The 224478-nt window shown below is 38.2% G+C and overlaps 2 protein-coding genes and 1 pseudogene across 7 annotated transcripts; 1 reads left to right on the top strand and 2 right to left on the bottom strand.

Moving 5' to 3' along the window:
• Positions 1–44362: 44362 nt before the first annotated feature.
• On the bottom strand, positions 44363–49979 carry LOC101016913 (annotated as a pseudogene).
• Positions 49980–64969: 14990 nt separating this feature from the next.
• Positions 64970–91129, top strand: METTL14 (methyltransferase like 14). Its single transcript, XM_003899123.5, has 11 exons — positions 64970–65198; positions 67473–67561; positions 68935–69022; positions 71068–71148; positions 71507–71594; positions 73983–74073; positions 76625–76766; positions 79876–79968; positions 83562–83678; positions 85222–85432; positions 89625–91129. The coding sequence occupies exons 1-11, from the start codon at positions 65133–65135 to the stop codon at positions 89927–89929; spliced, it is 1371 nt and encodes a 456-aa protein (XP_003899172.2). The 5' UTR covers positions 64970–65132; the 3' UTR covers positions 89930–91129.
• An 11795-nt stretch (positions 91130–102924) lies between these two features.
• Positions 102925–216724, bottom strand: SEC24D (SEC24 homolog D, COPII coat complex component). Of its 6 annotated transcripts, none has more exons than XM_009207473.3 (23): positions 216318–216724; positions 211342–211500; positions 203065–203194; positions 195793–195941; positions 193997–194272; positions 193575–193705; positions 183801–183912; positions 175862–175989; positions 149809–149947; positions 146456–146571; positions 139313–139437; positions 134275–134466; positions 133600–133693; positions 125760–125876; positions 124464–124634; positions 121409–121505; positions 121138–121283; positions 119613–119751; positions 118721–118839; positions 112820–112999; positions 111388–111579; positions 108515–108604; positions 102925–103765 (listed from the first exon to the last, which is right to left on the bottom strand). In XM_009207473.3, the coding sequence occupies exons 2-23, from the start codon at positions 211457–211459 to the stop codon at positions 103625–103627; spliced, it is 3102 nt and encodes a 1033-aa protein (XP_009205737.1). In that variant the 5' UTR covers positions 211460–211500; positions 216318–216724; the 3' UTR covers positions 102925–103624. The 6 variants fall into 6 exon arrangements, with proteins under 6 accessions (XP_009205737.1, XP_009205740.1, XP_009205741.1 ...); XM_009207476.2 differs by lacking the exon at positions 216318–216724 and adding an exon at positions 213710–213959; XM_009207477.4 differs by having other exon boundaries at positions 102932–103765; positions 193575–193702.
• Between the last annotated feature and the right edge of the window lie 7754 nt (positions 216725–224478).

Here is a 224478-nt window from a genome sequence, read left to right as displayed (position 1 = left end):
CTTTCCTTCTACCTCTATTAAGGCACTACTTAGTCAAAGTTCCCTCCCAGGATTCTCATCACCCTCTATTATGGATAACAATGCCAAAGGAGAGGGGAGGCAATTCCATCTTGCTACAACTGTAAGAATCCTTGTCATGTGCAGTGACTTAAGCCTATAATCCCAGCACCTTGGGAGACTGAGGTGGGAGGACTGCTTGAGCCCAGTAGTTCAGTACCAACCCGGGAAACATAGTGGGACTCCGTCTCTCCAAAAAAATTTTTTTTTAACTACAAGGAGGCTGAGGCAGAAGAATTGCTTGAGCTCAGGAGATTGAGGTTGCACTGAGATGTGATCATGCCACCGCACTCCAGCTTGGATAACGGAGTGAGAGACTCTTCCAAAAAAAAAAGAAAGAAAAAACTCCTGCAGCTGATCCTCTGCTTTCCCTTCCTTTCAGCAGCAACAAAGGAGCAAGGAAAGGGACAAAAAGAAACAAATGACATCTTGCAGGCTCTCCTCATCGCAACACTTGGAAGTCCCAGGGAGGCCCCCATAATGGGACTGTGTCACCTCTGATTTCATCAATCCTCTGTCATTGATTTGGGACCCAAGAATTCAACTCTCCTTCGCCACACAGCCTATTCTGGTAGGACTTAGATCCAGAACCACAACTGGAAACCTAGGGAAGTGAAGGGAAGAGTCTCCCTGCACACACAACAGCAGGGAGGGTGGGCAGTCTTGGGGATGAGGGTGCGGTACACATACGTCTGCACATCTGTACTTTTCCACAGCAACTGTTACACATGAACATTTGGTTTTGTGGTAGTTTAGGGGATCATCTTACTTCACATAAGCAATGGGCTGAATAGCTCTTGTGTAGTTTGATTTGGAAACATAGCCGAAATGTATATTGTTTTTACAGAGTTCCAAAAACCAATATACAAAATAACTTTTGGAAGAGGCCCATTTACAATTTAGATAATGCCTGTATTTGGAAAAGCTAAGAACTTTTAAACAGATGGCATAAGAACAGTATTTACTTTGACAATTCCGATGGCAAAAAAATTGTCAAAAGAACACTGAGCATTGCTCTTTCACATCAAAGGAAAAAAAATGTCAAATAATATGAGGGACTGTCTAGGGACTCTAGGAGCCTCAAAATTATAGAACATTGTCCAGCCTATAGAGGGGTGAAAAGACAATTAGATGATAATATAATATTTTATGTAAAATTCAAAAAAATAAGAGAAACATCCAGAAAATAAATGATAAATTGCCAAATGAATGGCACAATGCTTTGGGGTCAGAAGTCTCTGTTAGCAGACGGTCTTTGGCAATACAGGGAAAGTCTCTCCCTATGCCTTGTATTAGTCACACTCTTCTCTGCCTGCCCCAAACCATGAAGACATCTGAGGGCCAATGATTGCAACAGTAGTACCATAGGAGTCATTTGATCTTGATTTTTCTCATGGTTTAAGGTCAAAGTTCATAAACGGAACAAAATGTTTTTGAAGTTTGGATTGATTTTTAAAATTCACCTAAACTTGATATAATTCTTGTACAGAAATTAGTTCTACAGACTTATTTTTGGGGTTACCCAAATTATATATACTAATAGGTAAGGAGTGTGTGTGTGTGTGTATGTGTATATGCCTCACACTTTAGATATATAGTTCCTAAACTTGGTTACTTTGGCGTTGGCATCAAACCTGTGCTTGATCTGCACACTAATCAGGAGGGAAATTCAGACGAGTTTCCTTACCTCCTAAGCCCAAGACTCCTCATCTGCGAAAAGGGGAGAGGGACAGTACTTGCATGCTAGATCTCTGTGAGGGGTAATTGAGATAATGCATGTAAACTGTTGAACAGAGTACTCCATATTGTACGGTGGAATAGCATCAGTAACTGCCATTGAATTCTTAACCCCTCAAACTAAGTCACCCAGTGAAAATCTACATCAGTGATGCAGGAAATTTGTCCAGATTTTTCCTCCCCATCATGCTCTGCCTGTTACTGCACCTCAGCAATTTCCGCTTTAAGATTGATGGCAGTCATGAGGCTGCTGTAGCTCTGCTCACTTGAGCACTTGTTCTCTTTGTGTGTTCTCTCTCTTCCTCTCCACAAATTTTGTCCCTGAAAGCCAATGAAATATTAAGTATCTCAAGTTAAAACACTTTTCCAGAGTTTGCCTAAGTATAATGAGTGGTTTTCAAATCCCTCAGCCTTCTAGTTGTAAGTGGGCTGTGATCACATAGGAAAAGAGTAAACAGATTGAAAGAAACACGGCACCAGAACTGCTTGCCAATGATCTGGGAATCACAGAATCATAGTGTAGAAAAGGGCTTAAAGCTCCAACTTTCTGTCAAATGCAGGAATCTTTCCAGAACTTTCTGACAAATGGACCTCCATCTATTTCTTTCTTTCTTTTTTCTTTCTTTTTGAAATGGAGTCTTACTCTGTCACCCAGGCTAGAGTGCAGTGACACAATCTCGGCTCACTGCAACCTCTGCCTCCCAGGTTCAAGTGATTCTCCTGCCTCAGCCCCTCAGTAGCTGAGATTACAGGCATGCACCACCACGCCTGGCTAATTTTTTGTATTTTTATTAGAGACAGGGTTTCACCATGTTGGCCAGACTGGTCTCAAACTCCTGACCTCAACTAATTCGCCTGTCTTGGCCTCCCAAAGTGCTAGGAGTACAGCCATAAGCCACCATGCTGGGCCCCATCTATTTCTTTAAAACTAATCATTGGAGAAATTCCTAGTTGGGAGCCAGCATACTCCATCTCTAGAAAATCCAATTTGTTCAGAAAATCTTCCCTTCCACAAAGCCAGAAGTTCCCTACAGGTAGAAACCTACTTTATCTAGCTGTAAATCTATTTCTATCCTCCTACTGATTTGGGGCAATAGAAGTTATTTGAGTGGGCAGTAACAGTTGTGGAATCCACCCCACCTGGGTTCAAATCCCTGTTAAATTATGTATTAGCTTCTTGGCTAATACATAGCCAAGAAGGGGATGCTAAAGACTCTTTTCTTCCCCATTTCTCTCTATCCTCAAGAAAGAGGAGATGTGTTGACTTAGAGGGTGCAGATCCAAGAGCAGTAATTAGTCCACATTACTAGGGTCCGTTAGTAGTATTATCATGTGAGGTATAAATAAGTCTGTATATGGCTGGGAGCAGTGGCTCATTCCTATAATCCCAGTATTTTGGGAGGCCAAGGTAGGAGGATTGCTTGTGCCCAGGAATTCAAGACCAGCCTGGGCAACATAAAAAGACCCTGTCTCTATAAAAAATAAAAATAAATAAGTCTGCATAAGCATAAGTAATCCATTTCCTATTTTCTCTCCTTTTGCTTATTGTATTTTTCTTTACTTCATCATTGGAATCGTAAGAACCATAAAGCTGAGGTTTGGGTAACAGTTGTAGCAAAATGTAGGGAAAGGCGCCATTTAGCTATTTGGTGTAGCTACTAGTAAACTACTTTGGGGGTTGGGGGCAAAACTCCAGTTAATTTTAAAAGCTTGCATTTGCCTGAGCTTGTCCTCTACATATAAATGTCTCCTGGGGAATTCACTGGAAGTGGGGAGGCATGAAGATCGTGTCAGAAGTGTTCAAACCAGAGCAACTCCACCTTGAATAGGGGCTGGTTTCTTGGAGGAGGAGTGTATTCCCTAGAGGTTAGGCATTCTTAGTCACAGGATGAGATAGGAGGTCAGCAGGACTGGCTCCACAAGATATAGGTCACACAGACCCAGCTGATGAGACAAGATGTGGTAAAGAAGCCATTGACAATTCACCAAAAGCAAGATGGCAATGAAAGCAACCTCTGGTCATCCTGGCTGCTCATTATACGCCAATTATAATGCATTAGCATGCTAAAAGATACTCCCGCCAGTGCCATGATAGTTTGCAAATGTTATGGCAACGTCCAAAAGTTATCCTATGTAGTCTAAAAAGGGGAGAAATGCTCAGTTTCAGGAACTCCCACCCCCTTTCCCAGAAAACATGTGAATAACTCACCTTTGGTTTAGCATATAATCAAGGAATACCCATAAGTATACTTAAGCAACCCATGTCGCTACTCTACCTGTGGAACCGCCATCCTGTTATTCCTTTACTTTTCTTAATAAACTTGCTTTTACTTTACTCTGTTGGCTCACTCTTGAATTCCTTCCTACGTGAAGCAAAGAACTCACATGGCCTCCCAATTTTGGGGTTCACTCTGTGACATCATGATTTCAGGATCCTAGCTTCCCAGTAATCCATCCATTACTGATAACCTCTCAAAATGTAGTTTGCTTGTCCATAACATGGAGGTAACAATTCTACTCTACAGGCTTAAAAATATTATGTTGGACACTAAGGGAATGACTATCATTTAAGTATGTGAAAACAATTATCAGGGCTTTTCTGCTTTTTCTAGACTAAATGTACTATTTTTCCTTCTACCACTTCTTATTTTGATTCTTTATGCTGGAACCCCTTCTCTGGTTAAACCCAATTACAGCAATATCCTCGTTAAACTGTAGCTCATAAGATTAAAAGCAATACTTTAGATATTATTTGACCAGTGCAGATTTCAATGGAATAAAAATATTGCCCTTGTTTCAAATATCATACTATGATTATATTAACTTGTTTACAGTCACATAACATTTGGTTCTTATACAATAAGCCCAAAGTTACTTAAATTCTTGTCAGCCTGAAAATTGTCAACAGCCCTGTTCAAACTGTGAAATCTTCCCTAACCAAATTCTGCTCTCAAAATATGTGTTAGCCTGGCACGCTGTACACACACAATTTCACACTCATAATCACATTAATCCAGAGCTGTCTTCATTGTAAGCTCTTTAATGTAAAGAATTATGCACTCTACAGTGATTGGTCCTTAACTGGCAGCCAATGAACAGTCATTGAACAAATGAGGTTTTTAAGTAAAGTGCAAATGAGCCTTTTCCTTTCTTTTTTTTTTTTTTAATAATATGGTAGTGTAGTGTCTACAAAAGACATCACAAACCAGAAGCCAGCAAAATGCATATGCCATCCAGATATGTTTCATGTGCTAACAACTCATTTTTTTTTATTTTTATTTTTTGAGACCAAGTTTCACTCTTGTTGTCCAGGCACGAGTACAATGGCATGATCTCGGCTCCCTGCAACCTTCGCCTCCTGGCTTCAAGCGATTCTCCTGCCTCAGCCTCCCGAGTAGCTGGGATTACAGGTGCCTGCCACCACGCCTGGCTAATTTTGTATTTTTAGTAGTGATGGGTTTCACCATATTGGCCAGGCTTGTCTTGAGCTCCTAACCTCAGATGATCCACCCACCTCAACCTCCCAAAATGCTGGGATTACAGACGTAAGCCACAGTGCCCAGCCCCAACTCATTTTAAAAATTAAATTTCATTAATGATTTTAAGATCAGTAGCTCACACATAAAATTATTGATTTCTAGCTTCTCTTATGTAACTGTTAGAACACTTTTGGCTACAAGTAAAATAAACCTCAAGTTGCCTTACATTAAGGTTTTTAAAGGACCATATAGGTCTCATAAAATAGGAAGCATCAAGTTCCCCAGGGTTAATTCCTTCAATGTCTAACTAACTATGCTCTTGAGGTCCTAGGCTCCTTGTCTTTTTCTGCCTGCCCATCCTACTGTTAGCTTCACCTTCACAGTGCCAGCAAATGGCAAGACACCATATTCAGATAGAGCCTGTGTTCCGGGGAAGAAGAGAGACTTGTTATTTCTGTACCTCTTTTTTAGGAGCAAAGCAATCTTTCCCAGAAGCCTTCTTGGAGATTTTTCCTCTAATATTGTTGACCAGAATTGGGTCACATACTTGTTCAATAAACATTCTCTGGCAGGGAGGATAAACTTCCTAGCATCAGCTTGGACTAATTATCTGGGGTATAATGGATGCTTGGGAAGAGACCAATCTAACCTATGTGTACTACCTTGAAAAATCAAAAGATCTGGCAACATTGCAATCCAAATCCCCACATAGCAACAAACGTCTAGAGCTATTTCCATCCTTACAGAGACCTAGAAAATGGTCCTCAGTTCCTCAGGGTCCCCACTTGCCTGGCCTTTGTAACCATTTGGGTTTTACCACACCTAGTTTATACTTCTTTAGCTGGCAGGAATTTCATGCTAAGTTATAATGTTTCATGGGTATTTTAGCCTATGGATTTTTCACAGTAAATAATGTGTAAGTAATTGTGTGAGTTATCTATAGCATAAAGTAAATCGTTCCACAACTTAGTGTCTTAAAACAACAAGCATTTATCATCTCACAGAGTCCTGAGGATCAGAGATCTGGGAGAGGCTAATCTGCGGCTCAAGGTCATGAAGTTGCAGCAAAAGTGTTATTGGGACTGCAGTCATCTGAAGGCTTGATTGAGGTAGAGGAACTGTTTCCCAGATCACTTATGTGGCTGTTGGCTGGAGGCCTCAGTTCCTTACTGCATGGACTTCTCTATGGTGGTGCTTAAAACATAACATTGGCTTCCCCATTGCAAATGATCCAAAAGAAAAAGCAAGACAGAAGACACAAATACTTTTATAACTTAATCTCAGAAATGGCATATCATCACTTCTGTCATATTCTATTACTCACACAGTAAATTAGCCCCAGTACAGGGCAGGAGAAGACTATGCAATGATGTGAATTCTAGGAGATAGGGATTGTTGGGGGCCATCTTTGAGGCTGGTTAACAGTTATATTCTGCAAAATTGCTCTAAAACAGAGAATTTAAAAATACTGTGTTTATGATGTGGCCATATGTATTTTCTAAATGCTAAGTCCATAAGTAAGTACATTTTCAATTAAACAAGCATTTTAATCAAAACATAGGGTCAGTTCCAAGCAAAAGTGTTCTAACTTCCCTACAATTGCATCTCCCACCATACTTTATGAACAGGCTCATTCTTGGTCTATTATTTTTCTGGTTACAAGAAAGCAAAAGATTTTATCCATGAATTTAGGTATCCAGACTCATAGTAGGACTCCAGAGTGTACCAGATGCCTGATAAGACTTAAAATGTCAACCAACCTTGAGTTGTTAATATTTTAACAGGGACAAAAGAATGCAAGAAATTGACAAGGGAACTATAGGATTTCAGGCACCCTCTGAACTGAGTCCCGAGGAGCAGAAATCTGGGTAAGAAAGATGCTTCCTGAAAAGTTATCACTTGTAAGGCCTCCCATATTAGAATGCTTTTGCTAAAGATAAAGAATTGTAAAACAAAACCAAAACAGCCATGGTTTAATTTGACAAAAAGATTACCAAAGTTTTTCAGTTAAATTATATTAGCTATCTGCAAAACAAACAACTCTAAGTATTTTGTAATGCATCAGAATTTCCTGTCCAATAAATTAAGCTACACACATTTCCATTGCCTCCCAATACACTCTCAGCCAAACAAAAAACCCCAAAGCATCAAAAAGCTTATATACATAATGCAGCTATAACAACTAGAAACAAAGTTTGCTGGTACAGCTAAATCAGAAAGAATTTCTTTTTTACCCCCTTTCATAAAACAGCTACATTGTGAAGGACATATGCCCTCATTTTGGTGCTGAAAGATTGACACAGTTTTGAAACAGAGACTCCTTGGCAGTATTAACAGCTGAGCTGTGTAATAAAACAAACTCAGGGCATTAAAAATATGACGCTACCCTAGACTAGTCTTTATTTTTAGAAGGCTTAGAAATCTCTACCCAGTGTAGAAAGGCTTTTGCATATGACTTAATGTTCTTTGCTATCAAATGGTCATTTAAAAGATGAAATATGGTCAGTAAACAAGACAGTACTTGGCACATAGCATTAGTTATGTTGCAGCCCACAGCTGAGGCTGAGCAGACAACTTTATATAAGTTGCTAGGTTCCATCAGGATTCTAAAATAAGAAATGGTAACTGGTTAAGCTTTGTTCTGTGAAACAATGGCTATCAATGCAATGCATATGTCTTATGAAATGTTTGTCTTCAGAAATATTTTAAGTAAGTTATTTCAGAGAATCAACAATAACTTTGGATAACATTAACCTTTGGACCTTAATTAGCTCAAGGCATATAATGATTAAAGCAGAAGGAGACAACCTGTTAAAAAATAGGTCTCTAGAAGGGAGGAATTTAAAATGCTTAAACATTGAAAACACACAAAAACCAGATAAAGAACATGAGTTTAAGAAGACAAATAACGTCGTGATTTTCATTTTTGATTGTGATACACAGTGTCTTTGGAAGCTATGATTTTATACTTTATAATTTTCTATATTGTTTTATTTTGTAAATATGTTTGATAAAGATCCTTAAAGACAGAGTTCAGAGTAAAAATATCTTTAATGTACACCCATCTAGTAGCATCCATTTGATTACTTAAAGATATACTGACTTATTCATAATGAAGAAGAATTTTTCTCAAGTGGTTGGATGAATTTGTGTTGACTGTAAGTAAGCTTTTGAGGGAGATATTGGATCTTATTCATTTCCAGCTCTTCATTTAGTGAAAATTGCTCAATAAATATTTTTCACTGATTCTATCTCCAGTCTCTTACTTAGTTCTCTTTATGGTCAGTGGATTAGATTACCTTTGTGAGATGGTTGGCTGGAGGTAAATGCGTAGAATGCAGTGAATACAGGGTTACAGAGCTGTTGTTATTGTTTCCTGCAAATTTAACCTATTTTATGGGAAATGTTAATAAAATCTTGCTTTGTTTAGAATATTTTGCTAAAAATATACATTTTTCACTACATTTTCTTTCTAATTCTCTCAGAAAATGGATTGGATTATCCATTCTAGAGGCTTTGAACTAGATGGATTGTAACCCACACAATTTGTAAAAGCATCTGGATATGAATTTGGAGCAACAATAATTTGAAAAGTGCTTTAAGTGTCAGACAAATGCTAAATCAATCAGGGAACACACAACCACCTACATTTCTCTTTTGCAAATACAGAACACTGGGATTTTAGTGTTTTTTGTATAGCTTCACTCTAGCCCATGGGGCTCATGAAGGTGCAGTATATTAAACAGTCTAAAAACATTTCTGCATGCAATATAAATTACTGTATTTAAATTGGCAAAAAATAAAGCATATGCTATAATCAGGAAATATAAATGAAGAGATCAGGTATTTTGGAAAGTTAAAAAACTGATGATAGAAGAGATGTAATTAATCGTACTGCTTTATTTCAAACAGAAATTCTCATTATCTACACTTGATTATTCATAAGCCTAACTTACTCTTGAGGAGGTTGAGAATATTTACGTTTGCTTGCTTTTTATTTGCAAGGATTAAAGCCAGATTATTTTCTCTTTTTGTACATCTAAGTGTCTAGCATGGTTTGTTCCAAACTACACTAGGTTGTTAATGCCAAATCAAATTTTAGGTGAAATAAAAAGGGACAAACTATAAAGAAGAATTATAAACAGTAAATCTAATAAATAAACATTAAATTTTATTTTATTTTTTTTTTTATTTTTTGAGATGGAGTTTTGCTCTTGTTGCCCAGGCTAGAGTGCAATGGTGCAATCTTGGCTCAAGCGATTCTCCTGCCTCAGCCTCCCAAGTAGCTGGGATTATAGGCATGCACCACCATGCCCAGCTAATTTTGTATCTTTAGTAGAGACAGGGTTTCTCCATGTTGGTTAGGTTGGTCTCAAACTCCTGACCTCAGGTGATCCGTCTGCCTCGGCCTCCCAAAGTTCTGGGATTACAGGCCTAAGCCACCACACCCGGCCATAAACATTAAATTTTAAAATCTGTCGTTATTCTTTCAGATTTGTCTGCTTGTTGAACTCTAGCTCATGTTCAAAGTTTGCTTTAACAGCATATGAACTATAGACAGGGGAAGAGTCAAAGTGAATGTCTTGACAATTTAGGTAAAATAGTAAGAGTTGGCATTAATTGAACACTTACTCTGTTCAAGACCCCACAATAAGCATATCGTCAATCATATCAATCATTCATTTTATGTATGTTCATTAATTCTTCCCAAAGCCTATAATATAGGCAGACAGGCATTATCCAATGAGAATAAAATAATAATAAAAGAAAAGAAAACTGAAGCTCAGAGAGTTTAATCAACTTGCCTAAATCTATACAGGTAGTAAGTAATTAAGATGAGATACGCAGGCAGGACCATAACCACTTCATTGTAGAACAGAAAATAAGCTTTTTTTTTTCTTTTTTTTATTTTTTTTGAAACAGAGTTTTGGTCTGTTGCCCAGGCTGGAGTACAGTGGCATGATCTTGGCTCACTGCAACCTCCGCCTCCCGGGTTCAAGTGATTCTCCTGCCTCAGCCTCCCGAGTAGCTGGGACTACAGGTGCCCGCCACCACACCCAGCTAATTTTTGCATTTTTAGTAGAAACGGGGTTTCACCATGTTGACCAGGCTGATCTCGAACTCCTGACCTCAAGTGATCCACCTGCCTCGGCCTCCCAAAGTTCTGGGATTACAGGTAAGCCACTGTGCCTGGCCAATAAGCTTTATTTGCAACTAAATTATCCTAATTGTTATCTTCGACTGTAAAATTCAGTACAGATGCTCAATTCATCATTTCTCAAAAGCAAAGATGAAGATCCTAGTAGACTTCATTAATCTACAAAGTTATATTAGACTGAAGTCTTACATCGGGTTTTAGGAATTGTAGCCATGCAGCCATCCAATTTAGAAAAGCAGATTTAAAGAACTTAAAATCTTCAGGTCTCTGGTGACTGAGTTTACCAGGCAAGTTTTTACACTTGAGCACCAGCTGAATATAAAGATCTGGACTTTGAAAAGCTGAAAAACCAAATGGGAATATTTAGCTAATGAGGGGCCACCACTTGCCACTGAGCTGAATGCCTGACCTGGTTATGATTTTGTCACACAGGTGAGTTTCTGTGGCATAATTTGGCCATTACCAACCCAAGCTATGGGTTCACATAGCTTGGGTTGAAATTCATCTCAGCTGCTTATTATCAATTTGAGCATTTTGGCAAGTTACATAACCTCATTAAGCCTTTTAAAATTGTCATAAGAATTAAGTGGGATAATTTGTGTATATTTTGGTAAAGGACTTATTTTAGGTCTGACTTTTTTTGTTTGTTTGTTTTTTGAGATGAAGTTTTGCTCTTGTTGCCCAGGCTGGAGTGCAGTAGCGCCATCTCAGCTCACTGCAACCTCCGCCTCCTGGGTTCAAGCGATTCTCCTGTCTCAGCCTCCTGAGAAGCTGGGATTACAGGTGTGTGCCACCACACCTGGCTAAATTTTTGCATTTTTAGTAGAGACAGGGTTTCACCATGTTGGTCAGGCTGGTCTCGAACTCCTAACCTCAAGTGATCCACCCACCTCGGCCTCTCAAAGTGCTGGGATTACAGGTGTGAGCCACCATGCCTGGCCAGGTCTGACTTTTCAAACAAAAAAAATATATATACAAAAGTACTAATTTAAGGAGAAAGTGAGAAGTATTTAGTTCATAAACTGCTGTTGTTGAAAATAATAGGTTGGACATAGTGGCTTACGTCTGTAATCCCAGCACTTCGGGAGGCTGAGGCAGAATGATCATTTGAGGCCAGGAGTTGGAGACCATCCTGGGCAACAAAAGCAAGATCTCATCTCTACAAAAAAAATTTTTTTTAATTAGCTGGGGTTGGTGCCCACGCCTGTAGTCCCAACTACTCAGGATACTAAGGTAGAAAGATTTCTTGCACGCAGGAGTTCAAGACCGCAGTGAGCTGTGATTGTGCCACTGTACTCCAGCCTGGATGACAGAATGAGACCATATCTCTTGAAAGGAAGAAAGAAAATAACAAAAGTAGTTATTTGAAAACTACTGGCCACTAACACACAATTTCAAAGAAATTTTGTACCTGTTATGTTATATTATGTAATGTAGCAATTAAGGACTGGAGTTCAAGAGGAATCAGAAAAAGTTTGTGTTCAAAATTTAACTCTGCTTCTTACTTAACTCGGATGACATTAGGCAAGTTGCTTAACTTCCTTTAGCTCGGTTTACTTGTCTATAAAATAAGGATAAGTCTAATACTTCAGCAGTAATTTTTTTAAAATTTTAGGTTTTTTGTACAGACAAGGTCTCCCTGTGTTGCCCAGGCTGGTCTCAAACTCCTGGTCTCAAATGATCCTCCCACCTTGGCCTCTCGACGTGCTGGGATTACAGGTGTGAGCAGCTGTACCCAGCTGATAATCATTATTTGATGAATAAATAATGCAACAACAGCATGGTACCTGGCATATAATACACTTTAGGTAAATGTCTGTTAATAATGTTAATAAAATTATCATTGTTAAAGTATAAGTACAAAATAAGAAATCTAAAGCTCAAGTAAAGGGAAGTGAAAAGAACTTTGGCTTTTTCTCCCTATTGCTTGCAATTCAATTTGGCCACACACTGGGCCACTAGACTGTCTTCTGAGAAAACAGGTAGGAGAGGGAAATGTTAGACATGGTTTAATGAAGTCACATGTTCAATGACAGTTAAGACTCAGCCTGCCCAGGAGCTGGGTAAACATTAGTCTCTCTGGCCTCAAGTGGTTGGTGCTTAAGAGCAGGCATAACAATCTTCTGCCAAGGGAAAATATTGATCAATACACATAAACGTTACCTGAAAGAGTTCTTAACATTTCAGTGATTATTTTGTTAAGAAAGAAAAAACAAAGATTGATTGTTTCAGAAATTTTTAAGGTGCCCAGCCTAGGCTTCTGTGTGAATTCCTGAATAATAATAGGCCAAAAGAATTCAATCCAGGCTGGGTGTGATGGCTCATACCTGTCATCCCAACACCTTGGGAAGCCAGGGTGGGAGCATGGCTCGAGGCCAGCTGTTGGACACCATCCTGGGCAACACAGTGAGACCCCTTATCTACAAAATTTTTTTTAAAAATTAGCCAGGTGTGGTGGTGCACCTCTGTGGTCCTAGCTAGTTGGGAGGCTGAGGTTGGAGGATTACTTGAGCCCAGGAAGCCAAGGCTGCAGTGAGCTAGCACCATGCCACTGTACTCCAGCCTGGACAACAGAATGAAACCCTGTCTCTTAAAAAAAATAAATAAATAAAATTAAAAAAAAAAAGAATTCAAGAACATTCCTCTTCCTCAATCACAGATGGATAATGCTTCTAGGGCTTCCATGCAGGCCATAGTTAGCTGCAAATGATTTTGTTCTTCCTTCTTTCCCCAGGCCTCCAACATCACAAACTCTCTTTGAAATATAACCTTGATCTTTGGCAGGTTTCTAACCATTAACTTTCTATCAGAAGAAGGGAATATTACAATAAAGGTGATCATTCAAAACATGGATTTACTTATTTTTTCTTAACATTAAATTATTCTTTACATTCATTGTTATATTTAAATAAGGAGATACTATGTTGCCTAGTGGAGAGCACATAGATTGGCCATCAATGGACATTATGTCAAATTCTACTTGGCTATTTTATACCTCAGACTTGCTGTTTTTGATTGAGTTGCATCTGTAGATGACAATGTCATCTCATAGTAATGTTTTGCAGAATGTTGTAAAAAAATGCTGTTTGTTGGTTCATATGCACTCAACAGATGGTATGTTTTTTGTTCCTTTTTTTTTTTTTTTTTTTTTTGTATAAGAGGCAGGAGAATCGCTTGAAGCCGGGAGGCAGAGGCTGCAGTGAGCTGAGTTTGTGCCACTGCACTCCAACCTGGGCAACGGAGCGAGATTCCGTCTTGCAAAAAAGAAAAAAAGATCAACGTTCATTCAATATTATCAGAGGATTAAATGTTTGTTCCTTTCCAAAGCATGTGTCAAGAAGAAGTTTCACAATCCAGACTGAAATGGAACTAGTCAGGAAAAGTTGTTATAAACCCTTGAGAACATGCTAACCTTTAGAAAAAAACTCACCCAGTGTTTATTTGGGACCCTGAAGTCCGGTAAATAATGTGTACTTAATTAAAATCTCAGCTTCTTTGGGAAGGAAGTGAACTTTCTTTGTCGTTCAAATTGGTAGGCAAAGGAATTTATACCAAATTAAAGTATCGTTAAGCCTTCAAAATACAAAACAAACAAAATAATACTTCTAATGACTAAATTATATACTGATTATTTTTGTCTTCCCACACTGAAGTTTTAACTCTTTTACTGTATTAAAAATATAAACCGGCCAGGCTCAGTGAGTCATGCCTATAATCCCAGCACTTTGTGAAGCCAAGGCAGGCAGATTGCCTGAGCTCAGGAGTTTCGAGACCACGCTGGGCAAGACAGTGAAATCCCATCTCTACTAAAATACAAAAAAATTAGCTAGGTGTGGTTGCATGCGCCTGTAGTCCCAGCTACTCAGGAGGCTGAGGCAGGAGAATTGCTTGAACCCATGAGATGGAGGTTGCAGTGAGCTGAGATCGCACCACTGCACTCCAGCCTGGGCGACAGAGCGAGACATGTCTCCAGAAAAAAGAAAAAGAAAAAATATAAAGCATTTAGGCCATTGAACTTTATCTGTGATGCAGTTTCATAAATATTTCTTGAAGGAATAAGTAAATTCCTTTACTCTGTTCTCCACCTATCTAAATCTTATTAATCAAGGTCCATTCTTTCCCCTATAAATGTCCTTCCAGAGGATTCCAGCCCAAAATGTAGATTAAAACCAGTGCCCTCATTTTCAAAAGTACTAGACTACCTTTTAGAATTCACTACCACTCTGCCCTAAGTTTCAATTGCTAGTCAACTCTGACCCAAATGATCACCTCTGAGTTTAGGTTAGACCCAGTCAATTATGTTCTCATAATCAATTCTCAGAGACTATTCAACGAGTATGTAATTTCAGGGCATTAGTCCCAAAATTGAGCTCAGGACTCTTAAGGGTGCCACCATGCTATTCCAGACAGCCAATTTTAGGAGGAAGAACAGTGTAATCCCTGACTTTTCATGCCAGTCTGCTCAAGACACTGAGGAACCCCATCCAGGCCCATTCCAGTCCTGGCTGCCAACAGGCATCAAACCAAAGTAAGTCCTATGTAAAACAGATATTTTTAAAAAGTGGCCAGGGGCGGTGGCTCATGCCTGTAATCCCAGCACTTTGGGAGGCTGAGGCAGGTGGATCACCTGATGTCAGGAGTTCGAGATCATCCTGACCAACATAGTAAAACCCCATCTCTACTAAAAATACAAAATTAGCTGAGCATGCTGGCGCATGCCTGTAGTCCCAGCTACCTGGGAGGCTGAGGCAGGAGAATCGTTTGAATCTGGGAGGCAGAGGTTGCAGTGAGCTGAGATGGTGCCATTGCACCCCAGCCTGGGCAATAAGAGCAAAACTCCATCTGAAAAAAAAAGAAAATCTTTACCTTGCTTTTCCGTAGTCTTCACTTCGGTTACTCTTGCCTTCCCTAAGAGTGTGCTTCCTGAATCAGATCCCAAGGCCTACTTTCCTAGGTGTGGTGCTTTCTAGAGACTCCTACTTAGAAGGCAGCCTTAGGAGTAAAATCATTGAGTTACAATCTTTCCTCTTTCTGTAATTCCCTCAGTGCAAACACTTTGTTGTGGACCATATCAGGCTCTTGGTGTTTTCAAATAGTACCAGTGAATCTGAAAAATTCCATTGTGCTACACTAAAATAACCTTCAGGGTCTCTTCCCTATTTCAAAAAGTCTTAATGATGGTTTTTAAATGATACTTTGGTATGCCATCCAAAGGAATGAGAGAAGAGGTTAAAATTCTAGACCAGGTGAGAGGTGAAGGTGAAGGTGAACGGGTTGAGACATACTTTTTATGAGTAGCTTGCTGAGGAGCTTAAGATTCTTCTGAATATGTGGTCAACAGCTTTTTCCCTGCTTTCCAGTGCCTGCTAAAGAATGAACTTGGCCCAGTGCGGTGGCTCACACCTGTAATCCCAGCACTTTGGGAGGCCGAGGCGGGCAGATCACAAGGTCAGGAGTTCAAGACCAGCCTGACCAACATGGTGAAACCCTGTCTCTCCTAAAAATACAAAAATTAGCCGGGTGTGGTGGTGTGTGCCTATAATCCTCACTACTCAGGAGGCTGAGGCAGGAGAATCACTTAAACCCGGGAGGCAGAGGTTGCAGATCATGCCATTGCACTCCAGCCTGGGCATCAGACGTCTCAAACAAACAAACAAACAAACAAACAAACAAACAAAAACCAGAACGAAGTTTAGCAAGTCATTTGGGGAAAATGAAAGTTTTCTATTCAATGTTTTTTATTTTCTATGGTGATTTCTAAACATCTCCATTCCCTATTGTCTTCCCTCATTTTCTCAGCCATTTTTCCTCCTGAATGCTCTTTGTCTCTTCCCACACCCATTTCAGTGGTATTTTTTCTGCACAGCTTACTAAGTCTGAAGCTCTCCCACTTCCCGTGTTTCTATTTTCCTATTCCACATACATGTTCTATCATTCTTTAAGATTCTTCTTTTTTTTTGAGATGGAGTCTCATTTTATCGCCCAGGCTGGATGGAGTGTGCAGTGGCACCATCTCAACTTATTATAAATTCCGCCTCTCGGGTTTGAGCAATTCTCCTACCTCAGCCTTCCGAGTAGCTAGGATTACAGGTGTGCACCACTATGTCTAGCTAATTTTTTGTTGGCCAGGCTGTTCTTGAACTACTGACCTCAAGTGATCCGCTTGCCTCAGCCTCCCAAAGTGCTAGGATTACAGGCATGAGCCACCACACCCTGCTTCAAAATTCTTCTTTTGAAATCTCTTACTTGTATAATGGACATGCCATCTCTGAAATTTTCCTCTTGGGACTGGAATAAAGAGAAAAACAGGAGAAAAAAAAGATAAAAGCAGCATTAGATCTGTTTCTCATCTTCCTCTGTGGGACTAAAGAGAGACAGAAACTAGGCTCACCCCCTCTATGAAAAACCCACAGACCTTGGAGGTTTCCTCATCTCCCTTGACAGATTGAAGCCTTAAATATCTGTCTAAAGTCATTAGACTGTTAAAATGTTTACTTTTTATTTATGCACTACTCTGTTAATATTTTCATTGCTATGATTGATTGTATTAAGAGAAACAATGCTATTGCCCATTTTCTTTGTTATTTAATCTTCTCAAATCTGGTATAATTTGTTGATATCATTAAAACAGAATGGTGTAAAATGTCAACATGTTAAAAGACTCATAAAATGATTACATATTTCAGTGAGGCATCCAATTGATATTTTAACATCTTAGACATAATAAAAGAGTTCCTATGACAATTATTTATCACAAGATAATTTTTGCCACAAACTCATAAGGAAATTCACAATATCAGCTTTCAGAGTGAAAAAAGTACCTTGAAATTTAAATGATAAAATATGTGAGTTGTGACTGTGAGATTTTATCTCAGTTTTTCTAGATAGCATGCAAAAATGAAGCATTTTTACCACTGTGACATTATAGTCACCTGTCTGCTGAAATTACAATGAAGAAGAAGTCTTTTGTCTTAATCTATAATGAGTTCTGTACAACGGCTGTATTTTTCTTCAAGCTGTTGAGGATCAGCTTGCTGCTAAAGAGATTTACATTACTATCTAGTGAGGTTTAGTTAGTGTGATAATGAGGGCACAAGGGAAATTTTCAAAAAATAGTTGAGTTTTAAATAGATAATGTGAATTTAGCTACAAAGAGGCATAGATCACAAATATCAAAAGATAAGAGCCACTACTGTGTCCTAACAGCACAGTGGTAAAAGGTGGTAGGAAATGAATTAACACAAACGTGAAATAATTCAACCTAGAATACCAAAACGGTACTCAAATTTCTCCACTGAAGATATCACATAGAGGGCCAGATGTAGTGGCTCACATCTGTAATCTCAGCACTTTGGGAGGCTGAGGAGGGCAGATCACCTGAGGTCAGAATTTCAGGACCAGCCTGGCTAACATGGTGAAACCCCGTTTCTACTAAAAATACAAAAAATCAGCTGGGCGTGGTGGCACGCACCTGTAATTCCAGCTACTTGGGAGGCTGAGGCAGGAGAATCACTTGAACCCGGGAGGTAGAGGTTGCAGTGAGCTGAGATTGTGCCATTGCACTCCAGTTTGGGCAACAAGAGCCAAACTCTGTCAAAAAAAAAAAAAGAAAAGAAAATCACATAGGAGGTGATATGTTATCACTGAATTAAGGTATCACATAGAATGTTAGGGAATTGCTTATTTTAGAAAAGTACTGACTGACTATAAATACACAAATAAATAATTCTAGTGGAAAAATCATCAAGCATATCCTGAGCAATGGCTTAAAGTCTGCTTTTTGTTTTTGTGCTATTTGGATAGTAACAGTGGCCATTGCTTGATTAATTACTGGCAATGATAAATCAACTTAATATATGTTACCTCATTTAATCAACCCAGCAACCTGTACAAGATAGACATTTTCATAGGAGCATCTGAGGTTTAGTGAGATTGAATAATGTGCTGCATCTTAAAAGGTGAAACCAGGACCAAAGCACTTGTCCTTCACCTCCAGGACACCTGTATGCAGGGAAACTTACAGGCAGTGAGATGTTCACAAAAAACAGATGCATACAGTACTTTGTGAACTCACTAGTGAAAAGCTAATTGAAAGCAAAAACATGAGTGCACTGAGGTTTAAAATAAACCTAAACAAAGCCAATGGATTTCATAGTCTGAGCTTTGTCTGGCTTCCTGATTGGTGATGAAATATAACTGAACTTATGAGCCTCTCAGAAAAATGGAGACATTTGTGGGGGAAAATATGCAAAACATGATAATCCTTTGGACTGTTGTTCTTATAAAATATAGACATCTCTCTCAGACAGCAACAATATTAGCCATGACCTACACATTCTTTTTAAAATACATCACTGAGTCCATTTAAAGTTACAAAATGTGTTACTCAGTGCACAAATAGAATAACAGTTGTCCAAACCAAATTAAGGGCTCCCCTCAGAGATCTCTTTTATTGACAGTATATTGGTACACAGGAACTACAGCCTTTAAATAAGTACTGTATTCTCAACCTAGAAGATTTGGTGGGAAATAACTTTGAAATTGATGTTGAACAAAACAAATGACTTTCTAGTTAATGTTTATAGATACTTTGGTTCTTCCTGAATGACTTGTGAATTTTATCACATTCCTTCAATTATGTGTATACATCTTTCTCTTTTACTAAACTGTGAACCACTGGAGTGTGGGCTCTGGGTGTGATTCCTCTTTGTATACCCAGATTATAAAAATAATTCATGAGTTTACAGTGATACTAAAAAAGAAAAAAAGGGAGAAAGTGAAGCTACTCTTCAGAGAAGAATGTCAGATAACGAACATAGAAAAGATGATAGAATTAGTAAATCACCATTTTCCAGACACCACCATGACATCATTCAGAAAAGTATCATTAATAGATGCTAAAACCATTGGGTGGTTAAAATATTGTTGAAGAACAAAATACTCACTGCCAAAGAATCAACCACACATTCATTATAAACTATTCAGGAATAAACATTTCCTTTACAATTGGAAAAAGATAGTAGACACCTAAACAAAGTGACAATAATTAATATTAACAATAACTGGAGAGATTCCTTCTTCCTCTTCTCCTTTGATGTGTTTTGGCTGTCCCTACCCAAATCTCATCTTGAGTTCTAGCTCCCACAATTCCGATGTGTCATGGGAAGGACCCGGTGGGCGTTAATTGAATCATGGTGGTGGGTCTTTCCTGTGTTGTTCTGGTGATAGTGAATAAGCTTCACAAGATCTGATGGTTTTATAAAGGGGAGTTCCCCTGCACAAGCTTTCTCTTGCCTGCCACAATATAAGACATCCCTTGCTCTTCTGCTATGATTGTGAGGCCTCTCCAGCCATGTGGAACTGCAAGTCAATTAAATGTCTTTCATTTTTAAATTACCCAGTTTCAGGTAAGTATTTATTAGCAGCATGAGAACAGACTAATACATCTTTTCTTGACAGAGCTTTCTTCATGTGCCAGGCTTGGTGTGCTTGAAGCCATGCTTTCTAAATGGACCTTTCTGCTGCTTCTTTCCTATGTTGTCCTCCTTTTTTTCTTCTTCTTCTTTCTTCATCAGGCTGAGATATTTCAAATAGGAAGGCCCAGGAATTTGGTTACATACAGAGAAAATTGGAAATAATTGGAGCAAAGGAAAAAGGAGTACTAGTATGGGAAAAGGAAACGCTAGAATGAATCCTGTGCCATTGGATTGGAATTGGAGATATCTGTGTAAACTCATTGTTTCAAATAAATTGATAGCTTAAGGTATAGATAGATATGGATATAGAAATAGATACAGTAACAGAAACAAGGTCGGGCACTGTGGCTCATGCCTGTAATCCCAGCACTTCGGAGGCCAAAGCAGGCGGATTGGTTCAGTTCAAGAGTTTAAGACCAGCATGGGCACCATGGCAAGACCTTGTATCTACAAAATATTTGAAAATTATCAGGGTGTGGTGATGCACACCTACAGTCCCAGCTACTCAGGAGGCTGAGGTGGAAGGATTGTTTGAGTCTGGGAGGATCGTTTAAGGGAGGTCGAGACTGCAGTGAGCTGTGATCACGCCACTGCACTCCAGCCTGGGTGACAGAGTGAGACCTTATCTTAAAAAACAAAAGCAACAGCAGCAACAAAAACAAAACAAAACAGCCAAAGGAAGCAACCAAAAAAATAGAAACAGGAATAAATGTATGTATGTGTGGTTGTACATACTGCTGTATGTCCAAATATGCACACATATATTTCCTAACTCAATACCCTAAGAAGTCCAAGAAGTAAAGAAATCACTTTAGCAACAAGCATACCTAGTGCCTAGATCTAGTTTTCTAGAATTAATTCTCCACTAGAAGGAACCTTGGAGATCTTCTCCAAGGGGGTCCTTGGAGAAATGGCTGATCCCAGGGATAGAGCAGGCATGCCTTGTTGGGCTACAGAATAAGGAAAGAGCAAAGAATAATGGGGACATATCAAAAGGACGCAGAAACCAGTTGGAAGGGGCTTCACTGGCCAAGGGTGAGACAATTCGAGCAGCAAAATAAAGGAGGTGAAATCTGACTTCAGTTTCCCTGAGTAGTTGGTGTATGATAGGGTAGGACAGACAACTCTAAAAGGACCAAACCACAGCTGTCCTCCTCAAGCAGCTCTGGCAGAGCTTCAGCCTCTTAAGCACAGAGGCCTCATGCTGCTCTCCAACAGCTAAAATAGTAGAGACATACCCGAGACCAGGTAATTTATAAAGGAAAGAGGTTTAATTGACTCATAGTTCCACATGGCTGAGGAGGCCTTACAATCATGATGGAAAGCGAAGGAAGAGCAAAAGCATGTCTTACATGGTGGCAGGCAAAAGGCCACATGCAGGAGAACTCCCCTTTATAAAACCATCAGATCTCATGAGACTTATTCGCTATCATGAGAACAGCAGAGGAAAAAATGCCCCCATGGTTTAATTACCTCCCACCAGGTCCCTCCTGCAACACATAGGGATTATGGGAGCTACAATTCAAGATGAGATTTGGGTGGGGACATAGCCAAACCATATCAGTGAAGTATTATGAGGAACAGGATATTCACACAGCCTCTGAGTGTTTTGTTAATTACTTATTAATTAATAATGACAACATATTTAACCAATTTTCAGGTAGAGAAAACTGGAAGACATCATCTTAACCAAGTTTTCAAAGTTAACATCATCAGATAAAGGACAAATTGATACCTTGTGGGTCTTGATATGATGCACTAAGGAGACCACATCATTTATGTGGCATTTCTGTCAAAAATGCACAAATCATGACAAATCAGACAAACCAATTTGGGGAACTTTCTACAAAGTAACTCTTCAAAAGTAACAACAGCATGAAAGAGAAAGACAGGAAATGTTTCAGATTGGAGGAATCTAAAAAAGCATGTCAACTAAATGTGTCATGTGATCCTGGATTACATCTCGGACCTATGATGGACATCATTGGACTACTGGTAAAATTTGAATGGGGCCTATGGATTAGATGGTAATTTACAATTCTAATTTCCTGGTCCTCGTGTGATTTTGTAGTAGGGTGTCCTTGTATACATGAAACAAACACTGAAATATTAAGAGATAACATGGTATCACGTCTGCAACTTATTCTCAAATGGCTCAGAAATATTAACAGAGGATCTGGGTGATAAAAACAAAGGGGAAAATTTTGTTCAAGATGTCAAAACACACATCTATATAATTTATGATTTCAAAAGGTAACCACAATGGAAGCTGATATTTAGGACTGAATGAAAATGAATTTACTTATGCACATTTGTAGAATATAGCTATGATGGTAGTCGGAAGGAATTATAGCACTTGAAATACTTATATTAGAAAAAATATATATGTCATTTGTGACAACATGGATGAACCTGGAGGACATAAGTTAGATGAAATAATTCAGGTTCAGAAAGATAAATGTCATATGATCTCATCTGTGAAATATGAAAAAGTGAAACTTCATTGGAACAAGGTGTAAAATGGTGATTACCAGACTTGGGAATAAGCGAACTGGGGAGATGTTGATCAAAGGACACAAAATTTCAGTTAGACAGGAGGAATAAATTCAAGAGATCTCTAAAAAATAGCACATCATGGTGACTGCAGTTAATAACAATATATTGTATATTTGAAATATGCTGCCAGGAGTGGTAGCTCACGCCTGTAATCCCAGCCCTTTGGGAGGCCAAGGTAGGCGGCAGATCATTTGAGGTCAGGAGTTTGAGACCAGCCTGGCTAACATGGTGAAACCCCTCTCTACTAAAAATACAAAAATTAGCTGGGCATGGTGGTGCATGCCTGTAATCCCAGCTGCTTGGGATTACTTGAGGCAGGAGAATTGCTTGAATCCAGGAGGCGGAGGTTGCAGTGAGCTGAGATCGCACCACTGCACTCCAGCCTGGGCAACAGAGCAAGATTCCATCTCAAAAATAAATAAATAAATAAATAAATAAATAAATAAATAATAAATAAATAATGTGCTAAGAGAGTAAATTTTGTGTTCTCACCACAAGAAAATAAGTATGTGAGGTAATTCATATGCTAAATAGCTTGATTTCGTCATTTCACAATGTATGCATATACCAAAACATCATGTTGTATACCATAACCATACAATTTTTATTTCTCGAATAAAATAAATAAATAAAGTTTTTAAAAGAAAATAAGAATATAAATAGGTCAAAATGATATTATGTACTTCCCAATGTAATTCATTTGAGAAAGACATTATATCATCATTGTAATATTTTTATCAAAAATATTTCAACTGATTCTAATCATGAGGAAACAATCAGATGAATTGAAACCGTGGGACATCCTACAGAACACCTGGCCCAAATGCTTCAAAAAAATGTCCGTCTCATGGAAGTCAAAGAAAAATAACAAAAACAAAAACAGAACACTCCTAGAATAAAAGCTAGAGAAACTCATCATCTAAATGCAATGCTTGTCTGGTCCTTGTTTTGCCCTGGATTTTTTTAAAAAGCTATAAATGTTAATGCTGCTACTTAGACAATTGGAGACATTTGAACATAACATAATAGCACTACAAAGTATTAAATGTGTAGCTTGTGATAATATTATATTTATGTAGAATAGTATTTTTGTTCTGGAGAGGTGATGTGTCATGACATCAGCAATGATAGATAGATAATAAATCTGACAAATTGTTAATACTTGGAAAATCTAGGGGATGAGTACTCTGATAGTTGGATGTTCATTGTATTGTGAGGTTATTTTCAATGTTTCTTGAGGTTTTACATTTAAGAAACATTTTTTAAGCACTATGTGCTGGAAATACAAATAAATAAGACTCCCTTCCTCAAGGAAATCCCAGTTTTATGGAAGATGTGCCATGATCAAATTGCTATAGTATATGCTGATAGGTGCATGAATACAGATGTAAAAAAATGCACATTGAATGGAGAGTAAATTTTGTTATAAAAACATCAGAAATAAAGAAAACTTGGAAAATTAAAATTCTCATATGCCACAGTCCAGGGATAATTATTAACATTTATATATGTTCTTTCCTTCCTCTCCCTTCCTCTCCCTTCTCCTCATTTGCTCTCTACCCCTGGGAGATGGGAGTACTAAATGGAAGTCACATGGAATTTTCAGTTCTGTTCTCTTTTTCACTCATTATATCATTGCAGAGTATTTTCCTTGCCATTAACATTTCTTCGAAACTTCCATTTTGGCTGCACAATATTTAATTATACTGCCTCATTGTTGAAGATTTTGACCATTTCCAAATATTCTGTATTATAAATGATTATAATAAGGAAATTATTCACAAAAAAGGGGTTTGGATAGCAAGAGAAAATGCTGGTGATAGTATGAAAGTAAGTAAAATTTTAACATATTCCTTTTGATATATTCCTTTCACTCATTTTATAACAGGAGATGCTACCCCTTATCTAATTTTCCAGTTAGTTTATATAATTATTTTGCTGAATTAGCTCATAGTGGAATTTTATATTGAAGTAACAATACAACAATATCAGGTTATATGTTAATATTAAATATTTGTAATGTGAAATTGTAATTCTTCAATTGATTTTTCTACTTCTGAAAGAAGTTTTAATATAAAATGCAATTTAAAGGAAATACTTTATTATATTAAAAATAATTTTCCTTATTTAATATCCCTCTCCCTTTAACCTTATGCCTTAAACTTCTCTGTGGATTTTATTATCTCTTGAAATGAAAATGCCTTTGGGCATTTATATATCTGAAAGATAAAATGCCTAACACACTAACAGTTAAAGATAATTTTTCACCTACCCTGTGGAGGAAAAAAATTCAGTGTTGGGTTTTTTTTTGTTTTTGTTTTTGAGACAAAGTCTTGTTCTGTTGCCCAGGCTGGAGTGCAGTGTGGTGATCATGGTTCACTGCAGCCTCAGCCTCTTGGGCTCAAACAATCCTCCCACCTCAGCCTCTCAAGCAGCTGGGACCACAGGCACACACCATCACATTCAGCTACTTCTTCTTCTTCTTCTTCTTTTTTTTTTTTTTAATACACTGGTCTTCCTATGTTGCCCAGACTGGTCTGAAACTCCTGGCCTCCCAAAGTGTTGCGACTGCAGGCGCGAGCCATTGCACTGGGCTACAGTATTGTTTGGAGAAGTTTAAAAGGGAAAGGCACTCTCACATACCATTTATGGGAGTGCAGTTTGATATAACTTTTTTGTGGGATAATATATTTAAAATGCTAATATGCATAACCATGTTCTTATCCTTATTTTAAGGTTTTAAAAACATACACAGACAGCTTTTAATTGTCCTTGGGAGAGACAGACTAATATATAGATTAATATAGCTAACGGAAACATTAAAGTCCACTGATAGTCACTTTACACAGGAAATTCAGTCCCCTTTTTCATCAAAGACTGTATTAAATCCTCTAATAAATAGCAAAATGATGGACAACATGATCCCCTGCTTTCCTCTATCTCCAAACTACTCTTGGCAGATATATTAGTGATTAGTGAAATAGCTAAATAGCCACAGTGAGACAAAGTAAAGGCCAAGTGCTTGTATAATCCCCAAACAGGACAGGTAGCCACTGAGTAATTAAGGTTTGACTATGCAGTAGATATAAATTATGTCTAACAAATCCCTTCTGCTCAGCCCTTTCATTATATAGTACAAAATGAATTGTATAGAGTAAGTTTTTCCACAAATGGTTCATAGCAGAGGATGTGCTGCAGTTTCAATGAGGATTCTAAATGAGTTAAATGGTGTAAGTATAGAGGGGAGTAAAAGGGTAATTAGAAACATGCTAAATGGTTGGCCACTACTAAAGTCTCTAATACCTCTTTAGAGACTCCCTTTATGTTATCTCTATTCCTATAAAGCAATGGTAACAAATCAAATAGATTACATCCACAGAAGGCATTTTACAATCGTACAAGTGTCCCTAAATGGCAACTTAACTGGAAATAAAAACTTTACCTTATACAGTTATAACCCACATTTTTCTTAATGAGCAGAGCTACCTATTGGGTTTTTATAGCTAGTCTTTACCACTTTCAGTCTCTGAAAACATGAAATATTCTTTTCGTTATACCCCAGAAGCTTATTTCTACTCTAAATGTACCAAAAATATTTTTATTTATGTGTGTGTGCACACATGTGTATCTCAACACAAATGTGACAGGTCCTCCAATGATGGGTCAGGAAGCTTGGAAAGTAAAGTTACCTTACCTGCTAAGATCTATTTCTTCCAATGTATGACAGTTGTTTACATTTAAGATCTTAAAAGGCTAAGTGAAGCATCAGTATTATCCTCTCGATGTTACTCATTATATTTAGATTAATGTCTTTTATATCGAAATGCAATTGCCACTTATTTTATCAATATCATAGAGTCTGAAAATACTTCTTTTCCTCCTCAACCTATTATTCTATTATTTTAGTTGTTATATGAAAATGCAACTCCTTGATTTAGTGTTATTTATGCACTCTTGTAATGTGATCAATTACATCCAATCTATAAGTAGCAGCAAGATTACTGACAACATTCAGCACAAGCAATGAGGATGATTTTTAGATTTTAGACACCTGGTTGGCTGCTAAATAAAAACAGCAGTTTTGGCCAGGTGTGGTGGCTCACACCTATAATCCCAGCACTTTGGGAGACTGAAGTGGGAGTGTGAGACCACCATGAGGTCAGGAGTTTGAGACCAGCCTGGCCAACATGAAGAAAACACATCTCTACTAAAAATACAAAAATTAGCCAGGTTGGGTGACATGCGCCTGTAATCCCAGCTACTCCGGAGGCTGAGCAGGAAAATGGCTTGAACCTGGGATGCGGAGGTTGCAGTGAACCTAGATTGTGCCACAGCACTCCAGTCTGGTCTACAAAGTGATATTCTGTCAAAAAATAGATAAAAACTTTTAAAAAGGAGTTTTAAATTACCAAGTTAATGATTTACCCTTTTAATTCATTTCCTTTTATTTCACTAGGTCTAGCTTTTTATTTTTAAAAAATAATAAATTAATTAATTTTTTAAAAATAGAGAAAGGGGTCTCATTGCCCAGTCTGGTCTCGAACTCCTAGAGTCAAGAGATCTTCCCACCTTGGCCTCCCAAAGTGCTGGGATTACAGGTGTGAGCCACCATGCCTGGCCTAGGTCCAGTTTCATTTATTTATTTTTTTCTTAAAAATTGGTCATGCTATATTATCTTTGCTCTCCTATTGGTAGACTCAAGATAAAAATGCAACAAACATTTAATGAGAGTCAACTACTCATCTTGCCTAGGGTAGGAAAAACTTCATGAAGCTCAGTTCTGGAAATGCCATTATAAAGTGGAAATGTGTGAAGCAGACTGTGTTTCAATTGGTAGATACAATATTATAAGTGGATTATTAATTACTCATCAAATAACTTGGCATTTAAAAATACAGAAATTATTATGAATAACAATTTAAAAATTTATCTCAAATCCATAAAATTGAGCTGTAAGTTACGAAATTATAGATTAGATTGCTAGAAGAATTTGTCAACTAATCTAATATCTTCATTTTACAAATGAGGAAACCAAGGTACAGATAAGTTAAATAAATTTTTTTTTGAGACAGAGTCACACTCTGTCACCCAGGCTGGAGCACGGTGGCATGATCTTAGCTCACTGCAACCACTGCCTCCTGGGTTCAAGAGATTCTCCTGCCTCAGTCTCCCAAGTAGCTGGGATTACAAGCGCGTGCCACCACACCCAGCTAGTTTTTTTGCATTTTTTAGAACAGATAGGGTTTTGCCATGATAGCCAGGCTGGTCTCAAACTCCTGACCTCAAGTGATCCACCCACCTCAGCCTCCCAAAGTGCTGGGATTACAGGCATGAGCCACCGCGCCTGGCCCAAGTTAAATAATTCTAATCAAAATCATACAATTACATTGTAGCAAAGATGAGGCTACAAACTAACATATCAAACTCTCAGTTTGATGCTCATTGTAGTGCCACATACTGACCTCCTTATATGAGTAGTGTATATTTGTAGTCCAAAATCCATTAGCCTCAAAAATGAATGGAAGAATCTATAAATAAGTAGATGCTGACTATAAAGATGCCCTATAACACAGTAATTATTATATTATTAAAGCATATTAGTAATAATTTTGATTACTAACATCTTAAAATTTCTTTTTCTTTCTCTCGCCTTTCCTTTCTTCCTTCCCTTCCCCTTCCTTCCTTCCGTTTTCTTTTCTCTTTTCTTTCCTTCCTTTCTTTCTGCCTTTTCCCTTCCCTTCCCTTCCCTTCCTTTCCCTTCCTTTCCTTTTCTTTTGTTTTCTTTTCTTTCCTTCATAACCTTCAACTCCTGGGCTCAATTGATCATCTCAGCTCAGCCTCCCATGTAGCTAGGACTACAGGTGCACACCACCACACCAAGCTAAATTAAAAAAAAAAAAAAATGTAGAGATAAGGTTTCACTATGTTGCCCAGACTGGTCTTCAATTCCTGGCCTCAGGTGATCCTCCCACCTCAGCCTCCCAAAGTGCTTGAATTAAAGGCGTAAGATACTGCATCTAGCCTCATCTTAAAATCTAAAACTACTTCTTTCTCAGTAATCTCCTTGGAGCAAGAAGTGATACATTTTTCAGCCAATCATTCCTTTTTCACAATAATAGCCTTTGCAACATCTTAGAAGAATCAAAAAATATTTATTGGGCATCTTTTATTTTTGAATCAGGGACTGTTCTAGGCAGTTGGGATGCAGTGGTTGAACCAGACAGAGAAGGTTCCTGTTATTACAGAGCTTACATTCTAATATGTGTGCATGCACATGTTTGTGTGTGTGTACATGCATGTAGTAGTCACAGGGAGCAAACGAAATGAAATAAGAAAATATCACTGACATTGTTTCGATGCTTGTCCCACTGACACTGTTTCGATGCTTGTCTCCTCCAAACGTCATGGTGAAATGTGTTCCCCAATGTTGGAGCTGGAGCCTAGTGGAAGGTGTTTGGGTCACGGGGGTGGAGCTCTTATGAATGGCTTGGTGCCCTCCCCACGGGAATTAGTGAGTTCACATTCTATTACTTCACACGAGAGCTGGTTGTTTAAAAGAGCTGGCATCTCCTCCTCTCTTGCTCCCTCTCTTGCCATGTGATACATTGGCTCCCCATTTGCCTTCTGACATGATTGTAAGCTTCCTGAAGCTTCGCCAGAAGCTGAGCACATGCCGGTGCCATGCTTGTACAGCCTGCAGAACTGTGAGCCAAATACACTTATTTTTGTAAATTACCCAGTCTAAGGTATTCCTTGATAGCAATGCAAAATGGGCTAATGGAATCACAAAGTAATAAAGGCTCGGAGGAATAAAGTGTGATTAGGCTACTCTAGTGTGGAAAATAAAGGTTTCCTGAGAAATTGAATACTAAAGGAAAGAATGACTATAATCCCAGCACTTTAAGAGGCTGGGGTGAGTGGATCACTTGAGGCCAGGAGTTCAAGACCAGCTGGGTAATATAGTGAGACCCCTGTCTCTACAAAAAATTAAAAAAATAAAAAATTGGGCTGGGCGTGGTGGCTCACACCTGTAATCCCAGCAATTTGGGAGGTCAAGGTGGGCGGATCACCTGAGGTTGGGATTTCAAGACCAGCCTGACCAACATGGAGAAACCCCGTCTCTACTAAAAGTACAAAATTAGCTGGGCATGGTGGCGCATGCCTGTAATCCCAGCTACTAGAGAGGCTGAGGCAGGAGAATCACTTCAACCCAGGAGGCAGAGATTGTGGTGAACCAAAGATCCAGCCGTGCACTCAGCCGTGGTCAACAAAGTGGAAACTCACAATCTCAATAAATAAATAAATAAATAAATAAATAAATAAATAAATAAAGCAAACTGGGCGTAATTGGTGCAAACCATGGCTACTGGGAGAACTGGGGTGGGAGGATAACTTGTGCCGGGGTTCAGGATTAAAGGTGAGCTATGATCGTACTGCACTCAGTCTGGGTATGGGGGTGGGGTGCTGATGAAGAAGAGAGGAAAGAAGAAAAGAGAGAGGAGAAGAAAGAAAGAAAGAACGCTTTAGCGCTTACATGCAGCAGCAGCAACGCTTGCGCGCCGCGCCAGATGGATGGGCTGGTGGGCGGAGGACGCCGCCGCCGCGCGCTTGCCGGGCGGATCGTCAATCGATCCGGGTTCGCCCTAAGGTCATCAGGATCCGAAAGGTCGATCGATAAAAAATGGATCCGGATCATCAGATCGATCGAGATCGGATCATCCATTTCAGATCAAAGATCGGATCCGTCGGATCCGGATCGGGCGACATAGACCCCTGTCTCTATAAAGAAATAAGTAAATAAAAATTAGCTGGGTGTGGGGTGTGGTGGCACATACTTGTCATCCCAGCTACTTGGGAGGCTAAGGTGGGAGGATTGGTTGAACCCAAAAGGTCGAGGCTGCAGTGAGCCATGATCATGCCACTGCACTCTAGCCTGGGTGACAGAGCAAGACCCCGTCTCAAATAAACAAACAAACATACATACATGCATACATGCATACATACATACATACATAAAATAGAATATAGAAAGACAATAGAGAAAATAAAGAAAACTCAAAGTTGTTTCTTCAAAAAGATTAACAAAATGACAAACCATTAGAGTGACAAAGAAAAAAACAAAGAAGACTCAAATTACTAAAATCAGAAATGAAAATGGAGGCATACCAATTTTACAGAAATAAAGAGATTATAAGATGAAACATGAAGACTGAAACACAAAGAAACAGAACATCTGAATAGACTCATCACTAGTAAAAAGATTGAATTAGTAATCAAAAACCTCCCAACAACAACAAAAAAAGCCCTGAACCTGAAGTTTGCCACCTCCACTGGCAAGTTCTATCAAACATTTAAAGAAGAACCAACAACAATCCTTCTTCAGCTCTTCCAAAAAAACTAAAGAAACATCTTCTAACTCATTATATGAGGCCAACAATGCCCTAATATCAAAGTCAGACAAAAACTACAAGTAAAGTACAGATCAATATCCCTTATGAACACCGATGCAAAAATTCTCAACCAAATACTAGCAAACAGAATTCAACAGCATATTAAAAGGATTATACACCATGACCAAGTAGAATTTATTCCTAGAATGCAAGGATGGTTCAACATATGAGAATTAATTAACATAACATACCACATTAACAGAATGAAGGAGAAAACCCACATGATCATCTTAATTGATGCAGAAAAAACTTTTACAAAATTTAATACCCTTTCACAATAAAAATGTAAAACAAACTAGAAATAGAAAAAAAACCACCTCTATGTGAAAACTATATATGAAAAACTCACAGCTAACATAATACTCAGTTTGCCTTTTCATGGAAGTAGTCTTGAATGAAGTTTTAAAGCAAATAAGATTTTTCCCAATATTGTTCTGTTCTGCTTGCATTCTGATGGTCAAAGGTCATCAAACATACAACCCTGATCCAAAGGGAGGGAGCTGAAAATTTACATGGCAAGGGATGTGGATACAGGAGTATAAAAAGTTGTGGGGATTTGGCAATATATCACTGCCATCTTCATGTTTGTAATGGGTTTTTTTTTTTTTTTTTTTTCAGACTACACACCATATATTCAGCCTGTTTTCACCAATTGTATTCCAATTTCTTTTTGGTGAACTATTTCTTCCCCAATGTATGTACTCTTGGTAAATTAAGCTATTTTGTGCTCCTATGTAATATAAGCTAGAGGTGGTAGAGCAGGACCAGAACTAGGTTAAAGCAAGTGCTAACTGTGCAAAGCAGGACCAGAACTAGGTTAAGGCAAGTGAAGTTCTTAGGGTGCAAAATTTAAGGCACACATGCATTTATATAATACTGAGTGTATTGGTCCATTTTCTTTTTTTTTTTTTTTTTTTTTTTTTTTTTGAGACAGTCTCACTCTGTTACCGAGGCTGGAGGGCAGTGGCACAATCTTGGCTCAATGCAACCTCCACCTCCTGAGTTCAAGTCATTTGGTCATTTTCCTGCCTCAGCCTCCCAAGTAGCTGGGATTACAGGTGTGAGACACCATGATTAGCTAATTTTTGTATTTTTAGTAGAGATGGGGTTTCACCATGTTGTCCAGGTTGGTCTCGAACTCCTGACCTCAAATGATCTGCCCACCTCAGCCTCCCAAAGTGCTGGGATTACAGGTGTAATCCACCGCACCCGGCCAGTATTAGTCTATTTTCACACTGCTATAAAGAAATGCCCATGACTGGGTAATTTATAAAGGAAAGAGGTTTAATTGAGTCAGAGTTCTGCATGGCTGGGGAGGCCTCAGGAAACTTACAATCATGGCAGAAGGTGTAGGGAAAGCAAAGCATGTCTTACATGGCAGTAGGAGAGAAGACAGCAGGAGGAGACTGCCAAACACTTTTTAAAACCACCAGATATCATGAGAACTCATTCACTATCACAAGCACAGCATGGGGTAAACTGCCCGCATAATCCAATCACCTCCCACCAGGTCCCTCCCTTGACACGTGGGGGTTATAATTCAAGATGAAATTTGGGTGAGGACACAGAAACAAACCGTATCTCTGCGAGTGTCTCCTTAAATTTTGCACCTTAGGCAATATACTTGCTACATCCTAGCCTTAGCTCTGGTACCCAGCATTCATCCTCCTCTTCCATTTTTTAGCAGTAGAATATTTCCAAGTTTTAGTTTGGAGACCACATTTCTAACTTTACTTCCAGATCTGTGTATGTGTGTCTAGCATTCAGGTAATGGGAAATGAACAGAAATACTATATTCAACTTCTAGGTGACAGCATCTTTTGAAAGAATTAAGCTGCTTATCCACTAAACTCTATCCCCCTTTCATGTGAGCCGTCTATGGTTACCTGGCTAGAGTCGACAGTCCCTAAGGGATGACAGCACAAAGAAACAAAAGGAACTATGTGGTCTTTGAATGACATTGTGGGACAGATTATCTGCCTTGAACTATAATCTGGAGTGTTACATGACAGATAAATAAATTTATATTTATTTTTGATCCACTGTATTTTAGAGTGTTCGTTGCTTTAAAACACAAAGCCCATCAGTCTTCTGGGGTTTTTAATCTTAAGCACAGTGAAACCAAGACAGAAAAAGCAGTTGGAGCTAATTCCAGTAGCAGGATATTGAGAAGAGATTTTAGGGAGTTCTGTATCCTGGACAATCTACACTAGAGCTATATTTTAACTCCTGTTCAATCCTGAACCTGTTTTAGAAATGTTTCATTAATTTTGTGACTTATCTGTTATCTTTTCTACAAATACAATTTGCTGAATTTTGCCAGAATTAATTTTGTTACTTGTAACAATAATCACATTCATACTTTCCCATATTTTGGAATATTTTCTAATGATAGATTTGCTAGCATTAGGATTATTGAGTCAACATTCTTGACAGTTTTTCTAGACTTTGATATAAATATCTGTCTATGTGATTCCAGAGGCCAAACTAAATAAAAAAAAAAAAATATATATATATATATATATATATATATTCCTTTTACTTGCAGGAGATGACAAAAGTAATTGCTTTCTTTACAAGGCAGGTATTTTAGAAAAAGAAAAGGGAATAACTTTTTTCCATATGATCTTCTGTGGTAATGTGCGGCTATTGCTGTAATTGTGCTAATGAGATAATTATGCCTAGGTCCTTTAATAAAGACAACATGCTAACATTAAACTTTAGGCATACAAATAGCCTTATACCAAAGACATAGCTTTCTATGTGTATAGTATGTAGTTTGACTGTGTTGTGCGAGGAAGGAAGGGGTCTGAAATAGAAAGGTTAGAGTGAAAAAGACACATGGAGAAAAGAGATATAATAAAAATGTGCAGGGCATTGGTATATTAACTTGTTCTCCTAGTGAATGAGAAAGCAAAGGCTTTGGTTGTAAGGATGACTAATGTTAACGATTCTTTGCCTATCGTTTCCAATCTAACTCGTAGTTCCTTTCATAAATGAAAAAAAAAAAATCTGTTATTGTATATTCAGTTACGCTGCTTTGGAGATCCAGTTACCAAAAATGAACACAGTTGTGGGTTTTAATAAACATTTGTTTAGAATCCATCCCATTCCTGGCTGGGCACTGTGGCTCACGCCTGTAATCCCAAAGTGCTGGGATTACAGGGGTAAGCCACCGTGGCTGGCCCTCATTATTTCTTTGTAGACTTGCCCCTCTAAGAAAGAAACTGAACAGTTTATCTTTGAAATGTTGAGAATTCTTACTTTTCAAAAATTTAGATTACATATTATTCACTATCCAAGGGTGATTTTTATGATGTGGGAGGTTTAATTTACTTATTAAAAATTTAGCAAATGTAGTCTGTGTTAAATGAAAAATAGGTTTCTGACTTTCCATGAAGGTTAGGGCAACCACATTTTGAAATCATTAGCAATGCCACTTGGTTGAGAGGGTTAGTTTATCGCACATTTTTAAGGCAAAACTCTTTAATTTACTTGGAAAGAAAAAAGACATTTTTTTCCCTGAGATTCATATTTCTTTCCTGCACAGATTTAGCCAAAGAATTGACACATTAAAATTTTAAAAGGATAATAAAAACATGACACTTAAAAGTTTTCAAAACTTGACTTATTTACAAATTTTTCAATATTTTGTTATATGTGATTTCTGTTCTATTAAATCTGAAAACAAAGATCCTTCACTGTTTATTCAAGTAATATTCACTCATTCAAATAAGACACATTTTTAATTTTTAAAATTTTGTTTGTTTGTTTTTTGAGATGGAGTCTCACTCTGTCACCCAGACTGGAGTTCAGTGTCGCAATCTCAGCTCCCTGCAACCTCTGCCTCCTGGGTTCAAACAATTCTCCTGCCTCAGCATCCCAAGTAGCTGGGACTGCATGTGTGCGGCACCACGCCCGGCTAATTTTTATATGTTTAGTAAAGATGGGGTTTCACCATGTTGGTCAGGCTGGTGTCAAACTCCTGACCTCAGTTGATCTGCCTGCCTCAGCCTCCCAAAATGCTGGCATTGCAGGTGTGAGCCACTGCACCTGGCCAAATAAGACACATTTATCGAGCACCTTCTATGTACCAGGCAGTGAATAAAGCAGAGAATGAAAGAAATGTCCTCTCAGGGAGCTTATAGTCTAGTGAAATATGCATACAATAAATATGAAAACATATCAATATAAGCCAGGTGGTGATAAATGTTATGAAGAAAAATAAAGCAGAGCAAAGGGACAGCAAGCAACAGAGGTGACTGCTATTTTATATAGCTTGTCCTGGATCTTCACTCTTACAATTTATAATCTCATTTTGGAGATCAACATAATTTCAGGGTCATGCTAATAATTCCAATGCCCAGGTCCTACAAAGATTCTACCATATCTAATATATAATACATGCACACACACAAATCTTTTAGAAAAGAAAATATTCATCCAGGTGTGGTGGTATGTGCCTATAATTCCAGCTACGTGGGAGGCTGAGGCAGGAGGATCACTTGAGCCCAGGAATTCCAGGTTGTAGTGAGCTATGACTACACCATTGTACTCCAGCCTGGATAACAGAGTGAGACCCTATCTCCCTATCTCAAAAAAAGCAAAAAGAGGGTTGGGTACAGTGACTCAATGCCTGTAATCCCAGCACTTTGGGAGGCCAAGGCTAGAGGACTGCTTGAACCCAGTAGTTCAAGACCATCTTGGGCAACATAGCAAGACCCCATCTGTACAAAAAATAAAAAATAAAAAAAATTAGCTGGGCATGGTAGCACATACATGTGCTCCCAGCTACTTAGAAGGGTAAGGTGGGATGATTGCTTGATCCCAGGAGGTTGAGGCTGCAGTGAGCCATGTTCGCACCACTGCACTCCAGCCTAGGTCACAGAGTTAGACTCTGTTTCCAAAAAAAAAGCTAAAATAAAATAAAATATTAATATTTGACCTGATGATTAATTATATATCTAAGCACAGTGTTATTTAGCAATATAAGAATTATGAAATATGAGGCTAAGTAAATATGGTTTAATTTTTGAGATATTGAAAATCCTTTATTTATAAACAAATTATGTCTTTAAAAGTTCATTTGTAAATATGTATTTGAATCTGTGAACACATTTTCCCATAGAAACAATATTAAGTATAAGACTGTATCCAAGATTATTATTTACCTGAAATGCAGTTAATTACAATTGAAGAAATAGTAGAAAATAATATTATTTCCGATTACAGTCTTTAAACAAGTGGAATATCTATACAAAAGAATCAGATTTTGGCCGGGCGCGGTGGCTCAAGCCTGTAATCCCAGCACTTTGGGAGGCCGAGGCGGGCGGATCACGAGGTCAGGAGATCGAGACCATCCTGGCTAACATGGTGAAACCCCGTCTCTACTAAAAATACAAAAAACTAGCCGGGCGTGGTGGCGGGTGCCTGTAGTCCCAGCTACTCGGAGGCTGAGGCAGGAGAATGGCCTGAACCTGGGAGGCGGAGGTTGCAGTGAGCCGAGATCGCGCCACTGCACTCCAGCCTGGGTGACACAGCGCGAGACTCCGTCTCAAAAAAAAAAAAAAAAAAAAAAAGAATCAGATTTTTTCCTAAGGGATAATACTGAAAAAGATTGGGGTCATTTAGAGGAAAACAGAGAGAGAGAAAAATATAAAGAGACTGTTGAGGGGACTTAGGGACATTTCAAGGTCTTTAGAGGTTGCTGGTATTATTCGTTATGTCTAATTGCTTTTTATATTACATATTCCTTTATTTTTGAGAAATCATGTTATTTAACACCACTCATATTAAATCATGATTGAAGCAGGTTTTTTCTCTTCTCACAAATCTAATTAAGAAGAGAGGCAAAAAGAGAGTATGCTGTGGTTTTTTTGTTGTTGTTGTTGTTATTGTTTTTTGTTTTGGCTTGGAATAATCAAAAAGGAAAAATAAAGTTTATTTATAAGAATATTACAGGCTGGGGACCAGGCGCGGTATCTCACGCCTGTAATCCCAGCACTTTGGGAGGCTGAGGTGGGCTGATCACCTGAGGTCGGGAGTTTGAGACCAGCCTGACTAACATGGAGAAACCCTGTCTCTACTAAAAATACAAAATTAGCCAGGCATAGTGGCACATGCCTGTAATCCCAGCTACTCAGGAGGCTGAGACAGGAGAATTGCTTGAACCCAGGAGGTGTAGGTTGCAGTGAGCAGAGGTCGCGCCATTGCACTCCAGTCTGGGCAACAAGAGCAAAACTCCATCTCAAAAAAAAGATTAAAAAAAGAATATTACAGGCTGGGCACAGTGGCTCACACCCGTAGTCCCAGTGAGAGGTGAAGCCAGCTGGACTTTCTGGGTCGAGTGGGGACTTGGAGAACTTTTCTGTCTAGCTAAAGGATTATAAATGCACCAATCAGCACTCTGTAAAACTGCATGGATCAGCACTCTGTATCTAGCTAGAGGATTGTAAATGCACCAATCAGCACTCTGTAAAAACGTGCCAATCAGCACTCTGTGCCTAGCTAAAGGATTGTAAACACACCAATCAGCACTCTGTAAAATGGACCAATGAGCACTCTGTAAAACAGACCAATCAGTGCTCTGTAAAATGGACCAATCAGCAGGACGTGGGCAGGGCCAAATAAGGGACTAAAAGCTGGCCACCCCAGCCAGCAGCAGCAACCTACTCGGGTCCCCTCCATGCTGTGGAAGCTTTGTTCTTTCTGTCTTCACAATAAATCTTACTGCTGCTCACTCTTTGGGCCTGCACTACCTTTATGAGCTACAACACTCACTGCAAAGATCTGTGGCCTCACTCCTGAAGTCAGAGAGACCACGATCCCACCAGAAGGAAGAAAGTATGGACACATCCGAACATCTGAAGGAACAAACTCTGGACACATCATCTTTAAGAGCTGTAACACTCACTGCAAGGGTCCGCGGCTTCATTCTTGAAGTCAGCAAGGCCAAGAACCCACAAGAAGGAATACATTCTGCATACACCAGCACTTTGGGAGGTTGAGCTGGGTGAATCATTTGAGCCTAGGAGTTCAAGAGCAGTCTTGCCAACATGGCAAAACCCTGTCTCTACAAAAAATACAAAAATTTAGCTAGGTATGGTGGTGTGCTCCTATAGTTCCAGCTACTCAGAAGGCTGAGGTGGGAGGTCGAGGCTACAGTGAGCTGTGAGGTTGCTTGAGCCTAGGAGGTCAAGGCTACAGTGAGCTGTGACTGTGCCACAGCACTCCAGCCTAGGTGTAACTCAAATCCTGCTTCAATCTTGCAATATTGAAGCACGATCTGAAATAATGAAGAGTTGAAAAGAAACTTAACGTCCACTAGTTGGAAAATAAGAAAGAAATTTAGACTTAGAATATATTGAAAAAGCCACTAAAGAGAATGCTTCTGAAGAATATGTAATGAAGAAGGAAGAAAACAAAGTATGTTTACTGCAAAAAGAAAAGGAAGAAAATCCAGTGATAAGAATATCTGATTCCATACAGATTTTTCTAGAAGCTTTTAAACCAAAAAATTTCAAGTATTATTTCTACGTGATAAAATAACCGGTAGTTTAAAGCTTTTTCTCTATATTTTTTAGATTTCTAAAATGAACATTATTGATTTTATAATTTTAAACATACTTTTCTGAGTAATAATAATAAATGCAACCCATACTTTTCTGAGTATGAGTTGCATAGGAAAAGTAAATAAGAAAAGGATTTAGAGTAACTATTCTAAAACTATATATATAAATATATAAACTACATTTTAATGAATCTATATGAAGAATAAAATTTCTAAGAAGAAAGCAATTGAAAAGAAAATTTTCACTTACCTCATTCTTTTTTAAATGAAAGAAACAGCCTGGGGGTAAAGATACTGTAGACACAAAATCATGCTGGCCCTAGATTTCAGGACCTTTGTAACAGGTCTCTATACTAAATTACCTCTATTGAATTACCTTGTGAGGGCTCTATTTTTCTGACTGGATGCTGATTAAAAGTAGTATTTTTCTTCTAAGTAGTACTCCTGAATAACAAAAATTAGATATGCAAAACATTCTACATATTGCATACCAAGCACTTTTCTGTCTCTGTCTTCTGTGTGTCTGAGCATAGTCAGCACACTCCTTTGTGCAACGTGTGCCCCTCTCATCTTCCACCAGCTATCCTCACCCAGGAACCAAGTGGCTCTGGCCATGAGTAAAATCTGGATTGAGATCAAAAAAGGGGTTTAAATCCTTTTTTTGGATTAGCAAAATCCAAAGATTATGGAAGCAGAATCCTTGCTTAAAACACTGTTTTAAAAACTCAAAAAACGAGTAGTATGTTCCAGAACATAGCGCTGTTCCTACATGCTATTTATTGCCAGTGTAATAGATCATCAGGACCATCTAATCTAGGGTCTGTGTTTCCTCCAGGCAGCAAATTTTCTTTACTGGTGTTCTGACCTTAAATGAATCTGACTATATTGCAGGAATCATTAGATAATTCTCATGAATGTCCTTGTATTTTAAAGTTTTTAAAAATAAGCCTTAAGAAGCAGCAGGCCAGGCATGGTGGCTCTCTCCTGTAAACCCAGTGTTTTGGGAGGTGGAGGCAGGAGAGTTGCTTGAGCTCAGTAGTTTGAAATCACAATGACCTGTGACTGTGTGACTGTGCCACTGCACTCCAGTTTAGACAACAGAGTAAGACCCTGTCTATATTTTAAAAACAAAAAAAATGCAGCAAAGCAGCAGGAAACTTTTTTTTTCCCCTGTGGGCGAGTTTTCTAAAAAATGTCAAAGACTCAATAGATTGTTTTGTTCAAAATATTAAAACTGAAACATAGTTTCCCTGTAACTATTTATCTTATTCCTTTTAAATTGAAAAGAAAAGCAATACAATAGTAAGAAATTGTTATAGTAAAGATAAAAGTTTTAAGACACCCTCCTTCATTCTGTTCCACAAGTACATAAAGGACTAAATATTTCACTTCGTGGACCAGTGTAAGAGAGCTGGGATTCAAAGCCACTCATGCATCTAAAAAAATTGTTGCATCGAGGTTATTAGATATTTCCTTTTATGCCTTGGGTTGTAAAATTTCAACAATTACAAGAACGTTAAAGTGATGTAGAACAAGATACAATAATTCCTAAAACTGAAACGAAAAAGAAGCATGCTTAGTGACCTTGCATCTTTGAACTAAAGTGGAACAATAATGGGCCTTGTCTCAGCAAAGGCAAGCAGGGGAACCGCCTCCACCACCATAGAATGTTGATCTATGTAAAACACAGACAGAGGTTTGAAAGAGGCAGGCTGGAGACTCACTGTCTCATCAGAGCTGCTGTGGATTATTTTAGAATTTTCACATTTTACAGTTTCCCTCCGGGTTTCCCTAACTTTTTTTTTTTTTTTTTTTTTGAGACTGAGTCTGGCTCTGTCGCCCAGGCTGGAGTGCAGTGGCCGGATCTCAGCTCACTGCAAGCTCCGCCTCCCGGGTTTACGCCATTCTCCTGCCTCAGCCTCCGTAGTAGCTGGGACTACAGGCGCCCACCACCTCGCCCGGCTAGTTTTTTGTATTTTTTAGTAGAGACGGGGTTTCACCGTGTTAGCCAGGATGGTCTCGATCTCCTGACCTTGTGATCCGCCCGTCTCAGCCTCCCAAAGTGCTGGGATTACAGGCTTGAGCCACCGCGCCCGGCTTTCCCTAACTTTAATGCACTAAAGTTTAAGCTGATTGTATCAGTGGCAAAACATTGCTTTATCTGTATAATTAAGTTACCAAATTGGGAGATTTTCAAAGAGCTATTGTCTTCATGCAGTCACATCTTTAGTTGAGGCTTCCAGAAAACAGTATTTTCCTATTCTAAATTCCTGTGAGGTAGGCATATTACTATTCTAATTTTATGGAAGAGGCTTAGAGTGGGTCAGTGACTTGTCTAAGGTTCCATGGTAGGTGACAGAGACAGGATCTGACCCAGAACTGACTCTAAAACCCTTGGTGTCTTTACACCTAGGACTTGCTGCCTCACTTTGGATGCTTACACTTTTTCGCCACTATAATCCAAGTTACAATCAAAATATTTTTAGTAACATGTTTGATTATTTATCCTTAGAAGAAATTCCTAGAAACAGAAGTATCATTCAGAAGGCTCTCACCTCTTACTACACCGAAAGAGATCAGAGCCCGGTTCAAATCTTGACCTCCAAAGCTAAGCTGCCTGTACTTACAGCTTCACTAGCTGTACATCCTTGGATTAGTTAATTCATCTGAGTTCCCCATCTATATGATACAGTTAATATTAATACTTAACTCAGAACTATTGAGAAAATCAAATGAGTTAAGACATTTAAAGTCTGGCACATAGTCGGTTATAACTATGTCACCAAATTACCCTTGAGACAGTTGATACGCATTTGCATTCCCTAATAGCAAGTGTTTTTTATTATGTTAAGCCACGAAAATTTTGCATTTAATTTACTCCTCTGGCTCATATGATCTCAGGTATGCATGCCCAATTTCTGACCTATTTCTGGTTCTTAGGTTCCTAACTCTTGTCCCAAAAAGCCTCCTTCTTTTAATGTTCTCAGAGCTAATCACTCTCTACCATTCTAAAACTAACACCTTCTGCCCATATCCTTCCATCACAGTTGTACAGATTGTCTGCAATAAGACCTTGAATGATTTTCAGGCTTTTGATCAGTTTCTACCCTCTGAAGACCTTAGAGCAGTCTGCAGGATGTCTCCGGTTTTAGCCTTGTCACAGAGTTCACTGGTTTCCCCAAATCAGCAATGATTTCCAAGGTTCCATTTGTAACCAGGTGTACTAGGCTTCATTCTGTATTTATCTGGCATTTATTTAGCATGTGTTTACTGAGTATCTCTTACGTGCTAGCACTGTGCTAAGTGTTGGCAATAGAGAATGAGGTAAGCACAGTTCCAGTCTTCCAGGAGCTTGCAGTGTAGTCTAATCATGTCCCCACCATTGTCTCTAACATGTCAATTAGCTGTAATTCTAGGGAAGGAAGCAATCTTTGGAGCACACAGACAATGCACCAGGATATAATGTTGCTCCCTGAGGCTCCAAAAGGAACCTGAATTCCATAAAGCCATTCCAGGCTAGAGGTGGAATGCTAGGTTCACAATAGCATTCCTTTGTCCTCAACCTGTTTCAAAGCCTCAGACATTTCCTCACATTTCCAGAGGCCTTCTCATTTGTTCTCATGACCTCAGACATCTCACTGATCATATCTTGCCCTCTCCTTCTCCTCTGGGTTAGTGCCCTGAGGAAGCTATCCCTAAGCCCTTAAAGGAGAAGTCCTACTTTATTCCTGCTGAAGTTGTAGAAACCACTCTTCCCTCACTTTAGTGATAAACTCTGATATATGGATTTCAAACAGTAATGAAATTAAGTTTTCATTTGCTGATTGGTTGGTGGGAAGAGTTTTTCATATCCATTCACTGTCCTCTCTTTCCAGAACTCATATGTGGGTCTGTGTGGCTGGCATGAATCCCAACTGGGAGCCCCACCCCACCTCAAAATTCTCTCCCCTGGCAGGCCTCAGCAAGACCTTGAGATATGCCCAGACATGTCTGAGTTCTAGCGTAAGCCTAGTTTATTCTAAAGGTAGGAACTTCACTCTACGTGTTTAAAATGACTGTACATTAAAAACTGTATAGGAATAATTATACCAAACTTCTTAAAGGAATTGTGTTGGGTGTAGTGGTATTACGTGTGAAATTTGTCCTTATTTTCTACATTTTCTAATGTTGTGTCATGTAATTTGGCTTTTATCATGCAAAAAAAAATATATATATATATATATAGCCGTACTGAAGAAAGGCATTGTGCTTCTGGAAAAGCATGCTCTCTCTGGCAAGGCTTCAGCTGTTCTGGGCAGACATGAGTCTGTATTCCAGGGCTGGAGCAGTGTCGGTGATCCAGCCCATCTGTTACAGGCTGAGGTTTTGGATAGAACTCCAGTTGTTCTAGTCAGGAAAAGGAGTGCTAGACAGGGAAACAGAGGCAGAAAATCAATTTTACACGTTCTGGGAACATATCTCTGATGAAGGAAACCAAAATATTCTCTCTAAAATACTGGGGATTGTTAAGCTAAAATTAAGGTTGCAATGCAGGAGTACACTGTGACCCTCCCCTCTGCCTTTCCCACCTGAAGATGGGCTCCTTTGTTTATCAGCTCAGAAACAGGACTCAGAGGTGCCAGAGGATCTAGGAGCAGACTTTCCTTTCCCCATAAATTTACCTTCCTACATTTTTTTTGCCTTATGGAAACCTGAACATACTCTTCTATTACATCATGTTTAGCCTAAAGCTGCCTCCTTACATATTTTAAGTTCAGTCTAAAGGTTTCTCTGTACATAGTGAACTATAACTTAAATGGAGGTGTACACAGTCTAAAGCCTATGCTTGTGCAGTCACTGAGTTTTAGCCAAAGGGGGCCAACTGTTGAAACCATGTTCAATAAGGTAAATGCCAAGGTGTAACCAACCTAGCTGTTTCCTATTGCACTTCCGTTTTCTGTATGTCACTTTCCTTTTCCGTCTGTAAGTCTCCCTGGCTCAGGAGGCTGCCTGATTTGCGAATTGTTCTTTGATCAATTAAACTCTGTTAAATTTAATTTGGCTAAGGTTTTTCTTTTAACATTTCTTTGTCTTGTCACTACATAGGATTTATGGGCCATTGTTAAAATACCATTTCAGCAAGGCCTCTAAAACACTACCTTGAAAGATAAATATGTTTGCCCTGAGGCCTCTCCCACATAATAGGTACAAATGTTAGCAAAACTCTGCTTATTTTTCTTTTGTTAATCTGACTTCAGGAGAGTACCTCAACCAAGAACCTAAGAAAAAGAAAAGAAATTCTATTTTCTCCCCTACGATAGCATGATAGATCAATTAGCAAAAGAACTAATTCCAACTCTCATCAGTCAGTAGGATGTATTTCTTGACTGGTTAAGAGTGGCTTGGGACTTGCCGGTGGTAACCTTCAGAGACTCTAGCCTGTGGGAAGAGTCTCATTTTCACTCTTGAATAAGAAGCCCTAGTTATTTCCTGATCCCTTTACAACTTAATCTCATACACAGAGACAAAAGCGCTGGGAAGCACAGTGTTTGCTGAGTTGCTCTGTCTTCTGAATATGTTTTAAGCCTTCCTTCAATGGTTTGTCAGAAAAAGTAATTCTTATTTATTATTTTTTTGAAACAGGATTTTGCTTTGTCACCCAGGCTGGAGTACAGTGGCACAATCATGGCTCACTGCACCCTCACTCTCCCAGGTTCAAGCAATCCTCCCACCTCAACCTCCTGAGTAACTGGGATTACAGGCACGCACCATCATGCCCAACTGATTTTTTTTTTTTTTTTTTTTTTGTAGAAATGGTGCCTTGCCATGTTGCCCAGGCTGGTCTCAAACTCCTGGGCTCAAGTGATCCTCCTGCCTTGGCCTCTCAAAGTGCTGGGATCAGGCATGAGCCATTGTGCCTGGCCCAGAAAAAAAATTCTTATTTACTACAGTCTAATTTTTTTCATTTTAATGCCCCCTCTATTTAACTGTACTAGAACTTCAGACAAGAAATAAGGATACTATTAGCAGCCTGTGCTAAATGTGGTAGTAGGATGACTTGATAATTTTACTATATTTTAGAATGATCCACAGTTACAGTGTTTTTAATATATCTATTATCTCATTTATGTTGGAATAGGAATGACTACATAAAACTTCTTAAAGGGACTGTGTTGGGAGCAGTGGTATTACGTGTGAAATTTATCCTTCTTTTTTAAATTTTCTAATTTTATAAATTATTATCTAATTTATGTATTAAGCCTTTATCATTTATATCAATTTTTTTTTCTTTTTATGAAGAGTAGCTGTATATGTTAATTTCATATGAGTCATTTATTTCTTTTCTGTTTGTAACTTTCCCGGTCTATGCAGATTGTTTTGAAATTCTGAAAAATTTATATATTTATTATAAAGCAAAACCTAATTATTGCAGAAAAGGTAATAAATGCAGAACATTAACAATTTAAATAATCCATAATTCTACCACAATGGCAAATCATTTATATATGTGTGCATCGTTCAGTTTAGTGTTTTGTTTTGTTTTTTTTTTTTCCTTTAGGATGCAGCAATCCTTTATTTTTACACACTTTGACAAGGAGGTTTTCTGTAAACAACCTTTCCAGTGGAGAACAGAGAACATGAAATCAGCGCCCAGATGTCAGCAGCTGCTCTGCTCAGGGCTGAGGCTCCCCCTTGCCCACGTGGTGAGGTGGAGGGGTGCACTTCCCTTCCTTTATCAGCTTATCCTGCTGCTTCCTGATGGGACTCATGTCTCATCGTTTTCTGCAGAAGTGTACGCTCTATGAAATCATCATATTCTACCTTGCACTCTTTCTCTGCCCAGATACTACCGATTCCATGTGCACATTCTATCCATTCTTTTTCAAAACCATGACATCGACCAGGAATCTTGTAGGGCTGTTCAGCACTTTGGACTGTCAACCATCGATCTATGTTAAGGCCAAACCTTTTCTGCACATCCAAGAAAGGCATGGCGATCTGATGCTCGTGCCCCTGTCTCTTCTCTAGTTTAGTGGTGTTTAAAAATCACAATATAATTACTGGATTTACTGGCTAAGCAAGGCTCAGCATGCTCGCCATGCTCATAACGTTCTTCTAAGTGATTTCTTTCACCTAAATTACTCTCCTGCTACTGTATGACCTGCTCGTTAGCTAGATTTGTTTGGTCAGAATAGGCACTGCCCTCAAAAGCAAGGGGGTAGGCATAGTAATGGTCACTTCAAAGATCTCCATCTGAATCCCTGGAAACTGTTAATATGTTATGTTACATGCAAAAGGGAATTAAGATTGCAGACAGAATTAAGGTTGCTGATCAGTTGACAGATTATCCTGGATTATCCAGGTAGATTCAATGTATCCACAAGGTTCCTTAAAAGTGGAAGGGAGAGGTCGAAAATGAGAGTCAGAAAGAGATATGATGCTGAAAGTAGGGTCAGAGAGATGCTAAGTTGCTGGCTTTGGCGTCGGAGAAGGGTAGCCATGAGTCAAGGGATGCAGGTGACCTCTAGCAGTTGAAAAGGCAAAGGAACAGATTTTCTCCTATGGCCTCCAGAAGGGAATGCTGCCCTGTTCACACCTCGATTTTAGCAGAGAGAGCCCCCATGTGAGACTTCTGAACTACAGAATTGTGGTTGTTTTAAACTACTAAGTTTGTGGTAATTTGTTACGGCAGTAATAGGAAACTGAATTCCTTCTTTCCTTCTCTCTCAAAAAGTAAGGGCTCCTCAGTTCTGGGCACTGTATTAGATGCTGGGGCATGATGCTAGATGCAAGAAACAGCAGTGAAGGAACTAACAGAAGGAAACAGAGCAGAGAAAAAAAGAATTAATGCCACCCGTAATTCCACAGTTTAGCAATCTATTGGAATAGCTGCAGCCTCTCTGCCTCTTGCTTTACTATAAGGAGAGAGTTCTCTACATCACTCACATTTCTTTATATCTTTCGAGAAGCACCTGACTGCCTTTGTTCAAGACTATCTTCGCAAGGATGTCTGTAGGGTAGACATCAGAATATACAGAATAACAAATAAAATATAGGCCAGAAAAAAATGATGTTGATATAATGGCAAAAAAAAAATAATTTCACAATGGAATCGTTCATTTTATATGTATAAAAGCAAGTTAGGTGGGGTGCGGTAATCCTAGGACTTTGGGAGGCCGAGGTGGATGGATCACTTGAGGTCAGGAGCTTGAGACCAGTCTGGTCAACATGGTGAAATCCTGTCATTACTGAAAATACAAAAATTAGCCAGGCATGGTGGCGCATGCTTGTAATCCCAGCTTCTTGGGAAGCTGGAGTGTGAGGCTTGCTTAAATCCAGGAAGTGTAGGTTGCAGTGAGCTGAGATTGCACCACTGCACTCCAGGCAGGGCGACAGAGCAAGACTCCATCTCAAAATAAATAAATAAATAAACAAATAAAAGCAAGTTAGATGAATTTAAAATCTTGATTATAAAATGTGAGAATAAGTTTAGTAAAGATAAAAATAGGAAAAACTAGAAACGTTAACTAAGCTATTGTATTAGTCTATTCTCATGCTGCTAATAAAAACATACCTGAGACTGGGTAATTTATAAAGGAAAGAGGTTTAATTGACTCACAGTTCAGCATGGCTGGGGAGGCCTCAGGAAATTTACAATCATGGCGGAAGCCCAAAGGAAAGCAAGACACCTTCTTTACAAGGCAGCAGGAAGGAGAAATCCAAGCAGGGGAAACAGCAGACACTTATAAAACCACCACATCTGTGAGACTCACTCATTATTATGAGAGCAGCATGGGGAACCTCTCCCATGATTCAATTACCTCCACCAGGTTCTGCCCTTCACATGTGGGTATTACGGGGATTATAATTCAAAGTGAGATTTGGGTGGAGACACAGAGTCAAACCATATCAGAAAGTTGAGGAATTACCTGGTTTTTGGAGTTGGCTCTGAAAATATTTTCTGGTTGGAAAACCAAGTAGAATGCAAGCTTATATATTGTGATTATATTTCTATTTAATATTTCTTCAGAGCTGAAACATTGGTGTTGAAATGGTGGGATGAAAACTGAAGAAGTATGTGCCTTACAACAACAAGAAAAATACCTAACTAAAATACTTGGGTAAAACTTTTGAAATGTCATACTGAAATTATGACTTCTCATGTATTTGATAAATTACTTTTAAACAAAGTAATTCCTGAAGCACTGAAAGAAGCAATGCCTTTGGTGTTTGACTATGTTTATTTATCTACTTTCAGATGTAATATCTGTAAGCTTTCAGAAAAATAATCATTGAAAGATATCAAGTAATAAACATCTACCAAATAAAGCAGAAAAGAATTTTAGAGTGCTTTTTGTTTCTTTACATTGATTCCACAAATGTGATGTTCATCTGATTTCCTTTTAAGTGTTCCTACATCAGTAAGTGAAATAAAACAGTTCAGAACATTTACTCTGGTTTATTTAAACAAAAGATTTGCAAATATAAAGTTAAGCTTAAAAGGCATTTTTCCTTTTCTATCCAGGAAAGTTATGCATTATTAAAATTTCCCCCATGATCATCATAGGAAATAAAAGAAATAAAAAAATCACATGAAGTTCCACCATCCCAAGATAAACACTGTTATATTTTGCACTATTTCCTTCTAGTTTTTTGGGATCATATATTTTATATGGCATCATATAGCAAAATATAATACACAGCCTGATTTTTCACTGTAAAAGTAGTATATTCTATTGTAGAAAATTTAGAAAAATTATAACATAGATAAAAATTATTAAAATACATAATTGGGTTAATGACTTAAATCAAATTTACTATCAACTATGAAAAGTTCACCAGGTAAATTAATCAGTTTCACTAATTTATAATTCTCTACATTTTCCTAACTTATTAGAAAAAACATTAAATAAATAACACTGGAAGGCTATAAAAGCCATATGTAATTTTCCATCAACTTTTCCAAAAGTGGGAAAAAATCCTAACTACTAGAAAGATTGATTGGATTGTCAAAAATGTACAAAACTCAGCTATATAAACTGAGAAACTTAGTCACAAATAGATTTGTATTATAATAGTGTTCATTTTCAAAATATTGAAACAAGATAGAAAATAAGTAAAAGTAAACAAAGAAAAAGCACTTCCACTGAACTAGTGTAAGGACAGATTGCTACTACCAAACAGTTTTAGGCTTCAAAGTTGGCATATATCTTTCCTAATAGTATACCTTAAGGCAGTAAGGTAGATCTGCTCTTATCTTAGGAAAAACCATTGTATCCTCATAGAAATTAATAGGTGTTTTGAGAAAAAATAAAGTGTATGTGGCCAAACATGTTTAAGAAAAGTTTTCTATTTTTGTTTTCTCCTAGAAACACAAAGAATGATAGCATATTAAAGACGGAAACATTAAGTATCAAGTGTAATTTTATTTCAGAATTTCTCAGATTTATTTGATAAAGGGATTCATTTTTTTTCCCCCTCTAAAGATGATGATCTTACAAAGATAAAGTCCTGGATAATCCAGTTTGGGAAATTCACACAGCCCAATAGATACCTACTCAGGGTCTCATCCTTTAAAGATTGTCTGAGTAGTTTGTGATTCATTGCTCTGGAATAATCTCGTTTGATCTCTAATTTAATGTCTTATAGGTCACTCCATAGTTACTTCCAAGTATTCTCTTCTACTTACCTGTCACCTTTCTATGTCTGCCTGACTCCTGGCATGCTTTAAGTACTAATAAATGCAGACAGACATTTCAGAATTCCAAATATAAATCACATTTACTAATAATAACAGTAATGATAGAATAATAATAATAATAATAATAATGTCATAAAAAAATCTCCAGAGATCTTCCCTGAGTCTTCCCTACTTTTTGAAGAGCCATACCACTTTATCTTCTTTTATTCCTTCTAAATGCTTCATAAAAGAGGAAGCCTCATTATGTTCTAGAACTAATTTCACCTCCAGAGGCTGGAAAAGTTCTTTCTTTTGAAAAATTACAAAGCATTAATTCAGAGTTTTTCAATCATGCTTTTGAGGCACACATAGTTGTTAAGCGTGTTGGAAACAGCATCTTCCTCATCCCCTAGTGGGGTCGTACAAGACCTATAAGCAGGGCACTTGCCTCTGGCTACAGGCAACTTCACTGGATTTTCTCAGGATGCCTTAGAAATATCTTTCAATGTTGCCAGGGTATGAGAAATGGTGGAAAGACATACATTAGTATGCTCAAAACATTTGTATACTGACCCACTTTCCCTTAAGCTGGAAAAGGACTAGAATTCATTGAATAAAGAAATCACAAAATTCATAAACAAGAAACATATTATATATATTTAAATAATAGGAACAATTTTTATTGGCTCTCATTTTAATATAGCTATTGAACTATGACTTAAAGGACATTGTTTAAAATATTGGTAATGAAAATCATATTGTTCCTAAAATATAAAAACACCATAGAAGGCCGGGCGCGGTGGCTCAAGCCTGTAATCCCAGCACTTTGGGAGGCCGAGACGGGCGGATCACGAGGTCAGGAGATCGAGACTATCCTGGCTAATCTGGTGAAACCCTGTCTCTACTAAAAAACACCAAAAAAACCCACAAAAAAACAAAAAACAAAAAAACTAGCTGGGCGAGGTGGCGGGCTCCTCTAGTCCCAGCTACTCGGGAAGCTGAGGCAGGAGAATGGTGTAAACCCGGGAGGCGGAGCTTGCAGTGAGCTGAGATCCAGCCACTGCACTCCAGCCTGGGTGACAAAGCAAGACTCTGTCTCAACAACAACAACCAAACAACCAAACAAACAAAAAACTATAGAAAAAGGTAGTTATAGGGAATCTTTCTTTTTAAACCAAGAGAAAAATCCATGAAAACTATATGAAACTGGATATAAAATAGTGTCATTTGAATATTGTAGTCCACAGGATTCAACCTTCATTCAATTGTACAGCCAAATTGCTATGATTTATTAAGTACAATATGTCCATATATGACTTAATATCTAAAAGACTTATTTTTAAAGAGCCTAAGATTAATACCAAGAACACAAAACAGTCAAATAACGCAGTATGTTAAGCACGGCAGAGCAGCATTTAATAGCTATGCAGTAATTTGTCGTATATCGCTTGCATAACAATTAATCACAGGGAACATTTTATTGATAAATAAAAGGTTTTGTCAGTGAGTACATGCAATGAAATAATACAAGAACAAAAAAACCTGATAGTTTTTAAACTACTGCCTGACAGATTACCTGAAACTAAATAAAAAACAAGCTTTTGTCAGGATACTTGTGTTTTCCAGATTTACAGAGCCATTCTCTTTGAATATTAAATAACCATAATTTTAAATCTCTACTCCTCTCCTAGACTGATTACTGGAGGCAAATTAATTTCAGATTAATTTTTAACACTTTTGATGGAGGAAAATACCTAAAGCAAGAATTTGTATTAATCACATATCCATCTATCTTCTACACAAGGCCATTCAAATTCTCCCAGAATGTTTTAAAACCAGTATTTTCTTTTGCTGAGAACATTACCTAAATATTCCTCCCCAAATTAGGGCACACATGCATTATCTGTGAGTCATACAGCCCTCAAATACACAGATTTCAGATTCCATCATCATTATGAGTCCGTACAATGCCCCTCGTTTTATTTCATTATTTTTTCCCCTTTGTCCTATTCATTCTCGTATACATGCTCTTTCCGGTCAGAGATATTCACATTAACATATCCAATATATTTCCTTAGGCATCTGAAAATACAGCCCTGAGATATAATACATGGTTGTTTTCTGTGTATTTGTATATTTTGAATATATAAAAATTGTTTTTTTCTATAGAATTCATTCCATATTTCCAAGATCCATCTACATTCCTATATATAAAAATGGTTAACTACTTCTTCCTGTATTTTATCCCATTGTGTGTACATGCTATGCATTCTGATTAGCCATTTCCCTAGGGATGGACATTAAACTGCCTCTAACTTCTTGCTAACACAAATAATGCTAGGATACCACACTCCAAAATATCCCCTTAAGGATTTGTACACAATATAAACCCAGGTGAGGGACTGATATATATACAGAATTATATGAATAATTAATTTCACTAGGTATTGTGAGTTACACTTCCACCAACAGAGATTTCTGATTTCTCGACATCCAAGCCAGCACTTAGTATTAGCTGACTTTGTAATTTTTAGCAATTCTTTGTTGACTTAATTTGAATTTCTATGATTACAAGTGAAGTTGATTACAAGTGAAGTTGAACATCACTTCATATACATTTTGGCTATTTAGAATTCCCCTCCCATGAATTGTCTATTTTAGTCCTTGTTCAATTTTTGAGTTTCCTTATAGATTTTAGTAGTTCCTTATATGGTCTACATGTTAATCACTTTTTAGTGTTACACTTTAAAAACATCTCCTGCTAATGTGTGTGCAACAAGTCTGTTAAGTTTGTCTATCATATCTTCTTTGTAAGGAAATATTCAGTTTTAATATGATCATATCCATCAATTTCCACCACCTACCTTTAAGGTTTGTACTTTTTGGGTCTTGTTTAAAAATCCTTTCCCATCCCAAGTTCACAAAGAAAGCTTCATGTATTTTACTAACTTCAGAGTGTTGCCTTTTATAGTTAGGTTTTTAATCCATTCAAAATTTATTTTTGTATTTGGAGTGTGGTAAGAATCTAAGTTTATTTTTTCCTATGTGTTGAGCCACTAAATAATCTGTCTTTCCCCTATAGTTATGATGCTAATTTCTATTATATTCCACATTCTCATATATAACATAGGCTTGTTTACTGGTTTTCTGTTCTGTTACATCAATTTTTTTGTCCACTCCTATACTGGTATCATACAATTTTTATTGCTATGGTTTTATAATATGTCTTAATATATTCAACAAGACAAGTTCCCTCTGTTTGCTCTTCTTTTTAAAAAATTCATCGTATTTATTTGTGGTCTATTATTATTCTATGCACATTTTATAAGCTAATTAATTGTCTAGTTCGTCACAAAATTTTGATGAAATTTTCATTAAAACTGCATTGAATTTATAGATTAATTCAGGAAGAATAATATTTTTTACAATATTAATTTATCCCATTCGTGAACATGGTACTTTTCTCTTTTTACCCATATCTTGTTTTATGTCCTTTAATAGAGCTTGAAAAACTCTCTGTGAAGGATGCGTTCATTCATTAGTTTATATCCTATGTACTTTGTAGTTGTTATTGCTATCGTGAATGAAATTGCATTTTATACTAATTTCCAGTTGGTCACTGCTGATACAGAAGAATGTTACTGATTTTTATATGGAATTTAAATGAATTAATATACATAAATATTTATAAAATTTCTTATATACTAATTAAGTAAATGCTATATGTGTTCACTACTGTTTTGTTGCCTATCATCAATGTTGCATCTCCACAGCCTTTCTGAGCACTCCTATTAGTTCTAACAGTTTGTCTATTGATTCAATTGGGTCCTCTGGTATAGGATCTAATAATCTGCAAACAGTGAAAGGGTTGGGTTGTCCATTCTATCCAATCCTTATACTTCCTATTTTTTTGGAAGGAAAAAATACTGTGTTGACTGAGAACCCCTCACCATACTCAATGGAAGCCATGATAACAAGACTCTTTCTTGTCCCTAAAGATTGATATGTCACAATTTTTTTTCCGAAGTTTGCTAATAGATATTCATTAAAAGCTTTTGTTAAGGCCAGGAGCGGTGATCCCAGCACTTTGGGAGGCCAAGGTGGGCAGATCACCTGAGGTTGGGAGTTCGAGACCAGCCTGACCAAGGTGGTGAAACCCTGTCTCTACTAAAAATACAAAAATTAGCCAGGCGTAGTGGTGGGTGTCTTTAGTTCCAGCTACTCTGGAGGCTGAGGCAGGAGAATTGCTTGAACCCGGGAGGTGGCGGTTGCAGTGAGCCGAGATCATGCCACTGCGCTCCAGCCTGGGTGACAGAGTGAGAATTCCATCTCAAAAAAAAAAAAAAGTTTTTGTCAAATTAAAAAATTATCTTTTATTCATATTTTTCTAACACTTTAAACTATCTCATAATTAGATGTTAAACATTATCAAATGGTCTTTCTGTATATGGTGAGTCATTTTTCCCTCTTTAGTCTACTAATTTGATAAATTATATTATTATCTTTTCTGGTGATGAACCTCCTTACATTTCTGGAATAAATTTTACATTGCCATATTTTATTAAAACACGGTTGAAATAAGCGAATATTTATTTAGAATTTCACATTTTTGCTCATAAGTGAGCTAATAACTCACTTATGGCTAACAAGTAGCTAATAACTTTCTTTTTTTGTACTGTCCTAATCCAGTGGTTGTCTGAAGATTATAATTAACTTCTTAAAATGAATTGAGAGTTGAAGATTTAAAACGAGTTGTGCAGCTGTCCTTCACTTTCTTTTTTTCTGGAACACTTTGTATAAACTAGACTTATCTCTTCTGGGAAAGTTTTGAAGAACCCATCTTTAAAACAATCTGATCATGTGGATTATTTTTATAATCTGCTTTATAACATATAGAGGCTGAAAGTAAAATCTACATGTTTTAGATTCTCTAGCAGTTAGGATTCTGAATGTAATTTAGGTTCTGTTAATAATATTCACTTGAGGGAGATTTTGATTCAAGATTGAATTATGAGGAAACAGGGTACAGTACATTTGGTTTTATCGTATAGATTGTGGCAGTGGCAGTGTGATACTAAAACCAGTACTGCTGGTGGCAAATTCCTGATCATAATAGTGGCTGCAGTTCTCTTAGTTGTCCAGTTCTGCTGGGTTTTGGAGATCATTCTTGGAAACTCAGTCAGAGTCTGTTACTTAAGTCTATCTAGTACTTCTGTGATGTATCTACATTTCCTTTCTAAATTTTCTTTATTTATTTTCTTTTGAGGCAGGGTCTCACTCTGTCGCCCAGCAGCGTTGATCACAGCTCACTGTCACCTCCACTCCACGGGCTCAAGCCATTCTCCCACCTCACCCCCGCCCCCCTCCCCGAGCAGCTGGGCCTACAGGCGCACACCACCACGCCCACCTAATGTTTTTGTGTGTATTTTTTGTAGAGATGGGGTTTTGCCATGTTGCCCAGGCAGGTTTCAAACTCTTGAGCTCAAATAATCCGCCTTCCTAGGCCTCCCAAAGTGCTGGAATTACAGTTATGAGCCACCACGCTGGGCCTCATACATTTCTTAATAAAGTATTTTCAGATTATAATAGCTAGAGTATATTTGCTTAACTAGAATAAAGAACTTTGACCATAACAAATATTACCTGCACTGGAGGCCTGATGGGTGATTAGAAATCAATTTCATAGCTAACAGGCAATTTAAGTTTTCTACTTCTTCTCAGGCAAATTATTCCTGGAAATTTATTTCTTTTTTCATTTAAGTTTTTCAATATTATTGCTATATAGTTCATTATTTTTGAAATCACTACTATTTCTATAGGTGATTCTCTTTTGGGGGTTGAATTTTAATTTTTTAGTTCTTTTATTCTTTGTATTAAGCAGGATGAGAGAGCGAGCGAGCGAGAGAGAGATAGAGGGAGAGAGAGAGAGAGATTTTTGTTTTATCTAGGCCCCAAGCTGATTGGATGGTGCCTGTCCGCATTGAGGGCAGACCTTTCTCGCTCAGTCCCTGACTCACATGCCAGTATCCTCTGGCAACATCTGTGAGGAGACACACCAGAGGTAATGCTTTACCAGCATTCTAAGTATTCCTTAATTCAGTTAAGCTGACATCTAAAATTAACCATCACAATTTGCTTGATCAACTTTGTCAGATATGTGTACATTTTAAAAATTTCTTCAAAGAAATTAAATTGTTAAATTATCTCTAATTTTTTCTTTACCATTTTATTTATTTTCTCTTAGTTGTATAATCTCGTCTCATCTTGTTTCTATATATTTATTCCTTTGTTTCCTTTTCTAGCTCTTTGAGCTTTATAGTTGCTTTATTTTTCTCAATCTTTCTTGTTTTTTGATAAATGTATTCATTCAGACTAAAGATTTTTTGAATTTCCCCTTTTTAATCCAAGGGATATTAATTACTTTCAATGCCTAGAGTTATAAGATTTTAAAAATCCACAGTTTTAGTGTTTATTATTTTCTTTTTTTGCGACAGAGTTTCGCTCTTGTCACCCAGGCTGGAGTGCAATGGCACGATATTGGCTCTCTGCAACCTCTGCCTCCTGGGTTCAAGTGATTCTCCTGCCTTAACCTCCTGAGTAGCTGGTATTACAGGCATGCAACACCACGCCCAGCTAATTTTTGTATTTTTAGTAGAAACGAGGTTTCACCATGTTGGCCAGGCTGGTCTCAAACTCCTGACCTCAAGTGAGCCACTCTCCTCGGCCTCCCAAAGTCCTAGGATTACAGGCATGAGCGACCGTGCCTGGCTTTAGTGTTTATTCTTAATTAAATCATATAATGATGAAAGAACATAATCTCCATTACATGAATTCTTTGAAATATATGAAGTTTTCTTTATGACTTCATTCATGGTGATTTTTGTGGATGTTCCATATGTGTTTTAAAAAATATGTATTCTCTGTTAAGATTCTATATCTTCCTTTATGAATTTTAGTTTATTAATGAGATAATGTTATATAGTTTTGATTATATTTTCTGGTAGGCTTGTTCCTTCAGTATTTAAGAAGGGTGGGTTAAAATCATTAACTTTAATTGACTTGTTGGTTTCTTCCCATAGTTCTGTCCACTACCTCCTATCACTCAGCAGTGATATACTGAAGGATGGCATAATCTCTATTAGTCTCTTCAAGGCATTCTCAACATGTTATTCTTTGATATGGATTTTTTTTCAATCTTAATATAAAAAATTTATTGCTATGTTTCAGATTTCACAAAGCAACTAGGCTTTAAGACATTACTACATGTGAAATTTCCATGTAGTATTAAAAAGAAACCAGGGGCCGGGCGCAGTGGCTCACGCCTGTAATCCTAGCACTTTGGGAAGCCGAGTCAGGTGGATCACCTGACGTCAGAAGTTTGAGACCAGTCTGACCAACATGGTAAAAACCTGTCTCTACTAAAAATACAAAATCAACTGGGCGTAGTGGCACATGCCTGTAATTCCAGCTACTCGGTAGGCTGAGGCGGAAGAATTGCTCAGACTTGGGAGGCAGAGGTTGCAGGGAGCCAAGATTGTGCCACTGCACTCTAGCCTGGGCAATAAGAGCAAAACTCCACCTCAACAACAACAAAAAAAAAAAAAAAAGAAAGAAAGAAAAGAAAAGAAAGAAAAAAGAAACCAGGCACTCCCTAGACAAGCATTACTGAGCTGAGTAAGACCTCTTCTCTTATTCTAAAAGCAGCAGCCCAAGATGCTATTAACTACCCTTTTGCCCATCTTCCTTTTGATGATATAAGCATATTAGCAACAAACAATTATCTGAAATGAACATTAAAGTTTTAAAGGTATAAATCCCTTTCCAAATATATATTCTGTTCGAGACCAAATTTTCTTCATATACTTCTACCAAAACAATATGAATAAATGCAAAATGCAAAACAACATAAATAAATGCAAATGAAAATGCAAAAAAAATCAATAAATGCACAGCAGAATGAATGCAGAAAAAGATATGAATCCAGCCACCTTTTATTAAGCTAGACATTAAATAGGTTTGAAAAAATGTAAAACAATGTCACTCTTCTTAAAAAAAAAGCTACCTTTGGAAAATATCGTTTTTTATAAAATATACTGCTTATGCTAACATGTAATAGAATATTTATTTTTAAATGAATTAACACAAAAGTATCTCAGTTTTTATCTTAACAATCGTTTTAATTTCTAATATGGTAAATAATGATTGCTATAATCCACATAAACATAAATTAAGCTCTTTGAGGTCCTCAGTTTTCAAGAGGGTAAAGTTGTCCTTGACCCAAATGTTTGAGAATCACTGAATTATTTCATTTCCTTTGAATTGCAATTGACGAATCTCTGATACAGTGTGGTTAGATGACTTGATTTAAGTCAGAAAGCTAATTCATTTTGATGACTTCAGAATTTTAAAAGCCTATTTTATATTTGTAAACAAACATTTTAATTTTATAAATTAAATGATTGATTTTGCTGAATTATTTTGCAGCATTATGGCTACTTATAGTAAAGAAATTACAAGGTTCTTTGGACATTTTAAAATCTTTGAAAAAATTCTACATAATGCATCCTATCAAACTATATTTATTGCAAGTCCCAGTTTCTTTGAGAAAGATGGATAATATCCATTCAGAATCAGAACTATGTCTTGGATAAGTCAGTAGTCCTTTCTCAGCTCTATTGTTTTGTTGAGTTCCGCAGGGTCTTAAGTAAATGAATGCTAATATCAGAAAATTTTTTCATTTCAAAATAAGGAATGTGTCTGTAATGTTCTATTTATATAATACATAAAACACATAAACTTTATAACTTTATAAGCTTATAAGGCATATTTCCCTATTTTCTACTAAAGTTTTGAGGCTATCCTGAGATATTTAGGTGTCATATTCTAAAAACACAATTTAAAATGATTTGAGACAATTCTTCAGCCTAAACTCCAAATTTGTCTTTAGACGTAACTGCAGCACAATCCCCAAAATTAATTAGACATATGCACTATAACCCCTCTAGTAGCTCCAAGAATTTGGCATCCTTCGTGGCACAAAATCTTTTGATGCCATCATGTAATGAGTGTGTTGTTCCACACCAATAGACACAAAAATCATACAGTACTTGGAATAAATAGAAACTGTTTTACATAGCATCTTGGTGAGGTAAGCTTGTATTAAATCCCTTTAACAAAACAAGAAACTAAGCTGTAGAGACCTGTTCAGGCTTGCCTAGGGTAAGTCACAGAATTACTGCTGAAGCTGAGGATACAAATTTACATAGTTTTTGGAGTTTGTGACCACACAATAATGGTATCCTCTCTTGCAGTTAGAATCAAGATATACTTGAGATATATTTTACTCTACATTATATTTGTGTACCTCAGGTAACATGAGTAAAGGACATGACTTAGTAGCAGGGGTTGAATTTATCCAGAAACTAGAATTCTCTTACACTTTTTCCTCTAATTAATTAGTGTGATTACAAATAGTTTATTTTGAGGACATGTTTAATCTACCAGTAGCTGAATACTCAAAAGGAAATTTGCTTTTTGAAAAAGAAAGAAGTGTTCCATATTTAATAAATATTAACTGAGTGACCACAATGTGCTGGGAGTTTGAGATGTAGGGCTGAACATGACAGGCAAGGTCACTGCTCTGACAGCTTACATTTGAGTAGGGGTATGCAGAGTAAACAAATAACTTCAGCTAATAAACTGCTATATAATAAAAGAATCATAATACAAAGTGATAAGAGAAAGATAAGCTACTTTACATATGGTGATGAGTGAAGGCTTCTTGTGGAAGTTGACATTTGAACTGAGTCCTGAATGAGGAGAGCTAGTCCTGCAAATATTGGGGAGGGGCCTGCATAGACAAGGACTGGAAGTGAGAGGGAGCTGGTTGTGTTTGAGTTGGGTGAGAATACAAACAAACAGAAAGGAGTGTAGCTGTAGTTTAGTGCACCACAGTGAGATGGAGGGAGGTGGGAGTTAGTGCACCAGGGTAAGTCCAGATGGGGCTTACAAGTCTACAAGAACCTTGTAGACTGTGGTAGAGTTTGGATTTTAAGTGTGAATGGGAAACCTTTGGGAGATTTTAAGTTATGAGGTCACATGACATAAAGGAGACCAACTAAGTGAGAGATGATGGTGGTTTGAAGCTTGGTTAGAATGGCAATCATTAAAAAGTCAGGAAACAACAGGTGCTGGAGAGGATGTGGAGAAATACGAACACTTTTACACTGTTGGTGGGACTGTAAACTAGTTCAACCATTGTGGAAGACAGTGTGGGGATTCCTCAAGGATCTAGAACTAGAAATACCATTTGACCCAGCCATTCGATTACTGGGCATATACCCGAAGGATTATAAATCACGCTGCTATAAAGACACATTCATATGTATGTTTATTGTGGCACTATTCACAATAGCAAAGACTTGGAATCAACCCAAATGTCCATCAATCACAGACTGGATTAAGAAAATGTGGCACATATACACCATGGAATACTATGTAGTCATAAAAAAGGATGAGTTCATGTCCTTTGTAGGGACATGGATGCAGCTGGAAACCATCATTCTCAGCAAACCATCGCAAGAACAGAAAACCAAACACCGCATATTCTCACTCATAGGTGGGAGTTGAACAATGAGAACACTTGGACACAAGAAGGGGAACATCACACACCAGGGCCTTTTGTGGGGTGGGGGGAGGGGGGAGGGGGGAGGGAGAGCATTAGGAGATATAACTAATGTAAATGATGAGTTAATGGGTGCAGCACACCAACATGGCACATGTATACATATGTAACAAACCTGCATGTTGTGCACATGTACCCTAGAACTTAAAGTATAATAAAAAATTTATTAAAAAATGGAGAAAGGTACACACATTTAGGTTATATTTTGGAGATGTTACTGACAGGACCTGCCAATGGATTGGACATGGGAGGAGAGGGAATGAGAGAATGTACATATTTCCACACATAAAATGTTAACTATATGTCATACCAAATGCATGATCCAAAAAGTAAAACCTAAACTTCATCAAAATTAAAACTCATTCTGTGAGGCTGGGCGCGGTGGCTCCTCCGTGTAATCCCAGCACTTCGGGAGGCCGAGATGGGCAGATATCCTGAGGTCAGGAGTTTGAGACTAGCCTGGTCAACATGGTGAAACCCTGTCTCTACTAAAAATACAAAAATTAGCCAGGCATGGTGGTGGGTGCCTGTAATCCCAGCTACTCGGGAGGCTGAAGCAGGAGAATCACGTGAACCCGGGAAGCAAAGGTTGCAGGGAGCCAAGATAACACCACTGCACTCTAACTTGGGTGACAGAGTGAGACTCTGTTTCAAAAAAAACAAAAAAACAAAAACTCATTCTGTGAAAGACTCTGTTAAGAGGACAAAAAGGCAAGCTACAGAGTGGGAGAAAATACTTAAAAACCACATATCCAACAAAGGACTAGTACATGGAATATATAAAAAAAATTTCAAAACTCAACAGTATGAGAAAATCCAATTAGAACATGGATAAAAGACACAAAGACATATTTCATGCACACAGTAACACAGATGGCAAATAAACACATGAAATGATGCTCAATATCATTATTCAATGGGGAAATGTAAATTAAAACCACAAGCTATCAGTTTGGTAATGAATTCCTACAATTTTATATTGCTTTGACATCCACTTTAAATATAAGCTGGGCTTTCTCACACCAGAGGCAGGACTCCGTCACCTTGGACACAGTTTTCAGTTTGATGCTCCCTTCCCCCAGTTCCTCAATGCAGTGGATCCAGGTATCTGCCTTATACAACTGCTCTCTGGTGACCACTTCCCTAGGTGGTGGCTAGATGCAGGCTGCTTGACGGGCCTTGCTGATCCTCACACATGGAACGAACTATGCAGACATGCCACAGTGACTACCTCTCAGTCACAGCATGACCCCCTGCTTGCTTTAAATCCACCAATTAAGCTCCCTGTTAGAAACCTGTTTCGATAACTCTCTGGACCTAATAAGGGTACTGGCCCACAGGTCCCTTCCTCTCCCTGACCAATGTGTATGGCCGCCAGGAGTGTCATGCACCCTCAACCTGTAAGTAATATAATCTTTATTTCCATCTTGTGTCTCTCCTAATCATTGAAAGTGTGCTCTCTTAAAAATCCTAAATTGAAACAAACTTACCTCTATTAAAATGAGTAAAATAGGCCAGGCACACGCCTGTAATCTCATGACTTTGGGAGGCTGAGGCGGCAGGATGACTTGAGCCCAGGAGTTTGAGACTAGCTTCTCCAACATAGTAAAATCCCATCTCTGCAAAAAGAAAAAAAAAGAAAAGAAAACAAAAGAAAAATCAGCCAGGCATGGTGGCAGATGCCTATAGTCCTGCTACTGATGGCTGGTGCCCCACCCTACTTCCAGCACTGAAGTGGGCAGTTTACTTGAGCCGGGAGGTCAGGCTTCAGTGAACCTTGATTATGCTACTGAATTCCAGCCTGGGCAACAAAGAAAGACCCTGTGTCAAAACAAACAAGCAAGCAAACAAACAAAACAAACAAAGTAAAATAAAAAAATAAAGACAATTAAGGCTGGAAAGGATGTAGAAAAACTAGGTCATTGATATGTTGCTGGTGAGAATATAAAATGATACAGATGCTCTGAAAAACAGTTTGGCAGTTTCTTTAAAAAAGAAATATGCAACTACCATGTAACCCAGTAATTGAACTTCAGTCATCTATTCCAAAGAAATGAAGACTCGCATTAATACAAAAACCGGTACATGAATGTTTATAGTAGCTTTATTCATAACAGCAAAAACTGGAAACAAACTATTAATATATGTGCTTTATTGAGCAAATAGTTAAACAAACTATGGTACATACATACAATGGGATACGGCTCAGCAGTGAAAAAGGAATGAGCTACTGATACATGCAACAACTTGGATGAATCTCCAGAGAATCATGCCAAGTGTCAAAAGATAAGCCCTAAAGATTACATACTGTATTATTCCATTTCTACAGTATTTTTGAAATGACAAAATTACAAAATGGAGAACAGATAAGTGGTTGTTATGGGTAAAGGAGAGGGTGGCAGCAGGAGGGAAATGACTGTGGCTATAAAAGGGCAACATGAGGAACACTTGTGGTGATGGAAGTGATGTATCAATGTCAGCATCTTGGTTATGATATTGGACTATAGCTTTGCAAGATGTTGTCACTGGGGAAACTGGATAAAGGCTACATGGGATCTTTCTGTGTTATTTCTTTTTTTTTTTTTTTTTTGAGACGGAGTCTCGCGCTGTGTCACCCAGGCTGGAGTGCAGTGGCGCGATCTCGGCTCACTGCAAGCTCCGCCTCCCAGGTTCAGGCCATTCTCCTGCCTCAGCCTCCGAGTAGCTGGGACTACAGGCGCCCGCCACCACGCCCGGCTAGTTTTTTGTATTTTTTTTTAGTAGAGACGGGGTTTCACCATGTTAGCCAGGATGGTCTCGATCTCCTGACCTCGTGATCCGCCCGCCTCGGCCTCCCAAAGTGCTGGGATTACAGGCTTGAGCCACCGCGCCCGGCCACCTTTCTGTGTTATTTCTTACAAGTGTATATAATTATATCAAAATAAAAAATTTTCCTTTTTAAAAAAGTTAACCATTTGACATGGTTCTAATATATATCTCTATGTATGTATCTATCTATCTATCTATCTATCTATCTATCTATCTATCTATCTATAAAATAACATCTTTCACTTAAATGCACCATAGAATTTGTTGTGGAAGTTTTGGCTAGGGCATGAGGTGAGTAAATGCAGTTTTTGCAAGTGAGGATTGAGACCACCTGGTTGTAGGACTTGTAGAAGAAGTAGAGCATAACTGGCTGTAAGGCTTTAAATTACATTACCCACTTTGAAAGTCTACACTGGTTGAGAATTAGAGGCTGGAAGAGAAAATTTTTGCAAATTATTGTTAGGCTGCGATACCACCCCTCTCCTCAAGGAAGTCCCTTTTCACCCTAATTCAAGAGAGGAAGCTTAAAGAGACCACTAGAAGAACTTAAGGTCTCGGGGAGATCGATGTGTTGACCTCTCATTTGGAAAATCCAAAGAGCTAGACCTGGCTAGTTCCTCAGAGGGCAGAGACACAAAGGGGTAATGTGAATGTTTGGAGGAGCCGTGTGATTTCCTGCCTGTGCCTCCTGTGAGCAGAGTCTCACAGGAAGCCATCTAACAAAGAAGGCTGGGAAATGTAGTTTGTGGACTCCCTGCCTAGCCATCATCTCGAAGCAGAGGGTAGGCGAGTATGGGGTTCAAAGATTACAGGCAAGTAACCTGCATAGCACCTTTTCAGGAAAAAAAAAAAAATCCTCCATTAGACAGTAAACTCCATAAAGAAAAACTGACTTCTTTGGTTTTTAATCTTTGACGGACTTTATAGACTCTAGGGCCTATCACAGTGCTTGCCATATAAAATGCTCAATCAATATCAACAGATATTTAAGTGAATAAATGCCTATTCTTACCATTGGTAAAATTTAAATCAGTATTCAACTTAAATGATTGCCAGGTAATACAACCGATTTTTAAAGAAATTAATGCATATGGACATAAATGTTTTACAGTATCCAAATAGTGCTGACATTACTCAAGGAATTGTTTAGGACTACTCGTTCAAAATTGCCTTTCAGACCTAGTTCTTGAGAAATACATTATAATTATTTCTATAAAAGTGGGCATGACTAGTAGAATCTAGTCTTGCCCACTTTTGGCCCAGCCTGACTCAACTGGTTTTGATCTGGATGACTTAATATTATTTCTGAAAATTAAATCCACTCTCAAAGAACAGACTTGTTACTAATTTTGGTAAGTACTTACCACGATTTCCAATTAAACTTGAGGCAACATGATGTCTTAGTCCACTTCCGCCATTGTAAGTTTGAAATAAGATGGCAAATGTGGTGAATAATAATGGTAATAACTCAAATACGACTTTGGCCTTTGCTGCCTTCCTATGAGGACAGAATCACCACCCTCCAGCCCTCACCCCTCACCCCAGCAATCCGAGTAAATTTCAGGAAGCTATTTGTTTCCTTATCCTTAGGTTATTTTCAGTTAAGACAAATGTACAAGCACAAAAAGGAGTGCCTTAGCTTCTGACTCCTAGGGCATAAACCAAGACACACTTTACTATCACACACTCATTTCTCTAAAGGGAAGAAGCCATAAAATGTCTACTATAGTAAAATAGGAAACATTTCAAGGGACAGTAAGGTGTGGGGAAGAATGGGCAGATGTTGTGGCTGTTACCTGCGTGAAGGTAAATAAAATATTAACAATAATAAGCACTTCTACAGCGCTATGTGCCAGGTGCTGTTTACGCTTTCAATCACAGCTCTGTGAGGTAGACACTTATGATTCCCATTTTACAGATGAGAAAATTGAGGCTCAAGAAGGTGTTTAACTAGCCAAGGCCACTTGGCTAAGAAGTGAGAGGCCAAGGTTCAATCCTAGGCAATCTGCCTTAAGTTCCTGTTCTGTTAAAAAATAATAATAATAATTAAAGGTATCTGGCAATTTTTTTAAACGTTAGGACTGTCATCTGTGGAATCAACTGAAAAGGGAATCAATACTTCAGAAACTGTTATACACCAAGGGAACCTGCTATCCTGGGGAAGGGAGATAAAGGAGAAGTCAGCTGACTACTCCTTCAGACTAGCTCAGACCACCCCAGCCCGCGACGGCCCTGGACACCCCTGTAACGCAACAGATCCCTTACTGGGTCCCTTCCAAGTGGCGTCACATCGCAAGCGTCCAGAAGGAGGCGGGACTTCCGGGCCAAGCAAGCCATATCGGCCGCGCCGGAAGTCCCTATTGAGGAAAGCTTTGAGGATACTCTGTTCATAAGCTCACAGTGAATATAGCGTTTCACAGACTCGGAAGAAAGGTTGGGACAAGGGTTCACTGGCGATTGACAAGTACTCGGGGTAGTGAAAAGCAGGAGTTGGAACATGGATAGCCGCTTGCAGGAGATCCGGGAGCGGCAGAAGTTACGGCGACAGCTCCTCGCGCAGCAGGTCCGCGGCCCTGGTGGCCCCTGTGGGAGGGATCGAGAATGCGAGTGCGCGGCCGCCTCCTCCCTCCACACCCCGCCTTTTTCTGTCCCCTCTCTACCTGCCGCTGTTAAGGCCTTTCTGGTCCTTCGATCCTGATCCCTGGTTCTCCCTTTGTAGTTCTCAATTTTCGTGGTGCCCCGAATGTTTTTCAAGTTCCTTCCGCGGTCTTTGTGGTGCTAAACCGAATGCCACGATTAGCCTTTAACCTTTGTGGAACGCCCACCGAGTGTCTGGCATGTTCACGCCAGGCTGAGTGTCTTGTTATTCCCTACATTTCTCTTCACTATTTAACTGGTCATCTATTTCTTACTTTTCCTCGTCGTCAGTCCCAAATTCTTGAAATTGTGGTTTCATTATGAAATATTTTTACAGTTTACAGTATTTTCTTTGACATCTTTCTAAAGACTACACTGGAAGTAGTCTGAGTGTAAATTTTATATTCTGCGTCTTATGTACAATATCCTTGTCACATCCACAGTTAATATTTGAAATCTTACTCTGTGTTAGTCACAATAATCTCCTGAAACAGGTAGTATTACCTTCACTTATCAAGTAATGAAATAGGCTCCATAGGTTAAGGAATTTTACTCCTGGTCGCTCACTTCTCGGCTGGGAAATAGAACCTAGGTTGTCTCCCCAAAGCTTATCTTCTAAACCATTGTCCTTCACTTCTTTCTTGTGCATGAGTAAGTTAACATTTGCTGATTAGTAGCAGAAAATACAGCTTGTGTACAGTTCTACTTAAAATCGAGGCTGTATTTTCAATTCTACTATTCATATCAGTAAAAGTGGTAGGAGAAATGCTCATAGACTGTAATTAGTCATCTTGCTGTTATTTTTCAGTAAACTTGGTTTTAGTAAATGGACTTCTGAAATCTGATGAACACATTTGTGGTATACTGCTGAAACTGTGGGAACTTGGAATCCAGATTTATTCCTTATCCCGCTGGCATTACGATCTTGGACAAATCAAATATCCTTTCTAAGTCTTCTTTTCCCTAACTTCTTTTATCATATTACCTTCAATAATGTTCAGTAGCTCTTTGTTGCTACCACAGATGTTTTACTCCTTAATATGGAATTCAGATTTCTATTTCACTCAAGATACATTCATAGGACAATTATTTGTTGAGTGTTTTACACTCAACAAATCCCAGGGGCTCCAGCTTTTAAAGTTTTTTTATGAATTGGTTCCACTCTACTTAGCCTTGTAACCATTATTTGCATTTGTTTGTATTTTGCAAAATTTTCCCAACTGCCAAACAAAATTTATGTTGCCGTTTTAAGGTAGTGAAGTTCAGCATTGTGTCCATAAATAGTAAGACTTAGCTTGAGTAAAACTGGATTGATTTTTATTAGAGCATAGCGTAAATAAGTTACATTATATAAGCTGATGCCTACAAAATGTTTAACATGGTACCCACAACCCTGTGCAAACACAGTCTTACCTGCTTTTTTTGGTTATTGCTACTGCAGGTTGAATATCTCTTAATCTGAAATGCTTGGGCCAGAAGTGTTTTGGATTTCAGACTTTTTTCAGGATTTGGAATATTTGCATATTACTGGTTGAACATGCCAAATATCAAAAGTTTTCAAAATATGAATGCTTCAGTGACAATTTGCTTTGAATGTCATGTCAGTACTCAAAAAGTTCCAGATTCTGGAGCATTTTGGATTTTGGATTTTCGGATTTGGAATGCTCAATCTATATTAATTCGTGTATATTACTTTACAGGAATTTGGCTAAAGTGTCTTATTTTCAAATACAGATGGTTCCAGACTTACTATGACTTGACTTAACAATCAACTTTATGATGGTTTGAAAGTGATAGGCATCCAGGCTGCTCAATGACTTATGATGGAATTATGTCCGATAAGCCCATCATAAGTGGAAAATACTATAAGTTGAAAACGCACTTACCACGTTTATTTTGAAACAGATTTACTTTCAACTTACAATGGGTTTATCAGGACATAACCTCATAAATCAAGGAGCATCCGTATAACTGAAAGCATAAAATGTTTGCCAGCTGTCAAACTCATTCTTAATTAATGCAGTTTTTTTCCAGGGTTTTTCCAGTTTGTCTTGCAGGCTGATTAATTCATTGTTATTGTGTGTATGTGAATTAAGGTGTTTTTGTTTTTTAAGTATTTAATATATTAAATGCTGCTACAAATGTCTAGAAAGGCTGTCCAATGCATTGTAATCTAATTTCTGATTTTGCCTTTTCTCAGCTGGGAGCTGAAAGTGCCGACAGCATTGGTGCCGTGTTAAATAGCAAAGATGAGCAGAGAGAAATTGCTGAAACAAGAGAGACTTGCAGGTCAGTCAAATAATTCTTTTTTGTGTGTGTGAGACAGGGTTTCACTCTGTTACCTAGGCTGGATAGGTTGGAGTGCAGTAGAGTGATCATGGCTCTCTGCAGCCTTGACTTCCTGAGCTCAAGTGGTACGCCTGCCTTGGCCTCCCAACGTGCTGAGATTATAGGTATGAGCCACTGTGCCGAGGCAGGTGGATCATTTGAGCCCAGGAAGTCAGGAGTTCGAGGCCAGTCTGGTTAACATGGTGAAACCCCGTCTCTACTAAAAATACAAAAATTAGCCGAACGTGGTGGCAGGCGCCTGTAATCCCAGCTACTCGGGAGGTTGAGGCAGGAGAATTGCTTAAAACCAGCAAGCGGAGGCTATAGTGAGCTAAACCAAGATTGTGCCACTGCACTCCAGCCTGGGAGACAAGAGTGAGACTCCATCTGAAAAAGAAAAAAAAACTGTGAAAGAATTACTGTTTTACTAAACAGATACCCCTAGGTAGGTGTGCAGTGTATTGAGAAAAGCATCAAAATAATGATTTTAGACACAATGGTTTTTATTGTCAGTTCAGTAATTATGAAATATTTATTTTCTGAGGATAGTAAGTTCCCATTTGTAAAGTACTTAGAAAATGGAATGTTAGACTAAAAATTAGCATATATACTATAAATAAATAAGTATTTTTAAGTTTTTTTTTTTTTTTTTTTGGAGACGTAGTCTCTCTCTGTCACCAGGCTTGAATGCAGTGATGCGATCTTGGCTTACTGCAACCTCTGCCTCCAGGGTTGAAGTGATTCTCTTGCCTCAGCCTCCCAAGTAGCTGGGACTACAGGTGTGCGCCACCACTTCCAGCTAATTTTTGTATTTTTAGTAAACATGGGATTTCATCATGTTGGCCAGGCTGGTCTCGATCTCTTGACTTTGTGATCCACCTGTCTCGGCCTCCCAAAGTGCTGGGATTGCAGGCATGAGCCACCATGCCCAGCCTAGAAATTTGTATAAAAGGAAATATACTTTACCCTAAAAGTGGTATTTATTTGGTAGTTTAGAAAGCATTTGAACATTTTTTCGTTATTCTAGTTTTCAATTTGGACATCTGTTTTGCTCAAAACAGATTAAAATAATACATACTATATAAGTTTCTTTTCAATATATCACTTATAGCAGCTTATTTTCTCATTTGGTTGCTTTCTCATGAAAATGAAGCACAGAATTATCAATCAAGTTATTTGACTTTTTGGATGACTTATAAACTGGGTAAATAGATACTCTTTAATCAGGAAAACTTTGTCTTGTTCTTTTTTATAATCTGTTTATTATTATTATTAATAGATACTTTTATGCATCTTGTATATGTTTGTGAGTAATATTTCTGTTTATTTTTCAGGGCTTCCTATGATACCTCTGCTCCAAATACGAAACGTAAGTATCTGGATGAAGGAGAGACAGATGAAGACAAAATGGAAGAATATAAGGCAAGTAGAGAGTGAAATAAGTTTATGGTCAAAGAAAACATAAATTCAAATGATAGATTTATATTTAGGAAAACAAATTTGATAGAAAGCCTCATTTTAAGATGTGCTAAAATAATTATCAGTGGCGTATGTTATCACTGGTTACATTAAGACCATGGTATCAGTTTTCTTATCTTTTTCTTTTTCTTTTTTTTTTTTGAGATGGAGTCTTGCTCTGTCGCCAGGCCGGAGTGCAATGGCACAATCTTGGCTCACTGCAACCTCCGCCTCCTGGGTTCTCAGGGATTATTCTGCCTCAGCCTCCCAAGTACCTGGGACTACAGGTGTGCACCACCATGCTCAGCTATTTTTTGTATTTTTAGTAGAGATGGGGTTTCACATGTTGACCAGGATGGTCTCGATCTCTTGACCTCATGATCCACCCGCCTTGGCCTCCCAAAGTGCTGGGATTACAGGTGTGAACCACTATGCCCGGCCAATTTTCTTTTCTTAATGCAAGAGTTGTGTGGATTAAATTAGATTATGTATATGAAGCACTTAGCATAATGTCTGGTAAGAACTGGGTAATTATATATATATATATTTTTTTTGAGATGAAGTCTCACTCTTGTCGCCCAGGCTGGAGTGCAGTGGCGTGATCTCAGCCCATTGCAACCTCCTCCTCCTGGTTTCAAGCTATTCTTCTGCCTCAGCCTCCCAAGTAACTGGGACTACAGGCACGCACCGCCACGCCTGACTAATTTTTGTATTTTTAGTAGAGATGGGGTTTTACCATATTGACCAGGCTTGTCTCGAACTCCTGACCTCATGATCCACCTGCCTTGACTTCCCAAAGTGTTGGGATTGTAGACGTGAGCCATCGTGCCTGACCAGCACTAGGCAATAATATTCTTAAAGACGACTGAGGATATAAGTGTATCATAAACTTTGGGCCCGGTGTTGTGCCTCACGCTTGTAATCTAAGCACTTCGGGAGGCCAAGACGTGCAGATCACATAAGGTTAGGAGTTCAAGACCCTCCTGGCTAATGTGATGAAACCCTGTCTCTACTAAAAATACAAAAAATCAGCTGGGCATGGTGGCACATGCCTGTAATCCCAGCTACTCAGGTGGCTGAGGCAGGAGAATTGCTTGAACCTGGGAGGCAGAGGTTGCAGTGAGCCGAGACCATGCCAGTGCACTCCAGCCTGGGCAACAGAGTGACTCTGTCTCAAAAAAAAAGAAAAAAAAACCCACGAAACTTTGAGTAATTGATTGGATCAGATTTTGAGAAGCTGCAGTAGTCTTTTTTGAGGAGGAGTTATTCCATGTTGACAATATTGGATAGTACAATCCAGATATTTTTAGGATTTATGGCCTAGACTACACTGTAGAAATATTTCTGAAAGAGCCTCAAGGGAAACCCAACTTCTAACTTGTAGTTGCAATATTTAGTTGAAATAGTTGAAAGTATTATGGTCCAAAAAACTTACTTCTGTTTTTTGCAAGTTAATTGTATATAATAGAGATAAGAATGTATAGTTTCAATAAAATCTCTAGAAAGTTCAGTGAAATAATACCTAATCTCGCGAATAATGTCTTATATGTTGCAGTTCTGATAATACATAACTTAAATGCTTGTGATTATTTTAGGTGGAACCATATACAGTTGCTGATATTCTAACCTTTTTGACCTATAAGCATAGCAGTTTCGTATAGTTTAATCTAATGGAAATAAAATTGCAATATTGGTGGTCATATCTTTCATGACTCAAACTAAACTCTAATATTTATAGTATTGTATATGAGATAAATAGTTTTAGACAAATCAACAAAATAGTATAGTAATTATTATTTATGATAGGAAATTTTTTTATGAAAAGAATCAACTAGCTAGATCTAATGATGGGAAAAGCAAAGACTTCAATGTTTGACTTCAATGCTAATTTAAAACATTTATTAAATCTTAAGGAAATAAAGTATTTATGTTGAGTTTTAATCAAGATGTGATAATTAGAGAAATAGCCCCTATTTGTAAAACATTTACTTAATCTTATGTTTTTCAAGGATGAACTAGAAATGCAACAGGAAGAAGAAAATTTGCCATATGAAGAAGAGATTTACAAAGATTCTAGTACTTTTCTTAAGGTAAAATAAATAATTTTTGTAACTCATCACATTTAAGCTCTATACCTGAAAAGATTTTAAATACCTATTTGTCTTCAAGATATTTTTGATTATTTAAGGATCATTGTTATGAAATAAAGATTATTTAAAATTGCTCATGAAATAGTCTTCTGATATTTGGCTAGTGTGAGATAAAGGTATATTAATATCAGTAGCTACTGAAAAGTAATAATATTAGTTGTATTTTCAAATATTACTATTTTTTAAATCTATCAATTGACTGCATTTTGTATGACCTTGTAGTAGAAAACAAAGTAGAGATAATTCATCTGCCATTACAGTGCATGCTACAAATTTAATTTTGTTTTTTTTAATTTAGGGAACACAGAGCTTAAATCCCCATAATGATTACTGCCAACATTTTGTAGACACTGGACATAGACCTCAGAATTTCATCAGGGATGTAGGTATGTCAGATTTGTTTGGAATACGCTATTGCTGACTCTCAATTACATGCATGTAATTTATCCAATTTGTGGATATTTCTAACAAAATTATTCTTCCCAGCTTGACATCTTTCTTTTGTTCTCAGTGCTCCTGATATACCTTCTTTTTCTTTTCTTTCTTTCTCTCTTTCTTTCTTTTTTTCTTTTCTTTTCTTTTCTTTTCTTTTCTTTTCTTTTCTTTTCTTTTCTTTCTTTTCTTTGAGACAGAGCCTTGCTTTGTTGCCCAGGCTGGAGTGCAGTGGGGAGATCTTGGCTCACTGTAACCTCTGCCTTCCGGATTCAGGCGATTCTCCTGCCTCAGCCTCTTTAGTAACTGGGATTACAGGCACCTGCCACCGCGCCTGGATAATTTTTATATTTTTAGTAGAGACAAGGTTTCACCATGTTGGTCTCAAACACCTGACCTTAGGTGATCTGCCTGCCTCGGCCTCCCAAAGTGCTGAGATTACAGGCGTAAGCTATTGCGCCGGGCCCGGTATACCTTCTTTTTCTGTAAATCAATATTACTATTTTTTTGTTTGTTTCTTTTTGGCTCCAGTTTGGTACTATGCCTATTCTTGCATTTTAGACAGATTTACTGAGGTAATACTTATATACTGTACAATTCTCTCAAAGAGTATAATTCAGTGTTTTTCTTTAATGTATCCACAGGGTTGTGCAACTATTACCACAATCTATATTAGAACATTTGCATCTCCCCTAAGGAAGCCCTGTACCCATTAGCAGTCAGTCCCCATTTCCTCTTTCTCATCTACCCCTTCTCAGCCTTAAGTATCTACTGATCTACTTTATATTTCTATACATTTACCTATTTTGGACATTTCATATAAATGAAACTATACAATGTGTGGTGGTTTGTCATGGCTTCTTTCACTTAGCCTATTTTTAAGGGTCATTGATGTTGAAGCATGTGCCTGTACTTCATGTTTTTAAATTGCCAAGTAATATGCCATTATATATGTTTACCTTTCTAACAACTACTCAAGTGTTTTTCCAAGCAGCTGCACCATTTTACATTTTTACTAATGATGTATGATGGTTCCAGTTTCTTCACATCTTGGGCACTTATTATTATCTGTTTTTTATGGTAGCCATCCTAGTAAGTGTGAAGTGGTATTTTATTGTAGTTTTGATTTGCATTTGCCTAGTGGCTAATGATACTGAGCATCTTTTTATATGCTTATTGGCCATTTAAATATCTTTTTTAGAGAGATATCGTAATACTTTGTGTATTTTTAAATTGTTTCACTGTCTTTTTACTATTGAATAACAACAGTCTTATATATTCTCTTTGTGTGTGGGTGTGGGTGTGTATTTTTTACATATTCTGAGTACAAGTCTCTTACCTGATGAATAATTTGCAAATATTTTCTCGCATTCTGTGGGTCACTTTCTTGATAGTATATTTTGTAGGACAAACATTCTATTTTTGATATAATCAAATTTAGTTTTTCCTTTGTTACTTGTAAGCAACATTACTCTTGAAGTAGAGAAACCAATTTTAATGTTTTTGTAAGCAAAATGTAGATGTAGCTTAAAAATTTGTGGTTAAATTGTATAACCAGATTTAGATATAAACTGCTCTGCTCTTAGGATACCTGCCTCCCCAAGGCAAAGAAAACATACTTAGAAAACTATTACAGATTGAGGAAAAGTTGTACCTTCTGTTTTGTAGATGATTAGAAGCTGACTGCTGTCTTGAAACTTGACTATAATAAAATCTTCAAATTCATTTTATTTGAAATGTGATCTGCCACCACTGATTGAGGAAGCTTTATAAACTCTTTTTCTTTTTTTCTTTGATGTTAAAGTTACTAATATTTGTATTTTTGGTTTTTAAATTAGGAAGTTCATATAATTTATTGTTGTTATAAGTATGCTTCCTGTTTGGGAAGAAACACTTGTTTTCTTTGCTTTTGAATAACTATCCAAGAAATTAAGTACAAATCTTAATCAGGTTCTTTAGGAGAAGGTTTTTTTTGTTGTTGTTGTTTTAGCTAAGAAGAAGGGGGAAAAAATCACACAAGAAAGGTAATTTATTTTGTTTTTTTTCCCCTGAGTGTTAAACTGGATGCTAGGGGTGATTGTTTAACTTAATAAATATGTGATATTAAGTGGCTTATTGACTTGGACTGGGTTTTAAGAACATCTGGATTTTTACTTGCATGTCATTAGTTATGAAATCTGCATACATATTGTTTAAAATTATTAGAAATTAAGCTTTCTTAAGAGATATGAGTCAAGTGGTGTATGTATTGTTTTGTTTTCTTGAAAGGGCTCATAACTTTTGAATTACTGATATTAACTTCAGTTGAGTTGAATTTAGACTTTACTATTTTTTCTGCTCAGGTTTAGCTGACAGATTTGAAGAATATCCTAAACTGAGGGAGCTCATCAGGCTAAAGGATGAGTTAATAGCTAAATCTAACACTCCTCCTATGTAAGTGTTTTTATTCAATTACTGTTTATTCCCAACTCAGGCTTAAAATATCAATTTGTTTATCCTGTAACCTTTTTTCTTTTTCCTAAATTCAACACTCATGTTAACATGCTTTATTACTCTGTTTCTTCTCTCTGCTTTTTTGTTTTTTAAAGACTGGGTCTCATTATGTTGCCCAGGCTTGTGTCCATCTCCTGGGCTCAAGCAATCCTTCCACCTCGGCTGGACTACAGGCATTTCACTCCTGGCTCTATATTTCTTTTTTGAGATGGAGTCTCACTCTGTTGCCCAGACTGCGGTGTGGAGAGCAGTCGCGTGATCTCGGCTCACTGTAACCTCCGCCTCCTGGGTTCAAGCGATTCTCATGCCTCAGCATTCTGAAGAGCTGGGATTACAGGCATGTACCACCATGCCTGGCTAATTTTTGGCACACACCACCATGCCTGGCTAATTTTTGTATTTTTGGTAGAGACGGGGTTTCACCGTGTTGCCCAGGCTGGTCTCAAACTCCTGACCTCGGGTGATTTGCCCCCCTCAGCCTCAAAGTGCTGGGATTACAGGCATGAGCCACCTCACCGAGCCCTATTTCTTCATTATAGCAAAAATGTTGATTTGAAACTCTGGTGCTGACTTCACAGTGGGCTCTCAGTTTTTTTTTTCAGCTTTTCAGATAATTTGCTTAAAGTGCCTCTAAATATTTTTTCTTCTTAAAAGTCATCCAAACCGGGCACGGTGGCTCGCCTCTAATCCCAGCACTTTGGGAGGCTGAGGCAGGTGGATCACCTGAGGTCACGAGTTTGAGACCAGCCTGGCCAACATGCTGAAACCTCATCTCTACTAAAAATGCAAAAATTAGCCAGGCATGGTGGCACGTGCTTGTAATCCCAGCTACTCAGGAGGCTGAGGCAGGAGAATCATTTGAACCTGGGAGGCAGAGGTTGCAGTGAGCTGAGATCGCTTGATTGCACTTTAGCCTGGGTGACAGAATGAGACTCCATATTCTTGATAACTTACTTAAAATGCCTTTAAATGATATCTTGTCAAGTAATTTGTTTGTTAAAGGAAGCTTAGAAAATGTAGATTCAGGATAAGAAGAAAACAAATACTAATAACAGCTTAGCATTCTGAGATACTATTCTTAACAATTTGGAATATGATAATTCTTTTTAACCTTGCTAAACAGAATAATATTTTCCTCAGAAATGTTTATGAGATCTTTGCAATTGGAGAATTTAGCTTTAAATGTTTTGTACATTTAACGATATGATGAAATGTGTTTTGGGCTGGGTGCGGTGGCTCATACCTGTAATCCCAGCACTTTGGGAGGCCGAGGTGGGCGGATCACGAGAGCAAGAGATCGAGACTGTCCTGGCCAACATAGTGAAACCCTATCTCTACTAAAAATATGAAAATTAGCTGGATGTGGTAGCACATGCCTGTAGGGAGGCAGAGCTTGCAGTGAGCCAAGATTGTGCCACTGCACTCCAGCCTGGTGACAGAGTGAGACACTTTCTCAAAAAAAAAAAAAAAAAAGTATTCTGTAAGTCATTAGAAGCACCACAGAATGTCTTAGTATGTGGAGAGGAAGTCTAAGTATACTCTAATATTCGTCGTATTTTAAAATACACCTTTACTTGCTTGCTTATTTATTTATTTATTTACATAGAGACAGGGTCTCACTGTGTTGCCCAGGCTGGTCTCAAATTCCTGGGGTCAATCAGTCCTCACACCTTGGCCTCCCAAAGTGTTGGTATTATAGGCATGAGCCACCATGCGTGGCCTAAAATACACCTTTAATGAGATGTTGAGGTGGGAATATCACTTGAGCCCAAGAGTTTGAGGTTGTAGTACTCTATGATCAGGCCTGTGAATAGCCACTGCATTCATCCTGAGCAATATAGTGAGACCTTGTCTCAAAAAAAAAAAAAAAAAAAACCACGAAAACCCATTTACATTTAAAGCATTTTAAATTTAAAATATTTTCATGCTATGTGAAAATATCTTTTCAGTAAAGGCCAGTACTAACTTATATTAGGTAGCATGAAAAGACTCTTAATAGAAACATTTTTATTAATGACAAAACTAATAAAAGAAAATTATATGAAAACTGTGTTTTAGGGGGAAGCATGTAAAGCTTACAGAGAAATGGATTTTCTAACTAACTAAACAATTGAGAATAAAACAATGAAAAATTCAGATGAGAATGGAAAGGGGTTCAGAGACACATCTGAGTATGGATTTTTAATATTGAGAGAAGAATATATTCTGGGTGTACATGGGGAATAGTAGGACTTTTACTATGTAGTTTAATTATGTTCATGACTTAAGAAAGATCACTGGTAGATGGTTTAAGTCTATACTGAAGAAAAAAAGACTCTCAATAAAAAGGCCTTTATTAATTAACTTACTGATTACTTTGTAAATAGTGTTCAGTAATAATGTTTAGTGATATCTAAGACTTTTCTTTCATTATCATCTGTTAAGGTACTTGAAAATCTTATTTAAAAAGCTTTTTTTAAAAAATCTCATTTTTTATGATTTAATCAAATAGGTACTTACAAGCTGATATAGAAGCCTTTGACATCAGAGAACTAACACCCAAATTTGATGTGATTCTTCTGGAACCCCCTTTAGAAGAATATTACAGAGAAACTGGCATCACTGCTAATGAAAAGTGCTGGACTTGGGATGATGTATGATGAAACTTTCTACGTTGTAATGAATTATTTATTTTCAAATGAATATGTTTATTTGGTCAGAAAGTGAGATAATAAATATCATCCCTACTTTTGTATGGATTATAAATATAGATTTATAGTGTAAATTATAGCTGAAGGTCCAAGGTACATTGACCAATATTACATTATCTTTAATTTGATTCTTCTTCTCAAGGCAAAAATTGAACATTGAGCAGATAATAAGCAAATAGGCTATAGAAGACTTACAATTTTGGTCTTAGAGTCCTTGGCTCTTTAAACCATTTACAGTGTAGTAAAGTATGGATAAATAGCCTTTATGGACACATAATCACAATTTTGTTGATTAAATGATGGAGTCCTGCGTAAGATGACATGAGAACAATTGACCAAGCCCAGGTAGATGGGACATATGAACACAGAGGAGGTGGCACCTGAACAATATAAATAGATTAGTTGGAATTAGTCAAGAAAGATGTGGGACGGGTCTTACAAGCACAAGGAACAACAAGAACAGAAGGGATGGAGGCAAATGACTATCTGGTTGTGGGCTGGAGGTCCTGTATGTACATTGGTATTGTTGGAACACAGATTGGGACTATCTTGAGGTGATGTGTCAGGAGTTTGGACTTTTATTCTGAAGACATTAATAAGTCTTTGAAGAGTTTTAACCAGTTTTGTAAAAAGGTCAGATTGGTGTTTGGAAGCTGGGGTAGAGTCTGGGAAAGAATTCTGGAAACATAGCTGGGCATGGTAGCTCATGCCTGTAATCCCAGCACTTTGGGAGGCGAGGCGGGTGGATCACGAGGTCTGGAGTTTGAGAGCAGCCTGATCAACATGGTGAAACCCCAGCTCTACTAAAAATATAAAAATTAGGTGGGCGTGGTGGCACGCACCTATTATCCCAGCTACTTGGGAGGCTGAGGCAGGAGAATCGCTTGAACCCGGGAGGCAGAGGTTGCAGTGAGTTGAGATTGCGCCATTGTACTCCAGCCTGGGCGACAGAGCAAGACTCTGTCTCAAAAAACAGAAAGAATTCTGGAAAAAGGAGAATAATTAGAAGACTCTTTCTTAGAGTAATGTAATGCTGAGATGAAGGGACCCTCAATTAGGGTAATAGTAGGCATGGAAAGAAGGTGATAACTTCAGTAATGTTTAGGAGGTAGATTTGGTAAGATTGAGTGATTGGGATGAGGGGAAGAGTTAAGGATAACTCATGGTCTCTATCTTGGGATAGGTGGATTGAATTGTCACCAACTGAGAGTGAGTTTCAGAAGACAAGCAGGATTAGAGAGGTTAAATAATATTGAATAAGTTGATTTCTAGGTATATGTGAGACATTCAAATGGAAGAGGTCATAGGAATAGAATATGAAACTCTAAGGACAGGCAGATCTGGTTTCAAAATACATATTTTAGAGGATTATCACATAAAATCCATGCAAATAAATGAATTTATCCTGGGATCGTGTCTCCGTATAAAAATGTGGACTGACGGTAAAACCTGGGAAAACATTTACAATTAAATACTACGTATAAAATAAATTTAAAAACGAGTTGTTCAGTGATGAATGAAGAGAACCAGGAGAGTATGAATGTAATGGAAACCAAGGGAACAGTGAGTTTCAAGGACAGTGTAACCAGGAGCGTCCTGCGCTTCTAGAAAAGATGTGGGGCAAGGAAGGGACTGAAACTGGAAGACATGTTTCTTAGAAAACAGATGGGAATCCTTGCATGTCCCTTTCTGAGTTAATGGTGGTTACTACTCTTAATCATATCTATTTTTCCAAGATTTACGTCTAATTCTTCCTCTTCCTTGAAGCTTTTCCTATTAGCTTTAATATTCCTAGCACTTTTATTTACATTTATGTGGCTCCTATAATGTAACAGTTTTTCCCCTTCCCTGTTTAAAGTGTTATCTGTATTTATTGTTGAAAAATCAGAAAAGTGCACAGAATGTAGTATTTCTAAGACGTAAGATTAAAGACTTAATGCTCTTGATATTTATTGCAGATAAGTTTTCCAGATAGGTATAAATTTACATTCCTTTCAGTAGTGTTTAAGAATGTCTAGTTAAGCATATCCTCATTAAAGTTGAATATTAATATTAAAAACCATTTTTTGTCAGTTTGATCAAAAGAAAAAATTTAAGCAATCTGATTATGTCCTTTATTAATAATTAGGCAGAACTTTGTTTTCTCTAACCAATCCGTGAGGTTTCAGCAGTGAGGTACAAGAGCTTCAATTATATATAATAAACTAATACAGTTTTTAAAATAAAGAAATTCTATTTCATATGCAGATTCTTGATTTCAGTTTAATTTCACTGTACTTCAGCTCTGGCTGGCATATTGAAAAATTTTGTCTGGCCCCAGAGCCCTAAGCTCTTAACTTTTATGAGATATTATCCTAAAGAAAGTGCCAGTAGTTAATGTAATAACAAAATGTAAATAAGAAAAGTGTTTGGGTTTCACAGGTATTCTTTTTCATGGTGGAGAGTCAGTAGTGGTCATTGTGTTTTACTTAAGAACACAAGAATTTAATGAAAGTACCAACACTTAACTTTTAGAATTAGTGTCAAAAGAGAATTTTTTTTTTTTTTTTTTAGCATTTCAGACTTTAAGTAGTAATTGTAGGAAAATATGTGTATTGATTTATTGAGAAGTTCTTCTGTAGATACTAGATATCACAGTCCTCCCGAAACATTTATTGCTATATTTTATTTTTATTTTGTCCCTAACTCTGGGCTCAGTTAAGTGCTTCATTCTTTTTCAGTAAATGATAAAACATTGCTGGAGAATCTCTCTCAAGCTCTATCTTAAAAAATTCCATAATCCTATAGCTATTGTTTCCTATAAGCTCTTTCCATATAAAAGCAAGTGTATATATGTATATGTGAGCACATGTGTGTATGTTGTTTGTATATAAAGTAACAAAACAATAGAACAAGTAATTTTAAGGATAATGTTTATTTTCTATTATAGTTCCTAATGGAAACTAATATACTTAAAGAACACATCTATCCTAATCTTAATTGTTGTTCTTTTGGATTTAGGATGAATGGGAAACAAAATACTTTTATGCAATATTGTTTTGATTTCTTACAGATTATGAAGTTAGAAATTGATGAGATTGCAGCACCTCGATCATTTATTTTTCTCTGGTGTGGTTCTGGGGAGGGGCTGGACCTTGGAAGAGTGGTAAGATGGTGCTTTTATAAAGTGGATTTTTAAATTAATAAGAAAAAAAATACAACAGTATGTTGCATAGGATGTTTGAAAGTGGATGTTATTTTGTCCTTTGTTTCTTAAATAATTCTAAATTATTGAGAAAAAAAATTTCCAGAAAAGAACGTAAGAAAGGCAATACTTGTAAGTTAGTTAACCAGCACTAGGGATAAATGTGTAGCTCTTTCAAAAGACGCTTCATTACAAGTACAGGAAGAGAACAGCTTAAAGATTTGAAGCTCCAAATTATACCTCAAAAATGAGCTGCTTGGTGTCATTTACAATTCTTTATGAGTAGCTAAAAAGTATTCTATGAGTAGCTGAAAGTATTCAGGAGCATTGGCTCCTGAAATCCAAATGGAAGTCAAATAAAATTGGAAAAGTAACACAGCATATGGAAGACATGAATGAATGAGAAAGAAGTTATAATACCTGAACTTATTTTAAGTATCTAATATTTAATTGAATTTCAGAGCTTTTTTATTTTATTTTATTTTTGTATTGGAGGTTTTTTTTTTTTCTTTTTTCTTTTTTTTGGGACAAGGTACCAACTCTGTTGCCCAGGCTAGAGTGCAGTGGCACAGTCATGGCTTACTGCAGCCTCGACCTCCTGAACTCAAGCAGTTTTCCCACCTCAGCCTCCTAATAGCTGGGACCACAGGCACAACACTACCCCTGGCTAATTTTTTTTAGTATTTTCAGAGATTAGGTCTTTTTATGTTGCCCAGGCTGGCCTCAAACTCCTGGGCTCAAGGGATCCTCCCACCTCAGCCTCCCAAAGTGTTGGGATTACAGGAATGAGCCACCATTCCTGGGCCTGATTGGCCCTGGCCAAAAGGAACAAAATAATATATATGCTGTTTTAAACAAGAATAACAACAGTATTATGACTAGGTATCAGGAGTCTTAATTTTGCTCTCAATTCGTCTGCTATGTAACAGTAAGACTTTGGGCAAAAAGATACTCTTGAGGGTCTCAGTTTCATCACATTTTATTGGTTGACACTTTTCTTTTTTTTTTTTTTTTTTTTGAGACGGAGTGTTGCTCTGTCGCCCAAGCTAGAGTGCAATGGCGCGATCCTGGCTCACTGCAAACTCCGCCTCCCGGGTTCACGCCATTCTCCTGCCCCAGCCTCCCGAGTAGCTGGGACTACAGGCGCCCGCCACCTCGCCCGGCTCATTTTTTGTATTTTTAGTAGAGACAGGGTTTCACCGTGGTCTCGATCTCCTGACCTTGTGATTCGCCCGCCTCGGCCTCCCAAAGTGCTGGGATTACAGGCGTGAGCCACCGCGCCCGGCCAACACTTTTCATTTTTATGACATATTACTTACTGTACACCAAACTATCTCATTTAATCATTCCAATTTGGGGAGGTATCCATTTGACAGTTGAAAATTTTAAGTAGGATTATATGAGATAACAAGTATGATTATATGGAAATAAGATCGTGCCCAAATTCTGAAATTCTACAATTACTTTATATTCTTTATATAAATAGTAAGGCTGTTGGGTAACATCACTGCTTCTATTATTTATTAACTCCAAGGTAGACTATAACTGTATTTCAGTTGAATATCTCCATTTTTTTTTGGTGGTGGCTCTTCAAGATGCTATTGAAAAGTAAGAGTGAAACATATGTTTTTATAGGCATATTGGTATTTACTTTAACTTTAATATCTGACTTTGATCTTTCCTCTCATCTCTTATTCCCCAAATTAGATTGAAAATGATTAGGAGATTTTTATCTTTTTTTTTTTTTCTTTTGAGACAGAGCCTTGCTTTGTCACCCATGCTGGAATGCAGTTGTGCTATCTTGGCTCACTGTAAAGCCCTGCCTCCCAATTGAAGCGATTCTCCTGCTTCAGCCTCCTGAGTAGCCATCCAGGAGGTTTTTATCTTATTTGCTTATGCAGCAGTTTATCATACTGGTGAGAGTTTGGCGAAAAATGATTTAAGATTTAGAAAAATAATTCAGCATGATAAATACTCATGAGCTTTTGATAAATTAGTGGATTAGGGCATGTAGAATTTAGGTCATAGTGATGTTAATGACACGGTGCAAAATAAATATTTAGTAACAGGAACAAATATTGATCTTGATTTCGGAGATTTTAAAATAAAACTCTGCTGGGTGCAGTGGCTCATATCTGTCATCCCAGCACTTTGAGAGACAGAGGCGGGCAGATCACTTGAGGCCAGGAGTTCAAGACCAGCCTGGCCAACCCCATCTCTACTAAAATACAAAAATTAGCATGGCATGGTGGCACGTGCTTGTGGTCCCAGCCAGTTGGGAAGCTGAGGCATGAGAATCACTTGAACCTGGGAAGCAGAGGTTGCAGTGAGTGAAGATTACACTCCTGAACTCCCGCCTGGGTGAGACTCCGTCTCTAAATAAATAAATTAATTAATTAAATAAAATAAAATTCTAAGTTTCATTTTGAGGTGTTATCTTACATTACCCAATAAGCATTCCTGAAAAGTGTATGTTTTATACTCTACTATATCTTTTTTTTTTTTTTTTTGGTTCAGGGGGAACTCCCAACAGGATTTCCTGTGGTGGAAAGGAAGCTTGTTGGAAAGTTTTTTGTTTTTTGGTTTTTTTAAAATTATACTTTAAGTTCTGGGATACATGTGCAGAACATGCAGGTTTGTTACGTAGGTATACACGTGCCATGGTGGTTTGCTGCACCCATCAACCTGTAATCTACATTAGGTATTTCTCCTAATGCTATCCCTCCCCTAGTCCCCAACCCCCCTCTACTATATCTTTATATGTACTTGATCATCATACCAGCAATACTGTACTTATTTATTTATTTTTCCTTCCTTTATTCTTAAGTTGATGGGGATAGGGACTGTGTCTTATTCATGTTTTTATTCCCAGCAGCTACGTAGCACTAGCATATGGTAGACTTTCAGATGTCACTGTGAGCAATCATTTAGCTGGTATTTGTTTTATGTTAATGTGTAACAGCTTCTAGGTCATTAAGGTTCACGTCTCTATTTTCTAGGTTATGTAGAGATGAAAGTACCATTTTACCCAACAAAGAGATACATGTAGCAATTTTAAGTTTGAACATTTTTACAGTTGTATTAAATATAGAAATAAGGTTTTATAAGACTCTCATTTGAAGTTAGCATTTAGAAGATTTTCAACAGTGTACAGCTTTGTCAGAGAATAGAATATTGAGGTGGTGGGAATCAAATTGTGTTTTGGATTATTTTGTGATTACAGAAGGTCTGAGCGCTTAAAATTTAAAACCCCATGTCCATTGATGACACTAGAATGTAGAATTGGGAGATGATGTAATCCTTTCTATGTTTTGATAGTCAACTATATATGTGACGTTGATATCCAGAAGGTATATATGTATTCCGTATTATGGCTATATATTTAAAGACTGGCATTTCTTTTTATATTCTACACTGAAACAAAATTACCTTGAAACCTTGGAATATAGTGTCTGAAGCCTCTAGAAAGTTTTTTTTTAAAGCTAGTTGGTTATTGTAAGTATTGTTTATTTCTTTAAGTTAAGGATTTCTGTTTAAAATTCTTTTGTTTCTAGTGTTTACGAAAATGGGGCTACAGAAGATGTGAAGATATTTGTTGGATTAAAACCAATAAAAACAATCCTGGGAAGACTAAAACTTTAGATCCAAAGGCTGTCTTTCAGAGAACAAAGGTATTGCCTTTACTGATTTGTTTTTTTAAATTTTCATGGTTTTCTCTCAAGCTTTTCCAAATCACTATATACTGTTTAATTAACTTCAATAAAAAGGTCCTTTTCTTAGACTGGTGAAGATAGCATTGAGCATTACAGGAATACATCCAAATTAGTTTTAAAATGTTTTATTCATTGTCTTAGATAACCCCACCATGCTAAAAAGGGGCGTATATATTCCTCTATGTCCTAAATGCCATATTTCTATTAGATAAAGGCTTTTGATCACACTGACCCGTGGAATTTTTCTAGGCTCAGAAAGAAGAGAGAGCCGCAAAACTCTAGCTGGCCAGCTTAGAGACATATTTCTCTCTTCTTTCCTTCTTTTTCCTTTACAAGAACCCCTGAGAACTTCTGTTCCTTGTGACTCTGAGTTGCTAGTATCAGGTTTTAACAGGTTTTTTTCTTTACTTTTTAGGGAGCCACTGGTGGGAGGGTCTTTCTTATTAAGTCTTTTTTGGACTGGAATCATGCCTAGGTAATGAAGCCTCCGTAAAAATTCCAAGACAGGGGTTGGAGAGCTTCTGGGTTGGTGAACCTGTGGAGTTTCTGGGACTGTGGTCCACTTGGAGAGGGCACAGCAGCTCCATGCCCCATGCCCCATACTTTTCATTATATATCTCTTCCATCTGGCTGTTTTGAGTTGTATCCTTTTATAATAAATAGATCATAGTAAGTAAAGAGCTTTCCTGAATTCCTTGAGCTGTTCTAGCAAATGATCTAACTCGAGGAAGAGGTCGTGGGAACCTCTGATTTATAGCCAGTTGGTCAGAAGCACAGGTGACAATCTGGACTTGTGATTGGTATCTGAAGGTGGTGCAATCATGTGGTTCTCAGCCCTTGACCTGTGGGGTCTGCACTAACTAGGTAGATAGTGTCAGAATTGAATTGAATGTGTTGATGAAGAAATGAAGAATTGCTTGGTATGGGAAAAATCCACACATCTGGGATCAGAAATGAAGTATTCTGAAAATACTGAGTGTTGTAAGTGAGAGTGTAGAAAAGAGTTTTTCTTATTTACATGGCAGTCTTTCCTCATCCAGAGATCCAGGTTTTCCTGTTGTTTTGTTGCCCATAGAACTGTATCTCACCAGAAATGGTGGCTCACTTCTATAATCCCTGCACTTTGGGAGGCCGAGGTAGGTAGATCACCTGAGCCCAGGAATTTGAGACCAGCCTGAGCAACATGGCGAGACCCTGTCTTTACAAAAAATTTAAAAATTAGCCAGGTGTGGTGGCGTGTTCTTGTGGTCCCAGCTACTTGGGAGGCTGAGGCAGGGGGATCACTTGAGCCCAGGAGATCAAGGCTGCAGTGAGCTGAGATTGTGCCACTGTACTCCAGCCTGGGTGACAGAGTGAGACCCAGTCTCAAAAAAAAGAGAAATAACTGTATCCCAAAGATTTGGAGAAATGAGGATTGTTTTAGAATTGAGGACGTCAATGTAAAAGGTTTTGGAATGACTGTTGATTAAAAGAGATTAATTGGTCTGCTCTTGTTATTTAGGAACACTGCCTCATGGGGATCAAAGGAACTGTGAAGCGTAGCACAGATGGGGACTTCATTCATGCTAATGTTGACATTGACTTAATTATCACAGAAGAACCTGAAATTGGCAATATAGAAAAACCTGTAGAAATTTTTCATATAATTGAGCATTTTTGTCTTGGTAGAAGACGCCTTCATCTATTTGGAAGAGATAGTACAATTCGACCAGGTAGGACCTCAGTTAAAACAACAACAACTTTATGATTCTTTGGGTTATGCATGTCAAGAAATAGGACACGGTGCTGTGTGAAATAAAGTTCTTATGCATTTGATTCCTTTTCTTGCTGTACTCAAATATGAACAGTTTCAGGTCCATAGCAAAATTGAGAGGAAGACACAGAGACTTTCCACATACCTTCTGCCCCAGACATGCATAACCTTTCCAATTATCAATATCTCCCACCAGAGTGGTACATTTGTTACAAATGATGAACCTACATTGACACGTCATAATCACTCAAAGTCCACGGTTTACATTAGGATTCACTCTTGGTGTAGTAATTCTGTGAGTTTGGACAAATGTATAATGACATCTATCCACCATTATAGGATCATACTCAATAGTTTCACTGCCCTAAAAATCCTCCATGCTCCACTTATTCATCCCTACCCACAACCCTTGACAACCACTTTTTTACTGTCTCCATAATTTGCCTTTGTCAGAATGTTATATAGTTGGAATTGTATAGTATGTGGCTTTTTTAGATTGGCTTCTTTCATTTGGTAATTGGCATTTAAGATTTCTCCATTCCTTTTCATGGTTTGATAGGTCATTTCTTTTTAGTGCTGAATAATATTCCATTGGATGTACCACAGTTTATGTATCCATTTACCTACTGAAGGACATCTTCCAAGTTTTGGCAGTTATGAATAAGCTACAGTGGAAATCTGTGTACAGGTTTTTGTGTGGTCATAAGTTTTCAGCTCCTTTGGGTAAATGCCAGGGAACACAAATGCTGGATTTTATGGTAAGAATGTGTTTAATTTTGTAAGTAACTGCCACGACTGTCTTCTGAAGTGCCTGTACCTTTTTGCATTTCCACCGGCAGTGAGAGTTCCTGTTGCTCCACATCCTCACCAGCATTTGGTGTTGTCAGTGTTCAGGATTTTGGCAATTTTAGTGTGTGTGTAGTAGTATCACATTGTTGTTTTAATTTGCATTTTTCTGATGGCATATGATGTAGAACATCTTTTCATATGCTTATTTGCTATCTGTATGCCTTATTTGGTGAGATGTCTTTTAAGGTCTTTGGCCCGTTTTTTATTTGGCTGTTTGTTTTCTTATTGTTGACGTTTAAGAGTTACTTGTATATTTTGCAGAATAGTACTTTATCAGATTTGTTTTTGCAAATATTTTCTCTTATTCGGTGACTGTCTTCTCATTGCCTTGTTACATGTTTATTTTTATTTAATTAATTTCTGCTTTTTTATTTTCTTTCTACTTTCTTTGGATTTACTTGCTGTCTTTCTATCTGAAGTATTTTTAGATTGATATTCAGGTTAGGGGTAAGGTTTAATTTTGTACTTGTAAACTACTAGTATAAAAAAGAAATTGAATAGGCAAGAGTTTCAAGAAAGAAACTCTTGCAAAAACTTAGTATTAGCTACATTAAAATAATGAAGAACAATCTGATTGATCGAAGTATAGGTGTTTGGGAGTTAGCCATATAAATAATAGTATGTGCAATTGAGAGTCTGTTCAAGAGACCTTAATTTATGGCCAGGCACTCTGGCTTACGCCTGTAATCCCAGCACTTTGGGAGGCCGGGGTGGGCAGATCACTTGAGGTCAGGAGTTTGAGACCAGCCTGGGCAACATGGTGAAATCCTGTCTCTACTAAAAATACAAAAATTAGCTGGATGTGGTGGTGTGTGCCTGTAATCCCAACTACTTGGGAGGCTGAGGTGGAAGAATCGCTTGAACCTGGGAGGCAGAGGTTGCAGTAAGCCGAGATTGTGCCACCGTACTCCAGCCAGGGTGACAGAGTAAGACTCTGTCTCGAAAAAAGAAAAAAAAGACCTTAGTTTATTAAGTTGCTCCTCAAATACACTTCTTCCTCAAGGAAATAGCCTAAGGTATTTCACATATACCTTAGGAATACCATTTACCATTACGTTAAAATAAAGGTTTACAGATAACTATGTGAGTCAAATATACTCCGAAGCCAGACAATTTTTTTTTTTTTTTTGAGACAAGGTCTCACTCTGTGGTCCAGGCTGGAGTGCAGTGGCACGATCTTGGTGCACTGCAACCCCTGCCTCCTGGGTTCAAGTGATTCAGCCTCCTGAGTAGCTGGGACTACAGGTGTGCGCCACCACGCCTGGCTAATTTTTTGTATTTTTGTTAGAGACGAAGTTTCACCATGTTGGCCAAGCTAGTCTCGAACTCCTGACCCCAAGTGATCGCCCGCCTCGGCCTTCCAAGTGCTGGGATTACAAGTGTGAGCCACCAGACCCAAGCCAGACTATTTTAAACTTACTCTGTTCTTAGTAATACTTTTCAAATTTCTAGTAAAACACAATGTTGCAGTGCAGAATTTGGAAGAGAGGGGAGTCCCTTGGACTTCTACAGCCAGTTTACTCTGCAAAGATGCCCATGTTTTATGTAAGAGACAATATAGCAAGGGAGACAGAGTATTAGTTATTTTTATTATATCTTTAAATTTTCTGTTTCTTATTATTTGTGGTGTTGTGTTCCACATATATTGAATATCATGTGCCATAATACCACAAACGTGCCAAAAAACAAATTAGAAGGCAGCAAATAAAAATCTCATGGATTTAATAGTCAGTGAGAGCCCACAGGTGTGGAATGTGCTTCTTGATCATGGTATCTGTCAGGTCATACATAAAAGGCACAGTATAATTGACCTTTTTTTCTTCAACTATTATAAATCTTATTGTATTCCTGCACTGTTAGAAACTAAAAATGTTTTGAAAAACAATGAACTAAGTATTGTACAGAAATGGCTACTGTATTTTAGAATGTGATCCTAGTGAAATATTTTTCATTTTATAGCTTTTTATGATGCATCTACTTTTCTAAGAAATAACCTAAGGATGATGGGGCAGATATATTATAACCCTAATTTTGCCGATAAATAACCTAATTCTTAGGGATAATTGAACCTGTCCCAAATAATGCTGTGTCTCTTGTAATGCTCCAGAGGCATATTTCCAGGGACCCTTGCAAAAGACATGTCTATAAGAGTCACCACACCCAGAGAACCCCAAAGCATGGTGTCTGTATTGGGTATTTATAGTTAATTTTGTAGTTCCTTCTATTCTAGAGACAGTTTAATTAATCAGAAAATATCCTTATTAGAAGCAGAGCTGTCTAGCAATATAATTGACAAAATAGCTTTTTACCTACGGAAGTATAATGTGCAGTGGAGATTCTGAGAAAGAAGAAATAATTTTCATTTTATGTAAGAAATATATTTGAGTTGGATGTTGAAGGGTGGGATTTTTAACAGGTTGACAGGTTAGAAAAGAAAATAATATGGGCACAAAAATAGGGATTAGTATAGAAGAAGTTACTATAGTAGTTCATTGTTTTACTTAGAGGTTCATGAAAAGCATTAATGAGAAGTGTTATTGGAAAGTTCATTCAGCCATCATTGTAAAAGATCTTATATTTCATATTTATGAATTTGGGCTTTGTGGAAACAGTTGGAAGGTTTTTGAGCAGAGAAGTGACATGTTTTAATCTTTGCTTTAGGTTTTCCACTTTTAGAGGGAGGAGAAGCTATAGGTTATGAGATCATTACAGTATATATGTATGTCTGTGACACGTGTTATATGGTAGGGTATTGACTTTGTTTAAAAAAAACGGGGGGGGGGGGCTTAAATTTGAGTGTAGCAGTAGAAATGGAAAGATAGGAATGAGTAGGAGTAACATGGTAGTGGTTAAATTTCTCAGACCTATCAACTGAGAATATTTTCTAGTTAGCAAGTGTAGAGCAAAAGTTGGCTCCAAGATTTTAATCAGAAAATGGCACCATTTACATAAATAGGAAGATTATATATAATTTATTACAGTTTCACTAAACCCAAACTCAGTGTAATGTATAGGATTTTTTTTCTCTAAGTTCTATTCTCACAAAAGATAGTACATGGATGGGGACAATGAAGAGGATATATTACAAAAGTTACAGTCTAGAAGGAAAAACAAGATATATACCTGTTAAATCTTTAAAACATTACCACAGTTAAGTGCTATTCTGTAAAAGATATCAATATGGGATGAATGATGGGGACATCTTTAAGAATGCACTGGGGATTTGAACTAGCTTCTAAAGAATTAATAATAGAAGAGAAAATTGCAAATAAAAAGTATAATCTTTGTTTCCTCCATTGCAGGCTGGCTCACAGTTGGACCAACACTTACAAATAGCAACTACAATGCGGAAACATATGCATCCTATTTCAGTGCTCCTAATTCCTACTTGACTGGTTGTACAGAAGAAATTGAGAGACTTCGACCAAAATCACCTCCTCCCAAATCTAAATCTGACCGAGGAGGTGGAGCTCCCAGAGGTGGAGGAAGAGGTGGAACTTCTGCTGGCCGTGGACGAGAAAGAAATCGATCTAACTTCCGAGGAGAAAGAGGTGGCTTTAGAGGGGGCCGTGGAGGAGCACACAGAGGTGGCTTTCCACCCCGATAATTGTTGAAGACATTGAACCTATTCATCCTCCTCTAACCTTCTTTACTGTAATTAAATTTCAAGTGGGAGACTTAACTTTAGAACTCACTTCCAGCTTGCACTTTGCTTTAATTTCTCTGAGCTCCAGGAATGTCTTAGCCAGCCTCGCTTGCGGTTGTCACACACACTGTCTCATTTTTTTTCAGGATGAATGAATAATCCTGCCTTTTGTTATGTGCATGAACAGAATGGAACAATTCAAGTAGCTTCATCTTCAGAGACTGAATTTATTCTGATAGACTTCAATTAATTACAAAGGATTTTGCTAATTTTGGGGAATAAATAATGGAAAAAGATCCAGTCTGTGGTATCATGCTAGTGCTGACAGGAGTTGGTAATGCACATCCTGTCACTGCTGCTATAGCAAATGGGGAGCTGTTTGGGGCCCTGATAGAGTAGGGTTGGAACAGATGGTAAGCTTCTGTCAGGGTTTTAACATTTTCTTGATGAAACAATAAAAAGAGGTGAGCTTTTTCATCTTTTTTTTAAGTTTTAAATAAACTCAGATATAATTTGAATACTGAAGAAATTAAGAGACTTTGAACAAAATCACCTCTTCCCAAATCTAAAATCTGATAGGGGAGGTGGAGATTCCAGGGATGGGTGAAAGAAGAGATGGAACTTAGTAGGCAGACTTTAAAAAAAAAAAAAGGTCATCATCGTAATCTCAATTTTGTGGCTATGACTCCTAATCATGCTTCCTAAGAAGCAAAGGAGGACAAATATTCATGTGCTAGATCGCACTCTGGTGTGAACTTGAACTGGGATTGACCTTAAATTTTATATTCCTCAAATAAAAGAGAGGCAACAACAAGGCACCTCATTATCAGATGCTTGGTTTAAACATTTTGGGACTAAAATACTTGGTGATGAAACGACATACACCTTTAAACTTCTTATGGAGATAGTTTAATGTAAAACCAACTATAGAAAACCCTCAACTTAAGGATACAGCTTGGAAATTGGAACTGCTATTGCCTTTTATTAAAACCATATGGTGTGATGTTTGTTTTTAAAATTATATAAGACTTTATGCTGTCACTTCTCTTGCTATACTGTAATTCATGTTTTAAATGAATTTGATAATGAAATTATACTATTATTCTTGATGAATACTTTTCTTATTTTTATGATTTTTCTAATGAAACTTTAAACTTTTGAGATTTGAGTCTGTTTTCTATAAGTAGAATTACTGTTGTTACCAGTTGAAAAAGGACTGACCTAAAATCAATCTCTTTTTTTTGTCTGATGGATTTTAATGACCATTCTGTGCTCATATTATACCTAAGATGAGATTATAGTACATCCACCAAAGACTCAGTTTGAAGATAAGGACTGAATGATAGAAGAAATAAGGCTGAGATCCTTAAAAGCCTAGTACTATTTAGTACAAGAGAGCATTTTTTTGCTGAAATTATGGTTTTTGCTGAAATTATGGTATATTTTCGACTTCACTAATTACAAATTATCTAGATTTAGAACTCTATATGTCAGCATTGACCTGGGAATGAGGTCAGGATGGAGAAATTCCGCTTGCCTGTGATGGGTCCTTAGAAGTAGCAGCTAAAGAGTAACCATGTCCTATACACAGGGCTCTCTATTACGTTCCATACCCTGGGCCTACCCAAGGTGACATTCCTGGAGGAGGTGACATTCCTGCTGTTTACATGGCATAGGCACCTGTGAGATCGGTGTCACAATTTCATCTTACAAAGAGGTAGGTATGGCTGCTTTGTTGGTTGAAAGTTAAGGGGAGCCATGATCTACCATATTTAGGGAAAAGTTATTTTAAAAAGAGTATATGGTGGAAAAAGAACGTAAGACCTAGAATTTATCCCTTTGACGATGAATCTGGTCTTTTTAATACCAAGATGGAATTGATTCACTAGGTTTTGCTAACTTTCACTTTCAGTAAAGATTGAGGTATTGTTTTTGCAATAGACTATGTATTCATTGAGGAAAGGTTTCCAATGAAACTTCATTACTCTGACCTCTTCTAAATTTTGATCTTCTTTATATTTACATGTCTTACATTCCACAAAATTATGTAGAAATGCTGGGCATGGTGGCTCATGCCTGTAATCCCAGCTCTTTGGGAGGCCGATGCGGGTGGATCACTTGAGGTCAGGAGTTTGAGACCAGCTTGACCAACATGGAGAACATGGAGAAACCCCATCTCTACTAAAAATACAAAATGAGCCGGGCGTGGTGGTGCACACCTATAATCCCAGCTACTTGGGAGGCTGTGGCAGGAGAATTGCCTGACTCCAGGAGGCAGAGGTTGCAGTGAGCCGAGATTGCGCCACTGCACTCCAGCCTGGACGACAGAGTGAGACTCTGTCTCAAAAAAAAAAAAAAAAAAATTATGTAGAAATAAATTTTTAGTTGCTTTATGCACTAATTCCTTACTGGGGATAGAAGCTAATTATTGTGAAATAACCCAGTTTAGAAGTTAGAAGATCAGCATGTCTGAGTTTTTACAGAATTATAATTCATGGTATTCCAAACCAACTGTTGGTATTTATTTCCAGTGAGAACCATTTTCCCACTGACCTTCCTCCTTTCAGAGGACGGGGATTATGAGGCCCAAAGTACTGATTGAGTAGGAATACTTTTTTACTCTTCTTCACTGTGGAGAAATAAGAGGGCAGGTAGTTGATGATGTCAGGTAGAACAGATTTTATGGTGTGGAATACCATACCCAAACACAACTGAATCAGATTAGACTACAGAATTGTGGTGATGGCAGTCAGAATGTAATATGGTCATCATGAAACAGTACAGTGTGAGAGGTCAAGGTGTCAACCTGGGAAATGAGAATCAAGCAGGAGTGTGGCATGGCAACCAGCTCACAGATCGAGAGTTGAGAGGGATCACTACTGCAGCAGCTCTGCTCTGATACTCTGGTAAGTAGTAGAGCCACTTTATGAGCCCTTATTTCCTATCTCCCTTATTCTGAGGCCAGGTCAATGATATGCTATAGTTTCATTTAAGTTAATAGAGTATAAAGGTGGGATACTTGGGAGCTACATTGTGCATCAGTGTGTCACGGCTGCTACTAGGAGTTACTCCTTTTCATGTCTTTTAAAATACTTTCTACCCATCTTAATTGCTAAATTATCTTTTAGTTACAGCAGCTTATTTTAAAACCTGTACTGTTTTCATCCTGAATTTAGAACATAAGATTTAGTCTTTGAAGTATAGTTTCAGACTTTACTAATTTGTTTAATATAATCCTTATTAACTTGACAAAATGAAAGCCCAGTTGGGGACTTAGTCTAAACAGTAGTCTTTGATCTGAAAGTGTCTCATATTTTGTGATCAATTAAAAACATAAACCTTTGCTTATGCGAAAGGTCTTTCTTAGAACAATCCTGTAATCTTAGGGTTCATTTGTGACTTTAGCATTATCCTCTCTTTGATGTTTGGTAATAGGGGCTGAACTTTTGCTTGGATCTCATGTATATATAGTCAGTTTTGAGGCTATAAATCTAGGACTTTTCAAAAGATTACAACATTTATCCAGCAAACTGACTCCATTGAAGACTTCATTTCTGAAAATACCACATTGCTTCTGCTCTCAAGAACTCTATCATTTACTCATATAAATATTGCTAGCTATAATGCACAGAGAAAAACTATCTCGTTCAATCTACATAATTGGGACATCCTTTTCCAGTAAACCCTTTTTCTGCTATTGGACAAAATATTAAAATGATCAGTTTGAGTATATGTTAGAGTTCATGTTTCTGTAACTAAAGGTGCTAATAAACTGAAATCAGATAAGGTAGGTTTTTCCAAAAATACTTCTAAATAATTGAGAACCTAGAAGTCAACAATGTAAAATGCATATGGGACTCTAGTATATTCATAAATCAGAGAAGCAGGCCAAGAACTTTTTAATGGGATAATTGTCTTTTTTAGGCACATTATTTTCATATTAATGATATGGAAATATTTTCACTCATTTACTTTCATCCATTTATCTGTGCTTTTTCTCACTTTGATGAGTTCTCTCAACTTCTTTCTAAGAAAAGCAGAGCAGAGCAGCATAGAATGCCTTAGTAAATGGCCACTGACTCTTGGTCTCAGGCCATAGCGACTATAGAGAGAAGAGTGGGGCTGGAGACCTCATATCCTGGGTAAAGTGGCCATCACTTGTCATCTACAGTTAATTGTCACCACAGAGAGAAGAGGGTAAGTCTGAGATGTTCATGTGGCATTTCCCTACATTTTAGAGATTGACAAAATAGTTTGTGATTTTTGCTTACATTTGCATTCATAGAACTAAAAAAATTCTAAATTAATTTGGCTAGCAAAATACCGACATGCATATTTTATTTTTTATTTTTATTTTTTGAGACAGTCTTGCTCTGTTACCCAGGCTGGAGGGCAGAGGTTGGCTCACTGCAACCTCTGCCTCCAGGGTTGAAGCGATTCTCCTGCCTCAGCCTCCTGAGTAGCTGGAATTACAGGTGCCCGCCACCACACCCAGTTAATTTTAGTATTCTTAGTAGAGACAGGGTTTCACCATGTTGGCCAGGCTGGTCGCAAACTCCCTACCTCAAGTGATCCGCCTACCCTGGCCTCCCAAAGTGTCAGGATTACAGGTGTGAGCCTCTGCGACTGGCCAACATCCATATTTAAATTATGCATGCATTATAGCTTTATACTGTGTGACCACATTTACTAAAAAAAGAGGAAAAAAGATTACTTGCTTGAGATGGGAAACTATCACCTTTGAAAGCATATTAAGTAGTTGGCTTACTTTGGAATACACAGTAGATTGAAAATGTGAACTAATACTTTAAAATTGCCATATAATGATGTCACTGCAAGCCATTCATCTGTCCGAAGGGAGAAAATGTAGAGGTCTAGGCTTGTGTTGTCACAAAATACACCTTTTAGATAATCCTATACCCGTACAGATTTTTATAACTGTTGCTATCATAAGAGAATGGCTACATCATTATCCTGCCTTTTCTGTGTATGTGTTTATTTTGTTGTTGCTTTTGAAAGCAATGGACAAAACCTCAAAACACAATTTTGTTCAGATATATCCAGTTTAGTAGTTTATGCTGGTTAAATGATCAAAGTAATTGCTTAAATGTCTTGTGGAATTATCTGTCACTTTATAGGTTTATGTATTTTGGTGGGTACCTTAATAATAAAAAGATATTTAATGTAATAATATTGCTCATAATTCATGTAAGCTACACAGGTGAGTTATTGTTTTGTCTAAGAAGCTAGGTTTATAGCATGGTAAATAAAAATCAAGATTATGCTTTCTTTTCTACTATTAAGCTCAATTAAAGGATAATGCATGATTAAAAATATATTTATAAAAATAATTCCAAAGCAAAATTTAGAAAAATGTAAACACAAATGTAAGCCTGTCAGCCAACTAGCTTCTTGAATCTTAACTCCATACTCCTTCCTCAGATGGTGCTGACAAGATGGTGGATCAGGATGGCATCAGTACCTCTTTGGGGACCTTTCCCAGTTCTGATTGCTTTCCTTTATCCTGATTCAAACAGAAAGCTTGCCTTTTCATCTGATACCTGCATTTGTCTACTCACCTAGTCCTGAGCTTTTACCCTGCTGCTTGGGCTCTTATGACTTAATTTTTGTCATTTGCTTTATAAGGGCAGTAGTATGCTTTCTCAGTGTATGGCATATAATAAGTGCTCCAAAAATAGTCTCTTACTCCCTTGCTGTTTGCTTAATAATTGGAAATAACTTCCAGGAGATTTTTCTTAACCTTCCCTTGTCAGTTCTTTTCCCTTCTGCTGATGCTTTCTTGCTGTATAATATAAGAGGACTGTGTTTTTCTAACAAAGACTTTTTCTCTGTCTCAAATAAAAGAACATTATCTTTGGGGATAAAGAAAACAAAGCAATTTCCCCTGAATTACCATTTATCAGAGGTATTGAACAGAACTAACTTCCCCTGGTCTGACTTTAAAGGAATCTGATTGCTTCCTTAGAATGTAAATTTTTAATTACTTCTCTGCCAAGGGCAACATGTTAAAATAAGGAGAATGATTTAACTACACCCGTGTCACCTTGTTTAATTATAGCCTAAGTGGAAAAAGTAGATTATATTTATCCTGTGAATAACAGAGACAGTAGATTGCCTGAGAGTGAGGGGGGCGGACAGGATGGTGGAGGATGGGTATGGGGTGGCACCCAGGAGTCTTAGGAAACTGCTGCTGGTCAGCAACAATGGCCCAAGGAGAGAACCTCATAAGTAAAGAGCTCAGTGGCACGGAGCTTCACCGGGAAAGTAGCTCAGCCCAGACCACACATTCATTTTCCCCAAGCATGGTGTGGAAGCAGAGAGCCCTGGACTTCAGGAAGCCATGGGGTGTTTTGACACTAGTCATCAGTGTGGATGAAAGAGAGTAAAGATTCCCTTTGAGTCCTGTGGGATAGAGATTCAGATTCAGTTAGGTTGATTTTAAAAACATGACTTTTTTGCACACCAGAGTTTACAGCTGCAATTCATATCTGCTTGAAACTTCCCTAATTCATAAAGGTAATAACCTTTTTGCCACATAGGCATATGAGGTGGGGTCCCTAAACATTGATTGGGTAACATTAAACCCCATTGGGTATCCTAAAATTGTATTCTTCAAACATGAATCATGTGTATTTAAACAGTTTTTCATGCACCCAAGGAATACCTCAGCTTGAAAAATACCGACTAAAAAACTAGAGTCTCGTTCTTCAGAAGGTCTTTAAACTGCAAATCTCATTGCAAAAGAGTTGTTTTTATAACTGGTAAGAGAATTTTTTCAACTTTTATTTTAAATTCAGGGGATACATGTGCAGATGTGTTACCTGGGCATATTGTGTGATGCTGAGGTTTGGGGTACGAATGATCATCACTCAGGTACTGAACATAGTACCCAAGTTTTTCTTTTCTTTCTTTTTTTTTTTTTTTTGGTGGAGCAATCAGAACACACACAACATTTATTGATTAGGGTTGCCATCTTACATGGGTGCAGTTTGTGGCACCCCCAAAACAATTATGATAGTAGCATCAAAGATCACTGATCACACATCACCATAACAGACATAATAATAAACAGGTTTGAAATATTGTGATAATTACCAAAAGGTGACACAGAAACACAAAGTGAGCACACACTGTTGGGTCAACAGTTTTTGAATCCTTGCCCTACTCCCTTCCTCCCGCCTCAATAGTCCCGTGTCTATTATTGCCATTTTTATGAGTAGCCAATGTTTAGCTCCCACTTATGAGAACATGTGGTATTTGGTTTTCTGTTCCTTTGTTAATTTGCTTAGGATAATGGCCTCCAGCTGCATCTATGTTGTTGCAAAGAACATGCTTTCATTCTTTCACATGACTGTGAAGTATTCCATGGTGTATATGTACCACATTTTCTTTATCCAGTCCACCATCGATGGGTACTACCCTAGGTTGATTCCATGTCTTTGCTATTGTGAATAGTGCTGCTATGAACATGGGAGTGCATGTGTCTTTTTGGTAGAATGATTTATTTTATTTTTGGCATATACTCAGTCATAGGTTGAATGGTAGTTCTGTAATATAATTTTAAAAAAAATTATCAAAGCCAGGCATGATGGCCTGTAATCCTAGCTATGTGGGAGGCTTGAGAGTGGAAGCTGGAGACCAGCCTGGATGACATAGTGAGGCTTCATCTCAAATAATTAAAAAGTGGAAAAATAAAATCTAAAAGCATTCCCTAAAAATTCTTACACAACTCGGCCGGGCGCGGTGGCTCATTCCTATAATCCTAGCACTTTGGGAGGCCAAGGCGGGCGGATTGCCTGAACTCAGGAATTCAAGACCAGCCTGGGCAACAATGGTGAAACCCCGTCTCTACTAAAATACAAAAAATCAGCCGGGCATGGCGGCGTGCGCCTGTTGTCCCAGCTACTTGGGAGGCTGAGGCAGAAGAATCGCTTGAACCTGAGAGGCGGAGGTTGCAGTGAGCCGAGATGGCGCCACTGCACTCCAAACTGGGCAACAGAGCGAGACTCCATCTCCAAAAAAATAATAATAATAATAATTCTTACACAACTCATGTATTCTTGAGACTGCATCTGTAATCCACTTAAAGTTTCCTTAATGAAACACGAGTAATTTGTCTCCCCAATTGACTTTGTTCTTTTATGTGATTTAAAACTAGATTCTTATGTATTAAGTTTGGATAACAGTGGCTCTGGAAATGTTTATGAGGGGACATTTTGGAAATTGAGGGAGTTTAACCTGCCCAAGAAACATTAGGAATATGTCTTTGAACTGTCTGAAAACTGCTGTTCATTGGAGGAGGAATTCACCTTGGGAGGCTGAGGCGGGAGGATTGCTTGAGCCCAGGAGTTTGTGACCACCGTGGGAAACGTGGTGAAACCGCATTTCTACAAAAAATTAGCCAGGCACATGCCTATAGTCCCAGATACTCAGGAAGCCAAAGCAGGAGGATCACTTGAACCCAGGAGGTTGAGGCTGCAGTGAGTCATGATCTTGCCACTGCACTCCAGCCTCGCAACAAAGCGAGACCCTGTCTCAAAAAACAACAAAAAAAAGTGATGACAAGATTACTTTCCCAAACAACCATTTATGAACAGTTCTGTTAGAAAATTATATTTGGGGCCGGGCGTGGTGGCTCAAGCCTGTAATCCCAGCACTTTGGGAGGCCGAGACGGGCGGATCACGAGGTCAGGAGATCGAGACCAGCCTGGCTAACACGGTGAAACCCCGTTTCTACTAAAAAAATACAAAAAACTAGCCGGGCGAGGTGGCGGGTGCCTATAATCCCAGCTACTGGGGAGGCTGAGGCAGGAGAATGGCGTAAAACCCGGGAGGCGGAGCTTGCAGTGAGCTGAGATCCGGCCACTGCGCTCCAGCCTGGGCGACAGAGTGAGACTCCGTCTCAAAAAAAAAAAAAAAAAAAAAAAAAAGAAAATTATATTTGGTGGACTTTCCCTAAAACTTCTCATTTTGGTACAAGTACTCTCTTGTCTTTTGAGTCCAAAGGTAGATTAAGATCATATCTGCTTTCATTCCACACTAGTGATTCATAATGGCAAACTCCCTAAGTTCTTTTTCTAACATGTGTTGTTTCCAAGAACGATCTCCTGCATATGCATTTGTTTTTTTTGGACACAAGTCTAGATGATTCTTAATTATTCTCAATCTACTACCATTATGTTAGACTTTTAAAAGTGAACCTTCTAGGAAAGTTGCCATTTGGTAACCTCAAAGATGTGCCTTCAAAAAGTGAGTGAACTCATTTCTTTTTTAAAATAATGATTCCTTAACATTTGAAATACAAGTTCTTGTCTTTGGTTTATATATTATTGAGGTTTTGGTTTTTAGCATTTAAAGTAGTTGAAGCTGCAAGTTTCTCATATGGCAAATTTATTCTAATCTCTGAAACCATCTGTTAATTGGAATTTCTATAGCATTTAGATAGCTTGATTTGGAGGATGTCAATTATGATACTGGTGGCATAGCAGCAAATCCAATTAGGAGTCAGATTAGTCCTAGTTTTTATGATCCTTAGCAAGTTTAGTAAAAAACCTAATAAAACAGTAACAGCAATGAACACTTAAATAGCAGCACTATGTGTCAGGTGCTGTTCAAGACCCTTTATAAACTTTAATTCTTGAAAAAACTGGAGGAAACAGACACAGAAAAGTTTCTAACTTGCCCTGGATCACACAGCTAGTGGTGGAACTAGTATAGAAACCCATGTTGCTGGGTCCTGAGCCTGTGCTGTGAGCCATTGTGCTCCGCTGCCTCTCCCAGTGTGGGGAGGGGGAGCACCGTTTCAGAGCAGCACTTAGACCATTTTTGGCAAGTGGTCATTCAGGACTCACTGGAGCATTTTTCCATTACATATTGGGTTTCTTCTACCATGAAAGCTAACCTCACCATTTATATTATATTCCCTCTGTTTTCCAAGGGTCTTGCTCTTTTGAATATTTTTTCTCTGTCTTCAATCTTCAACATTCTTTGTAGTACAGTATTGTTTCTATCTGTATTTTTTCAACATAATTCAATAAACACAACATAATGCTGGTGGCTTCTTTCCACTAGCATTTAAATGGCAAATCCCTTAAAATTTAAAATTTTAAAAATCTTAAAATTTAAAAAATCCTCCCCTCTTCCTGTTACCCACCCGCTCATCCCCTCTTGAGTTGCCTCCATTCTGCCCCCACTTCTTCAACCTGTTCTAATCTAGACTTTAGTCTCACTAATTTAGAGAACCTGCTCTTCACCAAAGTCACCCATGACCTTTTTACTAATCCCAACAAACATTTTCATCTTTGTCTTTTGGAAGCCTGTAACTTGGCTGCCTACACTCTTCATGCACCCCCTCTTTTACCTTGAGCTTTGTGACATCTTCTAGCCAAGTTCACTTCTTACCTCTCTGGCCCTTCCCAGTCTCCTTTAAGGTTTCTAGTGACTGTCTGCCCTAGGGATTTGCTTCCTTCCCACTCTACAGAGTCAGCCTAAGTTTTTTCAGCCACTTGTTTGGCTTCGTTTTCTTGATATACATGTAGATGGATTGCAAATCTTTAGCTCACAGCTTTCTCCTGAGATTCACACCCATATTTTTAGGTGCTATAGTTTATCTCACTTGGATAGCTTGCAAGCTACCTTAAATATGTACAATCTGAACTATACCCTTCATATACACACTGACATACACAAGCTGTTTTTATTTCTGTTTCCTCTCAGAGAATCATCTGTGTACGCAGTTGTTCAAAACAAATCATTTTCTGACACTTTCTCTTTCCTTACATCACCTCTCCCCCAATTCCACCCCCAACTAAAACCATTATTTTATTTCAGGCCACCGTGAACTCAAATTAACTATTCTGATAGCCTCATAAATGGTCTGTCTGCTGCAAGTTACATCACCTTACAACCCCAAAGTGATCTTTCTAGAGTGATCCTTCTGCTCCTGTTTAAATTATTTTGAATGTCTTCACTTTGCCATTAGGATTAAGTCCAAACTCCTCCTTGGCTAAGTCTCACTCTACTTGCTTCTCCAACTTTATCTTTTACAACTTTGTCTCTCCTTGATAGTTCCTGCCAAGTTTAAGTTCTTTAGTTTACTGAAAGGGTGATGTATGCGCTCTCCACTCTGAGCCTTCATGCTTATTTTCTCCTCTGCTGGCATATTTACCAATACTGCCAATTACCTGGCAAGTGATTACAATTTTTTCAGGTCTAATCTTCAATGTAACTTCCTCTGGAAAATTTTTACTGACTACACCTTGCCCCCCAGCTAGACCAGGTCAGATATCCCTGCTAGGTCTTTACTGTAGCATTTCATGGCATTTCTGAAACTTTCCTGTAATTGTAGAGATGGTCGGGACTTTGCTTGTGCTGCTGTTTTCTACCCTAGTGTTTAGCACCTAGAAAATGTGCAATCAGTATGTGTTAAATGAGAAGATACTACTTCCAATGGCATACTCTTTGAGCACCTAATTATTCAGAAGTTTCTTGTGTTAAGCAGCACTTTGTCACTTTTCTTTTTTTTTTTTTTTTGAGTCTCGCTCTGTCTTCCAGGCTGGAGTGCAATGGTGCGATCTCAGCTCACTGCAACCTCTGCCTCCTGGGTTCAAGCAATTCTCCTGCCTCAGCCTCCCAAGTAGCTGGGATTACAGGTGCCTGCCATCAGGCCCAGCTAATTTTTTGTATTTTTAGTAGAGACAGGGTTTCACCATGTTGGCCAGGCTGGTCTGGAACTCCTGACCTCAAATGATCCACCCACCTCGGCCTCCCAAAGTGCTGGGATTACAGACGTGAGCCACTGCGCCCGGCCTGTCTCTTCTATTTAATGGTTCTGGTTCTATACCCTAAAGAACACAAAGAACAAATCATTAGACAGCCTTCAAATAAATAAAGGAATGTGCTCTGTGCTTCTATTCCACATAGGGTATGGTGCCTAGAATTGAACAATCACCTAGGTGTGGTCTGACCTCAGAGTAGAGTGGGACCATCACTATGCTCATTTGACAGCCTATCCTTGTAATAAGGTAGATTGAGATCATATCTGCTTTCATTCCACTAGTGATTCATAATGGCAAACTCCCTAAGTTCTTTTTCTAACATGTGTTGTTTCTAAGAACGATCTCCTGCATATGCATTTGTTTTTTGGACACAAGTCTAGGAACTTACGTTTCTTCTTGTTAAACTCATCCAAGTTGATGTTGTTAAACTCATCCAAGTTAATGATGTTAAACTCATCCAAGCTGATGATGTTAAACTCATCCAAGTCGATGATGTTAAACTCATCCAAGTTGATGCTGAAGCAACATGCCAGTTGACTAACATGGGGGGATTTTAGTCCTGTCACTGTCTGTATTTGTTTTTCTACCTACTTCATGACATCTAATTTATAAATAAACCTTACTAGCCATATAATCAGAGACAAGGTACTTAAGTCAAGCCTGTTTCTTCATGTGTAAATGGGGTTGATGACAGGATCAGGGTTGCTGTGAAGAATACATGTGCATATGTTCACAAAAAACATAGTGCAGTTCTTGGGACATGATATGTACTCAATATATTTTATCTATTATTATTCATATAATTGATAACAAAGTTGAATAGGGCAGGTAGAGGCAGATGCCTTTGTGACATCACTCAAAATCGTTCTCCTAGGTTTAGTCATATTCATTAATAATGGTTTCACGTAGCCTATTTCTATTTATTTTGCCCACAAAAACATATTAGAGAACTTTGAAATGCCTTTCTCAAGCACACTATGATGTTTCTTAGATTTATTGCCTAGTACTCCTTAACCCTCAACGAAAAAAGAAAATTTTGTTTTCCTCATTTGTTCTTAGTGAGCTACCCAAACAACTTTTTGCCAAGACATTTTGAATACTACCCTTATTTCTTAAGACCTAAAAATACATAATAAATAAATAAATAAAACTACCTACTAAGAGCATATGAAGTGATTTATTGATATTGTTTAGATCCATTATATACAGGTAGAAACTTTCCAAATTGTACAAAGAACCATTAAGCATATTGATAAAGACAGTTTTATAGACAAAACAACTGGAAAATGGTTTTAACATACACAATATATAATTATGAAAAAAAAAAGTAGAACACATATTGCTCTACCAGATAAATCCCAAGGTTATTAAAAGTCTGCTATGCAAACCTTAAGTTGAAAAATGTGTTCAATGGAGTTACATGGTCTTAAAAAATTAGGTATAATGTAAAAATTAAGCTTTTTTTTTTTCTCATTGCAATTGGGAGAGGAACTGAGACAACTTTTTACCCCAAATCTATACAGTTTGAGAAATAATTTATATGTCTAGCACAAAGAAAGAAAATTGAGAATGTTTATGGTTCTGTAAACTTTGCCTTTTATGAAATGCAAACCACATCAGTTTTAAAAATTAGAAACTGTGCAATCAGAAACAGACTGTTCCCTTTATGGTACCATTGTACCTTAATTGGCTTTTTATACCTGAGCACCAAAGCTGAAGTTCTAAATGCCATCTCTTCTTGAAAAGTTATTCTGAAAATGAGCAAGAAATCAAAACTAGCCTATTATCATCTAGAAAATTAGGCACCAAGAAGGAGGTTATCTCCTTAGAAATGCAACATCAGTGACAGAAGTTTCAATTAATTAAGCAGCTGACAGATCTCCTTGTGAACACAACAAAGGAAATCCACATAAGAAGAGCCTCCATAAAGTCCTTTGTCTTCTACCAGGAACTGTCGGAAAACCATTTCTGGCTGTTCTCGCTGTTTTACAATTGTGAGCTAGGGAAAAAACCAAACAGTAACAGCACCTGGTTATAAACATTATTTGAAAATGGCTCAATTCTGTCTATTTCAATTTTGGCAAACATTATTGAATGTCTATTATGTGTGAGGCTATGGAGGATTATGGGAAAGTGCCTAATATCTAGAGTGGAAAGAGGCATGGACCCCGAAACCCCGAAACCCAAGACATACAATTTTAAGTGGCAAAAATGAAACCTAAGCAGAGTGTTATGGGAAAGGCTTCACAATGATAGTAACTGTCACCTGAGCCTTAAAGGATAGGGGTAGGGCTAGAGAGTATTCCATACTGGAATACATGTACCATGTACCAGAGATACAATTATGGCTGGCATGTAAATTATCACAGGCTTCTAAAAGGGACAAATTATCATAATAATGAGTTTGGGCTTCTGTAGGAAATGTGATCCAGTGAAGGTGCAGAAGAATCAAATGAGACAATTAAGTGGCAGCCGTATGTACAATACAGTCGTGAGACAGGGACAGTAGATAGGAAGTGGTTTGAAGTGTCTGGGTGGGAGATGATCAGGTTCTGAATTAGAGCAGTGGAGGTGGAAAGGGGGTGGATTGGGGAGATGCTAGAGAGGTTAACATGCAGGGAAAATTGGGAGAACTTCTGTCCTTTGCTCATCATGATTCTCTAGACCTGTGCTGTCCAGTACAACAGCCAGCCACACATACTATTGAGCACTTAAAATGTGGCTCATCCAAATTGAGATGTACTGTAAATATAAGACACACAATGGATTTCTAGACTTAGTATGAAAAATAAAATGTAAAAATATCTCAATAATTGATACAGATTACATTAGAAATTATATTTTGGATATACTGGGTTAAATTAATTATTTAAATGATTTTTTTCTTTTTAAATGTGGTCGTGAGAAAACATAGAATTGCATATGCATTTGCATTACTGGAGAGTGCCGTTCTAGAAGAAGCCCACAGGGAAGAAGCCCAGAAGAGAGCCAGTTTTGTCATGAACACTTTGAGCCCTTCTTTCTACACCTGTATTCCTATTTGAGGAAGTCAAGGTAGATGATCTGAATGGTCAGAATTTCATATTTATTGCGCCACAAGTGGGGTTAACTGATCTATACATGCACAACGGTGCCTCTCCACCAGCGTCCTATATAATTAAGAGGAGCCAGGGTACTTCTCACTTCTTCCTCTCAGGAGGTAAACCCACCAGAAAGGCCTGCAATAGGGAAGCACATGCAGTTAGCCCCTTCACCAGCTGCAGCGGGGAAGGTATGTGCAATGTTGGCTAGGAGGGCAGGGCCCTCCCTACTTTTGCATTCTATGCTTTTTAGTTATCAGGTAGAATAATTCTGTCACCACCACTTGCTTTTTTCTTTTATAACATTTTGGCCTGGATCCAAGTCTGTTAAGTTTTAAATTGCCCCGACCTAGTAAAAATAATAATACGTAAGAACAACTGCTGCTGCCGCAACTCAGCTAATTCCATGTGGATGCAGATATGTGTGATGCCTTGGCTTTTGGATGTCAGCTCTAGGTACTGGGAGTTGGCACTGGAATAGCTGTGTGCATAGGCAGATTCCACTCCTACATGCTCCAAAGTTTAAGATTTGCCTCCTGATGAACCTGAAGTCAGGATTCTTTTCATTTTATGTTTTATCCACCCTCTCCCACATGCCACTACAACTTTACTATTGTCCATGATTGGTAGGGGCAGTGTGGGTCTAGCCTCTGACACAACTCGGGCTGAGACTGGGCAGGATAAGACACTGAAGGAGGAAAGACTTGAAGTTCCAATTTCTTTAGAATTTACTTTCTTTATGGAAATTAATAGAAATAAGTTCAGGTTGCTCATCTGAGGTATTTTCTATTGCTGCCATTCACTTGGGTTTGTTTTTGTTTTTGTTTTTGTGTGGTGCTCACTGTACAACTTCCTCTGACAAAGTGTCTGGCTATGAGCTGAGGTGGTAAGTAGAACAGGGACTGGATTTCAGCCTTGGGAGAAACTTAGCTTTAAACTACAGTGATTAATATCCTACCCCACCATTTGACTGTCTACAGATGTCTGGATGACACAGAAAGTATAGTGGAAGGTCTCAGGGGAGTGGAGTCATGGAAGTGGTGTTGGCCTGTCTTGACACAGTGATGGTCTCTTCAAGGGGCACACCCACACCAATAAAAGGAAAGCATGCTGGTATGGATTGGTAGATCCGTCTTTATGTCCCCGCTTTACATTTCTGAAGGGGGGGATGGCCCTATAGAGTAAGGAGGAGAGCATTAAAATAATCACTGCTTGTCACCTCCTTGCTTCTTGTGTGTCCTCTCCAAGGGAAGACTGGCTAACTCTGAATGTGACATTCTCTGGGTCACCTTACCAGAGGTCTTAAAGAATTAATGTGCTTCAAAAGCCAATCTCATCTTTCATTGGCTGACTCACAGGGAATCGCTAAAGCATGGCAGTGATTAGGAAGGCCCAGGTAGAACATGTTCAGCGAGAAAAGAGCCATGGTACAACCTTCGGGGAATACCAACTCTTAAGTGGCAGATGAATGAAGAGAAGCCAATGAAAAAGAGTCACTGAGAAAGAAGAATCAGGAGCAGGAGATGTTTTAAAAGCTGACAGGAGAGCATTTGAGGAAGTAGTCAACCTTGTACATGCTGTAAAAGGATTGAGAATCAATTGTCTTTAGCAAGTTGGCAGTGTACTGAGAACTGGAGAGATGGGAAGGAAAGAGCAGTTAATAGAGACTTTTTCAAGGAGCTTGGTTGTAGAATGTTTGGGATGTTGCCAGTGTTCAATAAATACTTGTAGAATGAATGAGGAAAGGGAAGCAGAATCTTGGAGAAGTGGCAACTTCTATGAAGGTAGATTTGAACAGCTTGTAAACTGTGGAGAAGGGCCAATGGTAAAGGAATACTCTAGGCAATACAAGTGAAAGGAGAGAGAATAAAAAACATTTGCAGAGAACCGTGCAGGGCAGGACTAGAACTTATCAGGAAGGCACTTGGTTTCGGTCATCTGTAGACATACTGTGGTAGAAATCTTTTTTTTTTTGTTCCCCCACATTTATGAGAATAATCAGACAATAAGGTCTAAGAGGACTGAGTTTTTGGAAAAGTAATTAGCATAATCTGGAAGGTAGCAGTTCCTTCTAGATTTGATTTTATTATTCTTGATCCTTCCATACCAACTCTTTTCTCCTACTTAATCTTAACCCTTTAAAAATATGTTTTCATTTCCTTTGTTGAGTCAGTTTTCAAATGTCAGAGAAAAGGTGGAATGCTAAGCGCCCTGGGACTAGGCAGCTAGTACAAGCCCTGTATCTGCTATGATCCAGCTGTGAGACCCTGACCAAGCTAGTCAGCTCCTTTGAGCCTCACTTTCATGTCTGTGATGTGCAGGTAGGTATAGGAAGCCAGGTAATCTCCCAGATTCCTTTCAACTCTGACGTCTGTGGATTTTAAATATTTCAAATTCTTTATAGAGATAGCACTCTATGAACAGATGGATACATTTGCAGGTAGTACATAAGAAAATATGATTCTTTAAGTATTCAAGCTAATAATTGTTTTATCACACAGGTGTTTAATATTTTATTCACATGTAATATTTGAAGCTCACCCCCAAATGGTTTTATAACCAAAGCTGACATAACTTTGGTAAGAGGTTGGAACAGGTGGGAGAAAGCAGAAGAAAGTTTAATGTTTTTCCCTGAAGGAGGAACTACTGAGCACAAGGATGATCTCCATGCTCAGTCCTGCCTCTTCTCTGCAAATGGCCAGTTGGAGGGATGCAGTTGCTGCAGCTGGGATGAAGGTGAATCATTATTGCTGTGCATTCTAAATACTAGTGGCTTTCAGTTTGCATTTCATTGGACTCAAGATCTGGTTACATGTTTCTAGGCTTAAACTGAACCCACATAGGTGCTGTGTGGTGTGAAAACTGTTCTAGAAAAGTTGTATATTCATCCAGATTTACCTAAGTTCAATTTACCTAAGCTCTACCTAAAGTTGATGTTTGCATGCATGAGTTACTTTCACAGTTACGAATGTTGGTTTAGATTGACATCACATTTACATTTCAGGAGACAATTGGCCCCACAAATACCCTGGCACTTGTAGACACGTGCCTCCAGGTGAGTGTCTTATAGCTCTTCAGTAAGCAGTGTTACACAGCACATCATCATCTATACATTCTAGATCCCAGGAGACTCTAATAGTGAGCCTGGGAAGGAAAACAAGTAAGTATCTGGAAGGTGGCAACAAGATATAATTTTTCTTGGGTTCTAGACATATTAAATTTTTTTACTCAAACTCAGAAAAGGCTAGAAGGGCTTGGAAGGACAGGAATAACAAAACTTTTCAGAGATCATAAATTAAACATTGTAATTAATCAAATTTTACAAATATTCTAAATGATACTTCTATAATTAAGTAATTTTAGGCACCAGAAGAAAAGTCATTTCCAAGTCTGTTAATGATACCAAGTGCTATTAAATCATGAAGTTAATACTGACTAAGATACCCCATAGTTAACCCATGGTAATAGCTGTTTATGTTTGTGACTGATAAGTAGGTAGATATACTTAGAGGTTAATGTGAGGGTTTTTTTAACTTTTATTTTAGATTTGTGATGGTGTGAGTTTTTAAAATCAAAGATCACTTCATAAAAACATGGGGTGTGCATTTTACATCTTTAATGAGATTTTTAACACTTGAATAAAGGGAAAAATAAAATCGCTTTCTTACCTTCATTGAATATGGCCTCTTTTGTTGGATAATACCCATTATCATTCTGAGTTGTTGAGAGTATGGGTTTCCCACTTCAGGCAGCAATGTCTTAAATTTAAGAAAATCAAAGTTTTAGTACAGTTTATAACATTTAGATAGAAGTAGCAATATGAGATTAGCATAATGTTACAAACATCCTTCTAAAACCATGTACTTGAATATTGGTGTGGTTCATTACCTGAAAACCAAAACTGTGGGGAAAATGCAGTAAAAATTATTATTGGCACCCATTACCATAAATGACAGAAGACAATTTCTGTCTTTTGAAAAAAACTCTTCCTCTGGAATTTGACACTTGCACATCACTGAAGTGACACAGCACAGACGTAGTCAGCCCTCTGTATCCATAGGTTCTGCATCCATGGATTCAACCAACAACAGACAAAAATAATATTTGGAAAAAATGCATCTGTACTGAAAAGGCATGGATATTGGGGTTTTTTTTTTTTTTTGTCATTATGCTGTAAATAATATAGTTCAACAAGTATTTACATAGCATTTTACATTGTATTAGGTGTTACAAGTAATCTTTTTTTTTTTTTTTTAATAGAGGGTCTCACTATGTTGCCTAGGCTGGTCTCAAACGCCTGAGCTCAAGCAATCCTCCCTCGTCAGCCTCCCAAAGTGCTGGGATTATAGGCGTGAGCCACTGTGCCCAGTTGGTGTTATAAGTAATGTAGAGATGATTTAAAATATATGGGAGTATATGCACAAGTTATATGCAAATACCATGCCATTTTATATCAGGAACTTCAGCATCTGTGGATTTTGGTATCTATAGAGAGTTCTGGAACCAATTCCCCATGGATACCAAGAGAAAATAGTATATGTTTTATGCAAACAACTTCCTGTGAAAGTTTTATCCCTTTTCAAGATTCAAGGCTATGTTGTGAGAGAAAAGAATGTACTTTATTCCTTCAGTGGATGGAAAATTCCATCCAAGTACTACTGTTCCAGCATTAAAACAAACTACCAAATGTTGATTTCTCAAAGGGAATGCAGCCTCTTAGATATCCCAGAAATCTGGTTAGTGGTCTACAGGCCAATCCAGCTGCACATGGCATCCAGGAGATATGAAGGATTTTGACTTACATTTCTTCCATTAAGACAGAGTAAAATGCTAATGTTTGCTTCTCAGCAAGAAGATGCCAAGAGCCAATGCATCATCGTGAGTTAGCCAGAGAACATGTGAGTTAGAATGTTTCACCATAAACCTCAAGTTTCAGGAAAAGTTTATGGTCAATATTTTTCACAGGAGTAAGGAAAACAAAAAATTCATTATTTATATTCACACTCCCATCCCCTATATGCATTATGTGGCATATTATGGTAGATCTATTTATTCAACAAACAATATAAGTATTCTTCATGTATATGTTTTAAAGTGCCAACTGCCTCTAAAAAGAAAGTAGTTTACATTTGGTTTTTAACTTTGTTTCATTTTGTTGATGAAAGTCAAGGAAATACCGGTATACTGATATAAGCGCAGACCTACCAATCTGCTGCCGTGTGATAGAGACACTGGCTATTTCCTGTGGATGTTCAGTTCAGCAACTATGCATTCAGCATTTACTATGTCAATATATTACAAGAGGAAGCTTCCTTAACTCTTATATAAAAATTCTTCATAGTTCTTTGCCTACTGAATTTTTTTTAAATTGCATTTATAATCATTTCTTAATTTCAAATATATGCAGATATCAATTTCCAAATCTTCATCTTAAAACCAATCTCTAACTGGAATATGGATACCCTTGAATTCTCTTAAAAATACACTTTTGACATTCCTAATGAATATGCAGCTCTCTAAACTGATCACCTGTCATGGCCTTGAATTTTAATCCTGCCTCTTCTGCGAGAAAATTTATATATTGATAAACCGTACTTCATACAATTGGGTTCAACAACTAGACTTAAGCCATCTTGCCACAACGTAAGTGAGGCTTCAGGAAACTATCTGCTGAGCTCTACTGGAATCCACTATCAGAGTCAGACAATGGCCATCTGGCAGTGATGCTCACACAACAATGGTCTACAAATAAGGTTTGCAATAAATGTTGACTCTTGTACAAATTATAAGCTGGGTTTTCCTAAGATACTTTAAAATGGTAATTTGTATTAATTTAACATCAAACTCACAATTTCTTTTGTTATTGCAACAAAGGGGTGTATAGTCTGTTTTTATGGAATTATTATTTGTTAACTCAGTAATCTGATTTAGTCTGTAGCCAAACACCTATGAAAGATTTCTACATTCTTTTGAGTATGCAGTTCAGTACCAGGGGTGAGTCCAGAGCATAAGAACTGAATTCAGTTCCCACCTCTGCCATTTTATTACCTGAAGGAACTTGTCTCCAAGCCTCAACTAATTCCTCTGTAAAATGTTGAGATCATATCCATCTCACTAATTTGTTACGACAATTAACTGAAATGTTATATTTAAGTATTTAGAGTACAGAGACTGGCACACAGTTAATGATCTGGAAGTATTAGCATTTTCTATTAAAGTCACATATTTTAGTTGTTTGAAAGTATACAAATAACCTTATACAAGCTAATTGATATTGATCAAAACATGAAATTCTTTCATATACAGAAATATATGCCTTATTATTTTTCTTTCTATAATACTTCACTGCACATAAATAAAAACACTTGTGGTAATATGAAAAATAATTTTATAAAATAAAATATAAATATAAAAATAAAATATTTTAAAAATGAAAAATAAAAAAAATTATTTTTCATATTACCACAAGTGTTTTTATTTATGTGCAGTGAATAAAAATACTGCAAAAGTATTTTTAAAAAGCAATGAAAAAAATACTTACCATATCTGTGTTGATATGTGCAAAAGATGGCACATTAAATATTCCTTGGATCAGTTCTGGTGGGCTGCTTACTCCCAACCATAGGAACATGTGTAGGCCATTAGCCAGTAAGAATATTCCTTCTTCTGAAAGACGGGACTCAGAGCAACGAACAGCAGCAGGTAACATTGTACTCTTGACATCTAACGTGTGCTGGGCAGGCACAGACTAGAGTTAGAAACTCCTTTCTTCCCCTTCCTTTCCCTCCTTCCTATCTCTTTTCCTTTCCTTTTTTCTCCCCCCACTCCCTCAGTGCATATTTAGTGAGTACCTATTATGTGCCAGACTTTATTCCAGTCATTAGACAATAATCCCCACCTTGTGCAGCAAATGGTTTTGTGCAGGAAGAGACAAGACATAAAATAAGTAAAATATACAGAATATAGATGGTGTTAAGAGTTATGAAGAAAAGATGCAGGAAAGTGGGATGGGGTGTGTCGCTGGTAAAGGTGGGGACAATTTTAACTAGGGTAGTCCAGGGAGCCCAAGAACTTTTAAGAAGGTAACCTGAGGAGGTAAGAGAAGGAGCCATGGGGACAACTAGAGAAGACCATTTCAGATGGAAGGAAAAGCTAGTGCACAGGTCCTAAAGCAAGGGCCCGACTGGAGTGCTTGAGGATCAGCACAAAGCCCAGCGTGGCTGAAGTGGGATGGGGAAAGGGAGAGTAACAGAAGATTTCTAGAAGGGAGGGGAGGGGAGGACACACAGCACTGGGCCAGGATGGTAGGAACTTTGGCTTTTACTGAGATGAGAAATCCTGGAGTGTTTTGAGCGGAGGAGTGATTCGAGCTGACAAAATTTTTTTTTTTTTTTTTTTTTTTTGAGATGGAGTCTTGCTCTGTCGCCCAGGCTGGAGGCACTATCTCAGCTCACTGCAACCTCCACCACCCTGGTTCAAGCAATTCCCCTGCTCAGCCCCCGCGAGTAGCTAGGATTACAGGCACATGCCACCACACCTGGCTAATTTTTTTGTATTTTTAGTAGAGATGGGGTTTCACCATGTTGGCCAGAATGGTCTCAAACTCCTGACCTCAGGCAATCCGCCCGCCTTGGCCTCCCAAAGTGCTGGGATTACAGATGTGAGCCACTGCACCCGGCCAGAGCTGATAATTATTTTATCAGGATGCCCTAACTTCTGTGCTGAAAACAGACTGAAGGAGATGCAGAACTCCTCAGATTCCCTCCCCTCACCATAATGAGCACATACTGATGCACATAAGCAACTTGCAGAAAGAGCCCCTGCTCGAAATCCCACACCATATATTTTGAAGGCATTTGTGACTTTAACTTTCCTCTTAAGAACAACATGTTTCAGATATAACATATGGGAAAGCACAAAATATGATTCCCTTCCAGCCTCCTCTAGGAAATGCACCACCCCAGCATGCTTACTATGGGCAGAAGTTGTGGGTAGAAGAAAAGCTGAGAGTCAGCCACACCCATGGTCATGACCAGCTGTCTCTGGTATGCTCGTTCATCTGTTGAGATCTCTGGTCTGCTGAGTAGCACACAGTTTTTCAACAAGCAATTCATGTACACTGGCAATACTTTCATGGAATCTGGTAGAATAAGCTGAAAAAGACAATTTTTTGTTTCATATGCTTGATCTTTACTGAGAATAATCCCCTGAGCTTCATCTGTAAGACTGAAACATCATTTGCTTTTGAACTTGTAAGGATGTAAGGATTAACTGGTAAACCATGTAAAGCACCTAGAGCACACAGTAACTGGCAGAGAGTGGGCATTCAAAGAGCAGCAGTTGTTTTTATTTTATCTAGTGTAGGTGTAGGTGTTATCAGCACTACCGGCTCACTGCTTAGGATGCAGTCCCAGCTCTGTCTTTTAGCAGGTGTGAGACCCTGGGCAAATTACTTACCCTGTCTTTTTCTCAGTTTTTTTTTTTTTTTTTTTTTTTTTTTTAGCTGAATATGGAATAGTATATCTACTTCATGATAATTGAGTTATGCGAATTAAATGATCTGTAAAGCACAATAGTGCCTAGCACATAGGATGTACCATATATATGTATGTTTAGATGTATACATGTTTAATAAAATTTTTTAAAAAGTTATTTCCTAACCTATGTTTCCACTTCAAGAATAGCATTTCTAACTGCCCACAGGATATCTCTTCCTTTATGCTTTTCATGCATCTTAAACTCATCAAACAAATATTAAATGCCATTGTGTCACAGGTTCTGTTCAAAATGTCAAGGATATAAAAAGGAATAAAGCATAGTCCATGTTGTAAGATGCTTGAAGTTCGCTGGGGATAGACATAAATACATAAAACATAATAAAGAGATTGCAGTATTATAGATTAAAAAAGGAAATGCTTCATGCATTTAGATATGTCACTACCAAATGATAACCTGCAAAATCAAACTCCTACAATTCCACAAACATGTTCTTCCTCCCATGTTTCCTATTCAGTGTAGAACTTCCAGATGAACCCTAATTCATGTATTTCTTTACCCTCAATTAATAAACAAATCCTTTTAATTCCACCTTCATAATCTACTTGTACCTTCTCTCCATCCTAACTTTGGCTCACATGACCTCATCTAACTGCCCCAAAGTATATGCCCTTGTGAGATACTACAACCTAACACAATGCAGCAATTCTAGGAACACAACCTGATGATTTAAGAAATTATAGATAATGTCCTGATAATGTCCTATATTGTTTAACTTTCTCCTTAATCAATATTGTAAGAATAGCTAATAATCAAGTTTGATCTGAGTGTCACTTCCTTTCACTTAATAGCACAAGTCAGTGAACAAGGACATATCCAAAAGAAAAATTATACATACGAGATAATAATAACTTGCAAACAGATAAATGAAATATCTGATCTATAACCAAATGGTTTCTTTTTAGCTTTCTCTTTTTTTTTTTATTTTTATTTTTTGAGATGGAGTCTCGCTCTGTCACCCAGGCTGGAGTGCAGCGGCACAATCTTGGCTCACTGCAACCTCGCCTCCTAAGTTCAAGTGATTCTCCTGCCTCAGCCTCCTGAGTAGTTGGGATTACAGGCATGCACCACCACCCCTGGCTAACTTTTGTTTATTTAGTAGAGATGGGGTTTCGCCATGTTGGCCAGGCTGGTCTCAAACTCCTGATCTCAAGCAATCCGCCCGCCTCAGCCTCCCAAACTGCTGGGATTACAGGCATGAGCCACCATCCCTGGCTTAGCTTTCTATCTTAATGATCAAAATGGATATACAGTTATCAGAATCCACACTGAAAAGAAAATGTCCCTGAGGGCTCTGTGAGAATTTATTCTGCAACTTAAATTTATATCGTAAGTCTCTTCTCATGATGTACTAAGTAAGGAATGTGTGGGATAGAACTTTCTAACTGGCTCAGGCAGACATATTTCAGAATGATTCTACTTTGCAGTTTGTTTCCCCTATCAACTTCTAATCTCCTTTCAAAGAACCAAGGACAGTTAAATGTATGTTTATTCTTAAAAGTAGAACACTCTCTTCTTCTAATTTTTTCTCTAGCATAATATATCTTCACTTAACAACATTTGGTACTGGATTACTTTCTCAGCCAAGGAAAACTATGATAAAAAGATGTAGGAACAAGATCATGGTCATATTCCAGAGCCATGTGGCCCCGATGCTATTTCTGATCTAGTTACTAGTTAGGCATTTTACATGTTATAAAGATCAAGGATCAAGAATGTTCTTAGATTCCTGTATAAAGCATGTCCGTTTGGTTTTTTTTTTTTTTTTTTTTTTTTTGAGACGGAGTCTCGCTCTGTCGCCTGGGCTGAAGTGCAGTGGCCGGATCTCAGCTCACTGCAAGCTCCGCCTCCCGGGTTTACGCCATTCTCCTGCCTCAGCCTCCCAAGTAACTGGGACTACAGGCGCCCGCCACCTCGCCCGGCTAGTTTTTTGTATTTTTTAGTAGAGACAGGGTTTCACCGGGTTAGCCAGGATGGTCTCGATCTCCTGACCTCGTGATCCGCCCGTCTCGGCCTCCCAAAGTGCTGGGATTACAGGCTTGAGCCACCGCGCCCGGCCCCGTTTGGTTTTAAAATATCAGATTGAAATGTCACTGGTTGCTTCTAATTAATGAGGTCATATTAAACGAGTTCAGAAATCTGTGATCCTAAATACCACAAAGGGGGGAAGTTGGCCCACAATGACACTATTACGACTAAAAAGTCTAATCAGAGGAGGTTGGATTGTAGGAGGCAGAGGGAAGAAAAACAGGTGGTAAATGAGAAGGAAAATCTAATCATGAAAACAAAAAAAATGGAGTTAAAGAATGAAAGAAAACAAGAAGACAGTCTTATTCAATGTTTTTGAGGTGAGGAAGAAAATGTGCCACGGATTACCACTATAAAATCTCCCTACCCCACCGACCCCCTCCATAAATAACTAAATTATTCTTTGGGAGTAAGGTATGAGTGAGGTGGGAGCAGTAATTCATGTAAGTTGAGCTTGCTTGAATTTGGAAAATTCTCTTCTTCTTTAGGTTTTGAAGTGACAGAAGTGGTAATAAGGTTTTTTGTTGTTGTTTTTTTTTTGTTTGTTTGTTTGTTTTTTTGAAAAGCTTATTTTGCAGTTAAGGTCATTTGACTTGCCTTTTGAAATCAATGCACTCCCATATGATATTAATATATTTAAGCTCAGAACAGTGAGCTATTAGATTTACTAAAAATAATCTACATTGCTTATGTAAGCCTTATAAGCCTTAAAGTTTGCTTTTTTTGTTTGTTTTTTAAAGATACAGGGTCTCACTTTGTCATCCAGGCTAGAGTATGGTGGCACAATCATACCTTGCTGCATCCTCGAGCTCCTGGGCTCCAGGGTTCCTCTTGCCTCAGCCTCCTGAGTGGCTGGGATTATAGGCATGTACCACTACACCTGGATAAGTTTTTATTTTTAGTAGAGGTGGAGGTTTTGATATGTTGCCCAGGCTGGCCTTCAACTGCTGGCCTCAAGCAATCCTCCTGTCTTGGCCTCCCAAAGTGCTGGGATTACAGGTGTGAGCCACTGCACCCAGCCTAATTTATCTTGTTTCTAGTTTCTAGTTATATGTCTTTTTTTTTTTTTTTTTTGCCCAGGCTGGAGTGGAGTGGCATGATCTTGGCTCACTGCAATGTCCGCCTCCTGGGTTCAAGCTATTCTCCTGCCACAGCCTCCTGAGTAGCTGGGATTAGAGGTCCGCACCACCATGCCCAGCTAATTTTTTGTAGTTTTAGTAGATGCGGGGTTTCACCATGTTGCCCAGGCAGGTCTTGAACTCCTGACCTCAAGTGATCCACCTGCCTTGGCCTCTCAAAGGGTTGGGATTACAGGCATCAGCCAACATGCCCAGCCATATGTCTTAACCCAGCATCTATCATATGATCCTCAGAGTGACAGTTTCCTTAGATTTTGTACCCTAATTGCCTTCTCTTGCTGCAGCCTAGTTTTGGCTTCAGCAATTCAGTAAAAGTAGTTCTACTGAGGTCCAGTATCACATAATCCAAATAGCTCCTTGATGGTCTTGCTTGGGTCAAGGAAACTTTGGGCGCTATGGTAAAATACTGGAATTCCTTTAGGAATCTCTCCATTTTCATAGATACTATTTTTCACAAGTGAACTGTAGGAAAGTACCAAGTTTACAGTTAGATTTTCTGAACAGAGTAAGTCCAACTATTCTATGTTTTCAGACAATACTGTTTTAGAATCTCCACATTTTCTAGACTCCATGATGGTTAATCATAAGGTACTTAAGTTACATTATTTTTTTAAAACATACCATTGGTTGAAAGGCACACTTGAAAAGTGCTAATGGAAACACCTTATTATAAGAACAGGAATAATCTCTATCAACTTATTCAGAGAAAATTTAACATCATAATGTTTTTACTCCAGAAATAATTTAATTTTGCAAACAGGTTATCCAGTGGTAGAGACAATGCTTTTTACTTTTAAACCAGAATAAAATGACAGGTTTTATTTTCTTCCATAAATAGGCAATAAGTTTGTTTTTAACTTAAGGTCTTTGAATCCAGTTGTTTCAAAGTTAACAAATGAATGTCCAGAGAGGACACTAACTGTATCTGCACTGCTTCAACTAATGCTCCTGAAGTGTGAGATACTCCAGAAACAGAATCATGTTTCTGTAGCTCTAAGACAAACAGTAAAATGAGGTCAATGTTTACAGTGCTCATGATTGGACTACCTTCTGGCTAGACTCCAGGTGTACCTGGTGGGTTTTGTGTAACTTGAACAAGCATGCTATGAAATAGTACTGATATCTGAGTTGACTAAAATGGCAAATCTTCTGAATAATAAAGAAGACTGACTACTTATATAGATTCAGGAGTTGCTTATATGATTATCAACACAGGAGATAAAAGAATGGATGACTAATTTAATCACTTTGGACAGCGTGGAAAGGAACTTTTATGAAAAGTCCATCTGGTAAATGTGTTTGTTTTGTTTTCCTTCTTTGCCCAGATTGCGCATTTGGGCCCAAAATTTATCTGTATTCTTTTCTGCTGAGGATTTACTTTTAGGTGGGGCTTCTGATGTCCTCTCAGCACTCACTTTTGACAATGAATGAACTAGAAAATTTTCCCATCTGTTGCTGTTTTAGTTGAAATTCTATATTCACATATTTGATACACAGCTATAAAAACGCCATCTAACTTTTATTGACATAGACAAGAAAGTGAACAAGAGAGCAAATGCAAAAATAAATGTGGACTTGAGGTTCTGCTTTTCCTTTTATAGGAGAGAGACTAAATGAGGTTTATTCAAAGAATCTTCTAAAATTTCAAATTACTAAATGATGGAGTCAATTCTTTGAAAACTCTTCACACCTATTAATAACTTTTAAATGTAAAGAATTCCAGTATTTATATTTATAAATTATATTTGTTTATAAAATATGTTATTACTGCCATCAGCTCATGTCAACTTTGTCAATATGCCTAAAATACATTTAAGCATACACATTTCATAACAAAATACCCATCTCTGGATACAAAAGAGAATCCTGTTTATATTAGGACACTTCTTACATATAACATTCTTTTGTTTATACATATCGCAGTGACTGTCAACTAAATATGTACATCCATTTTTTTGTTCAAATTTTTAAATGTTGGCTATAAAAAAAAACCCCACAGCCCCCCAAATTGCATTCTTAATCTTCTCAGCTACACGGTTTACTATAACAGCATCGAAGTGCCTGCAACATCATAAGCCTTCAATAGCTACGTGCTGAAGAAATGAGTAGTCGTTTGTAACACTTTAACATCTATGTACAATAGGTGCTCACCTGGCTTGCTGCAGAAGGACTCGCACAGTTCTTCCGGTAACATGCCAACATATGGGCAGTCTGATTAACTAGAATTTCCCGGATGACCTTCAAAGGCTGGTGGAGAACTGCTTTAAAAGCTATGTGCACAAAACAATGAAAAGGACACGAGTTTTAGCTCAGACACTGGTCTCTTCAAATAATCAAATAAAAAAGAACAAGTTGCCATTATCTTCAGACCACCCAGCAAGAATAATAGCATTTAAATCTATTCAACTCATTTGCTAATGGTCTCCTCTTGACTAAATATGATGATCTAACTAATGGAGAACACTGGTCTACCTACAGCAAAAGGTTATATTGGCCAGATTTATCTTCAGAATATTAGAATTGTACACACAGAAAAAAAAAAAAGACAGGCCAATTAGTCATTTTTTGACGTCCTGACTTCTTACAGGCTGGATTGCTATGTTTTCCAAACCTTAGTGTAGAATTTCTCAAGGAAAGCCAAAGAAAATTCCACCTTGGGCCCATTCTATTTCATAGTTATCATGGTATAGATAAGCAAGTTGAGTCTAACATTAGAGATGGTCTCCATTCATTAACCCAATGTGTCAGACGGCATGATCACATACCATAATAAGGGTCTAAGCATAATATTCCTAAATTTCAATTCAGACTGCCACTCCACAAGTTAACTTTAAGTAAGTCTGTATAGCCTGGCCCTGAACTGAGTTATCTCACTTATTAATTTAGAGTTAGGAATGCTGACTATTCTCTCTCAACCTTTGCTTTTATTAGTTCTGAATTTACCCACCAAAAGGTTGCAAAACTATAGTGCTTTTCAGCTACTGACATATCTTGACTGAATTACTAAGCAAGGTTTACTGAACCTCAGGATTGGCAGTGTTACCTGACTTGGCAAAGAAGTTGATAAGAGCATCTGTCTCACAGCTCTTATAAAGATCAGCTAGCTGGGAGCTGCAGTTTAAGCCAAGATTGTGAATCCGAAGTCTTCTTTGACCACTGATTGTTGTGTAAAGCACAGCACACTGTAGAAGCAACATTGAGGTCACATGTTTTTCTGATTAACATATCCACCCAAGCTAGCTTGATCTTATTTGCATTTACAAAACACTGTGTACAGATAGATAAAAGACCTCTAACTATTTTTCCACAGTTTTTTTTTTTCTATTATTGTTAAAGAATGAACAACAGGAAGTATGGGAGAATAATGACCCATCCATTTGCTGGATTTCAATGTAGCACTTCACTGGTTTAAATTGTTGAGTGATTCACATGTAAATATCTATTCACATTTCTACAACTAGTCTGCATTTTTCATAGCTCATGTTTTATTACCAGGGATCCAGGTCCCCAAACAATACCTCCAGGTGCTCAGAGCCCTACTCAAGGCTCACTGTCTTAAAAACATACAACTAGCTTTCACAATGGACTTAGATCTTATGCTGATGATATACATTTGAAGAATGCATAGATAGAAGCACTTTCCCAAATATCTGTGATTAAAAAATACTTTAATTAAAAGTTCTTCCTCAACCTAATGCCAGCCTCTCTTCATCCTTTAAAGATGATGCTAATGTTTGAAAACTATGACCATGTATATCTCGTGGTCATAGTTTTTCTTGTTTGTTTTAATTCAAAGTCTCCATGGCTTCTAGTTAGTTTCACTTTAAACAAAGCCAAATCCTATTCCACTTGCTTATAATATGACAATGTGCTTAACATAGTATTATAGGCTGAACTGTGGCTCCTCAAATGTCCTAACCCCCTAGTATCTAAGTATTTGGAGATGAGGTCTTTAAAGTAGTAAATTAATTAAAACGAGTTCATTAGAGTGCACCCTAATTCATTATGACTGGTGTCCTCAAAGAGGAAAAACTTTGGATATAGACATGTAACAGAAGGAAGATGATGTGAAGACACAGGGAGAAGAAAACCATCTACAAACCAAGGACAGGGGCCTGGAACAGATCCTTCCCTCTAGGCCCTCAGAAACCTTGATCTTGGAATTCCAGCCTCCAGAACTGTGAGAAAATAAATCTCTGTTGTTTAAGCTGCTCACTCTATAGAAGCTCTAGCAAATTAATATACATATGGTAGACGTAAATAGGTGCTGAAGGCTAACAGAAATGAATCCTGTTGGAAGTCAGTTTGCTAATGCCTGTGATACTTACCACAAGTTTGCTGGACTTGCACGCAATGACATATAATTGTCACTTCATGTAAGTAGCAAATATGAATGAGTACGGAGAATCCTTACAACTGAGTGCTTTAATCTACTGACTTTTGACTTTGGAGAAAGACAGCTGAGTTTTTATGAAGAGACTAACACATTTGATGGTATTTCAGTCTCCCCACTGATCACTGTCGGCAACAAACAAAAAAACGAAAGATGGGAATAAACTCTCAGTCACCTGGATTAAGGCTCCAGTGTCTTCACTGAGTTTGTCATCGTGCTTGAACTCCACGGTCACTGCCTTGTCACAATCGATGGCAGCCATTTCTACATCGGTGGTGTTGTTCATCAAGATTCCACCAAAGAAATCAGTGGCTCTGAAACCTAAAACGGGAAAAAGGGAAATTTTCTCTTTATTTTACTGTTATTTTCTTTGTTGGCCTGTTATTAATTTGAAAAAGAAACAATTATACAAGAGAGACTTGAAGAATTGTATAAACGATAATTACCTGTGCTGGTACGAACCCTCATAATAGCATCAAAGCCTATTTTCTTTTCAATATCATTTCTGAGGTCGTTCAAAAATTGTTGTCTATCCAAGTGCATCTAAAAAATAAAGTCTCATCAATGTCCACCAGATGGCAGTAAAATACTTAAAATAACAGTTCTCATTTTAATCCTGAGGTATTTTTTAAATCCTGATTTGGCATATTTTCCTATATATCTTATGCTTCTTTGGTTAAAGAAAATATAGCATCTTTGGAGACTGTTTCTTAACTTTTGAAACTACAATCTCATCTATTATTTTGTTTCATTTTAAAATTTGGATGAGAAAATCGATTATTAATTGCAAATGGGAAAATTAAGACAGCATAAGTGATCCACTCAGTGGCTTAGGGTTAGAGACAAGGTTAAGACCCAATGTATAATACCCGTTTAATGAGGCTGGGGAAAGGCCTTGCAATTGGGGCTTTTAAAAACTCTGACCACATTCAGAGCTTTGTGAAGCTATGTCAGGAAAAGTAGAAACCCTTTCTCCTAGCCCTGTTAACTACTCTACAATCACCATATTTCTGAAAACTGTCCACATTCCACAACTAAGCAACATTTATATAATATGCACATGTGCACAGTACTGAGCTCAGAGGTCACCCAAGAGAGTAAACAAATTAGCTGAGCTTCTAAAGCTTCTCATCTGACCTTGTCAGTGAAGCTCTTTAGGAAATTCTCACTACTATTTGACACTGACACATGCATCTCATCCTTTCCCCCCAGTCCCAAACACGAAGGGAATGAAGGAGGAAAGGAAAGATGGAGATTACAGACACAATCTTTATAATAATCCCTGTAGTTGCTTACATACAACTGGGTGCTGCCTGCACAGTTCTTGATCATCATTTTTATCTTATAATGTTATTGAATGAAAAAGACTATTAAAGTTTGTGTTGTTGAAGATGAGAAAGAAATGCTATGGTAGGATTCAGTTTTGCAACAATTGGAGTAAATACAAACAACTGAATAGCAGCATAGGCAACATTAACACTCTTTTATTATAAAATATTTTACTGCCTGTTTACATCTTATAGGCTTTTCCTCTGCTGGATTATAACATTTCTTTTTTAGTAAGATTGAAGGAATCAGTAATAATTATGAATACATTGAGGTACAAGTAAATATTCCTTATTATATCAGAAAGTACATGGAGTTGGCACGTAACTCAAAAACGTAAAGAAATAGGGGGAAAAAAAAGTAATAAGCCTGGATGATTACACTGCAGAGCACCCCCTGCCTACACATCACTTGGTAGGCTGCTCTTTGAAGCCAAGTCACTACCAGGTAGATGATCACACCAGTACATAGCAAACGACCTAGCAAGAACCCCAGTACAATTCACATATGCCAGGAATGGAAGATGATCAAGTCCTTTTTGGAAAAGTGGGAAGAAAAAGCTTCTATGAAATTTATCCCCCTAGCTGGAAAAGGAGCTAAAATTGATCAGCACGAGAGGCTTCATGTACCTCAATACCCAGAATGTGGGTAGAATGAGTAAGGGTTAGAATTCTGTATGATTATTAAGAGTTTATTTTGTAGAGTGTGCCTGAAAAAACATACTTTTATCCAGAAGTCTTAGAAAGAGTTGTTAAAGCTTTTTCAATTTCATTTCATTTATAATCTTTGGTCTTATCAAGTCCCTTAGTTTATAATATAAATATGTAACTGGTCTCTATTAATAATTTTATTGATGATTAATAAAAATAGATGATGACTAACATTTGTCATTTATGTTGGAGAACACACCTTCCCAGTCCATGCCTCCATGTCTGCCCAGCCACACACATTAGAGGCACACCCCTGACCCCTTCTCCTTAGGTGAAGGGGAGTGACTCATCTGATTAATAAGTTTGGGAAAAGGAACTGAGTGGGCACAGCTGAGCCTCTTCTGGGTCCTCTTCATAGGAAGGCAGCTTGCCTGCAGGAGGCACATATTTTCTGTCCCTCAATACAGTACGTTTTCATGGCACACGGATCCACAGGAGAAACTCAAATTGTGCCCACTGTGTGCCTGGGTGTATAAGTTTGTCAAATTCAGGGGTGAATCAGCAAGCCCACCTGCCTGCAGACTCAGGTCCATTACAGTGCTGACATTTTGATTATCTCTTGAATCTCTCTCAATTCAGGCTTGGAAAAGAGAAGTGTAATGAATTGATCCCTAAAATCCCAATAATTTAAAACAAATATGCAGTCACTTTTAAAAGTATTATCTTAAGTATATTTTACATAAAATATATTTTCCCCATTATGAAAGCTCATATTGATATTTAACTCTGAGGATGAATGAGCTCATTCTATCACCAAATACTTAGGAAGTATGGAATTGCTGAACCATAAATATATATAGTTCATATATATACATACACACACACACACACACACACACACACACACACACACACAGTCGTCTCTCGTTATCTGTGGGGGACTGGTTCCAGAACCTCCCACGGATACCAAAATCTACCAGATGCTTAAGTCCCTGACATAAAATGGCATATTTGCATATAACCTACACACATTTTACATATCCCTTAAATCACCTCTAGATTAGCTATTTTTAAATTTTTTGTAGAGACAGGGTCTTGCTATATATATAGTCCAAGCTGATTTTGAACTCCTGGCCTCATGTGATCTTCCCACCTCAACCTCTCAAAGCACTGGGATTACAGGCATTGGGCCACTGCGCTCAGCTTACATTACTTATAATACCCAATACAATGTGAATGTTATGTAAATAATTGTTATACTACAGGGGATAATGACAAGAAAAAAGTCTGTACATATTCCGTATAATGCAATATTTTGTTCTGAGTATTTTTGATCCAAGGTTGGTTGAAGCCAAGACACAGAACTCTCCTGATAAGAAGGACCAACAGTGTATCTTGTTTTCCATCTGCTCTTGAATTTATATGTGTCATCTACCAGGGAACACAGCTTTTTAAACCCATAATCTAAACAACTAAAATTAAAATGGGAGTACAAGACCAAGGTGAACAAATTGCTGGCATTTACCTGGAAATTGTTATATTTATAAAGGGTTCCTCCAGTGAGCTGAGGAACCAGCCCCAGCGAGGCCACATCCACATACTGACTAGGAAAGAGGAAGAGTGTCACAGAGCAGCCGTGAGCCACGCAGTCCTTGGCCAATGAGTCATAGACATTTGTTTGGGGCTGGAAAAGTATCTGGAAAAAAGATGCAAAAAAAAAAAAAAAAACCATAAAAATTACAAAATGTTTTTGGTTTAAATTTTAAATTTCTATTGAATTCTTATTGAATTTTCAAAATGGAGAAATAGATATTTTCCCATTAAGTGAACTGGGCTGAAGAAACACACCGTGGTCATCATCAGTGCAGTGGCCACCTGCTGAGCACCCAGTCTGTGCCAGGTTCATGCTGTGTGAAATAATTGTGTGTTCAATTTTATTTGATACTCCATCAATCCTAATGGAGCTGATACTGCAGCCCTTACTTTACAGACTTAGATGAGGCAACTTGTGTGTTGTCATGTAAGCACTAGCTGGGTCCCTAGATCCATAGCCTTATCCTTCCCACAGACGTTCCCCTACACTGTCAGAGGTTTTAGGTGAAGGCATATTTTGAGATCCCCACACCTGTGCTTCATGCCTCAGGCCTCTGCCTCCAAAGGGTATTGTCAGATGGTACAGTCTAGATTCTTCTTCCACCCTTTATCTTCAATCTGCTGTTTCCCCCACTTCCTCCATTTCTATAATAGTCTCATCATTCGGTCTCTCTTACACTGATTATCCATGAAAAAGTCTGGGACCCTTTATTTTTTTAGATGGAGTCTCACTCTGTCACCCAGGCTAGGAGTGCAGTGGCATGATCTTGGCTCACTGCAACCTCCACTTCACGGGTTCAAGGGATTCTCCTGCCTCAGCCTCCCAAGTAGCTGGGATTACAGGCACTCGCCACCATGCCAGGCTAATTTTTGTATTTTTAGTAGAGATGGGATTTCACCATGTTGGCCAGGATGGTCTCGAACTCCTGACCTCGTAATCCACTCGCCTTGGCCTCCCAAAGTGCTGGGATTACAGGCATGAGCCACCGTGCCCAGCCTGGGGCATTATTTTAATTTACATATTTCAGACATTGGTTTTTCTAGGAATATAATAAAATATTTTAAGTTGTTTGTAATCCAAAATATTCCTGTAATATAAAATGCCCTGGACTTAATTTATGAGATTTAGTTTCTCCCCCTTTTTTCCTACATGAAGAACACATTGCCTCTTTAACTCCTCTTAATAACTGACATATGGATACTCAAAGAGTAACTGTTTACAAAGTACCTTCTCTTTGTCTGTATTAACCAGTTTTTTGTCATCTCTGTTTTTGAGCTTCCCTGGTGCTTCAGCAGTTGGCAAGGAAGAATGGAAGATGAACAGCTTCCCAGGACAGTCTGCTGCCTAAAAAAAACCCAAAAACCCACAGAAAATGGCTTGAGTAGGAACATTTTAAGAGAATCAGAAAACAAAATACAAGTTATTTCTATGAGCTAAGCACTGTATTCATTTAATTTAACCCTCATAATAACCTTTGTGTCCTTGGGCAGGTACTATTCTATTTTATAGATTAGAAAACTGAAGCTGAGAGAGGACAAGCCAAAAGTCATAAAATTTGTAAATGAAAGAGAGCCAACATTTAAAGATAGGTCTGTGTATCATGACGCTTTAAGAAAACTATTAAAATGATGTATTACAATGAAATACCTTCTTATTTAGCCTACAGTACAGTCTTTCAGGACCAGGTAAATCCCATAATATAAAGTAGATGGTAGAAATCCCAGGATGATGATGCAAGAGAAGCTCTTATTTCAAATCTTCAGTAAACACGGATTAAAGCTACAGTGGTATTCTGAGGAAGAATGCATAAGAACGTAGTGGTGGTGTGGCAATAGGAGACACCAGGAACCAGCTACGAGGCAGGATGCCAAAAGGAAAAATGTGGGATCAAGATTATATACCTGCAGTCTCTGGTAAGCAACAAAAAGAAGAATCAAGCTCCATGACAGTCAAGTCAGCATTAAGAATCAAGATTTAAAATCTTATTTAAGGAGCTAAGAAGTAACCTACTAAGCAAAATTTCCTAGAATTAAGTATGATTCAATATATTGTCCTTCCAACCCCTGCCTTTCACCAAACCATACTGCACACTGCTCCAGAGGGCTGCCTCTGAAGTGGAGACAATGGCTCTGATCAGATATGTGGCTTTTATCCTTACGAATCCTGAAGAGCTGAGCACAGTAGCTCATGCTTGTAATCCCAACACCTTGGGAGGTCAATGCTGAAGGACTGCTTGAACTCAGGAGTTTGAGACCAGCCCAGGCAACATAGTGAGACTCTGGTCTCTACAAAAATAAAAAGATTAGCTGAGCATGGTGGTGCATTCTTGTAGTCTCAGCTACTCAGGAGGCTGAGGTGAGAAGATTGCTTAAGCCTAGGAGTTTGAGGCCACAGTAAGCTATGATCGTGCTACTGCACTCCAGCCTAGGTGACTGAGCAAGACCCTGTCTGGAAGGAAGGAAGGAAGGAAGGAAGGAAGGAAGGAAGGAAGGAAGGAAGGAAGGAAGGAAGGAAGGGGAAGGGGAAGGGGAAAGGGGAAAAGAATCCTGAAGGTTTTCTAATACAGGATAATGTCCACAGTCCTTTATCTGGGTGGGAGCAGGAAGGGTGAGAAACAGTGAGATGAGCTGCTACCAACATTTACTGCATGCAGCTCTGTGCCACGCTCTTCACACGTATTTTCTTTAACACCCACAACCTTGTTCAGCAGGTACTATTGTTTGCATTTTAAGAATAGGACATACAGCCAACAGACATATGAAAAAATGCTCATCATCACTGGCCATCAGAGAAATGCAAATCAAAACCACAATGAGATACCATCTCACACCAGTTAGAATGGCGATCATTAAAAAGTCAGGAAACAACAGGTGCTGGAGAGGATGTGGAGAAATAGGAACACTTTTACACTGTTGGTGGGATTGTAAACTAGTTCAACCATTATGGAAAACAGTATGGCGATTCCTCAAGGATCTAGAACTAGATGTACCATATGACCCAGCCATCCCATTACTGGGGATATACCCAAAGGATTATAAATTATGCTGCTATAAAGACACATGCACACGTATGTTTATTGCAGCACTATTCACAATAGCAAAGACTTGGAATCAACCCAAATGTCCATCAGTGACAGATTGGATTAAGAAAATGTGGCACATATACACCATGGAATACTATGCAGCCATAAAAAAGGATGAGTTTGCGTCCTTTGTAGGGACATGGATGCAGCTGGAAACCAGCATTCTTAGCAAACTATCACAAGAACAGAAAACCAAACACCGCATGTTCTCACTCATAGGTGGGAACTGAACAATGAGATCACTTGGACTCAGGAAGGGGAACATCACACACCGGGGCCTATCATGGGGAGGGGGGAGGGGGGAGGGATTGCAATGGGAGTTATACCTGATGTAAATGACGAGTTGATGGGTGCAGCAGACCAACATGGCACAAGTATACATATGTAACAAACCTGCACGTTATGCACATGTACCCTACAACTTAAAGTATAATAATAATAAATAAATTAAAAAAAAAAAAAAGAATAGGAAAACTGAGACTCATCCAATTTGCCCCAGGTCACACAACCAGTAAATGATAGCTTTAAAGGCCCTTTGAAGTTGAGTCTGAATCTATCTTTCCAGTCTTATTTCCAACATGTCCTTACCCCTGACATCTGCTTGCACTGGAAGTTTTAGCCATACAAGCTTCTTGCTTTCCTGGGATACACCACATGCTTTACACACCTCCATATCTGTGCACATTCTGTTCCCTTGGCCTGGAATCCATTTCTCCAGCTCTCTGCCTGCAGCTGTTATTTGCAAAGGCACAGTTGCAAGATGTGCAGTAAGTGCTACTAATAATAAGGTACTTAGGTTTGTGAATAGCTCTCTTAAAAACAAAGAGCGAGAATTCAAGGTCAGAATTCAAGGTCAGAATCCCAGTGTCTCTCTCAGTGAGTGACATTCTAAGCTCTGTGGAGTGGGTCAGAGAGGTGAAGACCCAGCTGACACACTGAGAAGGGGTGTAACCTGGGGCCTGCTGTCTTGTCTCTGCTATGGCCAGTAGTAAGCAAAAATGTGTGTGCTTTGATCTTATTGTTGCATGTATCTCTTACTGAAAATTACTGATAGATGCAGCATTAATAAGAACATAAGGATAAATGAAGAAGCACATGTACGAATCTACAGGTATATATACTGTATAGGAGAAAGAGACTAGCAAGGTTTTGGCCAGTAAAGACACATTAGCTACAATGACCAAATCAGAGTAAAATTTACAATAATATTGATTATAAAATGTTAAGCATGTTGAAAACTCTGAAATTCTAAGACTGTGAATTTATCATTTCTGTAGCTTTTGTTTGTTTGTTTGAGATGAAGTTTCACTCTTGTTGCCCAGGCTGGAATGCAATGGTGTGATCTTGGCTCACCACAACCTCTGCCTCCTGGGTTCAAGTGATTCTTCTGCCTCAGCCTCCCGAAAAACTGGGATTACAGACAAGTGCCACCATGCCCGGCTAATTTTGTATTTTTAGTAGAGATGGTGTTTCTCTATGTTGGTCAGGTTGGTCTTGAACTCCCAACCTCACCTCGGCCTCCCAAAGGGCTGGGATTACAGGCATGAGCCACCATGCCCAGGCCTGCAGCTTTTATTATTATAAAAATACTTTTTTAAAAAATTCAAATATCAAAGAGGGTATAAAGCTTTAAACAAGCCTACCTTCTTCTCAACTTTTCTTGCCTGGCCTACCCAATTCCTGTAAGGCATTCACTGTCAAAAATAATATTCATTTAGATATTCTCTACTCATATTAATATTGCCATTTTATACTACAGCAGTAAAGAACATGGGTCCCACCTGCCACAATCAGAATCAGCTATTTTATTATCTGAATGACATTGGACAAATTACTTAACTTCTCTAATTCTCAGTTATCCCACGACACAGGCAATACATTAAACTATACAAAATATTGTTGGGATAATTCCATCATCCAGTACATGGTATTAATCATAATTAAACATACTTGATTATCTTGTTAATATTACCTACAGTAGGCTGAGCATGGTGGCTCACACCTGTAATCCCAGCACTTTGGGAGGCCCAGGCTGGCAGATCACGAGGTCAGGAGATTGAGACCATCCTGGCTAACACAGTGAAACACCGTCTCTACTAAAAATACAAAAAATTAGCCGGGCGTGGGGCGGACATCTGTAGTCCCAGCTACTTGGGAGGCTGAGGCAGGAGAATCGCTTGAATCTGGGAGGCGGTGGTTGCAGTGAGCTGAGATCATGCCACTGCACTCCAGCCTGAGTGACAGAATGAGACTCTGTCTCAAAAAAAAAAAAAAAAAAAAAAAATTACCTATAGTAAAACTCTGAGGGGGAAAAAAAATAGGGCCCACAAGGAAAAAAGGTCTATATTGTTTAAAAAATAGTCATATTTATTTATTTTTTCCTTATAAAATGGTTAATTTTAGATCCATAATTTCATAAACACACCACTATATAGTCTTTTATAAGTAGCAAATTAATAAAAGATAAAGCTCCTATGTGTTAAATGTTTTATTCCCTACAAAAATTCGTGTTTTCACCAAAGCCTGACTCTGCCTATAGGAGCGACTCATACAGAATTAATGAATACCACATATCATTCTTACCATGGCAGAAAATAGGTTGAGAGAAGCTGGCCTGGAGAACTCATAGTTTGAAATTCAGCTCTGACACCCTTTCCTCTGAGAGACATGTTATTAACACCCTCGACAGAGCTTATTATCTCCATCTGCTCTTCTTTATAGAAAAGACTATTCTAGAATTAATTAAAGGCATTTGTATCACAACTTTAAGTATTCTACTGTCTTCTCTTGTAGATCAAGGGCTCCCTGAAAAGGAAGGACCTTGATTTTGTGTTTCTCCAACCCCCATTGAGACTACCACTTTCCATTCTATGGTGCTCCATAAACCATTGTGCAAGGAGCATTGTTTGTGATGCATTCCCCTGCAATCACATTTAGTATGTATTATGGATAATTTAAAGATAAATTCCCCTCAACTCGTCATGTATTTTAAGCATAACCACTGAAGGTCATTTTCCTATCATTTTTTTTCTTCTTTTTTTTTGGCCAAATCTTACCCCCAGCTTTATGGTGGAAATAATAGCTAACTCAGAAAACGGTTCTTTGGCCAAGTTAAACGACAATGCCAGCAATTCATGTATAGTTGAGTTATGAAGGTCAGATTTTGAAATAAATGCAGATTTTGAAAGACTATGTGGGGAAAAAAGTGCTATGAGTACAAGATGTTATGGATATGGAAGCATTTACAACAGAAAAGAGTACACTGAAGCCTTTAGCTGGATATTTCAAGGACTTTTTGAAAAGACACATAAGAACTTTCCAAACAGTTGCTGTTTATCTTCATGACAAATTAGCAGTTTTTGTCTACTCTGTTTGCTTCAAGAAGTTTACTACTCCTGATTATATATAGATTTTACTTGGCATCTAGCTGATAGAAAATAAAGCTATAATTCAAATAGGGGAGTACAGTTCTGAGATGTTTTCACTTGAATACACAATAAGAAAGCTTTCACTTTATGTTCTTTCTATTTCTACTCCCTGTGCACAGGGGATGAGACTCTCATCTCTGGTCTTCCGGGCAGAATATCCTGAGTTAATTGGCTGACCAGCCACAGTCCTGGGCTTTCCAAAGTTACTCTTTGCCCTTCTCCCACCCCCATTTAAAAAAATATAACCAACGAACATTACGTTTTGTATTACAGAGTTACATCTCTTCCAGCACACTGTGAGCAGCCTCGGGACAGGGACAGCAGCGGAGCATCACGCAGCCTCTGCATGAAACTGGCACTGGGGAGAACAATGTTTACTTTGCCAGCAGGGACGGTAGTAACTGCCATTGACATTACGTCCAACAGTGTCACTTTGTAAAGGCAGTTCCTTATCTATTTAAAAAGAGTTACGTACCTTTTATAAAGATAGTTCATTCTACTTTGTAAGAACACTATTATACTACACATTAACTTTGTATTTATGAAGTTATCATGAGTTGTTATATATTTAGATATGTTTATTCTCATTTTTAAATGTCAAGGTAAAAATATACATTACTATAACAATAAAATTGCAGATATAACAAAAAATAAGATGCAAAAGATATGAAGAAACATCACATCGGCTGAAAAGAGCTGGACTCTAGTAAACTGGCTGACAGCTGACTATACTGATTGCTGCAGTCGTTGGACCACAAGAGCAACCTTGGAGAACATGGCTATTAAGAACATAGTGCTTTTCATAATGTATCATAATTAGTATCAAATTTCAGATACATAGAATGCATGTACACAATGTGCTTTATATATTTTTCCTTGTAAGCTGTCAAGCAGCCTCTAGACCTCTTGTGGACTACCAGTGTGGAAACCATTGTTGTAAGACAGCATTGCTCCCTTTTAGAAATGAAATATGGGGTTGCGCTGGGACTCTACATTCAGATCCTCTGGCAGCCTGGGCTGTACAATTCTACTTTACTATGCTCTCTTAATTGGTGAAATAGTAGCTAATGAATATCTACTCATCCTTCCTTTCACACACAAATCCATGAACGTAATATTATTCCCAGTCCTGACTTCTTAGAGTAGAAAGACTTGTATGGTGATGTATGACTTATTGTGTACAGGAACATTTACATATGCATTTCTAGATAACTTACTGGAGGAGAGAAGAACAACAAAAACAACCCTTTCAAACTGAAACAGAAGGTACTTGTTTGTAGTAACGTGGAATAAAACAAATTCCCTTCTTTCTGAAGACCAACCAATTTGTTTGCTTCTGTTAGGTGAGCCCTAATATCTTCAAGTTGCTTTATGATATAATATTTGTTATTAATTTCATGTTAAATTAACATATATTCTGAGACTTTTTGAGTGATACCCACAATAGCCTTTGATCCCATAAATGAATACTCTTGCAGATTAAAAAAACCCAACAAGAATCACTGTCTTAGAACCAAGTTATGCATTTAGATAGAAAATTATGTGGGAAGTGTTTCATAAACTCAGTTCTGTAATACAGTCGTTGCTGTTATTGTTGTTATTACTAAGCAGTTTATTTTAAAAGTTAATTTAAATTTAGCTTTAACAACAACATTTTAAAATTAATTTTAGAAACTAGCTGTCATGGCCAAAGTGGTTTGACTCTTGTGTTAAGGTAATAATGATGATTTAGAGTGAGGGTTTTTTTTTTTTTTTTGAGATGGAGTTTCGCTCTTGTTGCCCAGGGTGGAGTACAGTGGCACGATCTTGGCTCAACACAACCTCCGCCTCCCGGGTTCAAGTGATTCTCCCACCTCAGCCTCCTAAGTAGCTGGGATTACAGGCATGTGCCACCACGCATGACTAATTTTGTATTTGTAGTAGAGACAGGGTTTCTCCATGTTGGTCAGGCTGGTCTCGAACTCTCAACCTCAGGGATCCACCTACCTCAGCCTCCCAAAGTGCTGGGATTACAGGTGCGAGAGTGAGTGCTTTTTAATCATTATGGCTTCTTCAGTTTACTGTCTTCATTACTATGAGAATGATCAGAGTCATTTTGGGCTCAGCTTCCCAACTGAAGACATGGCCAACCTCTCATCTGCTTCTGGCAATCAGCATGCACATCTCTGTCACTGACTGTCACAAGACCTTGGCCTGGCATGTTTGAAAATTCCATGGCTGTGGAGGGTGATATGGTAATCTGGTAGATCTGATACTGTTGGACTAACTTTAAAATAGACCATATAAAGTTCATATAAAAGCCAGAGGGAGGAGCTAAACTGGAAATCCTGGCAAAATGAGTTGCTCAGATGCTAACAGTGCTGGAATGGACACGCTGGGGGCAATCTGTGGTTTTGGCCGTTTCCTCCCGAGATTTGAGTGGAAGTTTGGAATAGCCTCTAGTGACCCACGTGTTTTAATGAAGACTGTATTTTCTTTCATAAATGAAACTTTCTTTCTTTTTGTCTCTATGTTTTTAAAATTTATTTACTAGCAATTGGAAGTGGCTTCTTCTCACCTTTAGTGCTTCCATGCCAGCCTGGATGACAGGAGCGAAGACAGTCTCATTTTCATTAGAGTCTGCAAACATGTCTGGAATCTGGTCCAACAAACTAAAAGACATGAGTAAGCAAAAGGTTTGAAATGTTTAGCATATTTTAATACATTTCAAGCATTAAATCACTGACATTTCAAGCCTAAACACATATGGTATTTATTTGACACCAACACTTATAGGTAATTTTCCTTAGGAAATGATATCTTAGCATGGCTTGGCACCAAAATCTATGATTTGAATGGAACATTTACAAAATCTCTCTTTGTAGATATTTTTTCTATTCACTGCATTACTGATCTCTTAGACCATAAATTCTTGGAACAGTGGCTATATCTTCAGTTATGACCATCATCATTAATACATTCATCCACATACAGGAAATAGCTCCCTTGCAATACCTTTCCAGAAAAAGAGGAAGAACCGATAGGGTTGAATGTGAGTATTTAAAAAATTCTTTCTCTTAGATACTGGCCTATATTTTAAAAAGACGGACTTAACATAAATGATAGAGTTTAATAATCCATGTCTTAAAACCCCCTTGCTAATGATAAAACAATGTATGATTGAATCAAAACACGGTGCAATTAAAGACAGACACCTGATTCACTTTTAAATTATAATACACTTGATATTTACTTATGAATCACAGATTGAGATTCTTGATAGTTGACAAGGAAACCATCCAACAAAGGAACAAAGACTTCTCCAACATCAGTCACCACCATCATCTGAGGCTGGGCCAGATTACTCTTCACATTAAAGAAATGGAGAACTTTGTTATACGTGATAAAACCCACTCGAATTGCAGACATCTCTTCTTGCTCTTCCCTGTAAGGAAAAAAAAAAAAAGTTTTTGAGATGCTTTATAAATTTAGAATGAAAAGGAGGTTTCTATCTGAAATTCAGTAAGTGTGTCTTCTATAAAATACAATAAAGACATGTTTAAAGTTTTTGTCTTACTTTCTGTTACCAGGTGTAAACAATACTAGTCATGGCAATAGGGGATAGGAGTTACTACAAAAATAAACTGATAAGGAAAAAAATTCTCAAAATTCTAGGTAAAAATCAAGTAAACACTTGTTCATATTTCTGTAACATATTTATTTTCAATCTATAGAAAACAATAATGCTTTTTTCATGAATAAGCTAGGCTTATTACATTCCTTATAAACAAGGCTCTCTCAAAAGTCACCAGAAGGTCAGAAGAACAAATGGAATATTTGAAGCAAGGGATGAGGAAGCCACACTCATATTACTAAGAGGACAGCTGCTTTTACTGAGAAAACACTTGCTCCTCTTCTCTGATTCTTTTCTTACACACCAGAGAATCTCAACAGAAAACAGGCTAGATTTGGGGAACTATATAAACTTATAAACACATAGTATAAATATATAAAGCAAGTTACATTTATAAAATGACAGTGTAATTGTTATTAGGTGACCATTTATGATGGTCATGGCAAAGCACTTTTAAAAAGCTCCAAAGCTCCAAAACTTTAACAAAAAGTAGATTTTCTTTTTTAAGGAATTCCAAAATGAGGCCTTAGTATTCTAAGTGTAAAGGCATGAATGCTGTCATTCCAGTCTATAGTCTATAGTAAGTACATTCAGAATTTCATGGTCTGAACTTCAGTTTCATGCTTGCTGAGTGCATTGTACAGTCTATTTTTCTCTCCTCTAAAAGAAAACACCTAGATACTATTGATGCCCTTACTAATTTTCAATGGAGAATATTATGCAGTGCTCAATGGTTAAGGGAAAGACACAAAACATACATGCCACTTTCTTTGACCATTAGATGTCAGCATAATTTATTTTGATTAAAGGACAACTTTCTTGAAAAGGAACCTGGTTTGCCCAGCTTCTAAATTTTCTACATGGCCTAAAGAGTTACTCGAGTACAAAGGAGAGGAAAATGGAAGTATCTAGATGGAAGTATCTCAAGTTCAAATTGCTGATTCTGCTGCAGACTTACCAATTTCTTTGATATGTCAACAGAGTACAGGCTGATAAGGTACTGGCTCTGAACTGTGTTTTCTTCTCTATTTCCTTCACTAACTGAGGGTATTTGTTCTTCACTGGGCAGTTTAAACAGATTCTCATAATCCCTTCCAAAAGCACTTGGAAACTGTTTATATTCTGGACACTTGCAAAGCTTTCAGAAATGAGAATTCCCTATTCTTTCTAACTACACATACACAGACACTCACACACACCTCAATATCCTAAATGGTGCAACTTTATGCAACTAACCACTATGCTATACTGCATCCATGCTTGCCCCAACCCCCACCCGATTCATTTGAACCTTACTCTTCAAAACCAAGTGCAAATTCTTCCTCCTCTGTGAAATCTCCCCTGATGCTACCAATTAGAAGTCATTTCCTCTTCTAAACACCTATAAATCATTCTCATTGGGCTCTTAGCATAAGGTACCTTTTAGTAAACATTTCATGAATCCCTGACTACACGCTAATAAAGGGCAGTACCCAAAGCTTATGTTTTCTGTCCCCTGAGGGTCGAGTACAATGTGGGGAATTCGACATTTTATTGAGGATGATTATAATGATGGTGAAAAACTGGACTTGGGATGGCAAGTTAGAGCCCCAACTGATAACCCAATAGTATACATTTTTTCCCAACTCCAGTTTAGTGATGTCACCCTGATAGTTTAGAACCAGCCTGGCTAGAAGCACTGACACCATGGATTGAGCTAACACTACAAATCAAGGCTTTATTTATTTATTTATTTTTTGAGAGCTTTTTTTTTTTTTTACCAGCACTCCACTAGTTAAGCTCCCATTTCCCAGTAAAACTTTTTATGACATTAGGTGAAAAATATCCCAGCAAATCACAAAGGGCTTTTATTCTCTTTTAATAGTTAATTTAGAATCAACTAAGGCAAAAGACACAAAAGAAAATCTACAGAGAAAAATCTAGATTACTATTTCCCATTGGATTTGGACATTTTCAAGTGACGGGAAAGGAGTATCCTGGGATTCACAGGGTTCACTTAAGATCGAAATTAATGTTTTTTAAAAGCATCTAATCAGAACATCCTACATTATTGCAAAATATTAGTCCTGGTCTCCATGGGAATTTTTTTTTAAATTTGTTTGAGAAACAGAACTGTCCTAAAATTTTCTTCAACAGTATCACTGCCTTATTAAATCATATCCAGAAGAAAACTAATTTTCAGCCTCTCCTTTATATTAATTCTAGACAAGTTTTGTGAAGTTATAAGAGACTTCATAAAGACTAATACGTTGATGTTCTTTTTTTCAATGATTACTTCTCTCAATGCTTGCCCCATCATGGAATGAACCTGACACAGCAATACGGAAGACATTAGTAACTAGATGAACCAGAAAATTTTAAGATCTAGCATTGGGAACATTTTAGTTACAGCAGCATTAAAAACAGACAGATTAAAAAAAAAAAAAAAAAAAGCCAAATTAACTAAAGAGTTTGAGCTGAATAACAGATGAAACATTTCAAATCTTTTCTTTCCTGTTCCAGAGAAGTCAGAAAAGTCTGGCGACCTTGAGAGGCCAAAGGTATAAATTCAAAGTTAAATAGTAAAGAATGAGGCCTTCCTTTTTCAAAAGATCACCTAATAGATTAACACACCCTAAAATGTTAATCAAGACTTCTGACTGTGCTTTTCAAAAAGCTGTTTGGCAAGTAGATCAAATTGATGACAATCTTACCATTAAAAAAACAAAGTTACACATATGCACAGCCCAAAATAAATTTCAGGGGATAAGAAACAACCAGATTTGTTTTAAAAGATAAAAGAGAAAAAGGTAATTGGCTTGAATAAAATCTTTTAAAAGAGAGATCGGAATAGTGGCAGAGAATAACCAACAGTATCCTTTTATTTTTTTTCTCCTATCTTTACAAAGTCACACATCTCTGCTCCAATGGGACATAAAGTTATAATGACACCAAAGGAAAGAGTGTGATTTCATAACTTATATCAAAGGCTATTAGCTTCATATCACCAGCGTTGATAAGGAACAAGGGACTGGTGAAGTAACTGTCTAGGATAATGGATTCATTTGAGAGAAGGAAAAGAGAGAAAGACCATTTCCAGAAATTAGAGTAGTTTTCTTTCATGCTAATCAAGTTCAAAATTCAGATTAAACCAGCCCCATGAGAGAGTTCTGTAATAAAATATATCATATTCAGTAGAAAATCCATACTTCTCAAGTTTCCTTAAGAATAGGGTAAGGGAAACTACAGTCGCAAACACATCTGCAGGCATCAGATGCCTTTCTTATGCCACCATCTTCAACTTGCTCCCAGCTCGTTCTTCATTTTATAATTTAGTTTGAAATTAACTCGGTGTTTTTTAAACATCCCCACTGCTTTCCCAAACCATCTTTGAAAATATTATGACTTCAGCTTCACAGATACAAACAAAACTACTCCTGGGAGGTCCAGAGTTCGTTTATCTGAGCCTCACATCTCCCAAAGCACCAGTCATACGTGCAAAGAATATAGAGGGGTGGGGACCCAAAGATTCATGGAGCTCTAAGGGCTGAAGCCAACATCCCACCCTCCAGAAAAACATCCTTTTCCAGAACAAAGATTGCTGATGTTCAGGGAGGGGATGGGACACGTAGGGACTAAGTTACAGACAACATTTCCCAGCCTGTTCCTATTTCCTCGCATGAGGGATGGCATTCTCCCTGCCCATGAATCTCCTTACTAGATGTTATTCCTCATCCTAAACAACTAGCTTTTATAATAAGATAATTTTAAAATAGCCATGTTTGATATTAGTTTTAATATTAGTAATAAGACAGAAAAATAAAAGGATAGTGCTAGTTATTCCCTGCTAGTTTCTAAATATCTCTCTTAAAAGCTTTTATTCAAGCCAAGATACATTTTTTCCTCTTTATCTTTCAAAACAAATCTGGTTGTTTTTTCTCCCCTGAAATTTGTTTTGGGCTGTGCATGTGTGTAACTCTATATTTCTTATGGTAAGATTGCCATCAGTTTGATTTACTTCTTTGTATTAAAGCAGGTAATATGCCAAACAGCCTTTTTAAAACACGGTCTGAAGTCTTGACTAAGGTCGAGGGTATGTTCATCTGTTAGCTATTAGAATTAGTTTCCCACCTTTCCTTGCTGCCCTCTTGCAATGGCAAGGAATGTGGTGCATCTCAGGCTGTTAACTTACAGGACACAGAGGTAGTAAAGCTGCAAATGGGTTGGACAGCTTATCATAAGGGCAAAAGGAAACTGCTTAAAAATCTACCATCTCTGCCATAAGACAACAGTTCAGTTTCCTGTCATCCCTTCGAACTCTGCCATGCTCACCAACTACTAGTTTCCACTGGAAAATCAATGCTTTGAAAAGTGAATAACACCTCCAAAGTCTTTTCCATCACACTGTTGGGATTCTTCTCATAATTTATAATGTACTTTGAATGTTTTTTACCATAGCTTTTTTTTTTTTTTTTACCAGTTTGTTTCCTTTGCTTTGTACAAAAGATCACTCTAACTTTCTAAGGACTCAAAACAATGGTGCTGTTTGATTTATGACTAATTACCCAATGTCCTCATTAGCAAAAAATATCAATTGGTCATTCAGCACTTATCTTCTGGCCAATAAATTAATGAGGCAATAATGTATAAGTTGTAAAAAGAATGACAGTTCCCTTACTTTGGAAGTTTTTCCAGCATAGTCTTCAGTTCTTCACATATGAGCTTGACAAGTCCATTCTTTATGTTACTATATGAAACATCAATCATGAAGATAAAGGCTGGTGGATTGGGAGGCTTATTCTTCTATAGGAAAGCAAACACATCACATAAATAGATATAAAGTAAATACATTGCATAATCAAATGTCAATACTCATCAGAAATTCTTGAAAGTTATCAGATGTTTCATTTAATATTTAGGATATAGCATCTGTGGAATTAAATCATTTTTCCAGAATATCTAGAGCATCTGGTTTCAGATGCTATTAAAAAGATAAAAGAAGTTGTTTATTTTTCAGGGTATGACTTGGGTCAGTATTGAATTAGACACTATTATGACATCTAGCACAGAAGGTTCACTTTTGCAAAGCTTTATTATTACAGTTGCTGAAGGGAAAGTACAGAATTATGGCCAGACTTGCTTGTAACTCTCTGCCTTACAGGTCGAAATATGTTTGGCACACTAACAAATTATGCTAAAAAAGAGTACACATAATAGTGTTTGTTTTTGAAACTGTAATAAAACTTCATTAACTTGGATGTCACTATTTTAGACTCTCTTCTTCTATCAGCTCTTTCTATTTTAAAGATATGAAATTGTTTAGGAAAACATAACTGTATACTTTTAAAAACTGTAAAATATTTTTAAGCACTGACCTAGTTTTTTACATATTTGTGGTAACATAGAATGTTAGGCCTTTTATCTGTTTAAAACAATCACTGTGACATAAAGCAGCTGCTATGAAAATGTTTTTTAGTTGCTGCTCCCTTTACTGGCTGGTGTTCAAACAGCTTTTAGGAAGTGATCCTTCAGTTGCATCTTACAAAATATTTAGAAAAGAGAGCCACAGGCAAACAACTCTAGTGACCTACACTACAGAATAAAGAATTTAGACCAACTTAATTTTTAACTTTATAATAAATAAACAAAAATGTTCTAAAATTGTATTGTAATTATTTTAAAATTAGACAATAATGTCTGTAAATTATCTTACTGATTTATTCTATATCCACTACAAGGCTAGATATAACTTTTTAAAACAAAATCCTTCATTTTAAATAAAAACAAATTATAGGACTTAAAAATCATCATCCTGAAAACTTTTACCAAAATCAGACCAACAAAGAAATGAAGGAACTCTGCTGTCTATGTGAATAATTTTTATTGCAAATCATTCCTGATTCACAGCTACTTTAATTCACAGCATAGACTTATGCTGATTTATATCAGCATATATAACGGATGAAAATAACAGCCATTTCCATTAGTTAAACCAAAACCTCTTTGTGACAAACCCAAGTGTGCTGTACCATTCTTGTAATCTCTTCTATCAGCATTACCAATTCCTCATGGAATATTTTCCATATCTCCAATTTGCACATTTCCACAGAAATGCTTCACTATAACTGGTTTTTGAAATATTCAAAATTAGTTCATCATTCCTCTAAATCACATTCTCTTCCCATTTGTCTATATGGGAATAACATCACTATATGCCAACTCAAGGCTTGAAAGTGTGAAATTAGATTTGGCTGTTCCTTTTCCTTCAATAACTGAGTCCCATTGTTTTCAGTTTCAGAATGATTCTTTAACGATGTTTTGGCCCATCCCTACTCACAACCATCTGAAAGCTTGTCATCTTGCGCCTAGGTAACTGTCAGGGCTTTATCATTAGCTTTCTTTTTTTTTTTTTTTTAATTTATTTATTATTATTATACTTTAAGTTGTAGGGTACAGCTTTCTTAATCTATTACCCTACCCATTCAATCCAGCTGGCTTTGTCCAGCCAAGCTTAACATGTATGTACTCTATAAAATGCTGGTTTTCCATGCCAACTTACTAAAACTGCTCTCTTTAAGGTCACTGAACCATCCAGACTGCAAACTACAGTGACTTGAAATAAAAATCCAGCTCTCATCCTAGATCTCTTCTATCTCTTTGCAACTTTAGGCACACCAGACCACTTTGGCTCTCTTAGCTGCCAGGACACTGGAACATCATTTCCTCTCCCAGTTCTCTAACTGTTGCTTCTGTTTTTCATTTTCTCATCTTTACCCAACTTCTCTCCTCCCACCCACGTCCATCACAGAAATCTTGTTCATTTGCTCAGTTTTAACCAGCACCTCTATATAGGCAACTCTTCAAGTTCTCTCTCATCGTGATTCCCTTTGAGCTCAAGACCAGCATTCCAATTAACTACACATCCATATAAAAGTTCTGCCAGCACTGTAGACTCAAAATTTTAGAGATTATGACAACATTTCTCCCACTATACTGGTCTTTCCTATAAGAAACTTATAAAAAAACACAATAAGCTAAAATAACCTGGGCTTGAAATCTCTCTGTCTCCATGGACTTGTCCACCTCATTTAGCATCCACAAACAGTTAATTGTGAAGGCCCATGTGGCTCTTTTAGTACCAGTAGCCAAATTTAGATCCTCAATTTCTCTCTTTTTCTATTATTTTTAATTGTGGCAAAGAAAACATAAAAATTGCCATCTTAACCATTTCAAGTGTACAGTTCAGTGGCATTAAGTACACTCACATTGCTGTGCAACCATTACCCATCCATCACAGAATGCTTTTCAGCTTGCAAAACTGAAACTGTACCCATTAAACAACCTCTGTTTCCTTTCTCCAGCACCTGGCAATCACCATCCCATGTTCTGTCTCTAGGAATTTGACTACTCTACATACCTCATATAGAATCATTCCATATTTATCCTTCTTGTGGCTGGCTTATTTTACTTAGTATAACATCCTCAACATTCATCCATGTTGTAGCATGGGTCAGACTTTCCTTCCTTTTTGAGGCTGAATAATATTCCATTATACGTATATACCACATTTTGCTTATGCATTCTTCTGTCGATAGACACCTTGTTGCTTCCTCCTTTTTGGCTATCGTGAATACTGCTACTATGAACATGGATATACAAATATCTTTTTGAGACTCTGCTTTCAATTATTTTGGGTACATACCCAGAAGTGAAACTGCTAGGTCATATGGTAATTCATTTTTTTTTTTTTTTTCCAGATGGAGTCTTGCACTGTCACCCGGGCTGGAGTGCAGTGGTGCGATCTCGGCTCATTACAACCCCCACCTCCCGGGTTCAAGCGATTCTCCTGCCTCAGCATCCCAAGTAGCTAGGATTACAGGTGCCCATCACTATGCCCAGGTAATTTTTGTATGTGTATGTGTGTATTTTTAGTAGAGATGGGGTTTCACTATGTTGGCCAGGCTGGTCTGAAACTCCTGACCTCGTGATCTTCCCGTCTTGGCCTCCCAAAATGCTGGGATTACAGACATGAGCCACTGTGCCCAGCCAGTAATTCTATTTTTAATTTTTTTTGGGAATTACCATACTACCCTCATTTTCTCTTAGTTGGACAACTACATTAATTTCTAATGCACCCTTGCCTCTAATATCTCCTCTCATTATACAGACTGCTGTCAGAATAAACTGTCTGAGGCTCAATACAGATCACAAATGCTACCTTCTCTGAGAACAGGAAGTTTACTGAGTCCTCAGAGCCTAGCACAGAGCATGGCATCACAAAGAGTGCTCATCAACTGTTGACTGAGTTAATGGATGAATGAATGGAACAACTCCACCTTCACCTTTAATTGTTCTCATGGCCTATTGAATTAATTTAAGTTCTTCAATGGCCTGACATTCAAGACCTACCATGACACTCATTTAACAAACATGTATAAAAACCTAAGAAATCAAAGATACGATGCTGGACCCAGGGGAAAATAAAAAGATAGACTGTGTGTCTCAAAACAACGTCCCAGCTTTACTTCCCATTATTCCCAATACGCATTCTCCCAACAATTTAAGTGGCTGACATTTCCAAAATATCTCCTGTCCAGAAGTCACAGACTAGTGGGCTTAAGCCAAGAATTTGGCTGGAAAGTGTTTTGCTTGGCACAATGTTTCAAAATATATTTGAATTTGAATGTGTTTTGAGGGAAGGGGGAATATACTCTGTAATTATCCCGATTCACGTCACTTCATCTACAATGTCTGCCTAGCCCCTAAAGAAATCTGAGTAAATTGTCAATATGTTTGTGAAATTGTTTCTGCTCACTGTTCTAGTTACCGTGTCCAGGCTCATAGTTTAATCAGCTCAAATGTTACTTCCTCTATGAAGCCTTCCCAATCCTGTTTTCTTATGGCACTATGATTGTTCTATTCTTACAGCATTTATCATATTTGAGTTTATATGAAAATTATATACATTTCTTATCAGGTCTATATATTGTAAGTACCTTGAGAGCAGGTTTATCATCCTGCTAATTTTGTTATGCCTTACAGCACACAGACAAGTACCTTAGACATGTTAGGCATCTGGTAATGTCAAAGTGAATTAAGTGAAGAAACTACATTTTTGTTCAGGAAAAAAAAAAAAAAAAAGCTGACTTGGAAGGAGACTTCACATTTCAAGTACACTTTCCATGTAGCTATATTCCATAAACTTATTAATGACGAACTCTCAGTTATATGACAAAGCTGAGGCCTTTTTTTTTCCAAGGCAACTCCAGGATGATTGTGTTAACACTTGCTCACGTATACACAATGTACTGATTAGAAAATAGGGCTTCTGTGGTCACACAGATACGGTTTTCAGTCTGGCTCCACTACTTTCTGGATGTATGGCCTGAAGCTGGCACTTACGCAGTCTCTAAGCCCAAGTTTCCTCAAATAATGATGGTACGCACCACATGTGTTCACCGTGAGGACTAAATGATACGATACATAGAAGGAATTTAGCCTACAGCTTGACACATGGTAAATGTTCAATAAATGTTAATTTTACTATCTAAAATCAACATTAAGATGAGCCAAGATGAATAGGAAAATGTGATTTTGTAATTCCTCTTTCCAAGTGCATGGTGTAAAAAATACACGTACAAATTAAATAAGCTTTTTCATTGTCTGAATAGCTAAGCCAACTCATCATTATACTTCATTTACATTTTAAATTATAATTAAATTTGAAGATGTTTACAGCATATTTATTATGAACTCTACTTGGAATAATAAAAGGAAGATTATGCTTACAAAAAGTTCTTCAAAATGTACAATTTTTATTTGGTTCCTTGCCTGGCTGGGCGAGATTTCCCATCAATTAGACTTCTGGAATATTTCCAGATAACAGAGTTTGAAGATACTAAGACTTTTGTTCCCAGAAACAGATTTGACTCTCTGCCTAAGTTTCTACTAAAAAAGCATATAATCAAGATCATGTCGCTTTTTTGGCAGAGAACTAGAAACTGAGAGCAGGGTTAGATTTATACTATGGTTGCAAAGATCAGCGAATAAAATTTCCATCATTAGTTACAATGGCTTTCTTACATTTAATTAAAACATTAAATGTTTGTGTGTTGCCCAATGGTTCTCCTTCAGTTAACAGCAATTAGGAACACATAAACTGTCCAAAAGTCACTGTATTTTAGGACATGCTTCTTGTCTAAAATAAAGCATCTGTAGCAAAAATATTCCTAAATTTCCCCAAGTATGTTCAGATGTTGCAACATCTTAAACTAATAATGCATTACATTTTAACAACTAGTTCTGTGTAATATATTGCAAAATAATCATATGAAGCAGTAAAATCAATGCAATAAGTTATGTTAATGGAAAAAAATTTTAAGGCCCAGTCAATTGAAAAAAATTCTAGTTAGGAAAAATGTTCATTATCATCTATACTCAATACGTGACTGCTCCCCCGCAGACATCTATGAAAGAAATCTGTGGGTCAGAAGCTGTTTTCTGGGAATTGGGCATTAGTAGGCACTCATTTTTAGAAGAGAAAATAAGAAAATAAGTTAGAATGACCCTTTTTCTTCAAGTCCACACATGGTGCTTCAGATATGTGCTGAAATCCGAACGATACCCAAGAAGATGTGATTTTCAAATCAGTGAAGAATTTTGAAGCCCTGCAAGGTACCCATAATGGTGTCATTGTGATACTGGACAAGGGAAATGGCTAGTCCTGGGAATAGTAATACCCGCAAATTCATTCTTTTATTCATTCCACATACACTGATCAACTCCTATCCTGTGGCAGATAGTGTGGTAAATGTCATAAAGATGACTAGGATATCAGAATCTATGAAGATGGCAGACATGTAAGAAGATTTAAATTCCATGGGGATAAATGCTAAAATAGAGATATAGACCAAATTCCATGAAAAAACAGAACCTATAGTAAATAATTACCATGATAAAGACAGAGAAAGTTGCATATGCATACACACAATAAAATTTCAGCCAGGCTTTACAGAAAAGAGAGGGGTTTGCCAGTTGGGGTATGTATAGATGTGACAGGAGAATGGAAAGATATTCTGGTCAAATGAACATCTGGTATAAAGGCATGGAATTGTCAAAGGGGCTGAGTTCAGAGTACATTGTGCAAAGTTTTGTATAACTGAAGATACAGCTGAGGTGACAGTTTGGGGGGCAATGCTTAACGGCCTTATAAAGAAAGCTAAATCTTTTTAAATTTAATTTTTTAGAAAAGAAATAACCAATAGAGGTTTATGGGAGGCAGTGAGTGTGGGGGCGTGTCTTATGGTCACATTATAGAGCAGAAAAATCAAAGGCGAGGATCTCAGCCTGCTGAGATAGACAGTGTAAGGGGGATTCTGAGAGCCCAAACCATTGTGGTAGCAACAGGAGTGAAGAGAAGTACAGAAACACATCAATAGTCCTACTAACAAGTTTGGTTGAGCTCTTCTCTTGGATGGGAAGTTTTCTGAGACTCTTTACAGAATAAGGGAGGCAGAGGCACCGTATGGAACTATTGCATTAAGAACCAGCTATATTCTGTCTGGCAGGGAAGAGAAATTATTATTTTCTATTTCTGACACCACATTTCAGTTTTTAAAAATAATCCCTCCAGTAGATGGTTTGGCAGATGAATCATGTTAACAACCTAGAAGATGGGATCTGTGTCTTATGCATTTCTACCACTCCATGGTACCACCAAAATGCTTTGTTTGCGAATCAAGAGTCAGTTCTTTACATATGAAAGTTATTCACTTGAATTTAACATCAATGTATAAACACTTGAAGTTCTGGGAACACTTACTCTGCAATAATCCAAAGTGGCAACATATTCATAAGATCCTAGAGACAACTCTGGTTTCTCATAGTGGTCCAGTCTTCTTCCAATGTGGTCCAGATGTTGGAAATAGAATGGTGGAACTAATAAAAACAAAATAGGAAAGAAAATATTTTGTTTTCATAAACAGACAATTTAGTAAGTTCTCAAAATTTATTATGGGAGGAAAGGAGTTAGCATCAGGAAAAATGTATTTTAAAGCTGGAATGTAGCATATCGTAAATACCTACTATTTTAAAAATATGTCTTGGAAAAGAGGAGGGTTCCTCTTCTATAAGTTATTGATGACAAAGAACGTTTATGATTTAGACCATCCTAGAGAAACAGGGTATAAAAGTATTGGTGTTTCTAAGTTGTCACAACCCAAATTCAATTGTCCCCATTTTATTATCTCTTTTAAAAAGAATTCTGACTTTTCTATTTGAATTTTTAATATACCTAACAGAAATAAACATTCGTTATTTGAACTATACTATGAACTACAATATTTATTATGCTTTAATTAAGAGATGTCTTCACCCATGTGGAGTTTGCATGGTAATCTTTTAATGTTTGGGCTTAAGAGTGGAGAGGATTACTGTATTAGGGAAAGACTACACCACTAAGATCTCAGCTAAGGAACTTTAATTTGATTCAAATGTCTAAGAAGGTTAGTTCTGGCAAAGATCTGGAAGTCATCCAATAGCACAGGAACACTTATGAGTCACATACTGAACACTTGGACAAATATGGCCTGGTATCTCTGTAAAAACGAACTCCTGTTGCCTTGAGATTAATAGGGCTGGCTACTAAACCACTGCCAATAAAAGTATTCAGAAAAACTACCAATGCTCTGGTTTTAAGCTTTTTGTAAAGAACAACATTACCATTGTAAAAACTGTACAAATAATGCATCTCGTTTTTAAACCAACAATTCTGCATTATTTATTTTTAGCTGTGAAACTGACATAAGAATAACAAGACTGTTTTCTGAGGTTGTTCTTTAAAAAAAAAAAAAAAACCCACTGAAGCTTGATTTTTCTACGTTGTTACTGTATCATGGCCATTTCTTTTAAAGTAAGTTTTATAAGGTTCTTATGCACATATGGATCTCTGAATTTGGAAGATTCAACTTCTTGAAAAGATTACAGAAGTAGAAACTGACAGGCTCAGCTGAGCTAAGTAAGCTTTGAGGGTCTTCAATTGCTATTTTGCTACATTTAGATGAGATGGAGGATGCTGCCTTGGCTATCTTAGAATGCATAGTACAGTAGTTTCCACATAGTATAACATACAATTCATTCTCATCTACACACAGAAATGTAATATGTGAAATGTTTTCCTTTTAAATTTTCTTTTATATTCATTAGCATTTAATATTGTCTATCATCTTTTATAAGCCAACTTTCAAGTCATACCATAAATCATGCACTACCCTTTGGCCCCTGTCTTCCTGCATGTCTCTGACCACACATACTCCCCACTGGGCAATCTCTGGACACTTTGCAAGGAAGTAAGAGTGGAACCACGAAAGCAAGCCTGCTGGGTCCTTTCTAACTCCAACAAACCTCTGTCTTTGTTAAACCTAAATGAAGAAGATAGGTGTCAGCATACATCTATGGGAGTCCGGCTTCCTTACAGGGACAAATATTTAAGCCTAGTATGAATAATTCTATTGGAAAATAAACATGGCAGCTTCCTAGGAATGGATACCTGAGGGAACATAATCTGCTGTGTTGAGACACAAGAATTCTGAGTCGTTTTTCTCTTCCTGGAAGTGGCTGGGCCTTTTAAGGCCCTGAGCCGACACTTTGGGTAGGAGGCCAAAGAGTCACAGCAAACTGAAGATCCTTGCTGCTCTTCATGGTGGGTATGATTTTGGTCACCTTTCTAAGAAAGCTGGGGGCTTGGGTGAAGACATCTGAGGAGCTGGTGGGCTCGCTGGAGGACTCTGTCCAAATGCTTTGGGAGAAGCCTCTGTCCCTTCTCAGGATTTTTTCCTCTAAAACTAAAGCACAGAGAAATGAATTGTCACAGGGTTCCTGAAATCCAGGTCCCAAGACTGAATGATAGCCATGAATTTGGATGCAGATTTCATCCAGGTTGAGAGAGGAAACAAGATCTTCCTTAGAAAGAGAAGTAAGGGTAGAGAACTAACAGAATCTGGTCTCAATGGGATATCCAATTTGCACTGAGTGGAAGCCACAGTTAATGCAAGGAGAGAGACGTACCAAGAGGCTTAGGCCATAGTCTAGGATGAGTCTAGAAGCCAATGATTCAACTCCACAGCAACGTGAATTTAAGAACTGACCAAAGGTCTGCATGAGAAGCACTTGCAAGGCCAGTCTCTGGCACCCTAAGTTGGGTAAAGTCGTGGACTGTGTGTGTGCGAGATAAGAGGGCAGGGAAACAAGAAGGCAAGCAGCGCTCTCCCACCAGAGAATGCTCACAGCCAAGATGCCATGAATGCAATGATGTAGGAGGAATACTGTCCCCAGCTCAGTTGGCATTAGGGAGTAGCCAGCACCCATGGGTAGAACCATGTGTTCATGGGCAGACAGTGCTATATGTTCTTCAGATCTAATTACCTGCAAGGAAGCCTGTCTACAAAGATAAGAAAGAGAGAAGAAAATCATAATCATCATCACATGGTTCAAAAAATGTCAATGAATATAAGAATGTTCTCAGCCTCAGTATGTACCTCATTTAACAACAAATAATGAAAAATACAAAGACATGTTATAAATGTAATAAATGTGAGAACACTTTCAGCAATGCTGCAGTTTTCTTCAACATCAGTAAATTCGTACTGGAATAAAACAAAATACAATGAATATGGGAAAGCCCTACATTCCTTCCTCCTTAAACAATCCAACATTTACATCAGCGTGAAAAAAAAAAATCTACATAAGTGTTAAAGCCCTTGGTTATACCTAAGCTTTTCCTAAGTATCAATGAGCTCATATTCAAGAATAACCTTGAGGAGTGAAAAAAGAGGAGACGTCTCCCAAGTTTATCATCTGTAATCACAAGAGGTAAAAATCTTACTTTCTTTCCCACTGAGGCTTTGTGGAAGGGGATTAAGAAATAAAAATTTTCCCCCTACAGTTAGTTTTCTAAGAAATATTTCAACTTCCATGTGGGGCTCATGTACTTACCTAAGGTTCAAAGGGGTTTAAATTTCCCAAACAGAGCCTGTCATAGTTGGTTTCCTTCTAGAGAAATTATAAAGAAGGTACTGCTATATAGAAAAAAGAATGTATGCTTTTCCTAAACTAAGAAGTACAACACATTTGACTTAATAAAGAATTTCACAAAGAGCTTTTAACAGCACTGCTTACCATCATTCACACAGTTGCAAAATCCACACTGATATCTCCTTCCTCCTTCGATGAACTGCATAAATGGGCACATGTAGGCCTTGCACCTGTTGCATCTGACTGGTCCACTCTCACCGTGATTTACCAAGTAAAGGGGACTCTATGGAGAAACAAGAAAAATTAAATGAACAGATGAGTGTAGGATTTCCAGGTATTATAATTTGGAAAGTCTTTTAATGGCAGGTTTTTTTTTTCTTTTTTTTTTTTTTTTTTTTTGAGACAGAGTCTTGCTCTGTCACCCAAGCTGGAGTGCAATGGCATGATCTTTGCTCACTGCAATCTCCACCTCCAGGGTTCAAGCGAGTAGCCTCAGTCTCCCGAGTGGCTGTGATTACAGATGCCCATCACCACGGCTGGCTAATTTTTGTAGTTTTAGTAGAGACGAGGTTTCACCATGTTGGCCAGGCTGGTCTCGAACTCCTGACCGCAGGTGATCTACCCACCTTGGCCTCCCAAAGTGCTGGGATTACAGGCGTGAACCACTGCACCTGGCCTAGTGGCAATTTTTAAGGAACTCAACTCTTAGCTTTTGCCCCAAGACAGTAAAAATGTCTTTATTGATAACACATGAATTCAAAGCCATAAGATGTTGTCCAGAATATTCAAACAAAAGTTAATTTAAGTTTATCTCATTTATAAGGATATATCAATATATGCATATTTATGTCTATGTGTGTATGCATATTTGCCAATATGTGTGTGGAGACAAACATACAGTGATGGTAATAATACTTAATTATTCTTACGTTAAAAGCATTCTAGACAACTTGTGTCACACATTTTGCTAAGTTTCTTCATAGATTATAAATAAAGAGAGTTAGGTCTGATTTTAGACATTCTAGTTTGCATAGCAGTATGCTGCCTACATAGTTCCCCCAAAGCACATCAATTATTTCTTCAAAAATGCAACTATTTGAAGAAATATGCAATAATGTTCATTTATTTAGGCAAGGAGGCTGATTCTACCTTTTCTGTTACTTTATTAGAAAGAAATGTTTCACAGAATACTCACAGTGTGGCTGGCCCTGCTTTGCCAGAACTGAAAAAATAAATCATTCAATTGCTTCTTCCTCATAAACATACATAGAAAGCATGATACATCTTTTACAGTTTAAAAGTAAAAAAGTTCAGCATTAAGTCTGCTTTCCCAACACTTACGGCTTTCAGGAGAAAACCACAGAGATCCTTGTTTTTGTGAATCTCCTTCAAGATAACATTTAAAGAAAAACTTGAGAATTGCAGGCTTTGGCATGTCAATTTAATTTTTCTTTACTGAAAAAGATATAAATAAAGCAGACTGCTTTTGAATGGAGGCCTGAAGAGCAGGAGGTCAGTGGGGTGGGGGTATCAGGCTGTTTTCTGCTCCAGTCTTAGAAAACCCAGATCCCCCATTGTCCCTGCCCAGATGATCAACGTGAAAGCTGAGGTTTCAGAAATCAGTTGGGAGGTCTCAGAGCAGAAAAAAACAGGTTTAACACAATACTCAAAAGAATCAGGAGAAGGATTTAAATTTTTTCCTTAATCATTCCCTTCTATTTCTGCACTGCCCTCTTCCTCACTTCTTGCCCCAAGAAAGTCAGAAGACAGATTGGATTTTCTTGTTTATGGTCGCTTCTGATCCACAGCATGGGCCTGACTCTGGTGCCCCACGGGTAGGGGTTGTGACAAGGATTAGGTGAGTAATACATGTGCAGTTCACAGCATTGTGCCTGGCAAAAAGTAATTGGAAAATTTTTATCCGGAACAGTCTTTCCTCTCTCAAAACCACTCAGCTCAGGACAGAGTCATCTTTGACAGGAGGATAAGTATGAGATGGGCTTCAGGTCCTGAAGGCTACCTGGTCAGTTACTGTAAAACATTATTGTAAAAATGATCTAGAAGACAGAGAATAAACTTTCAGGAGATTCTGATACACTCCAATGGTTAAAAGTTGAGAGGCAGAATGCATTTTTAAAACACTCTAGGAATTTTATTTAAATACATAGTCACACATACAAATTCAAATATCTGATGTATACACCACTCTTTCAGACAAACTTTTTGTTAGAAAGGCATATAGTGACACATATTTGTTATCTTCAGCTGGTAATAGGAAGAAATTATTTGAGGAGGCAATAGAGAAGCAAAAACATGCAAGTACAAAAAAAGATTCTTAGAACAATAAATGGAGAGCTAGAAGAATAACAAGTGGGAGAATAAGAACCTGCTGTTCAGGTAGCTTCCACTGGATTAAAAGTGCAATTACCAATCATGACTCCAGTTACTGCTCTGTTCCACAACTCCAACCTCTGAGATCAGGAGATGCTTTCAGAAGTTAAAATTGGGAGAAATTCTGCAGTTTCCATTCACTTAGCCAAGTTTACTTTTCTCATCCTTTTATTTTCAAAAAGTTCAAAGGCTGTAACAAATCCCCTGATTTTAGAAACCAAATATGATCTAATTATTTGCTAGACAAGCCAAAAGTAATGGAAGGAAATTTGACCTTATTATCACTGATATGATTTGCTCAAAGCCAGGCCCAGCCCAAAGTTACTGTGAAATCGTCGGCAACGAACACCTATGCATTCCAGTCCTGGCAGATTCAAACTTGCAGGACTGAAAATGAATGTCTAACAAGAAACTGGAGTCAAGTCATGACTGTGTCTAGGCTATTAAATACACTTACAGTTTTTTCAATTTTCACTTTTTTAGAAACCAGATGATGGATAGGTAAGTAAGGTCTTCAGACAACTGAGGTGACAGTAAAGAATGTTAAAAGCTTTTTAACTGTTTACATTTTATTTTCAGGCAACAGGGCAAGGGCTTCTAAATTACACTGGCTTGTTTCATCTCTCTCAGGCCATGTTGAAAACCATCAGAGATTTCCCTTTGCACTCTCCAGATGTCGGCTTATCTGCACCACAGTAGTGTGCATGAGCTCATAAATAGCTAACCTTACTTTTCTTTTGAGTTCGATCTTGGTGTGTATGGCTTTTTAAAAAAATCAAATTACTTTTCAAAACATTGCCTAAGTTATCTTTTTTCCTTACCAAGGGAATTATATTTACCTCAGAAATATTTTCCAATTTTAAAAATTTTTGTTTACAAATGTACTTTAATATTTAGCTCTTAGTATATCCTTGTCTGCCCTTTCTTTTCTGTTTTTCTCTTAAGTGGAAAAAGGAAAGGATAGAAAGACTGGCTATAAAAACCTCACCTGGCTATTGTTTGGTTCTGGCCTTGTGTGGCGTGAGTTTACACAACATGAAAGTGATAGGGAGGCTGAGGAAAAATGTGAATCTTTTCCTCGTATTTTTGGATTAACAGGGGTGTGCCAAATACTATGCTGATACTAATTTTACAAAAAGTGCTTTAATTGAAAAAAATGCATCTCTTGTGTATGTATATAATACTGGTTGATTTTGGACCACAAGTGAGAATATCATTCTAAGAAATGAGGCTTAGTACTAAAATGATATCCAACAATTAAGAAACAAAACAAAACAACTTTTGATTATTTTTCCATATAAAAGTAGTAGACATCAAGATGTATCTACCAATACCTTCTTAATACCTCTAGTAAAATTTTAAGTCTTCTTATTTGAATACATTACCAGTTTTCCAAGTATTCCTGCCATTCTCTTGGGTAACTTTAACATTTGTACCACAGGTACCTTTGAGGGACTTACAGTGTAGCAGAGTAGAAAGACAGTAAACAAAAAAGTACACACAAATGCAATGAAAAAAAAACAGGATATGAGGAGAAACAATACTTGGGAGAACATCATAAACAAGAGCTCTTTTTAAGGCTCTTTTCAGCTTAGAAAGGCAATGTTAAACTGTTTACAGATTGTATTTCCAAAACAAACACAGATGCTCAAAGAAAATAAAGTACAGTATAGAAAGACCCATCATGAAAAATCTGTATCAAGTTTGTAGGCTGTGTGTATTTTTGTTTTGGCATCTGTATTATTAAGAAAAATCTGAATACCCAAGCCTGGCTACAGTATTTCTGTTTTAGGAAAATAATGAATTGCAGTGAGGAACTAAAGAAAGCAGCTAAATACCAAAGTGTTTTTATCCCATAGATCCAATAGGTGGCACTGTGCAACTAAAAATTAAATCTGTATAGACCTTATCAGTAGGCAAGAAAACAACCAAGAAAATCACGCTACATTTATTACATGTAACTCTTATAACTTTTAACTGAACTTGCTTTTCTTGAAGAAACTTTTGATAATGGTTTAAAAATATTCTGGGCCAAACAAAATACAAATAAACATGGAATACAAGACTATTTTATGCATACATTGTATAGAAACTACAGAATGTGCCAAATTTACTAATAGCCAAGAAAAACTTATTTTTAAAGTTCCTAATCCTCTGCCGACTTTCCTTGAGTGTGTGTAGGGAAACAGAGGTGCGGTTGGGATAGGGAGCCACAGAGTGGAGCAGGCAACCTAATGACGGCCTGGGAAGCAGAGAGAACAAGGACACGAATGCCCTGCTGCCAGAGTCCATGCCCACTCCCCACATTAGCCATCATGGTGCAAAATAACAAAGCAACAGTGACATCTGGTACGTCCTGGCACTCGGCAGTACACTGCGATGAAGAAAAATGATTTTCTAAAGCAAACGCCAGCTTCCTGTTGGAACATCCTATCACAGGCATGGTGCTGGTAAAGGGCAGAGACAGAGTAGCCAAAGCCCAGATTTCAGGAATACTCTGAATGAGTAATGTCATACGTGCCCACACCCAGGACACTGCTGGGTGAAACTGGGCCCATCTCTCCTTTCTTCTCTCATTTGTCCACTACCCACTCTCCTTATCTTTCAGCACCAGAGTTCATGTAAGTTCTAATATATACACACAAACTCTTCAACCACCTACTTTCCCCTCTAACACTTATTCACTAATTTTTTAAAAAAATTTATTTTACATTTTCAATGTATACTTCTTCCTCCCCTTCTTTTTCTTTTTCTTTTTTTTTTTTTTTCTCTCTTTATTTCCTTCATTATAAGTCTTCAGGAAAGTAATCAGCATCCTGGGACTCTACAGTTGTCCCCACAGCACCAATATTCTACTTTACAAAGTGCCTGAAGGAAATACCTTGGATAAGCAGTTACTGATCATGGGAAAGAAATTTTTAGCTACGATGAGATCTAAATAAGATGAGAAGATTTAAAATAAGATCTGTCAAAATGTTACACAGTTTTCCAGCCTGATTAAGGATAATATTCAGCATCAACTTGTATTTCCCAGGAAATCACTGTAAATGTATCTCTCTGGCAGCAGTGCTACCGGCAATGTAACTTTGGCAAGCGGCTACTTCTTGGAATTGGAGTGCTGCTTCTGTTTTGGAGCTGTCTCAAGAGGAGGTCAGTTGGTAATTTGGATTAATTGGGGGATATAAGTAGAAGCATGGAAATGGTATGTGAAAAGATAACCCAGAACCTGTGATGAACAACTACCCTTTAAAAATGTTAAACATTCAGACTATTAGGCATGCTGGAAGATGAGCAGAGTCAGTCAGATTCCCAAAGGATTATGCCCAGAAGCTAAAAGGAAAAGAGTCTGTATCAACTGCATTTATTAAAGACATTTCCATGTGAAAGAGATATGAGAAGCAGCTTATATGTGCTTTCTACTTTTAGCTTTACCATATATGACATTCACTAGGCCTACATGGACAAAAAAGGTACAGTTCAATAGGCTATTTACTGTACAAGTGCTTTTGAGAGAGCAGTACTATTCTAGTTAGACTTTTAAAAATAAGTGTGAAATTAAAGAATATTTTCTGAATTAAAAAATAAAATCCTATCATGTGTCTTCTAAAAACAAACAGAGCTTGAGGATAAGACACTTAATACATTGTATTAGTTCTAAGAATATATTTATATTTTTAAAAATAATGTTTACTAAAAAAATTTAATGTTTTTAATTGGCTCTTCTTAACCTAAAACTTTGCTTTTTTTGCACTTTCAGAAGATTATAGTTTTGTTAGCTTGTTAGTGACACTTGGGAGATTGTTTTCCCTTTTTCCTTTGAACAATACTATTAGAGAGTCTATTTGTTCTAACTGTACCTACAGCTTGTATTAGATTTGGATACCTCTTTAATTTGGAAGTTAGTTTTTTATCTTTGGGTTTCTTTTCATTGAAAAATACTGAAAATTTTTACTGAATCAGACTTTTCATAATAAATGTAAGAGCATAACTATTATCTTTATGGTCTTATGGTCATTTGTAGTTTAAAACACTCTCATTTATTGAGAGCATTTAAAATGCTCTCAATTTCAATTTGATATTGAGGAGCTAACAACCCAGGGAGTGGGGAATTCCCATCCACATTGTTCAGAGGAATGCAAGGTCAGTGAGTGATAGGAAGTGACTTGTGCAACAAACTGCAGAGCTATAGCTTGAATTCTGATTTATTCCAACTATTTATGTCCTCTATGCTATATGTGCAAGAAACAGCTTGCAGACTGGATGTGCAGAAAAGCATACAGTTTCAGAGAAAGGTACCATTCTCACTGGTCTGTGATGTGAATGAAGCCCTTAACCATGCTCCCTGGTAAGCATTCTAATTGTCTCTGGTCATTTGTCTCTCCCATTCTCTATAGGAGCTGCCACATAACTTTGCATCCTTATTAAGCTCCTCCCCATAAGCTCCTTCTCCACCTCCCTTGCAGGAGGTGTAAATGTAAATTTACATTCTTCTTCATAAAGAAAATAGAAAACCTCAGGTAAGAACTCTCTTGCCTTTCCCCACTAATTTACCAGCATCTCTCCAACATTTTCCTTTCTCTCCTCCTGTTACAATGGAAGCGGTATCCTCTCTCTTCTGACTTCTCAGAGGCTTTGTCTAATCCTGTACCATGTCTAAATCTGGCCCCTGAAGATCCTTTCATCCACAAGGGAGAATTATATTTTGTTGTCTAATTCCAGGCCACTTGCAGGTGACATATTTAATTGCTGTATGTTCCCATATAACCTTGTGCCTAAAAGCACTCATAACACTATTTTACTTTTCAAAACCACTACTACATTCTCAAATCCATGACTCACAGGTCCAGCCTGTTTACTGTTATATCTCCTGTAGCACAATACCTGAGTCAGTCAATGGTTTCTGAATGAACAAACACAGTATCTCAGGTACCCACAAATACACGCTCAGGATAACTTGTGATAGGTATTAAAGCAAAAGGTCAAAAAAAAAAAAAACAAAAACAAAAACAGAAGAAATCTTCAGAGGGGTCAGGAAAGCCTTCATTCAAGGAAGATATGGGCACTTATGAGGAGCTATTTGTTCACTGAAAGAGAGAAGGTAAGAATTTCAACCAGTGAGAACAGCTTAACACAGGAAGAAAAACCCAGGGTTTGTTGGTGACCAGCAGGCAGGTAGCCTCGAACAGCTGGGCTGAAGGGAGATAAAGAGAAAGGCTGGAGTGATTTTGAGGAGAGCCTTCAAAGCCAGGTAGGGTAGCAGTACACTGACCCAGCAGGTTTCAGACAGACAGATACACACACACCCCTACCTAAAATCGGTTGTTACTACATGGCAGGAATTCTGACAGACGTTGGTAAGATATTTCACCATTCATTAAGATGATATTCTTGGAAAAATAGTACATTTGGTACAAATTTTGAAACCTGCTTATAAATTAGCAAATTCTATCACGTTTTAACATTATCATGAAGGGTTTTAAGAATTTCTGTTTGTTTCATCATCTCATAGTTCACTCAATTCATTAAATTCTTGGGTTGATTTTTTAAATAGACTCAAAATATGTTTGAATACTATGAACAATTTTTAAATTAAATTTCTAACTAAAAAACTTCACCCCTTAACAGCAGTATGTTAGCTTCACCTTCACCACTGATCCCAAGGGCCTACATTACAGAGTAAATTCTCAATAAATATTTGAGTGGATGACAAGGAAGAGAGATAGGAAAGGAGTGAGGGAGGGGAAAACTGAAGGAAGAGGAGGGGAGGAGGAGGGAAGGAAGGGAGGGAGGGAGGAAAAAGGGAGGAGGAAGGGAGGGAGGGAGGGAGGAAGGGGAGGAGAGGTCGCTGGGTCAAGGGATGCCAGGCATGCAGAAGATCTGGGGTGGCAGACAAATCAAAATAACCGGAGATTATCAATGGCCAAAAATGCTGTGACCGGGCACGCCGGGAGAACTGGGTGGAAGGTCCGCGGTCAGGTGAGGAACATGCCAGATTCAGAAGAAAATAAATACCAATGCAGTTAAGACAGCACCCTAATCAGGTTTCCTGTCCTAGTTCATAACTAAACTATCAATGGTAGGTAACGATTCTTAAGCAAAAAATGGTCTGTTTGGATCAGGTTATGCTGACATAGTATTGCAAGTTATGGGCATATTTGCAAAGATCAGCATTATTTCTCTTGCTAGAACAGATGTTTAAAACTTCCGAGTAAGATACTGTCTCTCCAGAATTTTACACTTGAGCAACATTTTGCCACATTTCTTACAATCTCTGACCTATTATAATTTATCTTTTATCTCTATGGGAAAATTACATGTTGTCTAGTTATAGGCCACTAGCAGAAAACATACTTCATTGTTACAACAATGCATAATGTTCTACAGAAGATTAATATATCTTAAACTAGAAACCCTTCTATATCTAGTGTTTTTTTCTTCCATGACAGAACAACTGGCAGCTTTCTGCTCCTCAAAGGAAAGTTGTGAAATATTCTAAAGATAAAAGTGTTAAAAATAATAAGCCCAGAGGCAAACTATCTTTGTCTCTCTGGCAGAATTATAAATTAGTCAAAGTATTCCCTCCATTAGTCTTACTTCCTTATAAGGCCATAAAAAGAGATTTCCCTCTATGTGAGGGTATGAATTTATTTATTCATTTATTTTTTACTATACTTTAAGATCTAGGGTACATGTGCACAATGTGCAGGTTTGTTACATAGGTATACATGTGCCATGCTGGTGTGCTGCACCCATTAACTCGTTATTTACACTAGGTATTTCTCCTAATGCTATCCCTCCCCCAGTCCTCCACCCCTAACAGGCCCCAGTGTGTGATGTTCCCCAACCTGTGTCCAAGTGGTCTCATTGTTCAATTCCCACCTATGAGTGAGAACATGCAGTGTTTGGCTTTCTGTACTTGTGATAGTTTGCTCAGAAGGATGGTTTCCAGCTTCATCCATGTCCCTGCAAAGGACACAAACTCATCCTTTTTTATGGCTGCATAGTATTCCATGGTGTGTATGTGTCACATTTTCTTAATCCAGTCTGTCACTGATGGACATATGGGTTGGTTCCAAGTCTTTGCTATTGTGAATAGTGCCGCAATAAACATATGTGTGCATGTGTCTTTATAGTACCATGATTTATATTCCTTTGGGTATATACCCAGTAATGGGATGGCTGGGTCAAATGGTATTTCTAGTTCTAGATCCTTGAGGAATCACCACACTGTCTTCCACAATGGTTGAACTAGTTTATAGTCCCACCAACAGTGTAAAAGCATTCCTATTTCTCCACATCCTCTCCAGCACCTGTTGTTTCCTGAATTTTTCATGATCGCCATTCTAACTGGTGTGAGATGGTATCTCATTGTGGTTTTGATTTGCATTTCTCTGATGGCGAGTGATGATGAGCATTTTTTCATGTGTCTGTTGGCTGCATAAATGTCTTCTTTTGAGAAGTGTCTGTTCATATCCTTTGCCCACTTTTTGATGGGGTTGCTTTTTTCTTGTAAATTTGTTTAAGTTCTTTGTAGATTCTGGATGTTAGCCCTTTGTCAGATGAGTAGATTGCAAAAGTTTTCTCCCATTCTGTAGGTTGCCTGTTCACTCTGATGGTAGTTTCTTTTGCTGTGCAGAAGCTCTTTAGTTTAACTAGTTCCCATTTGTCTATTTTGGCTTTCATTGCCACTGCTTTTGGTGTTTTAGACATGAAGTCCTTGCCCATGCCTGTGTCCTGAATGATATTGCCTAGGTTTTCTTCTAGGGTTTTTATGGTTTTAGGTCTAACATTTAAGTCTCGAATCCATCTTGAATTAAGTTTTGTATAAGGTGTAAGGAAGGGATCCAGTTTCAGCTTTCTACATATGGCTAGCCAGTTTTTCCGGTACCATTTGTTAATTAGTGAATCCTTTCCCCATTTCTTGTTTTTGTCAGGTTTGTAAAAGATCAGATAGTTGTAGGTGTGTGGTATTATTTCTGAGGGCTCTGTTCTGTTCCATTGATCTATATCTCTGTTTTGGTACCAGTACCATGCTGTTTTGGTTACTGTAGCCTTGTAGTATTGTTTGAAGTCAGGTAGTGTGATGCCTCCAGCTTTGTTCCTTTGGCTTAGGATTGTCTTGGCAATGCAGGGTCTTTTTTGGTTCCATATGAACTTTAAAGTAGTTTTTTCCAATTCTGAGAAGAAAGTCATTGGTAGCTTATTGGGGATGGCATTGAATTTATAAATTACCTTGGGCAGTATTGTCATTTTCATAATATTGATTCTTCCTATCCATGAGCATGGAATGTTTTTCCATTTGTTTGTGTCCTCTTTTATTTTGTTGAGGGGTGGTCTGTAGTTCTCCTTGAAGAGGTCCTTCACATCCCTTGTAAGTTGGATTCCTAGGTATTTTATTCTCTTTGTAGCAATTGTGAATGGGAGTTCACTCATGATTTGGCTCTCTGTCTGTTATTGGTGTACAGAGATGCTTGTGATTGTTGCACATTGATTTTGTATCCTCAGACTTTGCTGAAGTTGCTTATCAGCTTAAGGAGTTTTGGGGCTGAGATGATGGGGTTTTCTAAATATACAATCATGTCATCTGCAAACAGGGACAATTCAACTTCCTCTTTTCCTAATTGAATACCCTTTATTGCTTTCTCTTTCCTGATTGCCTTGGCCAGAACTTCCAACATTATGTTGAATAGGAGTGGTGAGAGAGGGCATCCTTGCTAGCTTTTGAATGCGTTTGCTCTTACTTCTCTAGTTCTTTTAACTGTGATTTTGGGTGTCGATTTTAGATCTTTCCTCCTTTCTCTTGTGGGCATTTAGTGCTATAAATTTCCCTCTACATACTGCTTTAAATGTGTCCCAGAGATTATGGTATGTTGTGTTTTTGTTCTCATTGGTTTCAATGAACATCTTTATGTCTGCCTTCATTTTGTTATTTACCCAGTAGTCATTCAGGAGCCGGATCTTCAGTTTCCATGTAGTTGTGTGGTTTTTGAGTAAGTTTCTTAATCCTGAGTTCTAATTTGATTGCATGTGGTCTGAGAGATAGTTTGTTGTGACTTCTGTTCATTTACATTTGCTGAGGAGTGCTTTACTTCCAAATATGTGGTCAATTTTAGAATAAGTGTGATGTGGTGCTGAGAAGAATGTATATTCTGTTGATTTGGGGTAGAGAGTTCCGTAGATGTCTATTAGATCTGCTTAGTGCAGAGCTGAGTTCAACTCCTGGATATCCTTGTTAACCTTCTGTCTCATTGATCTGTCTAATATTGACAGTGGGGTGTTAGGGGGTCTCCCATTATTATTGTGTGGGAGTCTAAGTCTCTTTGTAGGTCTCTAAGGACTTGCTTTATGAATCTGGGTGCTCCTGTATTGGGTGCATATATATTTATGATAGTTAGTTCTTCTTGTTGAATTGATCCCTTTACCATTATGTAATGGCCTTCTTTGTCTCTTTTGATCTCTGTTGGTTTAAAGTCTGTTTTATCAGAGAGTAGGATGGCAACCCTTGCTTTTATTTGTTTTCCATTTACTTGGTAGATCTTCCTCCATCCCTTTATTTTGAGCCTATGTTTGTCTCTGCATGTGAGATGGGTCTCCTGAATACAGCACACTGATGGGTCTTGACTCTTTATTCAACTTGCCAGTCTGTGTCTTTTAATTGGGGGCATTTAGTCCATTTACATTTAAGGTTAATATTGTTATGTGTGAATTTCATCCTGACATTATGATGTTAGCTGGTTATTTTGCCCATTAGTTGATGCAGTTTCTTCCTAGTATCGATGGTCTTTACAATTTGGCATGTTTTTGCAGTGGCTGGTACCAGTTGTTCCTTTCCATGTTTAGTGCTTCTTTCAGGAGCTCATGTAAGGCAGGCTGGCTGGTGACAAAATCTCTCAGCATTTGCTTGTCTGTAAAGGACTTCATTTCTCCTTCACTTATGAAGCTTAGTTTGGCTGGATATGAAATTCTGGGTTGAAAATTCTTTTCTTTAAAAATGTTGAATATTGGCCCCCACTCTCTTCTGGCTTGTAGAGTTTCTGCTGAGAGATCTGCTGCTAGTCTGATGGGCTTCCCTTTGTGGGTAACACGACCTTTCTCTCTGGCTGCCCTTAACATTTTTTCCTTCATTTCAGCCTTGGTGAATCTGACAATTATGTGTCTTGGGGTTGCTCTTCTCGAGGAGTATCTTTGTGGTGTTCTCTGTATTTCCTGAATTTGAATGTTGGCCTGTCTTGCTAGGTTGGGGAAGTTCTCCTGGATAATATCTTGAGTGTTTTCCAACTTGGTTCCATTCTCCCTGTCATTTTCAGGTACACCAATCAGATGCAGATTTGGTCTTTTCATATAATGAAAAGAGGGGGCTTTGTTCGTTTCTTTTTACTCTTTTTTCCCTAAACTTCTCTTCTTGCTTTATTTCATTAATTTGATCTTCAGTTACTGATATCCTTTCTCCAGAAGTGGAGAAAACAGCGGCAGGAGGCCTTGTTGAGCTGTGGGGGGCTCCGCCCAATTCAAGTTTCCCTGGCTGCTTTGTTTACCTACTCAAGCCTCAGCAATGGTGTACGCCCCTCCCCCTGCCAGGCTGCTGCCTCGCAGGTCAATCTCAGACTGCTGCACTAGCAGTGACCAAGGCTCCTTGGGCGTGAGACCCGCCAAGCCAGGCACGGGATATAATCTCCTGGTGCGCCGTTTGCTAAAACTGTTGGAAAAGCGCAGTATTTTGGTGGGAATGTCTTGTTTTTTCCAGGTACAGTCTGTCACAGCTTCCCTTGGCTAGGAAAGTGAAATCCTCCAACCCCTTGTGCTTCCCAGGTGAGACGATGCCCTACCCGGCTTCGGCTCACCATACATGGGCTGCAGCCATTGTCCAACCAGTCCCAGTGAGATGAACCGGGTACCTCCGTTGGAAATGCAGAAATCACCCGTCTTCTGCATTGATCATGCTGGGAGCTGCAGACCAGAGCTGTTCCTATTCGGCCATCTTGGAACGGACCCCTGAGGGTCTGAATTTAAATGACACCTTCTCAATAAGGCCTGCCCTGAACACCCTATTTAATCTACAAAACCCACACTCCACCTCCTCCCAGGCAGATGTCATCCCCCAAGTCTGCTCTACTTTTTCCTTCCTCCATAGCCTCAGATAACCTTACCAGTTTCACTGTCTAGTCTCCATTAGAATGTAAGCTCCATGAGGGCAGAGATCTTTGTCCACTCTGTTCACTGACATATCTCAAGTGCCAAGAACAGTATCCAGCACATACTGGGAGAACAATAAGTATTCACTGAATTGAATTGGTTATTCTTAAATTCTTTTTGAAATAAGGTGGCATAAACAAAGTATTTCATAAAAATGGTCATACTTTATAAACTATCATATCAAATAACCATGGATTATTGTCTAGATTAAGGTATATGAGGTGACTGAAAACATCACTAAAATCCCAGGAGTGATTATACAATTATAAATACAAGTATAAAACTGTTTCCGTAAAGAAGTTTAACAGAACTCAAATCAAATGATCAACTGCCTTTAGAGTAGACACCTATGGAAGCTATGCATTTGTCCAAATATGTCTAAAACTTTCTCTACAAATTCCTTTCAGAGTGGAAAAAAATATAGGACTCTAAGGGTCACGCAGTTCAATCTGTTATCGGTGTAAACACTGGAGACTGGCCAGGCATAGTAGTTCATGCCTGTAATCCCAGCAATATGGGAGGCTGAGGCGGGCAGATCACTTGAGCTCAGGAGATCAAGACCAGCCTGGCCAACACGGCGAAACCTCATCTCTATTTAAACACAAGAAAACATCGGTGACTAATCATCCTCCGTGCTCTGGCTGGGCTACTTCCAGTAATACAGCAAATCATCTTTGGTGAGTTAATTTGATTTGGGCATATAGCCAAAAATCATTTGAAGGAGAGTATTTTTGAAAACAGGGTTAAAAAAAAGTTGAGAAAAAATTTTAATTTAAAAAACAGATGACCAATTCAAAAGCATTTTGAGAAATAAATACATTTATATATTTATTCTATATCAATAAACTGAAATAAGAGGAAAGATGACTTCTTATCAGAAATAAAAGTTGATAAATATGAAACATTTTCTATTCTTTTCTGTAAGAAAGAAGAAATATAGACAAAATTATGTCTGAACTACTTAAAGAATTTTTCAAAACTTTTCAAACCATAGAGGACAAGGGAGTACGGGATGTAGTAAACCAAAAAAACTTAAATCTCATTCCATGTTAGACTACAATGTACTTTAATTTACAGTTCAGGATAAAGGAAAGTAGTCTCTGTGGTAGGTGAACTCCAGGATATCTACAGACACTAGATTTGATAATTACGGTTCTTCTCTTTCACCTGCATTTTACAGAAATATTTTTCAAGAAAGTAAATGATAGTTGTATTTTCCCAAACAACAAATAACATTTTAATGATTTTTACATGTTCTTTTTTGTTACACATACTGCTCATAAGATCCTTCCCTGCCTCCGCCCCGCCCACCAAATACACACAAAGACACGCTCATGAATACTATATACCTTCCTCTGTGAGATGATATTGACAGAAACACTGCAGTGGAGGGGAATAAAAGTGAAACCTAAGCTAAACTTTATGGAGGATTTTACTGTCCTGCAAATTCCTTATGCAACTGTTATTCTAGTCAGCGCAGCTGTTTTTATCTGCTGGCAATACTAAAGCAATAATCATTTGTAGTGGGTCCCCAAAGGGCTGTTTTTTATAAGAACATATGTGTGGGAAATAAAATATTTTCATTGCTATAGACCACGGAAACTGAACTCAAGCAGACAGCTGGATAAAGAGATGACTCCTGAATACAAGATCCTGGCCTTAGTTTGGCACTTAAATTGTCAATTCCTTTCTTACCTACTTTGTAACACTTTCAGTACCAAATATGGCATTTGTATACAACAAGCTCAATAAATGTTTGAGCACAGGCAGATCTCTATGGTAAAAATGTCACCAAATTACTTGGCATCAAAATTCTGTACTTCTATATATAAATGATATTGTATGACTAAAATATCATAGTTAAATATTTAGCTAAAAATGTTCCATATACTGTTTTAGGTCCTAGAAATGCAATCGTGAGAAAAATCAGATGTGGTCCCTACCCCTGTGAACCCAGCAGGAAAAAGATGTTAGTCAAATCTACATCTCAAAATTACAAACTGGGATTCATGGTATGAGTTGAGCTACAGGGGAGAATGGGGCTGGAGAAGTATCCCAAAAGCTCTCCTCAGGAAGTGACTAAAAGGACAGAATAGTGTGAAAGAGTTGAGGAAAAATCATTCCAGCAAATGTTTGTGAAACACCTTATGAAAAAATAAAGTCTATATAAATGTTTATGTTATGGTGATGCTTATCATTCGAATAGTAAGAAACAGAGAAAATGGTGATCTAATATCAAATGACAGATACCATGCAACATTCCTTCAAAATCAGAGTAATTAAGCCTCTTTCCCATTTACATATGAATATAAATTGTGGAGTCTAACTCAGTTTAGACTTATATAATAATATGTAGCTAGAACCACTGAAGGGGTTTGATAACATCCCTCTTAAATGTATACACTTTAAGTCAACATAAATTGCCTGAAGTTTTCATACTTCTCTTTCTTGTATATAGCAGACACCCAAAATCAAGATTATAAGACTAAAATAAAATTTTCCATGGTGAAATTTAATATTGTACAGCAAATAATCAAAATGCTGATGAAGATAAGACTGTTTTATTTTTAAACAACTACAGGTTAAGGGGTATTATTGTAATTTTACTTACAAAAGAAATAAGGCTCAAAAAAGTAAATGTTTCAAGGTCATTCTGCTAAAATAGAGTCAAGTTATGCACCTAACTCCATCTAACTCTCAAATTCCTGCCCTAGCCACCACATTCATGACAATGCTGTATTCCTCACAAAAAAAAAAAAAAAAAACACTTCAAAAATAATCTGTGCTTTCAAACATTTCAAGATACAATGTCAAATTAAAAGTTTAGACAGGGTTTTCTTTTCCTACATTTTTCTTTCTTCTTTCTTAAAAGTATAATTTTGTTTATTAATTTTTTTAGCCTTTTATTCAATGGGAACTTGATTCCTATGAACCTTTTTAATACAAACATTAAAATATTTGACTTTCTTGTACTTGATCAGCAAAGATGCACAGCTGCACACATTGTAGATCCTGGTATTCTTGAATTATCTAAATATCCACAAAATTTGACAGAAGTTAGAAGCATGAAGCAAGGTATAGATAGTATATTTCATTGATTCTAAAATCCCTTCAATTCTAAAAGACACCAAACCTTTCAGGTCAACATGACACATTGCTAAGAAGCCTTTGTTAATAAGGCATATTTCTATTTTTAAAATGTTAAAATATGAGAAAATATAGGTCTTCGAATTGACAGAAATCGCAGCAAAAAGGCTCTAACTCAGTTCCTCGTCTGTGGTGGCTTCTCAATTCTCCCCACTGTTTCACAGCCAGGAAGGCTGATTTGGGTCCTCAACCACTAGGGCACGGAAGGTCATCAAACCCACACTTACATCCACTGAAAACTAAACCATGACAGAATGTTTTCTTTGTATTGTTTCTCCCGAAGTTGTTCCCCATTTAATAAAAGAATATAGATTTACAGGAATCATTCTGTGATTAAGAAAACAAGCTTTGTGCATTTAGCTTCTAAAATGTAACTTCAAAAGAATTCAAATGACCTTTGCCCTGACAAATGTGACTCTCCCTACACATGTGCTATAAGGCTAGAACACTGTTCTAAAAGGGGATGATATTCTGTTCTTCAGCTGCCAAACTTTTTCATAGTACTTTTTCGTAGCACTATATAAACAGTGACCAAAAATCTTAAGAGATGAGATTCAGTTTCAAAACTAACTTGATAAAACAGAGGTATTTTACATGTTATATTCATCATTTTATTTCTAAATATATACATTTTATATTTCCAAGTTTTTATGTTGATACTTTAAAAATACTTCATTAAAGCAGACAAGATTATGATACACAACTTAAAAAATAAATTCTGGTTTTTGAAGTTTTCATTTAAAAACAAGTAAGTTAAGTCTTCTTTAAGTTCTTTACAGGCCATGATATACAGTAATCAGTTTAATTTCAGAGCACACTTACCACTAAACTAGCTAAATTTAGGCTATACGTGAAAATGTATAGTCTCCCAGCCTTCATGTGTTCTCTTTATTTTTAAAGTTGAGGCTGGATGTGGTGACACAAGCCTGTAATCCCAGCACTTTGAGAGACCAAGGCAGGTGGTTTGCTTGAGCTAGGAGTTTGAGACCAGCCTGGGCAATATAGCGAGACCCTGTCTTTACAAAAAAATACAAAAATTAGCTAGGCGTGGTGCATGTGGCTGTGGTCCCTATTTGGGAGGCTGAGGTGTGAGGATCACTTGACCCTGGGAGGCGTAGGTTGCAGTGAACAGAGGTTGCACACTGTACTCCAGCCTGGGTCACAGAGTGAAACACTGTCTCTTTATAAAGAAATAAATAATGAAATAAAAAAATTAAAGTCGAAGTCTCACTCTGTCACCAGGCTAGAGTGAACACTATCATAGCTCACTGCAGTCTCATACTCCTGAGCTCAAGTGATTCTCCTGCCTCAGCCTCCTGAGTAGCTGGGACTACAGGCATGCATCACTGCACCTGGCTACTTAAAAACATTTTTTTTTTTTTTTTTTTTTGGTAGATATCGGGTCTCACTTTGTTGCCCAGGCTGGTCACAATCTCCTGGCCTCAAGTGATTATCTGACCTCAGCCTCCCAAGGAGCTGGGATTACAAGTGTCAGTCACCATGCCTAGCCATTTGTTTCTTTTTAAATGAATAATATAATACACTCCAGACTTATACTGAAAGTGCTATACATATGAAATCACTTTGGGTTGGGCTGTGAAATTTGTTCACATTAATTTCTAATAACATACAGGACTTCATAAATGGCATCCATGGTGAATGTCCAATAAAACTGGAAAAGTAAGACAGACACTATCAGCTTTCCAGATTTATGAGATAACAGAACCAGACTTCTCCCTCTTAGAAATGGAGCCCCAAGGTCACAAAACAAGGCACAGTGGAGACCTGAAATCATTTCCTGGCTCCTAATCCAGTGTTCCACCATTTGGCTACTGTGCTTTGGAAAAAGTAGCCAGTTTTTATTGGTTCCTAAAATATCTTGGTCCAAAATTCATCCAATTGTTTTACTGTTCTGTCCTTTATAATGAAACAGAACCTTTCTCATGAATATGCGATAGAAGAAACTGAGTTAATTCTCCCACAGTGTTGAGGAACTTGTAAAAAACACATTGTCTTTCAAATGATTTTTTTTACCCACCGAGTTTGTTAGAGAGGTGAACAGGGTTATAAAATACTTTATTCATATCCAAAGTAGGATGAAAAAAATGTTTATTTCATTAGCAACATGTTTATCAGTAGACCCAACTACTACCAAGGAACAACTAAGATTCACTGTGCTAAAAAAAAATTAGAGGCCTAAAATACCTACAAATCAACCACCATTCTGTGATACGGTTTATTTTTTGTCTTTTAAATGTCTCTACAACCCTGAGGAGAGTGCATTTATTCAACTAAGACCTCTATGCCCAGCCCACTGCTGAACTCTGGAGAGTCTTTGCCTTCAAGGAGTACTAAGCAGAGGCTTAAAGTCAAAAAGACTTTAAGAACTTAAAATGGTTATTTCAAGATAACTTGTAAGCTTCTAGAAAGAGCAAGAGGCTCATTGCTAAAACTTTAGCCAGCAAGAAAAATAAATACTGTTTTTTATTGAAATTTGGAATTGCAGCAGTATCACTTACCAGCGAGTAACTTTTAATAGCCCCAGAACCTGTGGAGCTTCATCATCTATAAAAGTGGGATTACACCTACCACACAAGCTGCTATCTTCCTAAAAGAAGGAGACATAGTCATCATGAATAAACTACTACAGTGAGGCACTATAAATTCTGCTAAAACTATGTCAACCCATGCAACCAAGATTAGCTGAAAAGTCAAATGTATAACCAGCAATTCGTTTTGCAGGTGACAGATGTAAAGACCATCATTGACATAATGCACTGGTGTTGGGCTTATTCTCTAACAGAATTTTCCTTTCTTGTTAATTCCATTAATTAGTTCCTTGACATCCATTCCTTTTTCCCCTACAACGGTACCTTCTTTAGACCTACAGAATCAATATATAAACAATCATTAACAAGAAAGATTTAAACAGCATGTATTTATTTATTTATTTATTTATTTATTGAGATGGAGTCTTACTCTGTTGCCCAGGTTGGAGTGCAGTGGCTCAAACTCACTCACTGCAACCTCCCACTCCCGAATTCAAGTGATTCTCCTGCCTCAGCCTCCCAAGTAGCTGGGACTACAGGCACGTGCCACCATGCCCAGCTAATTTTTTTGTATTTTTAGTAGAGATGGGGTTTCACGTGTTTGCCAGGATGGTCTTGATCTCCTGATCTCGAGATCCACCCGCCTCAGCCTCCCAAAGTGCTGGGATTACAGGCGTGAGCCACCGCACCCGGCCTAAACAGCATTTATTAATAGGACAAAGTCCTTATTTATTTGTTAAGTCATAATTCAGGTAAAACTTTCCCTAAAACTAAGCTCCATATAACAATGAAGCTATCCCCATCAGAGCCTTTTTCACATTGTACGAAAGCTAGCTGCATACGGGAAAATTTTTTATAAGTCCTAGGCAAGAGTAACCGGTCTTGTTTTTCTCGTTTTCCAAATCCCTAAAGTTCAGCAGAGTTCCTAGCACAGAGTAAGTAGGGGATTAAAACTCAACTGAAATGTTGAGTCTTGGATGACAGTTTATCCTTGCTAATTCAATAAGCAAGGAAATTACTTTGACTATTATATCCATTTATAACCAAAAACTACACACAGATATTCCTGAATCTAGTCACAGATGGAGTATAAGCTTCTACCATCTGTTATATAGGTGAAATTACTTAATTGCATGTATAATTAGACTATGCACTTGTCCAAAAGATAAACATTTCCTATTTTAGAGAAAAAAATGCAAAATTAAATTAGTTATAATCTTCAATCCTTTTGCACTGAACTTCTATACCATACTACCTCAGTTCCTAAAATATAGCATCAAAAATTAAAACACAGTTTACTAAACAAAAGAGTTTACAGCATAACCAATTACTTTTGCTAAAAATATATACCTTACAGTTAATTATACTGACTGTAGGGATGGGTTTCACTTAAAAGACATAAAAAATTAAAACATATGGTAAGGAATACGAAATTTAAACAGTGACAGCACAGATATGCCCCTGGAAATAGCAAACATCTCCAAAGCAAATGTTCATAAGGAGCATCCTCTCGTCCAAACTGCTTGGGTTAGGTTTATTTTTATAGGCTGTTGCTAACACAATAGCACACTTATAAATGTTGGAACCTGTCAAACAATGGAATCAACTTTAAAAAACACTGTACTAAATAAATACTTTGGTAGATGCCAAAGCAGATTATCTCTAAAAAAAGATTTTAAAATTGCAGTAATGATGGCAATACTGGATAAGCAAACATATCCTAAAATTTTACTAACCCCAAAATAAATCATTTATAGTAGAGGAAAATAATTAAGGATGATTTTATATGTAGAATAACAGTGTTCATGTAATACATTTGCTTAGAGAAGATACTTTTAAACTGTTATTTCCCTGATTATGGATTATAAATATCTAAAATCAGCATATCCCTCATTTTCTATTATTACTTAACTATAACTGTTTCGTTTTTGATATTTGCCTCACACAATTAAACGATAGTGCCACTTTCTGATATGTGGAAAAATAAACAGGTTTGGGGTGCAGAGATCAGAAAATCATTTTTGGACATGTTAAGTTTGAGGTTTCTATGAGGCATCCAAGGAGAGATTTCAGAGAGGCATTTGGATATGTGAGTATGGGACTGAAAATGTAAAAACGAATGAATGAAAGTAACAGCGTAGTGCTTTAGAGTACTTTAGACAACAGAGTCTGTGTGGGTTTGCATCCTAGCTCTGCTATTTAGCAGCTGTTGACCTTAAGTTTGTTATCTAACTCTGTGCCTCAGTTTACTTATATGTAAAATGGGGATAATAAGTAGGTTAATGTGAGAATTAAGTAAATAAATATTTTTAAAACTTATAATTTTGCTTGTTATAAATTTTGACTGTTATTATGCCCATCAGTAGCAGCAGCAGCTGTTACAGATATTTAGTCTTTGGAGGGGACAGGGTATCTAAGGAGAGCAGAAAGAAGATCCCAAGTTCAAGCCTTGATGAACTCCCAAATTAGAGATCAGGAAAACAATAAAGGGAACCTAAATGTTCCCTGCCTGTGACGTAGGAAAAATTACACCAAGATGGTATCATGGAAGCCAAAAGAGGAAAGAATCTGTCAAGAAGGCCAAACACTTGGTAGCATACAGACTTGTATCTAGCTAGCTGGTGTAGTAGGGCAGCAATAATTCCCTTATGTTGGTAGCTCTCCAAGTTTAGGTCCAGCTACATGCCCAAAAAGGAAGACATTTTTGAGCACATGCCCCTGAGGAACTTTCTGGTGTGGTAGTATCCCTTTCACAGTCCTTATTTTTTGACTTCTAAGTCTATTTTGACAAATAAATATAAAAGTACTCCTTTAAATAGAGAATGTATTCATTCAAACCAGGAGGCACTGCTATATAAGGGAAAGTAATTCTTAAATATATTCAGAGTAATTCTATTCTTGAATGTCTAGGGGAAAAGAAAGGGCTTTGTGTAGAGAGAGCCTGAGTGGAGAAAACAGTACTGTCAAATACATTTACATGGTCAGTATTCAGAGTCTCCAACCATGTTAAAGGAATAGAGTGTGTTATTTTCACAAGTAGAGCTTCTCCCTAAGTCAGATTCCAGAAATAAGCTACCACTCTAACCTCTTCTGTTTAATACTTTGGAAAGCACAGAGATGAAAATGCAGCACAAGTCCTTACTAAAAAAAGATCTTATGTTGGTGGGTAGGTAGTATTTGGTTAAAACAAACAACTTTGGAAAATAGAGCCGGGCGCGGTGGCTCAAGCCTGTAATCCCAGCACTTTGGGAGGCCGAGGCGGGTGGATCACGAGGTCAGGAGATCGAGACCATCCTGGCTAACATGGTGAAACCCCGTCTCTACTAAAAATACAAAAAAACTAGCCGGGCGTGGTGGCGGGCGCCTGTAGTCCCAGCTACTCGGAGGCTGAGGCGGGAGAATGGCGTGAACCCGGGAGGCGGAGCTTGCAGTGAGCCGAGATCGCGCCACTGCACTCCAGCCTGGGCGACAGAGCGAGACTCCGTCTCAAAAAAAAAAAAAAAAAAAAAGGAAAATAGAAACCATGCCCACTCAGTTTATGTTTAAAATGCATATATGTATTTTTGAGGAAGCTTAAACTAATGTTTGAAAGATGTTTTTCAACAGCGACAAAAACATGAAATGCCAGGCTTTATTTTCCAGAAGATATTAGTGAATAATTTTATTGTTAATACTAAGTGACAATAACAAGAAGAAGGTTCCAAACTCTGAGTTTTTTTCTGTTTCATGCATATTTGACCTGGGTCAGCTTTATCACGAGGAAGGGGCAGGGAGGGGGGTTTTGCTAGTAGATAGCTGAAAACCATGCAAACTTATTGCCACTAATGAGGTGCAGCCAAAACTGACACTATTCATGGGCAGAAATCTCATGTATCCACAATACAGATATACAACAGAATTGCTTCCTATGATATTTTGCTATTTAGATATGCTGCAGGTTTCTGTCAAGGTAGAAATATTATCTTCTGTTTATGAAAATAAAAGATGTCTTTGATAAGGTTCAGATAGCAAAGGAATAAATAAGTCAGAGGCTGCACATGTGTAGCAATCCCATCCCCCTGAGAGAAGCTGTGGGGATAGTTCTTCTAGGCACACTGATGGCAATACATTTCCTCAATTTTAGGATTCATAATGGTTTCACATTTTTGACATCTGTATGCATCTCAAAATTGATTTTGTATGTATAGTTATAATAATGTTTCTCATATTAATATATTACCCAGCTGTTTTAAAAGAGGTACTCTGTAGGCAATAATATGAAATCAGTGCCAGAGATATTAATTTTAAAAAGTACAGAACAATGTGTGTACCATTCTATCATTTACATTTACATACTTTTTTTTTAAAAGGATAGATACTTTTATGTTGTTATATGCATATTTTATTTCTAGGGGAATCACAAAGAACAAGTAAGAGTTATATGAAAGGGGAGGAGGCAGAGGTAGGCAGAGGCCTATTTTTCATTGTATACCCTTTTCATCTTTTGATTGTTTATGTTTTACTTATTTAAAAGTACAGTATTTGACTCTTTCAAAAGAAAAGACCAATACCACATACTGTTATGGATACCTGCACATGAAGTCAGCCTATAAAAACTCTTTTTTTATTTTGAGACAGAGTCTCCCTCTCTCACCAGTCTTGTGAGCTAAGATTGTCGCGTAATCTTGGTCAGGCTGGTCTCAAACTCCTGACCTCAGGTGATCCACCCTCCTTCGCCTTCCAAAGTGCTGGGATTACAGGTGCGAGCCACTGCACCCAGCCTAAGACCTCTTAAAGGAGGCCAGGGTGTAACAGTATATTCACACAATGAATTACTATTCAGCAATAAAAAAGAAACAGACTATTGATACGTGCAACATCATAATGGCTCTTAAAACATTATGTTGAGTAAGAGAACCTTCGTACAATAGTGCATACGTTATGATTCTATTTACATGAAGTGCTAGAATAGGCTAAACAAATCTATCACAGAAAATAATCATAATTGTGGCTGCCAGGGAAGGAAGGTTACATGAAGGGGTGGGGGTTGCCTAGGAAATGGCATGAGATAACTTTCTGGGGTGGCAATTATGTTCTATGTTTTGATAAGTGTCTGGGCTACATAGGTATATACAGTTGTCAAAACCCAATAAATGTTCACTTAAGACGTACATTTTTATTGTAAATGAATTTTGCCTCAAATGAGAAAATAATCTGTAAGCAAGTTTTGAACACTAGTTAATGATGTGCATTCTGGAGTATTTAGAGTAAAGTGTCTAAATGTTTGTAATTTACTTTAAAATGCATCAGAAGAAAAAAGATGGGTTGATGGACAGATGAACATCATGATATGTGACAAAACAAGTATAGTTACATGCTAATGGTAATATCTAGGTGGCAGGGATGTAGGTGTTCACTATGAAATCCTTTTAGATTTTCTGTATGTTTGAAAATTTTCAAAACAAAATGTTGAAAATAGCTTTGAAAATATTTCTAGTTAAGTTATTCTTTAAAACGCATTCATTGTACATAGTGGCATTTCTCTGTCAATACATATTGGTCTACCACATTCATACTAAGCATAGTGAGTTTAATGAGGTATTTATAAATATTATATTAAATTTCTAGAACCATCAGGGAAGAGATTATGGTTAAAATACGTAAAGGAAACACTGAATGCACATCTTGATTTACAAATATGAAACCATACCACATGTAAGTCTGGCTTCTAAAAACAGTTCAATGCCTCTCCCATGACCTACTCCAAGCCAGTTCACTCTACTCCCAAAAAGAAGTGTCAGCAGGACTACACTACATTCATAAAGACAGTGAGTGAAGATCCCAAAGGGTATGAAAGCCACTGCACACATCACACATCTCTCTTTCCTCTCTTCTTTCCCTCACAGGATATAAAGTAAGCCCCACTCACCACAGCTTCCTCCTCCCCTTCCCCACACTGCTTTACTCTCCATAGCAGCTGGTGTGGTGAGCCCAAGAAAGGGAACGAATCTGTTTTCTCTTGCAGATGCTCTGCCTCTTGCTCAGATGCTGCTAGGTGTGCATTAGATCAGCCTACTTCATTAGATTCAAGACTGAGGTTTATGCTGGGAGGGAATACTGGGGCTCCAGCCTTTAGTGCAGCAAGAAGAATCTGTGGTTTGCCCTAGCTTACTGGGATACTGCAATGGGTAATGGTCACAGCTCCCGCTGGAAGTCAAGCTTTTCTTCCCCTGTGTGACTTGCTCTGCTACAGTGCCTGTGTTTCTGTGCGCATGTGGGCATCCACCATTCAGGGGCATCAAAAGAAGGAATGGCAGCAGTGTAGGTTGGAACTGGGTTATTTCTGGAAGCCTAGATCAAATACCCACTGGCAACAAAACTGCAGATTTTCAATGTAAACCATTTATCTTTTTTTCCCACTCAACTATATGTTGCACACATATTTTCAAACCAATATATACAGATTTATCTACCCCATGCTTTCTAACATTTAAGTAGGAGTTGATGAGTATCCTGGCCCGGTGATAATTAAAGCAGATGTAGTAAGATTTGCTCTAATAGATCAAGGACTATAGGATCTATCATCTTCCCTCAACAGAACACTCACAATGTAAGGGCTCTAAACTAGGGTATCAGGGCCTCATGACAAGTCATGATACTTTTACCGTGGGACACTCTATATTTTCTGTATATATGTGCATTACCACAATAAGCCAAAAACTGACTTAGTCCATCTGTATTTGGTGTACAGGAGGCCAAAAACCATAGCTTTTTGGACTATTTGTTTTCCTGATGAATTCAATCACTAGATGTTTTGCATTATAAAAATATATTCCAGTTTCCTGATTATATGATGGAATAACATACAAGAAAACTGTAAGAAAAGAGTAATTTTGGAATTGACAAATTGTTGAATTGCTATTATATATCATTCTTACCTCATTTGAAGGAATGGTGGCAAAGGGTTTGATGACAGCGGCTAATGGAATCTGAGCTTGCTTAGCCATATCTGACGTGCATGGAAAACAGTACGTTGTACAACGGATGAATCGAGGACTGGCATTTCCTGAAACATTCAAAAGGATACAGTTAAGATTTGTTTAGAAAAAAACTTTCCCTAAGATATTCAAATATTTATAAAGGTACTTCTAGATAACACATTGCATTATTTCTTATTTGCAAAACTCTCTTCAAGATTTGTTTTTTTAAAAAGTAGTATTGTGCAATTCTACAATCTACATTCTAGGTACACTGTAATGTCTTACAAAATAAAAATACTCTGAATCCTACTGCAAAGATATAAGTATCTTAGTTGTTATTATTTTCTATAAGCAGTCTTAATATAGTATTACTATAGATTTGAGGGGTATTTAGATCCAATGGAAAAAATTAAACAAAGAGACACACAAATATGAAAGAACAAAATTTTTGAATCACAGTCATTTCTTCTTCATCCTCTTCTATCTGCTTATGGGAAAGGTAAGCGTTTCTATACCATTTCATATTAGCAAGTGATACTTTGTCAAATATGATTCCATTTGACTATTTTTTTCTAAATTTGGAAATTGAATTTAGAAATGAAAATTCTACTTGTAATAGAAGTATTATTTTCAAAAACACTCTAATCTATTTTTAATAGATGTTAGGCTTCTTGACCAAATATCTTTACTTCGTGGCATATCCGAGTGTTAAAACAATATCTATGACATAAAGAATATTTTTATCACTAGAATAACTTGTCTAAAATAAATTTTGAAATAAAATATTATGACTAAAAAAATGTAATCATCAATCAAACGTTCACTGAGTGTCTACGACATTTCAGGCCCTGTCCTAGGTGCTTGCAGAGCTTATGTTCTTGCAGAGGACACAGATAATGAATATTACGCCTAATAAAAGTAAATTATATAGGACATTAGAAGGTGATAAATGCTGTGAAAAAAGCATATCTAGTGAAGGGGTACCAGCAAATGGGAGGCTTTAAATACTTACAAGGTAGACCTTATTTAAAAGGTAACATCCAAGCAAAGAGTCGCAGGAGGCAAGCGATTTACCCAAGCGGGTATCTGGGGAAGGACACGCCCGGAGTAGAGGGACAGCAGGAAGCCCATGGAGCTGGAATGGAGCCACTGTGGTAGGCACCAATGGGTGTGGAGTTCAGCGAAGCAACAGGTCAGATGAGGTAGACTCTTAAGACCATTTTAAGCCCTCTGGCTTTTCTCCCAAAGAAATGAGGAGCCACTGATGGTTTTAGAGCAGAGGAGTGTCATGCTGTAATGTAGGTTCCTCTGCCTGCATTTTCAGAATGGATTGCAGTGGGAAAGAGTAGAACCAGGGAGACCATGTGGAGGCTGCTGCAGTACTAGCGCAACAGCAGTAGAAGTGTTGAGATGTGGCTAAATTCTGGATATATTTCGAAGGTACAGTGACTTATTTGTTAAAGGGCATATAAGGTGTGAAGGTGTGAGGTGTGAGAGAGCGTGATGGTCAAGAATGACTAAGGTTGCTTGGCCTGAGAAACCAGAAGCATAAAATTGCCATCAACTGACAAAGGAAAGGCTGCAGGAAGGGAAGGGATGTTTTAACAGGTGTGTGGGTGGAGATAAGGAATCTAGTCTGGGACATGTCCAATATGGGAAATCTATTACACAGTCGAACAGCAATGCTGAATAGACAATTAGATATGTACATCAAGAGAGATTGGGCTGAAGTCTGGGCTGGAGATACACATTTGGGAATTCTTAGCATATAGCGATGGTATCTGAAACCATGAAACCAGGTTAAAACTACCACAGGAATAATTATGGCCAAAGAAGAAAAGATGACCAAGTACTGAACTCTGGGGTCCTCCAAGATAAGGAGGTCAGAGAAGGAGGAGAAAGCAGCCAAAGGACTGAGAAGGATGAAACGAGGAGCCTAGCGTCCTGAAGTGAAGTGTAGGATGTATTTCATGCGGAGGCACAATCATCTGTGCCAGATGGTGCTGCTGGAGATCCGAAAGAGGCAGTTTTGGTGGAATGCTGGGGGGAAATCTGCTCAGAGTGAGTTTAAGAGATAACAGAAGGAGAAGAATTGGCAATAGTCCTTTTAAGTTTTGCTGTAGAGGGGTGGAAAGAAAAGAGTGCTAGCTGGTAAGGGAAGTGGACCAAGAAAACATTTTTATATTTTAAGATGGGAGAAGATTTTTTTTTTAAAAAAAAAAAGATGGGAATCATTCTGTAGAAAGAAAAATAGTGATGATTTAAGAGGAAGAGGGGAGACGTACTGTGGAAATGTATACTTGAGCAGTGCACAGGGAGAGAGACTGGCTTTCAGCTGGAGCACAGATTGCTCACCGAGGGCCAAATGCAGGCGGGCACAGTGGGAGGATGCATTGAGATGGGGGGTCCATGTGGTGGTGGGGTGCACAGAATTTCCTTTCTGAAAGGAGGATGTAAAGCAGCTAAAAGAAAGATGTGAGAGAAGGTAATGCAGGTTTGAAAAAGTGTGAAATAGTCACTAAGGAGACTGGAAAAGTGAAAAGACTTGGGAAATAGAGTGTGGTGGGAAGTTTATGGTCCTGAGTTTAAATAGAAGTTGTGGCGGGGTTGTGAGCCTTTCTCTGGCCATGTTTTGCTGCACAGATGCAGGCCTGAAATGAATGGAAGGTTGGACCTAAGAAAGCTTTTATTCTGCTCATTTCCAAGCTACTAGTGCCAGATTTCACAGTTTTTAGGACAAACTGGAAATCTGTATTTTTATATAATGTATTCTGATTTTTAAATAATGACAATTAATTCAAATAGAAACAAAAGAAATTACTGTGTAGGACAAATTAACATGACTGCAGGCTGAATCCAGTCCTTGGGCTGGACTACAGAGCATCTGAGAGAAGGGGAAGATATAGTACTAATAACAAGGATAATAATAATAATAGCAGCCAATGTGCTAGACATCATTCTAAGACTGTTACATGTAAACTCATTTAGTCCCACAATAACTCTATGGAGTAATATATTTATAATCCACTTTCCTGTGGAGGAAATTGAGACACCGGGAGGTTATGTGACTTTCCAAAAGTCAGAGTTAGTAAGTGGCAAAAGTGGGATTAGAACAAATTATAATTTTCTACAACATCCCAGAAAAATTAAGTCCAGGTCGCCAAGGCCTGGAATGCTGGATGAGGAGTTGAGACCAACCCTGTTTGCCCATGGGCAACAGTGACATTTTTTTAGCAAGGGAGGAAAAAAAAAAACAACCACCACCACCAACCAACCAACCAACCAACCAGAACTTTTTTTTTTGGCAAGGGTAAAATGATCAAATAAGTAATTGAAGAAAATCAATCTGACCAAAGTTAGATAGCTTCTAGGAACAGAAAAAGAATAGAGACAGGTAAATTGGTCCATTGCTTTAAGAGCCCAGGTTAGCAGTAATAGAGGAGGAAACCAGATTTTTGGCAGCAGGAATAAAAGTAAAGGAACTCTTAGGTAATATTAATAAATGTAAATACACTTGAACGCTTAATAGTGTTTGTTTCATATTTAAACAAAACTTTCCTTATTATCATCATTACACAATATTATAGAGATGATGAACTAAGAATTTTTAAAGTATTTTAAAGTTTATTTTAATTTTCCATTGCACTCAATTATATTCCTTAAAATTACCAATAAAATATTGAAGCTGGATATTTGTTACCCTTAAAGGGTTTATTTTTTGACAGTGAAATATGCATAAATGAATGAGCTCTGAAGGTGACTAAACAAATGCTTCGTTCAGGAAGATAATGTACATAAAGAATAAAATTTGAAAAAGCAATTGAGAATTTGTTTTTATAAACAGGTATACGACAGTGGGGCATAAACAGTCTGGCTACCGTGGATAATTTAGCAACCTCAGGAACTACGATTTGAAACTTTTTGAGATGCTTAATAAAGAGCATTATAGGATAATTTTACTGAAAACATTCAACAAATTCATTCCACAAACATTTACTAAGCTAAACTCCAGGCAAGGGCTTAGAAACAGAATAGAGTCAAGTCTCTGGCTTCGCAATCTAGTTGGAAAGAGTGACAGTAAAAATAGATCATTGCAACATACCATGGTAAGTATCACAGAAGAGCAAACAGATTAAGAAATAGAAGAAGGGAGACAATGACTCTGTCACTTAGACCAGCACTGACTACACAAAGGATGAGGTCATTGAACAGGGTCTTAAAGGATGGGAACCAAAGGACAAGTGGAATCTTAAAATAAGATTTTATTTTAAGGCATTATTTAAAGGCAAAGGAGTAAGGCCTCATATTTAAAGGCAAAGGAGTAATATTTTAAAGTTTAAGAATATTTTAAACTTTTCTTTATTGGCTCTGATCCTAACCAGCTGTATGGCCTTGGGCAAGCCACTTAACCTCCCTGGCCCTTACCCTTACATCTGTAAAGTGAGAGAGCTGAGCAAAGAAAGTCCAAGGTTCCTTCCAACTCTATGTTCTACTTACATCTGTGAATGTCTGTACACGTCTGAGAATCTTGAGCTACATCCTAAAAAGCTTATTACTATCGGCAAATAAGCCAGGTCAGACAAAGGGGCTTCATAGCAAAAGGGTATGACTGGGCCAATTTTGGGGCTCCATACCAGGGCAGCTCTCTCCTCTTGCCAAGGGTTACACTGCAGGCTAAGGAGAGAGGACAATGACTGAGACCCTGCCACCTTACTAGTCCTGCCTGCTCACCCACTCCTTCCCTCATACTCTTTCCATACTGTATGATCCAGCAATTTCACTTCTAGGTACGGTATATACTCCAAAGAAATGAAAGCAGGGGCTCGCATAGATACTTGTGCATAAATATTCACAGCAGCATTACTCACAATAGCCAAAAGGTGGAAACAACCCAAATGTCCTTCCACAGATGAATGGAAAACAAAATGTGGTATGTATAAAAAATGGAATGTTATGTAGCCTTAAAAAGGAATGAAATTCTGATATACGCTACAAGATAGATGAACCCTGAAAATATTATGTTAAGTAAAATAAACCAGACAGAAAAGGACAAATACTGTATGATTCACTCAAATGACGCGCCTAGAGTAGGCAAACTCATAGACACAGAACGTAGAATAGAGTCTGCCAGGGGATGGGTAGGGTGGAAGAATGGGGAGTTATTGTTTAATGGGTACAGAGTTTCAGGGTGGGATGATTTGTTTTTAAAGTTCTAGAAACAAATAATAAGAATGATTTAGTTGCACATTGTGAATGTAATTAAGGCCACTGAATTGTACACTTAAAAATGGTTAAAATAATAAATTTTATGTTATATATATAGATTTGACCACAATTTAAAAACTACCCACGAGTCCCTCAAAAAACAAAAACCTATGCACATGCTGTTACTTGACATGTACTATGCTCTCTCCCACTACAATACTTTAGCACATTCACCTCCTCTGCCTGGCAACCCTCCTCTCCCCCACCTCCCTAGTCTTGTGGGTTACACTTGCTTGCTGAGGACACAGTTTGGGTGTCCCTGCCTCGAGCAAGACAGGCTGGGTCAGTTATCTGGTTGGTGACTTCACATTTAAGTTCCCATGGCAACATGTTGTTTATCTTTCTATTATAACATTTATCTCACTGAATTAATATTTAGTTATTTCTTTTTCCTTGCCAGATTGTTCACTCATTTAAAAAAAGAGCCATGTCTTTTATTTCTGAATAGAGGCAGTGAAGTTAAGAACATAGGCACTTGCATCAGAATGCTTGAGTTCAAATTCTAGCTTTTCCTCCTGCTAGCTACATTTCTTAGGTAAATTACCTAAGCATTCTGTGCCTCAGTTTTCCACTCTGTAATACGAGAATGATATTAATGACTATCTCATAACATTACAGGGGGATTAAATGAATTATTCCATATAAAGTGGCTAGAAAATTGTCTTGATACATACTAAGTACCTGCAATTATTAGCTATAATAATGTTAATTTGTATATTTTGATTATATTATTAACCTCAGGTTTAGTATAGAGGCCTGGCACATAATAGGCACTGAACAACCATTTTCTAGATGTACACATGAATGAGTGAAGTTCTGAACAAGTGGAATTCTGATCCCAGATAGCTCAAAGATTTGTGGGAGAGACTTATCTAAACCACAGTAAAATTTAATGTGATGGGGTGAAATATATATGAAGTATTACAGGAAAAGACACTGGAGAAGACTTCAAAAAGAAAATTTAAATTGAGTTTGGAAGTTTGGAAGAACTAAATGTTTCCCAAATAAAGGGGTAAAAGTCATATATTCCAAGTACATGGGTCCGAGAAATATTTATTGGTCAACTAGTATGTTCTAGATACCAGATGAATTTCTAAGGATACAGTGGTAAACAAAAAGCCATCCTCAGGCTGCTGCACAGAAAACAGTACAATGTGAAAATCAGAGGCATGAGGAGAAAGAGGATGAGTTTGCTATATGAAGGCAGTTGTAAAGAAAGAAATAGGTGGGAGATGAGGCTGGTCAGGAAAATTCTTTAGGTTAGAAAAAGCCCCAAATAATGTTTTATATTTATTTTAAATATTAAATAAAATAAATAGATATTAAAACACTTATATAACACTTATCATTAGGTTGAAATGAAATTGCCACTTTTATAGGTCACAGTGATAGAAAAAAAATCAACAATTTCATATAGCTCAACCTATTATCTACCAAGCCCTAATTGCTTTACAAATATAAACTCATCTAACTAGTTGGAATGGGTTCTGTAAGTAATGAGGAAGAAACAAATTATTTTTACACTTGATCTTAGCCAAAAGGCCGAGAAGGACAAATTATTTTTAGAATAATAAATGAAGTCATCTGAATTGTTTTCATATCACTATCTACAACACCTATAATTTACATGAAACCCCTCTGTGTATTGAGCCCTCTAAACACATCTAAGCATACTTACGTGTGTACATGCATACACACACACACACACACACACACAAAGACTCATGCACACAGTCACCTCTAATTCTCACATTGGCTCTGCAGGGCCAGTCTGAGTCTCCACATGTTACTGAGGGTGATGCTGTGGTTGAGAGAGAGGTGAAATGGACAAAGCTCACTTGGGCAGTAAGGAGTGGAGTCTGAATTCTCCCAATCAAATCTCTTTCTACCTCACTGTACTATCTGCTCTATAAGGTTAGCTCCGAAGGCGGCACAGAGGATAGAGAGAGGATCCCCAACTAGAGCTTGGCTAGCTCAACAACTCTGGGATGAGACAAAATACTTGTTTGTATACTGATGTTACGCTTCTAGGATTGAGTACACGATTCATTAAAATGGTATATTCAGAATCTCAGACATCAGATTTCATCGAGTTATATTTTTAACTTGTCATGAACAATACGGTAATATATTCTTGAGCTGAGAGGTATGGAACAGTAGAGATGCAGCTCAGCTTCTCCTCTTCCCAGTTTACATGTGGGAAAACAGAACCCAAAATGTTAAAAAGATCTGCTTAGAAAATGTTGTTGGGGCTAGAACCAGGTCTGCTGACATCTCAAAGAGTCTAATTCCTTACTGCTCTGCTTGTGCCAGCTTTCCAACATAGTGAATAAATTAAACCAAAGCAGGGTATAAACTAATTTAAACCCATAAATTAAAATAAATAATTGTTTTAAGCAGATATATTGCTCTGTACCTCACTGGAAACTCTCCAGACTTCTATACGCAGAGAATAAAATTCAGTTGATAGCATCCTCTTAGTATTTGAGGGATTAATGGAGAACTGGTTCATTATTAGCTATAATGGGGTTTTCCATTATTAAGAGCATTATTGAAGGGTGTCAGTGTATTTGCTTTAGAAACGGTGAGAAGCTTTAAAACCTTAATAAACGGCATAATTAAAAACAAATACCTTGGTCTTGTATTATACAATCTGTAGTGACCAGCGGAGGGATCTGGCCTCTGGTGTTGGTGGCATAAACTTGTCCTCCTCTGCTGGCTCTATCATTCTCGATCACCTGGATCTGATAAATAAGACACCAAGAGCTCGTTAAAGTAGGTTCAGGTCCTTCTCAACATTCCATTTAGAGAGTACCCTTGCTCTCTCCTCCCTCCTTTTCCCCTCCCTCTCAATATTCACACACACAGAGACACACATACACACAGTCTCACACACTCGCACAAACTGGCATTTTCTAAATCCTTTCTGTTCATTTCAGATCAAATTGTCATGGAAAAACCTACCGTGTCTTCAGTCAAAATGGTTACAATTTTAGAATAGTAATTTCCAATTATATTCTGTAATTCTTTAGCTTCAAATCTGACAATGTGACCCTTCAGAGAACTTTATTTTTATCTAATGTGTTTGTTAGGAACATAGGTAAGCATTTTCTTTCTGGAATGCTGTGGCACAATCATGGCTCACTGCAGCCTTCACCTCCCTGACTCAAGCCATTCCGAGTAGCTGGGACCACAGGTGGGTGCCACCACACCTGGCTAATTTTCTTTTTCTTCATCTTTTTGCAGAGACAGGGTCTCCTCTCCCTATGTTGCCCTGGTCTCAAACTCCTGGGCTCAAGCAATCCTCCTGCCTTGGCCTCTCAAAGTGTTGGTGTTACAGGTGTGAGCCACTGCACCTGGTCAGCATTTTCTTAAAAAAAAAAAAAAAAAAAAATCTGGTAACAAAAGAAATTGAAAATAACTATTTAAAGGAAATACTGGCCTGGTACAATGGCTCATGTCTATAATCCCAGCACTTTGGGAGGCCAAGGTGGGAGGACCACTTGAGCTCAGGAGTTCAAGAATAGCCTGGGCAACAGAGTGAGGCCTCATCTTTACTAAAAAGGTTTTAAAAATTAGCCAGGCATGGTGGCATCTGCCTGTAGTCCCAGCTACTCTGGAGGCTGAAGTAGGAGGATTGCTTAAGCTCAGGAGTTCAAGGCTGCAATAAGCTATGATCGTGCCACTGCATTCCAGCCTGGGCAACAGAGGAAGATCCTATCTCAAAATAAATAAACAAAGGAAATACTTTTTCAAATAAAAGAAACTTCCAAAAGGCTAAAAATTATCTCAGAAGAAATGATTTATAATATACAACCTATAAAAAACCTTAACGTTCTCCTCAAATGTCTTTTGATCTTCAGTTTGCTTTTCAAGTTTCCCCAACTGCATCCCTGGCTCCTTGAGATGTAAGACACAAACGGTATAAAGCAATCCCATGTGGTTTTTGCCCACTGTAGAGAAGTCAACAGGAGCAAAAGTCTCTTAAGTTCTGTCATCTAATGTGGAAGCATCTGATATTTCTCTGTTAAAAACAATTGTTATTGATGAAGATTATAAGAGATACAAAATGTCTTTCTGTTCTAATTGTTTAGGAGTGAAAATTATGAGCAAAATCTAGTAGTATGCAGTTAAAAAGAGAACAAGAAAGAATCCCAATAATTATGTTCCTCTTTATCTTCTCCCTTCCCTCACTTCTTTCTTCATAGGACAAACAAGGAGGAATAAAAGGAAAAAAAAATGGAGAGGGTGTAAGAAGAGGAAGAAAAAAATGGAGAAACAGGAAGTGTGTCCAGACTGGAATAGTATGTCCAAACTGCACCAAGGGTGCAATTTTTAATATTCCTAAAACCATTAACGATATGAAAACTGCCTTCTGCAAACTCTGAAATGTTGCTTTCTCTACTCTTCCCTCCCATTCCATCCAATCCAGTCCCCAGCTGGTACTGACAACATTGGTTTTATGAAATGTTGATGACAGATTTAGCCTGCCTTTAAGTCTACAGGTCTTCCCTCCTAATTTCATAGTATGTGAACTGTTATTAGATTAAAACATAAAATGGCTCCAAACGTAACTGCTGTCAGACACAGACAAGACTAAAGCTACCATGAGCAGAGACAAGAAGCAGAGAAACTGAAACACTGTAATTATATTCTGTATTTTGACCACAAGGTTAACCGAATTCATTAAAAATAGAGTTGATTTTTATTTTTTTGAGACAGGGTCTTGCTCTAATGCTCAGGCTGAAGTACAGTGGCATGAAGAGGGCTCACTACAGCCTCAATCTCCTGGGCTCAAGCCATTCTCTTGCCTCAGCCTGCCAAGTAACTGGGACTACAGGTGTGCACCACTATGCCCAGTTAATTTTTAAATTTTTTGTAGAAATGGGGTCTAACTTTGTTGCCCAGGCTTGTCTCAAATTCTTGGGCTCAAGTTTTCCTCCTACCTTAGCCACCAAAAGTGCTGGGATTATAGGCATGAGCCACTGCACCTGGCTTAGAGTCGTTTTTATATTATCAATATTTATTGCAATCATTTCAACCAACAAAGAGTCCAATATGAAAGTGAAGTAAAAACCATGATAATGTATTAGTGTGCATAATATACAGAACATATTGAATATAGTCTTCAATAGACTATGTTTCCAAAAAGTTTGTTTTTAAATTATCCATTTGCAATTTACAAAGCCCTGCCTCCAAAGAAACAATGTTATCAGTAGTAATTACATTTCTAAATTAATTCATATCTTGGATAGAATACTACAAAGAAAAGAGTGGGAGATATTAAAGTAGTTCTGATAATTGCTAAAAAATACTATGCCTTTTTTTATTTACCTCAAATGCATGTTCTTGAAAAACAGGCTTAGAGATAAAGAAGCATCAACAGCAATTTTGACTGTGACTCGGTACTTGAAGGGTTTAGATTTAATGACAGTGATTCTTGATAATTCCAAAACTACTTCAAAAGGTATAGATTTATTTTTCCTTCAGAAGATGTGCTGCTAGAATTACGATTATATTTATCTGCTATGAGTGGAGCATTCTGAGTTCATAAAACAGAATTGGAAAAGAGAAAAAAAGAAAGTGATTATCTTGAGATAAGTGAACAAGGATAAGGGAAAAACAGGAAGATGTGTGTGCCATGCAAGAAAGGCTGCTTAGCAGGATCATGTGAATTTTGGAGTGGTAAGATAAAGGGAGTAGAAAGCACCCAACTACTGAATAATCCTCTTATGGACACAGAAAAGGAGGGAGGAAGAGTTTTGATGACGATACATTTCCTTACTTTCAAAATTTATTTAAAACCACCACCCAAAAGGGTTGTAATAAGCACCTACGCACCTAGCTCAGGACTGGAGTATAGCAGAAGCTCAGTAAATGTGACTTTACATCTTTCTTTCCAGAAGGAAAAATTTATTTTGTTAGCAAAAGCATATTCCTTTGGTAATAGGAACACAAACAGGCTCCATCTGACCATCACGATTTCATTAGTTTTAAGATAAAAATAAATACTGGACTGATTTGTCTGTATGTATTGTAAGGGTCCTGGATGAGTCACAGCATCTACTGCTTCTTGCTTTTGTTGCCTATTTATTTATTAATTCATTCATTCAAGGAATATGTGGACATATACTACGTATCAGGCTCTATTCTAAGTGTTAGAGACACAGCAGTGAACAAAACCAAATCCTTGCCTTCATGGAGTGGACATTCTTGTGCGGAAGAAAGGCAGTAAGTAAACAAATGTACAAGTAATCCACCCGACATCAGGCAGTAATCAGTGCTGTGGATATGGAGTGATATGGATGGGGTGCCAGGGAGACTAAGGATGAGCAATGAGGACATTAAGGAAATGAGGACATGAGTCATGCCCTGCATACATCTAGGGGAAGCGCATCTAAGCAGAATAAAGGCAAAGGCCTTGAATTAGGGCCATGCTTGGCCTGCCAAGGAACAATAAGGAGGCTGGTGGTGTTGGTCAAAGCAGGTGTAGAAGAGTGATAAGAGACAAGGTCAGGGGTAGGAGGGGTGTGTGTGTGTGTGTGTGTGTGTGCGTGCACGTGTGTGGAGGGGGTGAGGGGAGCCAGGGGTGGCAAATAATGTAGGGTCCTGTAGACTACTGTAAGAACTTTAGTTTTTAACTAGAGTATTGGTTTCCTTAGCCATGACATGATCTGACTTAGAATTGGAATGGATGACTCTGGCTGCTCTGTGCAGACTGAAAGGGCAGGGAGACCAATTAGGAGACTCTTATAAAAACCTAGGTAGGTAGATAGTAGAGGCTTGGAACAGGATGAATAGACAAGGTAGGACCAAGAGAATTAGCTAAAGAACTAAATGTGAGATGTGCAAGAAAGGAAGAACCAGAGATGATTCCCAGGTTTATGCCTGAGGAGGTAGAAGAATGGAACTGGATCTGGATTTCAGGGAAAAGGTCTTTTCTAGGAATATCTGCACTTATTCGAAGCCACAAAAATAGATGGAATTATCTAGAGTGGTGCTTTGCACACTTTGGTGTGCCTAGGAATCATCTGAAGAGCTTGTTGAAACACAGATTCCAGGGCCTTACCCTTAGAGATTCTGATTCCATAGGTTTGTGCTGAGGCTTGAGAACATAAATTTTTAATAAGCTCCCAGATGATGCTGATGGTGCTGTCCTGGGAGCACATTTTGAGAAGTGTTATCCAGAGAGTAAATGTCAATGGAGAAAGGGACAGCTCCAAAGACTAAGCCTTAGGACGCTTCTAACACTAGGTGGTCAGAGAGATTGGGAGACATCAACAAAGGAGACAGAGCCTCCAGTGGGGTAGACAGAGATGTAAGCAAATGGGTGGAATCCCAGAAGGCAAATGTAAAAGTTTCATTTCAAGGAGAATGGAGTAAACAGATGTGTCAAATTGCTGCTGATGTCAAGTCACATGAAAGCTGAGAATTGACCATTAGATTTGGCAACAGGAAGTCATCGGTAATTGGACTAGCACAGTATTGTGGGGTTGTGGTGATGAAATCTAAACTGGAATAGGATCAGGAGAGAGTGGGAGGAGATGAACTGAAAACGGCAGATATAGGCAACTCTTTGGGAGATTTCTGGCTATAAAAGAAAGCCAAGAGATGGGAGGAAACTGAATCCAGGTTTGGGGAGAGGCCAAGGAAAGCTTCTTTTATTAATGATGGGAGGCATCATAGGATATTTATATTCTGACGAGAATGAACTAGACAGAGAAAAACTTAAGTTCATTTTCAAAGAAGTATAGATGATGCAAGAGAAAGGGGATGTGATGGTTAATTTTATGTGTCAACTTGGCTAGGCCATTTTTGGGACAAATACCAGTCGAAGTCTAGATGGTGCTGTGAAGGTATTTTTAAAGTATTTTTTAAGATCGAATTAACATTTAAACAGGCAGGCTTTGAGTAAAGCAGATTACTTTCCATAATGTGGGTGGGCTTCATCTAATCAGCGGACCACCTTAGGAGAAACAGGTTTCCTGAGAAAGAGGAAAATTCTGCCTCCAGATGCCTTCAGACTTGAGCTGCAATACCAACTCTTCCCTAGGTCTCCAGCCTACTGTCCTAACTTTCCAACTCAGTCCCCATAATGAAGTGAAACCATTAATTAAAAGAAATCTCCCTCCTTCTTTCTTTTAAGCCATAAAAGTAATGACTGGGAATATGATTATCAATAACGGCACTAAGAATTGTCAAAATTTAATTTCTAACATGTTATAGCAGTAAACAGTATTACAAATCTTCAACTTTAAATTCAAATAAATATTGAATAAGTAACAGATTACAAAAACAGTCAAAATTATCTGCGCTTCCCTATATCAATGCTCTTTTCAACGTTGCCTTGCCCCTCCTCCCATCAAGAGGCAAAGTCCATTTTTGAATCTGAGGCAGTCTTGTGACTTGCTTTCGCCAAGAGAATGTAGCAGAAGTAGCGATGTGCCCGTTCCAAGCCTAAGCCTCAAAAGGCCATGCACACTCCTACCTTCCCTCTTGGATGTCTGCCACCCCATGAACAAACCCAGTGTACCTTGCTTGACAACGTGGCCTGGTCATCCCCCATCAACAGATGGGTACCAAACCCAAGACACACAAATGACACTATCTATGATGGGAAGAGCAGCGCCCCTCAGAAAGACACGTCCATGTCCTAATCTCTGAAATCTGTGAATATTACTGATACAGGAGGGGGGCAGGGAAGTGCTGGGTAGAGAAAGGTGGGTCCCCGGGTAGGGCTCTATTACCACGGACGTAGGTGAGGACAGGCACTCCTGCTTCCATGCCCAAATGTTGCATTTTCCAAGACCACCCTGGCCCGCCATGCCCCCATCCTGGGCCTATAAAAACCCAAGTCCCTAGCGGGCAGACACACAGGCAGCCAGATGTGGAAAGGAGCACATCAGCAGATAAAGATACAAGCGGCTGGACGGCGAGAGGACGTGGAGGGAGAACACCGGTGGAAGAGCACACTGACAGACACGGGCAGATGCGGAGTTTGGCCGGGGCAGTCAGAGGAGGCCCGGGCCACTGAGTGGTAGGACTCCAGGTTCCCTCTGGTTCCCCCAACTGCTGAGAGCTACTTCTACTCAATAAAACCTTGCACTCATTCTCCAAGCCCACGTGTGATCCAATTCTTCCAGTACACCAAGGCAAAAACCTGGGATACAGAAATCCCTCTGTCCTTGTGATAATGAAGGGATCTAACTGAGCTGGTTAATACAAGTCGCCTATAGACGGCAAACTAAAAGAGCACCCTGTAACACATGTCCACTGGGGCTTCAACTGTAAACATTCATTCCTAGACACTGCCATGGGAGATGGAGCCCCATAGCCTGCCCATCTGTATGCTCCCCTAGAGATTTGAGCATTGGGGCACTGAAGAAGCAAGCCACATCCCCATCGCATGTCCTGCGAAAGGGATAAGGGAACTTTTTCCATTTCATTACCTCAAATGGCAAAAGAATTTTATTAAGGATCTTGAGAGGAGGAGCTTATCCTGGCCCTGAATGGAATCACATGTATAAGAAAGAGGTAGAGGAATTTTGAGACAAACACCCAGAGAAGAAGACACAAAGAAAAGGAGGACTCAATGTGACCACAGAAGCAGAGCCTGGAGTCATATGGTCACAAGCCAAGGAAGACCTGAAGCCACCAGAAGCTGAAAGAGCCTAGGAATAGATTCTCCTCTATAGCCTTCAGAGGCAGCACAGCCCTGCTTAGAATAAATTTCTATTGTTTTAAGTCACCTGATTTGTGGTAATTTGTTACAAATTTGTTACAGCAGCCACAGGAAACTAATACATTATCCTAAACCATCCATACCCTAGCCAAGCCTCCAGTTGACCCCAGATGCGTGAGCAAGCCCAGCCAAAATCAGGTGAGCCTGGCCCAGATTAGCAAAGCTGCCCAGGGAACCCACTGGGTCATGAGTATTAATAAATAGTAGTGCTAAGGCTACAGAAACCAAAACAACATGGTACTGGTACCAAAACAGAGATATAGAACAATGGAACAGAACAGAGCCCTCAGAAATAATATCACACATCTACAACCATCTGATCTTTGACAAACCTGACAAAAACAAGAAATGGGGAAAGGATTCCCCATTTAATAAATGGTGCTGGGAAAACTGCCTAGCCATATGTAGAAAGCTGAAACTGGATCCCTTCCTTACACCTTATACAAAAATTAATTCAAGATGGATTAGAGACTTAAACGTTAGACCTAAAATCATAAAAACCCTAGAAGAAAACCTAGGCAATATCATTCAGGACACAGGCATGGGCAAGGACTTCATGTCTAAAACATCAAAAGCAATGGCAACAAAAGCCAAAATTGACAAATGGGATCTAATTAAACTAAAGAGCTTCTGCACAGCAAAAGAAACTACCATCAGAGTGAGCAGGCAACCTACAGAATGGGAGAAAATTTTTGCAATCTACTCATCCGACAAAGGACTAATATCCAGAACCTAGAAAGAACTCAAATTTACAAGAAAAAAACAAACAACCCCATCAAAAAGTGGGCAAAGGATATGAACAGACACTTCTCAAAAGAAGACATTTATGCAGCCAACAGACACATGAAAAAATGCTCATCATCACTGGCCATCAGAGAAATGCAAATCAAAACCACAATGAGATACCATCTCACACCAGTTAGAATGGCGATCATGAAAGTCAGGAAACACCAGGTGCTGGAGAAATAGGAACACTTTTACACTGCTGGTGGGACTGTAAACTAGTTCAACCATTGTGGAAGACAGTGCGGCGATTCCTCAAGGATCTAGAACTAGAAATACCATTTGACCCAGCCATTCCATTACTGGGTATATATCCAAAGGACTATAAATCATGCTGCTATAAAGACATATGCACATGTATGCTTACTGCGGCACTATTCACAATAGCAAAGACTTGGAACCAACCCAAATGTCCATCAATAACAGACTGGATTAAGAAAATGTGGCACATATACACCATGGAATACTATGCAGCCATAAAAAAGGATGAGTTCCTGTCCTTTGTAGGGACATGGATGCAGCTGGAAACCATCATTCTCAGCAAACTATTGCAAGAACAGAAAACCAAACACCACATGTTCTCACTCATAGGTGGGAATTGAACAATGAGAACACTTGGACACAGGAAGAGGAACATCACACACCAGGGCCTGTTGTGGGGTTGTGGGAGGGGAGAGGGATACCATTAGGAGATATACCTAATGCAAATGACAAGTTAATGGGTGCAGCACACCAACATGGCACATATATACATATATAACAAACCTGCACGTTGTATACATGTACCCTAGAACTTAAAGTATAATAACAAATTAATTAATTAAATAATAGTGCTAAGCTACTGTTTTGTAGCAGTTTGTTACACAGCAAAAGTTAGCTAATATGGTAGCTTTTGTGCTCCTTAGTTTATTTCTAACTTTTTCTACTTATGTTTACAGAACCTATTCAAAGACACAAAACTAACTGTAGCCGATTTCATTATTATTCCAAAAGGATTTTACATCCCAATGCCATAAAATTGGCAGCTTCCCTGCCCCATTGACATTGGGCTTTGTTTTATGATTTGCTTCAGCCAAGGGCACATGAGTGGTTATAACACATGCCACACATGAGTGGAAGCTTTAAGAGCTGTTGTACATTTTGGCCAGCTGTTTCCTCCCTCTGCCACAAAATAGCATGTCCTCAGCAGTGGATGCCTCTTCACTCTGGATTCTGGAATGATAAGGACGGATGAAGCAGAGCCTAAAGCCAATCTGCAGTTACTGCAGCCTACATGTAAGCTGAGTGAATAATACATCTTTGCAGTTGTAAGCAAAGTTGGGGATTGTTTGCTATGCAGAATAGCCTTGTAAAGCTTGACTGATAAAATTATTCAAGAGTAACCCTACAAAAAAAATCACTTGAGTGAAGAGTTTAGTTCTAACTTTACATAAACAAATTTTGTTTTTTTAATGTGCAAGATGTAAAATATACTTTCAGTCTCTATGGGTTTCTCTTATTGAAAAGGATCCTTTAGTTATCTAAAATAGCATGTTTCTATAGGATATAGTCTATTAATTACTCATTACATAGCAATAGATACTGGCAAAATATGTCAACGTAAACATTATAGACACTGCCCAGTTTATACGACACCAAAAAAAAAAAAAAAAAAAAAAGCCAACATAGGCTGCTCTTTCATGGAGACCTTTAGTATGCCCATAACTGTAGCATACCTCCCCCCATACACACATATAAGGAAGGAAGCCTTCCCTCTATGTGATGAGTATCTCCTAACTTCTAAGATAATGAACAGGATAAATGCTAACAAACTGACGAGTTGCTGAGAAAAATGAATGCTTCCTTTGTGAGTGAGACTCTGAGAGTGAGTAGAGCACTTACTGGGCTAGGGATAGAATCAGGATCCAGCTTCTTCTGGGGCTGTGGCGGACCAGCCAGCTGTGCAGGACCTCCGGGGAAGCCTCCTGGGTAAGAGAGTTGTGCGCCTGCCATCTGGGGGCCAGAGTTGGCTGCTTGGAAAAAATTTAAAGAAAAATGACTATCATCCCAAATCCAGCATGTAAGACTTGTGACGATATTATGCTGTTTAGTCAAGCATGTTGTATTTTTCATCTTATTAAAAAAGGCAAGGAGTCAAGTGTGAATGTGGTTCCCCATTTCTTTGCTCTTGCCAAAACTCTTCAAACACTACCATTTCTTAAAAGTAAGTGATAAATACTTAGTAACATAGGAACAAAGCTGATTTTCAGTTAAGGGTTCCCCCGGGTAACCCAAAGCATTTCCCTGCACCCTGTCTACCTTACCCTGCTGTGGAGGATATCCAGCACCCAGGGTCTGGCCTGGAAGAGGTGGGGGCTGGTACTGAGAATTTGGAGGAGGAGGCCCAGAGAGCCCATCTGGCCTGTACATTGGTGGAAGCAAAGGTGAGGCACCAGGACCATTGAGTGTGGTGGGTGGTGGTGGAAGAACTTGAGATCCAGGTTGCAAAATGGAAGGCTGTGGAGGTCGTGGAGGAGTCTGCAATGATGTGGCTGACAGAGGGCCAGGGGGTCCCTGGCTTGGAGGAGCCATGCCTGAACCTGCGTGAGAAAGAAGACCAGCCCACTTAAATACCACATTTCTCAACTCTCTGACTTCTGCAAAGTACACGACAGAGATGCTTGTTTTCCTGACATAAAGCAAGAGGACACCCTTAGAAATATATGTTTGGGGTTTTTTTTTTTTTTTTTTTGCCACAAATTGAAATCTTCATTCAGAAAACAGAACAAATACTATTTTACACAACTGGGATTTTTTTTTAGGACAGGGTCTTGCTCTGTCACTGAGGCTGCAATGCAATGGCAAGATAATGGATCACTGTAGCCTCAACATCCAGGGCTCCAGTGATCCTCCCACCTCAGCCTCCCAAGTAGCTAAGACTACAGGCACACACCACCATGCCAAGTTCATTTTCTTTTTTTTTGTGTGTGTGTGTGTGTGGAGATGGGGTCTCATGATGTTGCTCAGGCTGGTCTCAAACTCCTGGGCTCAAGCAGTACTTCCTCCTTGGCCTCCCGAAGTGCTGGGATTATAGGTGTGAGCCACCATGCCTGGTCTGGAAAATTTTTAAAAGGTAAAAGCAACATTTATAATTTAAGTGAGGGAATTCATAGGATAAATTTTAACTCAGTTGTGTAATTACATGATATACGCATTAATTAAAGAATTTGTATCTGGTACAAAAATCTAGAAAATCATATAAAAATTCTATTACATAACAAGCATTACTCAGGTAAATTGCACATTCAATAAATTATTTGCATCCTGTGCGTGACTTGACCAAACAAATTTCAGAATTAGGTAGAAATAACCAGAGAGAAGAGAAGGGCCACCAACATGCTCTCCAATCATATTGGAAACAGCTGTAAAACCAGATTATGGGTTGCTTCTTTGGAGACTTACCCATTTTGAAATGAGTAAAAGACAGAAAATAGAGGGGTTTAGTTTCAGAAAACTAATTTTAAGTAACATGAAAATATTCTTCATCTAGATAAATGGCCGACTGTGCTGTCATTACAGTGGAGCTTTCCACGACTCATAGGATATACAGCATTTCTGTTGATGTAAATCTCAGTACTGTGACTCTTTCCTCTCTTATTCTTCTCTTTTCTGCCTCACAACATCTGAGCTTCCATTCTTTCCATGATCTAAACACATAATTAAAATGCACTGTGAAACAATGAGTACTATATTTCTGATTTGGGGGCCCCATCACAAACAATACAAGGTTTAAATTATCCTTATTTTATTTCTTAAAATAATTTCACTGTTCTAATGCTTATTTGTTAAGTCAGGATTTTTTGTCTTTTTTTATTGTTCAATCATTGAATGGAAGGTATTCTGAGGGTCCTTCAATTACCTTGAAATAAGTGGCAGCATGATCAAGAAAACAATTAACTATAGCCCTACATAAGATAGATGCTTTATTATTAAAATGTCCAAATACTACTTCAACACAGTATGCCCTAGTTACATCTATTTTAAAAATGAAGAAAACCTCTCTCATTAAAAATAACCAGGACACAAGGCAGTCAATAAACACTAACAATAAAACTATTACCATAGCTGTTGATTTGCATAGCACTGAGCTGGCTGCCCAGCTGGGTGACAGATGAAGTGGACATAGGACTTGGGTAAGATGATTGTGCAGAGGGTTGGTATGGTGCATATGAGGATGCCACATTGTTGACAGGTGGAGGGCCTGGAAATCTGAGCAAGGAAAACAGGATGTTAAGCAGTATTACAGCATCTCAAGCAAATGACATACAACAGTGTAATTAAATAAGCCTGTCTAGTGGGCCTAGGAAAATGACTGATATTATACACTAAATCTTTAATTAAGCTTGACGTGAGCTCAATATGATCATGTAGCATCATCTTATATTTATGCTCACATGCTGAACATACCGAGATAGAAAAAAAAATCCTACTGTGAGCATAAAACCAGTTCTGGAAATCAGTTTGGGAAACTGAGCCCACCAGAGCCTTATCTATACTAAAGTTAACCATCAGTAGAACGAAAATCAAGAAAACAATACAGCCAGAAGCAGTGGCTCATGCCTATAATCCTAGCACTTTGGGAGGCTGAGGTGGGAGGACAACTTGAGCCCAGGAATTCAAGACCAGCCTGGGCAACATAGTGAGACCCTGTCTCTACGAAAAATAAAACAAAATAAAATAAAAAGTTAACCAGGAGTGGTGGCACTACTTGGACAGTTGAAGTAAGAGGATCACTTGAGCCCAGGAGGTCAAGGCTACAGTGAGCTGAGACTGCGCCACTGCACTCTAGCCTGGCAACAGAGCCAGACTCTGTCCCAAAGAGAAAAAAAAAAAAATCTAAAAAGTACATCATGCTTTACCTTTGATTTAGCTTGAACTTATTAGACATTTATTTTTTTCTTGTTCTGCATTAAACAATGGCCACTATCTGGACAGTGTACCTAGCATGGTTAATCTGCCAAATGAGATTAAAGCCTGCCTGAGAGTCACATTATAAATTCTTATGAATTTTAAATAAAATTGAATTTTCCCAAATGGTATACTCTGCTTTCGATTTCTCTGTAAACTGGAAACTATTTCCCCATGGCCCATGTCTTGCCTTCTGCCTCCTACTGCCATTGAGAGGTTAGGAGCAGAGCCTGAGGGAAGCCACTGCTTGCCTAAAGTCTCACAATTTATTTGTGACAACACTAGGACCAGCGTTCTTCCAGGTCTTCAGTGAGTGCACTTTTCAAAGCATCACACTAATTTTATGTTGTCATTTTTCTCCATATGTTTAAATTGATTATTACAAACAAAACAGAAAATTAACCTTCCAACCATTACTCTGAGTGAACGACATTTAGCATATTTGCAGAATAATATCTCACACCTTGAGATAAATAGGTGAGTGATGAAAACGCTCTTTTCCACTCATACCTCTGAACAGCTTATTTCTGCAGTCTATGTTTTATAGGAAGCCGGAATTGACTTTATAACTTAGGACTCTTCTGTAATGATGCAGAAAAGCCTGCCTAATAAAATACATGTTGCAAGAAAAAAAAAGAAAGAAAGAAAATGCTCTTTCCATTGTACCCACAAGTACAAGCTATCCTATAGCAGAAAATTATCTAGAAATGATTGAATGAATAACACTGTAACCCAAAAATATTGTTAAACAAAACTATCCAATTTCTCTCCTGTCAAATTTTCCAAAAACCCCAACACAGTTAGACTAAGCACCGTTTGACTTAAATACTTTTTGGAAGAAAATGAATAAAAGATAGAAAATACAAACATTAACTTTTCACAGTAAAAGTTTTCTTTATATCTCTAATCAATTAATGACACTGGTGACACACAAGCACAAAAAATCTAATTCTAGTCTCACATGACACATTTAAAATATGTTGTGATCACTAAAAAAATGATTTCAAGAATTATATTAAAGGTCTGTTTTGTAAATCCATTGTTTCCTAAGATGAAAACATTTCTTCTTTTTAAGAAATAATACTTTGTCATCTTTTAAAAAAACTTTGTCCGCCAGGCGCGGTGGCTCACACTTGTAATCCCAGCACTTTGGGAGGCTGAGGCAGGCAGATCACGAGGTCAGGAGATCGAGATCATTCTGGCTAACACGGTGGAACCCCATCTCTACTAAAAATACAAAAAATTAGCCGGGCGTGGTGGCGGGTGCCTGTAACCCCAGCTGCTCGGGAGGCTGAGGCAGGAGAATGGCGTGAACCCCGGAGGTGGAGCTTGCAGTGAGCCAAGATCACATCGCTGCACTCCAGCCTGGGCGACATAGCGAGACTCTGTCCCAAAACAAACCAACAGCCAAAAAACTTTGTCATAGGGAATAAATGAAGTAATTACACACAGGCAGAATACACATGTACTACAGAATATATTCATGGATGCAGTGAGGTACGATTACACACTTTGGATTTGATAAGCAGAAACTGGGGATGCTGCATTTATATGGAGAAAAAAGCCCCCCAAAACAATGTCAAAGGTGTTTCATAAATGTTAATACTTTTAAATATACAATTCCGTGAATCATTTTTTGTTTTTACAATACAGGTAGGACAAAATATATTTCAAACAGGAGTTATAACACAAGCAGCTTCAAGTATTTTTTTTTAACTTAACAAAAGTTAAGGATTTAAGGATTTAAAATAGAGAATGAGAGACTGTATAACCATCAGTTATTACTTTCAACCCATAAATGCCTACTTATCATTCAGTGCCTAACATATAGCCCAGGAGTTAGGTTTCAGAAATTCACAAATATATTATTTCTTTCTGACCAACTTAAATATGGTAAGTTTTAAATAGATTTGGTTTTTAAAAGCAATTATTATCAATTTTAAAATAAACAGAATAGTATTAAATGGCTAACAAAACCCTCACATAAATGAGGAAAGCGATGAAAGAACATCTTAAATATACAAATTTGTTTAATTTAATTTTTTTTTTTTTTTTTTTTTTGAGATGGAGTTTCATTCTTGTCGCCCAGGCTGGAATGCAATGGCAAGATCTCAGCTGCAACCTCCGCCTCCCGGGTTCAAATGATTCTCCTACCTCAGCCTTCCGAGTAGCTGGAATTACAGGCACGCACCACCATGCCCAGCTAATTTTTGTACTTTTAGTAGAGGCAGGGGAGACAGGGTTTCACCATGTTGGCTAGGATGGTCTCAATCTCTGGACCTCGTGATCCGCCCACCTCAGCCTCCCAAAGTGCTGGGATTACAGGCGTGAGCCACAGCGCCCCGCCCATATTTTTTAACTTCATTACTTTATTCAAAATCACATAGCATGTCGTACAAAGCAGAGGTGGGAATCCAAGTCCTCCTGCCGTAGCACAGAAACCTGGTGTACCACTATAGCTAAGCCACTTAATCTCTGTAGCTCGAAGCTTTCAAATTCTGAAAAAGAGCAAGTAAAATGGAATGATCCCTTTTTTTTTTTTTTTTTGCTATAATGTTAAAATGAAGAACCATACAGAGTTAAATAAATGTTTCTCATGTTGACTGCCTTTATTTAACACGGCTCTAGACTGAAAAACATTCAATTATATATTTTAATTTACGGTTTCATTGAATGTCAAGTATGTATTTTAATTTACTGTTTCACTGAATGTCAGAGAAGGGCAGATTCACCATCAGAAAGAATTCAATAAAGAATTACTACCAGATTATTAATAAAACCTGAAAATTTAGCCTCGATTTAATCCTAATCCTCTGTAGAGTTGACTCCGTTTTCTGTGGCCTGTTCAACTTCAAACACTTCCCATTTTCAAGTTTGCAACAAATTGCTCAAGAAATGAGATGTATGCTGAAGTTTGTATGCGGAATTAAGATGCCAAATTTTTCAAAATCTGATTGAAACAAAATCAGAATTTTGAATACCTAGCCCATAGAATAGAAAAAAATGAAAGTTCCACCACATCCTAGCATCGTTTCCCACATTAAATAAAATTGAAGAAAAAACAACTACTTCTCATATTTTTATTGCTCCTTCATCTTTTGTTGCAATCAATTTCTTAGTAGATTCACACATATCAGCTTCAATTTGGGAAGATGGGTCCCCTGTTCCCTCAAATTCACTGTTTCTTCATCAGAATACATCACTTACAATTGATTGATTGAATTTTTATCTTATAATTTAAAACACTGATTTTTAGGTTGCAGATTTTATTTAATATCCTACCCAGTAGTAACTCTATGTAGATAACTTTAGCACTGCTTGCCAAGTTTAAGACATTTATTCTTCCTCAGTCAAATCAAAAAGACAAATAACTAGGTACGACTTTTAAATTTTATAAAACATTATATTTAAAATAGCAGTATTTTAAACATAAAAATTTTACATGTTAAACTCAAATCAACGTAGTAACTTTTTTATATCTTGTTTCTATTTGATAATTTAGAAACAGTAAAATTAAAATATTTCTTTGGTATACTAAGTACAAATGACACAGATAAAATGCTGGAATTCCCATTGAAAAGTCATATGCCATCTATGCTCTTTGACAGCCTCTGTCATCAGACTGGTATGATTCACCTGCACAATCACGATGCACTTTACCCTTGCATTGCGCTACATTCACAGAATCGTGTCCCATGAGGGCAAGGCAGCAGGAAGGCTCAGCCTGAAATACTACACTTTTCCCTGACTTTTTCACTTTTTAACCCCAATTCTAACCTTCAATCCAGTATGCAAGTTGTAGCAAGTGAACAGTAGAAGACAGGGAGTAAAATCTATCAGTACTTCCCTAGGAATCACCATAAAAGCAGCTTCTTTAAGCTGTCAAGAGATTCCTGAGCTGTCATGAGTAACTACATTGAGCTCTAAGGATGGACATTTTATAAACAGTGGACTTTTCAGCCAATGGAAATGATACTGACAAATGCTAAGGTGTTGAGTCCATGGGCACTGTGCACTGGGAAAGGTACTCTGCATGCGTTAATCATTAAAATCCTCAAAACCATGTATTATTGTTAAAATCGTCATGAGCAAACCGAGGCACATGGAGGTTAGGTAACTTATCTAGCTAGTAACCATCTAGGCCAAGATGAGCAAACATGTCCTGACTCTAGAGTCCTCCGCTCTTCACTGGGCCAGACCCTGTGCTGGGCTCACAATCACAAAGTTAGGGCCTGCTTGATGGCAAAGTCTATGGTTTACTCACTCCTAAGCAACCTACTCAAGTGAAATAAATGGCAATAAACAAAACAAAATCAATTCCAGGCTAATACCAGTGACCAAAACATTTTTCTAAACTTGAAACCAGCTGTTCAATCTCTGCATTTCTTTAAAAAAAAAAAAAAAAAAAAAAAAAAAAAAAAAAAAAAATCTGAGATGCCTGGAAGTTCACAACAATAATTTTTTTTTTTTTTTTTTTTTTTTTTCATTCCTTGAGACAGGGTCTCCCTCTGTCGCCCAGGCTGGAGTATAATAGCACAAACACAGTTCACTTCAGCTTTGACCTCCTGGCCTCAAGCTATCCTCTCACCTCAGCCTCTGAAGTAGCTGGGACCACAGGTGCATGCCACCATGCTTGGCTAATTTTTTAAATTTTTTGTAGTGATGGGGTCTCATCATGTTGCCCAGGCTGTCTCGAACTCCTGGGCTCAGGCGATCCTCTCATGTCAGCCTCCCAAAGTGTTGGGATTACAGACGTGAACCACCACACCCAGTAATGATGAATTTTTCTAGGTCTTCTCCCCTTTACTTCTGGACTGAGAGTTCTATATTCTCATTTTACAAGTGAGGAAAAAGAGGACGGGCATGGCCAAGGAACTTCACCAGTGTCCACAGGTGGTAAACTTCTTGAACCAGAAGAGGCATCTTGGTTCTCCGTCTTTTTGCTCTTCCTCTCTTGCCTTTCTATCACTCTTCTGAGACTCAGGGCAGTAGGGTCAAGTCCCGAGTAAGGCCCTTTGACTTCTTGCTCCAAGCTTAAACTACTATCACACTTAATGACCTACCCTCTGCATCCCATAGCTACCATTTCAACCGGCAAATGTTATCATGACAAACAAGAGCCAGCAAGTGCCAAACTCACAAATGCCCTGTAGGAGAATTAACCTGATGACTTAAAAAAATCCCGGAGGGAGTTTTCCTATTATGGAGGACTATAGGCTTCATGAAAGACCATGACTAAAAGGCTTCACCATTAGGAGGGTCTAGAGTCACATCTAGGGGTTACTGCCCACCCCTCCCCACCCCCAAACCTTGCTACCTGGGAAGGAATCTGAGAAATGAAGCCTCTGGGTAATCCTTGGAGAAACTCCAAAGCAAACACTGCCTGTGGCTTGGCACTGGCGTGGCACAGGTTCTCGGCAGCTACACCTCACCGGATAAACAATAATGGGATTTCTAACAAGGAAGGTTTGATGCTGGCTTCTTTCCCAGGGACTAGTCCCTAGTGGGCTGCAGGCTCTAAATATTTCATACATCTTGGCTTCTCCAGGCCTGCTTCCAACTTTTCTCTCCCTCAATTTATTATAAACACAAACACAAGATTTATTTCCTGTGTTGCTTTTACTACAGCTCTGCCTTTTGAGAATCCCTCACTGGGATCTGTGTGCCTTCCACATCAAGCTCCTAGACTTTACCATTGGCAACAATCTGATTTAATTTTAAAATATTTATTAAGCACCCATTGGCACTAAGCTCAGTTCTGTGAAGGATCCAAGAAAATAGAATGATTTAAAATTTTATTCAAGAATATAGGCCGTGGGCATCTAAAGGAATTAGAAATTGACATGAAATTCTAAAACAAACTGAACATAACTCAAAACTAAAATGTATGGTACTGACACAAGTACTTTTTGATACATTTTAAAATACCTACTAATATTGTCTTTTTCCTTCATAACTTTTCTTGTTTTTTTTTTGAGACAGGGTCTCACTGTGTTGCCCAGGCTGGAGTGCAATGGCACAGTCATAGCTCACTGCAGCCTTGACTTCCCAGGCTTACAGGATCCTCCCATCTCAACCTCTCCAGTAGCTAGGACTACAAGCATGCGCCACCAGGCCGGCTAATTTTTTCTATTTTTGTAGACACAGGGTCTCACTATGTTGCCTAGGCTGGTCTCAAACTCCTGGGCTCAAGCCATCTGCCCAACTCAACCCCTCAAAGTGCTGGGATTACAGCCGTGAACCACCATGCCCAGCCATAACTTTTCCTATTGCTTTGTTTCCTAGGGCAGTTATCTAATAGATCCTTTCAGGGATGTAGACATTTTAGTCAAACTTTCAACCAATAAACATATAAGCTTAGAAGGTATTTCTGAAATCATATTAGTTGAATATACAAACGAAGGCTGGAATCTACCTAGCTCACCTTTGTTGAGGGTGACCAGCAGCATGAGCTCCATTCTGACCAAACTGATGGGGCCCAGGAGGTGGAGGACCCGGAGGCAACATTCCCCCAGTGGCAGTGACCCCCAAAGGCCCTGCTGGCTTCATCATACCTGCAAGAGAGGGGCATGAATTTAGAAGTGCATTAAAGTACAAAGAGAGATGAAGCAAAGTCATTAGGTTAAAAATGAAAACTAGGTGGAGGAGGAGGGAAATAAATGGATTAGAACAAAATCTCTTTCAAGCTTAACCATCACCTACAGACCTGTCAATACCAGGCTCTGGCATGAGTATTTGACTATCATAATGATGAAAGAGCAGAAAAGAAGGGAACCATTTTATCACTAAACAGAAACTAAAACAGAAAAAAATAAATTTGCATATGACAGAGGCATTTGATAAAGCACATTATCACGCAAAGAATACTAGAACGCGCAATGAAAAATGGCAGTTAGATATCAGAAATAAACCTGGAAAAAGCAGGAAGGGTCATGGTAGAGCATTCTAACTATAACTAAATGGGGCATGGGGGAGAACACTAGAAATGCCTTTGACTTACAGCACAACAAAAGCAGATGGGGAGTAGGGTCTATCTTTCTAAAAATCCTGAGCACTTCCTTCAGAGCTTAATAATTTTTCCAGGATCCTAAATAGCTGGATGATAAACAGCTGGGGGACTGCTCACTGAGAGTCAGACTCATCATGCTTGCTCAGACAAAATATGGGACCACATGCAATTAATGAATGCTTCTGGGAATGACTCTTTTCATTTATTAGCAGCTCTTCTCAAATAGAGACCTTTAAAGACTTCTCTTTGGAACTGTCTTCAGACATTTCTGTCTGTTCTTCTCGAGAAATTGCAATAGAGGAGAGAAATCACTAGGCTTGGATTAGAGCAGTTCAAGGCCCCACATGGTTACTTATTAGTTGTATGACCCTGGGCAAGAAGCTTATCTTTAAGGACCTCAGTTTTCTTCCTGCAAAATGAAAGTCTTAAACTAGATTACCTGAGACCTCTTCTAGCTTCTAGAAAGAAAAAAAGAGAAAAACTTCAATTCTTCTATCTGCTCTCTCCACTTGCTTGTTTTCACTCATTCAATTTACTTTTGACCATACTCTGCTCTCTGGCAAGGTCTTCGATGACCACCTAACTGCCTGCTGTGCACTCCCCGCTTTCACTTCGTCGTAGTATCTCATATTAACGTTTCCTTTATTCCCTCAGATAGAAAGTTTATTCCCTTGGATAGAAAGGAATTGACTGATGACGTGTAGTCACCCAGGAAGAGTTTCTTATATTGTCATAATTGCTTTCGAGAGAATGCTTTCAGATGTTTGCATAATCTAAAATGACAGGTATCCATAGAAGTGCCAGTCTTCATAAATAATACTGAAACTTTTACAAGGTTTCTTCTCTTAAAATAGGATTCCTTAAACTGAGGACATTTTTATATTAATTCTACATAGTTTTACTTAGCAAATTCATATACCACTATTTTCAATAAATATTATCCTTATAACACTACATTTTAATACAAAGTTCTAAACCCCAAACCCAGCAAAGTTAGAAAAACATGAGACTTGCAGTCACAGACAACTTTGAATTTATGACTCTGATAAGGTATTTTATTTTTCAGAGCTTCAACTTGTAATCCCATGTCATGGCAATAATATTCCCTAGCTCCAAGGATTGTTCTGAGAATTAAATGAAGCAATGGATATGACAGTTTTCAAAACAGCTGTTTCATCTTCCCTGGCCATAGCCCCTGCTCTCTTTTCTTAAGCATTTTTATTCTAACAAAACATATGCACCATAATTACAAACACATTTATATTTTCATTTTAAAAACATTATTTTGGACAAATGTAGGCAATTCACAACAGTAGCATTAATATATTTTCAACTTCGGTCTTCTTTTTTTTTTTTTTCTTTCTTTTTTCTTATTTGCCTCCCGGCTCTCCAAAAATATTTCCCCCTTTTAAAAAATAAGTAGGACAATAGCAATTTTCGCAAAAACCCCTATAAACATGTCTAGAGAATTAAAAAAAAAAACAGCTCTGATAGATGCAAGCAGAATTTATACATCAATCTTACTGTGCTCTCTCTTTTGTTTGGGAATCAACTCTATGACAATGATTCAAATCATTCTGTGGCATTCTCAAATCATTCTCATTATTATTCAACATACACTTAAGGTGCCTTTGAGCCATTTGAGAGAAGAGACAACCATGTAAACAAATCATTACAATGTCTTGTGATGACTGTTACAATATGCAGAGGACTACCTAACTCTTCCTGGGGGAATTGAGAAGAGTTCAAAGAAGGACTGCTTGAGCTGAATCTTGAAGGAGAAGCAGTTTTCTTCATATAGAAGACAGGATAAGGGATTCCGGTTAGAAGGCAAAGCTTGAGCAAAGACATGAGAGAGATGGCACAATCAGGACAGGGGAAAGGCTTGGTGTGGAGAGGCTGGGAGGGAAAGTAGCCAGAGTGGAGGCTGTCCAGGTTGGCTGGGGTCAGACTGCAAAGTACTATGTGTCACTTGCACTCCACCCCCAGGGCAAAGGGAAGTCAGTATCATTGATATCTGCAAAGTCATAGTCTTCCCCCAGCCATGTTATTGGCATTTTCAAAAGTACTCAAACACAAAGAGAATCAGGTTCTTTATAGAGCAGTATGAGAATTTTAATAGGAAAGGAACACCATGCAATGAGAATGAGCTGTTCTTAGACAAACTCCACCAAAAAAAAAAAAACTCTAAGATCACAAGTTGGTCTCTAATACAGTGGCAGATACTATAGACCAGTAAACTCAACAATTCCAATCCCCTTCTTACTTGCTTTTCTATTAATATTAATACACCATCTTGAGGTGGAAAAGTGAAAATTCCTAGACTGCCTTACAATTTGTTTTGCCATGTGCTCTGAATTCAGCAAAGCAGCACACCTCTGGGAGACTCTGGTCAGCCTGGTGGCAGAGATGATTCTCCTGGGGGAGAAAGGTGGTGACTTCTGGTGGAATGGTCCTGCATGGGGAATGTTCACCTTCATGGACCACATACTCCCAAGTCTGGTTCTCTGCCTTTTTCTGACGTTTTGTTTCCTTCCTGATACCCTTTAACAAATCCCTTTCCACTAGAGGGTACTGTTATCAGCAAAGGAACACTGACCAAACCACATCACAGAAAAGCATGCCTTGAATTTGGTCCTGGACCTGACAAACTAAAACCAAAAGTAAAAGCCATTTGTTGGGGGCAAAAATGTTTATCTAAAATAAACAAAGATAAGCTCCCTATTATATGGGTAGAATTGTAATGGCTATGGTCCCTAAAGCACCATGTTGGATGGTGCACCTACATAAGCTCACTATTAGGAGCCCTATCACCACCCCACAGCCCCTGTTCTAGTTATAGGACATTAATAATTCTTAACTCTCAGTCTCCAGACCAGTGTCCTCAACCAAGGGCGATTTTGTTCCTAAAATAGGACATCTGGCAATGTCTGGGACATTTTTGGTTGCCACAACTCCTAGAAGGTTGGGGGAGGTACTACTGGCATCCAGTGGATAGGGACCAAGGATGCTACTAAATATCCCACAAGGCACAGGATGGCACCCTGCTACCCTCCCCCAACAAAGAATTCGTTGGCCCCAAATGTCAATAGTGCTGAAGTTGAAAAACCCTGCTGCAGAGAGCAGTACGCCCAGCTGTAACTACTTCTCCACACTTACTAATGTGCTATGTAGCTTTCTAAAATGTACATACATTGGATTGTGACCCTTCCCAGATTAAATCACTTCAGTGGCACTCTACTGCCCTTACAATAAAGTCTAAATTCCTTAAAATGATCCCACATTTCCCCACCAGTGGCATCTCTCACGGTTCCCATGCTACTCCCCAGCTATGCCAAATGTCTTGCAGGTCCTGAAAAGTACCGCCTTCCAATCCCAGCAAACTGCCTCCTGACCTGGCCAATTCTCACTCATGTTTCAAGGCATTCCCTCCAGGAAGGAGCCCTTCCACCCTACGTCTTGTTTAGGCGCCCCTGCCACATGCTTCCATACCACCCTCTACTTCCTTTACAATAATACTTCCCCCCAAAATTGTCATTGTTAATTTATTTAGTGCATTTCTCACTAAGTAAACACTATGAGGACTGAGATTAGGCTTATTTTATTCAATGTCATATTACCACAATTATTTTGTTCATCAAATAAATCTGTTAAATTTGTGGCTGGGTGCAGTGGCTCATGTCTGTAATTTCAGCACTTTGGGAGGCCAAGGCAGGAGGATGGCTTGAGGCCAGGAGATCGAGACAGCACTGGGCAACACAGTGAGACCCCATCTTTACAAAAAAAATTTAAAATTAGCTCGGCATGGTGGAGCACACCTATAGTAATAGCCACTTCGGAATCTGGGGCAGGAGGATCATTTGAGCCCGGGAGTTCAAGGCTGCAGTGAGCTATAATCTCGTCACTGCAATCCAGCCTGAGCAACAAAGCAAGACCCTGTCCCTTAAAAAAAAAAAAGTGTTAGTATACAGCACTAGCTTTACAAAACCACAATGAATAGGCATAAATGGAGATATGATAATGTGAGCAACACAAAGCAAGAGTTAGCACTGGCCAGATCTACAGTGGAACAGATATTTCAAGGAATCACAACAAGTTTGCTTGTGTCTGTCAGGAGACCAATAAAAGGATCACTAAAAGGTTAGACAAGACACATGAAGACTGAAGATTAAGGTATCTAAGGTTATTCAGCACTGTATAATCAGAGATATAAGAGATGGGGTAATTTAGTGAAAGTCTTAAATAATTAAACCAAAACACCATAATATGCATAGAAAGGTATATTTGCAGAGAGTATAATAGCCTGGTTATTCACCTGATATTTAATATCCATTAAGTAAGGAGAAATCAGTTTAAATTAAAGTGTGAAGGATTTAATCCAACAAAGACAGTTTTTAAAAACACTGGTAAGGCCAGGTGCCGAGGCTAACTCCTATAATATCAGCACTTTGCGAGGCCAAGGCGAGAGGATCACTTGAGCTGAGGAGTTCAAGACCAGCCTGAGAAACACAGGGAGACCTCATCTCTACCAGCTACTCGGAAACTCGGCAAGAGAGCAAAACCCTGTCTCAAATAAATAAATTAATTTAATTTAATTAAATATTGGTAAATACCAGAGTGTTTTGCTAATGAGTGCTACAGTTTGTCATTCACTTCATTGAATAAACATTTATAATTAGCTCAATTTAACCATTCCACTGTATACATATTTCAAAACAATATGTTGTACATAATATGTATGTATATATAGTTTTTTATTTGCCAATTAAAAAAAAATTTTTTTAAAGCAGTCATGACTGCCTTCTCTGCTCCAGGAACATCTACTATAGGAACATCTATTATAACACAGTATGGCAAATAGTATAGAGGCCTACAAAAGTATTAGAACACAAAAGTAGAATTCAAATTAGATTTGCATTGTATAAAAAAATCCCTCTGGCTCAGGAGTTGATGGTTTGGAAAAAGGCAGTATTGGAGACAGGGATAATAGTTACAAGATCATTTTAGTAATCCATGTGAGAGATGGATGGATTGAACAAAAAGAGTGACAGGAGAATGGAAAGGAGAAAGCAGGTAGGAAACCTGTTTACAATCACTCCAAAAAGATTTGGGAGACCAATTGCATTGCAGGAGGTAAAAACGAGGGAGAGGTGTTTTTGTGTGTTTGTTTGTTTGAGAGAGTCTCACTCTGTTCCCCAGGCTAGAGTGCAGTGGCATGATCTTGGCTTACTGCAACCTCCATCTCCCCGGTTCAAGAGATTCTCATGCCTTAGCCTCCCAAATAGCTGAGATTACAAGCATGTGCCACTACGCCTAGCAAATTTTTTTTTTTCTATTTTTTTTGTAGAGACTGGGATTCACCATGTTGGCCAGGTCAGTCTCAAACTCCAGGCCTTAACTGATCCACTTGTCTTCGTCTCCCAAAGTGCTAGGATTACAGGCGTGAGCCACCACACCCCACCAAGTTTGTTTTTGTTTTTGTTTTTTTTAAAATAAAGTTTCTGGTGTGGATCACCAAATAAATGATGCTAATGAGTGAGATCTGAAATGCCAGAAAACATAGGCTTCCACGATGAATATGGAATTGTTTTGGGTATGGTGATTGTGACATGCCTCAACAAAGGTAGACAACTGGAAATATGGGTCTAGAGCAAGCTCTTCCAACCCATGGCCCACATGTGGCCCAGGACAGTTTTGAATGTGGCCCAATACAAATTTGAAAACTTTCTTAAACCATTATGAGATCTTTTTGATTTATTTTTTTTTAGCTCATCAGCTATTGTTAGTGTACTTTATGTGTGGTCCATGACAATTCTTCTCCCAGTGTGGCCCAGGAAAGCCAAAAGACTGGACACCCCTGACCTAGAGCTTAGGAGAGGCATCTGGGCTGGAGAAACAGATCTGAGAGACAAGCACTTTCTGTGAATGATCCAGCTTAGGGAAAAATCTACAGAGTGGGAGAACAGTGGTGAAGATGGAACATGGAGGGAGAAGCAGTAACACTTAAGGGTCATGTAGAACCCCTTTCAAAGAAATGTCCAGAAAGCAACCAAAAAAAATGGGCACAATGTTTACACCTATAATCCCAGCACTTTGGGAAGCGGAGGCAGGTGGATCACTTGAGGTCAGGAGTTCAAGACAAGCCTGGCCAACATGGTGAAACCCCATCTCTACTAAAAATACAAAAATTACCCGGGCATGGTGGTGGGCACCTGTAATCCCAGCTACTCAGGAGGCTGAGGCAGGAGAATCACTAGAACCTAGGAGGCGGAGGTTGCAGTGAACTGAGATCGCACCACTGCACCCCAGCCTGGTGGACAGAGGGAGACTCCACCTCAAAAAACAACAAAAGGATAGTGTCATTGAAACCAAAGGAGAAAAGAGTTTCATAAAAATGAGAGTGGTAAACAGTGTCAAATACAAAAGAGGACAGACAGCACAATGTCTTCTGCTTGAGAAATAGGACACCGATAGTCCTGGTGAGGGAAGTGGAAGTGTGGATGGGGTGACAAACTATGGAGTGTAAACTATGCTGAGCCATGGAGGGAAGGAGAGGTAAAGGTGGAGATCACCAAGCATAGTGAGTACTTTCTCAAGAAGATGCCTGTGAAGAGGGAAGCGTGAACAATACAAAGTGTTATACTTAGGTGTGTATGCAGTTTGTTTTTTGTCTTCTTGAGAGATCTGGGTATGAATCCTAGTGCTACTACTTGCTATCTGTGACCTTAGACAAGTCACATGACACCACAACACCAGACATTCAGTTTTTTTACCTGCAAAAATAACTTACTGCATAGCACTGTATGAGGATTAAATAAGACAGTACAGGGAAAGCTTTTAGGGCCAGACTTCGATACATCATAAAAAAAGAATAATTTATAATTATCTTCATAAATAAATGCTGAGGAGAAATGAACCACCAGATAGAAAGTGGAGGGGTTAATGGTTTCTACAGGATCCAGTAAGGCAAGATTATAGACATTCTGGAGAGGATTGTCCTGAACAAGAAGAGGGAGGCTTCATCTGGACATCTTTAAAATCTGGGGAGGAATAAATCATAAGAGTGACTTTCCACAGGTAATTCACAATCTCAGAGCATCTTCTGCAGCATACTCTGTGTGGCTGCTAACATCAAGCCCCGCTACAGGGAGTCCTTACCCCTTGCTGACTTTGCACTATATACATTCTACCTGGCACAGCCTGGATCCCGGATATCTGAGCTAGTTCCAGTGAGTCCTGAGAGTTTCTCATTGATTTATACAAGGTCCATTTGTATAAAGAATTGTACAAAGAATTATCCTCACATATAACTGATGGGCAGATTAATCTAGGGCCAATCCTAGACAAGGATACGTAAATGTAATTCATTTATAAATTTAATTCTTTTTTTATTCAATGTTTACAATAACCTTACACCACTAATTAACAGCAAGAACAAGACTCACAGTAAAAATAAAACAGGAAGTGTTTGTTTTAGTCTATATTTAAAAACCAAACTTGTATTCCATGCAATAACCAAACTAGTGATGTAGAGTTCTGCTATGAGAGCCTTTTCCAAATGATCCTGTAATCTCAAGCCATTTCATTGTATAATGATCATTCAATGCTTTCAAATCTCCTCTTTCAGAACATCTTACATCTCTGAGCCTGAGAACTAAATAATCACATACAAGTCAAAATAACACACTTTACCTGTTGGAGATGCTGTGTGCGACGGATCCCCATAGTGCCCATAATGAGGTGGAGAAAGGCCTATTCCAGGCTGAGGCTGAGAATATGGGGGTGTAGCCACATAACCTTGTTGACTCATTATGAAAATATCATTCCAAAGGATAAATCTACAAAAGAACTCTGCAACAGAGAAACAAGAAACATGTTACCAAGAGAGTTTTAGTCACTTAAAGCTATTAAAAATATAAACACTGTTAATACATGTTTATGATGGTTTGGAGAAAAGTACAATTATCAGGTACATGAGAAACCTTTGTATTATACAATGCATCATTATCCCCTAAAAAGAGTCTAACCATAGCTCTCTGAAAATCAGTAAATCACTTCAATAATTCTGGGCAAATTCTCAAGCATGAGACCTGAATAACAGCTCCCAACCACTTTTTTAAGGGAAGCCTGAAGCATTTTGCAGATAGTCTCTCATAAGTGTTCCTATGATTTTGTGCTTTTGGTTTCCATGGTCACATTTCAGCACAGAGCACACCATGCCATTCAACTGACTGACCACCATAACTGCCAGTAGTCTGCAATTAGATGTTTTATGACTTATGTCTTTTTAGTGCTCCTCTAATTAGTTATTTTAATCTAGTCATTAGGACAAAGAGAAATCATAGTCCAACAAACATAGCAACAGATAAAGTTGATAATAGGCTTATTTTATGAGTCATAATTAGATCAAGCCAGGTGGTCACTATATCCACTTGAGTATTGTCAGTGGTTTTTCAAAGGCGACAGAATTTCTTTCTAATTTAAATGATATCACATCTCTAAGAACATATGCACCTATATTTAAGGGACTAAGGAAAAAAAGTGTAATTTTGTAAGTGTGTAGGCACACACATCACAAATATAACAGACTCATCTTTATTCTTTTTTTTATCTTGATTCTAATCAGAACCCAATTTTGCTTTAAATTTTCCATTTTTTCCAAGTTTTAACAAAAAAAGAGATTTCCATAGGACTGATGATTTAAAAAAAAAAAATTTTTTAATACGGCAGAAAATGCTTTGAATCCTGGCAAGAGAAGTGGGTTTTCATTCTATATCTGCCATTTAACTGTGTGACATGGAATGAGCTGAAGAACCTCTCTAAGCCTCAGTTCCTTCTTTTAGGAAATGAAGCCTTTTCAGATTTCCACTGATTCTACAATTTATCTCCAGTTTATTTGCCCCATACAGGTATATTCTTCCTTTTGTTCTTTTATTTGCTACAATTGAAGATAAGAGATCGGTGGTACCTGCTAAGACTTAGAATCTGTCTATACTCAAGAAATAACATCTCAAATTTAAAATGTGAAGCCTAAAATTTGTGATTTGATTTTGTTTCCATATTAAACTATAAGTTTCCAAAATAAAAGCAACCATGTAAAAATACTGTGAGATCACTTCCTTCTGGGAAGAGGAGAACTGAAAAAGAGGAGAGAGGCAGGCAAAGGCCTTCTGGTCCACTTTGTTCCTGACAACCCTTTTTTCCTCCGCCCACTTAGCAGAGAGAGACGTGGCAGCCTGAGCTTTGGTCAAGCTCATCCAACCAAGAGCACTTAGGAAGTCCGCACGAACACACCTAAGTAGCAGCCTGTTGCTGAGTGACAGAAAAGAGAGGCTGAGATGGTCACTCCAAAGAACAGGAAGCAGCCAGGTCCCTCTGAACTGGTACTGAGAGGAATCAGCTTCCTCACGCTACCCAGTTTGCCACGTCAAACTTCCTCACACAGAGCACCAAGTTAAAGAAACCTGACTCAGCTTCAAGCGGCGACATGGCAGAAAGCCACTTGGCATGAGCAGGCCTAGGATCAAAATCTGGGGAGCCCCAATCCCAGAACGGCCCCCTGGCTCACTGTCACCCAGCAACTCTAGCCAAGGTGCACTTCTAACCCTGGAACAAGTTCGTATTTGGCCAGATCAGTTTCACTATTCGGATGTCCCGAAGCTTCAAGATATAGTTGCCATTTTCACCATGAATACATCCAACATTCCCTTCCTTCAAAAAAGGAAATAAAGTTGATAAGGAGACGAGAAAATCGCTGGCAATGACATTCGAATGGTGGTCACTGAGGATCCTAACTAGGCAGTTCCTGCATCCCAAGGCAAAAGGTGGGGGCGGGTAAAAAATGCCCACGCCCACCTCCTTCTCCCCCATCCCGCCCGCCTCACTATTAAACTGCACTAAAAGGCTAAAGGAAAAAAGAATGAGGTTTTCTCCCGCCGCCCCTGCCTCAGGTGAGCACCCGGTCTCCCGCCTTGTCCCCGGGCCGGGCGCGGCAACCCGCTCCGCTGTGCCTGGGCAGGGGCTGTCCCGCCTGAGCGCTACCGCGGGTGCCAGGCTTTACCTGCTCCCGCTCCCGCACCCCGCGGGCTTCGGAGCGCCAGCGGCTCTGCGTCCACTGCCAGCAGCCCTCGGTGGCCCGGCTCCCGCTGCGGCCGCTTCTCCCCCGAGCCTCTTACCCGGCCGGCGTCCCCTCAGCCTGGTCTCAAGCTCGGAGTTGCAGCTGGGCTGGGAACTGCCACGTCAAACCCTCTCCCGGCTGCGCGCCCCCAGCGCCGGGCTTGGACCCGCCGCCGCGCTCCCGCCTGCGCACGCGCACAGCTACCGGCCGCCGCGGGGCGGGGCCACCGGACTGGCCCAGCGAGAGGCCGAGCGACCTCCCCCTTTTCGCTTTTTGCCTTTTTCCGGTTTTTTTGTTTTTTGGTTTTCTTTTCCCGTCTTTTCTTTCCTTCCCCTCCCCCTACAGGTCAAAGCCTTTAACGTCGTGGCTAAATCAGTACCGTATTTTCTCCGCGCAGCCGGGTAGGAAGGAGGGGAGCGCGTTCATTCATTCTTCCATCAACAGGTTGCAGTTTTTTAAGCTCTTCAGTCATTACGTATTACTTAAATAACTAATAGTTCAGGTACTGCACTACCGTTACATACAGGAAAGTACACGATCTGGACCTAGAGGAAATTACCGTTTAAAGGCGAATCTGGCACGTGTACACGCACATTTGATGACGTATCCGTGCAATGCACTACAGAGGAAGGAATGCTCAAAGCAGCCTGGCAACGTGTAACTCGGGAGGAGTGGGGGATGGGGGAGATGTCCCAAAGGAAAAGTTTGGAAAGTGGGGTTTCCATTGATATTGGGGTTGTTAGCGTTCTGTATACTCCTTCGTCCGCATATTCCTTGTTTGTGAAGTAGGATGGTTGATCCCAGCCCCAAACAGGAATCTCTGCCTGTAAAAGCACCCAGCGTTTAGCTCACCGTCCTGAGACAACCCGCTCAGAAATAAAGGCAACCTATATGAGATCTGGAGCTTACCTCTCTATTTCACCCTAAAATCAAGACCATCTGGCTGGTTTCCCATCATCTTTCACTGCTAAATAGACATTCAGCCACCCCCGGGTTTGGTATAGCTACCACTTTGCTCAAACTTACAAGGTAAAAACCAGCCCGGTGTTGTTGTTTTTAACATGTACTTTCTTCTGGGCTACTAGAAAGCTATTTGACAAATACCTTTACTGATGAACTGCCTAGGTAAAAGCGTTCGTGGGGATGTTGCTACTCCTGAAATGCTACTTGAATTGTGCAGGAATTTTAAGTCATTCTAGCCATAAAAATTTATGGTCCCTTTTTCACACTCTTATAAGTTTTTAAGGCATGTGGCAAGGCACAGTGGCTCACACCTGTCATCCGAGCACTTTGGGTGGCCAAGCAGGGAGGATTGCTTGAGGCCAGGAGGCAGTGAGCTATGATCACACCACTGCATTCCAGCCTGGGCAACAGAGTGAGACCCTGTCTCAAGAAAAAGAAAAAAAGATTTTAAGGTGAGATATCCTGCCTACATCCAGCTTCAACACTGATCAGGTTTGAAAAACCACACTGAAAATTTTGTTTCAAATTGTTTCTTGTATTCTCAATGTGATGAAAATGTTTGGTGGAAGTTTAGGAAGTTTTGGCCAGTGTTGAAGCAGTACAGCTTGTAAAAGCAGTGAAAAAAGTTGTCATATAACAGCTACATTACAAGGAGCGAGTGAAGCTATGATAGAAAGATAGGAGAGAGTAAAGTCAGAAACAGTCACACCATGTGACGACCTACCTGACTTGTTACTCCTATAAAACCACTACATTTGAATTGTAAATACTTCCTTACCTCCTGCTCAGGTACCAAACTTGTCTGAAACCAGGACAATTTGTGGTTTCAATTCTAAAACAGTTTTTAATTCCTCAATGTTAAAGCTGGAAGGGACTTTAGAGATATGAGTATTCAACTCAATATTCAGTGAGAACTGAATTCAATTTAATCATCTAATAGATTAATAGACAGGTTTATTGAGAAAATTTAAATGACTTACTAGTCATTTATAGCTAGTTGGAAGTCATCCCTTCCAATTCCAAAGCTCTTTTCACCTCCCTATGCTTTTTTTTTTTTTGAGACGGAGTCTCGCTCTGTCACCAGACTGGAGTGCAGTGGCGCAATCTTGGCTCACTGCAACCTCCACCTCCCGGGTTCAAATGATTCTCCTGCCTCAGCCTCCTGAGTAGCTGGGATTACAGGCATGCACCACCACGCCCGGCTAATTTTTTGTATTTTTAAATAGAGACAGGGTTTCACCATGTTGGTTAGGCTGATCTTGAACTCCCGACCTCGTGATCTGCCCACCTCGGCCTCCCAAAGTGCTGGGGTTACAAGCATGAGCCACCGTGCCTGGCCAAACCTCCCTATGCTTTTTACCTTCTGATACTCTGATTTGCTGTTCTCTTTTAACTGGTTCTGCCTTTTTCTCCTGTGACTGCCTTATATTCAAGTTCTCAAATAACTATTAACTGACTGCATAGTTCCACCAACAGTTGGAGTTACTTGTCACCAATCTCTTTTTTAAATGAAATGGGCTTCTGGTTTGCGTCCTGCTTCTCTTGTCCTGTCCCCAAGTGCCCATGCCTTAGGTGATGAACTCCTAACCTTTTCCTGTGATTGGGTCCCTGGCCTTCACCAGCCCTGAGGGTTGGCGCGGAGTCTCAGTCTTCCTTGATCTGACCCATCCTGTTGCCACCTGAGCTTAACCTCTAATGTTCCATATGTAATTAACTTAGTTTCCCAGGTAACTATATCCTGTTTGAAAGATGAGGTCACAAGGACCTCACAATGCCCATGTACTGGAGTTCTATGTTCTATGTTCCAACTTTTAAAGGGAAAAAAAGCAGAGAGTCAACTATGCATAAGATTATATAGAGAGAGAAGGAATTTCCTGACAATGCTTAAGATTTCTTCTAATTGGCAACCTTTTGAATGTTATGATGCTCTAAGCATTTATGTAACTTACAAAGTTTGGAGGTTTCTGCTTCTAAAGCTGAAAACGGAAGAAGCTTTATTTAAAAAAAAAAAAAATTAAGTGGCCGAATCCTGGACTATTTTAAATACCTGGAAATGGAGTAAATAAGGTCAAGTTACATGGGGGTGATGGAAAGGGCACATGGTAAGGTAGGCTGAGTAGCAGCTAATAACAGTAATGAAAGAGTTCAAGTAATACCCAAGGTGCTTCTAGAATTACTTTTTTGATATCTCAAATATCATGCTCTAAGTATGCTACGTCACATACAGCTTCAATCATAAAATGGACAGTGAGACATCACACTGCTAACTCAAATTGACTCAGGTTTAAATCCTGACATTATCACTTACTACTAGCTGTGCAAGTTTTACTTATTCAACAAATGTTTATTAAGCACCTACTATAAACTAGATACTGTACTAAGAACTGTGAATACAGAGTCAGATGAGACACTGCCCTGGCTGTGAGAAGCTCATGGAATAGTGCAACGATCAGCCAGTGGCAGCCTATACACTATATTTGGCCCACCCACCTGTTTTTGTACAGCCTTCGAGCTAAGAATGGCATTTTTAGTTCTGCATAGTTGAAGTTTTTTTAATATTTTGTGACACACGAAAATTATGTGAAATTCAAATTTCAGTGGCCATAAATGAGTTCTCTTGGAACACAGCCATGCTTTTCTATTATCATATATTCTGTGGTTGTTTTTGTACTGTAAATGTTAAAGTAGTTATGACAGAGACCACAAGGCCTGCAAAACCTAAAATACATATTATCTGGCCATTTACGGAAAAAAGTTTGCTGCCCCCTGGTCTGGCAGGATGTACAATTACAATATAGTTCATTTTCATTCTATGAGGAGACACAGGTTGCCATGAGAACATGTAAGAAGGGACACTTGACCCAGATTTGGAAAATGAGTGACATCTCCCTGGTGGAGGTAGCACCTGAGCTGAGGACCCGAGGACAGTAATAAGGCCAAATAAAAGGGTGAAGAGTAGCAGGGAATAGCATGAGTGAGTTGAGGAAGATGAGGAACATAGGGCATTCAGAGATGCTAAAATTCCCGTACAGCTTGGATGTGGGTTTCTAAAGGAAATGAGATTAGGCAGGTAGGCTAGGGTAGCTCATGGATCCCTCAAAGGCACTGGAAAGGGAATGAAACAATTTAAGCATGGGAATGACACAGTGGATTATTATTTTTTTTTTTTCCAGAAAGATCAGTCGAGTTAGCGAAAGAGTGGAAGAGAGGAAAAGGCAAGACTGGTGGGGTAAAGAAGAATTAGGACACCGTCAGCAATAATCCAGATGAGAGTATGGTGGCCTAAACAAAGGCAGTGGAGATGTGGGTGGAGAGGACAGACAGGTGGGAAAGAGGTTTATAAGGTGTATCAGTGGAACTGGGTACAGAAATCGGGAAAGTGAAGCAGAATACGGACAAACACTCAGATTTTTGATCTGGGAGAATTAGTGGATGAATGGTAGAGCTGTATAAGTGATTAGGGAAACAAAAACAAGAGAGATATGGGGAGGGGATGGATTCAGTTTTGGAGAAATTCATTTCGCGCTATCTGTGGTACATCTACGTGGAGGTGTCCAGTCACCTGTCAGATACGTGTGTCTGCAGCTAGGAGACAAATCTGAACTGGAGGCAATAGAAGGCAGCCAGCAATGAAAATTTGAAAATCAATCTGGCAGGCAAGAGATCAATCAGGCTCTGCAGTCAGACCAAGTCATGACTTCTGGTTCTGTCCGTTATAAGCTGTGTGTACCCTCCCTAAACCTTAGTATATTTATCTTTAAAAAACTGAAGGAATAATAATAATAATCTCAAAGTCGTTGTGGGGATTAAGTGAGATAATACAAGTAAATCACTCAGTACAATGTTTGGCACATAGCAACTGATCAATAATGTTACCATTGTGGCATCATCATCCCAATCATTATTAATAACATGTAAGTGACAATTGAAGCCACATGAGTAAAGTCAAAGGATGAAATCCCTGGGAACCCTAGAATAGATGCATGTTCTAAGTTTACTAAACCTTGGTTTACTCATTGTAAATTAGGAATGTCACATTTCTTTCATTGTCGTGGAGTAAAACAAGTAAAAGTAGACCCCAGGTAAAAAGCACTGGGAATGCTGAGCTGGTGATCAGTAGTGTTATATGGCGTAGGTAGGCAGGGCTCTTGGGGCCAGGAAGTAGTGCCACTCAGCTCTCCTTTCAGTATAACCTGCTCGGAGGAATGTAAGTGACTGACAACCTTCAGCTGCTACCCCTTTGGAGCTGCTAAGGCACTTAGCCCAAAGCCACTCTCTCAGCAGCCCCTAGCCAATGACTGCACTTGGTGGAGTTAATGAAGTCAGCATTTTTGCCTAACAGGGGACACCTCTAGAGGGAAATCTTTTCTCTGAGGTTCCCTTTGTCCTGGCCATGCTTTCTCAGAGCTGCACTGCAATCTGAGATTCATCCTACCTCGTCCTCCTTCCTGCCCTCTCTTTGTCTCGGGTGTCAGATCTGCATGCACCAGAAGGCTTTCTCTCTTCCTCTTGCTCCCTAGCTCATCTATTCTTATAGGTGTTTCTCCCAATAAATCTCTTACATATCTCGTTCCATGTTGTTGTGTGCTTTTCATCTGACCTGGCCTGACAGCCTCATCGAGAAGGTGATATTTGAACAAAGCACTGGAGGAGGTAAAGGAGTTAGCAACACAGATCATCTGGCGTGGGGAAGGGAATTCAGGCAGAAGAGAGAGCCCCTAAAAGTTCCTATGTCAGGAAGTAGGTGCTTGGCGTGTTTCAGGTGTAGAAGGATGCCACACAGACTGGAGCAGAGGAAATGAGGGGAAGGTTGTAGGAGAGGAGGGCCTAGAGGTAAGGGGGTAGGCAGATAGTATAGGATCCTTAGGCTATTTTAAAGTTTGGTTTTTAATTTGAACGAAAAAGGAGTCCTTACAGGTTTTGAGCTGAGGAATGATGTGATTTGACTCACTTTCCAATATTTTTTTTACTGATATGGGAGGCAGGTGTTCAGAACAATATTTATTTTTATAGTCTCAGTGAGATTTCAGGCCTCAGAAATGTATTCTCTAATCATTTGGTTTCACACAGGTTTTCTTGGTCATGGCCAAGATTTGAGAAGAACAGAAAGTGTTTTGGAGCCTACTGCACTATGAAAGCAGGTGGTAAACTGAATTCTGACTGCTGCACGACCACAGTTCTGTATTCATAGCTCACCCCTCACTCCCACCACATTCCTGGTGATTTGAAAGATTTTCCAGTTGATGAAGTGAGTAAGATGTGATTCAATGTTTTCATTGCACTGATTTTCTTCAGTGATCTAAGGAGACCTCAGGCAAGCTAGTAGTATTGAACTGAGAAATTAAAAGCCCCTAAGTCACCATAATAATAGGAAGAGGTAAAAATGGTACTAACGATTTAATCGAAGTCAGTGCCTGAATGTGTGATCCTTAGTAGGAAGAAATGATGTTCCTTCGATTTTTTCCTCAAATCTACTTATGCGATTACCTAGAAAAATAATGCAATACTATATTGTTGCATAAATAAGAAATATCAGAAATTTGGATTTTGGAATATTGTATATGTGGCAGAGACTGGACATTTTTCTGGAATATCCATTATTCTGAGTGTGTGGCTGGTGTGTGGATGCCGGGCCTCTGCTGTAGCTGGTTGTAGCTTTATGGCTCACAGAGTACAGTGGACATAATATGTGCAACTTCTTTGTCTCATCTTTAAAAGTCACTTCCTGAGTCTTTCATTTTCTGCAAGCTAGAATGGAGACATAGTAGCAGTAAAGCCAAATTAACCCTCCAGGTGAGGATAATCCTCTAGGGTTGATGGCATGAAATAAGGAACCCTGGTCTCTGGTTGTCTTCATAACCAGGGCCACCTACCCCTCTTGAACCCTGTGTCTACCTCTGAGCTGGTACATGAGAGAAAAAGAAACTGTATGGAGTTTGAGCCACTTATTAGCATATTTTAAAAATTAAGTGAGATACTTGTAAATCGTACCAGTCAGAGTGAATCTACCACAAGAAACAATCAAATAACACATCATAATCTACTAGAGTAAGAAAAGGACTATGGATAAAACTGAATTAGCCACAAAGAGGGGAATACATAGACTGGTGATTTTATTGTTTTAATGGAGCTGTTCAGTAAAAACATACCCTGATGTTTAAGGGTGGAGTTCTCTTTTGAAGAGAGCTGATGTTCCCATTGTTAATCACAATGGATACAGTTTCACTGGCCAAGAATGAAGGTGACTTGTTGGATTGAGAAAGGAGAGGCTCCCCTCCCTCTTCCCCAAGGTCTAAACATTGAGTCTAGACTGAGAGACACTGAGAAGTCTGCAACTGTGCCACTTGAGAGAGTTACATCTCGAGAGTTAATCTCAGCCACAGGAAGACAGGTCTCAAGCCAGTGCTTGTGTTAGCGGCAGCAGTGAGGCTGGGAGGCCATTTCTGGGCCAGCCCCATGTGTCAGCGCCCTTCAGCCCCACAGGGGCAGTTCTGAGTTCCATCACCACTAACAAGAGTCAAGAGCAACTCTTTGATCCCGAGGGGCAGGGGTCTCTCTGGTTTTAGACCTGAGGAGTGGAGGAGATGCAGATGGCAGAGCACGGTGGTAAGATCTGGCTAGAGTGGACAAATCTGAGGACTGCACTCAGAAATAGCTATAATTCAGTCCCTGGAGAACCTTCAGAAATCACTGTGTCACCCTTAAGTGGGGACTGAATTCAGTGAAAAGACAGGAGCTTGTCCCATTATATATATATATCACTAGCAGATAGTATCATATTGTCTTCTGAGAACACACTTTTTAGATTTCAGTTTTCAAGATTTATTTCCAGGTTGAAATTGTTCTCATTTAGTGCAATAGAAGAGTCAACATTTGTTCTGGTAACTACTATAAAGAAAAGCTACAAAAGTCAAATCAATATAGTATTGCCATCAAGATAAAAATATTAAGAAAATAGGTTAACATGATAGAAATAGATCCACATATATATAAATTGATTTTTGGCACAGGTATAGACAGACTTTTCTTGTCTCTTTAACAAATTGTGCTGGAACAATTAGGTATACACAGGCAAAAAAGAAAAAAAAAGAATCTCAATCCCTACCTTGCACCATATAAAAAAATTAATTCAAAATAAAGTATAGACCTAAATGAAAAACCTAGAACTTTAAAATCAAGATCACATCACAAAGATTTTCTCCTTTTTCCCTGGATACTTCTAAGTTCCAAGAGGATCAAAAGTATATGTCCATAAATAGGCCAGGCATGGGGGCTCATGCCTGTAATCCTAGCACTTTGGGAGGCCAAGGTGGGCGGATCACCTGAGGTCAGAAGTTTGAGACCAGCCTGGCCAATGTGGTGAAACCCTGTCTCTACTAAAACTACAAAAATCAGCCAGCCGTGGTGGTGCACACCTGTAATCCCAGCTACTCAGGAGGCTGAGGCAGGAGAATCACTTGAATCCAGAAGGTGGAGGTTGCAGTGAGCCAATATCGCACATATCACTCTAGCCTAGGCAACAGAGTGAGTGAGACTCCATTTCAAAAAAAAAAAGAAAGTTTATATTCATAAGTAGATTCATATACAAATGGTTACAATAGCTTTATTTATAACAACTGAAAACTGAAATTAACCCTAATGTCTATGGACAGGTGAACAAACAAATTGTGGTATATCCTTACAAAGGAATACTCAGCAATGAAAAAAATGAACTACTGGTACATGCAGCAAATAAATAAATCTCACAATAATGTTGAATGAAAGAAGCCAGACATACAAATAATATATGATTTTATTTACATAAATTTCAAGAAAATGCAAACCGATCTATAGTGACATAAGGTAGATCAGTAGTTGTGTGGAACGTGGAACCCAGGAGAGGGCAGAGAGAGGTGGGTGAAGGGCACTATAAAGGATAATGGGATACTTTGGAGTGATGGATATCTTCATTATCTAGATTGGTTTTACAGGTGTGTATATGTATATATACATATATCAAAATGTATCAAATTGTATATTTTAAATATGTATAGTTCATTGTATTTTAATAGACTTCAATAAAGTTGTTAACATTTTTTCATTGAATTTATTATTTTTTCTAGAGTCTTGATATTTTGTGACATTAAGATTTCTGGACCCAGAACATAACCTGTTTTTTTGTTTTGTTTTGTTTTGTTTTGTTTTTTGCCTTTGGACCCTTCAATAAGTTAGGTTTCTTTTTTTTTTTTTTTTTTTTTTTTTGGAGACGGAGTCTCACTCTGTCGCCCAGGCTGGAGTGTAGTGGCGCTATCTCCACTCACTGCAAGCTCCGCCTCCCGGGTTCACGCCATTCTCCTGCCTCAGCCTCCCGTGTAGCTGGAACTACAGGCGCCCGCCACCGCGCCCGGTTAATTTTTTGTATTTTTAGTAGAGACGGGGTTTCACAGTGGTAGGCAGGATGGTCTTGATTTCCTGACCTAGTGATCCGCCCGTCTCAGCCTCCCAAAGTGCTGAGATTACAAGTGTGAGCCACCGCGCCCAGCCGTGTTTTTGTTTTTTAATGTATAGGTCCTGTATTTTTTAACCTATTTTTTTACTATTATGTTTTATGTGAATTTGCTTTTTTCCATTTCTATTTCTAGTGTTTGTTACCAGTAAAGAAATTTCTAAATATATATGAGTAATCAAATTATCAAATTATCTTTCTTATATTATTACTTTAAAATTGCAATTTTGGGGTTTTCTAGATATGCAGCAACCTCATCAGCATTTTTTTCTTATTGCACTTGCAAGAAACTCCAAAATAATATTGATAAATAATATTGATTAATAAACTTGCTGTTGAACATTTCTCTCTGGTTGTGCTTTTAAAGGAAATGACTTTAGCATATGCATTTAGAATAATATTTTAATGTATCAGCCCTACTGTGCCATGATATCTGATTAAACACAATTTCTGAGTTTGTTTGTGATTGTCTTTGGAAGAGAATAGCATTTGAATTGATGGAATGAGTACAGCAGATATCCTTCCCCAATGTGGGTGGGCCTCATCTAATCAGTTGAGAGCCTGAATAGAACAAAAAAGTAGAGGAAAGTTGAATTCCCTCTCTAACTGACTACTGAGCTGAAACATTAATCTGCCATCCGCACTTTTGTTCCCAGGAGAACCCTGACTAGTGTAAGTAGAGGGCATGGCAAATACAGAAACACCCGTTCTGGCTTGCTTGCTTTCCTTTAGCAGAGAGTAGAAAGCTAAAACTACATTTTCCAGAATTCCTTGCATTAAGACTTTTAAAACTTCACTGATTTTTTTCTGTATTTTCCAAATTTTCTACAATTAACCCATAATTCACTTACATATTGCTGGTAAGTGGCCAAGCCAAGTATACCCAACCAGATCTGTTGACCCCTTAATCCCTAAACTATTGCAATGCTCCAATGAGAGTGTTGGCTTCGCACTGGATTTATTTCCATATTGCAACTGCATTAAATTTCTAAATTTTATTCGCATCATCTATTTCATCTGGAAATTCTAGTGAAAAGGGCAGCCTAGCACACATGCTGGTTCTTGTCTTTTGGTGAACTTCTGTACGTACCCTTGGCTTTGCTACTTTTAGCCCTATTTACTTATGAGAAATACTACATGTTGCTATTACCATGATCTCTTTTGTTCCTATCTGTTATGAAGCAAGCTACTCGTTTGTTGAGGGGAGTAATTTCAATATTTCAGAAGCTGATTTTGCTTCTCCCTACTCTTACTCTTTTAGGTG

This window comes from Papio anubis, chromosome 3 (genome assembly GCF_008728515.1).
Source record: "Papio anubis isolate 15944 chromosome 3, Panubis1.0, whole genome shotgun sequence".
In the NCBI taxonomy this organism is placed as follows: Eukaryota; Metazoa; Chordata; class Mammalia; order Primates; family Cercopithecidae; genus Papio; species Papio anubis.
This window is presented reverse-complemented; position numbering and strand designations above follow the sequence as displayed.

What these genes read in the sequence shown, in the direction of transcription:
- METTL14 (XM_003899123.5), top strand. Translation starts at nt 65,133, where the DNA reads ATGGATAGCCGCTTGCAGGAGATCCGGGAGCGGCAGAAGTTACGGCGA. An exon ending in GACAGCTCCTCGCGCAGCAG is followed by an intron (nt 65,199 to 67,472) that starts GTCCGCGGCCCT and finishes GCCTTTTCTCAG; the next exon opens with CTGGGAGCTGAAAGTGCCGA. An exon ending in AAATCTAACACTCCTCCTAT is followed by an intron (nt 74,074 to 76,624) that starts GTAAGTGTTTTT and finishes TTAATCAAATAG; the next exon opens with GTACTTACAAGCTGATATAG.
- SEC24D (XM_009207473.3), bottom strand. Translation starts at nt 211,459, where the DNA reads ATGAGTCAACAAGGTTATGTGGCTACACCCCCATATTCTCAGCCTCAG. An exon ending in CTGATTCTATCCCTAGCCCA is followed by an intron (nt 183,913 to 193,574) that starts GTAAGTGCTCTA and finishes CTTATTTATCAG; the next exon opens with ATCCAGGTGATCGAGAATGA. An exon ending in CCACTTTGGATTATTGCAGA is followed by an intron (nt 139,438 to 146,455) that starts GTAAGTGTTCCC and finishes GCTTTCCTATAG; the next exon opens with AAGAATAAGCCTCCCAATCC.